At 38.6% G+C, this 266,002-nt stretch overlaps 2 protein-coding genes across 3 annotated transcripts; one reads left to right on the top strand and one right to left on the bottom strand.

Annotated features, from left to right (window-relative positions):
* Window positions 1-108,690: 108,690 nt before the first annotated feature.
* Window positions 108,691-115,203, bottom strand: LOC136677675 (keratin-associated protein 5-4-like). The gene is made up of 3 exons (XM_066655270.1): window positions 115,127-115,203; window positions 114,117-114,158; window positions 108,691-109,684 (listed from the first exon to the last, which is right to left on the bottom strand). Exon 3 carries the CDS (start codon window positions 109,573-109,575, stop codon window positions 108,805-108,807), a length of 771 nt encoding a protein of 256 aa, XP_066511367.1. The 5' UTR covers window positions 109,576-109,684; window positions 114,117-114,158; window positions 115,127-115,203; the 3' UTR covers window positions 108,691-108,804.
* An 11,309-nt stretch (window positions 115,204-126,512) lies between these two features.
* On the top strand, window positions 126,513-262,114 carry LOC136679580 (diacylglycerol kinase zeta-like). 2 transcript variants are annotated; one of them, XM_066658191.1, is made up of 35 exons: window positions 126,513-126,629; window positions 154,403-155,330; window positions 157,521-157,629; window positions 160,310-160,405; window positions 161,255-161,332; window positions 163,295-163,351; window positions 163,800-163,895; window positions 168,449-168,517; window positions 168,702-168,773; window positions 168,994-169,110; window positions 170,799-170,870; window positions 170,959-171,054; window positions 171,848-171,930; window positions 172,059-172,119; window positions 178,648-178,761; window positions 182,769-182,909; window positions 183,474-183,552; window positions 183,976-184,031; window positions 184,785-184,847; window positions 186,767-186,840; window positions 187,930-188,041; window positions 188,238-188,437; window positions 192,400-192,500; window positions 194,628-194,707; window positions 201,508-201,577; window positions 205,156-205,196; window positions 205,371-205,567; window positions 217,484-217,594; window positions 222,199-222,258; window positions 238,448-238,482; window positions 239,749-239,798; window positions 249,093-249,213; window positions 250,858-250,894; window positions 251,105-251,204; window positions 257,397-262,114. In XM_066658191.1, exons 2-35 carry the CDS (start codon window positions 154,456-154,458, stop codon window positions 257,511-257,513), a joined length of 3,840 nt encoding a protein of 1,279 aa, XP_066514288.1. In that variant the 5' UTR covers window positions 126,513-126,629; window positions 154,403-154,455; the 3' UTR covers window positions 257,514-262,114. The 2 variants fall into 2 exon arrangements, with proteins under 2 accessions (XP_066514288.1, XP_066514289.1); XM_066658192.1 differs by lacking the exon at window positions 163,800-163,895.
* The last annotated feature ends 3,888 nt before the right edge of the window (window positions 262,115-266,002 follow it).

Genomic DNA, 266,002 nt, shown 5'->3' with positions numbered 1-266,002 from the left:
ATTGTCTGAAACCGCTTTTCCAGTTCAGGGTTGCGGTGGGTCCGGAGCCTAGCCGAAATCACTGGGCACAAGGCAGTGTTGTATCTTTTCTGGAGTGGTGTACTGAAGATGACAATTTCTCCGCAGACACATCTTGAGTTTTAAATACATTTTTATTTCACAAAAGAACAGTGTCTTATGGGAGTCTAATGGCAATCTGAATATTTAGACATTTAAATCTCATTCTCCAAACATGCATTTATTCTTGGTCTGTAACCACTTGTCCACTTCAGGGTCACTGTGGGTCCAGAGCAAACCTGGAATAATTAAGTGCAAGGTGGGAAAACAGCCTGTGCACCAGTCCATAACAAGGCATCACACACTACACATTCACTCACACTGTTACCTAATGACATTTTTGCAGAGAAAATCCATCCACCATTGTGTTATTGGACTGTGGGATTATACAGCTAGGAACTGGTTCTTTAGTAGGGACCCTTTTACACAATGAGCATAGTGAGACACTTAGCTGGCTAAGAAAAGTTTGTCATTTAAATTTTTATTTAAAAGTAAGCATATTGTGAACACATACCAAGAACTGAGGAACACGTGGTAGTTGCCTAATCCCTTTCTGTAAACAAACAAAGGCCCTTGGGAACATTGGCAGATAGCTAGTTAAACATTTAATGGGTATTATTTGGCCACTGAAGCACATGCACATAAAAGCTGACACTGACTCAAGACTGAAGCCTCATTCATTCGTGAATTTTCTGAACTCTGTTTTCATCATTATGCTAAGTACTAATTACCTAGGATATGCATAATAGCTAGCTTTCAAGTTAAGTTGTTATCGACCTAAGCAACTAGATTTCTGGACAGTCACTGAGGGGAAAAGATGAAGCCACCCCTTCGTCCCTTTGATTAAACTGTCAGCTTGATTTTCATCTTGATATCTGTTTGAAGGATCATTATTTTTGAGATGCTGGAAGAAGATATAGGAGCTCATTGGTTTTAAAGTGTAACATTTAAACTGCTGTTAAAATATGACTTGAGGTGGGAGAAGAGGTAAGAACACAAAGCTTATCATCACTGTCCAATTAAAAACATGTATCTCTCAATATAGTAACTTTACAGGTGAAAAAACTTTCTTGACTTTCAAAGAAAGCTAATGTAAAAATTTTATTCCAAGTTTATACCAAATTTTCACACAAAGTGGATGACAACTGCTGTGTTCAAATGATGTAGTAAACTAATAATCGACAAAAATGGTGATATGTTTTCAATTAGACAATGAAAATATGATCAAGTCTTGCAGTGAGTGTTCATTTGTAGCAAGCTCAGAGTTGCATTGTAATGTAGCAAGTTTGGCGCAGACCACAAGAGTACCACTGGTCATACAAACCGCATTCCAAAAAAGTTGGGACACTAAAAAAATTGAGAATAAAAACTGAATGCAATGATGTGGAGGTGCCAACATCTAATATTTTATTCAGAATAGAGCACAGATCACAGATCAAAGTTTAAACTGAGAGAATGTATCATTTTAAGGGAAAAAATATGTTGTTTCAAAATTTCATGGCATCAACAAATCCCCAAAAAAGTTGGGACAAGGCTATTTTTTACCACTGTGTGGCATCCCCCCTTCTTCATACAACACTCAACAGACGTCTGGGAACAGAGGAGACCCGTTTCTCAAGTTTAGAAATAGGAATGCTCTCCCATTCATGTCTAATACAGGCCTCTAACTGTTCAATCATCTTGGGCCTTCTTTGTCGCACCTTCCTCTTTATGATGCGCCAAATGTTCTCTACAGGTGAAAGATCTGGACTGCAGGCTGCCATTTCAGTCCCCGGATCCTTCTCCTACGTAGCCATGATGTTGTGATTGCTGCAGAATGTGGTCTGGCATTATCTTGTTGAAAAATGCAGGGTCTTCCCTGAAAGAGATGACGTCTAGATGGGAGCATATGTTGTTCTAGAACCTGAACATAGTTCTCTGCATTAATGGTGCCTTTCCAGACATGCAAGCTGCCCATGCCACAAGCGCTCATGCAACCCCATACCATCAGTGATGCAGGCTTCTGAACGGAGCATTGATAACAACTTGGGTTATCCTTGTCCTCTCTGGTCCGGACGACATGGCGTCCCAGTGTTCCATAAAGAACTTCAAATCGTGACTCATCTGACCACAGAACAGTCTTCCATTTTGCCACACTCCATTTTAAAAGAACCCTGGCCCAGTGCCAACGTCTGAGCTTGTGGAGCTTGCTTAGAAATGGCTTCCTCTTTGTACTGTAGAGTTTCAGTTGGCAACGGCGGATGGCACGGTGGATTGTGTTCACTGACAATGCTTTCTGGAAGTATTCCTGAGCCCATTCTGTTATTTCCTTGACAGTGGCGTTCCTGTTTGAGGTGCAGTGACGTTTAGGGGCCCGGAGATCACGAGCATCCAGTAGAGTTTTACGGCCTTGACCCTTACGCACAGCAATTGTTCCAGATTCTCTGAATCTTTTGATGATGTTATGCACGGTTGATGATGATAACTTAAAAGTCTTTGCTATTTTATGCTGGGTAACACCATTTTGGTATCGCTGCACTATCTTTCTGTGCAACAATGGTGGAATTGATGATCCTCTTACCATCTTGAGTTCAGAGAGACACTGACACTCTGAGAAGCTCTTTTTATACCCAATCATGTTGTCAATTGACCTAATTAGTGTTAATTGGTCTTCCAGCTGTTCGTTATATGCTCAATTTCCTTTTTCCAGCCACTTATTGCTACTTGTCCCAACTTTCCCAAATTTTGGGATTTGTTGACACTGTGAAATTGTGAATCGACATATTTTTCCTTTAAAATGTTACATTTACTCAGATTAAACTTTTGATCTGTCATCTTTATTCTATTATGAATAAAATATTGACGTTTGCCATCTCCACATCATTGCATTCAGTTTTTATTCACAATTTGTTTAGTGTCCCAACTTTTTTGGAATCCGGTTTTTACTTTTGATAGTTTGTTTTAATTGCAGATTTTTCTCAGGCTCACACTCTTTGTAGTTGGTTTCCTTGGTTAGCTAGCTCACTCTGACACTGATTTTGAATGATTTCTTCTGGACCACAAAACCACAAGCTATGAACAAATGACTGTTTTTGCTCACAGTTGGTACACATTAAACAATGTGAATTCATTAAATATAAGGGGTGTTTACAAACCTATGGACATAGTGTTATTTTTCTGTCAGTGAATTAAGGCTAATGTTTTTAGGCCTGAGTTGTTAAAGGTTTTAAGTTGATGTGTTTACATATGTCTATTTAAATGTGTCTGTTTTGTGTGTGTGTGTGTGTATGTGTGTGTGTGTGTGTGTATTGGGATATTGAAATACAGGCTGTGTCCGCATTCTGAATTGAATCCCTCAGGCACACAACTGATTGATCATGATTTTTCTCTTTCTTTCTATAGCAGCGACTGGACACAACCACATATTGTTCTAGGTTTTATACACTCCAGATCAAAAATCAGAGACCACATGCCTTATTTAATTTCCATTCTTAACTGTCATTAGGTTTTTGTTGTTTTTTTTATTATTATTTATTTTTATCTATTTCTGAAAAGATGATACATAGACCAGCTGTACAATTACACTCACCACATAAATGCAAATGAAAAAGAATATACCTCTTAATTTGTGATCAGTATTTTATACATGATATTTATGTTAATAAATTGATAGGGGGATATTTTCATTCAGGGATTTTTATTCAGAGCAGAATTCATGATTTAGTGATTTATTACAATCTTCCATGTCTTTTTTGTCATTTGTTTGCTGTAATCATGCTGTTCTTATGTGGAAAGTGCTAAGAGCCTTACGCTAGATGTAACTGGACCATATCACTTCAAAAAGGTTACAATTCAGTCCCAAATTTCTTGGTGGACATGTGAGACAAGGCTTTTTGTTTTTGGTCAGCATTAATTTGCAACTTGCAGCTCTCCCATGGATGCCAGTTTTGGCCAAAGCCATTCTTATTGTGGAATCATGAACACTGACCTTAACTGAGGAAAGTGAGATGTGCAGTTCTTTAGATGCTTTAGTTCTCCTAGATAAGTCGATGTGATCCCACCTTACTCCATTTGTGGATCACTGTAGTCCCTGAAACTTATGGCTTTGTACCCCTTTTCAGACAGGTAGATTATTAATGAATTTTTGCAATCGTTTTGAATCTCTGTATTGTGCACTGCGTATGTAGAATATTTAGCCTGCTTCACGTTGCCAAGTATTTAACTGTCACAGCTGAGGGAGGACGAATGGGTGGACATACATGCAAGGAAGAACTTTAATAATACAAATAACAAAACCAAACAAGACAAAGCACAATCTGAAAACAAACACAGACGGGACACAGAAACAAACTAGAACAAAACTGATAGGAACAAACAAAACAGCCATGAACCGGTGTAGACAAGACCAGACAAAGGGGTACTGAGAACAAGGCAGTACAAATACACAGGATCACAGAAAAGGAACACCTGGGAGAGGTAATGAGAGGGCATAGCAACAAAGGAGACACAGGTGGGAACACTGATGACAAGGTAGGGCTAAGGTAGGGCTAAGGCAGAGACAAAGGAGGAGACTAGAACAAAACAAAACAGATCCATGTGCTACAGAAGCACATGACAGTCAAGGAAACATAGAAACCGAACAGGAATGAATGAAGCAGAGCCAAAGAATGATATTAACATCCCTGGCAGTAATTCTTCCGTGGTTAGAGAAATAAAATATTAATTTAAAATATTAAAATAAATGTTTCATAATTTTCACCAGTAGGGCTGAACAGCAATTTTCATTTCATCAATGAAATCATTATTTAAAAGCATCATTTCCTGTTTACTTTGATTATCTTGGTCAAATATTAAAATTAATTTGGTGATCTATATATATAATTGCACAGCTTCAGGGACCTGGAGGTTGTGGGTTCAAGTCCTGCTCCGGGTGACTGTCTGTGAGGAGTTTGGTGTTGTCAAACTTTTGGCTTGTGTTGTTCTGTGCCGTGTTCTGTTCAGTTTTGGTTCCTGGTTGTTCCTTGGTCATGTGATTTCCCTGCCCTCATGTTTCCCTAGCTAAGTGATTACTCCTCCTGTTTCTAATGTCAAGTGTCTTGATTATTTCCCAGGTGTTTCTTGTCTGTGGTGTCCTTTTACAGCCCATGTTTGAGATCCTTGTTTGTGGGTATGTTCATGGTCAGGCTTTTGTTTATGGTTTGTGTTACTATATCTAGATTTCTGTGTTTGGTTTGTTTTATAGACTTGTGTCCATGCTTAGCCCCTTTGCTTTGTGTTTAGTCTCTTAGCTAAGTTTAGATCTTTTTAGTGTTTAGCCTCCTAGCTCTGTGTTTAGCATCCTTGTCTCTTATTTTAAATAATGTCTCCTGCACTTACCTCTATCCTGTGCCTTGTATCTTGTCCTTAATCACTAGACCATACCCCAATGTGACAGGTGTGTTCTCCCTGTGTATATGTGGGTTTCCTCCAGGTGCTCCGGTTTCCTCCCACAGTCCAAAAAACAGATGTTGGTAGGTGGGTTGGCGACTCAAAAAGTGTCCATAAGAGTGAGTGTGTGTTGCTCTGAGAAGGATTGGCGCCCTCTCCAGGGTGTGTTCCCGCCTCGTGCCCAGTGATTCCGGGTAAGCCTCGGACCCACCATGACCCTAAAATGGATAAGCAGTTACAGACAATGAATGAATGAGGTAGTGTCACTATCACACAGCTAACTCCATGGTTCTGTGGTTACGACTTCAAATCCTGTCTCAGTTCACTGTCTAAGAGGAGTTTGTTGTGTTCTCCCAGTGTCTGCATGAGTTTCCTCCAGGTGCTCCAGTTGGCTTTGCAAAACTGGCCACAGTATTGAGTGAGTATGAGTATGGGAGTAGGTGATGCCCTGTGATGGACCTGCCTTGCACCCAGTGATTCTATATAGGTGACAGATAACGAATGCAAGAATGCATGGTTATCTGAAGCACTGTGAAAATCTCTGATAAATATGCAAAAATAGAAGAAATTGAAAAGGGTGCAAATGCTTTTTTCAAAGCACTGTAAATTGTATAATAAGAATGACAACTTTGAAGACAATGAGTGAGCGCCACGTTGCTAGCTGAACTATAATAGTAACCTGGGTCAACTAGAGAGAGTAGGATGATTAGAATGTGAATTAAAACAAACAATGCTGCCCTCCTGTTTAGAACAGGACACCTCTTGCTCCAACATTCATAAATAAAAGTGACCTTTTACTAAGGAAATCTACACAAGTGTCAGTTTGCCAAACCTGTTTCTTAGTGTTTTTTTTCTCTCACTCACTCTCTCTCTTTTTCTTTCTCTTTCTCTCTCTCTCTCTCTCTCTCTCTCTCTCTCTCACACACACACAGTTTCTTAAGCTTTCTGCAAAATTTTGTGCATTCTAATTGCATGCCATTTTCAATGTTATGTAAAACTTGCCAAATTATTAACTATATATAATATATATTAATAGCTGTCACAAGTTCTGCTTGTCAGTGAGTCTTTGGGAGGGTTGGGATGTGCACATTGTTCCCTCAGGACCACCAGGACCAACAGCTTAATTATGACATATTTGGGTGAAAATGATATTAAGGATCTTCCCCAACGACTTTTCTCCACAGTCTTAGACATCCACTTTAACACTTTTGAATTAAGAAGAAGAAATATGGTATGAGCAAGTGTACATAAACATTGATCATTATAGTGTAGAAATCCGTTCACACTCTTTTTGCATGCAATCATCTCTGTGAAAATGTTTTAACAAAGTACATTAAGTAACAAATAAATGTTTATAGCAATTATACAAGAGAAAATTCTAAAGAAGGATGTACTGGTGTTGTGTGCTTCTTTTTAAATATTCAGCCTAAAGATTCATGTTGTTGGTTTTGGGATTGTAACATAAATGCAAAGAGTTCCTGAACCTTTTTTTATTATGGATATTGTGATTCATAGCTTTATGGTATAGAAGAAAGAAGATTCTGATATACATGCTAATTTAATATAGACTTCATAAATAAACCAAAAACTTTTAGACTTGGGAAGGTTATGTTACATCAAGTGATCTGTAATTGTGATTTACACAGCTAGCCAGCTACAGCAGGTAAACTTGCATACAAACTAATATGCTGCAACAGTAGAAGCCATAACATCCCCTAAGTACAGGTGACATCCACTTTATATAACAATAAATCTATTTCATGTAATAGCATAATGACAGACTTAACTGGGGATACTGTAAATTTCTATCAGTAGTTTGATCAGAGAAGGATGGATCCCCTTTGTGAGTTTTGGTTCCTCCCAAGGTTTCTTCCTCCAGCCTTGAGGGAGTTTTCCCTTGCCACTGTCGTCTTTGAGTTGCTGACATTAGGCTTGGATTTAAATGATCTGTTCTGATATTAATTATGTAAAGCTGCATTTTGGCAACGTCACTATAAAGATACATTTTGATTGATTGACTGATTGATTGATTGATAACATCTACTAAATGCAACATATCATTCATTCATTCATTCATTCATTCCTTGTCTGTAACCACTTAGCCATTTCAAGGTCGCGGTCGGTCAGGAGTCTATCCGGAATCATTGGGGGCAAGGCAGGAACACACCCTGGAGGGGGCACCGATCCTTCACAGGGCGACACACACTCACACACTCTCACCTATGGACACTTTTGAGTCGCCATTCGACCTACCAACATGTATTTTTTGGACCATGGGAGGAAACCAGAGCACCCAGAGGAACCATATATCAGTAATAATTCATTGTTGATGATTTTTACTACATCTTACCATTCATTTTAATACATCATGATGAATGGAACAATTGAAATGCTCCAAAGTGACTTTTTTTGCCTCGACTGTCATTGAAATTTAAGAATGTATTTTGCTTCTGTAAAGTTATTATTTTTCAGATAAATATTTTTCAAATGGACTGTGATGATATGAACTTCATTTAACACCTGCTGATTTTATTTATCCCTATAAAAGGACTACTGAAAATAAACTATTAAGAATGTGAAGAATAATAAGTAGACTATAACTAACATTAGCTGCCTTAGCTGCATACCTTGGTTTGAATAATGCTTTTTCACATTCTTGCATCTTTTAGTATGTTTCTTGTATGCACCCACTGCAAATTGTACATGTGGTTTGAATGATTTGAAATTCCAAACTTTTCAAAAGAAAAGGCACTCAGAACACATACTGGATAGGAAAAGATGTCCTGTTACGAATGGAATAGCATATCCAGATCATTACTCCACAATGTCTGGGATTTTATAAGGATTTACAAATATATTAATAATAAGGCTAAAATGTAGTGCTGAGCCTCCCTCTGGAGTTTGCTGCAATACATTCCCTTCCCAGTTGATTGATTTTCAAACTTGACAACCTCAGAAACGAGCAATAGGATGACACAATCTCACAGTGCAGTTTGACTTGGCATTTGTTCCCAAGCGTAATTAAGAACATGCTTCATGTCTTTTATATTCTGAATGTCTCCCACTGTGATTTGTCCAGATTCGTTTTTGACACTGTTGCATTAGCATATTAACGCATAAGCTCTGCTCAGATGGGATTAAATTAGCATTGTGTCTTGGGGTCATTATTTTTTTTTCTTTTACAGGTGCACCTCTGTGTTAAATATCAGTCTGGATCAGTCATGTCTATGTGGCTCTGCCTGTTTTGTGAAAAAAACATTTTTCGAATCTGGATACAAGTGACTGTGACTTTCCAGAACTTACCTGCATAAACTTGCTACTTTTATCTGACGGGGGCAGAGAGCACGAAGATTCCATTCCCCGTTAGTCCTGAGGCTTGCTTCCATATTTCTATCCCCTGGACAGATAGAAACATTATGACTACACGAAAGGAACCTCTAAGTAGCAGACAGCAGGAAAGCCAACATGCCACTTCTGGAGGCAAAAATATCGGCAAGGCACCCTGCAAGGATTTTTGGGAAATGTGTCCTGTAGTCACATCAGCATGGCCTTTATTGTATGGGCCTGAATAGGAAGATGACGTTGTGTTTAAAAGTGTCCAAAATAACTATCATGGCATTACTTTGTGATTAAATATTGCCAAAACGCAATAAATAAAGATGAGAATTGATGCATCTTGATGATATTCAGAATACAGTCTTAAATGGGAATATAAACACTTTTTATTTTAAGTGTAACAGGAAATTCTAGTAAATTTCTTCAAGCACATAAAAAATCCAGTATTTATTCTACACTTAGACTTTAAAGAGGAAATGGGAAAAGTAAGCAGCTGACATTTTTGACTTTTTCGGAACTGCCAGTGAGTGAATAAAAACCAGACGACGGACCCTGTGTGTTACAATCCTGCTACTTCACAGAAATAGGGTAAGTTCAGATGGGGCCAGGACAGTGTCCCTGGTTAAAAGGCTTCTGGATCTCTGAAAAGTTAATGCATGCCGTCTCTTAATGGATTTTAAATTAGATAGTGATGTGGAATGTGTGAAGTATGTGAGTATTAGTTGGCTTATGATTTACTATATTCAATAAATGTACTCTGTGACATCTAAGACTATGATACATAAATTGTAGGTGGTTCGGGCCACATAACAATAAATAAATAAATAAATCAAATATAAAAAATTAGATGCCATTTCATGCATTATGTCCAACTGCAGCAGAAGTACAAAGATAGTCAAATACTTCCTGCTACAATAAAGGATTTTGTGTAAGGAGAAAAAATGCTGTGCTGGGACTTTAAACTCTGTTGTAACCTGCTTCCTAGGTTTTGCTGGTGTGTGTTTCTGTTTGTGCGTGTGCGTGTGTGTGTGTGTGTGCAGGTGACTAAAAAGAGGAGTAGGGGCAGAAACGAGGGGCGGGCTTAAATTAATCCTTGCTTTTGATTGGCTGGATTTTCAGTGATGTGGTGTAGGGGCGTGTCCTCGGGGAGCAGCTGTGTGCTGCGGGGTAGTCTCACGCGCCTCACAGCAGCGCACACACTTGACAGGGAAAGGCAACTCTCAGAAACTGTTTTTGAAAATTCATAATTCGGAATTTTAGCAGGTGAAACTACCACATAACGTTCAATTCTCGTTAGTTGAGGCAATCGAACTCAGAAAATCTGTCACTCTGTCGGGACCGCCGTATAAGAGTGTGGTTACTTGGTCGGCGTCGGCGTCTTGCTGCTCTGTAACCGTCCGGTGACCGACCCGCCGCCGCCGGAAGAGCTGAGTAGAGCCTGGGTCTCAGAGTTGAGCTGAAATGGCCGAGGCAGCGGAGACGCGCTGTGGGGAAAACGCCGGAGACCCCGTCCCTCCGGCACTGACTCTCACTCTGGAGGACGTGGCCGAAGAGGAGGACGTGTTCGCGGCTGAGGCTCCAGGCTTGACCCCGAGGAGCGGAGCCGACGGACTTTCACCGGCCGCTCAGCTGGAGAGCGAGTTCCTCCATCTCACCATCCGCAAACAAGTGTCATACAGGTAGGGACACGAACACAGACTTTAAAACTGCTCAGAAAACGGTTGGATAGACAGTATGTGACACTTGAAGCTATATTATAGTTAAAGGAGAATATCTTTCCGCCACGTGTTTACTTCATCAAATTCACAGGCAATGTTCACTGCATGAAGCGTAAAGGGGTTCGTGTTCTCTGTGCTTGCCTTCACTTAAAAAACAACACATATTTGTCAGATATGCATCAACAATATGCTAATGATACATCAAAAGCTCCACACATTTTCATACGGGGGTAGTTTAAGAATAAACATGCTGCGAAAAGTCCCTGCAATCACGTTTAGGTGTAAAAGAAGCATCTAGGAAAGAAAGAAGCAGAAGTGATACATTATTAATCCCCTTGGGGAAAGTGAGACTCTGTTTAACCTATGTGTCAGAGACAGACACATACTTGTGGGAAAAAAGCACGTACACACACACACACCCACACACACACACACACACACATTAGAGGCAGCAAGCACTCATACGTCCAGACCGGTGGACAGCTACTTCAGGTTCATGTCCAGGGAGTCTTTGGGAGGAAAGGTGCCTTCCTTACCCAAGGGCATTTCAGTCATGAATGCAGAGGTATTTTGTTTGTTGATGTATCTCACAACAGGGGACTGGGAATATTGTGATAATTTGTTTTCAATAATAATAATAGCAAAAAAAAAAAAAACCCCACCAGATTGATTGTACTGTTCAAATCACAAGAAATACTTCAGTGAAGGTCAGAAACACTGGACACTAGCTTTAGCCGAAACACTGATGAGCAGTGGAAATGTTTTTTATATCCTCACAAGTCAGCCTTTCAAATTGTTTGTGGACGTTATGTTAGATGAGGGAAGGCTAAATTATAAAGATTTTTATTAGTCCCCAACTTGCATGTTTATAAATGTATTATTAATGCTGAAAGATAGCTCTGTGGATGTCCCTTTATGTAAAATGCTTTAGTAAGTATTTGCATAAAATCTACTCACGTCTTCCCTTTATAATTAAAATAATTTTAAGTTTGGAAATGTATCAATGTCCTGGTGGGCTACTTTCTCCTCACTCCTTCGCACCTACTTCAACTTCAGAAGGGGTTGTTAATTAGCTCAAAAGTTGCCTTAGGTGTGTTTGCAGCAGAAGAATGTGGCCCACCAGGATCAAAATCGAGAACCACTAGTGAAAACGCTACGAGAGAGAGAGAGAGGGAAAGGGAGAGAGAGAGAGAGAGAGAGGGAGAGGGAGAGAGAGAGGGAGAGGGAGAGGGAGGGAGAGGGAGAGGGAGGGAGAGGGAGAGAGAGAGAGGGAGAGGGAGAGGGAGAGGGAGGGAGAGAGAGGGAGAGGGAGAGGGAGAGAGAGAGAGGGAGAGAGAGGGAGAGGGAGAGGGAGAGGGAGGGAGAGGGAGAGGGAGGGAGAGGGAGAGGGAGAGAGAGAGAGGGAGAGGGAGAGGGAGAGGGAGGGAGAGAGAGGGAGAGGGAGAGGGAGAGAGAGAGAGGGAGAGGGAGAGGGAGAGGGAGAGGGAGAGAGAGAGAGGGAGAGGGAGAGGGAGAGGGAGGGAGAGAGAGGGAGAGGGAGAGAGAGAGGGAGAGGGAGGGAGAGGGAGAGGGAGAGAGAGAGAGGGAGAGGGAGAGGGAGGGGGAGAGAGAGAGAGGGAGAGGGAGGGAGAGAGAGGGAGAGGGAGAGGGAGAGAGGGAGAGGGGAGAGGGAGAGAGAGAGGGAGAGGGAGGGAGAGGGAGAGGGAGAGAGAGAGAGGGAGAGGGAGAGGGAGAGGGAGGGAGAGAGAGGGAGAGGGAGAGGGAGAGGGAGAGAGAGAGAGGGAGAGGGAGAGGGAGAGGGAGGGAGAGAGAGGGAGAGGGAGAGGGAGAGAGGGAGAGGGGATCTGTGAAATAGTAGGAGGCTGCAGCAAGGTGCACATTATTAATTGTTGGAATTTTTGTTTAAAGATAACTTGCATTCTTTATTCACTACGACTAGTTGGCCACATGCTCATTAGGTGCATTTGCTATTTCCCACTGATGTTTGGTGCATCATGAAGTGGGAATTAAACCTACCCTGTTGCAAAATGGTGATGGAAAAGATATGGTGAAATATTCTCTCAGAATGGCATTAATCTGTGTTTTCAGTCGATTCAGGATAAAAAAAAAAAATAATTAAAAAAACAAATAAATAAATAAATAAATAAATAAAAGCAGCTGAGGTAACGCAGTGTCCCTGTCCAAATATTTTTGGAATTTTTTGCAGGCATCATTTTGGCATAAACTTACTTTTAAAAAGAAAATAATATAAGTAATCACATTATATTTTGTTATCTCACAACAGATCAAATTGAATTTACTAATCACTGCTTCCCATGTTTGGATGCACTTTTGGATACATGTCCTAACCTATTGGAATCATATATACACACTGACAGGCATGGTTTTCTTTTGCCCTAACCAAAGGCAAGCAACGTTTCTTTATTTCTACCTTTACTGGTATTTTATGGCTGAGGTAATCCTCAAACATGGTTGAGTCTGCTTTTTTTGTTTCAACGTTGAGTAATAGGGGCTCTCGTTACCTTAAATAACAGGAACCCAACAGAGTTTACAGAAGACCGTGTCAATAGCAGGTTGTGAAGAGGTGTACACAACTTAGCAGGTCTTTAAACTCTGTGTTCAATTCAGGTACTCTCCAGCTGTGACCTTTTGTTATACTGCTACCATATTTGCTTAGCATGAGCTCTGTTTGTTAATAGAGCCATTGGGGAGCGCTATTTCAACACTGTGTCGAGTTGGATAAAGGCGTCTGTGTCTGTACTGTGACCAGGTTTGTCAGTGTTTACCTGGTGGGAAAGCTGTAGGTGTGTGACTTATGATTGTTGTTGAGCAGTGTTCTCTGGTACTGGTGCTGAGGGTGCATTGCTGACAGAGTTTCACTGATAGAATATGATTATGCTGATGCCCTACAAATACACCTGAAAGATATACAACATTAAAATGAAATCTGCAATGATTTTTTTCATTTTTCATTTTTCATAGGCAAAACCTATGATGGTTTGATCTGAACTTCTCAGTAGTACAAAAACTTAAATTGATTGTTGATGTGTAAGTATAGTGAGTAACGTACAGTGATATTTAGGTTACTAAGGAGTGTCAGAGAGCGTATGAATAATGAATCAAAGGCTGAAAGATTATTTGAATGTCTATATTTAACCTAATAACTAAGAGCCCAATTGTGTACGACACACTAATACTATTGTTGAAACAATGAAATGCTGTTGAGTGGACAGAGATGGACAAAGGTGAAGCTACATGATGCTATTTGGACTAAATGAAAGTTGCACCTTTAGGAGGACATTTTAGCAACTAGACTTCAATGTAAATACATTTTTAAATTGTATTTATTTATTTTATTTCTGTTTGTTTGATACACCAGTTATCAAAAAATACCAAAAACCACAGGGTTTGGGTCCACAGTGTTTCGTTCTCACTGTGGAGCAGCACTAGAATGTTCAGGAGGGGTTCGAGGCCTGTCCTGGGTCAGAGTTCCGAGGTGATGTCGACAGGGTGTTAACAGTAGTTTCCATGGCAGCTGGCGGGTATGATGTCATGAGGATGTGATAGAGGGAGCATCGGTGAACTGACTCCAGATTCGCTTTGACCATCGTGCGTAGTCATCGTGTTTGATGTGTATCGTCGCTGTCAGGATGGCGGGAGTACTGGCTCTCATCATAAGGTTCTGTTGGCACAAGAAGAAAAAAGCCAAGAAAGCTCTCCTCAAACAGCTGCAGGAGGAGCTGCAGAAAGAGATGGAGGCCCGGGAATGCCTGGAGGAACAGAATAAGAAGGAGAAGAAGCGTTGAGCCAAAAAGGTAAATGAGCTGGAGGAAGCGCGGAAGAAGGAAAATGAAGTGTACCATGCCTTCCTTAAAGAAAACTCTGAGCACATTCAAAAGGAAAAAGAGCTCCACAAAGAGCTCCTGGAAGTGGCCAAGAAAGGACAAGGCGAAGCTGCAGAAGATGCTCCAGAAAGAGAAAGAGAGCGCCACGCTGGAGCAGGAGACAGAACGGTAGGCTGAGGCAGAAAAGGCCTGGGCCAGAAAAGCAGAGGACTGGGCTCAGTGGCTCAAGAAAGCTAAGACCGCCATTCAGGCCACAAGGGCAGAGAAGGAAGAGATGAAGAAAAAGGTGCACCAACTGGAGAAAGAGCTAGAGGAAATGAAGAAGGTGGAGAAAGAGCAATGTTCTAAAATTGAGGGGCTCAGGGCAGAGTTGAAGAAAGCTGAGGACAAGAAGGGGGTTGCTCGTACCTTCTATAAACAGTTGCAGAAAAGGCGCGAGCAACTGGAGGCTCAACAGCGTTTTCAGAATGAACAGTTGGAGGAGGCCTGGGCCCAGGTGACTGAGGAGAAGAACAAGATGGACGCTGAGAGAAAGAAGCTCTGGCACCTGCTGAAGGAGGATTAGAGGAGTCCAGAGATGGAGGCTCAGCTGAAACTGCACTGCAGTGCTCGCAGGTACAGAGCTCACAGTAGACTTAGAGAGAAGAGCACTGTAGGGAACGGAGAGGGTTACATCAGGAAACGTGTTCCTACAAATGCTCCTCTTGTGTAAATAAATAAATACATTGAATTGCGTTTCTGTCATTGTTCATTTTATTATTGGATGTTGATTCCTTGACATATTAATAAGCAGTTAATAAAACGTCTCAGACGCCAGAGAACACGAGTAAAGTAAGTACTCGTATGATATGATATTCTATGATACTCGTGAGTAAGTATGATATTCTAAATCTTAAAAAGCTCATAGCTTTGGTTTATAACCCAAAATGGAGGGGTATTCTTTTCTCCAAGACCCTGAAAACTTGGGGAACATAATGCATGCCTCGTCCTGATTCGAGACGAGACTGAGGCTTTTACCTACTGTAATATCAAAATGCCCATCAAGTGCCACCGTCGCTCCCTTTCTGACCCGGAAGTGTCTCTCTGAGTTTCACCCCTTGTGAAAGTGGAGGAGGACAGAGCCGCTCAGAGGAAGAGAGCCCACGGACCACCAGGCAGCGCAGAGTAGCTGAGGAGTGCGTGGTTAGACCCAGCGTCAGCTCACTGCTGGTACTGGAGCCCCCAGCAGTCTCCACTCACAGCTCCTCAGCTTCTGTAGCTAAAGCCATGTTACCTTAGTGCAGGGGGCTTTCCAGAAGTGGAGGAAAAAACTGAGAGTGCCCCCAACCCTGGCTTAGGCAGGCCTCACTCAGCTGTCCATATTTAGCGTAACGTCACTGTCCAATTAAAAACATGTATCTCCATTTATGTGATCATTTAGTTTACTACAGTACCTCATTTGAAGACATCAGTTTTCCTTCACACTGTGCGACAATGTCATGATGACTGGACCATCAGAAATACTCCAAAATTACTTGGAAATAAATCTATGTCAAATCAAATATAAAATAACATTTGGAGGAGGGTAGGAAAGCATACACATCCCTCCCTCCCACTTTTCTTTGATTTCGGAACAGTGCTGTAAAAATGAATTGCACTGTACTGTAGGGGGAACCCAGGAGAAAAAATACCAAATCTTTGTCTTTCTTTAACAGTTTGTTTCCGTTTTAAAGCTGACTATATGTAAATGACCACTGTTCTGATAATGAGCCTTATTCAGAAAGTACTCCAGGATGAAACACGTCTTATATCCCCAGTGTGAAGGAGCGGGGCCTAACATCCGCCTCTATGACAACAAATCAGAAATGTATGTTTTCTTGTCTGGGTTTCCATATATAAATAACAGACATGAACTGCTGCTGTCACATCACATGGCATACCAAGCTGCAGTTGCAACGTGGTCTGCCGTGGTGTTTATTTAATTTTGTTTCATATTATTTTATTCTAAACAAAGGCTGAAACTGAGCTATTTCCCTCAACACTGAGTAGTGCACAGTGTAGGACATAAAATAAAAGTTTCTGCACTAAAATAGTGCATTGTATGTCAGATATAAACTGATTTAATTTTTAACATAATTTCTAACATTTAGTACACTATCTGGGTGTAGTAGATTTATAATCTGTTCAGTGCATTATGTAGGGAGAAGGGCATATTTTCCAGACGTGAGAAGCTCCTTCCTTTCCCTTTCCAGTTGGACTGTGTGACATCATTACCATGCAGCCAGAAAAATCAGCTGGTTTTAAGTACGCGTTGTGCATTTTTAAGAATCCTCAACCTTCACACCTGTATTACATGCTTAAAAACCTATGGCGTCAAAATAGTGTCTAAAGTTATAAAAAACGAGAATATTTCTGTATATAATTTTCTATTTTTAGTTTAATATTCTTGAAAAATCCGTTTTCACTTTCATTCCGCCTTTCCTCAGTAGCGCTTCTCAGTCTCGTTTTCGCCTTCAGAAGTTTCTCACTTTTGACCTTTGATAGGGGTAGGGATCTAGACAGTTATTGGCTGCTGAAATTAAGCCATGCCCACCCAGCAGGTTCGGAACAACCCGCTATGTCAGCGAGAGCGTGCCAAACTTACCCTGATTGGAAAACGACTGACCGGCAAATACAGGTAAACCATATCGACTATTTTTAATGATTGTTATTTAGTATTGCACAGTTTTTCATAGAAGCTTAGAGTCATTTTCCAATCAGGGTTAGGGTGTGCAGAATGGGCTGGGTGGCCGGGGTTTAATTTTAGCAGCCAATGATTGTCTAGATCCCGACACCATCAAAAGTCAAAAGCGAGAAACTCAATTACAAAATTTCATGTATTGGTTATGGATTCTGTTTTTTGGTTCTCAGAACATTAGAAACAGTTTTGATGCCATAAAAAACAGTTAGAATTAGTATTATGTGCAATTCGGCAGCAAGTGGGAAAATGAGGATATGCATTCTTCATTGTCCATGAAGAAAAGGCCTTATAGAAAATTATTTACATTAAAATCACAGTATTTGTTAAATAATAAATAATTAATAGCTTTTTTCTCATTATTGTTCAGCCCTAGCTCCTGTGTATATGACAAGCATAGCTCAGTCATCACTGAGGATATTGTGATGGTCACTGTGACTAACACTACCTCTCCCCCTCAACAATGGATTTATTTGAAAATAGGAAAGAAGCTAATTACAGTGCATGATTCAGTGGAAAACTTCTGTAAGGTTAGTATTGCGTTTGTGTGTGTGTCATGTGTGAGAGTGTATTTGTCTGTTTACTCAGTACTTTGATCTCTCTAATGACTGGCAGTAGCCATATGTGATGTATGCCTAGCCCTAAACTCCATTATTTCCTCTAACCTTGTGCTCTCTCACTAGACGCTCTGAGAGAAGTGCACTGCACATCTCAACATCAAAACAAGCCTGGAAGGTAGAAACTTGTATAGTTCCTCTCAAAGTCCAAACACACTGACCGTTTGATTTTGAGCAGACCCATTTTAATTTGCCTCTCTCTCTCTCTCTCTCTCTCTCCCACAACCTCTCTCAACTTTGTATATATATATCTTCCTTTGAAATATCACAGAAATCCTGTACAAATTTACTATTGAAAACCAACTTCCCGTCACATTTAATGAAAATAACATAATACATAGATCAATAAAAATGTACCAATTACCTAACTTTGTGACGTAGAAGAAGACAAAGATGGGTTTTTAAGCTATGCCCCATGGCCCCGCTGTGGGCTCACAGCATTAAACCTTCTTTCAGAGATTAGCAGGAGAAGAGATATTTCTTGCTTTGTTGGACATACAAGATCAAAAGAACAAATTAGTACCTAACAGACTGTATTTTTGATGGATTTGTGTTTTTAAGTTGTTGTTGAAATTGCTCTTTACTATCGCTTTTAAGCTTCTCTTAGAAATACCATGTGATCAAACACTGTGATAAGACAGCGTTGTGAAAAAATATTTCATATATATTGAGCATTATCTCCTTGTAAGCACATTACACTTCTGCGGTCCTAAAAAGCAGCAGTTTTCTTTGTTTAAACAAAATGTAGTTATATTGTTATAATGTTTTCCTTCTAGTGGAGGGATTATCATTCCTGAGCAGATTTCTATTTCTCTCTCTCTCTCTCTCTCTCTCTCTCTCCCCCTCCCTCTCTTCGCTCTGTTCCTGTATTCTGATGAAGCCTGTATGCATTATGTAATAACGATTAGAGATTTTATTTTATGCAGTGTGCAGTAATGGAACAGACTATCAGTGTGTATTTAGTGATGTGAATGTGTGTTTGTGAGAGTGTGAGCACACTGTGCTGTTCTATGAGTGGATCTTATGTAAGGGGATGAGAGAAACCGTGGATGATCACAGCTTTTTTTTTTTTTTTTTTTTTAAACCATGTAAATAAGCAAAGCTTAAGATTGACACTGCTGTGCCAGTGGAAGTGCCAGGCTGCTGCACTGTGCCCGTTTAGCACGCAGCAGCAGATGGGCATTCAAGAGGACACAATGCCCTGTGCTGGTGTCAAACTTCCTGCTGATTCACTGACTACGGCTAAAGCTGAGTCACAGGGAGAGGCGGGGAAAGGGAGCATAGAGAGAGAGAGAGCAGTAGAGGAATATAAAGCACTGCATCTAACAATTGTCTTGATGGATCTATTAATCCATATTCAATCAATGAAGTGAGAAAAAAGTGAGCTCTATAGAGCATATGAGAGTGTGATAGAGAGGCCTGCATCAAGGAGTGTAAAAAGTAAACATATTTCCCCCTTCTGATCTGAATTATGTGGTATAATTTTCAAACTTTTTGGGGTTGTGTTTATGCACAGAGGAAGCACATGCAAACTTTACAACACAGAACTTGGTAATTTTGTAATTTGGGTGGACATTATAAGTGTCATGGTCATACGGGAATTGAATATTATTTAGTCTACAATAAAAATCCATTCTTATTGCTGTTTATTACAACCCAATTAAAAAAAATTAATTTACTGTAAAATGAAATAAAAACACAAGGAACCTTTTATATAACTAACAAAGTTAGGAAGAAAAATTTCCCATTTTTTTTCAACAAACAATTGAATTTTGGCTCTTGCAGGACACTGCAAATAATTTGGGCGGAGACATGTTTAACATTATATGACAATAGATTTTCTTTTAATTACACTTTTGCCCATTCTGGCTTTATAAAAGACTTCAACTGCTCAACGGTCTGTGTTCACCATTGTTTGATTCTTCTCTTTGTGGTGGGCCATTGGAGACAGATCTGGGCTGTGTCTCTGAAGACAAACTATTAAAACACGGCTTGGCATTATCCTGCTAAAATTACCATAGATATCCCAGAAAAGACGTCTCTTTAATGCCAGTGTATATTTCTCTTCTATTTCTCTTTACTTTACGCCTCCACATCAACAGTACCTCCACACATATGCAAATCACCCATGTCATGGGCACTGGTGCACCCCCTAATTAAAAAAGAAGTGAAATGTGGACTACACTATTTTTTGAACCAGCATTTTAGCAGCAGCAGTTTGATATGTGTGTTCACCTTGTGTAATAAGTTCTATTTCTTTATGAAGTGGCAGACACTTGAGGGTGTTGCTCATTCAACAGTGGTCTCCAGCCTTTCATTAGAACCGAGATTACTCCAGATTCCCTAAATCTTTTCACAGTAATATTTATGGAAGATGGTGTGAAACCCAATGTTTAGTGCATTCATGATCATTTTGAACTTTGTAACAATCACAAAACTGTTTATTTGAACAATGACAAGATTTGGTGCAACTGATGAGTTGCGATGCAGCTTTGCTTATAAAGACTGAGCCTTCGGTTGATGCATTTAAATTTTTATTTGCATTTAATTTTATTTTATTTTACTTAGATTATTGTTTTATTTATTTATTACACTTAATAATCGCTTATTAAAGTTGTATGTTTCACAACAGTGTAACTTTAACATTCCATAGCATTATTTTTGGAACATTTTTAAATGTTTAAAAGTTTTGCTTCTGCCCCCAAATTTTGCAATGTGTTGCAGGTATCAAATACTCATCATCAAATTTATATTTATAAAAATAAAAACGAGTTTGTCAGCCTAATCACTGGAGTTATTTTATTTGTACTTTTGTCAGTATAAAATTTAACAGTGTTAATGCATCAAATATTTTAGGTTTTAATGCATTTTACATAATATCACATATACAAATGCTGTTGTAGAAACTGCTAATAAATTAATCAGCCCATGTTGCTTTCTGACTTCTCACAAAACAGTAAATGGCATCCTTTTTTTTTTTCTCTCCACATTGCTGTTATTAACTAATTGTTTCAGCCCCAAAGAGGGAGACTAATTACCTCATAGTGAGCTTCAATTAGTGGACCTCAGTAGATAAAAACACACCAGCTGTCTGCAAGCCACTCAGTGTGAATGATATATAAGCCACAGCTGGGGAACAGGCATTTGATATAGTTGCTCTGAGCATTCTGCATACTGTATTTAAAAATGTGGAGGCTTTGTGTGATTTAGAGGAATTGTTAGACAAGTTCTCACCAGTCAAATGGGAATTTCTATTATTGTGGAACCTAATGACAGCTATTTGCTTAGTTGTATAATTAAATCATTATGGATCCTATGGTTTCCTTTTTATTTAGCTCCTATCACAATTCCACCATCATTTAGGTTCATGTGTAAAGCAAATGGTTATTTACAAAAGAAAAACATCAAATTCAGATCAGTCCCAGTGCTCAGTGAATGAATGGTGCATGTAGATGTAGTGCTATTACAATTAAACTTGATTCACATATAATGGACATTTTTGTTTATTTATTTATTTAAAATTTTATTTTACATTTTTTTGAATTGGCAGTGACCACCTGCAATATAATAGTACATATTTTATATTTCCCTTAACTACACTATTAATTATTAGCCTATATATAACTACACTATAATTATTTACTCCAGGAAAATCGCTTGAACGACACCAATCACAGTATGTGATTTTTCCTTATGCATAGTCTGTTTTTGGTAAGTTTCAAATGCCAACTGAACTTGCCAGCTCAAAATTAGGTAACACTTTACATTAATGTTCACTAATGAATTATTGATTATACAATAAATAATGATTAATTTCCCATAATTTTTCTCAGTAGTTAATGCTTCATTAGCTGTTACTAAGCATTAAATGTTACTTAGTAATGGATTAATTTACTAGGCATTAGTAAATAAGCGAACTGGTGTTTAATAGGTTAGTTTATATCTTAATTACTTATCTGTGTACTAACTGCTACTCTTTCCATTTTTAATAAATTAGTATGTACAATAATGCAGCTATTCTAATTATTAATAAATATACTACTATTTAGTTTATTAGTAATTATATTAGTTTATAATAAATCTTATGCAGTAATCCTGCTAATTATCTGATAATTAACTTTCTTACCCCCACATTTTTTGCTGTGTCAGTTTTTTTCACATTGGTCACATCTGCTAATGAAATGTGATGAAAAACCATATGTTGGCGCCCGCCCTCTCCGTTCCTCAAAGGAGCGCCAACTAACACGGCCAACCCCCCGTACAGGTCAGTCGAGGCTATTCTCATCTCTGGTACCACGCTGGTGGAGCGAGCTTCCCAGATCCATCAGAGCAACAGGAACCCTCTCCGCATTCAAGAAATCCTTGAAAACCCAGCTCTTCTGAGAGTATCTTTGCACTGAAAGTCTTTCTTTAATGCACTTATTACTTCCTGCATATTGCACTCAGTGTAAGGTATTTTGTATAAATTGTGCTTTAGTTAGAATGTTAGATCCTCTTTTGTAAGTCGCTTTGGATAAAAGCATTTGCCAAATGCATAAATGTAATGTAAATGTAAATGAGCAAACACCAGTGAATTGATAATTTTGTTGTCCATCAATTACTGAATGCCAAGCTTGCTTGGTGGTTAGCATGTTTGCCTCTCAGCATTGGGGTCTTGGGTTCAAGGCTAATGAAGAGTTAACTACTGAGTAAATAATGGAAAATTAATCATTATTCATTCTATAATTAATGTTTAATTAGTGAACATTAATGTAAAGTGTTACCCAAAATTATTATTAATATGGCTATTTATGTAATCGCCAGTTACAGCCCTAATTCCAGCCTTTAGGGATAACCTTGTTTCTAAACTGAATTTTATAAGCATTATAAGTGTGTCTTTACTTTTAAGTAAACACTGCATTGGTCTTGTCTATTATAAATATTGACAACGGCTAATTACTTTGCTGACTAATTACAGCTGTAGTGTGGATCATGACAGAGTGTCTGAGGCATAACACACGTGCTCATATCAGCCTGTAAATTGAATGCCTGTTTATCCTTTGTTTGTTAGGTTGGAAGTTGGTTTTAGTAACATTGCTGTCTACTAAGGGTGCTAACTTATATAAACAATGATTTAGCAATGGTTTCTGAAGCAGACCACCATATCAGTTTATTCATTCATTCATTCATTGTCTGTAACCCTTATCCAGTTCAGGGTCGCGGTGGGTCCAGAGCCTACCTGAAATCATTGGGCGCAAAGCGGGAATACACCCTGGAGGGGGCACCAGTCCTTCACAGGGCAACACACACACACACACATTCACTTACACACTCACACCTATGGACACTTTTGAGTTGCCAATCCACCTACCAATGTGTGTTTTTGGACTGTGGGAGGAAACCGGAGCACCCGGAGGAAACCCACACAGACACGGGGAGAACACACCAACTCCTCACAGTCACCCGGAGCGGGAATCGAACCCACAACCTCCAGGTCGCATATCAGTTTAATATTAGTTAATATTTAGTATTTATTTAGTATCTCTTTGACTGAAATTATGAAGGCCTGCAGGGACTACTGATGACAGATGTATCTGGGTGGCCGGTTATATTTTGTAGCATTGCAGTGAAAGGGAGCATTTGTGCTGAGACAAGTGGAGGCTGAATCATTATTCAGTGTGTATTACTTCCCCCTCCAGCTCTTCCACTTCATCTTCCGATTCAACTTCACTGATGTCCTTTTTTAATTATTCACAGGCTACACTTGCCTCTTCTGACATTAAACACAATTGCTGAATAACTGTAACACATGCAAACAGTCCCCACCATCACAAAGAGTTATTACTTGCCTGGGAACCTCATTTTGAACAAATAATGTTCACATATGTCTAACCTTATAAACTGTTAGTCAGAGGGAAGGAGAACAACCACATGTTTGTGACAGTCACGCACACACGTGTAGCATCCTATTTTAATTTAAATTGCAGCTCTCTGAATTGCAGCTCTACCTCATCTCCTGTTTCCAGAATAATTTCTTGTTTGGCTGCCTGAAGGGAGTTCCTGAATACCCTCATTAAAGGCCAGTAAAGCAGTAGAGCTTGAAATATTTCTCCAAACCAAATGGGACATGAGTGTTCACATCAGGATTCTGACAACACTTAATCTGGTTCAAATGTAATAACCTCACTTTAAATGTAGAGTTAAAAATATTAACACATGTAGTAGTTTTACTCTGGGACACTGGATCCACCTGGGAGACTAGAACGGAAGCTAAGGCTTCTGAGTTATTTTTCAAAGGCATTGATTGATAAATTTGTGGTTTTTTTTAAAACATGTTTGGAAATCTGGGGATGATTTATTTATTCATTCACAGTCTGAAACTGCTTATACACTTCAGGGTTGCAGTGGGTCCAGAATCACTGGGCACAAGGTGGGAACACACCCTGGAGGAGGAGCCAGTCCTTCACAGGGCGACACACACACATTCACTCACACACTCCCACCTACGGACACCTGTGGACCGTGGGAGGAAACCGGCGCACCCAGAGGAAACCCACGCAGACACAGGGAGAACACACCAAACTCCTCACAGACAGTCACCCGGAGCAGGAATCAAACCCACAACCTCCAGGTCAAGAAATGTACAAACTCCATTTCCAGGAAAGTTGGGAGACTTTAAAAAATGCAATAAAAAAAACTGAAATTTGTTAAGTCGCTTGAACGGTTCTATAAGTAAAACTATTCTGGAAGGTTACACTACTGGTGAGGTCATCAAGATTGAGTATAAAATGGGCATCCACCAAAGTCCTAGCCTTTGCAAACAAGGATGGGTCATAATTGACCACTTTTTGAGTTAAACTTTGTAACATTTTAATAATATCATGAAAAGATTTATGGAGTCTGGAAATTCTGGTGTTTAAAATCTAATGGTGTAAACAGCTGCCGAATGTGACTGTTAAAGCCTTAGATGGTATTGGGAGTATTTTGGAAAATCACTGTCACATAAAATGTATCTGATAACTGATGATCTGTAACTGGATCTGAGCAATGTTCAGGTGGGGGGTTTTGCTAATTCAAAAGTGATCAGGGACAAGGGCTGAAAAACGTGTAGAGCTTTGCAGAGACGAGTCAAATAGATAACATGCAACAGACAAGCGTCATTAGTTTAAAGCAAGCACACGCATAATAGGTAACATAAAACACAAATTTTGCAAATCTTAGTCATTATGAATATAGCATAGTGACGACACTCTTCAATATACACAGTGAGCATAGTTTGTCTTTAGTTATTAAGGATGTTTTTACAAAGAGACAGTGATGCATTGCAGATGTAGGATAGATTGTATCTTAGCACTCCCTGGGGCTGGTTTGTAAGTATTTTCAATGCTGTTACATGACCACAACAGGATAAATTATCCTATTAGTCAGCAAGACTTAAGGTTTAATATCTGTGGCAGCCATCCAGAGATCATTCATTCTGGGTGAAGCCTTCACGTATTGGCCTTGAAAGAAATGAGTCAGATAACTCTGGATTTGTTAGGACTTCTACATAGACACACTCATGAACATGCACACAGCCAAACAAAAGTGGATTGCTTCTCATTTAAGTGCTCTCATGTGTAAAGTGGACAGACTGAAGACTAGCCAGTGTGGTGCCTATTCTGTACTGTCCAGACTTGTGACCTCTTGTGAGTCATTAATTAGCTGTGTTACCAAATACAAAGGAATAGGAGAGTAGACTGAATAAGGTCAGAATATTTGGAAGAATAATGTATAGCCGCATGTATTTGTGTGTGTATGTATGTGTGGGAGGATGTGGGTGGGTGTATTTATTTATTTATTTATTTGATGTGTCAGATTGATTTATTGCATATGTCAATGTATTTAATCACAATTGATTTAATCACTCGTATTTGTATAGATATAGGGTGTTCAAAGATTATATAGGTGCTTCATTATTACTAAAGTTGTTTTCATTGTAGCATAACCCACTGAAATACAGGTGCACACACAATATGGCTATTTACTCCTGCATACAGTTACACTGCAAGACATTTAGAGACATTATGGGTTACTGCCTCTATTCTTTTCTGGTATGAGCAGCCATTTGTGAGCAGCCTGAGCATTTATTTTATCATCTAAAGATTCAAAGTAAACATAAATTCTTGAATTTCCCCTGGGGATCAATAAAGTATCTATCTATCTATCTATCTATCTATCTATCGAAATAGCACAATTTACTACGAGCTGCATGTTTGCAGAGTTAAATTTTGAAATGTGAAGGACCAACGTGGAAATGTGTGTTTCACTTATTTTAAAATGTAGGTTAATTACCACCACCAAATATTCACTATTGCCACTCGTCTCACAAAAACATATTTTATTCTGATTTAGACTCATTGTGGTTTATTAAAGAATGTCTGAACATAAAATAAAGGACAAGGCAGTGTCTTAGTTTTTCTGTGGTTTACATAAATAAATACAGTAGTCTATTCAGAGTTTGTCTACATTTACCCAACTCCCTTGCTTTCTTTACTTAAACATACTATTGTTAACATTTTCTGTAATGGACAAATGCACCAATCAGCTGTAATATTAAATATTTTGTTAGCCCCATTTAACCCTGCACCCCCACAGGACCAGCACAGAGCAGGTATTATTTGGGTGGTGGATTATTCTCAGTACTGCAGTGATACTGACATGGTGGTGGCACGTTGGTGTGTGTTGCGGATGGTTTGAGCACAGCTCCTCTGAACAATTGTTAACCATGTTACTAGCCTAGTTTTTTTTTTCTTAAACCCCCATTCTACTGTTATGAGATTGCCTTATGTGTGCTGATTTGATTTGCGTGATGATCATGGAGATGTGCTCTCATGTTGCTGGCATCCTTTGCTGCCACTTTGAGCATACTGGCCAGCTGTCCTTAGTCACTTGTCCATTTCTCTGTATCAAAAATCTTTCCGTATGTCTGGTTTAATCTTTCCTGATGGACTGAATAGTTCCGGGGTTTAGCCTCTTTCTGTCATGCTCTAACCTCTCTGTAGGATTGCTTCACTCTCACAGCAGAAAAGACAGTAACATGAATACAGTGCCACACAGCAGTAACTGAGAACTTTCTGTTTTGAAGTGTCCTTGATAACCTTAGTGAACATCTTTAATATCATGCTATATTGTACTGAGATATTGGCACTAATTCCTGAATGTGAGAAAGATGGTTATACTGAAGCTGTTTTGCTTTATTCTAGGGAGTCCTGAATGTAACATTGTTCTCAGCTTTGTGAGTCATTGTCAAGTCAAGAGACAAATACCTACCATGTCTTAGAGAGGTAGAGACTCCACACTGCCACCCACTCTGATAGCTCTGTCCAGACACACACACATGAACACACTGCTTATGAAAACTCCTGCTTATGGAAGTGGTGCTGGCAATGCCACTGGAAGTGTCTGTCAAGCTCAGTTCTTGACACATTCTTCCCTCCTGCAGAAGATCTGTCTAGTGTCTAGTGGGTGTTCTTTTGGTTTTTCTGTGCTAATGTAGAACATTTATTTGAATATTAATGAAATAAAATTTGGTCGACTTGTAGGCTGAGAAGGAAAGTATGAGAAGGAAAATGACTGCAGGAGTTGTAGTTTAATAGTTGTTAATAGTGTGTATATATATATATATAGCAGTTTTATACACCATTTATGTAATACACCAGACAAAATTTCATGGTACTGGTCAAATGACATGTTTTGTTCATATTCTAAGTGCGAATAATGTATGAATATACAGAAATTAACAAATTGGGGAAAAAATAAATGGCCTGCTCAAAATGTATTGATATATTTTATTGTTTATATAAAATGTTTTGCCAGTACACTCGCAAAATCAATATGTGCATTACACTTTTGACAAAAATTTATATACTTAATTTTATTTAATCTAGGAACCATGGAAATTAAATGGCTTGATTCAGCGGATTCTGTGCTGAGTGACATTTAAAAATCAAACCACTGCAATTCTAGGAAATAATCAAGATTTTGTCCATTTAATATGAAATAAGTGACTTTAAGCAGTGTCATTACTGTAACTGTGGGATTTCTGCCAGTACTGATAAATAAGCTGAAGCTAAATTAAATTGTCGATTGTTCAGTCTGTTCCTGGTCGACTTTTGAAATGTAGAAGTTCCTTTTCATGACACTGACCTGGTGTGACCCTGCTTCAGAACCGTTTCATACAGAATTCATTAGAGGTGGTCTGTGTTTTTGTGCTTTGATCAGTGTTGGGTTGGCTCAGAAAAAATAACCATAAAGTCCTTGGCAAAGCAAATGGAGCATCTAAATCATAAGTACAACCAAGATGAAGTCTCCTTGGGACACTTGCCTCAGTACAGCATACAGTGCATACAAGGACACAGTCATCAACACACTGAAGCTGATAAAGCCAAAATATTTTTTGGATGCTGATGATGTGAGACATTCTCTCTCTCTCTCGCGCACACACACACACACACACACACACACACACACACATATAAATAGCATTCTTCCTCATGTCCAGGAAATAACAGTACTGAGTCATCTGGTATCTCTGTATCTGCTCTATGAGGCAATTGCTTTCCAGATGCCCACAAACATACACACATCTGCTCTCTCTCTGAATGCTCTCCAAAGAGACACTTATGACCTGCTGTCATTAACCTGCACAGGTTAGTAATATTTGTTGTACTTAACGTTTTACTGTAATCTTGCTCTTGCTTCTCGTATGGGTTATAATGTATGTAGCGTGAAGGCTAAAGGAGTGGTAACATTGAATTTGGCATGAACCTGTATCTAACAGCAATTTATATATATATATATATATATATATATATATATATATATATATATATATATACTTAATTATCTTATATCTTAGTGTTCATCAGCCAAAATTAATTCTTTGATATTATTAATGCTAAAAAAGTATATTTTGCCCAAGGTATTTTACACTGAACAATCCTTGGATTAGGAACACCTGGTTAATAATAGTTTGGTCCACTTTTTGAATTATTTACAGCATGCACATGTCAGGGAACAGACATCCTGCATACGCATCTTGATCCAGGCCCTCTGCAGCAGCTCTGTTAGTTGATGGACGTTTTGCAGGCAAGTGGGTGTGGACTGCACAGCCAGTTCTGGCATATCCCAAACATGTTCAATGGGGCTGAGTCAGTGTGATGAAATTATTGTCATGTTCCTTCAACCATTCCTGAGTGATCTGAGCCTGATGACGCATGGCATTATCTTGAAAAATATCACACTCTTGTCTGGAAAGACCTCTTAAAGATGTGGGTGCAGCTGGTCAGCTAACAGGTCTCTGTAGCATTCAGCATTCAAGGACTGTGGTAGGATGACTGTCCAGACTAGTGACCTAGGGCATATCAAGAGAATGTTCCCCAGACCATCACACCACCACTACTAACTTATAACACTTCAACTTAGATACTGCTTCTTGCAGTTTCTGCCAGATGCCGACCCGTCCATCAGCATGTTTCAACAGGAAACGGAACTCGTCACTCCAGGCAACCATCTTCCATGTGTCCAAATAGGGGTGGGCGATATGGCAAATATACATTATCACGATGGTGCATGTCTGAGGCTTTGTTGCTTCCCCGCCTCTTGGTTGAGCATTGCCCCTTATTGGTCTATAGACTTGATGGGTGTGTCGGTAAGCTGAGAGCCCAAGCTACACAGCCATAGCGGAGATCCACGGGGAACATATTTAAACTATTATTTTCATTTGTTGTACTTTATTTTTAACTATTGTTTTTCTTTCTTTTTGCAAGTCATCTTTACACAAACATGAGGATTACTAATGAGTGGATTGACTCAAATTCGGTCTTGTTGTGAAGGGGACAACCCACGTAAGCGCTTGTATACTTTGTGTGTTTGTGGGCTCTTCAGTCTTTGTGGATCAACCACATGTGGCCAGCTGTTGTGTGACCTTTTAGCTGGATGTTTGTTGATGGTTCCTCCACTCTAGGTACAACCCTGATACCGTGGTACGGGAACAACCGTAACAAGTTTAAAACCATAGTAAATGTTTCCTTTAGCTGTCCAGGGGACAGGTCTACACCTTATATGAGAGCCAATTGTGAGATTACATGTGGAAAGAAAAAACCTACTGAATTCTGCCAGTCCACTCATGAAACATCTTAAAGGATCAGGTTTAATATAAACAGACTTAATATAGACAATGCCCAATATCATTACTTTAAAATGTGTCTACATGTGTTTTAATACCAATCCTTTGGATCAGACAGGCACAGTTCTTATTGTCATTAATTATCTGGGGGTATTAACGAGCATCATATAAATGTCAGCTTTAGATCAGAAAGGAAACTAATTACACAATATGGTGTAGGGGTACTCGAATATACAGAGCTGAGGTTCATAGGACAAATGAATTAAACACATTAAATAAAGGACAGAACTATGCTGGTGTACAATCTAGCAAGATTATATGTAATTAATAATAAACTGTTAATGCCATTAAGTACCATTTAATGACCTACCCAGCCATTTTTACTGTCATGTTAGCAATGGTGGTTGTAGTATTAATGTTAATCTGAATTTATGAAGTTAGTTTCAGGCCCAAACAAAATGGAACTTTCAATTGAAGTAGTTTATTTTTTTTAATTAGTGGTATTTATTTTGTGACTGTGTGAAATTTTAGCTAATTTCAAATGTGTAATGTTGTGTGACCAGGGCCATTGGTGGTGAAAAAAAAAGCTGTGTCAAGTCTTGTATTGCAACTGGAAGGAAAGATCTACAGGCAGTTTAATTCAAAGGTATTTCAGATTGGAAACTGTGCCAATGTCTGTAGTTGTGCCAATAGGTTTATCTGGGTAAAGCATGGTGTTTCATACCTTTTCTTAAGTTATAGGGCTTGTGAAGCAGCCCTTCCCTACACCACCATAACAGCAGGCCTGTGGGATAATCTGTGCATTTGTGTGATCCAAACGTTTGAGATAGGCCAGACAGAGGAAGTGCGCTGTGTGATCCACTGAGCTGTCTAATCCATCACTGGATTAATCTACCATCCCCATCACCCAAGCTTCCACACATGTATACACACATACGCCAACATGCAGCATCAAAAAGTGGCACTTGGTTGAGTGAGTGTGTGTGTGTGTGTAAAACTATAAAAATGAAAAATAACAAACAACATTAATAATATTATTTTAGAATACATATATTTTGTGTTTACTAATTAAATATCAAAACCAGTGAGTGGAGAAGGATCGGATCTGGTGTGGTGCTGTGAAGGATAAGTGTTGACCAAAATTAATATTGGGCTATCTTGATTCACTGAAGAAATGTAACGGACAATATCCAATGTCTCGCGAGTCTGAATTGTGGTACAAGTGTGTACCTGTTCTATATGTCTGTATAGATTTTGTGTCATGTCTTATTATTTTTGGGCAGTCTGTAGATGATCAGTTCTCTTCATGTACAGATGAAAAACCAGCTGGTCCTTTATGAAGCTGCATGCAGCTCATCTGAAGCAGGCTAATGATATTTGAGCCACCAGACCTGCATGCATTATGAATTATTGACTTTGTAGTCCCACAGGACTGATTAGGATGAAGGAGATCGTGATGCAATTCTGGAAAACCAGGCTCACTTTGCTGGTCAGATCTTTATCAGATTTCCTGCTCCAGAAGGCGGAAAGACCTGCTGCAACTGCGTGGGCTAACCTTTTTCTTCAGAGCCTCCTTCTAATTTTGACAAACCATATTATGCTCAGATGTAATTGGATGTTTACAAATATTTTTTCTCAGTATGAAAAACTGAAAAAATATTGCTTGTATATGGAAATCATTCCTTATAATTCCTAAAGGAATTCCTAAAGTCTTGGACTACAACAAATTTAAATTGTTTTTCTCGATATCATAGTGAGAAGAAAAATTACAGAGATATTAGGCTCTTTCACCAGTAATGCTGCTTCTCTGGCTTATCTTTCCTTTTTAAGTTTTCTTTCCTTGGACCCATTAATGTGGGTCTAGGGTTATCCTTTGTCTTTTTAATTACCGACTGTCCACATTAGCTCCACGTATATCAGTGTCAGGACTCTTCAGATCCAATTAAATGCTCATTAAATGCAAATTCAGACTAATACACCAATAAAATTTCAGAATTCATTTCAAATTCTGTGACTGCGCGTTCATTGGCTCTTTGTCTCTAACCTGGTGTCTTGATTGGTTAATCTAGTACAGTGGCAATCAGTGAAAATTGTGTAGTAAAAAATTATTGCTGGCAGTTGGTAATCCATCCCTGTTCCAATGTTAACACGCTGTGGTCTGAAGACATTTTCTTAGCTTTTACATAACTTTTTCAATTCTCTTTCAAATGCCCTTGATACACAAGGCCTCCATATAAATATATATAAATAATCTCCACTGCCTCCCTAAAGATCTCCATGGCCAGAGACGGGGTAAAATGATGGGAAGTATTGGCCCTGTGTTTGAAAACTGGAGGCAGTTTACAAGCAGCAATACCACAGAACAGAGCCAGAGCTGGCTAATTTTCTCCAGAACAGGTAACAGCACATTTATTTCTGGGTGAAATGGGAAATAAGTAATGTTTCAAAACGAGTTTTGTTTATAAAATCTAGCGCTAGCTTTAGCTTCGCATAGCTGTTTAAAGTGGAATAAGAAGCTGGGAAAAAACGCAAATAAGATTCTTAAACTGACCCTTTTATCGCTAAGGTGGAACTAAATGCTTGAATATGAAAATTGTGAATAATTGGTTGAATAATACAATTAGTTTGTATGTTTTAAACGGATAAAGTGGAATAACAGTTGCTTCAAGATGTTTCAAAAGCTATAGCCTAGTTTCAGCTCTTAAGGTGGAACAGAGAATTCAAGAACCAAGGACTCATAAATGGACACAACTAAGGTGGAAGGAAATGTTTGACTACAAAAACTGTGGATAAGATCAGCCTCCTAAACGACATTTATGGTGGAAAGGAAAATCGACAAGTCACACCAGCTTTGTCTAGTCGAAATGTTGGTTGGATTTGGACAGTAAAGGTTTGTATGTATTATTGTTCTGATTTTAAACGCTGGGTGTCAGTAAACAGATCGCACCTTTAAGTATCTCAGTCTCACTTCAAAGCTTCACAACTCCAGATGAGAGTCGCATAATATACTGAGAGAAGATGTATTTCTGCAAATATATGAAAAAATATTAATCCATATTACATTTGATGCATTCACATGTTTATGGGCAACTGGACATTGTAAAATCAGTCAGATGCTTGAATGCAAAAAATTGAATGGTGAAAATGGTCTCATTTTATGAACAATCACACCTAAGTGCAGTGTTGGTTTTTGCTCACACGCTGAGCCTAATCACTGAGCAGCCAAGTTTCTGCAGTTTCATGAATACACTCATCTGCTTTTTATGTGGTAAAGAATAAAAGCAAGGAGTTGGTTATAAGCACATTTGACTCAGATTTTTAATGAATGATGAAAATGCAGGGCTTGACATTGCTTAGTTCCTGTTGACCCTAGCTACAAGATTTTGACATTTGGCCACTTAAAATGAAGAGCTCTGACCGTGTGCCTGAAACACCTTAGCAACCTTCCTAGCAGCCACCTGCAATACCATGTAAATATCTTACACGTCCACATGATTCGTTTGTCTGCAAATATTTTGAATGAATTAAACTCATTATTGATTATTTAACTATTTTCTCTTATGTTAATTGTGCATAATTATCTTTTAAGAATATAATAGTTTTTTTTTTTATTAATTTGAGGCATTCTTCTACATTTTTATGTTGTCCCGCTCCCGCGGTCACTGCACTAATTAACTACCTGCTCCCAAGAATGGCATTTTAATTTAGTCCCGCTCTGCAAGATATTGTGAAGGAACTGGCGAGTTCACCATGACTCCCACAGGAGTGCAGACTTCCACCATAACTAGTGGTGTAATGGATCACTGATAATCTGGATAATCTGTGAACCATATGGAGCGACTTAAAGGTTTCAGGTGGATGTGAACCATGGAGTATTTGCATTAGTTTAACTATAATAATCTGAAACATGTTTACTTCTGATGCTTCCATTTATAGTAATAATTCCCTAAGTCTTGACAGAGAGTTAAAACATTGAAAACATACAGACTGAGCAGCTGTGTCCCGTGATCATCAAATAACATCAAGCATGTGGATAAAACTGACGATATGTAAACATTGTTCCACGAGAGGCAGAAGCCAACACATAGAGCATAACCACACATTTGAAGTAACATCACTATGATCTGTCAGTGTAGAGAAGAGTGTGGGGCATGGGAGTTTCATACGGACATGGGGTGAGAGTAAACACTGGGTGAGGCTAAGCACATGCCTAGGGTAAACACGGGAGTAAAAAAGGAGATATCTTCAGTAATCAAGCTCAGAACAGTACAAGGCTTCACTATTATCTTTTCATTTGGAGTGTAATAGGGTGTATTCCTGCCTTGTGTCCAATGATTCCAGGTGGGCTCTAGACTCACCTTGACCCTGAACTGCATAAGCGGTTACAGATAATGAATAAATGAATGAATAATAAAAATAAATAAAAACACGAGTAGACCAAAACCTTGATTTGATCCAAACCGTGTGTTTTGTGTTGTTACACCACAATGACAAACACCTAATATACCTAGCATTATTGTAACAGCAGCAGCCTAGAATGCCCTAGCAACGTCTGGCAACCACTTAATCTGCACAACCATTCTCTTCAAGACAAATAAATTTAGTACATCATTGTGAACATGGTCCTGCAATTCTGGCCATGATTCTTACTTTTGCCTTGTAGCCTGAGTAGCCCGAGCGAATGTTGTTACCTGTCTGACAATTGAGTGTGTTTGTGCCATTGTGTCACAGTGACCATTGGTCATTATTTCCGCCTGTTGCAAGGTTGGATAAGGAAGTATTTTTGTCTGAGTACAAATAGTATTGCAACGTATATGCAACTTGAAATACATAGCTAAAATAGGATTTGTTATGATTGTTTTCTCTAACTAAGTTGAATGTATGTACTGTAAGTTACCCACCTCAGGGACGAGCAGGTGTCCACACACATCTAAAAAAAAAATGATCATAAATTAGTAAATTATAACATCAATATTTTGCATCACATTGTGAGCAAAACTGATTATGCTCTATTTAATATAAAAATGCATACCCTCTATATGTGGAAAATTAAATATACATATGTTATTGTGTTCTCCCCGTGTCCGCGTGGGTTTCCTCCGGGTACTCCGGTTTCCTCCCACAGTCCAAAAACACACGTTGCAGGTGGATTGGCGACTCGAAAGTGTCCGTAGGTGTGAGTGAATGTGTGTGTGTCTGTGTTGCCCTGTGAAGGACTGGCGTCCCCTCCAGGGTGTATTCCCGCCTTGCGCCCGATGATTCCAGGTAGGCTCTGGACCCCCCGCGACCCTAAATTGGATAAGCTAGGGTTAGCTATACAGATAATGGATGGATGGATGGATATGTTATTGATGAAAATTATACATATTTTTCAATTTTTATTTCTATTTATTATTTTTTCATCAGATACTTTTCAATTTCAATAATAAAACAATCAGATTTATTCAGGCTTGACTGGAATTCTTGAATTTAGGTTTACGTACTATTCCTTAGAATTAGGGGTGGGCGATATGGCCCTAATATAATATCACAATATTTTAGGGTATTTTCACGATAACGATATCTTTGGCGATATGATGAAACTATGAAAATTACTTTTATTAATTTTAAGAAAACACTATTGCAACAAAAAATAAATGTTACAATATTATTAATTATATTAAATCTATGTAAAATTAAAAGTATTAAATGGTTTTATTTATTAAAATGTTTTATTTTACTACAAATGTAATTTCAATCATTGCCACATTCCACTGTACCTCACTGTGCCTAAACAACTCGTATAGAACGTATGCCATATTATGGCTATTTGCATAATAATACTACTACTCGAATACACAAGCTGAGCATTCTAGCACTAGGCACGATTATAGATTCGTGCAACCTGGTCATGTTGTTCGGGGAGTGCTCACTGGTGCTTGGATTGAATTCAGCTTTTCCAGGAAACAGAGCCCTGGAGAAGCTTGAGTCATTAAAGTTAGATAATGAGATGGGTTTCCCTGCTTTAATGCCTGCAAAGGGCTCAGTGTGGGAGGAACATTTAATCTGCTCATCCAGAGAAATAAAAACAGCATCACAGCGACAAGGATCAAAACAGGTCACGTCATGCAACCGAACAGGGGGCAGGAGAATTTTAATGATTGATGATCATTGCTGTATGTGATATGGAGCTCCTCTTAGGACTGCATGCATGCCTAAGATTCAGTACTGTTATTGACCCACCTCTACTCAGTGACATCTGAGACATGTTTGAGCTTGAGCTGCAGAAACAAGATTCACATTTACAAAAACAGGAAAAGCAGCACATCTGGATCTGCAGACAATCCAGAAAAAATACAAGAGGAGGCCCGGAGCTTCACAGTATGCATGTAAAGTGCAAAACATAGAAACCTTCACATTTGAGCATAGTGTTGGGTGTTAAGTGTTCTGTTACAAAGTTTAGGAAATAGCTCATCAGAGGAATCTTGCTCTTGAAGAAAACGGCTAGGCATGTTTTTAAATATTATTCATTGTATTTTATTTTCAGTAGCTTTACTAATATTAAAAGGGCATTGTACAATTTGTCAGCAGGCAGTGTCATAGTCACACAACAGCTGCAGGGACCTGGAGGTTGCAGGTTCAAGTCCTGCTCCAGGTGGCTGTCTGTGAGGAGTTTGGTGTGTTCTCCCTGTGTCTGCATGGGTTTCTTCCGGATGCTCCGGTTTCCTCCCACAGTCCAAAATCATCGTTGGTAGGTGGATTGGTGACTCAAAAGTGTCCATAGGTGTGAGTGAGTGTGTGTCGCCCTGTGAAGTACTGGTGCCCACTGTAGGGTGTGTCCCCGCCTTGCGCCCAGTGATTCCAGGTAGGTTCCGGACCCACAGCGACCTTGAACTGGATAAGTGGTTACAGACAATTAATGAATGTACAATTTGTCCAATTATATTAATATTTTATTTTAAAAATAATATACTATGTAAAGTGCTGGGTAATGGCTTATCCTCCTAATGTCCTAATGCACCTACAGTGAAATCAATCACAAAAGATATTAAGCTACAGGCATTATTGTACATTATTGCAGCAGTATTAAACTTCAGTAGAATTACAGTGTGCCTATCACTTTAGCTTTTGATTAAGTATTTTTATTAGAATGTTATGAAAAAGCTGCCATTTTCAGGATTGCCATACTTCTTTTACAAAAATAATACATGCCTTCTATTTTAAAATTATTGCAGATTATTCAATCACTACTATTGTACAAAATATTTACTCCAGTCCTCTGTCCTATATTTGGCTAAATCTATATTCTCCCTATGACTTAATTTGTTAATAAGAGTGTACAATATATATTGTTTTGTACATTAAGACCACTTATATAACTTATGTTATACTGAAGATAAAATATATTTTTGTGCACTTTTGGCTGATATTTAATACTGATACACCGTATGGAAGAAAGAAGTGGGACACTTACAAATTACACCTACAGAAGATTCTATGACATACCATTCAATTCATATTTGTGGGGTCAGACACTGATGTTGGTTGTATAGGTCTGGCTTGCAGTCTCTCTGTTATAGGTCATTCCAAAAATGTTTGATGGGGTTGAGGTCAGGCCAGTCGAGTTCTTCCACACCAAACTCACCCAACCTTGCCTTTAAGGACCTTGCTTTGTGCAACGGTGCACAGACATGCTGGAACAGAAAAGGGCCTTTCCCAAATTGTTCCCACAAAGTTGGAAGCATACAATTTTCCAAATAGGTTTCCCTATACTGGAACTAAGGGGTTTAGGCCAAAAACCCCATAGCATTATCCATCCTTTATTCAGTATCCACCAAATCTTAGTTAGAAGATTGCTGTCAGTCTGTCTACGGGCATTCGCAAACCCAGACTTCCAGAGAACTGTGACTCCTCTGTCCATAGAACACATTTCCACTGATCCAGTTCCTTCCTGAGTCCAGTAGTGGCATGCTTTACACCTCAATCATCTGACACTTGGCATTGTGCTTTATGTAAGGCTTCCATGCAGCTGCTTGGCCATGAAAGCCATGCCATGAGGCTTCTTGTGCACAAGGATCTGTGCTGAAGTTAATGGCGCACACACACTGAAACTAGTGATTCTGGGCAGTGAAAACACACACCTAGAGCAGTGCCCAGGGAGCAATCTGGGGTTAGAGCAGTTCAGCCGTGGTTGTTCTGCCAGTTGTGGGGATCGAACCAGCAACCTTATGATACCAGAGGCAAGTTTTATGTACTGTGTGCCTAAGCTCTCTGCAACATACCTAAAATAGTGTGGGCTGAAACATTACTTATAGCTTCGGTGTGAATAGGCAGAGGTAAACTTTTGAAGGTTTAATAAGCATAGGCATTTCTGAGCATAGGCTTTTTGGGTTTTATTTACTTCTCCCAAGATATGGGCCCTTTTAGGTTTTCCAAGATAGGGGCCCTTTTCAAGAACTGGAATTGAGATGTAGCGTGTGTTATCAGGAAGGAAGGGCAGGGTTAGAAGAGGTGTGCGATCACTCTGTTCCTAACTATTGATGAACCCATTTTTCTCTTTTGCTTGCTGAAAGAGGGATGGTCAGTGAAACTCTGAGTGGTGAAATGAGGAGTAATATGTTCCTTTATGCCCAATACCTTGATGTGTTTGCATTATGTGTGTGTGTGTGTGCGCGTACACATGCTTTTGTTTGAGCGAGTTAAGAGGAAATGTGTTTGATCTGAGTGGTGTCACCATGACAACAGAAATCATCCTCTCATGGGCCAGAAAAGATGTAGAGACCAAATTTAATAGAGAGATAGAGAGAGATCTTGTAAGAGAAGTAGAATGAGGTTGTAAATGGACAGATATGTAAAGGAAGCAGATGGCTAACACCATTTATATTATGCAGTGGCTGGTGAAGGAAAATTGAATAGATCAACTTCCCTGTCGTCATGCAAACACACACAGACTCACATAAGTCTGTGGGTAATGACCTTGTGTTTATAACTGATTTATTCTGATGAATGCATCTTGTTTGATGAACGTTAACTGTTGCTCAGTGGAGGCTCCAGCCAAATCTCTTAGGGTGGCAATTGTTGGGATAAATGCTAAGGTGACTTGTTCACTGGACAAATGAAAAGCTAGCCATCTAGACAACTGGCACATTGCACTGTACAAACTAATCAGGAGTCTAGCTTGACAGTGTCATGTAACATCGTTAATGGAGCACTAGAAATATGTCTTGTAGAAATACCACCAGTAACCACTAGATTCATAAAGCTTTCTTATCTACATACTTTACAGTATTTGTAGAGAGCTTTATCCAGGAGTTCATTATAAAGGTTATCTTAAATAAAGTTCCTTTGCCTTTACAGAGAATCAACAGTCAACTGTGGTCATAAACAAATAAATTGCCATTGAGTCGCCAATTGAGGGATTTTTCACTCTTCAGATATTTTATATTAGGTGCAGGAGTTCCAAAATAAAAAGTACTGTGAAGTTTACGGAAGTCATACTGACGAGATTGCTAGCTGCTCTCTCTACACGGCACTGGCTGCCCTGGGTATCCATACAGGGTTATGCCCAAAATTAATCAGTGCCTTATTCACTATATACTTCACTACAAAGTGAGCAATATAGGGAATAGAGTAGGGGGCCATTTGGAACACACCGAAAGTACATTGGTATGAGCCCTCCCGGAACCCACTGAGAATGTACTAAAGGCTCATCCTTCAGTACTTACCATGAGTGTTTATGAGAGGAGCCTGTGGAAATTTCCCACCATCTTGAAATTGCCCAAAAAAAGAGGCGGGACTGTACGGAAACAAAGCCTAATGCTGATTGGACTGTGATACATAGAGGCGGGACAAACCATCTGGCAGACGTTACAGAGGTTTTTACTGTTGTAGAATGAAAAAAAGAAATAATTCCTCCCTTTCCCTTTTGGTGGTGCGTCGCCCCATCGCCCTAGTGAACAAACCGGCCTTGCTGAATGTGGCTAGAAATTTTTTTGAAACGTACTATAGAATCTCTCTTGCTCTAATGCCTACTGCTTAAATTTGTTTTCAGATAAATGACCAGTGCAGGCAGGGTAAGATTATTTGTGTGTGTGTGTGTGTGTGTGTGTGGTACACAGTCCTTGTGCGTGGCAGTGGCTAGCTGTTGCTGACTAACAGCTAGTGGGTGTTTGCTAATTCAGCTAAATGATCAGTTAGCACACACACATGCATAAACATATGAGGAGCTCTCTGCTAGATTGCTCTTTATCCGTCTCATATCAGGCTAATAATTTAGTTTTATTAATGTTTGCCAGGCAGTACATGTTAAGTGATGGGAGACTTTATTAGGTTATCATCAGGGTCACTAAAGCCAGGCTACAATCCTGTAACAGGTTTAACAATACTGATTTTATCAAAGAATTTCTTGTATTTTTGTAATTAAAACACAAATACTAGACAATTGGACAAAGATGGAGTGTTACATATGTAGGGAGCTTATAGTTTAAAAAAATGTTTTTATATAGAACCCTGAACATTCGAATAACTGTTTGCATGATCAAAGGATTCTTTGCGTGCTTAAATGGTTCTTTAGCACCTTTTAGAAAAGAGTTTTGGAAGGCACCAATAATGGCTTGAAATTGTAACTATACACACTTAAAAATTATGGTTCTAGAAGGGTTCTTAGAAATAGTTCTATATAGAACCCTGAACCCTGGAAGCACCTTTGTCAAGCTTGACATCATAACAATAACACAGTAGTTTTATTGTCATATAGAATCATCTATAGCACATTCTTCATCAATCTGAAGAACCCCTTCACAATGCAAAGAATCCTTTAATCCTGCAAAAGGTTCTTCATGTGTTCAAGGTTCTATGTAAAATCATTTTCTTTACTAAAGAACCCTTGAAGGACAGTCATTTTTAAGAGTGCCTTTATATGTACAGGCAGGATGTTTAAATAGAAAAAAGTTTGGATAAATGTGGCCATCATTTGCTGTATTTTCTGCAACTCTTCTATTTGTCTAGTCTAGTCATTATAGTTCTTACATGGAATATTACAGAGACACTGCCAGTTTTTTTCTTTGTGTGAGACTGGAGAAGTCCAGTGTTATATTTTATTCTCTCTCATCTGTATATTTCTGAACTTTAAAACTTGATAACCACGGGAAAATGTTTTGGAATGGCATGGAATGGTTATGGTAAAGAATTTACAGTTACGATCTGGCACCCATGTGTCTTTTATATTGAGGTTCCCTATCGTGTAAAAGTCAGACAAACATTTTACATTTTTGTCTGTATTGAGGTCCTGTAGTAAAGTAACATTATCACGCTTTACCAGACGTGTTGGACAAATACAGGGGTTGGACAATGAAACTGAAACACCTGGTTTTAGACCACAGTAATTTATTAGTATGGTGTATTGCGGTCAATACAGCGTCAATTCTTCTTGGGAATGACATACACAAGTCCTGCACAGTGGTCAGAGGGATTTTAAGCCATTCTTCTTGCAGGATAGTGGCCAGGTCTCTACGTGATGCTGGTGGAGGAAAACGTTTCCTGACTCGCTCCTCCAAAACAACCCAAAGTGGCTCAATAATATTTAGATCTGGTGACTGTGCAGGCCATGGGAGATGTTCAACTTCACTTTCATGTTCATCAAACCAATCTTTCACCAGTCTTGCTGTGTGTATTGGTGCATTGTGGTCCTGATACATGGCACCGCCTTCAGGACACAATGTTTGAACCATTGGATGCACATGGTCCTCCAGAATGGTTCAGTAGTCCTTGGCAGTGACGCACCCATCTAGCACAAGTATTGGGCCAAGGGAATGCTGTGAAACAGCAGCCCAAACCATCACTGATCCACCCCCATGCTTCACTCCGGGCATGCAACAGTCTGCGTGGTACGCTTCTTTGGGGCTTCTCCACACCGTAACTCTCCCGGATTTGGGGAAAACAGTAAAGGTGGACTCATCAGAGAACAATACATGTTTCACATTGTCCACAGCCCAAGATTTGCAATCCTTGCACCATTGAAACTGACGTTTGGCATTGGCGTGAGTGACCAAAGGTTTGGCTATAGCAGCCCGGCCGTGTGTATTGACCCTGTGGAGCTCCCGACGGATAGTTCTGGTGGAAACAGGAGAGTTGAGGTGCACATTTAATTCTGCTGTGATTTGGGCAGCCGTGGTTTTATGTTTTTTTGGATACAATCCGGGTCAGCACCCGAACATCACTTTCAGACAGCTTCCTCTTGCGTCCACAGTTAATCCTGTTGGATGTGTTTGGTCCTTCTTGGTGGTATGCTGACATTACCCTGGATACCGTGGCTCTTGATACATCACAAAGACTTGCTGTCTTGGTCACAGATGCGCCAGCAAGACATGCACCAACAATTTGTTCTCTTTTGAACTCTGGTATGTCACCCATAATGTTGTGTGCATTGCAATATTTTGAATAAAACTGCTCTTACCCTCTGCTAATTAACCCTTCACACTCTGCTCTTACTGGTGCAATGTGCAATTAATGAAGATTGGCCACCAGGCTGGCCCAATTTAGCCATGAAACCTCCCACACTAAAATGACAGGTGTTTCAGTTTCATTGTCCAACCCCTGTATATTGACATTAATAATTAATAATAATTAAAGGCCATTAATGTGATGATAACCTGATGATAGTGTCTCAGACCTAACGAAACATAGTTCAGATTGATCCAGTCAGAGTTGTTTTGGAAAAAACCCATGAAGAGTCAAAGTTTGTACCCAACAAGTTAGGTGTGAAGGCACCAATAGTAAACCCAAGCACTTTTAGTAAGACCACAAGTAGTCTGTTTTTTCTATGATGATTTTTTGACAGCTCTACACCCTTTCAGTAATGTCATTTTGAGATATCTTCAGATTCAGATTTGATGAAAGACAGAGGCTTGATTTTGGAACACTCAGAGGTAAAGGATTCAAGCACGTGCAACCAGGGACTAAAAACCTGCCCTGGATTCAACACAGCCTGCATGTGTAAACACATTCACAATGGCAAACTGCTTCTTCGGTAAGTCAGTTCTCTCTTTAGCTCCGTCAGTGACGAAGCATTAGTCTCCAGCGATTTTTATTCTTTCATTTCCTGCCTGGAATGATCACCAAAGAAACAGGCTTATTTCTTATTTGTTTCAGGGTTTTTTGTTTTGTTTTAAACGCTTAGCAAGAAAATGATTGCTTTAACGCCCTCTGCTGTTGACTGTCAGCTTCACCCTCACATCTGAATCTTGTACTATAGAACCAGGCCGGCTCCTCCTGGACTTTTCCAGAACGTCCAGATGGCCAGCCTGCCCCTGGCTTTAAGGATTGTTTATTTGATATTGGTTAAGTTGAGTTCTCAGAGAGCGCAAGAGAGAGATATTGCTATAGGTGTATCTTTTATTTGCAATTTTATATTTAATAAAGTGTATATTTTTCTTTGTAATTATGATCTAGGGTTATTGGTTAATTTCTCTGCCCTTCCTATTGCACCACACATTTACACTTTTACACATACATACCAGAGTTAGACAGAAAGATATAGATGTAGCTGTATGTATTTCAATCTGTTTGAAAAATGTGATGTGATATATATATATATATATATATATATATATATGAAATGAATGTTTTTGTAGTGTTTGGGATTTCAGTCGGCATGCTACAGTCTATGTTTAAAAAATAGAAAAAAACATGGACAAGCAATGAGACAAAAAAGTAAACGTACAAAATAACTGTAGCGGAGTAACCGTATTCGAGCTGGTTATGCTTAATAGTGATTATAACTTATAATAATAATTATTATTGACTTAAATGACAAAAATATTAACAATTAATTAGAGAGGGAATACTGTCACCGCTACGTGAGTTCTTCAGGATTTTCAGACTCTTAATGAACAAACTCCACACACTATTATTTCAAATAATGGAAATACTTTATTAAAAGGAAAGATAATAGTTTGATAAACATAGCACAATTATCAAAATCTCACGGAATCAACGCAGGTGAAACCGGTTCGAATTTAGTAATTGACTAGGCTATATGACTTGTAAATGAGATGTTGCTAAATGATTTAATTAGGGTATAATTTTATCAAGAAATTTAATTCGTTCTCAGCTCTGAAAATGAGGAATTTAGCTTACTTTTCTTTTATTTTCTGGATTATGATCACAGCCGATGAGTCCCGCATATGTTCGCTCTGTTCCTCTGGTGTTTGACTTGTCACGGCTGAAGTTAGGCTGATTAGTGGGGAGAGTCCCTCCAGGATGAGTCAGCCACTTTTCGAAGTCCTTCAGACGGTGTGATGTCAGTCGGGGATTCCCTTCACATAGAGCTGCTGGCTTGGCTGGATTTCTCCTTCCCGATGTAAGGGTCGTCAAGATAAAGGTTTGCTGTTTTCCTCCGATCTTCAGAACTAATTTGAATTAATTAGCTTATACTTATTTTACGATTTTCCTCTGTCCCCTCTGTCTTTTATTCTGGCCACAAATACGTTTCACCTGCTTTGATCAGTTGTAAAAAGAAAAGATTACTGACAATTACTCAACGTTACTCTGTAGTTTCTGTATTGCACTGCTAACTGACACAAGGCGTCCCTTGGAAGTTGCGTGAAGTCCTTTTCTTAAGAGTCTTTTGAGAGTCGGCTTGTCGGCGTAGAGAGAAGACAAAGAACGGAAAGAGCATACGAGAGCCGTACGAGAAGAGGTCCAGAAGTGAAGAGCGGAAGTTCGAAGCAGAGTGAAGAGGGCTGAGCGACTCTCTTTTCAGATGTGGCGCGGTCACGCCCATTTGGGAGGTCTCTTTTCTCTGATTGGATCCTGGGTCTGAGGTTCACCTGACTTTCTTCACGTTTCAGGGAGGAGAGAGAAATCACATATTTTTGGCAAATACAATATAATGAATAGAATATACTTCATACATACTTGCTTATAGCATAAGGAGTGTACTGGATTATTTTTATCAAATATATATATCGGGTACATTACCAACTATTCTAGATGTTAGAAATTAATTCGTCTTCCTCAATGGAGACAGGATTTTTTTTTTATCACTTCGTTAGTTAGTAGACATTCACCTGAGAATAACAGAGGGTAACATTAATACACATTGCATAAAACATGTTTATAATTTATTATACGTATGCTTCCGATTACGAGGTTTAGAGGGAAAGGGGGCGAAACGTGATTTTGCAAATGTCCACTTGGGGCCACTGTTGGTCCATGCTGTTTGTCTGGTTTGAACTAGGGTTGCGAGAGGTCACCACAGGTTCAGTTCTGGGGCCATCTGTTGATTTTGTAGAAGATAAGTAGTCGACATCTCGACGCTGATGGCCATAAAACTGGGGTTCTTTAATCATTATCTCCAAGGCTCTGATTGATCTTTAGGCTTAATGGAGTCATAAACTTGGGGTTTCTACTTTTACTGTCCAGAAGAAGAAGGGGGAGTAGTCATCTGGCATCGTAATTTTGAAGATGGTGACTCATTCATCCTGGGGTCACTGAAGTGTGTTCTGCTTAGTCTTTGTTGTAGACATAGGTGTGTGTGTGCAGAGTCTTTCAACACACACATTCTGTGAAATGTGGGTTCTGTCCCAAAACTTATCATTAGGTCACTCATAATTAGGTCAATTGACAACATGATTGGGTATAAAAAGAGCTTCTCAGAGTGTCAGTGTCACTCTGAAGCCAAAATGGTAAGAGGATCACCAATTTCACCATTGTTGCGCAGAAAGATAGTGCAGCGATACCAGAATGGTGTTACCCAGCGTAAAATAGCAAGGACTTTTAAGTTATCATCATCAACAGTGCATAACATCATCAAAATATTCAGAGAATCTGGAACAATTGCTGTGCATAAGGGTCAAGGCAGTAAAACTCTACTGGATGCTCGTGATCTCCGGGCCCTTAAACGTCACTGTACCTCAAACAGGAATGCCACTGTCAAGGAAATAACAGAATGGGCTCAGAAATACTTCCAGAAAGCATTGTCAGTGAACACAATCCACGGTGCCATCCGCCGTTGCCAGCTGAAACTCTACAGTGCAAAGAGGAAGCCATTTCTAAGCAAGCTCCACAAACTCAGCCATTTGCACTGGGCCAGGGGTCTTTTAAAATGGAGTGTGGCAAAATGGAAGACTGTTCTGTGGTCAGATGAGTCACGATTTGAAGTTCTTTATGGAACACTGGGACGCCATGTCATCCGGACCAGAGAGGAAAAGGATAACCCAAGGTGTTATCAGCGCTCCGTTCAGAAGCCTGCATCACTGATGGTATGGGGTTGCATGAGTGCTTGTTGCATGGGCAGCTTGCATGTCTGGAAAGGCACCATTAATGCAGAGAACTATGTTCAGGTTCTAGAACAACATATGCTCCCATCTAGACGTCATCTCTTTCAGGGAAGACCCTGCCTTTTTCAACAAGATAATGCCAGACCACATTCTGCAGCAATCACAACATCATGGCTCCGTAGAAGAAGGATCCAGGTACTGAAATGGCAGCCTGCAGTCCAGATCTTTCACCTGTAGAGAACATTTGGCGCATCATAAAGAGGAAGGTGCGACAAAGAAGGCCCAAGATGATTGAACAGTTAGAGGCCTGTGTTAGACATGAATGGGAGAGCATTCCTATTTCTAAACTTGAGAAACCGGTCTCCTCTGTCCCCAGACGTCTGTTGATTGTTGTAAGAAGAAGGGGGGATGCCACACAGTGGTAAAAAATGGCCTTTTCCCAACTTTTTTGTGATTTGTTGACACCATGAAAGTTTGAAACAACATATTTTCCCCTTAAAATGATACATTCTCTCAGTTTAAACTTTTGATCTGTGATTTGTGTTCTATTCTGAATAAAATATTAGATGTTATCACCTCCACATCATTGCATTCAGTTTTTATTCTCAATTTGTTTAGTGTCCCAACTTTTTTGGAATCCAGTTTGTAAATCCCATAGAAAATTTCTGGTGGGACTTGAAGAAGGCAGTTGCAGCACGCAAGCCCAAGAATGTCAATGAGCTGGAGGCCTTGGCCCGTAAGGAATGGGCTAAGATACCTGTAGATCACTGCAAGAAACTTATGGCAAGCTATATTAGGAATCTGAAGGATGTAATTATTGCCAAAGGAATTTATACTAAGTACTAATTATGTATGCAGCTAAGGGTTGAATAATATTGTCAATGAGGAAATCACAAAAAAGGACATTTTTGGTATATTAGAAAAAAATATTGTTGTAATTTAAGTTGCATTTGTCTATTATACAAGTCATAATTTGATCTGATTGTGAACAAGTTAAAAAAGTAAATTTTAAAGTTGCTAAAACACTACTGTGTGGTTGAATAATTTTGAGCACAACTGTATATATATATATAAAAATATGTATTTTATTAATACAAAGCAACTAAGTGATTATTAATACTCTCAGAGAATAAGGTCCTCCTTTTACTCGACTGATTGGACATCTTCAGAGTGACACATTATGACTTGTGACCTTGTGACTTATCACACCATAATCAGTGACAGCCCTTCCATTGCCTTCCTGAAGAAACGTAAAATAAATTGAATAGAAAATATCTTACTGGCAAGATGGTTAGGAAAGATTGGTACATGCAGGAGACCTTCAATTCTAGGACATTTTTTGAAAAAGGGAAAAAAAAAATCTTTTGTCCCATTCTCACACAAGATATTTTTCATTCTATTTAATAATAATAATAATAATACATTTTATTTCATAGGTGCCTTTCTGTCACTCAAGGACACCTTACAAAGAGTACAAAGTAAACAATAAACATAAATAATACCAGAAAACACACAAGTATACAGTATTGGAAAAAACAAACATTGCAACTGAGTCATTTTAAAGAAAAGGCAATCTTGAACAGGTGGGTTTTGAGTGAAGACTTGAATTGTGTGAGTGAGTTTATGTTCTGTATGTCGGGGGGTAAAATGTTCCAAAGCTGGGGAGCAGAGCGGCTGAAAGGTCTACTTCGCATGGAAGTGAGATGGGCAGGGGGAACAGTCAAGTGAATGGAGGAGGAGGATCTGAGGGTGCGAGAGGGAGTTTACAACATGGAGGAGATTGGAAAGATACGGTGGAAACAGATTGTGGATGGCCTTGAATATTAACAGAAGGATCTTGTGATCAATGCGTAACTTGACCGGAAGCCAGTGGAGTGATGTGGTGGATGGAGAGGGTTCTAGTGATGATACGGGCAGCTGAGTTCTGGACCTGTTGAAGCTTATGGAAAGATTTGTGGGTAATACCAAAAAGGAGGGAGTTGCAGTAATCAAGACGGGAGGTGACAAGACTGTGGACAAGGATGGCAGTGGTATGGGGAGTAAGGGAGGGGCGGAGACGGTTGATGTTACGGTGATGAAAGTAGGCAGACCGGGTAATGTTATTGATATGAGATTGAAAAGAAAGTGTACTGTCGAGGATGACACTCAGACTCTTTACTTGTGGGGAGGGGTGAACAGAACAATTGTCAATGTTAAGAGAAAAGCTGTCAGTTTTGGATAATGTTGATTTAGTACCAATGGCTGTTGAGTTTAAGTAAATTTGAGGAAAGCCGAGATTTTATTTCCATTAAGCAGTCAGTAAGGGAGGGTGGAGGGAGTTTGGAAGTGGGCTTACAGGCAAGGTACAGCTGGGTGTCATCTGCTTAGCAGTGGAAATTGAAGTTGTACTTACGGAAAATATGGCCAAGGGGAAGAAGATAAATGATGAAGAGGACGGGCCCCAGGACGGAGACCTGGGGCACACCTGAAGTGACAGAAGAAGGGTGGGATGTGAACGTTTTAAGCTGGATGTACTGAGTGTGGCTGGAGAGGTATGATTTGAACCAGTTTAGAGGGATCTGAGTGATACCAATGGAGGATAGTCTATTGAGGAGGGTGGTGTGACAGATAGTGTCAAATGCTGCACTCAGGTCGAGGAGGATGAGGATGGAGAGTAAACCAAAATCAGCTGCCATTAGGAGGTCATTGGTGATTTTTATGAGAGCAGTTTCAGTGCTATGGAGAGGGCGAAAGCCAGATTGGAACTGTTCATACAGTTTGTTTTGAGATAGAAGAATAAAGAAAAAAAAAGAAATAGAAGTTGAGACCCTACTATTTTCTCAAGACTTTTGGAAATGAAGGGTAAATTTGAGATTGAAATTGGTAAGATCAGCACCAGGTTTTTTTTTTAGAATTGGAGTAATTACAGCAGTTTTAAATGATGCAGGAACAGTTCCAGTGGAAAGAGAGGAGTGGATGATGGCAGAGATGAGAGAGACTAGAGAAGGAAGACAGGCTTTAACCAGAACTGTGGCGAGAGGGTCCAGCTGACATGTGGATGGCTTTGACTTACAGATGATATCTGAGATTCCTGAAGTGGAAGGAAGCTGAAAGAAGGAGAAAGTATGAGCAGGAGGAGGAAGTTCAGAGTTGATAACAAAAGATGGGTAGTAAACTGAGATGCTGGTGAATCTTCTGGATCTTATCAACAAAGAATGTCATGAGTGAATTACAGAAAGCAGTAGAACACATATGAGATGGTAGAGAGTCCGGAGCTTGGGTGATATTCTTATACAGATAAAAGAGTGATTTGGTGTTACCTTCGTTAGCTCGTATTTCTGAGCAGGGATTTCTTTTTTCTTTTTTTCCTCAGAAGTTAATTTCAAAACATATCCATTTTGTGGGCTGGTGTGTGGGGTGCAATCTAAGCTTCTGCCTTGTCATTAGGAGGTCACGTGTTCAATCCCCAGTACAAACAACTGAGACTGGGAGTCACAAGAAGGCACAATTCCCTTTGCTCTCTGAGTGGGTGGGATGTTTGATTCATATACAATGAGTAATGTATATTAATTTTTTACATATAAACACATTTTTAAAATTATACGCCTGCAACACACACAGACACACACAACAAAAACCTAGAATATAAAAAAGTAGTGTTTGCATGTAAAAGGTAATCTGTACCTGATAGAATGTCACGAATATTTTAATATTGTACTTCATGCAAAACGCTGACTTCTCATTGAACAAAATAAAGTGAAAAATCACCTCTAGAGTTGAATTGTTACAAGTGACTTATTATGTTTCTGATTAATTTGCTTTGCTGTGCCCTTCTGCAGGAACTTTACCTCCATAATTTGAGAACTAGTGCTCTGTAATTTTCCTTGCTTTTGTAAATTTTTCTGCTGTGGGACTAATAAAGGATAATCTTACCTTATCTTAATAGATGACCAGTCTCTCAGTAGCTACACTTATACATTCTTTCTTGCATTACCTTTTAGACACATTTTGTGTTCACATATATGTCCTGTCACTGACTGCATAGGATGTTTAATTTCTTCTTCATTCTGATGGAAGTATTTGCAGTGAAGTTTACTGTTCACCTCCAACTAATGAGCTTGTTATTTTACCTCATTGCACCATTACTAGTAAAACGTGAGTCTTATCTGTCAAGTAAACACAGGACTACAGAGCCTAACAGATTGTTCCGGACAATTTGACTTTTTTTTCAGATATGGAACTGGCTTGTAACTTACTAACTCGCTTACATACTCACAATTTTGGGACCACTCTGCAGGAGTGCTCAGTGCTTCACATCAGTGGCATTTTTGAGCTTTTTTTTCCCTCTGTAAAGTACTATAAATATCTTAAGAAGATATTTATAGATCTCTGCCACAATCTTGCACATATGTTAAGCATTGGTTCAGCCATATTTGGTTCAGCCAAACTGCTGGGAAGAAAATTCCTGCTTTAGTAGTAAAAAAATACAGCTGAGGGAAATACTTGTAAAATATAAAGTTTCCAGAAAAGTTGGGACATTTTGTAAAATGCATTTAAATATAGCACCTGTAATTTGTTAATCAGAAGAATGTCAACAGAATTCCAGTGTTTTCACTGAACAACTGGATTGTATTTTAAAATATAAAAACATTTAGAATTTGATGACTAACACCAAGTTTGTACAAAGGCATGTGTCCTTTTAATTACACTCTTTAATCACTTGGGAACTGAGGATACTAGTTAAAATTGAGCATTTTGAATATTTGCACATTCTGACTTGATACATGACCTGAATTCAGATGCTCCTGATGCTGAAAACACACTAAATGATTCCTTTCATCATTAGCATGGAAAATACAACATTAGATAGACACCACATATATTTTTTTTTCATTTAAACACAAGCTAATACATGGACTTCTCTGACCACAGCAGTCTTTTGAACCATTTGAGATGAGCTTGGGCCCAGAGAAATCGTTATCAGTTCTGGACTCAGTGTGACCCTGAACCAGATAAAACAATTACAGAAAGTGAATGATTGAATGAAAGTACAGCAGGCGATTAAAAACCTAAATTATTTGCAATCTTTCTTTGAAAAACATAGTTTTAACTGCTTGACGCCTTTTGTGGACTGGTGGATGCTGTTTTCAAAAGTGGTTGCTTCAAAACAGTGTGACATGAATTTCCCGTAAGCGTTTCACTTAACTTTTATTTAGCCTCTGTCCCAGCTTTTAAATTGTATTGCAAGCATTAAAATTAATATAATTTTGTATTAAAAAACAGTTTGTCAGTGCAAAAATTGGAAATTCTGGACATTATTATAATCATACACAAGATAAGATGTAAATTATCCTATGCCAAGCCATTACAGCTTCACATAGGGCCCACCACACTCTTCCAACCAACAGCCACATAATTTCTATTGTTCCAATCCAACAGCTACACCCTAAGTTTGCTGTGGCTGTTTATGGTCCGATCAGCAACCAGCTCATTGTGCCCACCAGTAACAACTGTAAATCCACACTGGCTTCCCTAGTGACTAAGGATGTACCTAGCCCCACTGGCATCGTTAATGTATGCTCAGTGCCACCAGTTTCATGTGATTTTTACCTGCTACCTGACCAACCACCACAATAGCACCTCTACAGTGCATTTCCGCAACTAGTCTGTGTTCTCCTTATCCACAACCACTGACTAGACCTTTCAGCTGTTTCTGAACACTCCTTCACAGCCGCTCTTAGTTTCCGGCCCCTGATGCTGAGTTGCACAAGCAGGGATATGGCAGACTTGGCTACAAATCCCCTAACACCTATCTCCACTGGTCTAACATGTCTGCCACCCACGTTCCCTCACCTCAGCCGCCAAGTCTGCATACTTCAGCTTCTTCCCTTTGAATGCTCTGTCTACTGCATCCTCAAATGGATGTTAACTCTATGAAATAAATTATCCATATTCTTCAGCGTAGAGCACCATATCTGGCCTCAGTGTAATTAATGCAATGCACACTGGGAACTGCAGTTTTTTACCTACATCTACCAGCATTTTCCAGTCTCGTGCTTAGCTTCATCTACCAATATTTGTAGCCTGTGCACACACTCGAATATGTTCACCCTCACACACAAATCTAATCACTTTATTACTACAACCACTCGTTAATGCGTTTACCTCTAAGCTCTTGCGTTTACTTCTAAGCTCTTGCTGTCCAACAAACATGCTAAAACCCCTAGCACCTGATTGTCTCCATGTATACCTCCCCCTGCAACAAACTAACCTTACAAGCTGATAGAATATGCTTCAGCGTGCGATCTACAACTAGTAATAATAATAATAATAATGCATTTTATTTGTAATGCACTTTACATTTCAAGGAAATCTCAAAGTGCTACAGGATAATCAGAAGCAATAAAAAATCCATTAAAAAAAAGTAAATAAAAACAAAATCAGTAGAGATGCCAAGAAAAAAAATCCTAGTAAGCCCTTTTAAATAAAAGATTTTTTTGTTGTTTTTTTAAAAGACTCCATGCTCTGTGGTGCCCTCAGAGAATCTGAGAGTGCATTCCAAAGACGTGGGGCAACAGCTTGAAAAGCCGGGTCTCCCATAGTAGAAAGTTTGGTCTGGGGCTACTGAAGGTCTTGAGGTATTGTGCGGGGTAAGGAGCTTTTTGAGGTACAGTGGGGTGTTTCCATAGAGACATTGGTGAATGAGAGAACAGATTTTGTACTGGATTCTGTAGTTGTTGGGTAGCCAGTGTAGAGATTTTAGAATCAGTGTAATGTGCTCATATTTGCGCTTCCTCGTAAGGATCCTGGCAGCACAGTTCTGAAGCTGCTGGAGCTTCTGCAGGCTCTTGCCAGAGATCCCAATGTGGGGGGCATTGCAATAGTCCAGCCTGGACTAGACAAAGGCATGGACCAATTTTTCAGCATCCGGTTGGGGGAGGTAAGGACGGAGTTTTGCTATGTTTTTGAGATGGAGAAAAGTGACTTTGGATAGATGTTGAATGTGATTGTCAAATGATAAATGTGGGTCCAGTTTGACACATACATTTGTAACAGAAGAAGTGAGGGGAATGCTATGACCAGAGACAAACATTTCTTAATCTGTCTTAATCTGATGTGGAGTACTGATGAGGATGACTTCTGTTTTACTACTGTTTAACTGAAGAAAGTTCTCAGACATCCACGCCTTTGTCTCCTCCAGACATGCTGTGAGAGCTGGTGGGGTGGCTGAAGTGGAGATGGAATCTGTTCTTAAATCTGGGTGTCATCTTCATAACAATGGAATGATATTGATATATATGATCTAATGATGTTGCCCAGAGGAAGCATATAGACAGTATTAACTAGTGTCTTCACCTACCCACAAATAGACTTTGTACATTTCCATTTCTGATAAGCCAATGTGTTTAGAGCTTAGAAGTAATTTGAAAACTGCAGGTGATACTGCATATGATGTGTGCGTGTGTCTGTGTGTATAAGAGAGGGTGTTTCTAATAAGTAAAGAAGGTTCCAGTTGTGTGGTGTGCTTTAATAAAAGTAGATTAGAATGCAGGGTTTGGGTCAGCTTGCTCGAGAGTTTCTTTGCAGATGCCAAGCTTTCTCAGCTGCCATATCTGAAGCAAGCTGAAAAACTGTTCTTGGGGGGAACTGGCAAAACTGAAGTACTGTGCAACTGTCAAAGCCTAGCATTCATTTATTTACTTTCTGTTCAAAATAGCCATGACATACATTACAGTGCAATAGTGTTGGGCACCTGCTATTATTATAATAATTTAAGTAAATTATGCTTGTATAAATTTATATATAATTACTATAAATACAAAAACTTATAATAAAATTAAAAAAAGTCCCTGAAAGTACAAAGTAGTGTTCAGTGCTAGTGTGAAGAACAAAGTTTGTTTCCAGAATTTCTCCTTGATCCAATGGATTTGTTAAAGTAACAGCACACATAATTTGTGGTACTTATAAAATAATATAATTTGCTTTTTCAAACAAATAATCCCTTACTGCTCAGATAAATCGATTTTTAAAACAATTTTTTTTTGTTGGGGTCTTTAATGTTTGCACAGTATTGGACATGATCGTCATTTTTCATATTTTCTCAATGTCTGGAAAACTTTCAGATGTATACAAAGTTAGGGTGGTCAACTAATTTATTTGGTTAATTTCAATATAAAAAGATCTATAGAATATGTGAAAATATGTATTTTTATGATATATTTTCACAAGTTTTTAATGAGTATTCTACAATAATTAGTCATCACCATTTCCATTTGCCAGTGATTTTTCTCACAATCCCACACCAGCCTCAGGATGTGCTTACTCCAAGACACACATGGCCACCCACCGCTTCTTTTTAAACTTGCGCTAATACAAAATTCACGCCAGCTGACAGACTCCTGTGTTAGGTAGCACCATAAGCAGAGAGATGTGGGAAGAGGAGGGTACAACCTACCCACACAGAGTGAGTGAGGCCAACTTTGTGTTGTAGGACTCCCAGCCTTGGATGAGTGAATCATCACAACTCATGATTTTCTGTTAATAGGGGCAACGCTTCATCTGCTGCTCTGGGTCTTGAGAAATTTATATATAAACATTGAAAGATTAGGAACACCTACCGTTTATCTGCACTCATTGTTCATTTTATCTGCTTCACTGACCGTACAGGACCATGTTGTAGACTTGGACATTCATACGTTTTTTTGAAAGCACTATAAAGAAGAAGGTGATGTGGGGAGTTTACGTATTCAGGGTAAGTGAAGTGCAACCAAAGCACCTAATTTATAGATGAGTAACTTGGCTAAAATTTATTTTTACAGGTGTTTTCCTGCTCCAGGTTACACAGCTAGTCAGCTGATGAAATGGCTTTTTCAGAGTTCAAATGGAGGCATTAGAGGAGGAAAACACTTAACTGCGTAGGGCACAGCTCTGCACATTTAATATTTATCTGAGCTAAGGCACCAGCTAGTGCCGTTTCTGAGTTCTGAAGTATGTATTTTACAGCAGGAATACACAAAATTGTGCAAAGTAGGTATGCTTGATTATGTTTAACCTATTTTATGAAACCAGACCAAGAGGAAGAGGTATAAAATGGAGAGGGAAAAGGTAAAAGCAATATAGTAAGACAAATGGAATGCTAGGACATTTGGAGCAGTGCCGAGGGGAGAAAAAGGAGAAAAAAAGATAAAGGCAGAGCACCAGCCAGGTAGAGGAGAAACACATATAACTAAATCAGAGGAGAGAGAATGTGTGAATTAGTGGAGAGAAGGGACTGAAGAAGGTAAACTTTTACTAGTACACAAGGTCCAGAAGAGCAACACAGAAATGAGATTAGAAGAGAAAAACAGGGGAGAGGTACCAGAGAAGAGAACTTGTTTGAGGATAGAAAGCAACAGTATGACAGCAGGGGGAAGGGGTGCTGAGGACGGAATATGGAAAACAAATTAACAAAGACAATGAGCATGTTACACAATATACAATCTATACATTGTTGTCATTGTGGTGATATACCATCAAAGGTACATATTTGTACTCTTAATAAGGGATCATAATTGTACCTTCTATTCTATTTTAATTGTAAATTTTAAAATTGTGTTGAATTTATATGCCCGATTTCATCTCCAGGACTTATATTATGTTATTTTATTTTACATAGTTCTAAAATGTAAGATTACAAATATTAACTTCTCTTTCTGGAGAAGAGAATTTTAATGTACCTTTAGGGAAGACAACTAGACTTTTACACCCCTGTAGTAGGGGTGGGCAATATAATTTAATTTACGATAATATTGGTATGTTTTTTAATTCGTTAAGACTTTTGCCATATCACAATATTGTGACGTAAGCGAGAGCTTCTAACTCAGGCATGTGAATGTGACTTTAGCTCAAGCTACAGCTGGGGAATATATCGCAAATATGCATACAGTCCATAGTATTTTCTACATGATTTAGAAAATGACCATATTCGTTATATTGATTATACAGAGGGTACGCAGGTTTCCATCTGCTAACATTTAAAACTCTCTATTTTTCTCTCTCGCGCAAACCCACGTACACACACACACAGACGTGCACACCACGCTGTCCTGCTATTGTTCGAGTAAGCCGCTGGAGCAGTTCTCAGCACATATATTGCGCACACTCAGGTCTATCTCTCTGATAACTGAGTCAACAAAGGACAAACATTAAACACGTGGCGAAGCTTTTTTCCAAATAAGAGTGCTGTTAAGACCATGAATTGTTCGAGACACGCTGCTTTCCCTCAGCCAGTGGGAGGGGCAGATACTCCACCTACCGCCTACAGGGTTGGTTTTGTGGCACTGAGAGAAACAAAATTGTATTTTAGCACCGTGTCTTGAAGAAACTAGATTTAAATTTTTCCTCAACACATCTGTGATGACAAAAAACGGACTGACTGAATTACTCAAGTAGTTCTTTATACATAAACATCACATTAGATAGTTTCATATAAGATTAAAAATAATATTGAAGTATTTATATGAACTGTTTGTGAAGACACCATTTGTTTATTTAAAAAAAAAAAATAAGTAGCAGCTTGGATGCAAGCAGTTTGTTTATTAATGCGAGATATTCAGTGTCAAGCAGATACACAGGGCTGAGTTTACTTTAAGTGTGCACTGTGTAACAGTGTATCAGTATCGGCAGATACTCAATATTAAAAGACTCGAATCAGGGGCAAAAAAACTTGATGGGGCCATCACTATCTCTTAGACATACAGTTGATAAATTATAGTTAGATAATGCAGCATGTTCTTTTTGGTGTTAAAATAAACACTAATACTTTGACATTATATTTTGTTATGGTTTTCATAATATCATATTGTATCTGGCCATTCATTTTTGCCATATCGAGATATGAGGTTAATTTTGGTTATATTATCCAGCCCTAATTTGTATCTTAGATTTCAGGACGGTCTGTTGGCAAAACTTAGTGTTTTTTAAATTAATTTTTAAGAAGTTCTTTTTTATATATATAAATATATCGTGAATATATATCGTTATCGCAAAAATATTCCATTATATCATGGTATTATTTGAAGACCATATCGCCCACCCCTACACTGTAGTACCTTTAAATGATGCATTTACACTGTTTGTACCTTTAGTAACCAATAATGTACGTCTACTTTAAATTTGTTCCTGAGAGTGTATGTGTATGTAGTCGTCTTTTTTTTTTAATTAATATTGAAATATATAGTATTGAATATGTAAGTGTTATCTACTTAAAAAGCTTTTGCTGTCAAAGATGTTGGCAGCAGAAGAGAAGGAAGAAAGGAGGAAAGATTAAAACTAATGATGGAGAGAGGGAGAGAATGTAGCAAGTACACATTTCAGAAACTGTGGATAAAGTAGTTGGACAACGTATGCATGATTGCAGATATTGAATGTCATTGATCAATAAGCAGAAGATTGAAAATATGGCCTACAGCAGAGATCTTCAAATCAAGACCTTGGATCCAGGTTCCAGTCTGGAATTTAACTATTGGCTGGCTGGTATCATGCTATAGCTGCAACCACTAATGCACCTGACTAGTCAAGTATTCTGTCAACAGAACAGAATGCTCACGGACCACCCTACAGATGAGCTCTGGTGTAAGCCCCAATGTCTTTAGGTCCTAGCACAGACCCTGGCCCTATCTCTGACTGGAATATTTCACCTGAGAGTCCAAAATCAGCTTGTTAGTATTCAGAAGCCTGGCTGTAAATCATCCACCCACACAGGGTTAATTAGTGGAAGTGTATTTCCTGACAGCTTTGTTAATGAAAGATTGCTGAAATGGTCAAGTAGTGGATCAAAGCACAACTCTCACCAAAGCACAAATGACGAAATTTTAGCATATGATCTTTCATAAGTCATATTCATTAGTGTACCTGTAGTGGCACATCATGTCTGCCAAGGAAGGCATGGGTGTTGCTGAGAGACACTGTCTGCAGAAAACAGCATATACACCACAGACACAGAGGATCTTGTACAGTCTGTGGATTGGAGCAGGTCAGGGTGAGAGGGAGAAAAAGAAAATGTTAAAGAAAGAGCTGTTTTGTGTATGTATGAGCTGTTAAGAATGTTTTGTGTATGTGTGTTTGTAAGAAAGTCTGTCTCTGGAGGATTTGGTTTTATATGCTGCAGGATGAAGAGATACAGAAAGTGAAAGCGCATTAAAGTTCAGGGTTAAGGTGAGAGAGATTTATATTATAGGAAATGTGTGTGTGTGTGTGTGTGTATAGAGAAACATTGGTTATATACATTCTGTAAAGATTTTTTCCCATAGAGATGTTTAGAAATTATCCTTGTCAATCATTTCTACAAGTATTTGTGTGTGTCTGTTTGATATGCTCTGTGGAGATCTTTCAGACTTTGTGCATGTCTTAAATATGAATTGAATGGCATGTTTTTTAGTTGTTGTTTTTTTTTTTGCCCCATCTGAAACTGATTTTTATGAATCATAATTTCTTAGGGTGTTAATAAGTATAGTTTTGTAAGAAGCAGCTTTTCTTCTTGGCTGTAAGTACAACTGTCATGAATTTCAGTCATGAAATGAAATGAAATCTAGATACATGTATTTTCCTCAACCCAAAGAAATCAAATGCACCCAGTTCACATTCTGTTAAGCATAGGACTAATAAAGCTTACACTTGTGGAAAAAATAGATTAACATAAATAATAAAATAATTCTAACAAACTTTCTAATTATTATGCAATGGCCATCGACAAGAAATGGTTCATTATTTTATTTTGCAATAACCTGTAGGCAAAGAATATATCAATTATTAAAGGGGACATATTATGGAAAAACTCACTTTTGTTCAGTGCTTGTGCTCAATATTTGAGTAACGTGCTTATCTATCTATCTATCTATCTATCTATCTATCTATCGCTCAAACAATGAATCACTCGCTCATTTGGGCAATTCCTTTTTAATCCTTGGCCTTATGTATTTGCTGTGTACCTTTATTTCTACTTTTGAATCCATGCACAGTTGGGATCTGTTCTTGCTCTTCCCTCTCAGTTCTGGTCTTCAGGCCGACAGCTCTTCCCTAATCCGCAACACGTTGTCATGACGATTTTGTAAACAAGCCTAAACCGGCCAATAGAATTCCAACTCCCCTTGAGCCAGTAGATCCATGCCTGTGGCTGATAACTGGTCACTATGGAGACGAACGTCTCTGGCCCTCATGAAAGAGTTTTGTAGGCCACACCAGCTGATGAACTCTTTTTAGAGAGGTAGGCATAACTCAGCTTTTTCCCCACAGAGAAAAACACCAGACTCATCTGGAGTATGACAACCAAATCACCAGACCCATTATAAACATACCCTTATTACTGCTAACAGACGGATCAGAGAGTAAACAACAAACTGGGGCCATATAAAGAAAAACTGATCATCTTTTATCTGCCACATCCCGTTCAGACCAGTCTGTTCAGGCACTGTGCAACACAAATGTGTCGAACACAAAAGTACAATAAAGTTCAGTTTAAGCTTATTAAAAGCAATGTTCACGATTTAAATAAAAAAAACAACTTTTATAGAATATATGGCTGTTATTTGGTTTTTAATTTTTTAGATTTGGGTATTTGTCTTTTTTTATTTTTTTTATTTTTTTTTATTAATGTGGCTATTGATAAAGGCAATGCTCCATTTCAATATATCAGCTTCAACTTATACCTCGAATTACACAAGACCACTTCCATGAAGCTCTGGTTAACTGGTGTACTCTGTGCCTTTAGCTACACCGTGTATGTGTGAGTTAGTTGGAGCTGCAGCACAGACTTGGGATTTTAAAGCAGGCGTCGGACACAGATTTTCTGACAGACAAACCCCCCCACGACACACACACAAAATATTTGAATATTTGTAGAATTATGCGAGTTAAGCGAAAAATGGCAATCAGGCCAGCCTTAGTTTCCTCACCATTTGCTAGCTCTCCAGTCCGTTTGTATGCTTGAAACTGGTCTAATGTGTTTATGAAACCCTGGTGTCTCTGTCCGGTATGCTAGGTTTTCTCTCTCTTGGCTCATGGCAGGGAAAAATCATCTGGAATTTTATAGACAACGGAGAAAACTTAATGTTGAAAATCATGAACAGGGACAGAGGATGATGCTCTATTGCTGCTCCACAGATGGGCAATATTGACTGACTTTTCCACATTAAGTAATCCAAAACAGCAAAAGTCTGCAGATTTAGGAAAGCTAAGTACATGGAAGGGACCACTAACAAAGTGCTGTAAAACTAAACACGTAGAGTTACAAATGAGTTTACAGACCAAATTCAGCCACGTACAAACATTTCTGAACATAAACAAACCAGAAAGAACTGCAGTTCCCCACAATCGTAGATTATTATTATTATTATTATTATTATTATCGTTACACTTATATAGCGCCTTTCTAGACACCCAAGGACGCTTTACAATCTACACTGCTCAGAACGCTCAATTCACACACACTGGCGAGAAGCGGCAGCCAAACGCGCACAGCGTACTCTCAACCAGAAACGACCGTCCACCTGGAGGACTGCATCGGGCACTAGGGTAGATGTTCCCTTTAAGCATCAGTGGACATAACTGTACCTTATGTGACTCAGTATCAGTACCCAATATACCAATGTTGTGTTTTGAAAAGGAAAAGGAATAAGTATTCATTATAATGTCTGTTCCTTACACATTTTGTAATACAGCCCCAGAAAAAACTTGATGGTCCAATGGTAAATCCGATGAGGAAGATTTTCCCTAACTCTGAGTTTAGCTGTTCATAGGAGATGTATGTACATTTTTGTCTTCTTTACTTTGCACACGCAAGAAAAATGCGTAGCAAGCTTCATGGAATGCATGAAGTTTCCATGGTTGTGCAGCTGCATTCTTATGGAGCCAATGACTTAAGTATTTGACTCTGAATTTTTAATATTTTATTAATATAAATATAAATATTTAAAATTTTATATGAATTATACTTGTCTGAATTTTGTTTATCTTAATGATATTAATCTGAATATTTTATGGGCAGCATGGTGGTGCAGCAGGTAGTGTCGTTGCCACACAGCTCTAGGGCCATGGGGTTGTGGGTTCGAGCCCTGCTCCGGGTGACTGTCTGTGAGGAGTTTGTTGTGTTCTCCCCGTGTCCGCGTGGGTTTCCTCCCATTTTCCAAAAACACATGTTGGTAGGTGGATTGGCGACTCAAAAGTATCCATAGGTGTGAGTGAATGTGTGAGTGTGTGTTGCCCTGTGAAGGACTTGTCCTGCCCCCAGTGAATCCGGGTGTGCTCCAGACCCACTGCGACACTGAATTGGATAAGCTGTTATTTTGCACTAAAACTGGCCAAATCTACAAATTGCATGTTTTTATTTATTTATTTTTTTTATCACAAATTGTATACGAGGCACCTGTATTTACATTACACAAAGCTTTTATAATCAGAGGTTTATATAGAAATTAAATATTTCTACATAAATGGATCCCAGCGATTTCCTGTTATTACTATCTGGTTAATAAATATATAGTCGTGTTTTGGTTTAGCTAAGTTAAAAATATCACATTTGATATGTAATAATGATCTGACCATTTCTCGTGTAAAGGAGTGCCATTTGTTTACAGTGTCTCTTTTTAAACATGCTGAAGTTTGGGGGGAAGCTAAACTTGCCGTAATGATATAATACAAACGTCTTGCTGGTCAGGACAGTTTATGGTCATGGAAAGCCTGACTGTCGGTCAAAACTCTATGAAGATGCTGTGTGATTTTATAGAAATACTGGTTATTCACTATAAATATGGCACAGTACCTGACCTCATCACAGCTCTCATGGCTGAATGCAAGCAAGTCCTCACAGACATGGTACTAAGTGTGTAACAGTGCTACACAAAAGACACTGTCCTCCTGGAAATATATGCATACAGTGTGTGGACACGCCTTTATTTTCCTTATCTTCTGAAATTAAGGATGTCTACAGGTAGCCTTTTTCCAGCAGCAATAAGCTTCTATTTTCTAGGACAGATTTCAAGTAGATATTGTTATATTTCTGTGAGGATTTGATTGCATTCAGCCATGTTGGATATTTAGTTCCGTATCACCCAAGCCATTTCAAGTCATGGAGCTGCTTCAGAGTAGTTTAATTTCATGCTTTTCTTTGAAGATTATACAAGTTGTATGTGCACAACTGAATGTCTGATCATGTTGACTGTGCCTTAAAGTAGCTAAATGATTTTAAGAGGTGTTCGTAAAACTTTTAGAGATACAGTGCATGTTCTGTGCTATAGATTTAGTGGAAGATTGTGTGGAATTTTAATTGCTGAACCATTCCTTTTTCTCCAGTTGAATGTGGCATTCATAGAACAACAATCACCAGCTGCTTGTCTTTGAGTAATTACAGCAGGGCCGTAAAAAAAGGCCACTTATGCACACACTAATGTCAGCATATCTGTGTTTGTGGTAGGGTCTTTAGGTACGAAGGTGCATAGACCCCCCCCCCCCCCAGGGTAAAACCAGAAACAATTTTTTAATTTAATTTATTTTAATTTTATATTATAATGCTTTATTTTATTCCTTCATTCCTTCATTCTTTTATGTTACCCTTACAGGTAATTTGCCTTGGTAAGTGATAAAATATATCTTTGCCCTCCAAAGAAGGACATATATCTCCACAACAGTAGTTTTTAGAAAGCTAAAACCTTCTTCATTTTCAATGGAAGTCATTGTAAAGAGATTTTATTTTTTATACAAGTAATTTTGGAGTATTTCTATTGGTCAATTTATTTAGAAATTTTTATATGCTGTGTTGTAATGATGTAGTAAACAAAAAGTGACACATTTTTCTTTGTACAGTGACATTATAAAATTTGGAAATAGCAACTATACATTGCAGAAAGAAATTAACAATTGTTCATTCATTCATTCATTATCTGTAACCCTTATCCAGTTCAGGGTCGCAGTGGGTCCAGAGCCTACCTGGAATCATTGGGCGCAAGGCAGGAATACACCCTGGAGGGGGGGCCAGTCCTTCACAGGGCAACACAGACACACATTAACTCACACTCTCACACCTACGGACACTTTTGAGTCGCCAATCCACCTACCAACGTGTGTTTTTGGACCATGGGAGAAAACCGGAGCACTCGGAGGAAACCCACACGGACACGGGGAGAACACAACAATTGTTGTGCTATCAGGAGCTCTGCTGTCAGGTTATGACTGTTAAAATATATATTTTTAGAACAGGAAATTAAGATGCCTATTGTGTCTAGACAATTTAAAAACAGACTGTTTAAGTGTCATGATAATAACATTCATATCTCTTTGGTAATACATCTTATTCCACTTAAATGATACTCAACCAATACGGGAGAGGAAGGTAGATATGAGAGAGATTCACATGCGGAAAAAATAGAGTTGAAACGCCCTCTAGTGGAGACGAAATGGTTTTGCGGGGTTTTTGTTGAATCAAGTGCAAGGCCTCGTTTCCCAGAAAACTGGAGGCAGTTTATAATTGCGAACCCTATTTCTAAACGTGAATGAATGTAGAGCACAGTGGTGTTCATATCACTGAAACATTATATTTAATTGAAAATGGTACAAACAGAATAATTCAAATGTTGAAACTAAAAGTTGGGCTGGGGCAACAAAAGACTGGTAAAGTTGTGTAATGCTATTGGCAATAGGTCAGTGACATGACTGGGTTTAAAAAGATCATGTCAGAGAGGCACTTGCAGTAAAGTAAAGATAGGGAGAGGTTCACAACTCTGCGAAAGACTGCGCAAATTGTGCAACAATTAGTAATGGTAATATAAAAGCAGCTTGACTTGAGCAGCTGAAATCACACAAGAAAGGGGGAAATTCACTTTCAATACTACAGTTAGTCTCTAACGTCTCTAATATAGAGTTTAAATGATTTATACATTTTTTTTGTCTACATTTTGCACAGCATGCTAACTTTGTTTTGGAAATGAACTAAAATGTGTTGAAGGGCAGCACGGTGGCGCAGCAGGTAGTGTCGCAGTCACACAGCTCCAGGGACCTGGAGGTTGTGGGTTTGATTCCTGCTCCGGGTGACTGTCTGTGAGGAGTTGGTGTGTTCTCCCCGTGTCCGTGTGGGTTTCCTCCGGGTGCTCCGGTTTCCTCCCACAGTCCAAAAACACATGTTGCAGGTGGATTGGCGACTCAAAAAGTGACCATAGGTGTGAATGTGTGTGTGTGTGTGTGTGTGTGTGTGTGTGTGTGTGTGTGTGTGTGTGTGTGTGTGTGTGTGTGTGTGTGTGTGTGTGTGTTTGTTTTGCCCTGTGAAGGACTGGCGCCCGCCTTGCGCCCAATGATTCCAGGTAGGCTCTGGACCAACCGCGACCCTGAACTGGATAAGGGTTACAGATAATGAATGGATGGATGGATGGGCTAAAATGTGTTGAGCATTGAGAGGCCTTTATTCCCTAATATTCCAATTTTGTCATTTTCCGACAGCATTACTTGGAAGACGTGTGTTGTGATTTTTTTTTGAGCACTTTCAAATGTAGTTTTAATTTTCTGTATACTTCAATTATTAAATTCTGGCAACATGTATTTAGTGTTTAAACTGGCCATCAGCCAGTTATTTTTTTTCTCTTGAACTGTAAAGAGTAATTTATTCTGTTTGCTAATTTGACACTGCAGACTTTTTGACATTTAGCATATTATTTTGGACCTTGAAAAATCCTAAAGAGGCACAACCCCTATCTCTAGCTGCACTCAGGAAAATGGTACACTATATTATTGATCACTAAAGGTACAAACAGTGTAAATATACCTTTAAAGTTATAATAGTGGTGTTAATGGTACACTACATTCTCTCCTTTTTTTGTCACAGAAAGATGTAAGATAATACAGCAAAAGTGCTGGAGATTAAATGTGGCTTATGAAATCAGCACAATTTTAAAATCTACAATTATAACAGCATAAGGTGCAAATATGTTATGCAGTATATGTACAACTGAGGGAACTACCATAGAGACAGCAAAAGGTACGGCCACAGAGACAGTTTTTCTGCTATAATGATAAATGTTCGCTGTATTAAGAAGTTCACTTCAATTAAGTAAGTTATTAATATATAAGTAGTATTTTTTTAAGCTGCTACTTCAAAGCATGGGTGTAGAGTATCTATTTCACATGTGATTAGGTGGCATTTATAATAATAATAATAATAATAATAATGATATGTTACATTTATATAGCTCCTTTCTAATACCGAAGGACTCTTTACACAAAGAAGAGGGAAAGGAAAAGGGAAGACACTTATACCTGCAGAGTGCAGAAGTACTGAGAGAAGAGGTAGGTCATTAGCTGGGATTTAAAGGACAAAAATGGAGACAACGACTTTGTATTAAAGATTTCCAGAGCTTGGGTGACATAACAATGAACAACAGCGGTAGCTCATTTAAATTTTGTGTACTGACAAAACAGTTTAAGCTGGGCTAAGAGTATTCAGATGTTAATGTACTTGGTTAAAGGCTGCTGAAATCTTTGAAAACACAGTGCATTGCTGAAGGCCTGAAGTAAGTTTGTGTGTGTGTGTGTGTGTGTGTGTGTGTGTGTGTGTGTGTGATCAAAGGTGAGATGTGTTTTAGAGAAGTGTTTGTGCTGTTGTGTATGCTGACAGATTCAGCCTTGTTAATGTGGGTTTCCACAGCTATTATGGTTTTTATAGAGCTGTCAACATTAACATGTTAAATTTTAACGTTAATGTTACATATTTTAACACATTCGGCCACAACTACCCCTCATAATTCAATACATTTTACAGAGCCTAGTAATGTATTAGCGGTTTTATTAGGCAATGTAAACACAGTGCCTCTACTGTCCGAAGGTACATTACATTATTAAAAAGAATCCTATATATTGTACACATTAAAAATCTAATTACAAATCTTATAACTCTTTTGAGACCTGCTCCAGGTGAATGTGTGAGTGTGTGTCGCCCCATCCTGGGTGTGTTCCCGACCTGTGCCCCCACCCCCTCAAATCTCCTAATTCAAGTATCTTAAATCCACTCTGAAATGTTATATATAACTACAATAAAGTGAAGAGAACAATTTCTTCAAACCTGTTTGTAATACATACTCTACCCTATATATTTATTTGTTTTACATCTCTTCAAAAATTAAAAAAGAAAATTATAGCATTTTAGCTTAGGATGAGTTATAATTAATCACAGAAAGTCATTGTTGTTAATGTAATTAAATGTTTGATTTAATTACATGAAATAATTGATTGACACCACTAGTTGTTATGAACAAAAAAATCAGAGAATAGACCTGTATATGTAAGAGGCACCCCTATACACTGCATAAAATCTGTGACCTCACTGGGTAGGCCAAAGGGATCTGTGTATATTAGAGAATCTCTTTGTGTGTATGGGGGTGTGGTTGGGAGTTCTTCTATAAAGTCTATAAATAGCACCTTTACAGTGGCCCTGGCTGGCCTGAATTTGTATTTGAGACCATTCTGTTTTGGCGAGAGCAAAAAAATAAAAAGTGCAGATTTTTCCCCTTTGAGTCTCTCTCTCTCTCTCTCTCTCTCTCTCTCTCACTCACTCACTCACTCACTCACACACACACACACACACACACACACACACACGCATGCATTGTCTTCTTTATCTGTCTCTTTTTCTGACCCTTACAATGTTTTTTTTTTTTTTTTTTTTTTTTTCTTTCTCTTTCCTTCTAAATGTCTCTTACTGTCTTTCGGAAGTTTTGAAACAGGAAGCTGAAGCGGGGGGTGGTGGTGTGGGTTAGAGAATAAGATTGTTCTGAAAGTGTGTGCGCTTGTCTGCTCTGAGTGTACTGTTGGCCGAGTGCAGGCACGTAGGGATGCAGAGGTGTGTGCAGATGAGCAGGCGAAAGAGTGGATTATAATGCTGGGCTCCAGGGGGAAATGGGTGGTGCCCCCCACCCCACCTCCAGAGGCCATGCCCAGGTAGGATATTGTCCTTTATCTTTGTGTGTTTTTGTGCATGCCTGGTCACAGATTAGTTTACTAAGCCTGAGTCAAGGAGAACTTATCTGTTCTTCATTTGGAATATATGTGGGATAAAAGCTCAGTTCACCAGAGATCTGCATGTGTGCTTGACAGTTTGGGATTTGAAAGGGTTTTTTTTTTTTCGATTCATTGTGAGATTATTAGCCGAGGGCATTCACAACTATATATAAACATGTAGTACTATGAATTTTAGCCAGAAAATTGGAGTTTGGTTTAGTCATGACAGAGGCAGTTGGAATGTGAGATGCGGGGCTGATTAGACCCTACTAAACATCCCACACTTTGAAACAATAAGTGATCAGCAGCTGAGACGTCTAAAGGTCTGTTTGCAAAAATATTCAGTTTATTTTTTAAATGACTGACAATATACACACAGTACGTTATGGCCACCTCGCTGTTTGGAATTGTGGGAATTACCATATTTCATAAAAAAATCCTTTTAGTTTGATTTTTTACATTTATTTTATATTTAAATATAAGCTTGATGAAGTATGTAAATATTAAAAGTGCTTAAAAGCATACTGTTAACTCCTCAGCCCGTATAGTGTATGTATGGATAACCAGTTAATAACAATGCTAATAAATTAATTAAAAAATATATACAAATATAGATTTTTATGAATCTGCCTGTCCAAATTTTAAATTGAGTGCACTGAACTAAAGACAGTGCCCTGTAAAAAAAAATCAGTCATTGACAGCTGTTGTAAATGAGGTATACTGAAATATTGAAAATGTGCTTAAAAATCATATCATTGTTATTGAAACTTTTTCTATTGCGATATAAATTGATACTGAATTATTGTCCAGCCCGTCCTATCCAGCCTGAAAGGGTTTAACCTCATCCAGTCATGCTGATGTCATAAGCAATGTTATTAGTTAGAAGTTGCCATTTTGTAGTGAAAGATACTGCTGTTCCCCATTAGGTAGACTAAGGTTGATTTCGCCACTCAGAAAGGAACACTATACCAATAAAAGTTATTGGGCATGAATGCATGCATTACATAAGTCTACCTCTGCAACATGATTAAACTGTAAGTACCTCTGGAGGTCAGTGTAATGTGTAAATACACCGTGACAAGTTGTTTCATTCTAAGGCAAAAATAAAATCATGCAAAATAAATGTTTTTATTAGTATGTAATCATAGACAGTCGCAATATGTAGAACGATAATAGGCATAAAAATATATTGCACTTTAAGCAAAATGTAGGATAAGGACACTTTATTACCATGTACATATGTAGATTACTATTTTATCTGCAGGAACATCAAGTTCACATTGAAAGTCATTAGTCACAAAGTTTGTCAGTTGCTAGAGCCTTTTTTTTGTGGGTGTTTAAATATGTGTTAGCGGTGTGCAAGCTGTTTTGACACACCACTTAATTTCAGCTGTTTCCACTTCTCTAAACATGGCTGACTGCTTCACAATGTCCAGCCATCGCATTTCAACAAAAAAGTTGCCTTTACCTGGGGAGCAGACTAGTTTCTCTGGGAATATTCTTTTGCAGCCTTTTGCTTTCGAACACGTGGCATAAAGAAATATTCAGTAGGGTATATTAAATGTAAGATGTGTTAAGTTGTATGATGTAATATTGTTTCAGCTTTATTTCATGTATGAATTCATGTATATTGCAAGATTGTATGTGGTCAGTGTAGTTTAGCTTCAGTTTGTTAACCACAAGGGGGAGCCCTTGGGCAAAAAAGCAAGAGAAAAAAAAAGTCTGGATGTGGCCTATGGAAGTCTTAGGGTCTATGTATTTTTTCCTGTACTCCAGTGATAATTGTCATAAGTAACGTGTGATGTAAGCGTGACTCCTAGAGTGTTGATTTGTAAGCCGTACTTTATTTGCATGTCTCAATGAGAACAGCACGTATACATATATAGTACAGATTTGATTTTATATTCCAATTATTTTATTTATAAATTATATATATGTATGTACTGTTCTGCATTAACTTCACATATGGTATGTTGTTTAATAACATACAAGTAAGATTATTAACATAGTGGTTCTAAGCTTTAAATATGATTCTATGTAATGCTGTGTCTCCATGATGGAGGACAAACTCCTGCTTCTTTCTGTGGGTCAATAGCAGGTCAAAATCAGCTGCCAGGTCTCACACACAGAATGGCGGAGCTGGCAGAAGAATAGCTGGAAACAGTATGTGGTTTGCGGTCAAACCGTAATTGTGTATAACTCCAATGCTGCTGACATCACATCCTTCCTGCACAGGAAGTCTGTAGTGAGAGAGTGCAGGAGAGAGGAGAAAGGCTCCATTACAGTGTGTGCCAGAATCTGTGCATGTACTGCATACAAATAGAAAAGTTGCCATCCATCCATCCATTTTCCACCACTTATCCGGGTTAGAAAAGTTGCATATCACCCAAATACATGCTGTATATCTAAACTGTATATAAAATACTGTCTAAAACAGAGAACATCTTTGTCCATGTCCTGTTTGTATGTTCTAGTGCTAATTTTCCATTTTCATATTTATTTCCTTTTTTCAGCAACAGCTTCTTAAAGCTAAAAATCCTTTTCAAACCACGATGAATAGATAGACAGATTTTGTGGGGTTTCCATTTAATCTCAATTTTAAATGGAAACAAACTTTTGGTCAAATTCTGTCAGTTCATTAGTCTAGGTAATTTTGGCACAGTGTAAATGACCTACTGAAATTGAATAAAAAAAAAAATAACATATTGTGCATGCACGCGTGTTCATATGCATGCATTCTACTGTGCTGTGTGGGTTCAACACTCTTATTTATGTAACTTGCGTGGGAGTAGAATCTAAAACCTGCTATACATACAGATATAGAGAATCATCACTGCAACACACATGCACACACACTCACTCCCCCACACAGACATCCTTCTCTCTTGACTATTCAGCAAAAGCACACTGACAGACTTTATTAACAGCAGATAATACACTCATGCTTTCTGTAGCTTACATTCCTGGTTTGCAATGTATATATGTGTGTGTGTGAGAGAGATGTGTATGTGGAGTTTTTGCAGTATAATCAGTAGCTAATAGCACCCACATAATGTCCTAATTAGCAGACAGTAAAGCCGCTGCCAGGTTCTGTGTAATTATAGTTGAATGTGCACTAAATGAAACTGCTAATTGTCACTTTTGAAGTTTGCATAGTTGAGAACTGCAGGGGTTGTACTTTTCTAGCTGAAATGTGGATACTAATGATTAAATGGTATATTTATAAATGTTAACAACAATGATAGTGGTAATAGGATTAGTGTCAACACCTATTACAGAGGAGAGAATAGTAGAGCATTAGATTAAAAAATAACTAATATATATATCAGTCAGGCATATATAAGGGCAGCTATAATTGGGGTCCTGCATATGTGTCTCTGTACTGAGTTTGACACTTCCTGGTCTAGTTATAGTGCCTCTGAGCAAAGCCGGCTGTGTGTGTGTGTGTGTGTGTGTGTGAGAGAGAGAGAGATAGGCGTGTATATGTGTACAAATAGTGTGTGCGGCAGCAGTACAGTGGAGACACGCTTCAGCAGTAAGTCACACCTCTGGAGGAGAGAGTGTGAGAGAAAGAGAGAGAGAAAGATGTCGAATAGGAAGATAGGGAGAGAAGTTGTGGGAGTTATTCTTAAAGGTTTATGACCCTTCGTTTGAGTTAGTGCAACAAGTTCATAGACAAGAGGAAGAAATACAGAGGGAGAGAAAGAGAGAGAAGGAAGGAATCCAGGATGGCAGCAGGAATGCTTTGCTTTGCTTACGGGATTTAATCTGCTGTCAGTAGAATGGGACACTGAGGCTGAAACACGAGTGCAGCCCTTCTTTTCTTCTTTAGTCCCTCCATCCCTTCCTTCCCTGCATCTGCTTTTATCGGGAGGAGGAGCGGCATGGTGCAGTCCTGCAGCCGGACACTCTCCTCCACTCAACTTTCTTATTAGTGCAATGAGGGTTTCCATAATGGACCCCAGAGCGAGACTGGACGCTGCCGCTTGAGCAATGGCCGAAGCGGCCGACGAGCAGCTCCAGCAGCTGCCGGGGTCAGAGGTCACAACCTCTCTGACCTCCAACTCGGCTTCCTCCTCCAACTCTGACCTGCCCTGCTCTGTACCGGATGAAGGGGAAAGAACAACCGGGGGCCATCGCCACGGCAACAAGAGCTTCACTGGCCTGCGGCTCTTTGGAAGGAGGTGAGTGTGGAAGCGAGAGAGGGATTTGGGTCAGGAGATGAATGTGAGGAGAAATGGATTGATGGATGGATAAGTGGATGGATGGATGCAGGAAAATCTACATTCTTACAAACTAAGAAGAATTAATCATTCTATCTTAATTCTCACTCATGTCTTTTGGGTGTGGGAATGTATGAGTAAATAGATGTATGGAATTGATGCATAGATAATTAATTATATCCTGCTGGATGCATAGATTGACGGACAGAGACTGATGAATCATTCGAACACCATTAATTGTTATTTTCCCCATGCATGGTAACCTGCTTTGGTTTAAGGTGGGAGGTTTACAGAAGCCAATATCTTCAATTAGCTGTGTTTTACGTGTTTACCAAAAGTTTGCAGATAATTCCTCATCTAACTTCTCCTGAATAGAGGGTTATTAAAATGGATGTGTGTGTGCAACAGCTTCTGCACTGAGAACTTGAGTGTAAACTAGATGCTGGAAGACTGCTGTGAATTTTTTAATTGAACTAAGCCAACTTAAATGAGGTCAGCTACTGATGTTGGGTAATTACAACCCCATTTCCAAAAAAGTCTGACATTTTGTGACAAGTTATAAAGTCAAGAATCTGTGACTGTGAATTCTCTTGAACCTACATTTAAAGGTTTTTACACTGACCTGTAAAAGGGAGAATAGATCCTCTGTCTTTGCTCCTCCAGGCTCAGCATTACAGAAACCTTACTGTGTAACTTTGGTGGAGGGTAGGAAACCATTCCTAACCCCAGCACTTGATTTTAGGACAGTGCTGTACAACTTGATTACACTCTGCAGCTGTATGGGTAGCCAGGAGGAAAATTTTACCTATTTTTCTCATTGAAATTGATTGAATTGACTCAAATTGATTGTAAGTTTTAGACAACTACAAACTTTTTGAGAGTTGCTAAATAGTTAAGAAATATCAAGTGTCAATGCAAAATTGCAAAGAATTCTAGGTCCTTCACTTTCATATTATGAAATATTTTGGAAAAATTCAGGGAATCCAAAGAAGTCTCATTTTGTAAGCAAGGGCAGGCACCACTGTTGAGTCTGACCTTTGGGTTCTCAGTACTTTGAGTACTGCATGAGGAAACAGTCATGCTACTTTGATAAATATGAGGAATACATTGGAAATACCGCTCTTATTTTAAAAAGCTCATTCTTACAGTACCGGTACTCATTATATGGAGTATTGTACCATTTCTAATGACAAAGTATTGAGATACTTTTCTAGTATCGATATACCATGCAACGTGTGCTGTGGTCAGATGAGTTGATTCTGATGAGCTTGTTTATGTGGAAAAAAAAAATTAACATCAATTTCACTGTACCAATCCGCACTGCTCTCTATGATCAACTGGTACCAGCACACACTAACACTCTGCCACCACCACCAACAATTCAGTGTCCCTGCAGCGCTCAGAATGATCCATCACCCAAATCCTACCTGCTCTATGAGGGTCCTGACCATTGGTGAACAATGTCAAAGGAGACAAAAAGTATGCAGAGCAATATGTGGACTACAGTCTGTCATTGTAAAACTTTAAGTCCTCCTATACATTCAGTGGAGCCGATAGAATGGGCAGAGGAGTGTAGATACAAAGAGGTGTTCCTGATGTTATGGCTGATGGGTGTATGCTGTTATCAAGGCAAGGTCTTTTCCTGGGAAGTCCATGTTTATATCAGCAAAACAATGCCAGGCCTCATAATGCATGTGCTGCAGCAGCGTGGCTTTTGTGCATGACTGAGATGACCGTTAAGCAGCTGATGTCTTGATTTCAAGCCAGAATGGGCAAAAATATCATTTGCAAAAATGCAACAATTCATATCTTCAGTGGCAAACTATTCATTCATTCATTCATTCATTATCTGTAAGCGCTTATCCAATTCAGGGTCGCGGTGGGTCCAGAGCCTATCTGGAATCATTGGGCGCAAGGCAGGAATACACCCTGGAGGGGGCGCCAGTCCTTCACAGGGCAACACAGACACACACACACATTCACTGACACACACACACCTACGGACATTTTTGAGTCGCCAACGTGTGTTTTTGGACTGTGGGAGGAAACCGGAGCACCTGGAGGAAACCCACGCAGACACGGGGAGAACACACCAACTCCTCACAGAGTGGCAAACTAAATATTAGCAAAATGGAAATGCATGTTTTGTCATTGCACAATGATGGTATAATATTTAAAGAGACTACTGACGCATCACTGTTCCACATTTTTCTAGTATTTAACAAGATTTCCCACCTTTTTATGCATATGGAATTGTAGTTTTTGTTAAAAATAAATCCACACCAACTCTGTTTCCAAAGGTACTGCTTTGGAGCTCCATCACTTCAGAGAATGCAGCACATAATTCTTGCGTATAACGATATGTGTTTATTTACAGTTCAGAACACTGATGTGTGATCACTATACAATGTGTTTAAGGCAATAAAAATGTGTGAGAATATTATAGATGAGAAGGGTGGAGAGATGTGTGGGTGGATGGAGAGATAAACAGATAGTCACTGATGGATGGACTGATATTAACTATATTCATATCATTACTACAAAGTAGAACTGCAGTCTCTTCACATAATGTGGAAACGGGTAACATTCAATACATCCAGGCCCTCAATATGGTGCTCACAATAATCAAAAGGAGTATATGCCATGCATGGTGTAACTGGAGACAGGCGGCTTTAGTGTTCAGAAAGGAAACCACATTAACCCATTAGGCCCCACAAGACACAAAGCTGTGGCAGGAATATAAGAATTGGGCAGTGGTAGAAAAAACAAACCCAAAAACAAAACATACACCCTGTTGGGCTCTGGACTTATGAACTTGAAAATACATTTTTAAAGATGGTCCTCCATATTTCTGTCAGTGTTTTTGCATTTAATCATATATTAATTGAATTTGATAGATATAATTTGTTTATTTTTTATTACACTCTTTAATATAGGCTTTAATATATTACTATTTCCTAAAGTATTTTTAAATGTTTTATTTTAGTATTTCAAATATTCTGTGAATTAAAAAGTATAAATGAATAATATAAAGACAAATATAGAAATAATCTTAATATTTCTCTGTAATTCAGATCTATCTCCAACATGACTAATTTTTTTCTCTACATTTTTACGTAGTTTCCATTTTTAAATGTGTAGCTGTTTCATCACTTTTTGGTTTTTCAGTCTCCTAGTACCGTAAAAATGTAGATCTGATCTTGGTTAAGTTAATATTAGTTCATTGTCTTTAGCAAAAACAGTATTCACTTTCTTGAATTTCGCTAGTGTGTGTGTGTTTGTTTATCAGAGCTGTATGTGTAATAGCAATGCAGAAAAGCTGCATGTTTAAAGCTATCCAGCCGAGTGTGTTGTTGTGTGAGAGAGTGGGGGAGAGATAGAGAAATTAATCATACTCATAATATACGTCAGAATATTCCAAAACAATTAGAAATGACACAGAAAATCACACCTCTCTCTCTTTCACTCAGACAGAAGTTATGTTATTATGCAAATAACTCAGGCCACCCTTAATTTACCAAAAAAGAAAAGTCAGAGTAAAAAATTAAAAACAAAAAATAAAATGAAAAAAAGCATTTTTCCTAAAAAAAAATGTATTCCAGCAATTGTGCAGGACCTGGTAGACCTATTAAAAGTAGCACAATCAGAAATGCTCTACTTATTCAGATCTGCAACCATTTTAAATCTATGACAATACAATATAACAACATCAGCTGCCAAGAACACAAAAGGGGAAAGCAAAGAAGTTGTTACTTGCCTTCTCCAAAGGCACATCTCTTGAAAGGATGGGAAGTTGTAAGTCAAAGGCTGAACTCACTTCAATTCGAAACATAAACTTTACATTTATTGCTGGAAATGTTTTTGTAATTTTCTACAAAAAAAAGTTTAAGCTTTCATTCCTCTTCACAGAAAGGGGAAATATTACACTCCTTTTCCACAAATTAGCAGAGTTCCCTGGGATCATGAAATACCACATGATCAAGCACCAAAACATCATTCTCACTCTGTTTCATGGCTCTATTCAGAACAGTCACACTCAGTGCCTGTTATCTTAAATGGTAAAGAAGCACTGCTCATCTCACCTCTGGGAGTGCTGCAGAAAGCAGCAAAACACAGAAGCTGTTCTTTGAATTGGTTCTCTTATTTCCCCACTCTTGTTTTTGTTATATTTGTTTAGTTCTCATAGCTCTGTGGTCCTATTTTGTTAAATAAAAAATATATATTTCTTTACTCGCCTTTTGTCTGTTTACACAATTTAACCAAGCCTTTGCACTCTTACATAAAAGGAGGAGGGAGTGATACATTTCCAGTGACTACTGAAATTAAAAAGTTCAGAACAGCTGAAACAAACAGCTCTAATCCCATGATTTCTGATGACAGCACATAAAACTCTTTTTTCGTTTTGTAAAATGTGTTGTTTTTGTTTCTTTTCACAAATATGACTAATTTATCACTAACCATGCAAAATGGTTGCTATTTCACAAACACATGTTGGTAGATGGATTAGCTACTCCAAAGTGTCCATAGGTGTGAGTGTGTGTTCCTGCATTACAGCTAGGTATTCCAGGTATTTTCTGGATCCACCATGACCCTGAACTGGATAAGCGGTTACAGACAGTGAATGAATGAATGAACATTCTCCCAGTTTTTTGTCATCTTATGGTAACTGCTGTGTAGTAAAAATGTCATTTTATTCAACAAAACAAAAATAAATAAATTAAGCCTTTTGAATTAAAAGCACCTGAATTGATTTGTTTTGTTCTTGGGGATTATATTGCATCAAAAAATAGTGTATTAATTTTTTTCCAAATAAATGGACAAATGTCATTTTTAATACTACACAACAGTTACCATAATATGACAAAAGAGTAGAAGAATGCTTGAATTATTTATTACACAAAAAGCTTTTAAAACTTATTTTACACCTATATTTATGTTTCTCATGTTGGCCTCATCTCCAATACTTAAAAGGCCAGATGAATTTATTTACAGCTGTGTATGTGTGTGCGCGCGCGCACGTACATATGCCCATGTATTTTTTAATTTCCTTTACTGGCCCTGAGAAGACACAGTGGTGTTCTCTTGTTTTGTGTCATATTTCATCTGCCCTAAGGGGTAGGGGTGTGTGCGTGTGCATGTGCACCTGCACCTTGCTCGGACTCCGCTAACACCTTTGTGACACATCCTAGCTGCCATGAGACTGTGCGGGGCAGTTGTGTACACATTAAAAAAATAGTGTACCTTGAGACAAATCAAAGCTATGAAAGAATATGCCACAGCTGAGACGTCATGACTCAGAAACAAAGCAGCCTAAGGTCTAGAGGGATTTATCTCTGGCATGTGTGTAAGAAGACAGAAAATGCAACCACTAACACTACATTTCTATGTGTGGAAAAACAGATTTACAAATGAAAGACTTGTGAAAGGAGTTGAGCTGTATCAAAGCACAAGATACATTAAATAAATTTTTTAAATGTAGTGGTTCAAGCTTCTTGGTCATTGTCAGCTCTTTATGTCTCTTTATTGTTAGACCCTGGATTAACATTAAAGACATATGTAGCAGTATTTCCATTTTAACTTTGTATGCAAAGAGTGTCTCCAAAGCAAATTGTTAGCCACATTTGGTTAGTCAACTGGGCCTTACATAAACTCGTCATAGCTTTAAAAAAAATATTTTTTAAATTAATAAATTAAATTTAAAGCATACTGCAGAGAATTTGGTTGTACTGCTGTAGTGCAGCCAGCTTTCCCCATTCTTCTTCCCACATTAAATAAATGCGTCAGTAATTATTTTTGAAATATCAATTAATTTAAAGCATTCGCCCAATTCTGATTATCTTTAAAAAAAAAAAAAAATAATAATAATAATAAAAGCAATTATCTGACAATACAATGTTATTCAAATATCATTGTGCATCACTATTAGATACTACACCATTTGGTTTCATTCATTATGCACAAGTCTATGCATATCCAAACTGTATTTTGCCTCCATTTCTACCCACCACTCTGCAAATCCTCAGTTTGAGCTTACTTGGAAAGCCCCAGCCTGCCATCTCACTGGATCGGTTCCTTAGGTTTGTGGTATATAAAATCCAGGCTATCTGAATTCTTCTTAGGAACACTCTAGTTTCAAAGCAGAAATGCTCAGTCATGCTGATGACTACTTATTTTACATCTTCAAGTGGGGGTCTCAATTGGTGCACCATCTGTATCACCAGGAGATCTCTGGGTGGGTAGTGCTCCTCACCTCTCTCCCATCTCATCAATGGTGTTACATTAGTGGCAGTTCAAAAAGAAGGGCTGGACTGGCTTCATGTTTCTCAGAGAAAGCATGCATTTGCCCCTTTCCTCCTGTGGCTAGTGGCACTGTGTGCAATTAGGGTGGATTTACTGAAAAGGTGGAACTGGAGAAGACTTATTGTTTGGGAGAAGATCAGGGCTAAACAAAAACAAACAAACAAAAAAAAAAACGGGATGTGCACTTTAATATTCATTTGGGGCAGATCTTAAATGACAGTTTAAACAAGAAATTTAACAGAACATACAGAGTTTGTCCCTAGGAAAAGGTCTGGGTGCTTAAACTCATTTGGTGAGTTTGCTTGTTCAGTTACAGTAATGGAAGCTGATTGCATCAGGTGTTAGGACCTGCTGGTTGGAGCTTTAATGCTCAGTGGTCTGTTCAGCACCCTCCAGGTTTCATCACCTTAATGTGAGCCAAGGGTTCACTTCCTGCATGTGCTGGCACACTCTCCAGCTGCTTAGAGCTTACCATTCTGGAGATAGATGTGTGAATTTGCTGGATGTTTGTGTGTATGTGTAGAGTGTTGATCTCATTAATGGATGCACAATGGATGCAGTTGATCTGAGACCAGTTGGGATGAATCTCAGAGAAAAACATGTCATTCAAATATAATTACGGAGTTGCACCAAGACACTAAGGGGTGTGTGTTTCAGATTAGGATATCCATTTCTCTGTTGTCAGGCTCCATGGTGTGGATGTGCACTGTTATAAAGACACCAAGAAAAAAGTGGAGTTACATTACAGAAGTGATGGAGGACTAGGCCTGTGTCAAATCTAGAATCCCCTTTTTTTTTTTGTATTGTTTCTGTGTTAATCAATGATAAAGCTAGGTCAGGGGGTGAATTATTATGTTTTTGATTTACCATTACGTAGGCCTGTCACAATATCCATTTTTGGTTGATATATTGTCTCTGAAATAACCAAGATAACAATATTATTGTCATTTTAAGACAATTTATGCCACTAATATGATGAAAATGGCATAATAATACAATTACACCCTTTAAAAAGGAACACAGACAATTCTGGAGAACTACTATTGTCACTGCAAAACAAACTCTTGAATGTTCTGAATGCTCCACATCATTTAAGGTGGAACCATTTGTTTAAGAAGCTGACCTTAGCTTGTGTATGGCTTAAGGTAAATTTTTCTGTACATTTATATTCACTGTTTGAATTGCCACAGAATCTCATTTCTTGAGCTGTTTTATAGCACTTTCAGTCAGCGTTTACTTTCATGGAAAGTTAATGGTCAGAGTCAATACTTAAATAATACACCTGAAAGAGCAAAGTCCATAATACCCACTTGTTATAAAACATGTACAGTATTACAGAGATTCTCTACATGCCGCTAAGTCTAGATATCTTTCAGGATTTATCAACAGGCCTAATACTAACCCTCGTATTCTCTTTTCAAACTTTTCTAAATTATTTAAATTATTCTAAATTATTATGTAAGTACTGTGGTACCTTCCTATAACCTCTGTAATTCCTCCTTACAATTCTTTGATAATAAAAATCTCCAAAATTAATAACTCTTATTATCATCTCATCACAATCCACTTTTCCACCTTCACTGACTTCACAGTTTTCAGCCTGTTCAGTATCCTCCCCTTTTTTTTCAGATTTCAACCCTGTTACTTCCTCTCTCATCAGTGATGTTATTACTCATTCAGAATGTACTAACTGCCCTCTTGATCCCCTCCCAACATCACTAAATAAAGCTTGTAAATCTGCATTGGTCCCTCATATCACTTCTATCATTAACCAGTCATTCTTTAATGTCCATGTCCTCTCATCTTACAAAATAGCTGCATTCACCCCTATCCTTAAAAAACCTGGCCTCGACCCAGCAAATCTAAATAACTACCATCCGATTTCAAATCGTTGTTTCTTTTCCAAAGTCCTTGGGCATGTATTAGCCACCCAGCTAACAGTATACCTTGAGTCTAATAATTTGCTTTACTCATTCCAGTCTGGTTTTCGCCTGCAATAAATGACCTGCTGGTGGCAGTAGACAAGGATGCCTTAATCATTCTTGTTCTGCTTGATTTAAATAATTCCATCCCCCTTTCAAGACTGCGTGAGCTGAGTGTCACTGGTTCTGCCCTTGACTGGGTTGTGTCTTACTTAACAGATCAGAAACAGTTTGTCACTCTTTCTGGCCATAATTCCACCATCACACAAGGAGTCCCTTAAGGCTCTGTGCTTAGCCCCTTAATAATCATTGTTTACATATTACCCCTCGACCAGATTATTCGTCATTTTAATCTTCATTTTCACTGTTATGCTATTGACATACAGCACCTATCTCTCTTTCTCGTCTTCCTCTTGACAATACCCCATAGCGTTTGCTGGCCAATCAAGCACCGTGATACTGTTGCTATTAAACGAGGTATTGGTACTTTTGGCATTGTGGACATGTGCTAAATCCTGCTGGAAAATGAAATCCACATCTCCATAAAGCTTGTCAGCAGAGGGAAGCATAAAGTGCTTTAAAATTTCCATGCCCAACGGTGATTGTCCTTTAAATGTCCTCCTATTGTAACAGCGCCTTTGGGTTATTGGAAATGTGAAGGACAACTGCTGTGTTCAAATGATGTAATAAGTTAAACATCGACAAAAATTGAGATACATTTTTCTATGCACAGCAACGAAAGGCAGATAGCTTGAGAATTGAGGATTAATTTTGGTTAAATAAAGGAAGATAATAGCGCAGTTCAGTTATAGTTATGGTTATATGATGCCATCTTTTATATTTAGCCATGGATCCGCTAAATTAGAAATATTGGAATTGCGAACCAAATTGTTAGTCCAAGAGCTTGTAGCTTTCCTCTCCAGGCTGTTTGAACTGGATTCTCTTTTAACCATGTTTCTTCGCAGACAAAGTGATACTTTTTGAAGTCTAAAACCTCAAGCTGTTGTCAGAGGATGTCCTGAAATAAGTATTACAAAATAGCCAGCTTTGTGTACTAGCCTGAAATCTACTTGTGTAGAAGTACTAACATTTATAAATTAAACATGAAATAAATATGTATAAATATGAATGAAATCAATATGACAAAGATTTTGTGATAAATTTGATTTAATGTTATTGGCTCTTACTGCCATAACTTAATCAAACCTGCATTTAATTTTAGAGGAGAAAATTAAATGACCTCAGTTTGTTCATGAGAAAGAATAATTTCTGTTGCTTTATTATAACTAACACACACACACACACACGTACTTGCCTTCTTCTGTTGCCTGTAAGCCTTGGCACTGCAGTGTGTGTCTAGCATCGCAGTTGTCCTATTCTGAGTTTGTTATCTGTACTTGTTGGATCACTGCATTTGCTTATGATTTCTAGCTTAGGTAAACAAAATATGTAGTTATGTACCAGGAAATATTGTGTGGAATATTTTGCTGCACTTGTTTGATACAGTATTTGAAATTATATAGATTCCCTGTCTTGTGGTATAGAATGTGACATGAGACAAACAGTTACTATGTTCACCTCTCTTTTTTAACTACTTTACAACTACTAAACTACTACTATACAGAGTCTAGTCTACATTCCATTGCCGTTGTTTGTCTAAATATCTGAAATATTGCTCAAGTGTTACTGGCATGTATTAATCTATCCTTTGCTATGGAAGCATAATGTGTTCTTGTATCTCTGCTCTCTTGTATTATTGTGGTATTTTTTATTCTGCTCTAAACAGTGTTGTTACAGCATATTGCTGTATGGAATGGCATTTGTTTGTTTGTCTATTTATTTATTTAGTTAATTGTGGTCCTAGTACTACTGCAGTCTCCTGTTGTGACCCTAGTGCAGAGATCTTCAAACTGTGGGGGCGCAGGTGATGGGAGAAATAAAGAATGCAAATAAATAAATAAATAATAATTAAAAAAAATTTAGACTACTATTAGATTGGGAGTGAAATAGTTGTGTTTTTTTGTGCTAAATAGAGGAGAAGGTATGTGCTGCTTTTTTTTTTAATTATTGTTACTTATTTATTATTCTTATTTATATAGTTCTGGACTAATGGGGATGACTTGTTGTTATTTTCATATGTACACTGTAGTAGTCTGCATATTGATACACGTTTTAGTTGAGGGGTGCCCCAAGTTCTCAAAAAAGTGTCAAGGGGTGCTCTGGAGGAAAAGGTTTGAACACCTCTGCCCTAGTGCTACTGCAGTCTCCAAATGTGGCCCTAGTCCTACTGCAGTCTTCGGTTGTGGTCGTAGTGCTACTGAAGTTGTCTGTGTGAATAATGAGGAGGTAAAACTTAAGAGGAAAAATCAGACTCTTTACTGAGGTCCTAATGCAAGAGAGTTTATAGTAGAAACTGAAACTGTGACATTTCTGCCTAAGGGCAGTAGTCTAAGGGGTGGTATTGTTCTTATATTCACAGGAGGCTCATCTGTGTAAGTGTTATTAGCTGCTGTAAATGTTCATGAATAAAAACTAGTGCTGTCAACTAGGGCTCAAAAAACTCATATCTCAATATGCCTAAAAAATGTCAATATTCATTCATTCATTCATTCATTCATTCATTATCTGTAATCCTTATCCAGTTCAGGGTCGCGGTGGGTCCAGAGCCTACCTTGAATCATTGGGCACAAGGCGGGAATACACCCAGAAGGGGGCGCCAATCCTAAAATGGCGATATATATTTATAAAAGCCATAGCAAAATCTAATGTCAGATTATTAGTGTTTATTTTTAACACCAAAAAGAACATGCTGCATTATCCAACCGTAATTATCAAACTGTATGGCTAAGAAAAAGTGATGTCACAATCCAGTTTTTTTTTTCCCCAATCCCGATATGAGTCTTTAAATACAAAGTATCTCGCGATACTGTCCTGATCTGATACTAAGATTTTCTTAGATAGTACTGTTACACAGTGCACATTTCAAGTAAACTTGCATTAAGAAACAAACTGCCTGCATCCAGGCTGCTGCTTAATTTATTTTTTATAACAAAGTAAACAAATGGTGTCTGGAGAAGACAGCGTGGTGTATGTGTCTGTTCATGAGTGCGAGCACACATGCACGCTAGAGGCAGAAAAACAGAGAGCGTTTGTGCACTGTTTTAAATGTACTCAGATGGAAATGTGCATATCCTCAACATACTCGATATAACGAATATGGTCATTTTCAAAATCGTGTAAAAAATACTGTAGAATATATCGATATATCCCACAGCTTTAGCATGAGCTGAAGTCATGTTCACGAGACTATGTCAGAAGCTCGCACTTACGTTACAATATCCAATATTGCGATATGACAAAGGTCTTATTGAATGAAAAAACATAAGATATATTATTGTGAACGATATTATATCGTCCACCCCTAGTGTTGGCATGAACACGTGTGATTTATTCAGAAATTGTAACATTTTTTTGAAAATAAAAAGCTAATTATAAATTTTAGCAAATTTGGCCAGTTTCCTCCCATACTTCACACATTTTACAGAGCCTAATTGCATAATAATGATTTTATTAGGCGATGTAAAAACAGCATCTCTACTTTTGAACTCAGAAGGTAGATATATTTATGAAGAATTATGAGTTAAATCTCATAACTAACTCTCAGACTTGGTGTCTCTCTCTTGCACGAGCCACAAACGCACACACAAACAGCTGCTGCAAGAAGTTTACCTCTTATAAAGTTGTTGAAGCTGGAATACTGAGGTGTTTTATTTTCTGTTTTTATTTATATATATATATATATATATATATATATATATATATATATATATATATATATATATATATATAGTTAAAGTAAAAAGAACGGTTTCCTCAAACCTGTTTAACAAGGAAATCCTAGCAGTTTAATTTGGGATTCATCATGATTAATCACAGAATGCCCTTTTAATCAATTGACACCACTACTAAAAACATGAAGTCAACTTGGAACCTAAACAACCCTTGCTGTAAGCACATGAAAATCGTCACTGCTCAACCTGCCTATTCGACTTAGCAGTCAGGAGGAAGTATGCCATGCATGATCACTCAAGCACTCGCAGACACAAGTCTGCAGATGGTGGAAGCCTCTGTGGGACTTTCAGTACAAATTTGGATACTCTCATTGTGCAGCTTTAGCTTCTTGGGAATTAATGGTTTAGTGAGAAGCAAAATCAACTGCTCACTTTGTAGCATTGGAGACAAAACCTGGCTTGGGCCTGTACTGGAACTAGCTTCTAGCTTTAGAAAACAGTAAGTGTGTTTGAGTGAGAGGTCATTCAAGAATCACTTGTGTTTTATTATCTTTACAACACCATCTATATGTCAGTTGGATACATTGAAGGAACCTTAACAAGCTTTTGTCTATAACACTTGTGTATAAAGTGAGCCTAGTTGTGTCGAACCACCTTCGTCATACAGGTGTCATATACTGACATTTCCACAATTTCCACCCTTATTAGAAATTTTTGAGAAAAATTTGTGACTTAATTTGCTTATGTGTTTTCTATATGATCTTGTGAAACATAAAGGAGGGCAGAAAACAAGGCAGTTCATACTTAAAGCTAGGGTAGATGATTTGTCTTAAAATTTTTTGTTATATTTCTCGAAATACTCTTAAAATCCTGATAGCAGCCAATAAGTTTAAAGATCTGATGACAAAATGAAAGAGATTTGTTGTGTATATAAGCGAAAATATAGCAAAACCTGTAAATATTTCATCCAATAATTTTTTTCGGACAGAAGAAAATGATTGAATGGCTTAACTGACCATCCACTTCCAGGCCCAAGATTATTCTCTCTGCAGCACGCTCTCTTTTTTGTAGGATTTCTTTCCAATCCCACCCACACTGACTGGTTTCTACAAAATCACCAACCTTAGCTTTAAGCACTCGGCAGGATATGGACGTATTAATAATGCTGGAAAGTTTTGTAGCGTCAGTGTGTCCTTTTTTCAGTTTATTTAAAACTTAACTGTAGATTGTAATTTGAAAGACCAAGGAGCCCAACCTGATTGAAAGAAATGAAGCATTTAATTTATTAATTAAATGAAATGTTATTAATTTATTTATTGAATTTAACAGCTTATTTAAATATAAGCTTCAATATGACATATAACCATATGGGAATGTTCTGTTTATTATATAAAAATAATGTCATACTGTCATATGTATGCAGTGCACACAGACTTACTGAATAACAAGGTTCTATTTTGTAACATTGCTCTAGTTAAAGCATGAAAGGCTGAATGATATTAGCGTTAAATGAGACATCTAGCTTGATGTTCCTAATTCAGTGGACAAGAGATGTTATTAAAATGTCAGTTTATTAGTAAAAATAAATAAAGTATTTTGTTTGGTTAATACAGAATATTTTAATGCTTTTGGACAGGTGCTTCAATACCCTAACTGCAGGATCATTTACATTACAATTTACATGCCAATTGGAAGGGCTGAATTAGAGAGCCAGGGTGTTAATGTTAGCTTGAAGCAAATGTAGATATGTTAGTTCAGAGTTTAACCAGGCTGCAAACTAAACACAGGGTATTTAAGTTTTTTTTTTTTTTTTTTTTTTATTTAATTTTTTATTGGATCTTGAATAATGTTGTGAGATTGGGCTTTTGCACCAGCTATATTTGACAAACACATTCATACCACTGCATATATTCACACTACTTCCCTTTAAAATAACATTTCAAGTAAACACACAAACCCACATGAAATTACATTACTTTAGCCAACTTGAGCTTACCTCTTGTCTCTGCAGTTTTTAGCAAGAGTGGGTCCTTTTGCATGTAATTTTCAGCAAAGTTTCTCAGTTGATCAGTCAGTAAGCAGAAATGCCTATTCTCGGCTAGCCTGCTAGGTGGTCCAGGGTGAACTTATGAAGCAGACTTTTAATCACACTACAATAAACCTATTCAGGGATCCTTTTTTCCAGTGAAGCAGTGGAAATATAATCAAATATTTGTGTTAAATAAATTAGACTCTATCGGGTCTATGATGCTAATGGAGCTATCAAGCAACGGAAGCATTTGACCACACCATTTAACATTTTGCAATCTGCATGAACAGCTACATTAATAAACTCCAATCTTTTAATTTTTGCAAGTTTTCTAGCAATGTCTATCTGCTATCTTTGAAAATAGAAATATGTTGCATAGATTAAATCAGTAGCTTGTTAGCTACTTAAGCATTTTAAGAATTGAGATGTCTGTCCACATTGGCTGACTATAGTGGGATCCTTATTGAGCTGTATTGGGCTGCACTATAAAAGGCATCCCTCCAGTGCATTGCCATGGTAACCCAGTCCTGCTGATCTTGGCATAAATGCATTTAGTCAAGCTGACTGACACCAGTTATCTGGGTCATCTGTTTCCTTAAACAGAGACATGCACACACACACACATACACACTCATACACAAACCTTCACACACACAGTCTGTTCGCTGATGTGTAGGATGTGTTTTGAGATCTTGTGATGGGTTGTGATTCATGAGTGTGTGTGTGTTTCTGGTATTTGGTGTGCAACAGCAGTTGGTTATGCAAGAGCCAGATTTACTCCATCCAATTAGCCTGTGGATCCTAAGCTGGGATTTATCATGATTGTGGAAGTTTTTTTGCCACCATTCAAGTTCAGGCTGTCCAGGTTGGAAATGGCACAGAGATTCAATTTCAGTGGCTCTTCTGATCTCAGATGTGAAGATTCCTATTGCACCTTCTGTTGATCCCTATATGAATCTTCATACTGGATACAAAACTTGTTCAACTTGCTTCAACTTGTTTGAAGCAGTAAATTTAAGATATAAATATTAAGTGTTGTAATAACTTTCTCTGGAATTTTCATTTAGTATTTTTAAAATTTTTAATGACTTTAAAATTTTAGGTAATGAAGCTTAATTAATTTTCATTATTAGTCAGTGAAGCTTTAAATATAATTTGCGCAGAATTTAGGTAGATGTGAAAATTTCCATTAACTCCTTGGATTACCTTAATTCATAGTATCCTTCATACGGCACCTGTGAGCATGGCACACATTTACCCTGCCAGTTTTGTGGGTCGGTGTGCAGTTGGAAGTGTCCTTGCTAAATTGGAACAACAGTGATGAGGGAGAAGGAAAATTTTGCAGAAACATATAAGCAAAAAAATTGAGATAGTAAATTTCAAAGGGATGTCTATGATTGTAGTTTGTTTACATTTATACATGTTTACATTCATAAGCTCAGTGTGGTTTAAGGTGAATTGGCGCCTTGCGCCTTGATTTCAGGTGGGCTCCAGACCTACCGCAACCCTGAACTGGATAAGTAGTTACAGAAAATGAATGAATGAATGAATGATTACAATTTTGAACCCTGCCTTTAAGGAGCCACTAAATGATATAGCTAATGCCATATTGTCTGTAGAGAAGATGTTCTGCACAATGTCTTCCACGGAGCAGGTCTCTAGGCCCGTCATCATGGGAAAGTCAGAAATGTGCCTTCCAGTAATGTTTCATTCTTGAGGCATTTTATGACTGTGAAGAATGTATATATTGATTTTTCAGGTGAATGATTTTTCACTGCATCATTTGAAGCTAGTCAAATGCATTAGCTTTGGCCTGAGGCTTTATTCCAGTATATGGAGGCTCTCTCAACAATTACTTACCATTAGCCTGAGAGAAGCTTTGCCAGCATTTTTACCTCTCAGCAGTTATGAAATCATCCTGAACATGTTCCAAGGCTGAACAGTGTGAAATTAACTATTTTGCACAATTTATAAAATGGCCCAATGGTGATATATACAGCATTTGAAAACAGCAAAATAAAACTGTTTTACTTTCATTGAAAGTTAAGAAGGTTTTTTTCCTTCTCTTAAAACGCTACTGTTGTATAGATGCAATATTTATTTAAATACAAGGCATGTGCTGGAATCCAGTATACCATAATGTAATATGTAATATTTCAGGATGTATTATTACCAGTAAATCAATAAATGAACATAATTTAAGGAAATAAAATGTAGTCAAGTTGAAACATCACCAAGCACAAGTTTATTCTATTATGAATTATGCTTTATATCACCAGATGAACCTATAAAGTGGAAAATTTTCCTTCACAATGAGGTTAAATAGCAGCAGGTAGTGTCGCAGTCATCCAGGTCCAGGGACCTGGAGGTTGTGGGTTCGATTCCTGCTCTGGGTGACTGTCTGTGAGGAGTTGGTGTGTTCTCCCTGTGTCCACGTGGGTTTCCTCCGGGTGCTCCGGTTTCCTCCCACAGTCCAAAAACACACGTTGGTAGGTGGATTGGCGATTCCAAAGTGTCCGTAGGTGTGAGTGTGTGTGTGTGTTGCCCTGTGAAGGACTGGCGCCCCCTCCAGGGTGTATTCCTGCCTTGTTCCCAATAATTCCAGGTACGCTGAGGACCCACCGCGACCCTGAATTGGATAAGCAGTTACAGATAATGAATGAATGAATGGTCTCAATTGTTAAAGCATTTTCCTAAAAGGCCAGTTTCACTTCACGTGGGTTTAATTCATTTGTTGTCTAAATGATTCTGCTCCAGCTCATAACCAGACTGAGAGGCATTTAACAGCATATGGCTTTACTTGCATTCTTAAGGGAGCTTTTGGGTGTGTGTGTTTATCTGTGTTTGCTTATGTGTTGTACTGTATTTTGTACACCGTCGTTTCAGTTTTGGCCACTGTGCTGTAGACCTTAGGAGCTAGAATGCATGCACTTGGGTATATACACACACACACACAGACACACACACAATGATGTTGTGCTCCATATTTCCTGAATGAATATTAAGGTTTACAAACCACAGACTCTTAGATGATCCGGAAGTGCCGAAGGGCATGATTAAATAATTTATTTAGAGGTTAGGAGTGTCTCTGTGTTTTGTTTCCAGGGTGAACATTTGCATACAAAAGGCAGAAAACAAAAATACATCACTTATTGCAAATTAATCTGAACCACAAGTTCTACAAGATTTATAAAGGAGCTAAGCAGAGAGCAAGAGAGATGAATAATTAAGTGTGTTGTCCTTACCACCTTTTCTCTGGGACTGTGTGTGTGCAGAAAGTGTCAGGCCATGCGTTTAACAAGTGTTTAATTATGCCAGCCACATACTAGCTCAGAATAACACACGCGAGGTGAGGGGTAGGTGGACATATGAATGGGCATTATTGCAAATATGTAGTATCTCTATAGAGCAAAATATTTCTGCAGTTTTAGAACAAACTTAAAAAGAACCACAATTAAATAATATTATTAAAAGCGAAGTGCAGATAACATTTAGCATTTCTGCCATGTCATACATGTGGTACGCCTTTCCTGCTCTGTGGCAGAAATGATCATCTTGACAATTTTCACTGAACACCCGTGCTTTGAATGTTGAGGTAAGGATTGCTCTCTCCTGGTCCTGACTCGGACCACTGCATCATAGATGTGGGGCAGTTTTATAAGAGCAGAACTACATAGAACTTTCTGCATCACCTCCTTGGCCGAGATTTATGATTCCATCATTTTGGCCATGGTTGTAAAAGAACACATTATTCAAATGAAAAAAAATGTAACTTAATTGTACAGTACTTAGCAATCAATTTATTATAAGCAGTGTATAGAAACAGTAGTTTCTATAATTAGATTTCTAAAATATTTTTAGTTGATTATATTTTATTTGCATACTGGTTCATGCTGCTAAATTGCATTAATAAACACTTATTTTAAAACATGTTTACATGTTTTTTGTCCCTGGGCTTGTGTTTTATGTGGCAGTGATGTTGGATATAGGGACATTTTGCTTTTTGCCCCTGGATATAGCTGACATTGCTGAAGTCAGAAAGAGAAAATCTCTGTCTCCTGGTTATCTAGAACCTCAGCAGAACCTCCTCAGGCTGTGCTTCCATCTGTCTACATGTTTACGTCCAAATGAGCCAACCGCCATTTTATATTAAATTTTTTTTCTCCCTACTGCTGATCTTCTCATAGTGGTAATTCTTACAGATATATCAGCAATGAGCTCATTTTGAATATTTTGAGCAGGAGAGCGAATTACATGATTTTCTTTTTTTTCTGTAAATATCTACAACACACGGAACTTTATATCACCAGATGAACCTATAAAGTGGAAAATGTCAAATTTTCCTTCACAATGAGGTCTGGACTTTTACAAAACTTGAGACTTCTCTATGAATACCCCTCAACGTCTTTTTGGAGAAAGCACTAGCAAATAGGCAGATGGACAAAAACTGTCTGTGTGTGTGTGTGTGTGTGTGTGTGTTGGGTCTCACTTGAAGGCAGGGTAGTACATTTTGCCTTGGCTATTAATAACTACATTCTCGTGGGTCGTATGAGTGTGCGTCACACACTGTGTGTGTGGGTATTAGGGACATGTCCTATACTGACAGAGATGTGCCACATGAGTGAGACGTCATTAGCATGTGCGCACACACACACACACACACACACACACACACACACACACACACATACACACACACACACACACACATACACACTTATTAGTGCCTCAAGAGCAGCCTGAGAGTAAAGGTGAAAATAGAACCACATGCAGAATGGAGGTTTCATGTGATCAGGCTTATTTAAAATGTGTAAGATAAGAAGTGTTTGTGTCTGTCTATTCAGACTGCACTTTTGAGTTTGACTGTAAATCATCTCTCTCTCTCTCTCTGCCGACACACTCACTCTCTCACTCATTAAATTTTTTTATTGCTCTACTAATGTGTAAAGATTATTTTCCATTTATTTTGTCTAGAGATGGGAATGTTTCATTATAATTTGATAGCTGTAACAATATATGCATTATTATTAACCAGTTATGCCACTGAGTAAAGCTGAATGATGAATTGTTTTTAATATCAAAATCGCGATTTTAAACGTGACTTTCATGATTGTGATTTAAAAAAAAAAACCTTTTTGTAACATTTTAGCTGTTTCCTCACAAATTGCTAGCTCTCTAGTCTGTTTGCGTGCTCAAATTAATTCTAATGTGTTTACGGAGCCCCAGGGTCTGTCAACACGTTTAAAAAAAAAATAAAAATACACATCTCAGTCCAGTTTGCTTGGTGCTCTCTCTCTCTCTCTCTCTCTCTCTCTGTTCTTGGCAGAGAAAAAGGCATCTGGAGTTTTTTAGACAATGGAGAGAACTCCTAGCATTTAAAAGCACAGAGTGGTTGATGAGGATATTGCACTATTTCTCCATATGTGGGTAACTCTGCCTTACTTTTATTGTTTTGGATTACTTAATGTTGGAAATGTCTACAAATTCAGGAGACGGCTAACTGCCTTACAGAAAGTGCTACAAAACTAAACAACTCGTGTTACAAATGAGTTTCTGTGGTAGTTCAAACAGTGAATAGAAATGTACAGACCAGTTAAACTTCAGCCACGTACAAACAAGAATGTGGACGTTCTGAACATAAACAAACCAGGAAAACAGGGTTTCACTTCAATAACCGGATTAGAAAAGTCAGAAGTAGGCCAGCACCCGGTTGTGTACATGACAACAACCACAGCTGAATGACAGTCTGGTCTGTGACATTCATATTTTCTTGGATTCAAAAACAGGCCTGGCCATAGGTGTGAGTGTTTGAGTGAATGTGTGAGTGTGTGTCACCCTGCGAAGGACAGCCGCCCCCTCCAGGGTGTGTTCCCGCCTTGGACCCAATGATTCCAGGTAGGCTCTGGACCCACTGTGACCCTGAACTGGATAAGCGGTTTCAGACAAAGAATGAATTAATGAATAATTGCAATTTAAATCTCAATTGGAACATTGGTCATAAAAGAAAATTGTAGAAAATAGTAATTTTTCTCAGTGAAAACTACACCTGTGTATGGACTTAGTTTAGTACACTGTCACAAATACTATCACTGTGGTGGTTATTAAGGAACATAATTGGTACCTTATTCTACTATAATTCTAATATAAATTTTAAAAAGGTGTTGATTTCATGCACCCTGTATCTTCTCCAGGACATATGTTATTTTACACAACTCTCTATTGAAATCTTAGAAATAATCATGGAAATGAGAGTATAATATACCTTTAGGAAACACAACTGGACCTTAAAACCACTGCTGTACATTTTAAAGGTACATTTACACTGTTTTTATCTTTGGTGACAAATTATGTACCGGTACCGTACCTTTTTTTCTGAGAGTGTATTCACGCATTGTTTTACTGTTTTGTTAGCTTTACACACAGAGTCTATTGGATCTTTAAGTAGACCTTTGAGCCGTGTTCTCTTGTGTTCTCTTATGGTACTATGAGTAATATGTAAGTTGTGGAGCTCCAAGAGTTTTATTCACAAACATATAGAACAGGGGCATTTTTCTGTCGGTTTTAAGCCCAATGAACCATTTTAATCCTCTAACCTTGAAAAACCATTATAAAAATAGGGAACAAACGCATCACAAATCAGTTCAACGTGGAACATGTATGTTACTATCCAACTACCAGACAATTCCAAATTTTAGTCCAGCCAATCAATGAAAAATGACCTTTGTGTGTGTGTGTGTTGATTTTCACCTCTTTGCAACAAATCAATAACCTGCTCTCACACCACTGAGTGTAAACACACGGGTCTTCATATTTCAGAACGGATGATTTCTTATTGTTAAGAGGCGGATATGTATGTGCGAGGTTGTGTGCTAAATGGTGCTTGCTCATTCTGTATTGTGTGTGCTCTGGGTTTAGAATCTAGACCAGAGGTATACCAAATCATACCTAGTGTTTCTTTTAGTGTTTCTGTGTGTGTGTGTGTGTGTGTGTGTGTGTATCACATTGCATTAATAGTTTCAAGGGTAGAATAGTGTTAAGCCCTGTAATGATGCAATGGATCAAATGAAATTACTAAATGATAAATAATATTAGTTATATCTAACGTTCATTAATGTGCTATACACAACTGCATATGTTTTCACTCTGCTTTCAGTCTGTTACAAAGCACATGCATAGCACAGAAAACTACTCAATAATGTAGTAACGTCATAATAATTCAATTGTGATCAATCCCACTCTTTTTGAGCTTTGTGTAAAATGTGTCATGCTGTTGCATGCTTCACCATATGGACCGTATTAAGCATTTATTAATCGGGTCATCGGATCATTTTGCTGACAAACCCACTACAGATAAGCAGGTGCAAGTCAGTTGGTGATGATAGTTGGACTTTTATTTTTATGGAGGAACTGAGAATAGTCTACACTTTTCTGTGGTTTGTTCTTATTTTGAGTTAATTTTCTCTGCCGCAGTGGTAAAATGACCTAAAAAATAAGGTATCTTATATATAGAAAAGAATACATGTATTATCATCATTATCACTGTCATTGTCATGCGTGGTTTTCGGCTTTGTAGGTCTGTTGACAAGTGTAACTTTCATTAATTCAGTCAAGTTTCGTCCGGAGCCTACCATGATTCACTGGGTTCAAGCAGAAACACACACTGCACAGGGCAGCGGTCCATCACGGGGCATGACATACTCACACATTCACTCACACTCACATCTATGGTCACTTCTGTTCTGTCCACATGGTGTATTTGGACTGTGGGAAGAGGAAACACACACACACGCACACAGGGAGAACACACAAAACTCGCAGGCAGATACATGAGGTGGGGCTCAAACCCACAATCCCAGGACCCTGGAGCTGTGCGATGGTTAAACCTGTTGTGCCATGGTGCTGCTGTACTTGGTGCGCACCTCACTGTCATAATCATAGTTTATCGAATATAGATTGATACAAATCCCGATTAAATGTGTTTTGCATTTATGTTTAGTCTATGGCATTATTTTTATATTGTTCATTTATTGTTTTACATTTTACGTTCCTAATTTTATCTTTCTTTCCCAGTCAAATTATCAACACCTTTGTGTCTGTTTCTTCATCTTTTTTTCCCCAATTTTCTTTCTCTTTCACCGTCACTCTTTCTTCTCCCTTGGAGAGCTGTGTTCTTCTTGTTTTTTTCTCCTTTAATCCTGTGGGGGGCATGCTCCTGCCTTTGTGGGATCCTCTTGCCAGCCTTAGGGAAGAGAGGAAAAGAATGAGTGAATCAGAAAAAGAAAGGGGGAGGCAGATCTGTGGGGAGGGATACCAAAAAAAGACAGCTTCTGAAGGGTCAGACTTGGGTTATAAACAGGCAGGCCCCCTTCCTCTGTGTGTGTGTGTTTATGTCTGTCCACATGTGGGTTTTTGCGTGTCACACTATGAGCACGACTCGTAAAGATACTGAGTTTCTATTTCTAGTTTTGGAAGGTGTGCTAGACGTGAGAGAGGAAACTAGTCACTCCAGTGGAAAAACAGATGCACGATTCACCCTCAGTAAACCGAAAACTTCCTCTGTGTTCTGTGTGTGTGTGTGTGTGTGTGTGTGTGTGTGTGTGTGTGTGTGTGTGTTTGCTGTGTTTGAAGGCCTGACCAATAAGCAAAATTTTGTGAACGATGTACTGTTCAAATATGACTGTCTGTTTTTGTCTTTGTTTAGAACTATAAATATAAATATTACATACTAAATACATAGTAAAACTTCCCAGAATTCTGTATCAATTATATTTTTTTCTTTTGTTATATTACACTGGTGATTCTCACTGTAAAGACATATAAGTACAATTAATTATAATCCTTAAATTAATTTCTTCTTGTTTTTTCAAAATAATACTTGTTTATATTATGATATGAAGCAAGCCAATAAATAGCAATATAATTGAGTGTTTTTACATTAGGAGTGAGCAATATGGCCCAAAAGAATACCATGAAACTTCAGGGTATTTGGTCAGTATCGATATTCCTGGCGATATCACAGTAAACACTGAAACTTTTACCTTTATTAATTTCAAGAACATACTATTGCAACAAAATAAAATATTATGTTAATATTAATTACATTAAATTAAGTATTGTTAATATATATATATATATATATATATATATATTAAATAAAGCCTTTTTGCATTTCTAACATAATACAATGGTTTACTGTATTAAAATCTGATATTTTTTAAACCACCTCCATACAACTGAAGTCACTCCCCTTTCTTATTTTATTTTATTTTATTTATTTATTTATTTATTAATAGCATATTCCTTCACTTCCACTTTCCACAATACTTCACTGTGCCAAAATGACTCAAGTAATGAACGTATGCCATATTAAGGGTAACATGCCTGAAATCATTACGTAAACAAGTCAGAATATTAGTATTATCACCATATAGATTTAGTATTATTTTTGTTATCATTTAAAAAATGATCATGATATTATTGGTAATGATACCATATGGCACAGCCTGAGCTTACATTCATAATCAGATAACTGCCAAAAATCTGATTTTGTCACGGTCCAATCAACATGTTTACCTACGGATAAATGGCAAACTCCTGGTTTGCGTGGGTCAACCAATAATCAGATTTCTACTTTGCAACCAGCCAGTAATCTCAAAGAGGTATGTGACTTTAAATTTCCTGGCCTTTTGTAAATATGGATCCACTTTATCTGTGTGCATGTGTGTATTTATGATGCTTATACATTTTGATCTGGGACATTTTTCTACTCCAAACAATGAAAATCTGCTCTAAAAGGAGTACAAGATGATTCCAAATGTATATCTTTGGCAATTAAACAGTACTTATTTATTTTTCAGTTTGTACCCTGAAAAGTCCAAGTTGGGCTGTATGTATGTGTGGAAAACTGGATAGTCTCCAGTTCAGTTGTAGTGATATTAATATAAAAAGGTTCCCTCTTTCTCTGTCTGCTTCTTTGTATTTCCCTTTTTTGATAAGAGAGGGGCATTTTTGTACAACGAACAGTGTTATAAATAGCAGAGAAATGAACCATGTTTGAAATCTGCCTGGAAGTTTCAGGGCAGTGGGTGTGCTCTGATCTCATAGCACTTTTTTCAAAACACTTTTTTGTTATGAGAGGAGCTATTTTGGAGTCTGGAAAGCTTTGAAATTTCTGGCACAGATTTGCTGCTCCTGTCCTTGTCAGACAAGACCAATGAGTAACCATTTTAAATTAATCATGAATTTGATTTCCAAACAGACACCGCTTACAATTAGTGAGTTTAGCTCTTTTGTGGCGCTTTTCCTCTGCATTGAACCTACACGACTCGGCACGGCTCTTTTGATTTTCCATTGCCAAATTTGGTACCTGGAACTGGGTAGGCTTTTAGTCCCAACTCCCCCGGGGTTCCAACTGAGTAGGTACTAAAAGGTGATGTTTAAACCCTGCAGAGTGCTGATTGGCCAGTGCCATGTCAATCCACATGAAAGGCAGTGCTCATTCAAATCCAGCACAAACTCGCAGCTTGTTAAATCTCTTAAATTACAACAGCTTTCACATTTATTTTTATTGGACTCACAACGGCAGCTCGTAACTTTACCTCAAAGTGTTTTGAAGAGGTTTATATGCTCCTTGGGTTGGTGCCCATAGATAATTTGTAGTGAAAGCTGAACGTGCAGCATGTAAAGCTGATCTATGAGAACTGGGGCGCGGAGCCATGTTCAGTCCAAAAACAAAAACAACACACAAATGCATGATGAGTAAACAGCTCCTAATTTTTCCGCTGCCGTTCTTGGTTTTTGGAAAGACAGCGATTCCTGTTAGAGACGGAGTTTGGCAACGTCACTGGGTTCATTTTGCAGTGGAAGCCATGCTAGTGAAAAAGCGACAGGCTTTAAGCACGCTGAGCCGTGAGGAGTCGAGTTGATTAGAGCCGGACCCAATTAGTTTGCACCTATTGTGGACAGAGAGACTGGGTTGTGCAACCAAAGCTCATTCCATCTCCACTGAAGAGTATGAAATGAAATGGTTGCATATAAACTTCAAGTTACCTTGCCCAATAAAAACTTCCCAGCGTGGAGCTGTGTTCTCTGGAGTGAGTGTGCACTATCCATGACCTCTGGGACACATCAGGTGACTTTGTGGTCCAGAACTAACCAGCCTATCCAAATCCTCAAAAGTACATTGAAAATAGGCAGATCTTAAAAGACTAGAAGCTGTTGCTGCAGCAGAAGATGGACAAAGTCACAATAAATACACTACATTTCAGATCAGATCTTGGACCCGGCTGTCTCCACTACTTTTAGCAATGTATTGTGCATCATGGTTGTAGTTGGGCTTTACATTAATGTGTGGATTGCATGTGCAGTGTTGTGTTGAATGTTAAACACGAGTGTGTGTCTTGCATCAGTTAATGCAGGTAATGTGCTTGTGTACTGATGGTTTCTGATGTTTTAGTTTCTGATTAAGATATATAAATATAGTATATTCAATGACGCGCGCACACACACTTGTGAACTATGTTTTACAGAGTTGTTGCTACATTACAGCACATGGTGGGAAGTCCTGAAACTTCTCTCCAGAGGCCCCCCTCAAAACACGCACAAGCCATTATTCAGGTTTAATTAGCACTCGCTGTCAGCCATGTAACTGAGTTGTAGCATTCCTAAAGGGAGTTTGTGTGTGTGTGTGTTTGTATGTCTCTGTGTGAATGTATGAGTGCTAAAGAAAATTTTCCATCTTACTATGTCCTTGCCTAAAGTAACATGCAAGATTTCATGCTTGCCATTTTCAAAGTAATTTTTAATGTTATTTTAATATGAATGAATGAAAAATAACAATGGTCATTTTTAATACTATGCCACCATTGCCATAAAGTGACAACGACTGTGAGAATGTTTGAGATTTGAAATACAATTTTATGCTACACAAAAATGAAGACATTTGTTCATTGTCTGTAACCGCTTTCTGGCTCCTGGTGGGAACACACCCTGGAGTGGGCAGTTCTTCACAGGGTGACACACACACACACACACACACACACACACACACACACACACACACACATTCACACTTAAGGAAAGTTTTGAGTCGCCAATCCACCTACCAACATGTGTTATTGGACTGTTGGAGGAAACCGGAGCACCCGGAGGAAACCCACATTGTACATTTCTTAGTTACAGATTTGTTTAATGAGTGTTTTGTATGATTATGTAGTTGTGTTGTAATAAGTTTATAATCTCATACAACTGTTTGAATCTGAATGTCTTACATCTGAATTATATTCAGGCGGCAGTGTGGCACAACAGGTAATGCTGCTGTCACACAGCTACAGGCTTCTGGGGTTGTGCATTCAAACCCTGCCTTGGAGCCCCTGTTCTTGAGGAGTTTGGTATGTTCTCCCCCGTGTCTGTGTGGGTTTTTTCAGAGCACTCCATTTTTCTCCCACAGTCCAAAACCATGCTCGCTGGTGGACTGGTTATTCCAAGGTGTCCATAGTTGTGTTTGAGTGAATTTGTGTGTGGTGCCCTGTGATGGAAAGATGCCCCGTCCAGGGTGTGTTTCCTGCCTTGTGCTCAGTGATTCTGGGTAGACTCAACAGGATATAGGGGTTAGAAGAAATTTGTAAATGCAAGTGGAGTGATCAAACTCAGCAATTGCAATGGGGTAAATGCATTAGTAATTCTTAACAATGTCTTACAAATACTACTCATCAGTCTTATGTCTTTGAGGCCAGGTGTTTCACATTTGCCCACTTCTGTTGGGACCTATATCTGTTTGAGTGCTCCCATTGTAGGGACAAATATGTATCTCCCAAAACAGTAACTTTACAGGAGAAGGAAACACACTTCTTAACTTTCAATGGAATTCATTGTACAAAGATTTCATTCCAAGTAATTTGGTCCATTCTTTATGAAATTTTCACACAATGTGAAGAACAGCTGCTGTGTTCCAGTGAGGTAGTAAAGTATAATCCGAAAAATTGATTGTTTTTAGTTGGACGGTGACGGTATATTTTACTGGGAAGTAAATCTTTACATTTTAAGGAGAAGACATGTTTTAAGGTGAGTGTTAGAGTCAGGCACGTAGTGCGTTTGGTTAAGTTGAAATGAGTGGAGGTCTAAGTAATGGCCCCACAATGTATGAAAAAAAAAATACCACACAAAAAACGTGTTTGTTGTTTGTGTTAGGAGATTGCTCCCTAAGGACATAGTGTCCTGTTTACATGTTCACCTGATTACTTGGTCTGTTTTGGCTCAAAACGCACAGATCCCAACAGCAGTGTTACCCGAGATGGGGACCAGAACACAGTGCTTATGCAAACACTGTTCTGTACTTTGTGTTTGTGTGTGTTTGTGTGTGTGTGTTGTTGGGGTGGGGGTGTATTCAGATTAAGGTGCTTTGTCGCGCTTTGTCATTGCACATATGGTACACCATTTCCATGAATTTGTCACACTCCTTGAGACCAACATACCCACATATATACACACGCGCTATCGAAAGTTCTAGACTGTTAACCTAAGACCTAATAGTTTTGCCTGTCTTGTTTATTCTTCACAAAATATCCGCCCTAAACTACTGGTACGCTATGTGTCCAACTGCCACTTCACCTCACCCCAATCTACCCATTTCACTAGAACGAGCTGTCACATGACCAAAGTGCATGGCAGGTTGCGATGCACTGGGACCCTCTGCATCTATCCAATTGGGCAAGAGTAGGATGGCACATCATGAGAGTCCTACAGAGAATGCACACCTTCATTCACGTACAGAAAGCTCCTAGATGTGCACACGTGCGGTGAGCAGAAAAATCCAGTATAGAGGAATGTAAGGGGGGGGGGGCGGATGGTGCAAGTAAACATATACCATTAGCTCCTCAGATTTGGCCTTGTGTACGACACCGGTGCGATATTGAACGCTGTTTGGTCCTGTCTAATTAAGCGTCCGTATTAAAACATCTGTATGAGACCATGTCGTTACAACTTTTGGACCACCAGGTCATTCATGCAATTGATTGCCATTAAAACTCCCACTCCTTGTTGATGTATGAACTACGTTGTATGCATGTTTGCCCTTATCTGTCAAATATGTGCCGTTCCAGCTAAAAGGGCCATATGTCCATAAACATGATAGGAACATTCATCATCAGAGATGTCATTCATATTTACACTGCAATTTCTAGATTGCTAGTGCTTAAAGTACCCATTGAACAAGTCATCCCTACCCCACCTCCCCAAATCTACACATATACACTGAGAGATTTGTCAGGAGACGTCATTGATAAATACACCAGAAGCTAAACACACAAAACAATAAATACACATTAGGAAGAATAAAAATAACTCTACCTAGACAACAGGGCAAGACTGTATACAGATGGGTATCACATACGTAAGAGTAAACCACAGCTTATTCATCATATAAAGTTCATGTGTGAAATGAGACCATGTATATTAACACCTAAAGCAAAGGCACCATCTGGTGGAGCTTATGTGCAGGTGCAGCTTCTTTTTAGTGAAATTATTATGATAAACTGTTTGGGAGCAGTTAAAAAGTTCATACATGATCTGAGCTTTCTTAAGATCCAGTGTAATTAATTTGTTTAGCAATCGCCTTTTATCCTCCTACATTTAAATATATTTGCATTCTTATTCTATTCTTCCTAAATTAGTTCATATTGTTTTCTTCATGTATTAAATAATTATATTTTTATTTCATTGTATATTAGTGCAATGTCCTTTTACATGGTGTTTTTCTAAGTGCAGTGTACTTTGTGCCTTATTTGCCTTGTTTCTCGCCATTTGGTTGGTACTGATTAAAAGTAGCACCCATAATTTTGTTCAATATTTTTTACAATGACAATAAAGGTATTGTATTGCATTGTATTTTATTATATGCAAACAAGTCTTTGCTAGTCTTTCAGAGTAGCCATTGCTACCTCATTGGTAAAGTGGTCAAATTGCATAGTAGACAATTTGGCAAACAGAGTAGCCCTTAATCAGTCCTTGATGAGTATATATGTATTTCAGAAACTTTTTTTTTCATTCATTATCTGTAACCACTTATGCAGTTCAGGGTCGTGGTGGGTCCAGAGCCTACCTGGAATCATTGGGCGCAAGGCGGGAATACACCCTGGAGGGGGCGCCAGTCCTTCACAAGGCAACACAGACACACACACATTCACTCACACACTCACACCTATGGACACTTTTGAGTCGCCAATCCACCTACCAACGACTGTGGGAGGAAACCGGAGCACCCGGAGGAAACCCACGCGGACACGGGGAGAACACACCAACTCCCCCGGAGCGGGAATCGAACCCACAACCTCCAGGTCCCTGGAGCTGTGTGACTGCGACACTACCTGCTGCACTAGGGGTGGGCGATATTGCCCTAAAATAATATCACAATATTTAAGGGTATTTTGCCGGTAACAATATTCTTGGCGATATGAATAAAACACTGAAAAACTCTATTAATTTCAAAAACACACTATTGCAACAAAATAAACTATTCATTATATTAAATATATTATATTTTTACACAACACCATGTTTTATTGTACATCAGTTATTTTGTAACTAAGCCACCTACATATGACTGAAGTCACTCCACTTTTATTGGAGCAAAGTCCTCCGCTTCAGAGCCACTTTCCACCATACTTCACTGTGTCTAAACGACTCGCGTAAAGAACGTAGGCCGTGTTATGGGTAACTGCATGATGTCATTACGTAAGCAAGTCAGAATATCACTATTATCACGATATAGATTTTCTTTTTAAAAATGATGACGAGACTATCACGAACAATGCAATATGGCACAGCACTATGACACAGCATAATTTTTCTGTCTGTTTATATGTCTAGGTTTTAAAATTATTTTGGTTTGAATTTGTGTATTTTTAATGCTAGGTCAGTATTTAATGCAAGTACAGTTACATGTACAGGAGTGTGTAAGTGAGAGTCTGTATAAATGTATGTGTGTGAGACCGAGCATGTGTGTATTTCCACAGTGTCATTTGGTAAGTCAACACTCTGGGCTCTGAGGCAAGTCGGTTCTAATTTTAGCCGCAGCTGTGGAATAACACGTTAAATAAATAGGCTCATTTTGACATGACTCACTCGATGTGTGAACTGCACTGAATGTAGAGCTCAAACGAACCTTAGCTGAAAATGCTGTGGAAGTGAATGTGCATACTGTAGTTTTACAAAAATAATTTATTGCTTGTGCCGGTCAGTGTTCTGAAATTTGTCAGTTTCCTCTTCTAGTATTTCTATTTAACCCTGTTACTGTAGTAATCAACTGCAAGTTACCTTCCTATAAAAATCAATGACACTAAACAGAACTGGACAGGGGCGTATTTCTCGATAATGATTAACCTTAGTGATTTATGCATTAAGCAGGACAATTTTAGGAGTGTCTCCCAAAAGCCCTCTTAGTTTCCAAAATTATGAACAAGTTTTCAGTAGTTCTTTGTTGACTCCGCTGCTACACTGGACAGGCACAACCAGTCGAAAACTACAGATTTACATACATTTTCAAGTATCATTAGGCAAATAATCGTTATGAAAAAATTTAATAACCGTTAAGTATTTACTTTAGTTGTATTCCATTTATTTAAAAAAAAAATTGTGTATATATACACTGTAAAAAAAAAATCCTGTGGTTGCCAGAATTTTACCGTAAAATATACGGTCACGTTTTTGGCAATCATACATTTTACATTTATGGACTGTTTTGTTTACAGTACATTTCTGTTTAAAAAAAAAACAGATATACACTGTAAAAACATGGTATTTACATAAAAATAACAAAGAAACATTGTTTTGCTATAAAATTAACATGTAAATTGTGTGACAAATTAAAGAAAGGAGACTGAGATATAGCCGTATTTAGATATAGCCAAACTGCATCCTGTATTCAGCCCTTAAAAGGAGATATTGCTGAAAGGACTAAAGAAATGTTCGGTATCTGGGTGCCACACGCGGAACACAGGCTGATGGTGAACTTTCCTGACCAACACACGTCTCGACATAACATGCACAGAAACACAAACACTCACAGCGATCACCCCAATGCAACCCAAAATCAGTAAGTCTCAAAGAGAAACTCTGAAAATCACATTAAATATGGAGAAGCAAAGCATGCTGGGAGCTCCCTAATGAGTCTCAGCTCCTCCCAGTCCTTGGACACTTGTACCGTCCCTAATGGTTTGTGCGTTTAACAGTGAAATAATGTATATTTTACAGTAAAGAGATGTAAAAAATTGTATTTTGGCTGATAAAAGTATTTACGGTATTTCACAGTTACAGAAACTGTTTTCAACCTTTTTAGAGTTTACAGTCATTTACTGTCATGGTTTTACAGTTTTCCACCGTAAAATTCACAGACATTTTTTTACAGTGTATTTAGGCACACAACAAATATTTCTTAGCAAATAACATATTTACTACTGTTAAAAGGTGCTGTTGCAATGCAGCATCATCCCTCTCTGTCTCTTCCGGATTCATTTAAGTACTTTTAAGTGTTTTCTTTCCTCCTCCAAAAGTTACGTATTGCACTTTCTGTAGGACTGAGCCTATAGTAGTGATGACAGATTCTCTGTTTTCCCTAATACTGGATAGTTGAGCATCACAATGATTTGAAGCTGTAGGTTTGAGTAAAAGTTACTACGTGGTGTTGCTTTAAAACATTTGTCTTTATTCCAGTAAATGAGGTCTGCCTCTGTCTCAATTTTTTTTGTTGTTTTGAACAAACCTAAATTCTCTGTTAGTCAGATAAATAGTTATCTGACCTCTCTGTGTGCCTTTATGAAGTCCGATTTCTGTTCATCTGATGACCACTCCTATTTACCCTGTATCCATTAATCATGTCTGGTAAACAGGTGCATATTTATCAGTTATCTGTCTGTGAAATCCTCAAGTCTGAACTCTGTTGACCAAGCTTAATTTTTTGAAATCCATTGCTTGGTATCAGATCTCCTTACATCTGTTTTTCAGACCTGACCTATATATAATCTCACAAGATCAGTAGCAGTCTCAAATCAAGCAAGCAGATTTGGCCAAAACCAAAATATTGGTTGTGTAAGAAAGAAAAGTGTTGTGTAAAGAATGCCAAATTATTGGCCAACTCACCCCCTTGGGGTTCTTGGGGTTTTAACTTTTAATGTCCAGATGATAATCAATTGCCAAGTTAAACGATGTATTGCCGCACTGTAAACCTGAATAATTTAGCCGAAATCAAAAACATTTGTATGTGGCTGTAAGTTTTTATTAGCAGAAACGTATTCGTAACTTGAGGTGTTTAGTTTTGTACCACTTTCAGAAATGCAGTTAGCCATCTCCTGAGTTGGAGACATTTCCACCTTAAGTGATCCTAAACAGCAAAAATAAGTATATATTACCCACCTATGGACCAGGAGAAGAGCAATATCCTCATAAGGTTTGTGTTTGGAGTTCTCTCCGTTGTCTAAAAAACTTCTGCCTTTAGAGAGAGAGAGAGAGAGACTAGCATACTGGACTGAGATCGTTTTTCTTTTCACTCATATACACACACTGGGGCTTCGTAACCACATTAGACCCATCTTCAAGCACACAAACAGAGTGGAGAGCTGGCAAATGGCAAAAAAACATCCTCTGATTTTTATTAAAAAGTGTTTTTGATTACAGTCGTGAACTTCACCTTTATCACAAACAGAAACAGGTTAAGTCAAAACTATACAGTTTCACAAACGAAAGATGAAAGAAAGAAGAACCTGAATTGTTAAATTGAGTGAAACCTTTCAATATATTAGTGAAAAGGTATAGTCACCCAATTCAGGGAATTACTTTAGACAATAGGGTTTACCAAGTAGCTATGTATTAAGTTAATAGTCCATAGATTAAGTTGAATACTTTAGTTGTGCTGTCAACTTTACACTGATTAGACACAGCATTAAAGGTCTTGATTTACAGATGATATTAATGCACATGGAATTTGATGAGTATGATAAAGATTCCCTAGACTCCAATCAAACTGAGCATCATTGGGATGTGCTGGGAAAAAAAAGGGTTACCCCACTTCACAACGTAGTTAAATGATCTACTGTTAATGTTTTTTGCATGTGATATCACTGAATACTTTCGAAGATCTTGTAACGTCCATGCCACAATGGGTCACAGTTGTTTTGGCCATATGAGGGGGACCTACGAAATGGTAGTGTGTTTTTTTTTCTTGTAGTTCGGTTCCCTTAGTCCAAACAAGAAAATAATGCACTGTTATATTTTAGACCTGGTGGTATCTTTACCTCCTTGCAATGCATTGGAAATTCCTCCACTACACAAACCAAAGAAGGTACGCTGTTGTTTTCAACACACTCTGTTTTCTTGTGGTGTGTTAGTGTTCCAACTTGTGGCACTAGAAACCTGTGTTTGGAGAGTTCGAAAGGAAGCGTTGACACTTACTCTAACAAACCGCACTAACACAGTAATTGCATCAGGCTTCATTTTAATCGGAACACAGCTACATGCATCCCCATGCTTCAATTAGATTGAGTTTGTGCTGAGAGATGTACAATCAGACTTAGTTTGAGCTTCATGAAACTGTTGTTCCTCAACCGATTAAATCTGTATTACAAATAAGTAAAGATATTAGTCTTGCAGGCCAGCATGTGATCTCATTGCATCTACTTATCAGGTTTGATTGCTGTACATCTGATATCTCTGGAAGTGTTTGTTTTAAATTAAAATATTAAAAGGATAGGGGATTATTTTGCTAGAAACTGCTGGAATGTAGAGACGATAAAATCAGTATGATGGTTAAAAAATAATTATATTTTTAACCCTGCATGTATATATAATATGTATGTATGTATTAAATAACTGATTTATCTGATAGATATGCATCTGTGAATTTTGTTTTGTTTATCTCAAAAATTAATGTGTGTCTCAAAAAATATTGAAATACCACTTTAACTCATACATATATTTCTTGAATTTCCCCTGGGGATCAATAAAGTATGTATCTATCTATCTATCTCTATCTATCTATCTCTATCTATCTATCATATATATGCATATATATTTATTTGATGATCCTTTGTATACAATGCTTATTTTCGGAAATGTACTGAAGGCCAAGTCTTAATGCTTTTTGTCCTCATGCTTCCCCTTCAGTATGATTACTACTTTATATTGTGTGAGAAGGATCATTTTAGAGTTCTGATGTAATCCTGTAGTTTATAAAGCCTGCCACCGAGTGTCTCTTTTGTCTAATGCTAGAATATATTGTAACACAGCTGAATTCTAATTCCTGTTTTTATTACTAATATGGTTTCATTAATGAAAATTGTAGCAGCACATCACAATAATTACATTTTGTAAGATATGTACAGTACTGTGCAGAAATCTTAGGCACCTGAGATAATTATATATATTTAAATGAATGCCTTCTCAATAACCATGGTGCTTGTATAAAATTATATATAATCACAGTAAATACAAAAAAATTTAATAAGAAATATAAGATCCTTTGTTTTTTTCTATAAAGTTGTATGTGTGAGTGAGTTTGAAGACCAATGTCTTGTTCAGATTCTCCTTGATTGCATGAATTTGTTAAATCAACAGCACACATTATTTAAAATCATTATTTATTAACCGGTAAAACTAGGTATTGGATGATAACCTCAAATAATATGGAGTGCCACGAGGAGAGATTTGAAAAAAGTTAAACCAACACGTTCACATACAGAATAGCACTCACTGGAATATGATTTTTTTTCTAAAGATGGGAGTTATTTGTTTTTTGTTTGTTGGATTTTTTAGCAAATAACAATTACTGCTCAGATAAATAGCTTTTTAAATCTCATAATCTTTGCACAGTGCAGTGTGTGTGTGTATATATAAATTTTTATTACTAAGCATTAAATATTTTTGGTTTTCTAGACCACTGCTCATGCACATTGTTTTCTGAAACCTTGTCTGTTAATAAAAAGTTTGTCACATTTCTGCTCTTCTGGGAAGGATTTGCACTTGCTGTTAGAACAATTTTATGAGGCATTTATTAATGGCTTTTATTAGAGCATAAATGAGGTCGGAATATGACGTTGAATTATTATTATAGTTCTGGATTGCAAACACTTCTCTGACTCCTCCCAAAGGAATCGGGTGCTGCTCCTTCACTCCACAGTAGTGATCAACCGATATATCGGCTGACCGATTAATCGAGGCGATTTTGGCATCTTTTATATAATCGGCATCGGCTGATATATGAGCGCAAAAGGCTGATATTTACTCAATGCACACAGGTAATGCTGTGGGCAGCTCTGTCATTCTGGCTGTTAGAGCGCCCCTTGCGTCCATTTTGCCATCTTACAGGCAGACATCATTGAGCACAAGTGAAGGAGTACAAGCCTCCAACCTGTAGCTGCATGCCGTCTCATCAGAGAAAATGGTATGAATTATTTTCTCTTCTTCAGCTCTCACTATTTGTTACTGGCTGCTCCTTGTAACCTACACTCAATAATCTGCATCATAAACGACTAAGTTGATAGTTGTAATCTAGAAACCCAGCGTTATTTAGCCTCTTAATTCGCTCATTGGTCAGCGGCGCCTATAAAAAAAAAAATCACTCATTGTTATATCTGTCAGTATATCTCAAGTACTACAGGTCCAAAGTCGACGATTAATGTACCAAATTAAAGCTTAAAATCACATTTTCATTGATTTAATCATTTTATATATAATCCCACTTGATAAATAAGTATTTTTGCTGTTATTGGAAATTGTTATGAAAAAATATTAGTGACAGTACATATTTTCAGATTTTTCACAGCGCCATGTTTGAGTCAATGTGTACATATTATACACCAATCGAACGGGCAGACTCTCAGGATCACAGGGATATACATTTAAATGTAGGACTAAGGAATTAAAGCCAAAAAAACAAGATAACCCAAACTTCAGGTTTCTTCTTCATCAATGACAAAACCACTGCTTCTCAAAGCCTAAAGAGCCCACAAGTGGCTCACACACAAAGTTAGCACAGCAGCGCTTACCTTAGATAGTCCCCTTCAACACGAGTCTAAATCTGAGTCTCTCCAACAAACTGTTTTTGAGTAATCCTCATGTTTATGTCAAGAGTACTGGTGGAAAAAAATAGTACACATTTTAAAAACAAATTTTAAATATGACCCCCGTGGACCCATGTCACACCTACTGCCGCATAGCTTAGGCTTTCCAATGACATGTCAATCAAGTCTGTAGACCAATCAGGGGCAGAGTTATGTTGATGTGCACCCCAAGGACAAGAGACAAACACGCAGCAGAGCGCATACGTTTTCAGCGCCTAACAGACCCAGACACTGCGAGAGAGACTCAAATGGTTCTATTTGGTAGCCACAAGCGCCACAAACAATAATCAAGTTTCAGGGTTCGCGGAGGGCGGACTGACGGAGGCAGACGCATACGCTAAAACACAGATAAACTTTATTTACAAAAAGGAATAACAAAACAGAGACAAAGACTAGGGCAAAAACCTAAATGAGGGAAAGCACAAAACAGACAGACGTGAGACTCAGTGATGACGGAGAAACAAAACAGTGACAGGAAACGAAGCGAGGCACGGACGAGACAAAATGAGGAACAGACAAACTGAAGGGAGCGATACAACTATGACAATGAAAATGGGCGGAAACAAGGACAATACCAAACAGATCCATGTGCTGAGAGAGCACATGGCGGGGAAAACAGACCTGACAGGACGAGGGCGTGACAGATGCCCCCCCCCCCCTGAGTGCGCAACTCCCGGGGCGCATAACCAAAACCCCCCAGGAGCTGGCGCAGGAGAAGGCACGAAAAACAAGACAAGACAACTAACCAACGGGTGACAGGACTCAGGACAAGACAGGAACAGACACAGGAAATGGAGCTGGGGACTTGACAGGACCGGAAACTGGGGACTGGACTTGGGACAGGACAGGAGACTGACAAAGGGGGATGACAGGAGACGAAACTTGGGACAAGACAGAGGACAGAAACGGAGACAAGACAGAACTAGAGACGGGTGATGAAACACTGGAATGAAGAGGGGGACCTACTGGAGACAAAACTGGAGAGCAGAGGACTGAACAGGTGACTGATAAAAGGGAAAAGGAGACAGGACTTGGGACTGGAACGGACTAGACAGGACGGGAGTGGACACATCTGGACAAGGTGATTGAACATTGGATGGGGATCGAGACTGGACAGGCATAGACAACGGAGACGAGACTGGGGACAGAACGGGATTAGAAACAGAAGGTGGGACAGGAGCAGGTGACTGAACAGGGGACTGGATTAGCAAGGGACTGGACAGGACTCTGCAGGGGAACAGGGACCAGGATGTTCACAGGGACAGACATGAACACAGTGACCGGGACTGGGACAGAGACAAAGGCAGACACAGGTACAGGGACAAAGACAGAGACAGAAACTAGGACAGGAACAGACAGACCAAAACAACTGGGGGATGCCCAGGACTGGCAAATGTCTGAGGAACCAGCCTGGGCACAGTTCTAGGGATTCGACCTGGAGCAGCCGGGGCCACAGTCATGGGTGCAGAAGCGACCGGGCCACAGTCACGGGTGCAGAAGTGGCAGGGGATGCCGCCTTCGCTGGAACGGACGAGGCGGGGAATGCCGACATCACTGGGGCAGGTATGGCGGACGCCGTCTTCTTGGGAGCATGAGCGGCGGATGCCGCCTTCGCTGGAGCATGAGCGGCGGATGCCGCCTTCGCTGGAGCATGAGCGGCGGATGCCGCCTTCGCTGGAGCATGAGCGGCGGATGCCGCCTTCGCTGGAGCATGAGCGGCGGATGCCGCCTTCGCTGGAGCATGAGCGGCGGATGCCGCCTTCGCTGGAGCATGAGCGGCGGATGCCGCCTTCGCTGGAGCATGAGCGGCGGATGCCACCTTCTCGGGGACAGGAGCAGCCGTGGAAGCCGCCTCCTCGGGGACAGGAGCGGCTAGAGGCGCCACATTCTTGGGGACAGGAGCGGCTGGAGGTGCCGCTTTCACAGGGACAGGAGCGGCTGGAGGTGCCGCTTTCACAGGGACAGGAGCGGCTGGGTTCGTCGCCTTTACAGAGACAGGAGCGGCTGGGTTCGCCACCTTCATGGGGACAGAAGCGATTGGAGGCGCTGCGCACATTGGAGCAGCAGTGGTAAGCTGTCCTGCAATGACGTCCACGGAGGCAGGGGGACATGCGACGACGTCCACGGAGGCAGGGGGACCTGCGACGACGTCCACGGAGGCAGGGGGACCTGCGACGACGTCCACGGAGGCAGGGGCTTGTGTTGCTCGCAGGGCACGTGCTAAAACACAGATAAGCTTTATTTACAACAAGGAATAACAAAACAGAGACTAGGGCAAAAACCAAAACGAGGGAAAGCAGAAAAAGACAGACGTGAGACTCAATGACGACGGAGAAACAAAACAATGACAGGAAACGAAGTGAGGCACGGACGAGACAAAACGAGGAACAGACAAACTGAAGGGAGCGATACGACTATGACATTAGACATGACACAACTGGATACGACAAGAGGAAGTGAGAGAAGGGGACTTAAATGCACACACAAACGAGACACACCTGAAACAGTTAACGAGGAATACAGACAAGGAGGCAGGACAAAGGCGGGACATGGGGGGAGACAAGGACAATACCAAACAGAGCCATGTGCTGAGAGAGCACATGGCGGGGAAAACAGACCTGACAGGACGAGGGCGTGACATCAAGTCAATAAACATGTTTTGAAAGCTTATATATCTTTTATTAGCTACCTTTCCCTCACTGTGGTCATTTAAACTCAGTACATCAGAATAAAACACACCATACCTAAGGGTTTTTTTACTGTTTGGTGAGGGGTAAATGGCCACTTGGTTAGGGACAGGAGACTAGTTTCTCATAAAAGTAAAGAAAAACACTGTAAGATGTTGACATTCAGTCTAGACAAGACATACACTGTATTTTTGCAGTAAAAAGAAACATTTTCCTTATGGAGAGCTTGGGGTCCATTGTCTGCTTCAGCAAAATAACTTCAAATCAGTAGGAGGTATCAAATCCAAATTTTACCTGATAAAAGTAGACCCCTGGAGACACAATTTCAAATAGAAAAAAACTAATGGGACTCATGAACTCTTCAGTTTATAGTCACTAACATTTATTTATTTTTATTTTTTCAAAAATAAGACAAATGCCTACATTTTTTTTCAATTTTATTTTTACAAATATGAAGGGTTTCATGTAAAAATAAATCATGATAATGTCTCTAGTTTATTCACTGCCTGAGGAATGTCAGCTTTACATATCGGCCATCGGCCACTACTACTGTCTAAAAATCGGCATCGGCCATCAAAAAACCCATAACAGTCGATCACTACTCCAGACAACACAGTCCTAATTCTGTGGAGATGTTACAAGCAATGCCTGTGTAATTAAAGGTATGGTTCCACGGAGGGTACAGCTTAAAATACGCATTATGCATAATACATCACATCACTGTCAGAACAAAACCATATACACTGAAACTCTGTGTGTGTGTGTATATTTTTTATATCAATTTTCTGCTACGTTAGTGCAAACCAATATCAAAATTAATTGTACATTTTACCACGATTGCTAATAATGACTGATTATTTAGTTTGTGTATTTTTGACCCTCATAGTTCAGTGATGAGTCTTGTACTGTAAATATGCTCCAGTATTAAATATGGGATATTTTTTCTGTTTGTAATGTTCTAATGTTCCTCTCATGTTTTTTTAATAATTTTGTTGTGTGATTATGTTTTGTTTGCTGTTTTTTTTTTTTTTTTCTTCCTCCCCATTTACATTTGACTTTTTGTTCAGTGTCGTATTAATTATACCCAAACTGGTTGAGTCGCTCAGTCATCCTCTAAGTTTAGGTTGCTGAATGCAACCTGTGGCAGATAGGGGCATGACTACAACTTGGAAGCATGGTTTTAAAGGGACAGGACATGAAGACACAGTGGGGACATAACAGAATAAAAATAATTATGCTTGATTAGAAGGTCTGAATGTTGATTTTTTGATTAATTGCCCATCGCTATGTTAACTTTTTTTTTTTTTTTCTCTTCTTTACCTATTGACTAATATGATAGAACTGTTGTATACTTGGAATGCTATAACTTTACATGATGTTCTTCCTTCTGTAAGTTGGCCATTATGGAGATAAAGTTTTGATCTGACAACAAAGGTATGTAATATACTACAAGAATGCGCATCCAAAATTCTCCCCAGTTTCATTTACTTTAACAATGATAGCACTATTGCATGGAATTACGTAGTTAATGATACAATTACTTAAGACTACAGTCATATAACTACTTATAATGGTTGTGGAGGGGAGAGGAGGAGAAAGAGAAGGTAATTTCTTCTTCCGGAATAAACCGAGGAATTGATGGTGTTTTGTTGAGGAGGGAATGACATCCTGCACCACGACATCATTAGCTGTGAATCATTCATTTGCAATTAGCACCGGGGCTAATATGAATATTACACATCATTAATCAGAGATGTAGTTCTTGATGGAGCTTGGTATAGTTATATTGAGCTTGAGTGTGAATTATTCAATTTATTGTATACTGCATTATATCAAATGTATGTAATTTTTATTTTTTATTTTTTTGTTTATATTTGTGTGTGTGCGTGCGTGTGTGTGTGTGTGTTTATGATCACACACTAATGCAGTAATCCTTATTTCTGTGTTGGCCCCTGCAGTATGGTAATGATTAAAGGCTGCCATAATTGCCTTCCATTTAGAAACCTGCCTGGTGTATCAATATCAAGCGTCCCTAATTATAACAGCACTCTCACAATTCACAGTAATCTCTGCGGAATGTGTTGGGGGCACACTGAGCAGTCCTGTAATTTCCTGTAAACACTCGTTCAAATGTTCTGCTAAATGGTCAATTATTACGGGCATATCATATCACAAGGCAATTTCAAGTAGTAAACAGGGCCTTACCAAGAAAAAAAAAATCAAAAACAAAAAACTAACAGCTGTGATCCATACTGATTTTAAAAAGCTTTGCTTTACTGTCACATTTTCATGATATACCTGAATAGCAAGAAATCATAAATAGCTTAATATTTTAATGTCGGCAGCTTGTAAGTAGGGTACCGCTTTAGAATAAGATTACACTCTTAATAAAGATGGCTCTTCAAGTGTCCTTCAGTAAATAAACTGGGTCTATGTAGAATTATGAAGAATTAAGGAGCCCTTTGGATGATTAAAGGGTTCTTTGTATTGTGAAATCCTAATTCATATTAATGGAAATCATGCCAAAATGTTCTATATTGCACCAAAAAGTGTTCTTCTATAGTTACAATGTCAAGCTTGTTACAATAGAGGAACAGTTTTAGGTGCCATACAGAACCCCTTTAATCATGCAGAGGGTTCTATATAAAATGATTTTCTTAACTAAAGTACCCACTCTTAAAAAATAAAATTGGTATGTAGACTTTAAAGTCAGTTTAGTATCAGTTTATTAATGGTTATTAATTATTACATTAAAAGTCATGAATAATGTTATATCACATAGATAGAAAGGGCAACAATGAGCTGTTGTTTGCCAGATAGCATACCCACATCCATCTATACTGTTAAAGCTCAAGTATTGCCTGATACTGACCTTACTTTGTCTTCTCCATCAGTCGACACCAAGCCTGTTGGCTTCATCACATTTGTTAATAAGTTCAATCATTTAACCACCAAAGTCTTTTTATGCGCTGATGATAATATGGTGTATCTTAACATATGAAATGACTAAATTCACATTCTGAGGAGGGAGCTTATTCATTATCTTGGTATTTTCAGTAAGTTCTCTGACACACACACACGCACACACACACACAAAAAAGAAGTTACTGTAGCTCTTTCTCTGTGTTACAAATAATTATTAATGACTGTTAAGTGTTTACAATCTAATTAATAACTTTGTAATAAACAGGGTTTAAACATTTATAAACCTTTATAAATATAGTCTTATTTTAAAGTGATACCGTAAGAATGTTAGGCGTTTTTTTCATCAGTTCCTTTGAGTCATACATTTGATTTTAACCATGATGTTGCTACTCAGTGGCTCAGTTGAGACTACAATTTACATATACTAAAGAAATTCAATCTTAGTTTTTCCAGAACTCCTCACATTTCATTTTACCATACTTGGTAGGGCCAGATGGAATTATGGCCTCAGACGTATAAAGCATTCTGGAGGTAGGAACACACATACATTTAATACATTTAATTCCAATAAAATAATTATACATTTCTTAATTTGTATAGGTTTATTGAATAAAACATAATTTTGATAGTTCTATATTGATAATGCTTTTGAATGCTGAAAACAGCTTTAAACGCTGTCTTAAATGAAGAAAATGTAGTCACGCTATTCTCAGGTAAAATGACATTGGATTAAAGAAAACAGGTTAAGCTCAGGGATTACAGAGTACATTATGTTACAGAAATACTAGGTTACAGAAAAATATTAGGTGCACACTCCTGCTCCTTTGTCATTTTATGGTAACAGTTACAGTATTAAAAATAACTGTCATTTTTTTCAACAAAAGTAACTTACAATTTAAGTAACTTGAAAATGACAAGTAAGAAGAATTTCTTTGTCACTGCATTTGTTATGAATTCCATCAAGGAAAAAAGTGCTGCAAAAGCATGTGCATCTATTTGTTCTGTTCTTGGGGATAATATAGTATTAAAAGTATGTTTACCTTGGTTTTACAGCTTCAAAATCATTGTGATGCTTCACTGACCTGTAATAGGGAGAATAGAGTCACTGCTACTATGGGCTCAGGACTGCAGAAACGGCACTATGTAACTTTTGGGGGAGGGTAGGAAGCCACATCTTCCTTCCCCCTCCATGTTGATTTCAGTACAGTGGTGTAGATATGAATTACACTAGGGGGAGCCCCAGGAGCATAACATTAGAATTTTGATGTTAGCAATCATGAATGTAGCATATTTATATTTTAATTTATAGGCTATTTTTTTGTTAAATAAATGATGTCATTTTTAAACTATGCAAGTTACCATTAAAATGACACGAGTGGGAGGATGTTTGAATTTTGAGCTATTATTATTATACGTTATATAAAAAAACTGAAAACATATTCATGTAAAAAATTCATTTGAATTTCAAGCATCAATGTTTGTTCTTCCATGCACCTAACAACAAAATTCTACTAACCCGCTTCACTAAAAATGTCGAGCCTTTAGCCCAGTATCAGTGGATTTGATTGGCACCACGCCTGAGGTGTGGACTGCACTGACTGACAGTCAGAGATAAGATGTGACGACCAATCGGTGGAGGCGGCGGTTGCCGTGGGAGACAGTTAAATAGGATCTGAGGTTCAGTTCTGTGTTGCTGTGTGTTCAGTGGGGGTCATACTCAAAATGACTTGGTACATTACTTTTAAGGCCCTGTCACACACGCTAACACACACAAACACACATAAACATTACTCACACCTGCACACATGATGTGTTTACCTGGTGAATCACCTTCCTGGCAATATGGCATGAGAAACAGTAAAAGAAACCCAGTTTCTCTAGGTCTCTCGATCCCTGGCTCTTACTGCTGCTCTTATCTCACTTACAGACTGAAGTCTAAATATAAAATTTGCAATTTAGCGATTATTTATTGTGGATGAAATGCAGATGAAACACCCTGAGGCCTGGCCTGCGTCTCAGCCCAACGTCAACTGACATCACTTGCACTCACCTACAGCTACTCGCTCGCTTGCTTGCGCCATCTTTACCTTTTATGGCTGGGGAAAGCACTCATGCAGCATGTCTTTGATGAAGCATCTGGGCAGAACAGTTTGTGGTGTGTGTGTGTATATGTGTGAGTGAGAGCGAAACAGAAAGCTGGTATATGTGACTGAATGTATGTGGGTTCAGGTGCAGGGGAAGGAAGCATACAGTGCTTGTGTGTGTGTGTGTGTTTTTGTTTTTGTGTGTTTGGAGTGGCACATGCGGAGTGGAGCGCTGTGGCTTTTTGTTTTTCTGTAAATGGCTTATTCACAGTCTTCACTTTCCTGCAAGCACAGCGCATTCTCTCCTCTCAGTGTATATAATACACTACCCCACTAAAACACACTCACTCCTTCTGATGGAGAGATGAACATCCTTTAGAAACAGTATATGCTGGTGATGGCAGTCATATTTTTGGTCATTTTTTTTTTTTTTTTGGGTTTGCTAGGTTTTTTTGTTTGTTTGTTTGTTTTTTACTTTATATATTTATTTTTTTATAATTATTTTCTTGGGGGTGCAATAAAAGGTGTCACAAAATAAAAGATTCAAAGTGTGAATGAATGGCATTTGAATGATGTTAGAGCTACAAACATTCTTTATAAACTTTGGCCTTTTTTAATTGATGTGTTCATTAATATGATAAACTGAACAGTCGCTGGATTAGGAACACCTGCGTTTTACTTACTCTAATTTTATCAGCTCAACTGACCATACAGGAGCACTTTGTACTTCTACATTTACAGAGTTTACATCACAGAGCACCAGGGTCCTGGGGTTGTGGGTTCAAGCCCCACTCTGGTGATTGGTGCCCCCTCCAGGGCTCTGAACCCACCGCAGACCTGAACTGGATATGCGATTACAGACAATGAGTGAATGAATGTTGTTATACATACATGGTTTGCCCCCTTTCCTTGCTCTTCAGTAGTCAGGACCTTCACAGGCCCACCACAGAGTAGGTATGATTCGGGTGGTGGATCAGACACAGCAGGGCTGCTGGAAGTTTTAACGCCCTCAGTGTCACTGCTGGATTCTGAATCGTCTACCAACCAAAAATATCCAGCCAACAGCATCCTGTGGGAGGCGTCCTGTGTCCACTGATGAAGGACCAGAGGAAGACCAACAAAAAATGTGCTGTGGCAGATGACATATTGTCGAGGTATGTGTATCAATGAGTGGACACAGGGCACCAGAAGCAATGCTGTGCCTGATTCACTCGTACCAACATATTAACACATATACCAATTTAGTGGCACTGCAGCTCTGACAATGATCCACCATCCAAATCATATCTGCTCTGTGATGGTCCTGTGTGGGTTTGGACCATTGAAGAGCAGAATAAATATGGGATAAGTTTGCAGAGAAACATTTCAGTACACACATACATATATACATACATACATCGCCGTCATTGCTCTGCGATGGTTGGCTGCATGGAAGAGTCAGGCGTTCACTGTACTCATGGTGCTCTATGGGAGTAGATGAACTGACTGACTGAATCCCAGTTTCTTGTCAGCAGACACACACTCATGCACACACTCACTCACTCCAAATGAGTAAATTAGAGTGACCGATCAACCTAAAGTGCATGCTTTTGACTGTGTGAGGAAACCAGAGTACCCGGAGGAAACCTATGCAAGCACAGGGAGAACATGTAAACTCCACACAGAATGGCCCAGGCTGGGAATCGAACCCAGATCGTCTTGCTGTGAGGCGACAGTGCAAACTATTACACCTAACTACTACTTACTACTACTCTCTCTTTCTCTCTCTCTCTCTCTCTCTCTCTCTCTCTATATATATATATATATATATATATATATATATATATATATATAATTCCTCATGAAGGATTACAGTTCAGAGTTACAGTATTTAATTAATGTAGAGTAGCCTCAAACTTCAGCACAGCTCTTTACATGAATATCAAAACTGTTGAGAATGTCCCTCAAACCTATTCCCTGTATAACTAGTTTAGTTTTTACGAGGATGTGTGTGTGTTAGCTTATGTGGTGTATTCCGTTGGATGCATGTGAATGACAGAAAATGACAACTCATACAACCCCACACAGGAACACAAATATCAGTATGATAGTTGGAGGCTATTTGTAGTAAATGTCCTCCACAGGGGGAAAACTGTGTGTGTGTGTGTGTGTGTGTAACCTTGCTCTTGGCTCAGTCGTGTATGTGAGTGAGAGTCAAAGCAGAGCAATGCAGTCTCTCTTTATCAGTGAAAAGAAATCTTAAACCCCTTTTTTGGCCCAGAAGAAGAAGAGCAAAAAAATGGTACTGTGCTTACAATCTGTGTCAGTGACCTCTCTGTTTTCCTGTTGCTGACGTGTGTGTACACATGTCCATGAGGTTGTGTTTTGCCACTTTCTATTATCCATGATGCTGAGAGAGAGGAAGGGAGGCTTAGTTGGTGAACTATGTGAATTGTTGTGAATTGTTTCTCTCTCACTCTCTCTTTCACACACACACTTCATTTAAACATAAATATAAAAAACTCACCAAAACTTACATTTAAACTAAATTTGACAAAAGCAACTTTAGTTAGTATTTTTGCCTTATATTGTAGCATCAAAATCGTTGTGATGAATTACTGACCTGTAATAAAAACAGAACTTCTGTCGTTGCTACTCTGGGATTACCACTGCTGAAACTGCACTATGAAGGAGGGTAAGAAACTGCCCCCTTCTGACCCCTCCCTCTTTATTTAATGACAGTGCTGTAAAAGTAAATTACGCTCTATAAATGTAGGAGTCCCAGACCAAAAATACCAAATATTACCTAGTGTTCTATTAAATATTATAAATTGCAGAAAAAATGAGCAACATTAATAACAATTATAAATACAAAAAGAATAAAATCTGTGTGCTTGTAAGCATGTATCACTGACATTCACTGATGCTCAGATTGGGAATGTTCTGCATTGCCAGAGTAGAGCACTTTTATATTAATTCAGAAAAGGGGCGTCCTTACATCTCAACAACCGTGGATTGGACAGTGATAATGCTCTTTTGAAATGTTTATGGATTTTGACAAATGAAATTGTTTTTGACCAATTAAATCTGAGCGAGCATATATTTCCTTGAGAGCTTAGAAAAATGTTAAACTAGTAAAGTAAATGGTTCTGAATAGAACTGAGTTCTTTCTAGAACCATATGCAAGTTGAAATGTTTATTTTAATTGATGGGCTACATATGGTTCTAGGAACCTTTTTAAAATGGCCCTATACAGCATTAGAAAGGGTTCTACTATTGTTACAGTTTACAACCTGATACAATCGAAAAACCAGTTTTAGTGCTATTAGGGACTATTTTCCAAAAGGTATTACATAGAACCATATACAACACATTATCAGTCTGAAGAACCCTTTCATCATGCATAGAGCCATTAAACACGCAAATGGTTCTGTAAAGAACACATAGCTCTATATCTCTGATGCGGCTCGGCTTTTGAAAATAATTAATCAGTATTTAATTAAAATGTATTTTATTTTGGTTCGTTCATTTTCAAAATGTAATTCTATGAAGATTATGGCGATCTTGTAACATCTAAAATATTTTAATATTTAATATTTAAAATATTTTCGTCGCTCTTAATACACGTCACAACTTCCAATGTGCGACACCCGTCAGTGTGCGGTTTCTTGAACTTTTTGACAGAGCCAGTAAAATAATGACGGCACGCAGAGAGAGGACAGCATTTTTGTTTGCTGCCAGTGGATAATTTAAGTTCGGCATTTTTTTTTTTTCCATTACAACAAGGACTCAAATAGACATTGAGTATTTTACTTAACCGTCAACCCAACGTCTTTTTTTTTCGGAGTTAAAAATGTTTTTTTTTTTCATTACTACAAGGACTCACATAGACATTGAGTATTTTACTTAACCGTCAACCCAACATCTTTTTCCTTTTTTTCAGAGTTAAAAATGTTTTGTTGCATGCAGAAATGTTATTTCATTTTCTCTGCAGTCTGTAGTGGAGTATGGACCCAGATCAAGAAATGAAAAATTAAGACTGACTCTCCACTAAGATTTGGACAGGACCTGCATTCCACAGAGTGTGTGTGTGCTGAAAGGCTATGCACCCCCACACACACACATAAACTCACACACACACCTATGTCTGACAGCAAAGGCTAAGCAGAACATTCTTCAGTGGCCCCCAGGATGACAGGGAGGGGTCATCTTCAAACTTACGACACCAGATGACTACTCCCCCTTCTTCTTCTGGACAGTAAAAGTGAAACCCCCAAGTTTATGACCCCATTAAGCCTAAAAGATCAATCAGAACCTTAGAGACCAGGATTAAAGAACCCCAGCTTTATTACCATCAGCGTCGACTGGCATTCTTCTCTATCTAAAATCAACAGATGGCCCAGGACTGCCAATGGTGACCTCCAACGCGAGTTCAAACCAGACAAACAGGATGGATCAACAGTGCCCCCAAGTCGACATTTGCGAAATCACTTTTTGCCCTCTCTCACTCTAAACATCATATCGAACGCATGTGTCATTGTTTCTAAGCATGTTTTATGCAATGTGTTATTAATGTTATCCTCTGTTATTCTCAGGTGACTATCTACTAACTAACCGAATGATGTGAATTACTGTTTCAATCACGAGGAAAAATTCCTGTCTCAATTTAGAAAGGCGAATTAATTTCTAACATCTAGAATAGTTGGTAATGTACTCTCGAGATATATATATATATATATATATATATATATATATATATATATATATATATATATATATATATATATATATATATATATGATAAAAATAATCCAGTATACTCATTATGCTATATTCAAGTATGTATGAAGTATATTTTATTCATTATTCATATTCGCTGGAAACGTGAAGAAAGTCACGTGAACCTCAGACCCAGGAACCAATCAGAGAACGAGACCTCCCAAATGGGCGTGACCGCGCCACCTATGAAAAAGGGAGTCGTTCATTCATTCGTTCATTATCTGTAACCGCTTATCCAATTCAGGGTCACAGTGGGTCCAGAGCCGACCTGGAATCATTGGGCGCAAGGCGGGAACACACCCTGGAGGGGGCGCCAGTCCTTCACAGGGCAACACAGACACACACACACATTCACTCACACCTACGGACACTTTGGAGTCACCAATCCACCTACCAACGTGTGTTTTTGTACTGTGGAAGCACCTGGAGGAAACTCACGCGGACACGGGGAGAACACACCAACTCCTCACAGACAGTCACCCGGAGCGGGAATCGAACCCAGAACTTCCAGGTCCCTGGAGCTGTGTGACTGCGACACTACCTGCTGCGCCTGTACTCTCTTGTATCTGTTCGCATTTTCGCTCTTGGCATTTTCTCTTGTACTTTTCTTCTTGTCTACGCTGACAAGCCGACTCTTCAAAGACTCATGCCTTCATGCAACTTGTCAGTTAGCAGTGCAATACAGAAACTAAAAGAGTAAACGTTCGATTAATTGTCAGTAGTCTTTTCTTTTTTATTTGTGTTCGTTGTTTGTAGCCCAATCCAAGTTTAATTTTACGACTGATCAAAGCAGGTGAAACTTATTTTGGCCAGAATAAGGGCCACCTTGAAATCTTACAATAAGTATTAGCTAATTAATTCATAAAACAGCTTCTGAAGATCGGAGGAAATCCGCGAACTTATTCTGACACCCTTTCATCTGGAAGGAGACTCCCACTCAGGACAGTGAGCCAGAGGAAATACTTCAACTGATGTCACCACGCTCTGAGGGTGCCTGAAGCGGCCTCGCAAGTGACAACACCTACGCTGACCCAGCATCAAGGCTCCCATGAAAGAAATGCCGGAGCCAGGCTGGATCTAGCTCCAATCACCTCAAAAGCGCTGCTGTACCCATCGAGTGGTTGAATCGTGGAAAAAGTAAGCTAAATTCCTCATCTTCAGAGCTGATATCGAATTAAATCTCTTGATAAAATTATACCCTAATTAAATCATTTAGCAACACATCATTCACAAGTCATATAGCCTAGCCAAGTATTAAATTTGAACTGGTTTCACCTGCGTTGATTCCGTGAGATTTTGATGATTGTGCTATGTTTATCAACCTATTATCATTCCTTTTAATAAAGTGTTTCCATTATTTGAAATAATACAGTGTGTGGAGTTTGTTCCTTAAGAGTCTGAAAATCCTGAGAACTCAATCCCCTAGTGTTGACAGTATTTCATTCTTTAATAAATTATTAATATTTTTGTCATTTATTTCAGTAATAATAATAATTATTATTATAAGTGATAATCACTATTAAACATAACCAACTCAAATACTGTTACTCCGCTACAAGTCGTTCATTGATTTCATAAATGTATCACAGTATAGTTTGTTTATACATAGCACAAACCCTGTTATGCACAGTGTTATTTCATTTAAAATTTCAAAAGGGTTTTTTGGTTCCCATTCTTTACTGTGTGAAATGGGTCCAAATGGCTCTTTGAGTGTTAAAGGTTGCCGACCCCTACTCTATACAAAAACATTGTCTTACTCAAGAACCCTTGAAGAGCCGTCTTTCTTAAGTGTGTAGTAGGGATGGGCAGTATCCACATTTCTTTATGCCTTCTTAAAATATTAGCATGGTATTCTGTATTATCGTAGGGGGGTAGGGGGCAGCGGCGGTCTGAGTGAAGGGTTTTTGCTGCTGTGCAGTTCAGCTCAGCACTGCCAGACCTGCGCACAGACACGTGTTGGCAGTAAAAAAAAAAAAATCAGTCACTGGTGCAGGAACATAAAAGTTGGAAATTAAGCTAAATAAGACACAGATTAGAAGCACAGCTGGCCAGCTTACAGGCTCTTGTGGCTTAGCAAACCACTGCAGATGATTTTCCGGTGAGCTCAAAACACACGTTTAAAGGATAATGTTACTGTCAGGATTCACGGAGCGGACTGACGGAGGCGGACGCATTTGCTAAAACACGGTATTTTAATTATAATGAAAGAAATAACAAAACAACGACAGGAAACAGTAGTTACAACACAACACGAAATGAAACTAGACTAACACTTAGACAGACTAGACTGGGGAGCGAAACGACGATGAGAGAAACTACGGAGACAGACAGATAACATGACTGACATGACAAAAGAGAAAAGAGAATGTGAATGAAATGAACGACAAACAGGACGTGAAACAAGAGGGCTTAAATACTCACACAAACGAGACACACCTGGACAGATAACAAGGAGGACGGGTTAACAGATGACAGACGAGGAGGCGGGACAAAGGCGGAGACTAGAACATAAACAAAACATAGCCATGTGCAAATAAAGCACATGGCGGGGACAACAGACATGACAGGACGAAGGCGTGACAGATGCCCCCCCCAAGAACGCGCAACTCCCGGGCGCGTACTCCTAAACCCCCCAGGAGCTGGCACTGGAGAGGGCACGGAAAACAAGACAGGACAACAAACCAACGGGTGACAGGACTCAGGACAGGACGGGAACAGACACAGGAGCTGGGGACACGACAGGACCGAATATACGAGACGGGACATGGGACATGACAGGAGACTGACAAAGGGGGGCAGCAAGAGACGAGAACGGACTGGACAGGACAGGAATGGACACATGGGACTTGACAGGGTTTTTGACATTGGACATGACACTGGATGGAAACAGGGACTGGACAGAAGACGGGACAGGTGACATGACTTGGTGCTGGGACTGGACGGGAGCAGAGACTGGTGACAAGACACTGGACAGGATAGGAACGTTAGACTGGACAGGGGTACGTGACTGGACAGAAGACAGGACAGGTGACATGACACTAGACTGGAACGGAGACGGGACTGGAGACTGGACAGGGGATTGAAAGGGAAACTGGACCGGAGACAAGACAGGTGACTGGACATTGGACGGATACGGGAACTGGACGTGAGACAAGACAGAGGGTTGAAACAGGGACTGGACAGGACTGACAGGGGACTGGACATGAGACTGAAACAGAGACTGGACAGGGCTGACAGGAGACTGGACTGGACTTGGTAGGGGAACAGGTACAAGGACATTTACAGGGACTGACACAAACACAGTGACCGGGACAGGGACAGAGACAAAGGCAGACACGGGTACAGGGACAAGGACAGAGACGGGAACCAGGACAGGGACTGACAAGGGAACCAAAATAACAGGGGGGTGCCCAGGACTGGCTAATGTCCGTGTGGCAGTCTGAGGAACCAGCCTGGGCACAGTTCTGGGGATCGGCCCCGAAGTCCTTCGGGCCGACCTACGGACATGGACAGGAGCGGCCGTAGCCACAGTCACGGGGACAGGAGAGGCCGTAGCCACCGTCACGGGGACAGGAGAGGCCGTAGCCACCGTCACGGGGACAGGAGCGGCCGATGCCGCCATCACGGACACTGGAGCGGCGGGTGCCGCCATCAACGGGACAGGAGCGGCGGGTGCCGCCATCACGGACACTGGAGCGGCGGGTGCCGCCATCACGGACACTGGAGCGGCGGGTGCCGCCATCACGGACACTGGAGCGGCGGGTGCCGCCATCACGGACACTGGAGCGGCGGGTGCCGCCATCACGGACACTGGAGCGGCGGGTGCCGCCATCACCGAGACAGGAGCGGCGGGTGCCGCCATCACCGAGACAGGAGCGGCGGGTGCCGCCATCACCGAGACAGGAAGCCCTGCGACGTCGTCCACGGAGGCAGGGGAACCTGCGACGTCGTCCACGGAGGCAGGGGAACCTGCGACGTCGTCCACGGAGGCAGGGGAACCTGCGACGACGTCCAAGGAGGCAGGGGGACCTGCGACGACGTCCAAGGAGGCAGGGGGACCTGCGACGACGTCCAAGGAGGCAGGAGAGGCGCGCGTCGCGCTCACGAAGACAGGAGAGCCGCGCGCCGTGCTCTCGAGGACAGGGGTTTGTGCTGCTCGCCGGGCTCGCGCTGGAGCTGTAAAGGGTTTAGGGGGTTTCACAGGCGCACCCATTAGATCACCTCGAGGTGCGCCCCTGTTAGCCTCAGGCCTCAGAGGTACGGAGGTGAGGCTAACAGCCCCTACCCTTAACGCCCCCCCAAAAATTTCCCCGGACCTGAGGGGGCAATCCTCGGGAACAGAGGGTCCTGCGGAGCTGACCTCGAGAGCCGATCGGGAGAATCTGGCTCTCAATAGATCTCTGAAAGTCTCCACCGAAATCTGCAGGCCTCTCTCTCTCAGCACGCGATCAGCCCACTGCAGTGCTATCCCTTTAAGAAGAGATCTCATGAACATTACCTTAATAAATTCGTGTGGCGCAGGAACAGTCAGATAGTCAAAGTATAAGCGGCATTGGAGCAGAAAACCCTCAACGTTTGAAGTCCCCTCAAACTCGGGGGGAACTCCCATATGAGATTGCAGGGCAGCAGGTTGATCGCCCACCTTTGCCGCTAGAAACTCCTGTACTCTCCTGAACGCCTCGTTGAGAAAATAGTCCGTGCTAGCTGCGTCCTTTAGTGGGTCGTTCATTCTGTCAGGATTCACGGAGCGGACTGACGGAGGCGGACGCATTTGCTAAAACACGGTATTTTAATTATAATGAAAGAAATAACAAAACAACGACAGGAAACAGTAGTTACAACACAACACGAAATGAAACTAGACTAACACTTAGACAGACTAGACTGGGGAGCGAAACGACGATGAGAGAAACTACGGAGACAGACAGATAACATGACTGACATGACAAAAGAGAAAAGAGAATGTGAATGAAATGAACGACCAACAGGACGTGAAACAAGAGGGCTTAAATACTCACACAAACGAGACACACCTGGACAGATAACAAGGAGGACGGGTTAACAGATGACAGACGAGGAGGCGGGACAAAGGCGGAGACTAGAACATAAACAAAACATAGCCATGTGCAAATAAAGCACATGGCGGGGACAACAGACATGACAGGACGAAGGCGTGACAGTTACAGTGACAATAAACTCATAACTATGGTGGCATACTGGGCCTGTGGTGTTTTGCCCACACATTTTTAGAGTGTGACATCAGCAGTCAGTGAGCTCCCACAGTTCCCCCTCCCCCTCCTTGTGTTTCAGTGAACACAGGACACTGCCCACAATACCCTGTTGGCTGGATGGATCCAGCAGTGTCATTAAGGGCTTTAAAAACTTGAGCAGCACTGCTGTGTCTGATCCACTTGTACCAGCATAACACATACTCACACAATCACCACTATGTCAGTGTCACTGCAGCGCTGAGAATGTTCCGCTACTGAAATTAAACCTGCTTATGGTTGATCTGAGTATGTCTTTTAATTTAAGCTAATACAAACAGTGGGGCAAACTCTGAAGTCGAGTAATGAGACTGAGCCATCACTGCCTTCATTTGCCCTTTGTTAAAGTTTCCTTACAAGGGCACCAGCAGAAAAGGGGCAAACCTTACCTCGAGCCCTGTTTTTCCACTACCAGGATTCAGCACAGCTGACCCACACAAACTCCACTGCACAGCAGAAACGGCAGCTGGTGAGTATGCTGGGAGCTCTCCCACGAGCTGCCCAGCCACTCCCATACTCAGGGCTGCCACAATAGCATTACTGATCATGACAATAAGCAACTTTGGATGACCAACACAAACTGTGCAGCAACAGATGCCCTGTCTGACTTTACATCTACCATGTACAATGATGTAGTTGTAGTGTCTAACAGAGTGGACAGAGTGGAGCACTGCTGTGTCTGATCCACTCGTACAACACACACTAACGCACCACCACCACATCACTGCAGCACTGAGAATGATTCACCAACCAAATCATACCTGCTCTGTGGAGGTCCTGACCATTGAAACACAGTGTGAAAGGGGCAAACACAGTTAATTAGTGTCTTCTCCCTGTGTCTGCATAGGTTTCCTCCCACAGTTCAAAAACATATGCTGTAATTGGCTATGCAAATATGTCCACAAGTGAATGTGTGAGTGTGTGATACCCTCTGGTGCCCTGAACTGGATAAGTAGTTGCAGACAATGAATGAGTTAATAGCTGTCCAGATTTAAAATCAAACATCAGAAACATGCAATATTGCAATTATTTGGTGTGTCCTTCTCTTTCCATCATACGTCAGGGTTAGGGCTATGCACTTAACTCTTCACAATTAGTTTTATGCATGAAAGTCTATTATGTTTTACATATATTACATCGATATTACATACTCATTCTCACTCTCTCACTCTCTCTCGCTCTCCCTCATCTACACACATTCTCTTACCCTCCTTCTGACACTCCCACTCCAACAAGTCTCTGTGTGTGCAGACTGCCTGCTCTCTGTCACTCGTCTCTGCCTCGCTCATTCTCTCAATCTCGCAATCTCTCTGTCTCTCTGTCTCTCTCTCTCTCTCTCTCTCTCTCTCTCTGTCTTTCACACAAACGGACTAAAAGTTATTCCAGGAAGCGAACAAGGGGAAAAATCCTTTTCTGATGATCTCCCCCTCCCTCCGGCAGTCAGGTTGTATTGTCCTGGAGCTCCTCTCTCTCTCCCTCTCTCTCTCTCTGTTATGGGCTTTGGTGTGATTATATGTGTGTGTGCGTGAGATGGTGTGCATGTGAGTTCTTGTCTGTGTGAATGCTGTAGCTGAACGCAGTGCTGTATCTTTAATCTGACTGCTGTGTTGAGGCGGATGGAGCTCTTTGGAGTGTTGTGAGCGTTCTAGTTGTCGACCTGACCATTTGACTCCAGGAGTATCTGAATAAGTGGAGGGATATTCAGTTACCTTTATTTCTTCTATGGGGTTTATAGTTAAATCTGTTCAGCAGAATAACAGCTGTTTTTATCATGCCTGTGCCTAAATGCAGTAGTATGAGTTAGCTGTTTTCAGCCTTAATAAGTTTTGCTTATGTTCTTTCACTCTTTTATTTTTTTGTGTTGGTAAATATGATTGTAATTTGAAATACTGTACAAAATGACATCCTTTTTTTTTTCTTTCTTTCACTTTGTTATTCTTGCACATGCACACATTTTCTTTCTCTCTCTCCCTCCATCTACATTATATATCTCTCTGTCTTACTCTTGTCGTTCTCTGACATTAGCTTAGTTGTGCAGTCCATATTTGTGTGTGTGTGTGGTTTAGTCAGATACCTGTTGCATTCTAAGCAGTACTGTTACCCACTATAAATCAGCATTAGAACACTATACACACACTTCTTTTTATTTTTGTCACTCACTCACTAACTCACTCTCAAAGTGTCGAGAAAATCTAATGATTATACCACTGTTAGAAGACTACACACACACACACACACACACACCAAACAGAGGTCTGTACAGTACACTGTTGTAGGAAGGAGCAATGGAAAGATTTTATAATGAAGCAGAGGAGAGGAGTGAGGAGAGCAGGGCCTGCCACAGCCTGGTGAAGTGTAATGGAGCAGCCTCTGTTTAAATCAGAACTGTTCTAATACAGTCTAAAAACGACCACCCAGTTTCAATACAGTGCCAGACCCAACAAATCTGAGATAAAGTCAAGCAAATCTAAAGAGCTAATCAGATGCGAGTCATTTTTGGTGGAAATGTTGGTGTGTAGTTTTAGCATGGCTTCAAGACATATCAGCAAGAGATAGAACATCTCTGTATAAATGACTGATATGGGAGAAGCTACTAATCTCATACAGACAAAAAAATAGAAGCTGTTAATTTTTTTATTTAACCATTTGATTTTTCATTCATTCTACATGTGATAGCATTTATACCTGTTGATTTGCTTGCAAAATTACTTTATTATTATTATTATTATTATTATTATTATTATTATTATTATTTTGGCCTTTCTATATACTCCAGATGCAGTGAATCAGTTATGATATGTCTGATATCTACAAATTGCTTTTTTAATACACTGAATCTGAGTGTAAATGGGGCATGAACCCCAAGAAATGGCCATGGACCTCCTATTTGAGGTAACAAGCCAAGGGAAAAAAAGCCAGCAGAAAGAGCTATGACCTGGGAGGGAGTGTGAAGGTTTAGCAAGCTTCCATGGTCTCAATTCCTGGGCCTTGGGCCACAGTAATGTTACCGATAAATATTAGAGGTGTATGAGACAGCAAATTGGTTTTAATAATGTTATGGTTTTATGGTTATAGTTATGGTTTAAAACACTGTAAAACTTACTGTGTATAAAACATCTTCACGTGATTTGCTAAATTTAAAAACTGAATTTGGTTTTGAGCAAACTTAAAATGTATTAGGTGTGCAGACAGGTTTTACAGCTTTTTTGTGTAAGGCGTAAAAGTAATATGAAATTCAAACACACTCCAACTCTGTTTTCATTTTAAAGTAACTGTTGTGTAGTATAAAAATGACAATGGTCTTTCAATAAATAATTACCCAAAATTACATTAAAAATGTTAATGCACTATGGGCACAATATCTAGAATCTCACACATACTTTTGAACAATATTATCCCTGATAACAGAACAAATCAAAGCACATATTTGTGCAATGATTTGTCCTTAAATGCAGCGAATGCTGTGACCAATTAATTCTTATCGCTTGCCATTTTTGAATTAGTAAATTATTAGCTTTTTGTTGAACATAATGACATTTATTATTTTTAATAGTATGCAAAAGTTAAAATATAATGAAAAATAGAATGTATGAGTTTTGATTTACAATTATACATTACACAATAAAAGTCTTAAAAACGTATTTGTACACATAATATATAAAGGGGGGGGGGGGGGTTCCTCTCTTTTGGCTTCTAGTATTTACCAAACAAATTAACCTCATCGATTGTGCCAGCATTAAACTAAATAAACTAAAAACTGAACTGTACACATTTTTCAATATTTCAATCTATATTAAAGCATCTGTCACTGACTGACAGTCATTACATGGTGCTGCCATCTGTTTAAAACTATTTATATTGGCAATTTTTTTGTTTGATTATGATGATGATGTCATTTTGCTTTCAGTTCTTGGCAGTTTTTCTGTGTTTTTGTATTGTTTATATTGATATTGGAATTATATTGTATTGACCAAAATTAAGAAATATATTGTGATGTAAATTTTGGCCATATCATTTAGTCTCAGCTAATCATCTAAACCTGATGAAAATCTGGTGCAAAAAAAGGTGCAAAATTCTGAAAATGTATTATCCATTTTTGATACACTTTATGGTACCACTATAAAATAAGACTACACTTGTAAGGGTTTATAAATGGTTTAAAACGCAGTTTATTACAAGGTTATTCATTAGGTTGTGAACACCTTAAAGGACATTAATAATCATTATTAACACAGAGATAGAAAGGATAAGAGGGTCATTTCTTTTTTTGCCACATATTTAAAATGTCAAAACTTACTGAAAATGTCAAGGTATGAGAAGTTCAGACCTGAGAATGTGAATTTATTCACTTCATATGTTAAGGTGAACCACATTAACATCAGCGTCTAAAAAAGACACTCTATCAGTGGTTAACTGGTTTAACATGGTTGTTAATAGATAAACAGATTATTAATATATTAACAGATACACGCTTCAGGTGACAGGCTTAATGTCGACTGATGGAGAAGCCAAAGTAAGGTCAGTATGAACAGTTTAATAGTGTAGATGGATGTGGGTACGCTTTTTAGCAAATAACAGGTTTCCCTTTATACCTATGTGTTATAAATGATTATTAATGACATTTACTTTTTAATGTCAACATAATTAATAAGCAGTAATTAATAAGCATAAACAGATCGTAAACGACTGAAAGCATACCCTGAAAAGTGTAGTCTCATTCTATGTGCAGTTCTAAAAACTCTTTGTATCTCTAAAGACTAAAAAAAAAAAGACCCTTTTTTGACTTAAAACACTGTAGCCGACTTTTATAATAAATGTATTAACTTGCTTACATCTCAGCGACAGATACATAGTGGAGTTCCCTTTGAATATCAATGCAATTGTTGAGCACGTTTTTCAAAGTTACTATGACTGGGCAAAAAGAACATTCTTCTTTCTGTTTAACTATTATGAGCAGGTGGGAAAGCATCCCCGTTTTTCCCCTCAGTCCGTGTAGACATATACAAGTGCATCAATGTCAAGGTCTTGGTCCAGCAGAGTGAAAGCATCTTCAGTGGGTGAGGGGACAAGGGGTATTGTGTTTTCTTAACTCTACAGCTGATATGAGATTTGGAAACCCATCATGTTGATTTTGGCTCACCTAGAGTATGTATAGTTATATCTTGCAGTTTTAGTAGTGTTTGTGTGTGTCTGCATATTGAGCTGGAATGGCATAGCAGAAGTATCAAGCTTATTTAATATCCAGCAGCTGTGACATTGCTCTTGTGTAAATATTTACCGCAGGAATGAATAACTGCTCTTTCTCTCTGTCTCCCATAGGCCACCATTCACTAAAGCTAGAGCTGTCACTGTTGATTGTGCTATTCATTGGGTTATTTAGTAATTATTTTGACAACCAACTGACTGAATATAGGGTTGTTTTTGTTTTGTTTTGTTTTTTAATTAAGGCCTTGCAAAAATAGACTTATAGGCAACATCAGTGAATTGGGACAGCTACTGTTCTCACAGAAAAACAAATCCATCTTCGTGTATGTTTTTGTTCAGAAGCTCTGCAACGTTTAACGTGGAATGGTATGTTTGAGTAAAAAACAGACTATAGCTTTTTTGTAGTTGAAGTTTTACTTGCCTGTAACATGTTAATCAGTTTGAATTACCACAGAAAATCTTTTGTAGCTTTTTAGTTTTGTAGTACTGTTGATATTTGTTTACTTTCATACAGTTTGCAGTCTCCTGGAATTTTGTAACTGTAGCAGAAAAAATAAGTCCATGTTAATCACATATGGAGCTGGAATAGAGCAACATCCTCACCTCTGTTCATGCTTTTCAAAGTTTGGAGGACTTGCCACAGTCCAAACTTCTCCAGATGCCGTTTTTTGACTGTGGCTCAGCCGGTGAAGCAAAGAGAGAAAGCCTAAGCCATTTCGGGTCGAGCCACTTAGTTTTTCCTCCATTTACAGAGCCAGTACTGCATACAAGCACTGGAGCTTTTTCCAGCACACAAAGAAAAATCAAACAAACAAACAAAAAAAAAACGGAGAGCTAGCTAATAGTGAGGAAATATGCTCTAAATTTGATAAAAATTGTTTTGGACTTCAATAGGCAGACATTGCCATTAGTCCAAAAGTAATACATTATTACTTATAAGTATGAAGTATGATAGAAGAGACAAATGAATAAATGCTTCTGTGAGGTTCTGTTTTTTTTTTTTTTTTATTGTGACAAAATTTTGCAGGCAACCGCTTCACCGCTTTCTTTTGGACAAAATAATAAAACAAACAATCCAACATATACACACACACACACACACACACACACACACACACACACACACACACACCAACCAACCATAATATTATGACTGTTTCTAGTTTCTACACTCACTGTCCAGTTCCATTGTCCAGTTCCACTGACCATACAGGAGCACTTTGAAGTTTTTAATTACAGACTATATTTATTGCTCTGTACACTTTTTCCCTTTTCACCCTGCTTATCTTCATAAGGGTGTTTTCAGATAACGCAGTTTTGCTTTGTTTTTTCGCTGGATGTCATAATGCTGTAACAGTGCTTGTGTGGAAGGCTGCAGCTGTGTTTCTGAATATATTGTTTCATGAACTAGTTACACCCAGTGAAGTATGAGCTTGTGACTGCCTGTCGTGGAAGCTGGTGACAAGCTCAACATCAATTCTGTCTTCCATGTACCCTGATCCATCCAATTCTTTTATTTTCTTAATTTTTTTGTTTTATAATAATTAGGCATCAGTCATCGGATGATGATGATGATGCTGATGATTATTATTATTATTATTATTATTATTATTATATATTTTTGTTCAGCACAGCCACTATATTTAAGGTTGTTGTTTACTTAACTAAAATTTATGGAGTAGAATTTATTTAGCCAACATCATGAGGTAGAAATGTTCAAATTGGCCAGTTCCAGCAAAATCTGTTATAATGTAATTAGTTCTGTATCCAGTAAAATGGGCAAATGGTCTCACGTGGCATCTGAGCGAATGTATTGTTTCCCTTTTTAATGTATGCAAATAAAGCTGGGCTGGCGATTTTAAAAAAAAAATTGCTTAAGCCACAGCCTTTGCACTTTTAGTAGCCGAAATGTTAAATGACACGGCGAAGGGCATAAAGCAATAGGAAATGTTTACTCCAGAGTGGAAGAACATTTTTATGCACAACAACTTCTAATCAGGGCTTATACATCTCTGGGAAATTACTTCAAATTTATAGTTTATATAGGCCACCCCATACCTCTCTCTCTCTCTCTCCCCCTCAGGTAGAGACTCTTGCACACTTATCTCTTGCACTCTATTTATCTGTTTCCTTCTCTGCTTTTTCATGCTATTTCTGTCTTAATATAACAACCCCTGTCTCTCTCTCCTCCTGTTTCCCCTTTTTTTCTCTCAATCTGTTTCAATAACAATGCATTAATTTAGCAGAATGTTTCTGCTGCTACACACACACACACAATGGAGACACATGCTGGTCTTCACACTTCAGCACAGAGACATTTCACTCTGGGCTCAGCTCGGTGCCACATGACTCCTTATAACGCACAAAAGTGTGAAATTAAGGGACAGAGAACATGCTTAAATATATGAGAAGAAAATGCATTGCGTGAGAGTGTTTTTGTGTGCGTGTTTGGGCGAGGGGCAGTGTTTGTTACATGTACAGCATTGAATCCCTTTTCCCATGGACTTTAGGAACAAGACGCTAGGGACCACTGTAATGCTGTAATACACACACACTCAGACCATCACGCACACATTTTGCTACTGGACACAGGTCCCTGGTGGAAGTTGGAAAATTAAGATTGAAATCTAGTGCTGCTCTTTAGAACTTGAATTTATGTGTGCTGCACTAATAATAATAATAATAATATGATCAAATCAAAAATAATTTTGGGTAGTAAAAATAAAATTAGGTATAAATATACATATGCCTATGGCATGATTTCTTGGTTTACCATAACATTTGGTTTAAATATCCTGCTCCACCCTCCTAAAGCTACTTTCAAACTGTAGGAAGCCACCTTACGATCCTGCCTTTGTTTTGTGTTTCTTAAGGTTTTTGCTGGACCGCCTACCGGGCCGGCCTAGAAGTGGGGTTTTCCCTTACTGACTCTTAATGTAATGGGTAGGAACTGTTAGGTCAGCCACATTTCACATTCCAGTTTGGGAACTAAATTTTAAACTGTTGCGTGTTTCCCCTGACATAAACTGGCTCGCAAACCAGAAAAATTCGTTTCCAACTGGAACCAAAGAACAGTACGTTCTTCAGCATAAACCATGGCTGAATAATAGGAAATAAGACAGGAACATGCTCCATTTGTGTGTGTTTCTGTGGCTGTGTTTGGCGCGACATCATGCGCGTTGGCCACAGCCTCGGCTCGTTAATTCACAAGCTTAGCAGGACGGCTCTGAACTCTGCGACATTTACACACTTATTATATCTCACAGAGAGAGGAGGACTGCTGAATTTGTCTTACTTCACGTGAGTGTGTGTATTTTCCTGAAATATTGTTAAATATTGTTGGGGAGATATTTTGTGCCATTAGTGTGTTTAAAAAACCGCAAAGCCTCCTTAATTTTCACATGCTTTGACCTTACATTGATTAAATAAGTAATTTTAATTATTAAAATCAACATTAGTCCTGCCCTCCATATTTTCTGTACAGCACACTCACATAATAAAAACCACATGTAAACAATGAAATTGATAAGAAGCACCTAAGCTTCTCCAGACCTTCCATTGGCAAGGGTATGTATTTTGGGCTTTTCTGTTTTTGAAATGCCAGAAACACCCATGTAACAATGGCTATATGGCTAATGGTGGTCAGGCAAAGCTAGGCTTACCTAGTTTCACTTTGCTCTTGTTTTTAGATCTTTAGATTTGTTAGCTGCTAGTGTTAGCACGAAACCACTACTAATAACTTCTATAACATCAGTGAGTAATGATCAGGACAGAAAAACTTGAATTAGCATATTCTTGCCTTTTTTGTGTGAGGGGTTATTCCTTTTTTTAAATTATTGAATTATTTATATAATTATTTTAACACTATATAACTGGTGTCCATCTATTTATGATTTCTCTTTCTCTCTATCTAGTTATGTATTTATATGTGTTTATAGCTAAATGAGTGGACAGAATAATTTTAAAAAGTACTGGTTCCTTGCTATAGGTAATTAATTGGCATAAATTCCAATGTATGAAAAAATTTCATATTTCGCAGATGTCTAGTGGATGCAAAGGGTGTATGCATAAATATGAAGCTTTGCATCATAGATGTATGATGTACATTGTGGATAAAGAAATCTAAGCTTGTGCTTCTTCATTTTAATATATTTTAATTTTGTTGCATTGTTTTAACAGTAGAAGTCAACATTAAAAATAAAAGCTCTAAGGACTTTCTTTCTTGCTAACAGTAGTTAAAGGCCAGTCTTTACCAAGTGCATTTACCAGTGCCTTAGTGTCCAGTAAACACATCCAAATAACAATCAGGTGCAAGGAGGTGTTATTGCAAATGATGTCATTTTTTTGCTGTTGATAAAGACGTAATTTGCTTTTAGTCCCTTGCTCCCACACTTGTCCCCGTGACGGTCCAGCACTGTGGAAATGTGATGCAAACTCTGAAAGAGACATAATTTAAGAAGTCCCAGACCTATTAGAATAAACACATTTTTACATATTCCTTGATTTATTTATTTTTTGGCCAGAAACGGAAGGTATTTTTAATTAAAAAAAAAATTATTTTATTCAACAAACAAATGTATTTTGGCAGAAATCTAGCATCGAAAAATATATAATATTATGTACATTCATGTCCTGGAACCACTTTATCCTCAAACCATTTGTGAATTTTATTTTATTTTATTGATTTTAATTTTTTTTTTTTAATTACAAATCAAGAGAAAACACAATCATAAGTGGTGCCTAACCACTATTGGCTGCCATTTTTCACCACCAATAGTAGCATCTTGCTGGCAAATTGCTGTGTTGTTTCTAGAGGAATTGCTGCTTCTGATTTGCTGTTACATATTCACATTTATCTTGTCAGTACTGCTGAAAGTTCAAAGCAAATGTTAGTGATTTTATTGATATTGCTGGCATTAATGGTGTTTTGTTTTTAAATGATGCCCTTTGATGTGAAGCAGTATGAAGAAATAACTTTATAAAGGCAGTCATCAGTAGAACTGTCCATGTAAATGTTGTAACTTATTTGAAAGTGAAAACTACAGGAGCTGCTGCTAATACTGTTTAGACCGGAGCTACAAAATGGCAACATTTGCTTCTGTTCCTACAATTTTCTTTGGAATAATAAAATATCATAATATCTGATCTGGTGCAACAGCAGTAGATGCATAGAGACTATACAGGCCCAAAACTCTGATTTCCAAATCTCCTGCTACACTATTTATGGTAGAAGAGCAAATAATTGGGGAAAAATAACCATGTGACATTTTAGTCTTATTCCTTTTAAACTAACTCTCTCATATTCCTCAGTCTCGCATCGGTTTTTCAGTCTATTCCATCCCCCGCTCCTCTCTCACTCTCTCTTGTTTTGGAGCTGCCAAATCATCAAATCATGGCTTCTCTCTGGCTGCTTTGTCACACAATTGAGTGGAGTGTGTGATGACTTTGTTTCTGCTTTTGGGCACGATCAGATAATCTCAGGGGTTAACCAGCTGTCATCTTGGCAACAGTAGACGTGGTCCCTCTGTTGGAAATCTTTACACACTTTTTTCTTTCTCTCTCTGTGTGTGTGTGTGTGTGTGTGTGCGTGCACGCGTGCGTGCATCCTAGTTTCTTCCTCTGCACCCTACAACACAGTTTCAGTGTCTGACAGATGTGAGTGCATGTGCATGTTTTTACATGAGTGCCTTTATGAGTGGCCAGGATTGCAGTTCATGAAATATGTAATTTATAAAGTTTTGAGTGTTGTATTACCTAACCAGCCACAAAGAAATCATCTCTATTGCTCTTAAAATAAAGTTAATGCAAAGAGGTTTTTCTTTATGTTCTTAAGGCTCTTTACCCATTCTAACATATTAGTAAAAATGGCTTTTTATGGAACAAAAAGTGGTTCTTCAATGACATCATTCAAAGAACATTTTGTAGCACCATTTTTAAGAGTAATTTACATTGTAGTTGAATGCTACACCTACAAGCTGCACAGAACTTATATTTAATATTCCTTATCTATATTTAGTACCCTATATATATATATATATATATATATATATATATATATATATATATATCTGCTTGTTTAGTCTGCTGGTGATGTAGGCTACAGCATATTTGTCTGAAGTCAAATTATTTGTAGTGTGTAGGTGTAATCCATCTGTCATTGGTCTGTTGAGCAGTGTTGGTTGGTGCGTATATTCTCTCACAGAACAAGGAAAATGTGAAAATACTTTTGCTAAGTATCATATAATTTGGCTGATTGTGTCTTGCCACTAGCACTAATTGTTCTGTATTTTTCCTGTCTCCCACACACATCTGTTCCTGGGGAGGGGTGGTGGGGTATGATGTGGATGGGAGATAGGATAAGTGGACAACAATTAGTGCTAGTGTCAAGAATCGGCCTAATTATATATGCTTCTATTATACATATATATTGAAGAACATGGGTTACAACTCTTGGCGCTTTTTCACCAAATAGACTCGGGCTCTTGGGCCGGTTTTGTTCCCAAGTCTTGGAACTTTGGTGCTCTCATGAGAACTAGCCTGTGTTTCCACCAGTTTAGATGTGATCCAAGGATCTGCATTAGTGGGAGTGTAGCGGGTTGCACGTTTCCAGGGTCATTGTTTATTCTTTGTTTACAGCAGCTACAGATCAGAGTGGGCTATGACACACCTGTAAATGTTGCAGAGTTCTGAGTCATCCAGTTGAGTTTGTGGACAAAACTAGCCAATGTGCCTTGTGTTGTGCAAGAAAACCCCAGAAATGTATTATAAATTATATATAACATGCGATATTGCTTTATTTGAGGCCCTGAGCTCTTTCTGGATTTTCTTTAGCTTGACAAGCCCATGGACGTTAACATAGTTCACACTGAATAACCAACTTTTCTTTGGTTCCAGCTGGGAATCAACTTTTCTGGTTCACAAATCATTTATGTTGGTGGAAACACACAGAATGGTTCCAAATTAGGTCGACAAACAAGAACCGTTCTAGTTACTTGTTGGTGGATAAGAGCTATCTGAGTTAATTGGACAAAAGTGTTATGTGACTGAGCCCTCGTCTGTCTCCCAACCAAGCTGGGAATATAGAAGGTTTGAAGAGCCTAATGGCTCTGGGGACAACCTGCCACTGAACTTGCTCTACTTTTCCGTGATGATGGCGTCGCAAAGCAGCTTTATAGAAATTGAGAATTAAACCAAACAAGCCAAAGTTGACACTGGCAAAGAAAATCTCTTGGAAAAAACCTTGGAAGTAACCCACGATTCACAAGGGAGGCCCCTTCCAGTCTCCCATCAGTGTCTTGCCAGACAGGAGGGCAGTCAGTAACTTGAGGGGAGTATAGAGGTGGCATAAGTTCAGTTTGCGTTTATGGGTCATAAAGAATATGAATATTGTCAGTGTGGGGTGAGCCACTCTGGCAGATCTAAATACAACAGCCATAATAAAAAGGGAGAACCAGTAGGTAACACAGACACGAGGGCACTCTAAAACACTGGCCTCCCTCTACTCCACAGTCAACGATGATCATCATCATCGTCATCATCCATGATGGAGATCAGTGTGTATGTACAGTGTCCTTCTCTCAGCCACTTTACCCACAGGGTCCAGAGGCCTGACCAGATTGTCCAGTTGTATCTTGTTTCTCTTCTTAGTGCTCCCCAGCACACCACAGCATTAAATAAAGACACCTGGCAACCACAGACTTATGTCTGTGCTGAACACACTGAGCCACAGAGTGACACACCCCTTTCCGGTTCAAGCACATATGAAGATATATTTTGAGTAACACACAGATGCAGATAGCGGTGTTAGGTTACACATAAAATGTGATGTCACAGACTGCATCATGCAAGTTTGTCATAGGCTTTTGCATATTACACATTAGGCTCTCCTAATAAGCCCTGGTGTGTGTTGGGGTGTGTGCGTGTATGCACTTACAAATATATGCATACACACACATACAAACACTACGCAGACACACTCCCTCTTCTCATCAGGCACACAATGCTGCCCTGTTCCAATAAGCTCCATGCAAATCAGCGTCACATGCCCTCCCAGCAGAAACACAAACACACATAAGATCATGCTGTTTTATTGCTAGTCATTGCAATGCATTAGTGTTTTTTTTTTATTTACTTATCTATTTTCCCCTCTCAAAATTATGAGGAAGCCTGACCTTGCTAACCACAGTGATTTCAATGTTGATAATGTTAGTCTAGAACAACAACACATTTTTCTGAATATTCTCAGATTTCTCTGAAATTTTGTTTCTGCCTTTCTGGACTAGGAATGGGCGGTATTCCATATTTTTCATGCTGTGATACCATCTCAAAATATTATCACGAAATACGGTATTACCTTGGGGAGGGGTCACTCTGTCGGGCTGCCTGAGCCTTTATATGTGTGACACACTTGTTGATGATAAAAACCTGTTTCTGAGTGAGCAAATTTCAGTGACTGGTGCTGGAGGAACAGAAAAATTTGAAAATAAGCTAAATAAGGCGGTCCTACACTGTTTGGCGCTAACAGACACTTGTGATTTAGCACACCACAGCAGATTTTTCAGCGAACTGAGGCTCAAAACACATATTTAGAGGATAAAGCCATATACCTGTGAGCATGAAGTCGAGTGAAGGATTTTCGGAGTATTTTGTCTGTTTACAGCTTTGTTCCTCTCTCTTTTAACCCAAACTCAGTGCTAAACTTAAATTTGCACTACTGGGCTTGTGTTTTTCTCCAACTTTTTTCAGACTGTGACATATGCAGTCATTGAGCTCCAACAGCGCCCCCTCCCTGTGGCTCTGTTAAATGCACATGGACTTTTTAGCTGCATTCTTAAAGACACAGAACAGAAATTTGACACACAACACACACGCCATACATACCACCCTCATTTACCCTCAGATACCGTCCACATTTTTAAATACTGCGGTATATCATTATACCGCCCAACCCTATACTGGACTGTGTATACGTGAATGTTTTAGTTTGCTGACACATGTCAACATGCTCCACTTAGTGAGTCAGAATAGATGCTACTGGATGTCTCATTTCAAAAGTATGTAAGACCTTTTTTTTTCTCTTTCATTACATTCTGTATGTAGCATCTTATACCTAGCAGTAACAATTGCCTGTACACATTAGGGATTGGTTGTGTCCACTTTTTTTTCATACCTTCTCAAAACATTAACATGATTTATGGTATAACCGGACGGGCGTGTGTGTGTTTCGGGTGTGCTTTTAAATCAGTGAGTTTGAGAAACAGTTCTAGGCCAGCTAGGCTTAGACATTGAGCTAACAGGTTAAGACACCACAGCGCAGACTGTGTTCTAGCGAACTGAGGCTCAAATCACACACACTTACAGGATAAAGCCTTGTCTATCTTTCCCCTGAAATCGGCGCTAAAGTCACAACTGTGGTGGGCTACTGGGCTTTTTTCTTAGAGTTCCCACAGAGCCCCCTCCCTCTGGCTGTCTTAAATGCACATGATTGAGCTCAATTGGCAATGTGCTGACTAGACAGACACAGAAATGAAATTGGACACACTTTGAAACTTTTCATAAATTTTAAAAACCACTTTAAAAGTTAAAACTGTCACTGTCCAAAGAAAAACATTTCTCAAATTTTATCAATGTTCAGTTTTGTGACATTGAGTGAAAATGTCATTTTTTGGCTTCTCTTATAAAGTTACTATATTTTAATTTACATCATTCTTGGACAGTTTCCATGCAATATGTAGAACAAGTGATATCAGATGCTCTAAAAATATGCAAAAAGGAAAAAAAAATTAAATATTCAAGATATTTGGGAGAGTAGTATGACAGTAGTGGTGATGACAGTTAATAATAGATGATGTGTTCTAGTTTTTTTATTTTGTGTGTGTGTGAGAGAGTGTGTGTAGATGTAAATGTTTGATGTCTGGTATTGTGAATGTAGCTTATATAATGACAAAAGGGCGGGAAAATATTTGAATTTTGAATTACACTTATGTTACACAAATATACTTTAAAACATATTTGTACACCTAATATAACAAACCATCTGCCTGAGTGACACAAAACTTGGCATTGAGAAAATGTCTTTCTAAAGAGCCAAAGACAATTCTTTGATTCTGGGCTGACCTATACTGTGCTAGTAGTTTGTGCGAATGTATGTGTGATTCAAATACAGTCCATGCTCTATATCTTAATGACTCATTTTTCCTGTGGTTTCTGTACCTTTTTCTGATTCACCCGCTTCAGAAGCTGTGATTACTGCTCTTAGGTATTAATGTCACTCTGCTTTTGTAATGCTCCAGTCCTTAAAGCTTAATGGGAATGTTCAAAGAGCAAAGAGCTGTTCTTAAACTCCTCCTTTAGCAGCACTGTGAATGCTCAACGAATGCTCAACCACTGTTTTGATATGAGTTTAGTCGCTGTTAGATTACAGAAATAAACAGAAGGTTCCTAAACACTCTTTCTCTCTCTCTCTCTCTCTCTCTCTCCATCTCTCTCTCCCCCTCTCCCTCTCTATGACTTTCTCTGTATCTGCTGATCCCTGACCTGTTTCCCAGAATGCTCCGGGTGGGAAAGTAGTGGTTGCACTGATGTGTGTCTATGTCTCTAGGGACTGGCTGTACATTTCGTGATCTCCCCCTGCTATCCTTGCAACTGTTGTTCGAACCATCTGGGATCCTTCATTACACTTGAAATAAGGCGACATTAAGACGTTAAAGGAACGCTACGTAATATTTTAACTTAAAATTACCGCTTCAGAATCATTGTGACACTTCACTGACTTGTAATAGGGGATAATAGAGCCTCTGTCTTTGCTACTATGACCTCAGCACTGCAGAAACTGCACTATGTAACCTTAGGAGAAGGGTGGGGAACTACATACTCCACCCTTCCATTTATTTCAGTTTAGTGCTGTAAAAATGTACTATAAAAAAATTATAGTAGGGGAGACCCAGGAGGGAAAAAAATTAAATCCCTTTCCTGGTGTTCCTTAAATACATACCTCATGAGCAGCGTTAGTAGAGTTTAGGAGCAGACTGAGTGCACTTGGATTACGATATTTTTAAAAACAAAGGTTTTTGTCTGCATTTTGACCTCTTGTCTGAAAACTGTGTTTTAGGTCACTGAAAATGACGAGATTTTTGAAAAAGCCATCGTCAGTGTTATTTTTGGAAATTTCTTATGTCAAACAGTCTCTGACTGAAATTCAAATAGCCCATTTATAAATGGAATAAGCAAAAAAAGATGATGAGAAGTGATAAACAATGATGTGTTAAAAATATATTATCAGAGTCATTTAATTGCCCACTGTGCTTGCACACATTGCAATGTGTTCTCTGCATTTAAACCAATCCGTGCAGTGAAACACACATTTACACACACTCTAGTGAACACTAGGGGGCAGTGAGCACACATGCCCTGAAGCGATGGGTACCCTAGCCACGGCGCCCGGGGAGCAGTTGGGGGTTAGGTGCTTTGCTCAAAGGCACTTCAGTCATGACCTGCTCTGGGGATCAAACCGGAAACCTTTCGGTTACACGCCCAGTTCCCTAACAACCAGGCCATGGCTGCCCCCACTATTGCACTATTAAGATATATATTATAGAGTAATTTCATTGTCTCTCTTTAAGAGGATCTATAGCGCCCTATGTACATGGTATTTGTCTGGATGTGTATATTTAAAAAAGGAAAGAAAACAAAAAACGGGGAGGGAGGAAAATCTCATTTTTTTAAACTTTCTGGGTGTTTGTAACTGGCTCAGCCTCTCATTTCTCTCCATGGCAGTTCCTGTAAGCTGATGCTAGACTTGCTGGTGCTACATTTTGTCAAGGCTTTGCAAGTGGATCCAAAACAGAGAGCTGAGCTTATGGTCTGATCCCACTTCCATTCCCCTCCCACACTATTATTCTACTCTCTTCCTCTTTCTTCTTTCTGTTTTCTCTTACCCTTTTTTCAGGGATTTCCTGCTCTCTCTTCTGCCTGTCTTTTTATTATTTCTACCTCATCATCTCTGCCTTCATCCCTTCCCTTTGTTGCCTTCTCACTTCCTTGAGTCTTCCTTTGCCTTTTGTCATTGTTTATTTCTGCTTTCTCATTTTCTCTCTCTCTCTACACTTTAGTCTTCATATTACTCTGTCTTCTTTTTTTTCGCCCCCTCTTAATTTTGCTGCTCCCTTCTGTCTGTCTCTCTGTATATGGCTGTCATTCTCTCTCTTTTTTGTTTGGGTTATGTGAGGGACAAATGACAGGACATGAAGGAGAAATAAAGTATGGACTCCTTTATACTTTAGTAACCTAGCTCCAGCACACATGCCTGTTCGCCTTTTTATATATGTTTGTGAAGACGAGAATGTCCTTAGATAGAAATGTCTATCGTTTTGTGGTATTGTCAGTACAGTGTCTAAAGGTACTTCAGTGTAGACAACTTGAAAGTGTGAAATTATTTCCTTTTGTTTAATGAGCTTAATGTTAGGTGATGGAGGCCAATTAGCTACAGTCATCATTATTTCTATGAGCGCACCCCACATTATCTGTCTCCGTGAGGCTACACCAGGGATGTTGACTTTCTAAAAACAGCATGTAACAGCATGCTGAAATATATACTCACTCTCTGCTATGAAAAAAAAAAAGTGCTTTAAATCTTATCTCAGATCATTTGGTAACCGTTTTGTGAAAAAGATTCCGGTAGTTTAGTTAAAGGCACAGTATATTTCTTTTGAACTGAACATTTCTTATCAAACTGATTTGCGTTTTAACAACGTACTTATATATGCATTTGTTATGGAATCATCCCCTTTTGAGCTCTTATTCTAAAGGGTGATCAGCTTCTCTGTTAATTCTATGCAATGCCTGCTTCACTGCTAATATTACTAAACACAAGACACATCTCTTAACATCCTGCTCTCTCTCTTTCTCCTCCTCCCCCCCCCTACACTTGTTTGTTTCCTCTCCCTCTTTCTTCCCCTTGTAACTAAGCATGGAAGGGTGTTTCTCTCTGTATATTGGCCCAGTATAATGTCTGATTAGATGCATCAAATTGTCATTCAAGGATTAATGAACTTGTTCTGATTTGAAGTGTGTGTAAGATAGAGAACGAAGGTGAAAGAAAGATTTTTTTCATTAAACAATGTTGCGTATGTGTTTACATACTCCACAGATTGAAGTTGAAATGTGTATGCTCACATCTGTGTGTGTGTTTGTGTGCCTGTTTGATTGAATGTGCATGTTCACTTTGACTACAAGTGGAGTGTGTGTGGGTGTTTTGGAGAAGCATGACATCTTCAGTGTACTTGTGTAAGGAGAGCGTTGTCTGATTATAATGGACATGGGCTGCCATATGGAGAAGGGAACAGTGTATTTGACAGTGACAGAAACTAGGCAAAGATGCCTTCTTATTAAAATGTAACGTTATGTATATTATATGAAAAGTGCATATAATCGTGCCATATTTTTTAATGTAACGTGCAAAAGTCAGTTCACCCATTTCCTTTCCTTTCATTTTGGTCTAAATGGTCATTAATTACATGTTATTTATGTTCGGGTGATATTTCTTGGGTGGTTCGATATACGGAAAAGCAGAAAATTACAAAACTACAGAATTAAAACCCTCAAAATATTCAGTTATATGTGGATTGAATATTGTCGTTGTCCAATTAAAAACATCTTCAATCATTGGAACAGAGTAACTGTCCGTCACACACTGAATTTCACGAGGAATGGACAAATAAAAATGCTCCAAAATTACTTTGAAATTATAAGATTGTTTTTTTATTTTTTTCTCCTGTAACTTAGTTACTATTTTGGCAGGTACATGTGTTTAACTTGACAGCGATGATATTCTGTTTGTTTCATTGTGTCAGGATCGAGGGGCGGATTGAGGAAGGCGGACGCATTCGCTAAAACACGGGTTCTTTTAATTAAACAGCGGCAACAAGACAAACAGAGATGAACCTAGACATATTAAGCTAAACAACAAGACAGAGAACTGGAATATAACGAAAAGGAGAATAACACTAAACGACAGGACCTCACGGAGAACACGACAAAACAAACGAGAAAGGAGAAACTGTGGAGACAGACGGACAGACTTGAAAACACGACTGACTAAACATGACAAACGAGAATGTGAATCAAAATGTACGACCAACAGGACGTGACACAATAGGGCTTAAATACAGAGACAAACGAGACACACCTGGACAGATAACGAGGACGGGTAACACATGACACGGACGAGGAGGCGGAACAAAGGCGGAGACTCGAACATAAACAAAACGGAGCCATGTGCAAATAAAGCACATGGCGGGGACAACAAACTGACAGGACGAAGGCGTGACAGATGCCCCCCCCAAGAACGCGCAACTCCTGGGCGCGTACTCCTAAACCCCCCAGGAGCTGGCACAGGAGAGGGCACGGAAAACAAGACAGGACAACAAACCAACGGGTGACAGGACTCAGGACAGGACGGGAACAGACACAGGAGCTGGGGACACGACAGGACCGAATATACTAGACGGGACATGGGACATGACAGGAGACTGACAAAGGGGGGCCACAAGAGACGAGAACGGACTGGACAGGACAGGAGTGGACACATGGGAATTGACGGGAGACTGGACTGGAGACAAGACAGGGGACTGAACGTGGGACGGATACCGTGACTTGACATGTTTGGGGACAGTGGACTGGACAGGAGACGAGACAGAGGGTTGAAACAAGGACTGGACAGGAGACGGGACATAGGGTTGAAATGGGGCCTGGACAGGACTAACAGGGGACTGGACATGTTTGGGGACCAAAGACTGGACATGGGCAGGAGACAGGACAGGGGACTGGAATGGAGACAGGACCGAGGGTTGAAACGGGGACTGGAGAGGAGACGAGACTTGAGACTGGACAGGGGGTTGAAACATAGACTGGACAGGGCTGACAGGGAACTGGACAGGACTCACAGGAAACTGGACTGGACTAGGTAGGGGAACAGGGACCAAGACATTCAGGGGGACAGACACAAACACAGTGACAGGGACCGGGACAGACACAAAGGCAGAAACGGGTACAGGGACAAGGACAGAGACGGGAACCAGGACAGGGACAGACAATGGAACCAAAGTAACAGGGGGGTGCCCAGGACTGGCTAATGTCTGTGTGGCAGTCTGAGGAACCAGCCTGGGCACAGTTCTGAGGATCGGCCCTGAAGTCCTTCGGGCCGACCTACGGACATGGACAGGGGAGGCCGTAGCCACAGTCACGGGGACAGGAGCGGCCGTAGCCACAGTCACGGGTACAGGAGAGGCCGTAGCCACAGTCACGGGTACAGGAGAGGCCGTAGCCACAGTCACGGGTACAGGAGAGGCCGTAGCCACAGTCACGGGTACAGGAGAGGCCGTAGCCACAGTCACGGGGACAGGAGAGGCCGTAGCCACAGTCACGGGGACAGGAGAGGCCGTAGCCACAGTCACGGGGACAGGAGCGGCGGGAGCCGCCATAGTCACGGGGACAGGAGCGGCGGGAGCCGCCATAGTCACGGGGACAGGAGCGGCGGGAGCCGCCATAGTCACGGGGACAGGAGCGGCGGGAGCCGCCATAGTCACGGGGACAGGAGCGGCGGGTGCCGCCGTCACGGACACTGGAGCGGCGGGTGCCGCCGTCACGGACACTGGAGCGGCGGGTGCCGCCATCACCGGGACAGGAGCGGCGGGTGCCGCCATCACGGACACTGGAGCGGCGGGTGCCGCCATCACGGACACTGGAGCGGCGGGTGCCGCCATCACGGACACTGGAGCGGCGGGTGCCGCCATCACGGACACTGGAGCGGCGGGTGCCGCCATCACGGACACTGGAGCGGCGGGTGCCGCCATCACCGAGACAGGAGCGGCGGGTGCCGCCATCACGGACACTGGAGCGGCGGGTGCCGCCATCACTGAGACAGGAGAACCTGCAACGTCCTCCTCGGAGGCAGGGGAACCTGCAGCGACGTCGTCCTCGGAGGCAGGGGAGCCTGCAGCGACGTCGTCCTCGGAGGCAGGGGAGCCTGCAGCGACGTCGTCCTCGGAGGCAGGGGAGCCTGCAGCGACGTCGTCCTCGGAGGCAGGGGAGCCTGCAGCGACGTCGTCCTCGGAGGCAGGGGAGCCTGCAGCGACGTCGTCCTCGGAGGCAGGGGAGCCTGCAGCGACGTCGTCCTCGGAGGCAGGGGAGCCTGCAGCGACGTCGTCCTCGGAGGCAGGGGAGCCTGCAACGACGTCGTCCTCGGAGGCAGGGGAACCTGCAGCGACGTCCATGAAGACTGAAGAACGTGCGACGACGTCCACGGAGGCAGATGAATCTGCGACGTCGTCCACGAAGACTGGAGAGGCGCGTGTCGCGCTCACGAAGATAGGCGCGGCTGGAGGTGCCGCGCTCTCGAGGACAGGCGCAGCTGGAGGCGCCGCGTTAACTAAGACAGGCGCGGCAGGAGGCGCCGCGTTAACGAAGACAGGCGCGGCAGGAGGCGCCGCGTTAACGAAGACAGGCGCGGCAGGAGGAGCCGCGTTAACGAAGACAGGCGCGGCAGGAGGAGCCGCGTTAACGAAGACAGGCGCGGCAGGAGGAGCCGCGCTCTCGAGGACAGGAGTTCGTGCTGCTCGCCGGGCTCGCGCTGGAGCTGTAAAGGGTTTAGGGGGTTTCACAGGCGCACCCATCAGATCACCTCGAGGTGCGCCCCTGTTAGCCTCAGACCTCGGAGTTACGGAGGTGAGGCTAACAGCCCCTACCCTTAACGCCCCCCCAAAAATTTCCCCGGACCTGAGGGGGTAATCCTCCAGCGAGGGGGGAACTCCAGCACGCTTCTTCCGCCGGCTCCTACGACTCGCGCTGGAGCAATCACTCGACTCATGAATTGACTCATGAATCGATTCCTCCCGAAGGCGTTGAGCCACTGTGGCATGCATTTGTCGGAGCCGGCTATTCCACATCGCAGCCCTGTCGAACATAGAGTCTGTGCTAGCTGCGTCCTGGGGGTCGTACATTCTGTCAGGATCGAGGGGCGGATTGAGGAAGGCGGACGCATTCGCTAAAACACGGGTTCTTTTAATTAAACAGCGGCAACAAGACAAACAGAGATGAACCTAGACATATTAAGCTAAACAACAAGACAGAGAACTGGAATATAACGAAAAGGAGAATAACACTAAACGACAGGACCTCACGGAGAACACGACAAAACAAACGAGAAAGGAGAAACTGTGGAGACAGACGGACAGACTTGAAAACACGACTGACTAAACATGACAAACGAGAATGTGAATCAAAATGTACGACCAACAGGACGTGACACAATAGGGCTTAAATACAGAGACAAACGAGACACACCTGGACAGATAACGAGGACGGGTAACACATGACACGGACGAGGAGGCGGAACAAAGGCGGAGACTCGAACATAAACAAAACGGAGCCATGTGCAAATAAAGCACATGGCGGGGACAACAAACTGACAGGACGAAGGCGTGACACATTGACATAAAAAGCAACAAGGACAAGGATCACCTTGGTTAACGTCACAAAGAAATAGGTGATAACAGTCATCTGTGCAAATCCAGAGTAATTGAATCTGTGTTAAATATTTTAGCACAAAACCATGATCTAAATATTTTGCTCTTATGGAATTTCATAGAGGTTAGAAATCTCTGTCATATCTAAATGTCTGATAATGATATTTCAAGGCAAATATTTTAGAATTTGCCAAGTGGGTTACGTATATGAGGAATCTGTGTTGGTGAGTTATACGTGTATGACAAGGCAAGTGCTAAACATTTACAGTATTCAACAAGAATGTTAAATAAGGAAAATAAAAGATTTTCCTTAATTTTTTTTTAAAAGATTAAATGGACTAATATATATATAACTGGAAAATCACACTACGTTTGGGCCATAACAAAGCTGTAGACATTAGATTGTACTAGGTGTACGAATATCTTTTAAAGTTTATTTGTTTGTTTTTTTGTGTTTTTTTTTGTGTAATGTATAATTGTAATTGCAATTTCATACATTCAACTGCTGTTTAGTCATTTTACAGTTATGTTTCATAATATTATGAATTACTATTGCCTTTATAATGATAACAAAAACACTAAAAATTAAGTATTAATATGCATTGTTCAAAATCATTAACACTGAAATCACCATCTATAAATCATCGGAACAAAACTAGCACATACTTTTGGATACAATATTATCCCCAAGAAAAGAACATGTGCTTTTGTAGCGCTTTTTCCTTGAGTTCATAAAGAATGCAGAGACATAAATTCTTGCTTGCCATTTTCAAACTACTTATTTTTTTTTAAGTTTTTTTTTTTTTTTTATATATATATATAATATAATAAAATGACAATAGAAGGAGACGTGTTTGAATTTTGAATTGCAATTGTCATGCTTCCTTTGTACACCTAATATATTTTGGAAATATACATGATTCTGATATCAGCTCTACGTTTATGAATTATATTTTATGAAAAAAAATAATGTTGACTTTATCCTTCTATTAAAAAAAACAAATAAATTGTTTTCACAACTCAATTGCTTCATGTGTGAATGGCCAATATGTGGAAGCTGTAACAGTCTTTTTCTTCACTGCACAGAGGTAGCCTGTGTAGAGTATGTGAAACAGGCCTAAGAGATGTTTATAGCAGTGTTAGTTAGTTAATGCACTCAGGAACAGAAATTTTGAAGCTGCCAAGCTCTAATTGAGATTATAATTGTGCTGCCTAATGAAAAATATAAGCGTCATTAATCGCTTCTAACAAGTTATGATTTATATTTGCTTCCTGTTCACTTGAACAGTCTGCTTTGTCATCTGGTGAGTGTTTAGTTCCTTGAAGAAATGTATAATTTTTGGGTATTAATACATGAAGCAAACATGCCTGCTCTGAGAACTTCTCAGTATGTAAAACCAAAAGATGATTCCATCACTTCGCGCGAAAACGTGCGAGTGTTGGTTCTGAGTATGTGGTTTAATGACCTTTTATTAGCGTGCACTGTCATGTATCTGATTGCCGATAATGCAAGAACCTGTGGTCTAAATGAAAGACTATTTCTTATGCTGCTTCAGTCTCAAATGCTCATACACACGCTCACCCCCAACCCACATACACACGCCCTTTACATTCTAAAGTCTTTGACCTTTACTATTTGGCACAGTGCATATACAGGCATTTCCTTTTTTAACAAAAGAGGAAAATATTTACTAATATATAAAAACTGAAGTAAGATGTTTTAGGTTGACAGGATAAATTTGTAAAGTTAACATACACACACACACACACACACATATATATATATATATATATATATATATATATATATATTTTTTTTTTTTTTTTTTATAAAATTCTTCCAGCTCTCTGTCTGTATGCATTCTGTTTGTGTGTTTCTTAAAACTGATGTAATGTGTTTACGAACCTCCAGTGTCTGTAAATGGTTATTAAAAAAAATAATAATTATCAGTCCAGCATGCTAGTCTTTCCCTCTCTGCTCAAAGCAGATCAAGGCATCTGGAGTTATTTTAAAAATAGCAAGAACTCCAAACAGTGAAAATCACAAACCAGGGTGTGGATATTGCTCTATTTCTGCTCCATAGATGAGTAATATTGACCTATTTTTTGCCTGTTTTGGGAGAAATATACTAGAATGTCTCCAAATTAGGGAGATAACTAACAGCATTACCATTAGCATTACAGTACAATTGTAGAATTACAAATTGCTCCTGTATGGTTAGTGGAGCTGAAAGAATGAACCATGAGTGTAGAAACAAGGAGGTGATCATGTTATGGTTGACCAGTGTAAACGTAGAGTGAAAGTGCTGCAAAATGAAATAACTCTAATTGAAGCAATGGATAAAAACTTACAGGCAAGTTCAACTTCAGTCACTTACAAACATCTGGGTTTTTTTTCCCCATACATACCATTCCACCTTAAAAGTCACAGAGCTTCTTAACAAAAAAAAGAAAGAAAAGCACTTCCCCACCATCGTAGGCGCCCCCTTTAATGTAGTCAGTCTGTTGCTCTGCATAAATTTTTAGCCTCCTACCAACCAGTTCTTCAGTGTTCAGGAACCCCACAGGGTAGGTATAATTTGGGTGGTGGAAGTCACGCTGATGTGGTGGTGTTGTGTTCATGTATGTTGCATTAATATGAGTGGATCATACACAGCAGGTTTTTTTTTTTCCTCCCCACCCCCAAAGTGTCACTAATGGATTGAAAATAGACAACGAAATAAAAATATCTGGGGCTGGACAATATGCAATATTGACTAAATTCCTCTCGATATGACAAAAGCTACATAAAACATAAACATAAAAGCCACAGAAAAACTGCCCAGAACAAACAAGAAACATGACATCACCCTCAAACATAAACCTCATTGCTTTGTCAAAATTAATATGCTTAAACTAACTTTAAAATTGCATGCAGTGCCCTGTAATGATTTTCAGTCAGTGAGAGATGGTGTAAATAATGTATATTGAAATATTGAAAATGTGTTTAAAAATTATATCATTGTTATTGAAGCATTTTATATTGTGATATATATTGATATTGAATTATTGTTCAGCCCTGTATATATCCAGCCAAAAACATCCTGTGTTCACTAATGGAGGACTAGAAGATGACCAACATAACTGTGCAACAACAAATGAGCTACTCTTCCTGACTTTACAAGGTGGACCTTTGAGGAAGGTGTGTCTACAGACTGGAGAGTGAGTGGACACAGTGTTTAAAAACTCGAGCAGTACTGTTGTGTCTGATCCACTGGTACCAACACAACACAAACTAACACACCACAAACATGTCAGTGTCACTGCAGCACTGAGAATGCTCCACCACCCAAACCATACTTTCTCTGTAGGGGTCTTGTGGGGGTCATGACCATTGAAGAATGGGATTAAAGGGGGCAAAGAAAGTATGCAGAGCAAGAGATGGACTACAGTCAAGAAATACAAAGTGCTCCTGTATGTTCAGTGGAGCTGAGACAATGGACCGTGAGTGTAGAAACAAGAAAGTAATATCATAATAATATTATAATCATAATATGGTCATAATATCATATCATAATATGGTTGATTGTTGTAAACGCAGAGCGAAAATGCTCCAAAACTAAACAATTTGTTACAAATGAGTTTCTGTGGTAATTCAAACAGTGAATAAAAACCTACAGACAAGTAAAACTTCAGGCACATACAAACATACCATTCCAACTTTAAAGACGTGGAGCTTCTGAACATAAACAAACCACAAGAGAGCAGCAGTTCTTCAGAATCATAGTTGTTTCTTTTAAGTGATTCCAAGGTTTCTAAAGAAGTTTTTTCTTGCCAGTTATGCAACTGCTTGCTAGTTGTACAACACAAGTGCTCTATAAATGAAACTGAATTCAATTGCTGAATGAAATTGCTGACTGAAATCTAAATCTGAAATAATTATGTCCTTTTTTATATAAATATTTTTAAAATACTTTCCACACACTTCCAGAAGGTCACAAATACATATTTACACGCACTAGCAAAAGCTCACAAACATACGTTTACACATACTGGCAGGATTTCACACATACATGTGTACATACAACATTACAAGCTTACAAATACACATTTAGACACACCATTTAGACACAATGTTTAAATGCATATACACACACAAGAGCTCACAAATACATATTTACTCATACAAGCAGGAGCTCACAAACACTTAAACATACTCAATCATGCTTAGGAAATATATATTTTAAAAATGCGTTGGCATTATATTGTAAAACGTGTTATTTTTTATTAAGGGTTAATCTTAATATAGCTGACAGCTAAGCTAATGGCTATATAAATTCACAATGAATATTGTAGACATAATAATAATATTTAAACAAAAACAAACAAAAAAGACAATAAAACGGGTGCATAACAATGCATCAATAATGATTTTATAATCACATTGTGGCACATGTTTAATCACATGTTTAACTGAAACGTTCAGTTCAATTGCAAAACAATCGCAGTTCCAGAGGAAAGAGACCAGAGACTATTAATCAGCCCATTCTTTTGTAGCATGGCCCATGTTCTGCATGCCCTGCTCCTGATGTGATGCTGTCACACTGCCACTGCTGTTGCCCATAGAGATCTACTGCTGCTATAAATAGCTCACAGGCAGTTTGAGCTGTGGTGCTAGGCAGCGCTTTTCTGGCCAAATTCTAGCCAGAATTCAACTGCTGCACTTTCTCTACATAAGCTTACCTTCGCTGCTGACGGGCGAATTACATCTGCATTGTGGAACCACAGAGGCTTTGGGTCAAGTTTTTGTCCATAGCAGCACTGCCTCGAGGCTACAGTTCATCTGATCATGGTTCATTCTGACAACCTGAAATGCAGGTTGAGGGATTTAGATGACGGCATCAGATATTTTGATCAAGTTTTTACATTGATGCACTCTAATAGGAAGGAGTTTGTGTAGCAGATCGGGATGTTTAGCTGTTTGGTTTTGGACCTCAAGTATCTCCATCTCAGTCAAAACATAATGGGAGGATTAATGATCAGAACTGTTGGTGCAGCAGGTAGTGTTGCAGTCACACAGTTCCAGGGACCTGAAGGTTGTGGGTTCAAGTCCCGCTCCGGGTGAATGTCTGTGAGGAGTTTTGTATGTTCTCCCCGTGTCTGCATGGGTTACCTCCGGGTTGATTGGCAACTCAAAAGTGTGAGTGAATTTGTGAGTGAATGTGTTGCCCTGTGAAGGACTGGCACCCCCTCCAGTGTGTGATCCCACCTTGCGCCCAGTGATTCCAGGTCGGCTCCGGCCCCCCCACGACCCAGAACTGGATAAGCGGTTACAGATAATGAATGAATGATATCTTGTACACTTAACCAAAAGGGGTCTTTGAACACTGCAGTAGAAAAATCATAAAGAACCGTGTTTAAGAGGTGTGGGTGTACTTTACAAATTTAAACGGAATGATTCTTTATGGAACAAAGCATGGTTCTTCTATGGCATTGCTCAAAGACCATTTTTTTAGCAGCTTTATTATTAAGTGTGTAGGCCAGAGGTCTTCAAATCTGGATCCAGGTTCAATTCCCAGGATTCACTTGCGTATAAAAAACAGATCAAATTCAGGACTTCTTTACATGCTGTTGGCAAACAACAAAACAATTACATGGCCTCAAAAGTCTGTAGTAGGTGTCTGCAAATCTGGACCTTGGAGCCAAGTCACAGGCCAGGATTTTAAGATGGCTGGCTGGTGTGCCACTATAGCTGCAACTGCTAATACCAGCCAGCCATTGTAAAATCCTGGCCTGGAACATAACCTGGATCATAGATCAGCATTTGAAGATCTCTGCTATAGAGAGAGGTCATCATATAAATTAGCTCTGACTATAAGTTGTTTTTGTATATGGAAATGAAGCTTGTTTCTGAAAATTGCCCCTGTAGTGTGCTCTGTGCTTAACCCACAAGTTTCAGAGCTGAGACATTGTATCCTGCATATCCTTTCTCCCCCAAATATGATTCACATTTGAATTCTGAGTTTTTCAAGAACTTGAAATGGAAATTTAGCCCAGTACCGTTTATACTATTTAGACACTAAATGAATATTGTCGCTGTCCAAAGAAAAACATCCACGTGGTGACTTAAAAGTGTCCAAGTGTTCAACGAATCATTATCTTCCCTTTTCGTCTTGTTTCTGCACACTTAAAGTGTCAAATTTGATGTGTAAGATCTCTCACATTTAAAAAGGGGGTGCTTTGGTTGTCTAAACTTGTACATTGTATAAATAGATATTTAAATCATAGATTTTTTTGCGGCACGTTATCAACTACAAAATGATACAGGGCCATACAGGTCTGTTGTAGTTTTTAAATCTATGGCAGATGGATCCCATAAGTGGAAGCACAACGGTTAGATTAAAGAGCAGCAGTGCGTTTGAGTGTTCTGTGTGTGTGTGTGAGTGTTTTTCTTTGGTGGGGTGGGCATACTGCATGTTGCATGCTGACAGATTCATTCTTGCACCCACAGCACCCTCTTTGGGAGGGACCAATCGCGGCACATAGCATCCCTTCACGTGCACCATGGACACATTTTTCCGCCGCCATTTCCGTCGGAAGGCCCGGGAGCTGGGTGGCCGGAGGCGCTCGAGTGTGGCCATGCCTGTCAGTAAAGCGCGGCGGCGCTCCAGCGCTGGACTGCCCTCTGCTGGCCTGACTCAGAGGCGCAGGTCCAGTGTCCAGCTACAGGGTACTCTTCAGGTGGCTGTCAGTCAGGGTGCAGGCCTATTGATAAGGGACAGGCGTTTTGTCCAGCGACGCTCGAGCGGATCTACAGCCTGCTTGAATCGAAGGTTTTCCCTCCGCAGACGTCAGGCAGCCAAACACCGCGGAATTCACGCGCAACTGCTGGGGCCATCACTGCTGTTGGCCAGCATGGTGCAGATGAGTGAAGAGAAGGAGACAGATGAAGGGAGCGAGGGAGGACAGTACACTTCCTCCTGCTCCTCCTCCTCCTATGATGAAGATGACGATAACGACTCAGAAATTGACCAGAGCTGGGAAGAGCCTTATAAAGCAGGGGCAGAGTCAGATGAACCCCCATCCTGGTTGGCTCAGGGTCTAGTGGGTGGAGACAGCCTTCAGCCCCGCCCCATCATCCGTCCCCCACGTTGTTTACGTCGAAATTCCTCTCACCTACTACCTGCCGACGCCGTGTACCACAACCCTGGCTACTATGGACTTTATGGTCGCTACCGGAGGAATAGCCAAGTGTGGAGGACTGCGAACATGGGTTTGGGTGGGGCCTGGACTGGGAGGCGGAGCGCTGTGGCCACTCGAAGGGGGTCAGTGACTAATTGCAGGAAATATGCCCCCTTGTGGACGGATTCTGGACTAGCAGGCATGCTACAGGGGACGTACTACGACCCACAAACTGAGACATGGAGTGGGTTTCTCTCGTATGTAAACCTCAAGTATTGTTTGTGTGTGTATGTTTATAAGAGAGAGAGAGAGAGAGAGAGAGAGAGGGAGTTTAAGTGTATGCTGATGACAGTGTGATGAAACAAGGAGGAAAAGTTGATGGAGAATCTTGTCACTGAAAGCTGGCAGGCATTTTCCTTACTTGTGTATTTGTCAGTCTTCGTGTGTACATGGGTGTGTGGGCTTGCAGCTGCTTGAGTTGCCTTTGAAATGGCAATAGCCTGAAGTGACAGACAGTAGAGGACAGATGTTATTTTCAGTTGATGTCTGTGCGCAGACTATTTTTTCAGAAAACAGGAACAGTCCTTGCACTGTGTTTATCAGAGAAGCATTTCCTTTATCAACCTGCACTTTCACTCACACATCTTTCTCTCTCTTTCACTCTCTCTCTCAAACATACACAGACACACCCTGTGTCTGATAGCTAGATTTATGTGTCACAGTTCCAAGTAGTCACTGTCTACATAGGCATCAAGTATACATCTTTTAAAGCCCTATCATATATTTAATCCTATGACAGAATTACATTTCCCAGATCTCTTTTTTTTTTCTGATCGTCGAAAACAGTATGAAAATTAAAGAGTTACTGAACCAGTTACTTAGTGCAGGTGTTAAAAATGTACAGACTTCACCAGGGAGAGCGTTATCATAAAGAAAACAATTAAGTCAAATAAAATCAGAGAGAAGGGAGATAACATAGCCTGATAAAACAGACAATTATAAAGACAGCTGGATGCATATAGATTTACTTCTGTATTTATATAATATAATTAAAAAACTAGAACTTTGCTCCTGATCATGTGAATAGGCAATATAACTGTAACAAGGGCAAACTTGGATATCCTCTAGTTTTTCATTGCCATCTGGATGCGAGAGTTTTATCACAGAGGAGTCATGTATGATTTTTATTACCAATGTCCCATTGCAAAATAGATCTAATCTGAATGGGGCTTAGGAGAGGTTATTGAGACAGACACTCATTAGACTCTAATGACCTCACTGCTCGTTCCTGTCACTTCATATTACCAGCCTTCACTTCTCTCAGCTCACAATCACCTCAGAATTTATTCCCCTCAGCTCACAATCACTTCAGTGTTTACTAGCCTCAGCTCTAAAACAGCTCATGTTTTACGCCCTCTGCTCTTAATCTTCTGAGTTTAACTCCCTCAGCTCTCAGTCACCTCAGATATTTGCTCTGGAGGAACATTGAAATGCTGTTGTCAGATGCCAAAATTAAAGTCCCCCCACCTCCATTAATAAAAGAAAATACAAGATATTTGTAAAAATGTCTTAAAGATGTACTTTACACCCTTACACTATTCAGTATGTGTGGATCTATTCATATTTATTCTTCACTCAACATTGTGTACTTAAATGGAAGATGCTCTTTGTAAAACATTACTCACAACAAAATCTATAAAGACCTAAGACATTATGTCTTTATAATAACATAATAATTAAGAAAATAAAAAACATAATCCCTGATCATGTCAAATGGCTTTTTAGCACCAAAAGTAGTACTTTCTCACTTTCAGTGGGGTACAACCTGCATTTCATAATGATATAAAGGAAAGGGTTTCTAACCTGCTATATACTTAACACAGTTTTGATATTGTAACATCTCAGAAAGACATAACAAGGATATATACAATGTCTAAAGCATATAGATTACAGTCAGAAAGTGAACCCTCATCTCATGGATCATGTAGATCAAAATAAATACTGAAGATGAAAATAAAGCATCAGCAATGTTTCGTGGGAAATTTAAATGTTTAGGATGGTAATATTTATTTGTACCTGGTTTTTGGTCATTCAAGAGCAGACTGCATATTTTGCTGTGTTAAGCCCAGATTTTGAACACTCGTTACCTGTGTTTTTGTTTTCTATATTTGTTCTGCAGATGCCTCACAGATTTGTGGCATATTGTTAAACTCTGACAACTGAAATATATTTTTGTTATATTTTCTAAGCTTACAGTGATGAAAAACAATTGTTAATAATATTATTTAATGTAAAAAAAATTCAGGTGCAAATCAGAATTGATCAACAGTGCTCTCAAGAGCAACATAAACAAAAAGCCAGAAACGACACCACTTCTGTCTTGATTCTGCATTCATTGACTCTTCTACTATCTTTTGTTTTTTTTTTTTTCTCCCCTGTGTGTGTAGGAAGGCTATAGCTAAATCAGGGCTACAACATCTGTCTTCTCAGCCCAGCAGTTCAGTGTTGGCCAAGGGTGACTCGGACAGAGAGATCCGCAACACTGTGGACTGGAGTGTGAGTTATTACAACACACACACACACACACACACACACACACACACACACACAAAAACAACAGAGGATTTCTCAATGCCACAGACATACATGCCTTGTAGTCTGTACATTTTTCTAGAGTAAGCACAGAATAGGCAGCAGTAATTTGCATATTTACATATTTAAGCGCAAATGAGGCTCATAAATGCTGAATTTATTTGTTTATTTATTTTATATTTATTAGTATATTTCTTTATTTAAAAAAACAAACAAAAAAAAAAAAACAGGGTTCTTTGAGCCACAGAACCAGTGTTCCCACTCCTGATAAAACCAGGCTCTGGGCTTATTTTCCCTACACAATTGACACAGCCCAAAAGAAGCTTGTTAATTAATGATTAAACCTGGTGTGCTAGATGAAACAAATCATTGTGGGGTGATGTTGGCAGGACTAAAATTAGGAATCTGCTAAAGAAGATTGACCTTTGGTCCCCTGAAGCGGGCAGGGGTGGAAGGGAGGCTGGGTGCCTTTAAATTTGGTTTTCTCACAAACTACGCTGTTTTCATGGCAAATTTTCAAAGCTTATACATGATAGCACTCATGGAAGACAAATAGGTGCTCAGTCAGATTTCCAGTACTCATGATCAAGTTCATCCTGTATGCTTGCAAACCATTCCTTTTTCGGTGCAGTGTCACTGTCACAAGTCACAGTATTTCATGTATTCCAGTTTTTGATCAATAAAATTGTCTCATTTTCATTGGTTGAGACACCCACATCTCCAGCCTGATTCAGTATGTATGGTTTCACATGCATCATGAGTAGTAGAAATGGAGACAAATATTATTAATTGCTGAATAAGCAATTTAGCTTACATAAACGTAACCCTGACCAATCACAAGGCTATCATGGTCCTTCGAGTCTGAGCAATCCCACACTTGAGCTGGCAGTAATCCTGAACCTCAACACAAGACTTGCCCAGAGAAAAGCCAGCACTCGTTTCAAGGCTCACACTGAGTAAAACCAGCTGTGATTTCAAGACTCATACTGAGTAAAACCAGCTCTTATTTTGAGGGTCACACTGAGTAAAACCAGCGCTCATTTCGAAGCTCATACTGAGTAAAGCTGACTTTTGAATTATCTTTGAGCCCCCCATCATGAGGTTTGTACATCTATGTTTATATAATTCAGATTCTCCCTGCTTGTGCTGTCATGATTTTTGTCAATAAATAGGCTTGTAAGGTTATTACAGAGATCAAAACCTAGGTAAACCCAAAAGATCTGTGAAAGCACATCCAAAATTCAAAGTCAAAAGCTAAAAAACCTTGCAACTTCTCTGTCTCAAAGCTGAGTGTGTTGCCATGGTTATATAAACAAAATATCTTGCGCCACTGATAGAGTGCTGTCAGTCATGTACATTCATTATAACTGTGTTTTTGAACCCTGCACTTGGAGGCACCCTGCCCTGCATATTTTAGTGGATTCTCTGCTTTAATACACCCGCTGTAATTCTGAAAGGACTCATTCTTTAACCGAGTGGTTGAATCAGGTGTGTTGGGAGAAGGTGAAGCAATAAATATGCAGCACGGGATTACTCTAGGACCAGGGTGTTATTTTTTTAATTTGCTGAATTTAATGAATTGCTGAATTTAATTTGCTGAATTTGCTTTTTTTATTATTTTTTTAATTTGCTGAACACTTCATATAACTTTATATATAAGTTTACTATTATGCAACAAAAGAAACCTAATGTGTTCCCAGGCATTTTAATCCATAAACACAGAACACTGTAGACTGATATTTTATAAATTACACAAAATAGTTCTGCATGGTTTATTTGCAATAATTCTGTCTGTATGGTCACTATTCTTCTTTGTCTTTATTATATTAGTGAAATAATAACAATGATAATTTTTATAATCTTCAGTGTTTTTTCAAGTTTTTTTTGGCCTGGTTCCAAACGATCAACATCCCGTGTATGGGAACCTCTGCCCTAAAACTGTGGTTTTCTCAGGGTCCCTCTATTTTTAAGAATGTAGGCCTGTCATAATGATTTGATTTAAGAACATAATTCATTAAAAAGAGTTTTCTTTGTTAATTGGCAGTGATTAATTTGTGACAGGAAGGGCTATTTTTTAGGAGTCTTTATTACAGTGGGTCTCAAATTATTCATATTGCACTCCACACTATCCGACTTTCAACAAAGCATAAAGCCATAATGCCAACTGTCTTGTGATTATGAGGAACCTTTTCTAGAATATACATACGACAGGGATTTGTACCAGTGTTTAATTTTGTAAAGGTTCTTTAAAAGTAAAAAAAAAAAAAAAAAAAAAAATCATACTCAGTCACATATTTTAAATTTCTAAAGAACCATCCAATGAAATGCTCAAGGAATCAGAGATCTTTTTGGCTCCTTTTAAGATTGTAGAGCATCTTGATTAATATTGACCTCCTCTATGAATCAGCAGTAATTAATTAGTAATGTACATGATGGTAATTCATAAATTATATGGTTCTGATGATGAGTAAGTTTCTGATTAACATTATTATATTCATTGTGTTATTATTACAGTGAATTTTTTCCATTGCTTTTTCGTTAATTTTCAAAAATGTCTGTGGGAATATCTGATAAGCTGTGAACTCAATAGGATTTTATATAATAAAGCATTTTCAACACAATTTGTGTATGTGCTCGTGTGCAGGAGTCAGCGGCGTATGGAGAACACATCTGGTTTGAGACCAATGTCTCTGGGGACTTCTGTTACGTTGGAGAACAGCACTGCTACGCAAAGACACTGGTTTGTGTGTGTGTGTGTGTATTTGTGCATGTGTGTGTTTCACACAGTTACACAATTCTTCTTATAAAGGCTTCCTCACAAAACAAAGCAGCAGCAACATTAGGACAGATATATATATAAAATGCTTTAAGGAAAACAGAAGAGTTGAGGGAGGAGGGTGGAAAATGAAGGAAAGATGGGGGGAAATAAGCATTATGGAATAATGAAAAGTGGAGAAGCAGGAAAAGTGCATATGGAAAGCATCCAAAGAGCACTTTAGGAAGGAAAAAACCTAAAGAAGAGTGTGTGTTGTGGTACTTTTCTGTCAAAAAGTGCTTCTGTGATCCTTAATCATGGCCCATTAAAACTGCTTCCCTACAAAACTCACATACTGCCCTCTGGAGGTTCAGCCTGGAAATGCATAGATTCGATCATAGACTGGGTAGTAATCTGTGGTTTGACTTTAGTGTTTGCCAATGCAGAAATTGTAGGTGTCGAGACAGTAAACCTTGTGTTATCATTGTTATAATAATTATTAATATTATAGTTTTATAATAAGAGTAATAATATAAATATTAATTAATTAAAATTATATAGCGCCTTTTGAGACACCCAAGGACACTTTACAATTGTTTGAAGTTTTCCTTAGAGAGAGTGAAAATAATAATAAGGACATTTATAGAAGAGGATTGATGGGATGTGCTCAAAAAGGAATAGGATGCCACACAACCAAAAAAACTTGCACCCAATGTAGCATAATATGTAGAATATTTCAGTAATTAAAACATTTAAAAATATCAGCTTTTTATACAGTTAATTGCTATTTGAATATATTTGACATTCTCTCTCTCTCTCTCTCTCTTCCGATAGCAAAAATCTGTTGCCCGAAAGAAATGTGCTGCTTGCAAGATTGTGGTCCACACCATTTGTATTGAACAGCTGGAGAAGGTGAGTTTTGTGTCTTGCAGTTATTCTGGACAGGGGGGAAGTGTCCATCGCTGCTTTATCAACCATTAATGCACCTGCCATCAGTTATCTCACAGGAAGCATCAGGTGGATTGGCTTGATGAACTGCCACACAAAGATCCATCTTTCAGAGTGAGACCACCAAGCACCCTCCCTCTCTCCACACCTTTGTCCTTCCTCCACTCTCTTATGCCGTTCTTGTGGTTCTTTTTTGATTGCTTCAGCCTTCTATTCTCAGACTCACCAGGGGTTAAAAGATCACTTTCACTCTCTTCAGTGGTGTGACTAACAACAGGGCAGAAGGGGCACTCACACTGGGACTGTACCATGATGTGACTGACATACATATGACATACATCTTTATATTACTATACTTTTGGTTTTACATCCATGGCTCAAGTTTAAAATCTCTTAAAATGGCTCAAACTTATTAACAAAATATTACTTAACAAGCGAATGATCTAATTGGTTAATATGTTAAATTTTTAACTTAGTTAGGGAGTAAACAAGCATGTTATGTATTGTATTTTTAATTCACTGTTTGTGGGGGGCTTGTTCCCTCTTTGTAAACTTAAGAGAGCTGTGAGTAATGTAGTGTATAATTTGTAGCTCTTGAGGTCTGAAAATTACACACTTTAGATTAGAAAAATTAGTTTTCAGCTCTAAGGGAGGCCAGTAAATGTTTTTGTTTGTTTTTACTGGGGTCCATACGATTCAATTTATGCCACTGTTACAGTCCCTACGAGACAGCCTGCCCTGAGGATGTCTGCAAAGAGACAGAAGAGACACAGTAATAAACTGGGTTTAGTGCAGAGATTAAGCTGATTAGAGGGTTAGCAGGCTTGGTCTCAAATCGAGTTGAAGTAATGCAGTGATTATAAAGAAGCCCAGAAAATGTCATTTGATGATCTCTGCACAAGGTCATTGTCCCAACACATGGGGAAAAAAATAAAGAAATACAGACACTTATATTTGACCAGAAAAGGACAGACAGGCAGTGTCCAGCACTATAATTATATAAAGGATGTTTTGAAGAACTGGTCAAATTAATGCATCATATTATTCATTCATCCCTTCATTCATTGTCTGGAACCGCTTATCCAATTCAGAACCCACAACCGCTATATATATATATATATATGTGTGTGTGTGTAATTGGTGTATATATATATATATATATATATATATATATAGGTGTAAGTCGGAACATACGTACATACTGTACGTAAATGACATACTGTAAGCACTTATCCTATCTTTACACCTATCATCCTCGGTCCCGAGCCGCGTAACCGTGTATTTTTCTGCCGCGCACACCAAACACGAAGTTTGCGTTACGACGTTTACGACGCACAACCACTTAAGTCGAAACAAGGCTTTATACAGTAAATGGGAGATGTGTCATAACCACGAAACATCGTAACTCGGGACTGACATAACCCGAGGACCTCCTGTGTGTGTGTGTGTATATATATATATATATATATATATATATATATATATATATATATATATATATATATATATATATATGCTATACTATTATGGTTTATAAGATACTGATGGGTGCATTTTGCATGGTAAATAACAATGCTCCTGCTTGTCATGTTTTGGGTGATGGTGATTTGAAATAGGACTATGTTTACTAACAAATGGGAACACAAATGGAACTCCTCCTGATTTTTCTTTATATCTGACTCTACATTCAATCATTTAACACAACACCATTGATAAATCTGAAATCCCCCTTAAAAGTTCATAACTGGCTGTTCTCTCTTTTCTTTCCTATGGAAGCACTTTTTATGAACATTCAACAGTTGGGATATTAGATCTTTTTGTTTTGTCTGTGTGGTTGTCAGTTTTCTGCTGGTGGAAGTCAGCATTTTCATTCTAGTACAAAATGAAAAAGGCAGTGTTTAAATTAATGCAGCCTGTCTGTTTTAGATCAATTTCAGGTGTAAACCATCATTCAGGGAATCAGGATCTCGGAACATACGGGAGGTGAGTTTCTGAGTTTTAGTAGCAGTCACTTGATTTTCTCATCTCCTAGCCTTTGTTTTTCCCACTTTTCCCACTGTTTCTGCATGTGTTCCTACATCTCTCCTATTGTGTGCCATTCTAATGCTCAGAGCTCTATTTAGACAGCGAGTAGTGTCTATAGCCCTTTAACCTTAAAGTGTGTATGTACTAGCACACTTGACTACACTCTACATTGCTTAAGTTACTTAATCATTATTTTTTTTTTCTGAATTTTTGAGATTAATAACTGAATAATAGGCCTCTGCCTAAGAGTTTACAATGCTCCCTGATTGCTGTTAAAGTGGGGCTCTCTGCTTCTGAAAAATGTTTACCTTCTACCATCTTACCTTCTTTCTTCCCTCTTTTACAACTGTCCCTCCATTCTGTGCCATTCCTCTCCTGTTTTCCCATCATGCCTTGCATGGGTTAGCCTGCCTGGCGTCGCAGAGCCTTTAAAGGTCAGGCTGCTCTGGAGCGAATCAGGTGCCCTGCTGCAAACCACAGGGCGCACACACTCCTCACACAGGTATTGCAATCACAAACACCTATAAACCCACATACATGCACTCACACACACATACACATGCACTCACATACACAAACACACATGCACCCCCTTCTTTGAAGGATGTTTCCGATGTTATTTACAGACATAAGCATAGTTTTGATATGGATCAGATTATTAGTGTGTTGATTTTCTGCATGGAAATAAGCTAAAAATTAATGTATGGGGGGGAGCAAAAGAAGACCCTGAAGGAGCTCAAAGCCTCAAATAGATATTGTGCAGTGAAACTGGATGGGGTCATTTGTAGCATGTTATATAAATAAACAAAAGGAAATAAAAACAGGAAAGCCCTGTCTGCCCTGACACTATCCATTTATTTATCTATTTTTTGGTGAAAAAAGGGCAATGCTTATGTTTGTTGGGTGCTAGTGTTTGTCTCACTTATATGAGTGAATCAGGCACAGCAGGGCTACTGGAGATTTTAAACATCTCAGTGTCAAAAAATATCCAGCTATCTGCATGTGGTACCATGGCTATACATATTTAGTACCTATATTATTTAGTAATATTGCAGCTAAATATTGCTGCTATGCCCAATCTAAACACAAAACATAGCCTCAGTACCCCTGAAGGAAATATGTTTTCTCATTTTTCAAAATTTACTTTTGAAGCTGCATATTATTTACAAAATAAACAAATTACACTCCCATGGGAATGTCAAACAGTTTCTCACAGCAACAGAATTTTCCTTTCATAGCCTGGAATTTGTGTCTGTATATTGAAATTCCAACAGTGTGCACATATTCACAATCAGAGCACAACCAACATACGTACAAACCCTTACACTCCATATTGTTGCACACAAAGCATTTAAACCTATTATAGCATGGTATTTCTCTGAGCCAGCTTACTCTGAATCTTTTCTGGACTTGTTACAAACTTTGATGATATACCCCCAATTGTACAAGATTATTTCTTTTCACATTGTACTTAAGACCTAGATGTTTTTACCAACAGATTTCATCACTCCATCTTCAGTTATTTCTGACTAATACTGTGTTTCTCATATTGTCACTGTCCAGTGAAAAACATGCATCTCCCAATATAAGAATTTTACAGGAGAAGGAAAAACCTTCTTAACTTTCATTAGAAGTGAATGTAAAAAGATTATATTCCAAGTAATTTTGGAGCATTTCTATTGGTTCATTCTTCATGAAATTTTCACACAATGTGCTGCTGTGTTCAAAAGGTAGTAAAGTAAAAATCCACAAAAAGGGACAGTGATGATATGTACTTTGTTGATTTTGTTGACCCCTTGAACAAACCCTTTGTTTTAGATCACTACATTCACTTTCCATTCTCTCAGTGTGTGTGTGTGTTTATATATATATATATATATATATATATATATTATTTCTTTTGGTAGAAACAATCTACCAAACAGAATTTTACTTTTTGTGCTAAGTATATATATTCATATATATATATATATATATATATATATATAATTTCCTTAATAGTAAGGAAATTTCTGTTTCGTAAATTATTTCTTTGTTGTAACAATGCTTCTTGCCAATAAATCTCATACCATTGGAAAGCCTGTTAATTTCCTTTTTCAATGGTGCCGCATTTGTAAGGAACACAAATTTGTGGGATGAAGAGTAGAGCTGAGTATGTGGGTTGTGCCCATGAAAAATTAGCCAAATCTTCTCTGCCAGTGCCAAACAGCTGATTTTGCTGTTGCTATTGATTTTGCTGTTGCTATTGTTTTGAGCTTCTGGTATCCCCAAGTTCTGCCAATCAATGCCTGCTACTGTGGTCAGTAGGTGTCTGCTCCAAGAATCGGCATGCTACGTTTGACTGATCTGGATAGGGCCTGTGTGATAGGGCAACTTCAAGCTGGTGTTCCACAAAAACAAGTTGCGGCATTCTTTGGAGTGAGCCCTAGTTCCATCTACAAATTGAAGGCCAAGTTCCATATAAAGGGATATGTCAGAGAAAAGCCACGAATCAAATCAAATTTATTTGTATAGCACTTTTTACAACTGATCTTGTCACAAAGCAGGTTCACAGAATTCCAGTAAGACAGATATTTGACATGAAATGTAAAAAAAAAAAAACAAGTGAGAAAGCCAGGGGCGACAGTGCCAAGGAAAAACTCCCTCAGCTGAGGAAGAAACCTTGGGAGAAACCAAGGTCAAGGTCCTTCTCTGGTCAATCTACTGGTAATAATAGTTAGGAGTCCATGAGAACTTCAGTGTAGGGGCAGTCATCCATCAGTGTCCAGACGGACAGGTGGGCAGTCGTTTACTCGGAAAAGGGTAAAGGGATGGAATTAGTTTTGAACTGTTTGGTGTTTGTAAAGCAATTATGACACCAAGATTTTTTGCTGTTGAACCAGGTTTAACTGGAAAGTCAGCGAGATTTTAAATTAAATCTGATAATTTATTTCTTGCTACCTTTGGACCCAAAAGCAGGACCTCTGTTTTGTTGCTGTTTAGAAGGAGGAAGTTACGCAACATCCAGCCTTTCACGTCTTTTACACAGTCCTCTATTTTCTTTAATCTGTGTTTGTCATCGGGACAATTGCGTGTCGTCTGCGTAACAGTAAAAATTAATGTCATGGTTTCTTACAACTGTGCCTAGCGGTAACATGTATAATGTAAACTAGAGGTCTGCATTTCCAGGAGGAAACGCGAAATGTTGCACTGCTGAAACCCCCGTCCCCCGATCCGCGTCTTTCCTGCTTAAAGCGAGGCCGTCGATATGGTAAATGCGTGGGTCTCTAGGCGACGCTATGGTGAAGGAGTTGACTGCTAAGCAAGTTTACAGGCAGTTTACATTGGACTCTATGGAGCTCCGTAGGCCGTGAATGGAAAACGATACATTTTGAATTCCACCTTAAGAAACCCACAGTTGTATTGAGACATCCACATTTAAAAATGACCACTGTAAATAAAGGTTAAAATGTTGAAATGTTTTGAACAATGTATATTTAAAAAATTCCACCTTAAGAAACCCTGGATAATTAAGACGCCCCCCTTAAAAATGACATTTAAAGTGTTAGATTGCCTATGTATTTCTGTGTCCTTCACACCTCACCCCCTCTCCCTCACCCCTCTCTCTCTCTCTCACACGCATGCTCACAGAGCACAACTGACTGAATTCAATTCACAATTCAATGAATTTCGACCTGGGGGGGGTCCCTCCAAAAAATCACCCGTAGCTCGAAAACTTTCCCGGGTCCAAAAATGAATGAAACATACCGTAGTGACAAGGAAAGTCTGGCGATCGGGAAAGATGGTGTAAAAAAATTTGCACTTTGAGCGAGAATTGATGGTGTAATGTCATTTTGAAATTCTGCGTTCCGACCCGCTCTTAAATTACATTGAGCTCTGTGGGAGTGAAACCCTCCCAAGTGGGGTCTGCACGCAGCCAGTCTCCAGTCTCATCGTGCTGCCAGGTGTCCTGCCATGACTGCCCTCCACTCTCAGGCCCATTTGCGCTGGTGTCGGCAACACATGCACTGGAAGCTGAACATGTGGAGGAACGTTATGTTCAGCGACGAGTCCAGATTCTGCCTACGGCAGTTGGATTGTAGGGTCAAAATATGGAGAAGATATGGAGAACACTTTGCTGATTGCTGTACTGGCAGTGCAGGCAATGTGATGGTGTGGGGTGGCATCTCCCTCACTGGAATAACGAGGCTTGACATCATTGGAGGCGATCTCAATGCAGAGAGATATCGAGATGAAATTGTGCAACCAGTGGCAATCCCATATCTCCACAGTCTGGAACCAAACTCTATCCTCCATGATGATAACGCTCAGCGTGGTTTATCAGAGATTACCTCCAGAATTTGGGAGTGGAGGGGATATGTAATGGCCTCCCAGCAGTGCTCCTCAACCCCATTGAACACTTGTGGGATCAGCTTGGGCATGCTGTTCGTGCCAGAGTGACCAACACAAACACATTGGCTGACTTGCAACAAATGCTGGATGAAGAATGGGATGCCATCTCACAGTAGTGTGTGATCAGGCTGGTGACCAGCATGAGGAGGAGGTGGTGCCAGGCTTTTGTGGCTGTGAATGGTTCTTCCACACGCAACTGAGGCTCCTGTTAGTTAAATGAATGCATTGTTAAATTCCCAATATGTCTTTCTTCTTCAAACTTCAATCATCCATTTCACCAAACATCAAATGAGTCTACTCAAATTGATCTACTGCTCATCCCACAAATGCGTGTTCTTTACAAATGTGGCACCATCCGTGACTTTCAAATTTACAAATGTGACTTTCCAACCGTATAACATTTAATGCCAACAAGCATTGTTAAAATAAAGAAATAATATACCAAACTTAAATTTCCTTACTTTTTGTGCTAAGATTATATATACTTTCTCAGTTTCAACCTTTGAAATTCAGTCTTTGTCCGTTTGTAGAACTGTGAAGTGCAATAATAGAAATAGAAACAATAATATAATTTGAATATTCATGCTGATCTGTTTATGTCACAGCAATGCTACAATATATAATTAATAAAGTTGCATTTCATTTATTCTGTTTCCATGGCAGCCCACCATAGTGCGACATCACTGGGTCCATCGACGAAGGCAAGAGGGAAAGTGCAAACAGTGTGGGAAGGTATGTGTGTGTTTGTGTGTATGAGTATGTGTGTTTGTCTACAGATCTTCATAGTAGGTATCAGTTGGCCAGGTGTAGAAGTCGATTACGAATACAACATAGAGCAGATGTTACATTTTGCTTTTATTAATGATTGCTTGTTTGGCCATAAATATGTTTTTTATATATTTTTTTGTGTTTACAGGGATTTCAACAGAAGTTTGCCTTCCACAGTAAAGAGATTGTAGCCATTAGCTGTTCTTGGTGCAAACAAGCAGTAAGTTTGTGTGTGCGTGTGCGCGTACACTAATCAGCCATATCATTAAAGCCACCTCCTTGTCTCTACACTCATTGCCCATTTGGTCTGCTGCACTTACAAACCTCTTTAAAAAGTTGGGACATTTTGTAAAGTGCTATAAAGAACATAATATTTGATGTTTTAATTGTCTTGAAGGTTTGTGGTGTGAAATATATCTCTCTTTTTCTCTTTTTTGTAGTATCACAATAAGGTGACATGCTTCATGCTACAGCAGATAGAAGAGGCCTGTTCATTAGGAGCTCATGCAGCAGTTATAGTACCACCTACATGGATTATACATGTTCGCAGACCTCAGGTATATGCATGAACACACACACACACACACACACACACACATATGCTACCAGACAAAAAACGCACAATGACACCATTATAGTACTATGATCAAACCTCCTATATTATAATGGTTAGTTAAAATGAATATTTAATTCTAATGTATATTTTCCAGTGTCATAGTCACACAGCTCCAGGGACCTGGAGGTTGTGGGTTCAAGTCCCGCTCCAGGTGACTGCCTGTGAGGAGTTTGTTGTGTTCTCCGTGTATGTGTGGGTTTCCTCCGGGTGCTCTGGTTTCCTCCCAGAGTCCAAAAACACACGTCGGTAGGTGGATTGGCGATTCAAAAGTGTCCATAGGTGTGAATGAATGTGTGTGTGTCTTTTGCCCTGTGAAGGACTGGTGCCCCCTCCAGGGTGTGTTCCCACCTTGCGCCCTTGAAACAATCAGTCAATAGGAAATAATGAACAAAGGGACAAATGTGGGACAGATGTTTGAAAATGCCTGATGTTTGATGATACCTTTATTGCGACATAAAGCAGCTAAATCGTCTGTATTTTAATCATTTTTATTCATAATTTAATGCATTTGTAACCCAATGCATATTCATGGTGTATTTTATGCATAACGCTGATCCAGGTAGATGAAACTGCATATGCACTTACATCAGCAAATGCACTCATGAAAATATTTAACTATCACCTCTGCCTACAACTTCCATATTTTATTACGGTTTATTGTCATACAAGTAAATGTTTTTTACAACCCCAGTATATTAATAGGCCTGTATACTTAATTATAGCGTAATAATGTACACACACTACGATAAAGAACATCAGGTTATTGAACAGCTTATTTATGTAAAGATATTTGTCCCTTGTTCTCTCTTTAAATTAAATTGGCGAGCTTGAAAATAATAGTTGCAAAATCTCAAAATAAGCAAAAAATGTAATCAAATGTACTATGGCTTAAACATCTGTTATTTACTGGCTTGGCATATTCTGGGCAAGGAATACTATGGCTACGTTCAAACAGTAGGTAAAGAGGCCCAAATCTGATCTTATGTGTGACACGGATGTGTCATTCATGTGGCTGTGTGAACAGCACAAATTGCCTTGAATCTGACTTTTTCATATCAGATTTGGGCCACTACATATGTGCTACACTCTCCTTGCACATCAGGTAAATGATGGAATGGGTTAATCTGTGCATATTTAACTTCATATGCACATATAGTAATGTACTTCATTTTATGTTTTGTAGTTCATTATACTCATTTGCCCTTTGTGTGAAAATTTAATAAACAGAGTGGTAACACGACTCAGATGTGCCTTGGAAGGTAGTAATTTGCATTAGCTTACATTTAATTGATATTTTTCTTTGTCTGAAAAGTACCTATTTTGAGAGGTTTTTTCTTCCCCGTTCCCCTGAGAGTGACAGTATGCTATGGCTGAATTCACAATACGGTAATGGTGCTGGCCTAAGAATTTTGTAATATATTGATGAAAAATCTTTTAAATATTATCTTTCATTAATTCATTTATAAAAATAAATTTATGAGTATAAAATTTTAGAATTTTTTTTTTTTACTTAATCCTACCCCGAATATACAAACACAACGTTAAATACTTGTAAGGGCGGAATTGTCCAGCAGAGGGCAGAAATGCACTGCTAACGCACTTGTGTTTTTTTTTTTTTTCCCCCCACAGTCTTCATTAAAATCAAGCAAAAAGAAGAAACGGACCTCATTCAAACGCAAATCTAGCAAGAAGGGAGTAGAGGTGGGAGTCCTTTCCTCTATCAGCTCTTTTTCTGTGGTCTGTAAAACCAGAATAGATTTTAAACCCTCTTCTCCAACTGTCCTGATAGGAGGGTCGATGGAAGCCGTTTATTGTGAGACCAATTCCCTCCCAGCTGATGAAACCACTGCTAGTGTTTGTTAATCCAAAGAGTGGCGGAAACCAGGTCAGTCACTTAATTACAGCTAAAGGCTGTAAAAGGAATTTTTAGCAGCGAAGACACATATCCAACAATAGATTACTAAATGTTGAAGACGTTGCACCCAGCAACACTATATACATCCTATTACAGTATGTTAAAGTGTTTCATGTGATTTTATGGATTGTTCGTTGAAGAAAATAATGTTAAATGTGGTTCTGTCACAGCTGATACCTGAAAAGTGTCCACCCTTTTAAAGCTGTTTTCACTAAATAAATACATACATGCATACAAAAGAGAAAAATTCATTTAGCAACTGAATTTCCATTTTGCTACCAGCCAGACACAATTTGAATGAGGCTAACTTGCCATTCTGATTTCTGTAGGTAAAACACTGCATTCCATATTTAATTTAGATACAGTTATGCCTATTCCCACTGATGGCTAACCAAGTTATACTCTGTAATATCTAAAAAACCTATTTAAAATCAATTGAAAATCTATTTTCTCATTTATTGAATTGTTTAATGCAATCCATAACATTGAACAAAGATTCCCACACATGAACCTAATTAAATAAACCTATTGTGTGAAATGATATCGCACATTTGTAGGGTTTTGCATAGATGAAACAGATCTAGAAGCTGTTGAGCTGCACTGGTTGAATACACTCAATGCTGTAGGCTGATATGATGCATATCGTTATCAGTTTCAGCCTTTTTGTAACACAATTGTTTTTATTGTTATTATTATTTTTATTGTTACACTTTATCACAGGAATTATGTATTTCAAAGTTAAATACTGACATATGCCTTTCAGGGGGCAAAAATAATCCAGTCATTTATGTGGTATTTGAATCCTCGTCAAGTCTTTGACCTCAGCCAGGGAGGACCTAAACATGGGTGAGTGCTTAGCCTTGTTTTTCATTTCTCATCAATAATTCAGATCACTCATGTAAGAAAGGACCCTTGCTCTGTGTATGTGTGCATATATGTGGGGCGGCGTGTGTGTCTGTGTCTGTCTGTTTTAGATTGGAGATGTACCGGAAAGTTCACAACCTGCGGATTTTGGCCTGTGGTGGTGATGGCACAGTAAGTTTGTGTGTACAAATCATTATTAAGTTTCAAAGGCCCATCCGTGCCCTCATTTCCAAATGCACATACTTAATGTCACAGAGCAGTTTGCTGAGTCACACTCTTAGAAAGTTTCCCAGAGTCAAAATTTAGTAGCGTTATGCTGAACTACGCAGGAATGTCTGGAAGCTGTGATTCAGGATGTGCAGTGTGTGTATACTTGTGTGTGAGCGGGTACACGCGTATATGTGTCTGCGTGTGTCCTGGTTTTGCTGTGTGTGGTGTCTCTGAGTAATTAAGAGCATTAACGTTAGGATGAGCGCACAGCTTGCGGAATACCCCGATACTTCACAGGCTGACATTTATCCACCCAGGAGGATTTCAACACTACCGCCTCAAGACGCACAGAAATATGGAATAAAAATAAGGGGTTTAAAAATCCTCACAGTGTTCGGGAGAAATATATCGCAATATGCACCCATATTCTTAAGTGGTATTTATAAACATATTTTTTCTTGGAGTTATACTACATTAGGGATTAGGGGTGGATGATATGACCCTAAAATAATATTACAGTATTTCTGTGTATTTTTGCAATAACAATATACTTGGTGATATGAAAAACAACTGAAAAATATTTTATTAATTCCAAGAACAAACTAAATGTTTAAATGTAAAGTTTTACTTTAATATAAGTTTTAAGTTTCAAACATTCAGTAGAAAGTAGAAAGTGTAAACAGTTGGTAATTTTGTAAACAACAGTGACTTAAACTTAACAGTAACCCAGATTCTGATTTTGTATAAAATAAATAATAATTAACAAATTGGTATATCAAAGTCTATCACTAAAATTGAAATGCAGAAAAGTTAGTGCATGCATACACACAGCAAATGTAAATGTGTAAATGTAAAGATTCACTATAAGTCACAAAACAAATACAAACTTTTCATTGTACTCAAATGTGCGCTTCTGTTTGAGGTGGTGAAACAAATTAGCTGTGTATCTCTCTATTGTTGTTACAGCATTTTTGCATATTTAAAATATTATAGTGTTTTGTTGTGCTTCTGAAATTTTGTAAACAAACCACCTCCACACTGTCAAAGTAGCTGCCCTTTTTGCAACAAACACTTCACTTTCTGTTGCTGCTGTGCCTAAATGACTTACATAATGGATGTACTCCGTATTATGGGTAACTGCATGACATCATTACATAAACAAGTCAGAATATTGCTTTTATCACTTATATTTACATTTAGCAGATGCTCCTATCCAGAGCTACCCACAATATGGATTATTCTTATCTTCATAAGAATTATACAGATATTATCGCAATATATACAATATGACACAGCCCTATTAGGGATAATTCCATTTGCAGATTAGGGCCTGAACAATGTATCAGCTGCCATTACTGAGGTCCTGCAAATTATGGATAATGGCAAAAATAAATCTGAACACAACACCCTGTTGTCTTCTAAATGTGTTCTTTTGTTCCTGCTTTCATCGCTGGAAATTGTTGTTTTCTGCTGGAAATTTGTTTCTTGAAAATAGAAGAGGAAACTCGAAAAGTAGAGATGAAATTAAGTTTATTGGGTGCGCACAGGTCTCTTTTTAAAGTTAAAACACAGTGTTCTTCCCACCATTAGCCACAGCTTTTCAGTTACCATTTCAAATAGGCTAACAGACCCTAAAATGGTATTATCCAAACATTTGCATACTGAGAGATGGCTAACTGCGAAGGCACTTAACCCAATCAATATCAGCATACAGATGTTAACATTACAAAGGATAACCGCTGGTGAGTTGGGGCAACCAGTCTATCTTCAGCTTGGCCCAAATGGTTGTGGAACGAAAGACACCCCATGATAATTACATTATACAATGCGTCAAGGTGGTGGCATTCTGAATTATCTTTCAGAGTTCATGTGATGAAGAGAGTCTAAGAAAAATTATTTACAACGCTCCCCCCTCTGGACCATACTGGAGTGTGGTCAAAGGTAGTTGTCTATATTAGAGGCGGGACTCACTAAAATGTTGGTGATGTCTCAGTCTCTGATGTTTTAATGATGAAATTGATGATGTCTCTGTAGAGGTGGTTGTCAGCTCAGTAGAACTGAGAGTACTCCAATTTGGTTCCAGATTTTTTGTCTTCCAACAGAAACAATTGCACCCGTTTCTGGCAGCTGTAAAACACAAACATAGTCGGCAGTATCTTTTCGGCCATTGTATGTGTAACTCCCTGGTCCTGTCATGTGTGTGTGTTTTCCCCACCATGTGCTCTTGCACATGTTTCTGTTTATTATTGTTCCTGTCTCCGCCCTAGTCCTGCCTTAGCTCCACCTCCTTGTCAGTGTCTCCATCTGTGTCTCCTTTGTAATCCTGCCTCCTCGTTATCTGTCTCAGGTGTCCTTGTGTGTATTTAAGTTCCTTTGTCTCAGACTTTCTTGTTTGGACATTCCTTTTTCTAGTCCGTATGTCTTGTTTGTTCCACTTTCACTAGTCTGTTGGTCTCGTCTGTACCTCTTTCACGTTACATGCGATTTCTCTTTGTCTTGTCTGTTTCCCTTTTCCTTCATTGTGCTTCGTGTGCTCGTTTGGTTTGTCTCTTGTCTCAAGTCTATTTGTGTCTTTACTCAGCTTAGTTTTCTATCTCTAGTTTAGGTTCCTCTGTATCTGTCTCTCTAGTCTAGGTCTCTGTTTAGTTTTCCATGTCTAGGTCTCTGTTTAGCTCTCTATGTCTAGGTTTAGTCTGTTTTGATCTCTCTGTTTAGGTCTTGTATGTATCTGTCTCTCTGTCTAGGTGTTTCTTTATCTTTAATAAATAAGTCTCCTGTTTTATTGTTTGGGTCCGCCTCTGTCAGTCCACCCGATCCTGACAGTGTGTATGTGGTACATACAAAAAAATCATCATATATGATACCACTCTTCTGTCCCTACCTAACCACTGGGCCATAAGATATTGGCTGAAAGTGTGGAAATGTTAGTCGTTATATTTGGGGAAAGGGAGTCTTCACTTTGGGTTTGGCCCCTGTGGTGTACATACCATCTGATCTTCCCAAAGCTCTTTCAACTAAATCACCCATTGTCCCTAATTAGGAGGTGGCACAATTCTACAATGTGAAGCATGTGCCCGTGTTTTTTAACCTTGACATACCATCGGTAATTAACAAAACCTGAAACGGACCTTTCAATCTTTCCTCTAAAGGAGCAGCTGTATGATTTTATAATCATTACCTACTGTCCTGGTATAATAGTGTCCCTCCTGTTGTGACTTAACCAACACCCTTTTTTTCATGCTGTTGTGCAGTGCTAACAGAGTCGGTGAGCTCCATGCAGTATTTCAGCAGTGCATCAGGAGATGGATTTACATCTGCTTGTAATAGGGACAAATGCATGTTTTGTTGGTCAGTTTGATTACAAATTGTTGCAGTAGTGGAAATTTTGTCAAATTATGCTGCTCCTTTAGCTGCAGCATCAGCCATAATACTACCCTTGGTTTCTATAGAGTTGAGGGACCTGTGAGCTTTAACTTTATCCACTGCAAGCTTAGCTGGGAGCTCACAAGCTGTCATTCTTAATGGGAAGCGTTCTTAATGGGAGAACCTACAGTAACACCAGGTGCCAAGATGCAAGCCTTAGTAAGGGCCACTAATTCAGCAGCCTGAGCTGAGAAATGGTTAGGAAGATGGCCCTGTGACCAGTCTGTCTGCATCCATTCAGGGCCTGAATTCAGAACCATCACACAAAAAAAATTGTACTAGGATTTTCTAAAGGAAATTCAGAAATGCCTGAAGGTGGTGTGTGTGATTACAATACACACTCATGACCATCATTCTAATTCTCATCACAATTATCAGACAATGCAGTCATCGTTAAAGATGAGGGATTAGTGATTTGAGTCTTTTGGAGGGTAATATTTGGAGCTGTGAGAGCAGCAGTTACCCCTTCCCTGGGCAGTAATTATGACTTCACAAGCAGAAGATTAGAAAGAATTAACTGCATGTGGACAACGCACTGTAAGAGATTGACACATCACTACAGTGATATCACATTCTTGATCATTTACACTAGCTTTCACATACAGTCTATTGTCTCATTCATGTGAACCGGTTGCAAATAAGCTCTCACAGCGGACATGATCAGTTTAAAGGCTCCTGATTCTGGTTATGAGAAGCAGGCCTTTGAGTGGCTTGTTGAATAAGCTTGAGAAGCTGCCCTGCCAGCTCAGGTGATAAAGTTTCTTCCACTCAACTGTCCTGATCCCTGTTTGAATTAGCAATTTTCCAGGAATCCAAATGCTTTAGTTTGCATTTCCCTTTAGTGTCCCTTTTACCACAGTAGTGACATATATGCTCCATTTTATTATATGTACTCCCAGATTGCTGGGAGACATTATGCAAGACAGCAGATATATGTAATCTTACACTGGAATCCCTTTCATATGCTGCTAAACTCGCAGACAGCTCTCCTACTGCTGTTGTACGCCAGTTGGGTTTTAACAGAGGCAAAATCTTCAATAACCCATCAGCCCATTTGCAACAGGAATCTTTGAGTTAAGTACATCTTCAACAGAAGTACACTCATCATGTCCACCCTGTAACATGTAAACTTCAGCGAAACATGTCGTATAGTGGTTCACACATTCACACTTTTTCTGATGACACTCCACTACCTTTTGCCAACAGACAGTGAAACCCATGGCTTCTTTTACAAAAAACTAACCTGCCCATATTGCTCTCTTTGACAGCCTTCATAGATCAAAGCTTATCTACATGTCTCTCATAGTATGACTCTATTTTTTCTCATCAGGCATCAAAATCTGTAAACACACAGCCGAAACATCTTATGGATGTAGAGAGTACAATTTGATCTTACATGACATTCGTGTCATAAAAGGACCTAACCCCATAACTTTAGGGTGGATAAACTCTTTAGAGAGACGATCAGTGTGCTCCGGAGATAGCAGCTCGTGTTTAACTGTTATCTTCTCTTCACCTCCCTTGGTTTTCACCTGTTTATTTACCACTTGAGCAGCTTCCAGCACAGAGAGGTTAAAACCTCTTCTTCACTGGCGCTGGAAGAAGACCTCCCGGACTGTTCTGTGTCTCTTTTAAAAGCATTCAAAGATGGATATAGCTGGTGGTTTGTAGCTAACATGTTGTTGCTTATCAGTCTGTCTTTCTCCTTCTCTAGTAGGAAAGTTCGTACTACCGGATTTTACGGCCTTTGACCAGGAATAAAACTAACCCTGTGTTTTTCCCACAAATATATGTGACCATATATAGGACAAGACAGCTCTCATATTCTGGCTGTGTGTGATGTGTTCTGAGATTTCTTTCGCTCATCCTGGTTGTATGAGGTGGCGGTTCAGCTTCTTTAGAGCAACAGGGTCGGCTACAAACAGATCGTCAGAAAAACAGGATTCTTGGTCCACCTGTGACAGCAACAGGAGTTCATAATGTCGGACAGCATGATCCCACCATCGCTGCCAAAAATTGTTGTCTTTTAAATTTGTTCCTTTCTTCCTGCCTTTTGTCGCTGGAAGTTGTTTTCTGCTGGCAATGTGTTTCTTGAAAATAGGAGAGGAGGCTCAAAAAGTAGAGATGAAATAAAATTTACTAAGTTACTAAGTCTAAAAGTCTAAAAACTCTCTCTGTACAAACCCTTTAAAAAATAACACTGATTTTCCCATCCTTCGCCACAGCTTTTCAGTTACCATAGCAATTGGGCTAACCAACCCCCAAACAGACCCTAAAATGGTATCATCCAAACATTTGCATACTGAGAGATGTCTAACTGCAAAGGCACTTAACCCTATGAATATCAGCATACAATTGTTAACATTACAAAGGATAACTCCTGTTTATTTTTTTGTCTATCTCCAGCTTGGCCCAAATGGTTAGGGTAATGGTAATTACATTATACAAAGGCACCAAGATGGTTGCAACCTGAATTATTTTACAGAGTTCATGTGAGGAAGAAAGTGTAAGAAAAAATATTTACAAGAGCCCTTATAAAGTATAAACATTTATGAAATTGATATGTGATCAGCTAATTGCTTTCTGTATGTTACTGTTTGAATCCAAAGTAGTAGCTTTCTTTCTCAAATACAGCCTTTAAATGATGTGTAAAATGAAACCTTTAGCACCTTTGTCAGACTATGGTGGTGTTTGTGGTATAGCTGTGTGTAAATCAGCTAGCAGCAAATAAACCAAAACAGCAGGTAAATAAATTGATTTATTAACATATTAACAGAACCATACCAGAGAAGATGAAGAAGAAAAAAAATATATATATATATAATATTATTGGCAAGATATTGGGGAAGCTCCACCTGTTAGCTATAATATTTGTGTTATGTAAGACTTCTGGAGTTTCTGCGGTTTGCTTGAATACAATTTATACACATACAAACTCTGTTTAAAAAAAATAAATAATAATAATAATTTATACTCCCTGCAGATGCATATACCTCACAGAATATAGCTATTCATCTACATACAAACACACTCTCCCTGAAGTGTCGTTCTCTCTGACTTTTCCAGGTAGGCTGGATCTTGTCCACTCTGGATGAGCTGCAGCTGAACCCACAACCTGCTGTTGCTGTCCTTCCACTGGGGACAGGAAATGACCTCGCAAGGACCCTGAACTGGGGAGGAGTAAGTGAGAGCTTATGCAGAATAAAAGAATGATGTCATGTTTAATATTTTCTAATAGACATACAGTTGAGGTCAGAAATGCTAAAAACTTTCAAAATACAAATTTTCAAAACTCCACATTTTATTTCACTGTACATTTTATGTTTTATTTACTTAATTACATTTGTAATGGGTCAATTATTTAGATACATTTAACTTCGGTGGTTGGTCTTTTAATTTCTTAATTTGAGAAAAATAATTTTTATTTATTTATTTGTTTATTTATTTATTTTTTCCATTTTAGCCCATTTCTCATGATGGATCTGGTGTAATTCAGTCAAGATTTTTCGTTTTCAAAATGCTTGTTAAGTTTGACCCATATTGTTACCCTTAAGCTATTTTATGAAATACAAACCGGATTCCAAAAAAGTTGGGACACTAAACAAATTGTGAATAAAAACTGAATGCAATGATGAATGATGTGGAGATGGCAAATGTCAATATTTTATTCGTAATAGAATATAGATGACAGATCAAAAGTTTAATCTGAGTAAATGTAAAGTTTTTAAGGAAAAATATGTTGATTCAAAATTTCAGTGTCAACAAATCCCAAAAAAGTTGGGACAAGTAGCAATAAGTGGCTGGAAAAAGGACATTGAGCATATAACGAACAGCTGGAAGACCAATTGACAACATGATTGGGTATAAAAAGAGCTTCTCAGAGTGTCAGTGTCTCTCTGAAGCCAAGATGGTAAGAGGATCACCAATTCCACCATTGTTGCGCAGAAAAATAGTGCAGCAATACCAGAATGGTGTTACCCAGCGTAAAATAGTAAGGACTTTTAAGTTATCATCATCAACCCTGCATAACATCATCAAAAGATTCAGAGAATCTGGGACAATTGCAATGTGTAAGTGTAGTGGATATGATGAATGTATATTCATTTCGAATAAGAAATTGTGACGTTCTGAAGATGTGATTTGATATACCCAAACTTTAGCTCGTTTCAGAGACATCTCCTCACTAGCAGATGTAAGGTGAGATAAACCTCCAGAGCAGGCCCGTAAAACCCCCTCCAAAGACCCTTTTTATGACTTAAGGACCAAGGACTTAAGGGTCAAGAAAAGAATGCAGAGAGACACAGAGACTCAATCTTGATTGAAACTCACAATGCCCCCTTCCACCTTTAAAGACTGTTAATTCTAAAAAGACTCAAACATCCCAAAGTTCTTACATGGAAAACAGGTTGTATATGGGCACAACTGTTTGAAATTAATCCCGTTTTGACAATCAAAATAGGAGGAATTAATTTACATGTGTTTAAGGTCATTTTTGTTTATATGAATTTATGTAGAACCAAGGTAGCCACATACTATGTGTTTAGTTGGTTAATAATTATATAGAACATGGTTGTTTTTTTTCTTAATGATATTACTTTGTGTTAACATATAATCTTTTATATTGCAAAGTATTCACTCAGGGATGGTCAAGTCTTTGTCTTGTCAAGTGTCATAAATTCTATGTGATAACACGCCCAAGGTACAGGAAACGGCCAATCAGGAGCAAGAAAAGCTCCAATTCTCCCTCATTGAGGACGAATCAGGTATTCGGAGAGGGTTTTCTAAACTCTGGTTAAAAACCTGTGGCGCCAAATGACACAAGCTTTTTAAGCTTTTTCAGGTTTTTGGGCTTCTGCCCCTTTTTCTCCACTGTTCGACTCTTCACCTCAAGGCTCCAGATACTTGGGGCATTATCTCTCTTAGCCTTTTTCAAGGCTAAAAGAGTAAAATGACCTGAGTTTTGGAAATGACTCTGCAGGCATCAGACTCATGGCTTACTTAAACAGTCTTGGACCTTTAAAGCGTGGTCCAGATAGAAGCTACACATTAAGAAAAGCTATAGTTTAACCCTAGCAAAATTTCAACGCCACACCCAGAGCATGAAGGCAACCTTAGACCTCTGACCCTCCAAACGACGACAACGCCACGAAGAGGACGGCTGCACGCACTCTCAGAATGACCTTCTGAGATGTGGAAACCTGCCCAGGAGAGACCTGCATGGACGTGTCTCTCTCTCACAAGGCGGCAGATCAGCAACAACGAAGAATCCCGACAGAGACCTACAGAACACCACCAGCTCCGACGGCTGCGTCTGAAAGCCTCGGGAGAAAATGAACGCCCGCGGTTGCAACCTACAAGGCCCGCGTCTGCAATTCTCCAGGAAGTTGTGCTGGAAGGCACCGTCAGCAACATGCTCCCTGTCGATCTCCGGATACGTAAGGTCACATTGTCTCATGTCTCTCATGGCTCATGAGTTGGTACTGAAAGTTTGCTGGGATAAACAATATAATAATTACCAGGAAGAAACGCGAGATGTTGCGCCGCTGAAACCCCTGTTCCCCGATCAGCGTCTTTCCCGCTTAAAGCAAGGTTGGTGGTACGGAAAACCCGCGTGGGTCACTAGGTGACGCTATGGTGAAGGTGTTGACTGCTAAGCTGTTGGTAGTGGGATGTTAAGAGAGCACTCTTCCACAGCAGTTTGCATTGTACTCTATGGAGCTCCGTAGGCCGTGACTGGAAAATGAAACATTTTGAATTCCACCTTTAAAAACAATTCCACCTTACAACTCTGTCAGTTTGTCTGACATACAACTCTGTCAGTTGTATTCTGTGAGCGTGCGTGTGAGAGAGAGAGAGGGGGGAGGGCTCTGTAGTGCTAATGTAGTGCTAATGCCACCGCAACGTGTGCATACTATTTCCACTACATAAGGGTCAAGGCTGTAAAACTCTACTGGATGCTCGTGATCTCTGGGCCCTTAAATGTCACTGCACCTCAAACAAGAATGCCACTGTCAAGGAAATAACAGAATGGGCTCAGGAATACTTCCAGAAAGCACTGTCAGTGAACACAATCCACCGTGCCATCCAACGTTGCCAGCTGAAACTCTACAGTGCAAAGAAGAAGCCATTTCTAAGCAAGCTCCACAAGTTCAGATGTTTGCACTGGGCCAGAGGTCTTGCAAAAGGAAGACTGTTCTGTGGTCAGATGAGTCACGATTTGAAGTTCTTTATGGAACACTGGGACGCCATGTCATCCGGACCAGAGAGGACAAGGATAACCCAAGTTGTTATCAACACTCCGTTCAGAAGCCTGCATCACTGATGGTATGGGGTTGCATGAGTGCTTGTGGCATGGGCAGCTTGCATGTCTGGAAAGGCACCATTAATGCAGAGAACTATGTTCAGGTTCTAGAACAACATATGCTCCCATCTAGACGTCATCTCTTTCAGGGAAGACCCTGCATTTTTCAACAAGATAATGCCAGACCACATTCTGCAGCAATCACAACATCATGGCTACGTAGAAGGATCCAGGTACTGAAATGGCAGCCTGCAGTCCAGATCTTTCACCTATAGAGAACATTTGGCGCATCATAAAGAGGAAGGTGTGACAAAGACGGCCCAGGACGATTGAACAGTTAGAGGCCTGTATTAGAACTGAATAGGAGAGCATTCCTATTTCTAAACTTGAGAAACTGGTCTCCTCTGTCCCCAGACGTCTGTTGAGTGTTGTATGAAGAAGGGGGGGTACCACACAGTGGTAAAAAATGGCCTTGTCCCAACTTTTTTGTGATTTGTTGACACCATGAAATTTTGAAACCACATATTTTCCCTTTAAAATGATACATTCTCTCAGTTTAAACTTTTGATCTGTAATTTGTGTTCTATTCTGAATAAAATATTAGATGTTGGCACCTCCACATCATTGTATTCAGTTTTTATTCACAATTTGTTTAGTGTCCCAACTTTTTTTGGAATCCGGTTTGTAATTGGAAGAATGCTTAGGAACATTGTCCTCCTGGAAGAACCATTTGAAACCAGGTTTCAGGCTGATGTCTTGAGATGTTGCTTCAGTGTTTCTAAATAAACCTCATAACTCATGATGTCATCTATTTTCTGAAGTGCATCAGTATGGAAGATTTGTGCCAAAAGATGATTAAATAAGGTGTGTTTGTGTATGTGTGCAGGGATACACAGACGAACCTGTATGTAAAATTCTGTCCCATGTGGAGGATGGAAACATTGTGCAGCTTGATCGTTGGAATTTACATGTAGAACCAAACCCTGAAGCCGGGCCAGAGGAGAAAGATGAACAGGTTACAGATAAGGTAAAAACCTTATGTTCACTGCATTCATTCCAAATACACTGCTGTTTGAGAATCTGGAATTATTTACTGTATTATGTGGTCAAGTTTTTTTTTTTTTTTACTTTCTCACATTTCTGTATGGGCCCAGGTTAAACCTCAATTAAGGATTATGCTTATATGATTTATATTATTATGATTTATGTGATGACCATAATGAATCTTGTATTACCAAGAATGTACTAATGATATATTGGTAAATCAGAGTCATTTGTCTTTTATCAGTTCCCAATAAAAAACGTGTATTTCCAAAAACAGCAATTTTACAGAAGGAAAAGAAGAATATTTCAGTGGAAGTCAATGCAAAAAGTAATTTGAGCATTTCTATTGGTCCATTCATCATGGACATTGAACACAATGTGAAGGACAGCTGCTGTGTTCAAATGATTTACTAAACACAAAATCCACAAAAATGATGCATGTTTTTCAGTGGACAACAATGATATTCAGGTGTGATGAATTTAGATTTGTATATGTGTTTGTGTAATAATGTAAGACTGATTTTGTCACCCTTGGATTATTTTACAGCTTCCTTTGGATGTTTTCAACAACTATTTCAGCTTGGGTTTCGATGCACACGTAACTCTGGAATTTCATGAGTCTCGAGGTTTGTGTAATGATATCAGTCTTGATAACATATCACTGTAGGACAGTGTTCATTAGGCTACATGACACCTACTTATATAAGCCTTGCTTTGACAACTGACATGCAGCTACATAAACACTTAAGGTTTATTCCTATATGTGTCCATCGTCATAACACTTTCTAGGCTGAATCTGATTATTGCTCCCTTTATACATGTTAATGTTGGTTTGTGTAAGTTGTCATAAAAAGCAATATCTGTGTCATGTGTCTCATTAAAAATCTATCTAATCTCGAAACTAGCTCTATGTGTTTTATTTTTTTTATTATAAGTGTGGGATGTGTGTTTGTGAGATGCACAAAATTGTGTGTTTTTTGTGTCAGCCCTCATTTGTGGTCAGGTTGATGGGCAGTAATTGAAACACTGGCCTTTCTCTCTCTCCCCAGAGGCGAACCCAGAGAAATTCAACAGTCGCTTCAAGAACAAGATGTTCTATGCGGGGGTGAGTGGGACAGAGGAAGAGACATCTTAGAGACCCCCCCGTAGCATTTTCACACACACACACACACACACACGGTTTCTAAAACACACACAAAGTATGTGTCTACATCACTGAAAAAAAAAAAAACCTTTATTTTGTGGCATTGAAAATTGTACCAGTGATGGTCAGAAAAAACAATGCCCTCAGGTCCTAAGAGTACAATGAAAATGGTTGAGGTATATTCTGATTAAGGCAGTAATCTTAAATTTCATTTAAAATATTTGTTGCAATTAAGCAAGTAGTGATGTGCTGAGAGACATGTAAACAGAAATTAGACAGTAATAAATAGAAAACGCTTGTAGGCTGAGCTAAAAAGAACTTTAATTCAAAACAGATATAGAGAGGCATTGCTCTTTCATATGGGTAATTGTACATTTTAAGATCTACATGGAAACTACTAATCACATGTGAATAGTGATAGAGCTTAAAGTTATTATGTTTTGTCTCTTGATGAAGACTGTAGACTGCATGTCATCAGTGAATCAGTGCCTATTTAGTACCATTTCATCATTAAGCCACAGGACAAAAATGTCTCTCTTTTACACAAATGCACATGCATGCTTTGCATAATTTTACATAAGCTAAACAATTAAGCAAAAGCAGCCTGATTATTAAACAGCGTGACTCATTATAGTGGTGATTGCGATGAGGATGATGCTGGTGGTAGTTAATATATTAGGGTCACCTTTTTTTTATATTTATTTTTTTTAACAGACAGCCTTCTCAGATTTCATCATGAGAAGCTCCAAAGACTTGGCCAAGCACATCAAAGTGGTGGTGAGTGAACTATGAACTACATCAGTGTAACATTTATTTTATTTTTCTTTTGCCAAAAAACGGACCCTGATGTAGGATTAATATAACTGTTCATGTGTTTTCACATTTAAAAAGGGAGTTTGTTATGCATACTAATTACTGTTCTGCCAAAGGTGTCTTTGTTAGAATGTGTTCTTAAATATATGCAGCAGAGTCTTTCAGAACTTCAGTTATTAACAGAAAAGAGAAGTTAAAACCTTTTTTGTATTTACCTTTAACTGCCTGTAAGTATTAATTTAGAATTAAAGGCGTCTTCAAAAATTAAGCCTTCTTGGGCTCTGAAGGCACTGTACAAATATGTTATTACATGATTCAGTTCTTTAACCTCTTGGCCAGGACAGACAGTTCCAAGAAAAATTTAACTTAAAGCCTTTTTCCTTTTTAAAGGATATATATATATATATATATATATATATATATATATATATATATATAATAAAAATAATAATTTTATTTACCTTTGTTAATTTCATTATACATAGTCAAATCAGAATATTATGACCACCTCCTTGTTTCCACACTCATTGTCCATTGTCTCAGCTACACTGACCAGACAGGAGCACTTTGTAGTTCTTGAATTTCCCCTGGGGATCAATAAAGTATCTATCTATCTATCTATCTATCTATCTAGTTCTGCAATTACAGACTGTAATCCAGCTGTTGCCCTGCATACTTTGTTTGCACCCTTTCACCATGGTGGGTTATGATCCAGACCCTCACAGAGCAGGCATGATTTGGGTGGTGGATCATTCTCAAGGGAGCAGTGACACTGACTGTGTGGTGGTGTGTTAGTGTGTGTGTGTGTGTGTGTGTGTGTGTGTGTGTGTGTGTGTGTGTGTGTGTGTGGAACTGGTACAAGTGGATCAGACAGAGCAGTGCTGCTGGATTTTTTAAATACTGTCCATTCACTGTCCACTCTCTTAGACACACCTACTTCGCTGGACCACTTTGTAGATGTAAAATCGGAGACATATATGACCTTTTGCTGCACAGTTTTTGTTGGTTGTCCTCAAGTTCTTCAAGTTTTCAGTCCAGCAGCGTCTTTGAGGTGTTTAAAAACTTCAGAAGTACTTCTGTGTTTGATCCACCCTACCAGCGTAGCACACACCAACACCGTGGTGGTCCTGTTGGGATTTCAACCATTGAAGAACAAGGTGAAAAGTGGCAAACAAAGTATGTAAAGCCAAGGATTGAGTTGTCATAATATACTGATATGACTGTTGACTGATATGACATGTGTATTTATGCAGTTTAATCGTAGTTAAGTCCATCCTCCAAATCTTCAGAGCTGCTGCCACTCAGAACTGCAAAGCTGTGTTAGATCCTAGAATGATGGATGTTGTTTTCACCATGGCAACATGAACCACCCAACATCAGTAGCCATGTTGAAAGATGTTGGCAGAGTGATGATGCAAGCATTTTGCTTGATTGGTTCTTTGGCAGGCCAGACCGCAAAGGGAGCGAATTTAGCCCCACTAAAATCCATGATAAGAAAATCACAGGAAAAAAAATTAAAAACATTTTATCAAAAGAAAAAAGCCTGCATTATATTTCTTTGCAAAGTATAGCATATTTATTAAACATAAATAACTACTGAAGTGTAATTCTAAAAGGGTTGTTTAGGCATCTCATCCTGTTTTCGGAAAGAAATATTTATTGAAAAGTTCTGTAGGGAATCAAAGCTGGTTCTGTTATGGCATAGCTTCAGACAACCACCTCTGGCAGCTCTATTTCAGTATAAACACAATATGATATCGGTTTGGTGCTTACTTAAATTGTTGCGTGATAGAGCACTGAGTTATTTCCCACACTGAAGGAATGAATATGTCCTGAACTATTGCTTCATTGTGCAACAGTATGACATTTTTTTTCTTTACCAGTGTGATGGAGCAGATCTGACGTCTAAGGTTCAGGAGTTGAAGCTGCAGTGTCTGGTCTTCCTCAATATTCCCAGGTATCTTGAATTCCTCAATATTTTCCTCAAATCATGAATTACTTTATTATTTTTTTTACATTCCTACCAATTTTCCACTTGTCCCGTTTTTTTGGGGGGAACAAAAACCATGTCCCTATAATGTAAATCATTAAATTATTCGGTGCAGGTTATGTTTAGGGTCAGGGAAATTTTAAATACCGTAGTTATGACAAAGTTAAAGGTAAGATAAGAGTAGGGTAAGGGTTAGACTTAGGCTAGAAGTTGTCATGGTTAATGTAAGGGTAAAGACAGATTTATTCTTTTTTGTTGACCCAACGCAGACCCTACGCCATAGCCTGCGCAAGAGCCCTACACCATTGTGAGCATTTATACTTCTGCATTGGTGTCTGGGTCACTCTGCAATTACACTGCCAAACCACTATGGCTGAATCCCAAATATCTTCCTCCACCCTATGTAGTACAAAATGTAGTTGTGTAGTATTTTAGTTTTATCTGTAAAGTGCTCTGTAGTGTGGCGAAGAAGTGTTTATATTTCTGGTCTTCCTTCCACAGCTTAATCCATGTTCATCCGACTGTGGACCAGTCAGAGTCATTGCAGTCTGCATTGATAAAAACATATATTTATATTTGTGAGGTGGTGTGCATTAGGTCACTGCATAGGGTTCACATTGATGCACGACCTACACATTGGTTGTGGCCTAGGTTTGATGCAGAAGCTTTAATTGGCCTTAAGTCTCCAGCTCTACGGCTGAGTTATTTGGTAAAATTCTCAACTATTTGCCTCAGGAAAAAAATATTCTTATACGTGCAGTATGATTAAAGGAAAAGCCTTGCTCTGAATAAACGATAGATCTATAAAACAAATTACTCCAAATAAGCCAAAAAAGTACAATCCTGAACTCCACGGTGCTGTGCAAAAACACCATAAATCAAAATAAAAGCAACACAAGGAGCATGCAGAGTGAGCACAGGCCAGCGGGGGACTGGGGAGGGGGACATCATATTCTGGCATGGTTCGTTTCAACTGGGCCAAGTGTGTGTACACGCTAAGTCGATGTAATGTCCTGAGAGTTCATAGAAACAAATTTTGTGTGTTTGTTTGTGTAGGTACTGTGCTGGCACAATGCCATGGGGTAACCCAAGTGAACATCATGATTTTGAGCCTCAGCGCCATGATGACGGCTGCATTGAGGTCATTGGCTTCACCATGACATCATTGGTATTTTTTTTTAATTCTTGTACTGATGCAAAACTAGCCAAAAAACATAAGTTATTTCAAAACATTTATCCAACTGAAATAACTATGAATTGATGACGCCTGATTATGATTATGGATATGGTTCAATGAGATTTTATTTAATGGATCAGTTGTAGTTGTCACTGCTACATGCAATATGATGTTATCATTGCTGTAGGCGACGCTGCAAGTCGGAGGTCATGGTGAGAGGTTGAACCAGTGTCGTGAGGTCACACTCACAACCTATAAGTCCATCCCAATGCAGGTAGATGGAGAGCCGTGCAAACTGGCTCCGTCCACCATTCACATTTCACTGCGCAACCAGGCCAACATGGTGCAGAAGACAAAGAGGAGGACCTCCATACCACTGCTCAACGAGTAAGTACTTTATACTTTTACAACATTTGGTAGAACTTTTAGCAAGAATGTTATTTTCCTGTTTGAATCACATTTATTTGAGAACAAAAGTGGCTAAGCATTTCAGCCCCACATTGATTGTAGCCCCATTCCTCTCATACTGTTATTTTGTCTTGTTTAAAGAGAACTGTAGATTACTATTAAATAAAATTAGGGATGCACTGATTTTGAATTTTTTGGGCCAAACTGGTTGACCCCCCAATTAAGACTTGAATGCACCCAAAAGAGGGTAAAAGCAATAGATTTGGGGTAGAAACATTTATATTCTTCTTATCTATAACATTAAATATTACAGTAAATTTACAATATCCATGCCTGGAAGAATCTTGAAACATGATTTCAAACACCCCTACTCTGCACAATACAATTCCTTTATAAGTTTTACATAAGGCAGCACCTTCACTAACCAGAGAAGGCAGTAGTTATCTAGCTTTTTAAAAACACTTTATTGCCTTTAGTAAATCACTCACATGAACATGTTAGATTAATTTTACCGTTCCACCAGAAATTTAAGGCTGAACAGAACATTGAAATAAGAAGCCAGGTTTATTTTTTATGTGCACTGTATTTTCTGCACAACATAAGCTGAAATGTATAAAACACATCAAGAACTTAACATCTACTACAAGCTCAATTAAATGTATGCGCCATTGTAAGGTGGAAGGGAAAATCTGTACAAGAATCTAAAAAAAATTCATAATCTGTTGGCTGTAGTGGTGAAGTAATAGTGAGGTATTAATTATTAGCAGTAGATATACTGCTGTGAGTAGCTCTGTAGTAAACACAAATAGTACTGCAGTAAATCAGTACATTGATGTATAAACCTGAAATATATGGCTGAGGCAGACTTTTTAAATTTTGTCACACTTATCATGATTCACTAAAAGAGAGTTTACTTTGGAGACTAACAATGGCCAAGCTTCTTTTTAAAGGCATTCCACCACTCTCCCCTTAATATTTCACATTGTAGATGCTGTATTGGTCCTAGTATGAATGGATGAGATAGGAAAAAAGCCTAAGCTACAGTGAGTTTTAGTGACATTATTCCTATTTATTCAGAATTAATTAACACATGGTTCCTATGGAAGATATTCTGTATAATATGAAAATCAATTTCAGGGCAAGAAATCTGCTGACAGATTTGGGTGGTCTATGCCTTTAATATTATTTGAGTACAGGCTTAAATTTTGTATGGTAGTAACCAATAGAATTGGGTGATTTTGCTCTATAATATATTTTTGGTGATCCCTGATTACAAAGGTTGTTCAGCCTCATTTCACAGAAGGTAAGCCTACAATCTAATTTAGCTGTTACCAAAATGTTAAAAGAATAACACCTCATATTAACCCAGAGGCAACCATACAGTGTTCCAATTTAATGAAACACTATATTGTATTTTATCTTAAAATTACACCTTTTATATCATTGTGATGATCCAATGACCTATAGTAAGGAGATTAGGGCTTACAAGTTGCATATGGTCAAATGAGGACTCAGCAAATCCCTTCAGCAAAAATAAAATAGTTTTTGTATAAAATAACCTTTTTTTCAAGTGCCATTCCTATATTTATTTCTTGTTTTTCCCTACAAAATTATTTCCTGGAAAATGTCTGAAAAATGCAAAGACACACATGTAAAGATAGTGGCCAGCAGTTAGCTTGACATTTACTGACCACTTAACCATCTGAGCTCACTTATACACATTCACTTCATTTTTCTGTGTTCTTGTGCCCGTTCCTGGGCGGTAGGTCATGGTTTCATTTCTCTGTATTGTGAATTGAAGGAGCTGCAGATGTTGGAGGCCAACACACACACACACACTTGATAGGTGTAGCTGACAGGAGATAAACATTTCTCTCGCTCGCTTTCTCTCTCTCTCTCTCTCTCTCTGAGTCGATCTATCTTGCCCTCACTCTGTCAACTCCATAACTGCGTCCGTTCTGAGCTGTGTTTATGTTTGCACAGCCACTTTAGACCCACTTCCATCACTCTGCCTTGAAAATAAATGTGTGCTAAATGCAGACACGTCCAATAAACCCAAACAAGCCTCACTTAATAAGATTATTATTGCTCTCTTTTTCTGTGCAGTTTAGTTAATTTCACACACGACTGCTTCTGTGATGACTTTAGCTTCAACGCAGCCCCTCGACCTCTTGTAAATTTCCCCATTTAAGAAGGAAATGCTGAGGGTGGAGGCTAATTAGCTGTCTGCAAAGAAGACACATACATGGTGGGCTCCAGTGCACTGCCTACTGACCATCTGTTTAACAGGAGCCAGACACACACAAACAAGCTCAAAAATCTGGAAAAGCACTAATGTTGCCTTAATGTTGCCTTAATTACATAGTGTTTGTTTAAGTGTGTGTGTGTGTAGGAGCTGCTTTTCTTACAATTCTCTCTGTATTTATATTAGTCAGCAATCTCAAGTGTGTGTGTGTGTGTGTGTGTGTGAGAGAGAGAGAGAGAGAGAGAGAGATCAGACACCTTCTCAGACAGCATCTGTTCTGGAGAGATGTTGGAGTGTGTTCCTGCTTCTGTTTTCTCTTGAAATATGCCATTGCCTCCAGACAGATGATTCTAGCGCCTTCTAGATTACATTTGTCTTTGTGGTCTCTCTAAATCCATTAAACTACAATTTATGTGACTAAATTTACTACATTACTAAAAATCTGCAATTAGGAATCTTCTTTCAAACAGCTACAAAAAAGCTAGCTGTTCAATTTCCAAATGGACCAAAGCATTTTTTTCTGTAATCTATGAGCAAAATAATTGCCCCAGTAAAGTGAAGAATTGTTTTCCCTCACCACAAACACAATATCTATTGATTAGTAAGTTGTTTCCTGCCTGTGATGAGAATATGCACTTGTGGATATGTGAGAGAGAGAGAGATCAGACACCTTCTCAGACAGCATCTGTTCTGGAGAGATGATGGAGTGTGTTTCTGGGTTTCGCTTTATGTCACCCTCTTCTATGTGCTTGTATTAGTCAGCAGCACCAAAGAGGACTATGTCTGTGTGTGTATGTTTGTATTTTAATAACACTTACTGTAGTGTTGGACACTGATGTAACTGATGATTTTTCCAGAGTTATTAGACTAAGATTCATGCAAAGAAAGGGAAGATTTCTGGAAGTAAAGCTCAAAACCTGTAGTCCACTAGGACTATCATCATCAGAAGTTTTCTTCTTTCTGATAGGGGAAAATAACTCTTAATTCAGATCTGGAGAAATTTGAAGATAAATTTAGCCCTTGTTGTTTCTAATAGAAGAAATTGTTTAAAATGCAAGAAAATTCAGTCAATCGAAGATGATGCTCTCTCCTTGTGTCGGTTTCCTCAGAGAAACGACTCAAAAAGTGTTCATGGGTGTGTGAGTGTGTATGTGTATGTGTGTGTGCGTGTGTTTGTCGCCCTGTGAAGGACTGTGTACCTGCCTTGCGCCCAGTGATTCTGGGTAGGGTCCAGACCCACTGCAACCCTGAACTGGATAAGCGGTTTCAGATAATGAATGAATTAATTAAAGAAGTTGCTTCTTATCACCCAGTTCACTATTGGACTATTTGGATTACAGATCTTATTTATCTGAATGGATGTTACGAAGTTCTTACTCAAACAGGAAAATTGACAAGTGCCAGAAGACTTTAATCAATCACAGAAAAAAGATAAAAGCTGTTAGAAACATAAAGGGAATTCTTTGGGTCACATTTAGACAAATTTAAACTAAGACAATTATTTTAATATATCAATTTCAAATGTTTGAAAACTTTGCATATAGGTTATGGCTTTATGGTTTTAAGCAGTTTATCAGATGCTAGGTAATATATATGTATATAATGTATATATCATTGTATCCTACAATGTAAAAATAAACTGTTCTTTATAATTCTGATTCTCTCTCTCTCTCTCTCTCTCTCTCTCTCCCTCCAGTCAGCAGCCATTCCCAGAGAGGTTACGGATCCGAGTGAACCGCATCAGCATGCATGACTATGAGGCTCTACACTATCACAAAGAAAAACTCAAAGAAGCCTGTGAGTGTATACAAGATACACAAACCTTAGTAAGACCCTGAAGCAACAATTCCCAGCCCCATCTCTCCCACATTCACAGCTTTCACAGCTTTAGTACACTTGGTTCAAAACATTGGATCATTATCAAGCTTTTCATGAGATGCATAGAAATGAGAAAAGGAAATTAAATAGGGGAGAAGTGCATATATTTTTCTTTTTTTATTAGATTAATTTTTTTCTTGCTTTAAACACAGCAGATTTTCATGATGAGCAGACACATTAAATTCCCCTGAATTAATGAAAAAACACTTCACATTAGTTTACTTTAGAAATAAGGAAGGATTTAGCTTTTTCTTGTAAAACTAACATATTTGAAGGTTTTCCACCTATTTAAATACATGGGCTGTCCCCTTTTAAAACACTAGATGTCAGTACACGAAAACACTGCCATTCATGCTTCCCCATGCATACATACATGCAAATGAACTCGATTGCTATTTAGGACAATGGAGTTGCAGTGTCTTCAAACAGAAGCTCTAGAGCATTATCTCTACCCTGGGTACAGCACGCCATCTTCTAGTGCTCCACTTACAGGTCAAACTAGAAGGCACTGCCATAGTTTTTGTGCTGTTCAAACTGCCTTCGCCTGCAAACATAAAACACACACACCTGGCTCTCCTCTCTCTCGCTGTCACACACTCTTCACACCTATAAAGGGCTTAGACAAAACTGGCAACAGGCAGAGAGAGCGAGTGAATGCAAAAAAAAAAGAACAAGTCTGAATTGAATTACAGAAGGATGGTCTGATGTTGCTAAGCAACAGAGCATTCCTCAATAAAGAGCACCCTCTTGTGCTCTCTCTCTTTCCCTCTCTCTTTCTCTCTCTCTCCTCATCGCTCCCTCCTCTTGTCTTCTCTAGAGGCAGTCTTATCATTTCACAAATACTACTGTGATGGCGTAAAAGTCATTTACTAAAGATGTGGCTAAATTGAGGCAGCTCAGAGAGGTGTGTTGTGGTGCTCTATGAGCGCCCCTCACCAACACACAAAACTAAATTCAACTGATGATTCAACCATGTAGTGGATGAAACATTGTACTGTGTACAACTACTTATCTAAATATAAGAACATTATGCCATTAGCAAAAGGACTGTGTTGGTGTAGCTGTGTAACTGGACCATTCCCTGCTTCTATTTTCTCTTGAAATATGCCATTGCCTCCAGACTGATGATTCTAGTGCCTTCTAGATTACATTTGTCTTTGTGGTCTCTCTAAATCTACTTAAACTACAATTTATGTGACTAAATTTACTACATTATTAAAAATCTGCAATTAGGAATCTTCTTTCAAACAGCTACAAAAAAGCTAGCTGTTCAATTCCAAATGGACCAAAGCATTTTTTTCTGTAATCTATGAGCAAAATAATTGCCCCAGTAAAGTGAAGAATTGTTTTCCCTCACCACAAACACAATATCTATTGATTAGTAAGTTGTTTCCTGCTTGTGATGAGAATATGGACTTAGATATGGAAGCAGATAAACTTTTAAGTGGTTTCGTTATACTCCCAATTATTGACAGTTATTGATGAGCAAGTTTTTCTTTCTTTCTCTATCTACTATTTCAGCAATATCTGACTCACCCCAAAAATCACCAAAGGAAAAAACACATGTTTGTTTGTTTGTTTGTTTGTTTTTTTTGTGTGAATGCCACAGGCCGGCAAAGCAAATGGGAAAAGTGCTATCTTGCAAGCTGGAGCCTACAGCTCAATGGAAGTGTAATTTTGGTATTATCAACAGTGGCAGACCATCACAGCAGTCTGTGGAGGAAAATGCCCCATTATTTGTTTAATCCGACATCTTTTAATGTTCTCACATTTTTGATGAACTTTTAATGGAATTTAAACCTGCTGAACTCCATAGCTTTAAATCAGCTGTGTTAAGCTCTGCTTAGTTTGGCGTCTCTGCCTTTTTAATATGCAAGGTTTGCCCCGCACTCTTCTGTAAAGGCTGTTAGCAGAAATGTGGGTCAGGTGTTGCAAAACAGCAAAGCCCTACTTTATCAAGCCAATGATGGAATGACTCTTTTTTTTTCTTTTTATTCCTTCTCTCTCTCTCTTCTCTGTTGCTTTCTCGCTCTATCCATCTCCCAGCAATCCCATTGGGGCTTATCGTCATCCCTGGAGACAGTGACCTGGAAACCTGCCGAGTACACATCGAAAGATTGCAAGAGGTAGAGCGAGAGCAAGGGGCCTTGGGTGGGTGGTGGGGGAGTTTCGGAGGAAAAGAGAGAGGAAGAGAGAGAAAATTGAGAGAGGAGTTTAAGGGAGTTAGAGAGAGAAGAAGTGAATGGGGGGATAGAGTGGAAAAATAGAAAACGAGAATAAATGAGATTGAGAGAGGGTGGAGAAGAGAGTAAATAGAGAGAAGCAGGAGGTGAACAGGAGAAAAAAGGGGGAAGAACAGATAGGAATTAAAGGGAGGAGTACACTGAATGAGCACAAGGACTAGGAAGAAGAGAGGAGTGTAAAGGAGAGGAAAGAGGGAACTGGGAGAAAGGTGGTAAATGAGTGTGAGGAACATAGGAGAGGAAGCGTAAAAATGGCAAAGTAATGAGAGGGAGAAAAAGTAGGAAGAGGGATAAGAAATGGAAGTCAAGGACAAAGACTGAAAAAGAAAGAGACAGAGATGAAAGAGAATGCGGGTTTGAGGCAGACTATATATGGTGAAAGTAAATGGGAAGACATTATAGAAAAAAAAAACATGAACATTATAGGAAAAATGTGCTGAAACCTATGATGAAAATGATAATGATGGATGAGACTCCAGAAAGATATTCCTGGTGACGGCGCTTTAAACTAGAGCACTAATGTATACCCACCAATCACAGACTTAAGCTGGAGAAATATGCTAATGAGCCCCTTTGTTTTGCTTTGTTAAACTCTTTTTGGTTTTGAACAGGGGAATGGAGAGAGGTCTCCCTTACACACACACACACACACACACACACACACACACAATTCTTCCCTGCAATTGTTAATGAAGGACCCCAGGCAGTAAATAGGGCGTGAAATGTGCTGCAATTTGAGATCTCTGTAGTGCAGCTGGGTATTTATCTGCTAATTCATTTTCCATACTCACTCAAATACACATGCACACTCGCACAAACTCCCACAAGTAAATTGTAGGAACATTAAAAAACACAAAAAGCTTAGAAATACACTGTTCTGAGTTTAGTGGTGTCCAGTGCCTTATAGATATGCATGCGTGCTATGTTTATGTATAGTGTGAATGGTCTAGAAAAGGTAATTTGATAATCTAATGGGAGTTTCTGATAAACATTTTTTTCTATTCAGTGGTCATAATAATTAATTTTTTTTTATATTTTGTGTAGTCATTTTTTGTCCATTGCAAATTTAAAGATTTATACCCTATGCTAAATACATTTTTCATGTCGATATTATGAATAGTTTGGGAAGACTAACAAAATAAATAGAACTATATATTGTAACTAGAGGTCTGCATTTCCAGGAGGAAACGCGAGATGTTGCGCCGCTGAAACCCCTGTCCCCCGATCTCCCGCTTAAAGCAAGGTCGGCGGTACGGAAAACCCGCGTGGGTCGCTATGGTGAAGGTGTTGACTGCTAAGCTGCTGGTAGTGGGATGTTAAGAGAGCACTCTTCCACAGCAGTTTGCATTGGACTCTATGGCGCTCCGTAGGCCGTGAATGGAAAACGAAACATTTTGAATTCCACCTTTAAAAACAATTCCACCTTAAGAAACCCAGAATTGTATTGAGATGTCCACATCGCAGGCCAAAAGAGACTTAAAAGCAAAAAAAGATGGCCAATACATTTTAAATACCACCTTAAGAAACCCACAATTTTATTGAGACGTCCACCTTTAAAAATGACCACGTGAAATAAAGCTTAAAATGTTGAAAAGACAGCCAGTATATTGTGAATGAGGTATTCTTTAAAAATTCCACCTTAAGAAACCCTGGATAATTAAGACGTCCCCCTTAAAAATGACCTTTAAAGTGTTAGAGACTGCCTATGTCCTTCACACCTCTCCCCCTCAGTTTTTGCCTCTGCCCCTCCCCTCTCTCTCTCTCTCTCTCTCTCTCTCTCTCTCTCTCTCACACGTACGCTCACAGAATACAACTGACAGACTCACGATTCAATGAATCACCCGTAGCTCGAAAACTTTTCCCAACCAGAATTGAACGAAACATACCGTAGCGACAAGGACAGTCTGGCGCTCAAGATGGTGTAAAAAAAAATTGTGTTTGAGAAAGGGGAAATTTCTCCACCATTTAAAATTTAAATGAAAGTATAAGGAAGTTATGGTGAAATGTTCGGCAGAAAATTGAAAAAGAAAAAAATAATTTCAATGCGTTCCTATGGGAGCGTACCCACCCTCTGAACAAATGCTTATAGCTCGGAAAGATTTCCCCACATCACTTAACCGTATATACCGTTGCGACAAGGAGAGTCTGGGGATCAATATGGTAAATAAATATGCAGATTAAGTGAGAACTGAGCATGTTATGAGGAGTTAAATACAGGAGAAAAATTTAGAAACCGCACTCTGAGCCGTTCAAAAAATACAATGTGTATTAAAACGGACGTGATGGGACCCGGTATGCCCGGGTCCGACCGTCTGAAATCCTGTGTCCGTAGCTTGAAAAATGACTGAGTTAGAGCGCTTTGAAAATTAATTCCATAGAAATGACTGGGGAAAAACGGAGCAAAAAACGAGTGTAGCGGACGAACGAGTGCGGGTATTGGAAAGCTGTATACAAGCCCACATCGTCGCTATAGGACGCACGATTCCCAGTCGATAGCTCGAAAACTGCGAGACTAGTTAAGTGGACAAGAAACGCGGAATAATAATTTAAAAAACCAAATCGGATAACAATATATTACGTGTTGCTGCTTAAAGCAGCAGGCACAACATAATTATATATCTCTTAGTCGCTAGGCTCCATTAAAATCTTGGAGTAGTTAATTACTTATAGGAAAACTCCAAATCGTGAAGCATAGTTTGTAGTCTATGGTCAAGGTTTATGTATATGTGTATTTTTGGGTGTTTTATATGCTGGGGTTTCCTGCAGGACTTTGTGTCGTGTCACCCGTCTCTGCAGCGGCTCGTGCTCCAGGTGGGTGAGACAGCTGGGAGGTGAGAGAGACAGGCTCAGAGCAATTAGGAACAAGCTTGGAAAACATAATGCACAGTATTGTTTATGCAGTGAGCACATGCACTCACACAGGCACATTTTTTATTTTTTTAGTTTATTTATTTATTTACATACTCGTTTTATTTATTTATTTATTTTTTCTGAAAAAGAGGAACTTGTTGACCTCTGCTCCTGACCAGGATTCTTTTGGATTTTTGGAGGATGTTTTGTGTTCCCCTGAGTGGGAGACTGAAGTGGAAAACAGATGTTTGTTAGAAAAAAGGGGGCTTCCTTTTGGACTGAGGTGGATTGTCCTCTCTGCCATCATGTTTATCCCCTAACCCCTCTCCCCATATCCACTTCTGTTTACCCCAAATCCGACTATACTCACACACACACACACACACACACACACACACACACACACACACACACACTGTCTTCTGTCCGTGGTTTGAGGGGATGTTACATAAGCTTCAATTAATTTTTTGGCGACTTACCATAACCCTAACCATAACTATTACAACGCTAACCCTAATTTTAACCATAAATCATCTTCAACAAGGGACTTGATTTTTGTCCTCACAGTATCTGTGTGTAAATATATTTTGGTCTCCACAACAATATGAATATCTACACAACTCCTCCCTACATCCCCCCCACTCCATTCCCCCATCCCACACACATATGCACTTGAGCTTTAATAGGGCCTATATTTTTGGTTCCATTGTATTGATACCAAACCCAAAAATCTCTTCAGACCTGACTACCACAAAAATGAGGTGAAGTAAAACTCTACATTATTAATAAAAACCCTACATTATTGGCTGTTAAAATACATTAGTGGGAGTGACAGCCATCAGATCACTGATGAAGAAGTTTCACTTTAATGAATGCTGACACCAGTGTGAGTGACTCTTTAATTTCAGTTCGTATGCTGTAAGAATAATGTGGTAAATACCATATCACAAAGGGGCGGTGAGTAACTTGAATTTACGTTTTTAATTCAAGCCAAAACTGACATGAATTAGGTGTACAAATAAGTTTTAAAGTGTTTTTTTTGTGTGTGTGTGTGTGTGTGTGTGTGTGTGTGTGTGTGTGTGTGTGTGTGAAACAAATTCGTATAATACGAAATTCAGACATTCACATGCTCTTTTGTAGTTTTATAGTACCTGTTGTGTAGTATTAAAGATGACATCTGTCAAGTAATTCAACAAAAAGAACCTAAAAATTAGTTTGAATTTTGAAAATGGCAAGTGAGAACAATGAATTTGTCACTGTATTCATTTTGAGTTCCTTTAAGGATGATGTGGTCCAGAAGCATGTGCATCCATTTGTTCTGCTCTTGGGGCTAATATTGTATCTAAAAAATGTGTGGATTTTGGTTTAGACTATTTAAACGTCTTGATGTTAACGATCATGGCCATGGCCCATAAATAGTTTTTAATAAAATGACAATGGTTGTTTTTTAATACTAGGCAATAGACTATTTTATTTATGAATTACAATTACATTACGATGGGCGGCACGGTGGGTGCAGCAGGTAGTGTTGCAGTCACACAGCTCCAGGAATCTGGAGGTTGTGAGTTTAAGTCCCACTCCGGTCGACTGTCTGTGAGGAGTTTGGTGTGTTCTCCTCGTGTCCACGTGGGTTTCCTCTGGGTGCTCCTGTTTCCTCCCACGGTCCAAAACCACGTTGGTAGATGGATTGGCGACTCACGTGTTCATATGAGTGAGTGTGTGTGTCCTGTGAAGGACTGGCACCCCCTCTAGGGTGTGTTCCTGCCTTGTGCCCAGTGATTCCGGGTAGGCTCCGGACCCACCGCCGCCCTGAACTGGATAAGCAGTTACAGATAGTGAATAAATGAATTACGTTACAGTACAATTACAGTGTAGTATATTACACAAATATTCTTTACAACTTATTTGTACACCTAATGTATATGAAAAGATTGTGACTATATTTCATGCTCTAACACATACACATACATCATTTAGAATTCAATATCTTCCCTTTAGTCATTCCTCCTTGTTCCTAAGCGCTCCTCAGATGTGTTTAGTTTTGTTTGTGAGACTAGATGTTAGCTTGTGTGAAGTTATTAACTTGTGTATTTATTGTTTAATGGCTTTTGCATGCATGTGTGTGGAAAGTGCTGTCATGCAAGTATCAGTAGAGTGTGGCTCTTCAGCTGCATGCTTAGAACTTTTAAACTGTTTTTTTATATTTTCATTTTAATCTGATATTGTATTGGTGTTTTGGGAAAATCGATCTCTGCTATTAAATGCAAGCTTTCATTACACCCTCTTTGGTTTATGCAGTGGAGGAATTTCTTCCACCTTTATGATTACTTTATCCATTTTACCACCTCTTGCTATGTTTCCGTTTGGTAAAACTGCCTCCAGGTAAATGCACACAACCACGATAAGAGCATTAAGCCCAGCTGGCAACTCTGAAGACTGTCTTGAAAAATAAATCTCATACATGCATCTAGGGCTGGATAATATGGACAAAATTTATATCACAGTATATTTCTTAATTGTGGTTGATACATTATAATTTTAATATCAATATAAACAATATAGAAGCCACAGAAAAGCTGCCAAGAGCAAACAAGAAACTTGATATCATGGTCAAACAAAAACCTTATGGTGCTGTCAATATTAATATTAATTGTTCAATCATTCATTCATTCAGTCTGTAACCACTTATTCTGTTCATGGTTGCAGTGGGTCCAAAGTCTCAAGGCAACACAACTGTGGACACTTGAGTAACCAATCCTTCTGTTTGTTTTTGGACTGTGGGAGTAAACAAGAACACCGAGAGGAATCCCATACAAACACAGGGAGAACACACCAAACTCCTCAAAGACGAACCCACAACCCCAGGACCCTGGAGCTGTGTTACAGCAACACTAACTTTTGCACCACTGTGCCACCCGATATTAATAGTGTTAAAACAAAATTTAAATTGAGTGCAATGAAGTAAGGGGGCAGCACTCTATAATGAATATTAGTCAGTGACTAATGCTGTTAATAATGTATATTGAAATATTGAAAATGTGTTTAAAAATAATGTCATTTTTATTTATTCATTCATTCATTCATTATCTGTAACCGCTTATCCAGTTCAGGGTCGCGGTGGGTCCAGAGCGTACCCGGCGCAAGGCAGGAATACACCCTGGAGGGGGCGCCAGTCCTTCACAGAGCAACACAGACATACACACACACTCACTCACACACTCACAATTTTGAGTCACCCATCCACCTACCAACAAGTGTTTTTGGACTGTGGGAGGAAACCGGAGCACCCGGAGGAAACCCACGTGGACACGGGGAGAACACACCAACTCCTCATAGACAGTCACCCGAGCGGGAATCAAACCCACAACCTCCAGGCCCCTGGAGCTGTGTGACTGCGACACTACCTGCTGCGCCACCGTGCCGCCCCATTTTTATTTAAACATTTAATATTGTGATATATTGATATATATGTGATATATATTGAATTATTCTCCAGCCCTAGGTGTGTCATATCTCACATTTGTTTTTTAACTCACTTTTATTCAATTGTAAATGTACCAGTGTGAACTGAAATTAATGTGTAAGTTTTTTTTTTTTTTTGCTCAGTCTGGACCAAGGGAATCAAACTACAAGTCTGAACACACCCTAAACATTCTATTTTTAATATATTATGTAAAGATTCATATGGGTGGTTTGTTAAAAAGGTAAAATGCATCTGATAATAATCATTCATTGATGTGTTAACTTACAAGAGTTGAACACTTGCTTTCTTTCCTTTCCCCCCCCCCTCTCTTGTTTCCTGTAATATTCTTCCTCGCTATCCTGTACTGCAGGCAGGTGATGAGGCCAAGTCAAAAACACTGTCGTCTCAGAGACTGTCACCAAAGTGGTGTTTCCTGGACTGTAAGTAATGCTTTAGAGTTACTTTTCAGAGCCACTTTTTATTTTTTGCTCATGTCTCACTCGGTTGTGTCTGGACATTCATTTGAATGATGCAGTGGTGTCACACTTGAATCAAACCTAACTTCCTGTTTAATTTCTCCATAATGGTGTAGGCCTTGCTCCAAGGATAGAGATGAATCTGATAAGTGATCAGTTCCGAAAGGTTAGAGGTAAATGGAGTTAGCTCTGAGATCAATGCTACGGCATGTGAATAATGAAAGAGGAAAGTGTTATGTAAATGTTACAAACCCACAGCTTCTCCTGAGGTACTACAACATGGCACCCTGTCTCTTTTGCCCTCTTACCCCAACCTCGAAGAAGAGCAATGCTGCTCAGTGCCCCAACTGTGATTAAATAAAGGTTAAGAAAGGTTTTGACTGAGAAGTGAGTATCCACACTGACATTTCAGCTCTAATGAACTGGTCATTACTATGCCAGCATTACTTTCAGAGGGGGGAGGGGGTGATAGATGAAGAGAGAGAGAGAGAGGGAGGGAGGGAGGTGCCATTTGTGTACATTAATTGGATGTCTGACATGATGGACTCAGTGGGGTTTTCTCCCTGTGCCAATTCTCACTTCCAGACCAGCTCTGATTGTGCTCATTTCTCATGGAACAGAAGCCATAAAAACACACACACTGACACAGTATTAGCTACTGAGCTTACACTGTGAAACAGGATCTACAAATGCCATGGAAACAGACTTCAGACCTCAAATGAACCTGGCAAAAAAAGTGTACCAACCACAACCATTAATGCTAACATCACCATGTGCTCTCAAACCATTAAAGCCTTCTTTGTATCCTTCGAAACAATTAGAATTTCAGAACCTACCACCTAGCTTTGCAGAACCATTACAGTAAACACCATTACTCTGGTCAGAGCCATTAAGTATGTCTGAAACCATCACATATGTCACTGTGCTCTCAGATTCATAACCATAAAACTCTGTGGCCAGAAAAAAGAAAAAGAAACCTCCAAAAAGCATGGGAATCCCAAATTATGGACCAGTTCAGCAAGCACTACTCTACTCTAAAATCATTATAGCTAGTGATACCCAAGAAAGAAAAAACATCAAAGTTAGGGTTCCTCTACATCCGAACAGGGATCTAGCCAAATTTGCATTTTAGCATGAGAAACATCAACTGTAATAGATATGTTTTCTTTAGTGCTACCTTTTGCTATTTTTTTTTATCTCTATGGTCCATCAATAATCTCCTTTCTGTTATTATGTGTCTATCCCAAACCATACTTCTCTACATATACATTTTAACATTTACCATTTACACATAACATTTATCTATTCTCCAGAAACATTATACCCATCTCTATTCAGACTGTTCTTTTTAAACTTTAAACTTTTTAAGAGCTGAATTAAACATAAGTGATCTGGAATCAGGAGAATTAATAGTGTAATTTAGTTTTACCCTTAAGTTACAGCAGTTTATTATGAATAAGCATGGGAATGGTGGTATTCCCTTCACTCTCTGCAAAAGGGAATATAACAATTAGATGTCAGGAAGCAAAGATGGCTTTTATTCTTTAATTAACTCTTTAATCCTTTGTTAAACGATCTGCAGTTTTTCTGTTTTTCTGTTTGAGGCATAATTTCACTGTTGCAGTCAGAGAGGACACACTTAGCAAAGAAAAAAACAAAGCAAATACATATCATTCTCCCCACCTTTCTCAACAACCTTTAAATAAATGACAGTTAGGTCCATCTCAGAATTTTATTTATATTTTTGTAATGGTCTATTAAAACATGATCAGAGGCTGTAGTAAACAAGAAACAATCCACCTTGAAAAACTGTAGCGAAATCTTGGTTGTAGGTTCAGCTGAAGTCATTTGCTTATTTAATCATTGTTTTGGTATTGAACTGAACCAGGGCACAGCTGTCAAAACTGCCTTAAAATCTTGGCAGCCATTTTGTGCAGAACTAGACGACTTCCCTTCATATAGCAGAGGAAGGGGAGGGAAATCAGAGAAAGATAAATTCAGAATTAGGTCTTTCAGGGTTGATGAGAGACATGCATTAAGGAAGGTTTAACAGAAACTTGAAAACCTCTGATTTTTACCCCTCATTTCCTCTACTGGATGGAACTCACAGTATTGCAATATGTTCTAAGTAGATCAACGTGTGAGTTGCTATTTAAGTTTGAATTAAGCTAATGTGAAATTATACCATCAGTGGGTGCTGATAGAATCCGTACCACTTTTGAGAACTTTCAGACTTCCATCCATCCATTATCTGTAACCCTTATCCAATTTAGGGTCGCGTGGGGTCCAGAGCCTACATGGAATCATCGGGCGCAAGGCGGGAATACACCCTGGAGGGGACGCCAGTCCTTCACAGGGCAACACAGACACATACACATTCACTCACACCTACGGACACTTTCGAGTCGCCAATCCACCTGCAACGTGTGTTTTTGGACTGTGGGAGGAAACCGGAGCAACTTTCAGACTTCGGGGTTTTATTTATTTATTTATTTATTATCAGGTATGATAGTGGTTAATCAAATGCATACAGCATTATTTTGGGTTTCTGAGGGTATAGTCCAGGGGTGGGCAATCTTATCCGCAAAGGGCCGGTGTGGCTGCTGGATTTAAGTCCATTCAGGCTCAAGCACACCTGATTTCACTCCTTTAATTAGTTGACTTGAGTAAAACAAATGATCATGTGACCTCCTGGTTGGTTGGAACAAAAACCAGCAGCCACACCGGCCCTTTGCGGATAAGATTGCCCACCCCTGGTATAGTCAATGGAAGAGCTACAAGATAACATTTTTGTTGGTGGTTTTATATATGCTTTCATATATGTTCCAAGTTTATATACAAGAAGCTTATTCTATGAAATAAGAATTAACTTAAAAAAACATAAATAAATAAAAAAAACAGCCTACACTGTTGAGTCTGAAACACCTGCAGGTGTGTTCAAATAGAACCCAGGTCTCTCACATGTAAGCCAATGGTGTTACTGTACCACACCAACCACAAACAGTTTCAACATCGAGATTTCTTCATATATCAGTGTGTTTTAAGGCTTCACTGTTTTCAAATGATTTCAGTTAATTCCTCTCAATATATAACTTCACAATTGCTCAGTGATCACTCTAAATACAATAACAGTACAAGCCAGTAGCTAATTAATTCGCTTGGGGGAATTGAGCTGGTTACAAGAGTAGGATTTGTAATCTGCCTGGGGTCTTCACAAATGGTTCCGTCTGAGCTGACCTCTGACTTTGTCTAAAACATTTGTTTTAATTAAAATGTGTTAAAATGTGAGGTTAGGAACGATAGGGAATGTTTCATCCATTGTCTCCTACTCTCCTTTATGCATCCTAACATTTTTTTGTTAGGTGTCCTCAGTTTTCAGCCTACAGTTTTCAAATGGTGCCTCTTTTTAATTCCTTTTACAATCAATATACAGTGCCACTAATGTTCATCAGTGGCCACTATAGGAAAGAAATAGCCTTTAAGTACTGTTACATTGCCATTAGGAAACCTCTAATGTGTACCTTTAATCTTGTTTCTTGTAGCGACAACAGCTGATCGATTCTACAGGATTGATCGAGCCCAGGTGAGACTGAATAATGGGACCAATGCACTTGTACTCACTCATTACTAATTATTCTTGTGGGTTTTAATAACATTTATAGACTTCACATAGAGTCAGTTTACATTTCATCTTCTTTGTATGGAAATCTTGAGACATTCCAGTTTAAGGTCATAATGAAAGATGCATTTTGTTTAGGAGCATCTTCATTACGTGACGGAGATTTCTCAGGACGAGCTGTTTATTTTAGACCCAGAACTGGTAGTCACGGAAACTGTGAGCACATCCCCAGGCATGCCTGACCTGCTAGACTCATCGGGAGAGAACTCTTCAGCTCAGCAAAAATTTTCCTTCCCATCATCCTCCTCTTCTCCGCCTTCCTCTCCAGTGCCCAGGTCAGACATTGTACTTTGAAACATTAGCTCAAAAAATCTTTGAAGCCTTTTAGGCTGTTTGCTGTTAATTATGTCTCTAACGATGTTTTGATTAATGAACTGAAGTGCAGGCCCCTTTAGAGCAGAGGACACTTTTATAGTCACGTAATTACCACTAATATTAGAGCTGTGAATATGGCACTGTTGTAGATTAGATTTATACTATACTGCCTGATGTAGGTCACAAGAGAGGTGTAAATTTTGGTGATTAATTTACTGTTTTAGTTTGTTGTTCAAACATTAGCATTTATATTAAAAGGGACATATTATGCATAACTCACATTTCGCATGCTTTTATATTTCCATTTGGGTCTCTACTGCTACTGTAAACAGTCCAAGCATGAAAAATAACCATCCATCCATTTTCTCTGAGTCAGCTGAAAGATTATGGTGACGTCACATTAAGGAAATTTGCATAGACCCACCCTGGCACCACCCCTCACCTGTGTAAATATGAGATTGGTGGGGCATGGCCAGCAACAGTTTATTTGCATAAAAGTGACAGAGCCCTTAAACGGCTCAATCTGAAAGGGACTGAAACTGGCAAGAGTTGAGCTGGTGAGATCTCTTTATGTGAGAATGATTTCGTGCAAAGAACTTCATGAACGTGTTTTGCATAGCCCAGCCTTTCTCAGCCAGGGTGCCGACAAAAATATTCTGACATTACTGACATAAAAATAAAATGATAGGTACAAAATTTTAAATGAAAATGTAGCTCATTAGCTGCCTCGCACATCATCATAATTTGTGTGTGTGGGTGTGTGCGCGCTCGTTCGTCCGTTCGTTAGTTGCGTGGCTTCAGATCTAAGCTCACACTCTGGTGCTCATTTGTGGAACAGGGCAGGTATGAGATGTTTCCCTTATGCAGTGAACATTCAAACAGCAGAACACTGTCGGAGCTTCTCTCTCAGCATCTGAAAATGAAAAAACAGTTTGACTGGGTCTATGCCCCTTGGAGTTCATGTGCACTTGCCATTGCTGGTACAGAAGCAACTGGCAGAGATCAGGGAATATCGCACAATAAAAATCAAATTTCAAGACATTGCTTTGGATACCTTTTGGATATCTTTGGAGAATGAGTACCCAGTAGTTTCAAGCTGTGCCACTGAAATTCTTCTACCCTTCTCTACAACGTATTTCTGTGAACTGAGCTTTCTGAGCCTAACTTACATCAAGAACAAGTACAGAGAGCGACTGAGAGCTGTGGACCAGGGGCTCCCTGTCTGTGTCTCATCCATTCCTGCCAGAATAGGGCGGTTGTATGCATCGTCCCAAGCTCAGATTTCCCATTGATTGTAAGTCACATTTACCCCTTTCTGTCTTATGGTGTCGGTAGTCACTTATGGTGTGTGTAGGCTGTCAGATGGATGCAGAGCCATGTTTTTAAATACATTTTAGGTTGGAGTAACTTGAAATTTTGCATACTTTTAATTCATGCCCTGAGAGAAAAAAGGTTGAGAAATGCTGGTATAGCCCATAGACTTATTCTAACTTGTAATATGTACCATTTACATGGTAATGTATTAGTTGCATATTCAAACTGTATTCAAAATATGTCTACTTTATTTTTTTAGAAAATGTGTTTTAAGGGCTGTGGGTTACTGCTGTATTCTTTCATGTATACAAAATGGGCCTCATTCCTGAAAGGCGTGCAGAACGATTTTTCATTTGCAAAACTTTCATTTTCATTTTTTCATAAATATCTGGATTCATCTATATGTTCGTAATGTAAGTAGATGCATACAAAATTTACACCTGCTCCTGAAAATGTGTAATTTGTGCTTTTGTGTTCAAAATACGCTGAAAGAGTCACCTGATATGACTACACTTTAAATTAATCAATTAATTAATTATTTAAAAATATACAGACTAAATAATTAAATAATAATTCAATAAAAAAATCTAACGAAATCTTTCCTCTTCCTAATACAGCCTGTAATTTAGAGCAATTTACACTAAGTAAAGGGCAATTGTTTGCTAAATTATTTTGCTACTCATGTGGTCAGTCAGTTACTTAATGTGGTTTAATCCAATATAATAGTATAGGGTCTGTAATACCCATTTGTGTAAATGGATGATCTTGCCCTGCTGCTGGATTTAACAGAGAACCCTGCGGAAAGGACTTTAGTGTCTTTGGAGACTGTACAGGTTCATGGTTCAATAGCTGTGACTACTCACTGGTTAGTTAACTTTTGAGAGGCATTCATTTGTATTTTTGCAACATTTTAGAATCAGCTTTGAGAAGGGAGTCCAACAGATCCCTTACTGTTCTCAAACCTGTAGGTGCTGTCCGTGCTTGGCTCCTTGGACACTGGAACATTTTAAGTCCTCAATCATCCAAGTACCATCCTAGGAATTTTAAGCTATTATACTTAACAAACTGCAACTGGCACAGTGTATAAATGTGCATGGTCGTGCACTTCTAGTATTTATAACTTGCTTCATACAAGACAAATGCATTTAAAGCATGCAAAGCAGGAATAAAAAACACAGGTATTTATCCCTCTATGAGAGACCATAGATAGTCAAATGGCCCAAAACTCATCAAAGGAGGTTGTGTCAAAAATAAACGCTTTTAGCTTCCAAGCATGTTCCCACAATTTTTGCAAAATCATGCAGGAAAAACTGTAGTTAATGTGCAGTTTTGTGCAAATGTTTTAGGCACCTAAAACTGTAATTATTATTTTTTGTATTGTATCTTCTCAGTAAGAGTGGTGGTTTTATAAAATGATGTAGAATTACAGTAAATACAAAAATATAATAAAATCAAAAGAACTTTTAAAGTGGTAAATGTGTTGTGAGTGTTGTGGTAAATGTCAGGATTGGATGGTAACCTCAGGTAATACTAGACTGCCACGAGGGGAGATTGGAAAAAAGGGTTAAACAACCAACACATTAAAAAATAAAGTATTACAACTTACTAAAATAAGGCTATTTTTATTTATTCTAATATTAGTTTTATTAGCAAATAAACTCTTTCTGCTCAGATACATAACTTCCAGTAACATCTAGTATTTTCAGGTGCCTAAAACCTTTGCACTGTATTTATATCTCTTTGAATAGCATAATCCATCTAATGCCTGGCTATAATAGTCCATATGTGAGTAAAACATTAAATATAGAATGAAAATTAAAGGTGCAAATTTGAATGCACTTGTTGTTTTCCGCTGAGAACAGTTGTTTTCTTTCAAGATTTTGAAGGCGTTTTTCAGGAATATACATTTACTCATAAATCAGATGCAATTGCAGCTTGCTTGTGTTTTTACAAATGTTTCGTGAATAAGGCCCAATGTGTTCAAAGGTTTGTGTATATGGTGAATTCCCCTCTTGGAACGTTCACCCATTGTTCACACAGATGTCCATATGTGCATGTATCTCCATAAAAAAAAAATCCGGAGAAAAGGATTTCAGATGTGCTGCAAATATTCATTTAAAGTAGATAAAATAAGTCATGCCAGATGAAAGACATTCATTTTGTCAGAATAAATACAAGCTTTATTTTTGAATACCCCCAACATTCATCATCTCTGTGCAATTTCATCATTGCTTTTATTATAACTGTTTTCAGAACATGTTTTCTATTTATTTTTAATATACAGGATAAAAATAGTTTTTGGTAATGGACCAGGAGCAGCAAATGGAGATTAGGCTCAAAAACCCTGGAATTTATTTATTTATTTATTTTTTAAAATCTTGTACTGGTTTAAAAAAATGCAATCTCAGTGCATAAAAATGTAATATATGTGCAATGAAATACACACAAAGAGATGCACATTGACCATTCACATTCTGTGAAATCAACTTGTACATGTGTGAGGTGTGTGGGATTGTGTGTGTGCGAGATGGAGCAGGGTGTAGAAAAAAAAGAAACGTTCCCCCTCCAGCGCTGCGCTTGATCTGCACCTCTATTTATAGATGCCTGAAAAATCCATACAACACCACGACTTGTGCTAATCTCCCAGTGAGGAGGGCTGCATGGGAGCGTGTATGCATATATTTGTGGGTGTGTGTGGGTGTATGAGTGGCTTGATTTTGGTATATGCCGTTTGGTATATGATGGGAAAAGGCAAGCAGTGATGTTCGAGTGTTCTTTCACTTGAAGAAGACGACTTCATTTTATATGATTGTTTACATGAAAAATGGTCTCAGACTTTTACACAGCAGACAGACCTAATGTTCTGTGAACATGAAGGAAAAATAGTTTCTATTTGGTTTCTATTTCTTATCTTTTCATTTCCCTTTCAGACAGATATAGATTGCCAGTGTATCCACCTGTGTGTGTGTGTGTGTGTGTGTGTACTTATGTATCATAGCTGTCCAAACAAAAACATGCATCTCCAAAATAGTAACTGTATATCTTACATTTGAATTGAAGGTTTATTCGTCATGACATTTTCATGCAATGTTCAAATGTGGACAGTCGCTGTGTTCAAATGATGTAGAAAACTAAAGATAGATACATGTTTTTCTTTGAACTGTGATGATACATGTGTATCCTTGATTTTACTCTTTTTGTCAGGACATGGCAGTGAAGATATTCATTGGTCCCCATAAGAAATGTTATTTACACATATTTCAGTTTATTAAAGTTGTCAAAGTATTACCTCCAGGGTGCTGATAGAGGCTACAGCTTCCTGTTGAGTCCCTTCTAGCTTGGAGTTAGAAATAGCTGTATTTATCTATAATAACACATGTACTCCTGTTAAAAAAAAAAAAGGGTTGCTTGCCAGCCATTTATGTGCAAATGTAAAAGGTACTGGCTGTGTGCTGCTCTTTAGTGTTACAAATCAAACATTCACTGCAACCATTATTGTCATTCAACACACACAGCCTCTTACTGCTGTTCAACAATCAAATATCAACTGCAGGTTTATGAAAACAGTCACATGCAAAATTTGTTCATTTTTCAGTGTTTAAAAAAAAAAATCTGGAGGGAGCAAAGAGTTCACGTGGCCCCATACGCAGCAGTTTCTATCACAGTGAGCATTAACTTCAGAATTTCAGCAAGTTATAAGTTTGAATATTGGGTTGCTTACGCCACAGTTTTCAATCACTGTGTTCCATGTGTTCATGCTTTCAGTCAGTTCAGGGCACAGTTTTGGCTGAATGCTTGTTCACGGGTTTCTGAATTCAGTATAAAGCCATGAATACAGCAGGTGTGCGGTGCTTTTTTTCCATGGAAGACCGATAGGAAGTTACCATGTCGTCAGCATTACCAGTGTGTGTGAATGTGTATGCATGTGTGCGTGCGTGTGTGTGTGTGAGCATTCACCTCATTAAACTGGATTCTAATATTGAAGGAAACTGTGCTGCAGCCATGCTTTTCATGCCTTGAACCAAAGTCTCTGCAGAGTTGGAGCACGTTGTGCCTGTGACATTGCCATGCACTCGTGAAGTTAACTTCTTAAAAGCGCACACACACAAAAACCCTAAACATGAGTCTTCAGCTTTTATTCGATGCTTGAGAATGATTGAATATGACTTTTTTTTTTTTTTGGGAGAGGTCCAGAGTCTCACTATGGTAAGGACCCTGACTGCCACAAAGCATCAGATGTAAACCAGAACTCTCTGCTTAAGGCATTTCAGTATCTCAATATGCTGTAGATAACATCTCATAGTCATTCTCAATATCACATATTTCCACCTGTGCTGTTTCCTCACAGGCTTGTCACTTTAGAAATGTTCCCGTTATTTTATAGGTGGGCAAAAATCAGCTTCTATTGACAAGCTTAAAACATATAGATTCATAACAATCCCTTGTTCCATAAAGAATAAAGCCTTGTAGGAAGTTCAGCAGAAAATTGGCTAGAAAAAACAGGTAGCACTGATAAACACTGCATGGTACTCAGTTAGAAAAAAATCCAGCATTTGTGTCTTGGTTTTTGTATATTTTGTGCACAGAATTATACTGACAATTGGTGCTTGAATACATGAGTGTTACTGGTTGGGATTTGTTTTACATGCAGAGGATAAAGTTGGTGTTTTGAATTTGAAGTCTATGGTACGTACCCTACTCTGCTTTTTTGCTTTTCCATTAGGTAAATTTAGTCCCTTTTTTATTATAATTTTTGGTTTCCATCTGACTCTCTTTTCTATCTGACAGTGGTAGCTTGAAAAATTATGCTGTGGTCTTTTGAAGAGTCTCTTAGAGTGTTGGCAGAAGAAAGAATCCAGACAGACCTGGACAGTGCAACAAGGAACTGAAAAATATGTAGTGATCTGTTTGAACTGATGTGCGGGTCCATGTTCTGTCCAAAAAAATGTGCATACATAATGGGCAGACAGCACTTAACCTTATCCCTGCTGCTGTTGTAGTTTCTGAGGGCCGTGGTTCTGCTACGTTTTGTGAAAGAGCTGTAGTCGTGGAAATCGAACCTGGTACCAGGTCCCAAAAAGGGTTGAGTAGAGTAAAGTAGAATATGTACCATGGAGTGGAATAGTGCCTATTGATACTATGTCTCCAGATGTTTAAAGAGAACGTCTATAATTGTGGGGAAATGCAGTTCTCCTTGGTTTGCTTGCATTCAGAAGCTACATATCTTTGAAGGTAGAATGGTATGTTTGACAAGGAAAATGACTTCTGTTTGTACATGGATGGAGTTGAACTTGTCTGTAAGTTTTTATTCACTGTTTGAATTACCACAGAAACTCATTTGTAGCTCAAGTTGTTTCATGGGTTTTGTTTTTTTTTTTGGTCTATTTACTTTCATGCAGTTAGCAGTCTACTAGCCAAGTCATTTTGTTATTTTTCTCGTTTACTGATTTACTAGGGATTAAAATTGTGAACGTTGCCTTTAAGGTGCACCCATTGTAGACAATGTGCTCATTATGTCAGTAGAAAAAGCTTAAAACTAAATGGGATGCTATGGAGGAGCTGCACATGACCTTAATGTCACCATGCAGAAATTGAAGTGGGAGATAGAGGTATAAAGCCCCCTAGCACTAGGTTTTGAAGCCGTGCTGCTTCTGTTTTCTAGAGCGATTCTGCTTTATCCAATCCCTCTGGGATGAGCTGAAGTGGCTCTTGTAATCTAAGCTTAATCATCCAGCATCAGTACCTCACCTCACCAACGTTTATGTGGCTGATAGCAATCCAGTCCTCACAAATTTCAAAGGAGAACAAACTCTGTAATACCATTCAGAAGAAACTTAGTTTGAGAAGCTCCACTAGCTTATTAAAATATTAAAGGTAATATTATACTTATAATATTTTTTCTTCTATTTTTGATATTATGATATTATTGATGTGCTGTGAGCTAGTGTGAAGAACAAAGTTTGTTTCCAGATAATCCACATAGATAAACAGTACACTTGGTTTAACACAATGAAGTATTTAACCTCCATAAAACTAGGTATTGGATGATAACCTTAAATAATACTGGACTGCCACATAGAGAGATTCGGATAGGGTTAAATCAACACATTAACAATCAAACAATATTTTGGACTGTGGGAGGAAACTGGAGCACCCGGTGGAAACCCACGCGGACACGGGGAGAACACACCAGACTCTTCACAGACAGTCACTGGACTTTAACCCACAACCCCTGGATCCTGCAGCTGTGTGACTGCAACATTACCTACTGCCCCACCGTGCCGCCCCATTCACAATCAGATTATCACTATTTAATTTTCTTTGTGGTTTTCTTCAGTAAAACATGGTATAAAGTGAGCCATTCTAAATATGTTCAGGTTCTTACAAAAGTCCAGAGACTCACTATTACACAGAGTGCAAAAACTTTAGTCTCTCCAGTCACAGTGCTGGGCCCATGATTATGTCAGAGTGTACCGATGAAGCTTAAACGAGCAAAACAATAATAAGGAGCGTAGGAAAAAATTGAACAGATTGAATATGTTGGAAACGCTGAAACAGAGAAGAGTGAACCAAGCAAAAATGGCTAAAAAAAAGATCTGCTGCTACTGGTGCCTCAATACTGGCTACTCTTGCTGTATAAGTAACAGGTGTGTTAAATTCAGAAAAGCTAGGGTTAGGGTTAATTTCCCTAAAGAGATTAAAAAAGAGATTTTTCTCTCTTCTCCTCTCTGCAGAAAACTGCTGTGGTATATGACCCTTTTGGTATTTTGACCAAAGCAAGTCACACAGGTTTCAGTAAAGAGCTGTGCTGACTTTCGTAACATGGTTATAATATGTCAAAAATAATCTAGTTAATATTAATATTAATCGCCCTGAAATTGGCCCAAAACCTGATAATTTCAGAACCAGGCTATATATTATCCATATCCATATTGTGGAGCAGACCTCTAATCCAGCCCCAGAGAACACACTTGTGTATCTGTGAGGCTGCTCTGGGTCATTCCTACTGTTCCCAAACCTTTGTACATTATATAAGTAAGGTCAGTAAACATCAGATTGCTGGCACTGTGGTTAAACCTTATCCCCCTACGCTCAGCCCACACTAAAAGTAGAGAGATGTTTGGTATATTTTAGTTATTGTTATATTGTAGTTGTTGTTTCCTGTATTGCAGCCCATTGGATATTAATATTCCCCCAAAAAATGATCCTAATACTTGCAGATCCAGAATGTTGATTATATAATATAATCAATACTGAAACTCAACATGACATGCCTCAGAGCACTTGCATTTGGAATCAGATGATGTAATACATGCATCAGTGGCTGCTACATATGCGCCATCCATTGAGTCCAAAATTCACTCCAATCACAGCCATATGCTGACTATATTACATAATTGTAACTGATTGAAAAATCTGATTGTTCTACAAGTTTGTAATTGAATGACGGGGTGCTCACCGTGTTTCTGATGAAATGGCCAGTCACATGTTTTGAAGTTCGTTTGCCGGCCTCTCTCCACGGCCCCCAGAAAGTTGATTCTGGTTCCTAGGTGCCTAATGATCAAAACCAAATGTTTCTTTTATCTCACAAGCTGTTAGAACTGTTTGTGACATGGCTTTCTTGATCTTGTCTGCATCTAAAGCACACATTGTGAATTATTAAAGTAACATCAGATACATTTGTTATTGTGCAGTGAGCTGTGTTCGTCCTCATTGTGAAATATTTGTTCTTTCTGGCTTTACTTTAGCAGTGTGTTTATGAGGCATTACCAGGCAATATGAACTGATATCCCTGAGCAAAAACAGTCTCCAAGCTGTTTGTGCCTCCATTTCAACTTCCTGAACAGTCAATTCATTAAAACAGTTGTTGACTTTCTGTATTTCTCTTGGCCAGGCATCAGACATTCCACAGAGCTTTTATCATCTCCCCCCTAACCTTTTGTTTTACGTTTTTTCTTACTTTTTTTAAATTATTTTTTTATTGATTCATGTTTGTTTATTTATTTACTTACTTACTTACTTCCCTCTTGCTTTTCTCTCTACCATTTTTAGGTACTTTTCAGTTTGTGTTGTATTTGAAGCCTACATCCTCGTACAAGCATACACACACAGACACATATTCAGCTATATTTTTTGGATTGTTGCACTCTTGATCACTCTGGGGGATGGAATAATGATCCCACACTGAGTCAACGCACTTTTTTAGCTCCACTTGCATATAAAAAGATGACACAAACAGGTGAGTTTAGCCTGTGGGTGGAGGTCTGTGGTATTGAGAAAGCTTTGACCTAGCTTTGGTGTTATACAACTTTTAACCCCTCTTATATTCGCTTAGGAAAAGTCTGAACTTTTTTTTTTTCAAATAGAAAAAAATGCTGAATTACACAACCCTAAACAACAGTAGCCTAGTAATGCACACTCTCAGAAAGAACTGTCGCTGTGGTTGTACCTTCAAGTGTACATATTACTTTAAAGTACTTTTATCTAGGGAACATATTTGTGCCATATTCTCTATTAATGGTAGATTTTTAAGGTTTGTTGTTTTCATACTCCCAATTTCATCTACATGACTCTGTGTTCTTTTTATATGTTTTTATATGTTCTGTAGTGAAATATAACAAATATTCACCTCTCCTTCTGTAAAAGTGAATTTAATGTAACACAACTGGATTATAAAATCACTGTTGCACTTTTAAAAGGACATTTACACAGTGTGTAACTTAAATAAAATATAATGTACCTGTACAGTACCTTTGGCATTATAAATTTTACAACTTAAAGTTGTTCATGTGGCGGTGATATTCCGTAAATTACAGAAGCTGAAAGTCCCTATAACACTTGAAGTGATTTGGTTTAATTACCTACGATCAGTCATATTGAAGAGCCACATAATGAGTTCTGTGATGTTTGAGTAGCTTGATTTGTACAAGAGATCAGAGCATAATAAGATGGAGCAGCTTCATGAAAGATAAAGTCAAATATGCAAATCTAGAGAGATCAGACAGTGATTAGACAGCACAGATGTAGCGAATCTAAGCTTCTGTTGCATGTGTCAGCTTTCATTTGTCAGGAGTTTTTAGACCATACAAATATCTTTGACAGCTTTTGGTTTTGCTAAAGGAATGAAATGGCAAATGCCCACTGGCTTGCAATGAAACAGTGGGTTCTTTTCTAAATGTGTCAGATCTTATTGTATTTGGTGATGGATCATATGTGTAGATTAGTTAGACTGAAAAAAGCTGGAGTGCTCTTTTCAGTGATTAGCCTACTGTTTAAACTTCAAATAAATGCAGACCACTTCTCGAAATATTTCTGCTTCTGTGTTTCTCATATCCTCTCAAAAAATCACACCAGAGCACATTTTTATTCAAATCAGAGTGCCACAGTTCAATGCAAATGCTGCACTAGCTGGAATCTAGTGTGTTCTGCACATGAACTTTGTGTGTCTATATATATATATATATATATATATATATATATATATATATATATATATATATATATATATATACAGTACTGTGCAGCAGAAGTCTTAGGCACCTAAGATAATTATTTATACTAATGCCTTCTCAGTAAGCGTGGTGCTTGTATAAATTTATATATAATCACAGCAAGTACAAAAAATATTATAAAACTTATTAAGAAAAAGAAATATAAGATCTTTTTTTCTCTATAACATAGTAGGTTTGAGTGAGTTTGAAGAACAATGTTCTGTTCAGATTCTCTTTGATTGCATGAATTTGTTAAATCAACACCACACAATATTTAAAATCATTATTTATTAACCGGTAAAACTAGGTATTGGATGATAACCTCAAATAATATGGACTGCCACGAGGAGAGATTTGAAAAAAGTTAAACCACCACATTCACACACAGAATATCTCACTCACTGGAATACTGTTATTTGGTTTTATTCTAAAGTTGGGCGTTATTTGTTGTTTGTTTGTTTGTTTTTTTTTAGCAAATAAACACTTGCTGCTCAGACAAATAGCTTTTTAAATCACGTAATCTCTGGTGCCTAAAATCTTTGCATAGTACTGTATGTGTGTGTGTGTGTGTGGGGGGGGGTTAAATGGTGAAAGAATTTCCTTTTTTTTAATTGAGGTTAAGATTAGGTGTAGGTATGGTGTCAATTAGCATACAGTAAGGTCCTCACCAGTATAGCTGAACCAATGTGTGTGTGTAATACATCAAACTATAGCACAGCAGCTGACACCCTTTATAAGAGGGTCTGACTGAAGCTAAAGCATTTTACATGTGCCACCACTTTTATGCACTACTCTAACATTAATGAGTGAAAGGAAGGATAGAAACAAGAAAGAATCAGCGGTTAAGTCAGCTGTCAGAGACAGGTCATTAAATTGTATCAAATCCATGGTTCAGCAAAGGAACAGAAACAAACCTCACCGTTTTGGTGACATTTCTGTCATGAATGCAGTGTTAAACTGCACAGAGCCACACAGGAGTACTGTGAAGTTACAAGACAGTAGAAATGTACTTTGTGAGCATGTTTCACAGCAGTGCGTTCAAAGCTTTTTTTCCTCCCCCTCTCTCTGCAGGATTGCAGAACTGCAGGCCAGTCAGAGGAAGCGTGTGTCCAGTGACAGTTCACTCACCGAAGCACTGACCCACAGCGACTCACTCAGAACAGTTAAACCAGCACTGAGCAGGTTAGACACACATTCACACAGAGTATGTCTCATACACTATTTTAATAAAAAGTGCCACAAAATTGTTTTTTACTATAGTAGAACCTCTTTAGGTCCCCAAAGCAGTGGTTCTTAAACTAGTGGTCAAGGCTCAACAAACAGCCCTTGTTTTTATTCTATTCCTTTGCATTAAGAGAAAAAAGGACCCTCTGTAGGCTCAGGGTGCATCAGTGTCAGTGCAAACTATCTGTCAACATTTGAATTAAATTAAACACTATGGCAGGAGACCCCACTGCCGACACAGATTACATCTATTTTTTTTTAGTGTTGTTCCAATACACACAAAGAAACATGTGTATAGCAAAACAAATAATTTTCTAGGAGAAAAAAAATCTGGAATAATATATTTAGTATAACATTTCAACAGTTTTCAACTGAGATGGTTTTTGGGCTCATGAATACATTTTTATGGCATTGCAGAAAGGCTGTGTAGAAAACTTCTTGTTTCTACCCTCACTGTTCATTCTCTGGGTTCAACTGACCATACAGGAGTACTTTGTAGTTTTATAATTACAGGCTATAGTCTATTTGTTGCTCTGTAGACTTTATTTTCACACTTTAACCCTGTTCTTCAAAGGTCAGGACTCCCACTCGTACCAGCACAGCACACACTAACACACCACCATGTCAGTGTCACTGCAACACTGAGAAAGAGGCATTACTCAAATCATGCCTGCTCTGTGGTGCTCCTGTAGAGCTAACCATTGAAGGGCAGGGTGAAAGGGGCAAAAAAGTATGCAGAGTTACAGATGGATTACAGTCTGTAAATATAGAAATACAAATTGCTCCAAAGTGAGTTTAGAAACAAGGGGGTGGTTGATTGGTGTGTGTGTGTGTGTGTGTGTGGATATGTATATATATGTAGGTTGTAATTTGTGTGTGCGCATGCATTACCCGTTGTTGTATAAATTCATACTGTGTTCCTGTTTATTCCTTCATTTCTCAATAACTGTTGTCTTTAGGAGATACTGGGGGAATGCAATGTGGTGCATGTCCATAAACGTTATCACCACAGCAATAGCAATAGATAATTCATTTCCCCCTGCCGGGTGGGGCAGGGAGGACGAAATTTCAGGCCCAAAATGGAATCAGGCATGAAATATAAAGATGTTAGGAGGGTCTTTGATATTGAGGTGGCAAGTGTGACAGTGAGAGTGATGAGGAAGGCACCGCCTCAGACAATTCTCCACTCCCTTCTTTATAAATACAATATAAGGATTTACAGAGAAATGTCTGCGTCCCCAAGGGGCGCTGAGGGGAACATGGAAAACGTGAAAAAAAATGGAGACCATGTTCAACCCCAAAACAAGAGAATTTCTCAGTTTGACATGTATATGCTTTTTTTTTTTTTTTTTTTTTAGATGAGCTTACAGTCATCTGCAAAAGTTTAAGCCTTCCTGGTCAAATTACATGTTTACATTTCTGCATGTATTAATACAGTTTCATATTTATTCACTGCATATTATGGAGGGGAGAAAAACATGTAGCCTGTGTAAATATTTTGGCATGTTTTTCTGTAGTATCTTAACAAATAAAGAGAAATTATGCAATAAGCAAGGAAATGTCATATTTACATTGGTTCCTTTTGCAGGATGTGTTATTTTCACCAGATCAACCAGATCAGGGATAGTCTAGTTAGTGAACTCAAATAGAAGCCTTCTACTTTGTGTCAGAATCATCATGTACTTAGAGCAGCCATCTCAATCACCTCTTATGTCTATACTCAATGTCCATTTTATCAGCACCACTTACCATAGAAGAGCACTTTGTAGTTCCACAATTACAGACTTCAGTCCCTGGATTGCTCTGCATATTTTGGTAGCCCTCTGTAACCCCTTTCTTTTAGAGTCAGGACAAATACAGAGTAGGTATTATTTGGGTGGTGCCTTATTCTCAGCACTTCAGTGACACCGTTGTGCTGGTGTTTAAGTTTTTTTTGTGCTGCTCCTAATGCTGTGTCCACAATTTGACACACCTACCTTGTTGGTCCACCTTGTAGATATAAAGTCAGATGCTCATCTGATGCACAGGTTTTTTTGTTTTTTTTTTATATTTATTTATTTTTTGTCATCCTCTACCTATTCCTTCATCAGGACCTCTAGTCCTTCATCAGTGGACACTTTTTGATTGATATTTTTGGTTGACGGGCTATTCTCATTCCGCTAGCTACACTGCGGTGTTTAAAAAGTCCAGCAGCGCAGCTGTGTCTGATCCAGTTGTATCGGCACAAAACACACTAACACACTACCACCATGTCTGTGTCACTGCATGTGTCACTATATTGTTCTTGTATGCTGTGAATGATCTGGCACCCAAAGAATACCTGCTCTGTGGTGGTCCTGGAGCAGCTTGACCATCGAAGAACAGGGTAAAAGGCATTAACAAAGTATTCAGAGCAAGAAATGGACTACAGACTGTAATTGTGGAACAAAAAAGTGTAGCTATATGTTATGTGGAGCAGATAAAAACAGAACAATAAATGTAGAGAAACGGAGATGGCTAATATTTTTGCTAGCTCTCCATTCTTTTTCCATGGAAAGAGGTCTGATGTACTTAGGAAACCCTAGTGTCAGTAAATGAGTGAAAAAACAAAGGCATGACTTTTATTCCTTGAGCTCTTTTCATACACAAGGGTTTACAAAGTGTTTTACAGAGTCACAAGCAACAGTAAAAAGCAGTTAAATTAAGACTAAGAACAAAAAATAACATTTTTCCACAAGTGAACACAGTTATCCACAGCTCACCTCAATAAGAGTGTAAAGGAATTAAACCATATATGTTTGCTAATTTTTTCTTTCTCGATTCATGTTTTCAGAATATTTGATAAGTAAATATTTCTCTGCCATTGTTCTGTTATTTAGGTCTGTTTAGCCCTGTCTTTGCACTCTCCCATAAATGATAGTCCAGTGATGTAATTGGATATATTCAGATGAGGGGGTGGGGCAGTCCTAAAGTCTTTGAAATTTGCATACAAAGCAGAAAAAAGAATGTTTTGACTTAGGCTGCCCACGTTGAACTGATTGGCTTATCTTATTTCACAGTTTGTGGGTTGGTATGTATTCCAGATCACAAAATAATGTTTAAATGCACTGGGGAAAAAAGTTTTTTTTTTTTTCATATGATATAAACCCTTTATTGGCTACTCATAGATTTTACAACTGATTTTAAGATGAGTTAACCTGACACTATTAAGGCTTTAATAAATTGTTTTTACACACACTTATTACAATTTTGAGAAGTGCATTTTGCCTTCTATTAAATAAAGTTTCCCTACTTTCCCTTTATTTATGACCTAATCTTTATATATAATTGTACAAAACCCATTTCCAGAAAAAAAATCAGGTATTTTGTAAAATGCAGAAAAACAGCAATCTGTGATTTGTTTCGTCTTTTGAAGCTTCATTTAATTGATAAAAGCACAACGAAAACATCCCCAATGTTGTCGCTGGTCAGTTTGGTTGTATTATGTAACTTTAAACACATGCTTTTTACAAAATATATTAACCTTTCTGGAAATGAAGTTGGTGTTGCTTGCATTTTGCTATTAATGTCTATTCTAAGTGATTTATAAATGCGTTAAATATAGAAATCTTAAATGTTTTATAACTGAATTTAATACTTTAAAAATACAACAATTAATTTAAACTTTAAATATTATTATTATAAGTAGTAGTAATAATAGAAAACCTTATATTGTTTTTGTATGGAGCAAATTATGTTATTTTAAACCATTAGCTTGAAATAGGCCTAGCTAGTGCTGATTATACTACTAATGAGATATGTAGAGCTTGTTAGCCCCCTCATCATAATTCATCCATTACTGTGCCCTGCAGATATATTAGATTACATTGGAGCTGGTTTAGGGTTGGTCTGGCTCATGCTGTATTACTACTGCAGAATTTCGAGTAATGCTGTTCTACCATTCTGTAGCAAACTGAAATCTATTCCACAATTAACACTAAATCATTTTATGTAATATTACATGATATTTAACTATGCCTAATATCAGCATGGAGTAAAAGTTTGAGATTATATATTGTTTTCATAGGATTAGTTTCTTCTAAGGCATTCTGTTTGACATTACCTCTTAGTACAATCACTGCTGTTTCCTTTATAATATTAAAGGGGCAATGAGTGATTTTCTCCTATGAGTTTTCTTCACATTAAGAGGACATATAATTCTCCCTTTTCCAGAAGTTACCACAGGTCATTGGGTCTTTCTGAAATGTCTCTGGCGTGATTTGTACTGAATACCAAAAGGAGCAAACAACACAGCATCATTCTCACCCTTTCTAAACAGCCACTGCTCACTTCAAGCAGTGTGACACTAATTCAGCATGTAATTTTTAAAATGCAAATTTTTGTGTGTTGTTTTTTCAGTAAAGAGGTTAAGCGACGTTAAAAAAAAATTATAGCGGTTTTGTTTTTAATTTTTGCACATATTCTTCATGTTAGTTTGGAAAAGCAATGACGTGTGTGGATTGCATTTCACTTTGTTCTATTGCAGTGATTGCTATTCAATTTGGAATCATTTGATTTTTGGTTTATTGTTTTTGTTTTTGAAGGGTTGGTGGTGTTCATCGCTCAAACACAACCTTGGCTGACTTCAAGCCATCTCAAAGCAGGTGAGATTCAACTCCACTCTCATAGAAACTCAGAAACGCATTACTTTCTCCTCATCCTTCTCCTCTATTCTCAGGTTTGTCTCCTTACACTTTACTCATTTTTCTTTTTCTTTAAATTCTTTGATTTCTTCTCTCTCCCTCATTCCCTCTCTTTCTCATTCTCACTTTGTCAACTGCTATATTTAGGTTTCTCCTCTTTTTTCTCATCTTTTTTCTCCTCATCTCTGATAAGTGCACAGTCATGCTTTATCAAGCGAATGAAGGAATGATTGATTTCATCTCTCTCTCTCTCTCTTTCTCTCTCTCTGTCTCTCTCTATACTTATCTCTCTTTATATTTTTCTTTCACTTGTTGCCTTCTAGTCTGCTGTGCACTCAGTATCATTTCTGTCTATCGCTCTCTGTCTGGCTGTCTTTTCCACTGTTTCTCCCTTGTTTCTCTTTATTTCTGTTATCTCTATTTCTCTCTCCATCTCCTCTCTAATTTCTCTAACTTTCTATGATATAATCTGAGCTGCATTCACTATCATCTGTCCTCCACACCTCTCTCTCTCTCTCTGCCTCTCTCTTTTATTCTCTCTCCACCTGTTAATTTTGCTCTCTTTTCTCAGTGCATCATAGGCTGTAGATGGTGGATGTTAGCGTTTAAAGTTTAAATTAGCTCACAGATGAGCTTTGCTTTATTCCCTGGACAGGTTGTTACTGGCTACCCATCACTCTGCCCGACTCCGACTGTTAGTTTTCTCGTCCCCCGCGCAAAGATGAAATGAACTTTCACTGCCAGCGCTCAGACAGCAGGGGGACATTTTTGCGGTTATTATTTTTGCTGGAATGTTCTGTCCCTCATTAGAGTCCAGCTGTTTCTCCTGGCAAAACTTCGGAGAGCACAACACACATGTACCCCAGTGCAGACCATTAAAGATTAGAGTGATGAGGATAGTGTTCGGGTTCTCTTGCCATCCTGCTCCGTCCTGCAGCCTGCTTTGCAGTCTCAAGGGACTTTTCTTACCCCAAAGGATCTCCATATTGCTCTTGAGCTGCTCACTGTAGTGTATTTTACAGTATATTTACAGGCAGTACATGGCCAAACTAGTTGCACAAAAAAAAAAATAGATTTTGTTTCAGACTTAGCTGGATTCTATCTATCTATCTATATCCATCCATCCATCCATCAATCCATCTTATTGACTGTTCCTGCAGACTTAAAAATTACATTACAATATGTCTTTCTGAATATGTTGTGTATGTTTTAGCAGTCATTTTTTTTAAATATGACACTGCCTGTTTTCCTGTTGTATGGTGTTTAACAAAGAATAGTGTAAATTTGTTTAACATCAACATTTTAGATTCAAAGAGCTACTGATGGTGCTTGTGAACTTAGAAAACAGTTAATACCAGTGGCACCTATGCTGTGTCTGTAACAGAAGGTAGCAATCCTCATACCTTGTTGTTTTGCTGTCTTAGAGGACATTATATGCTTTATATTATATTATATGCTTTAACTGCAGAAATATTTCAACATGTTACCAGAACATAGGTACACCTACAGTGCTCGCTAAAATAATTACACCTTTGAAGATATTGGAGTAGAAAGCTAGCAGCATTTCAGACATGACTCAATGCCTTCCTCCATCAGAATACTCAGAATACTATCATAGTAGATGACATTCCGCTCATTTCAGAGACATCCTTAGATGCTCAAAGAATCAATTCTGAAACTCTGCCCTATTCACTATACAGTGCACTATTTTGGGGTTACACCATTTTGTAGTGGTGTCTGAAAGATGCATTATATACAGGGGTGGGAGGTTTCATGGCTAAATTGGACCAGCCTGCTGGCCAATCTTCATTAATTGCACATTGCACCAGTAAGAGCAGAGTGTGAAGGGTTAAGTAGCAGGGTAAGAGCACAGTTTTGCTCAAAATATTGCAATGCACACAACATTATGGGTGACATACCAGAGTTCAAAAGAGGACAAATTGTTGGTGCACGACTTGCTGGCGCATTTGTGACCAAGACAGCAAGTCTTTGTGATGTATCAAGAGCCACGGTATCCAGGGTAATGTCAGCATACCACCAAGAAGGACCAAACACATCCAACAGGATTAAATGTGGACGCAAGAGGAAGCTGTCTGAAAGGGATGTTCGGGTGCTGACCCGGATTGTATCCAAAAATGTGCACCTCAACTCTCCTGTTTCCACCAGAACTGTCCGTCCATAGGGTCAATACACACAGCCGGGCTGCTATAGCCAAACCTTTGGTCACTCGTGCCAATGCCAAACGTCGGTTTCAATGTTGCAAGGAGCGCAAATCTTGGACTGTGGACGATGTGAAACATGTATTGTTCTCTGATGAGTCCACCTTTACCGTTTTCCCCACATCCGGGACAGTTACGGTGTGGAGAAGCCCCAAAGAAGCGTACCACCCAGACTGTTGCATGCCCAGAGTGAAGCATGGAGGTGGATCAGTGATGGTTTGGGCTGCCATATCATGGCATTCCCTTGGCCCAAGCTGGATTCCAAAAAAGTTGGGATACTAAACAAATTGTGAATAAAAACTGAATACAATGATGTGGAGGTGCCAACATCTAATATTTTATTCAGAATAGAACACAAATCACAGATCAAAAGTTTAAACTGAGAGAATGTATCATTTTAAGGGGAAAATATGTTGTTTCAAAATTTCATGGTGTCAACAAATCCCAAAAAAGTTGGGACAAGGCCATTTTTTACCACTGTGTGGCATCCCCCCTTCTTCTTACAACACTCAACAGACGTCTGGGGACAGAGGAGACCAGTTTCTCAAGTTTAGAAATAGGAATGCTCTCCCATTCATGTCTAATACAGGCCTCTAACTGTTCAATCGTCTTGGGCCTTCTTTGTCGCACCTTCCTCTTTATGATGCGCCAAATGTTCTCTATAGGTGAAAGATCTGGACTGCAGGCTGGCCATTTCAGTACCTGGATCCTTCTTCTACGTAGCCATGATGTTGTGATTGCTGCAGAATGTGGTCTGGCATTATCTTGTTGAAAAATGCAGGGTCTTCCCTGAAAGCGATGACGTCTAGATGGGAGCATATGTTGTTCTAGAACCTGAACATAGTTCTCAGCATTAATGGTGCCTTTCCAGACATGCAAACTGCCCATGCCACAAGCACTCATGCAGCCCCATACCATCAGTGATGCAGGCTTCTGAACGGAGCGTTGATAACAACTTGGGTTATCCTTGTCCTCTCTGGTCCGGATGAAATGGCGTCCCAGTGTTCCATAAAGAGCTTCAAATCGTGACTCATCTGACCACAGAACAGTTTTCCATTTTGCTACACTCCATTTTAAAAGACCCCTGGCCCAGTGCAAACGTCTGAGCTTGTGGAGCTTGCTTAGAAATGGCTTCTTCTTTGCACTGTAGAGTTTCAGCTGGCAACGGCAGATAGCACGGTGGATAGTGTTCACTGACAATGCTTTCTGGAAGTATTTCTGAGCCCATTCTGTTATTTCCTTGACAGTGGCATTCCTGTTTGAGGTGCAGTGACGTTTAAGGGCCCAGAGATCACGAGCATCCAGTAGAGTTTTACGGCCTTGACCCTTACGCACAGCAATTGTTCCAGATTCTCTGAATCTTTTGATGCACAGTTGATGATGATAACTTAAAAGTCTTTGCTATTTTACGCTGGGTAACACCATTCTGTTATTGCTGCACTATCTTTCTGCGCAACAGTGGTAGAATTGGTGATCCTCTTACCATCTTGGCTTCAGAGAGACACTGAAACTCTGAGAAGCTCTTTTTATACCCAATCATGTTGTGAATTGACCTAATTAGTGTTAATTGGTCTTCCAGCTGTTCGTTATATGCTCAATTTCCTTTTTCCAGCCACTTATTGGTACTTGTCCCAACTTTTTTGGGATTTGTTGACACTGTGAAATTGTGAATCAACATATTTTTCCTTTAAAATGTTGCCTTTACTCAGATTAAAGTAACCTTTTGACCTGTCATCTATGTTCTATTAAGAATAAAATATTGACATTTGCCATCTCCACATCATTCATCATTGCGTTCAGTTTTTATTCACAATTTGTTTAGTGTGCCAACTTTTTTGGAATCTGGTTTTATACAGATGGGCACGTCACTGCCAAGGACTACTGAACCATTCTGGAGGACCATGTGCATCCAATGGTTCAAACATTGTATCCTGAAGTCGGTGCCGTGTATCAGGAGGACAATGCACCAATACACACAGCAAGACTGGTGAAAGATTGGTTTGATGAACATGAAAGTGAAGTTGAACATCTCGCATGGCCTGCACAGTCACCCGATCTAAATGTTATTGAGCCACTTAGGGGTGTTTTGGAGTAGCGTCAGGAAACATTTTCCTCCACCAGCATCACGTAGTGACCTGGCCACTATCCTGCAAGAAGAATTACTTAAAATCCCTCTGACCAGTGTGCAGGACTTGTGTATGTCATTCCCAATACGCAAAAGGAGGCCCTACACCATACTAATAAATTATTATGGTCTAAAAACAGGTGTTTCAGTTTCATTGTCCAACCCCTGTAGTTAATAATATAGGGAATAGTGAATAGGGAGCCATTTTGGACACAGGGTGGGAGTCAACTCTTCTTCACTATTCCACCTGGCCACTCTTGTTGCCCTGGTAAACAGACTGAGTATTTTCTTGTTTTTATTTCCTTGAGATTTTCTGTTTTCATATCACATTTTCCTTTAGTTTTTTGTTCCATGACACAATTGCAAAATATTTTTGTCGTATTTCTCATCTTCAAATGTATATTTTTATTTAGTTCTCATCTAGTTTTCATTGAGAAATATATTTCACTGATTATTTTCTATAAAGTTAATGAAATGAACATGGCCAAAGAACCCTTAAATTGGCTTATAAAAGTTTAAAATAATTTTAAGCAATTTAAGCTAAAAAAAAAAAAAAAAAAAAAAACACTGCAGCAACAATGCTTTAGCTTTAACTAAGGAACCAATTCTGTAAACTTGCAGGTTCGGGCTTTCAAACTAAGCTTGCACTCCAGGCCAGTGGCAGAGGGGTGGGTGGAGATAGACAGGGACTCATAGCATATTCATAGATCTGTGCATTGTGAATGAAGGCAGAATTATAGCGTTATGTCTTTTAAAGTCACTTATAAACTATTAGAAGAAATAGCTTCTATATATGTCATATAGATGAAAATTGATGAGTTTTCAGGGTGTGATTGTTGGCTGGGGCAGACTTTAAATAGGATTATTTATCTTGAAACAAAAGCATAGGTATTAACAGGAGATTTGATAACAAACCACACAAAATGAGGGAGGATCACAGGTGATTACATAATCCAGTGGATCATGATTTGGAGGTGTGGGGGGTTGTGGGGTACACAGAATTGCTAATGAATGAGATACATAATGCCTGTCCCTTGTAGTAATTACACTGTAAAGCTCAAATGTCACTTTATTTTGTTTTGTTCAATAACAAGTTTCAATTTTGTATGAATTAGATTGTTTATAAAATGAATTCCAGTGGAGTCTTGAGCAAAAGGTATATATTTGTTTGTATAATAGGGCAAAAATATGTTATGAACTTACTGCCTGTTAATGGCTGATGATGTGGGCCATAAGATATTTTAGATATATATTTATATCTTGTCATTTGCTAACATTCACCCATGAGAGCATTAGTGATGTCAGGTACTGATATTAGGAGATTAGTTATGACAAATCCAATTCCAGATCATCCCAAATGTATAGGATAATGCTTCGTTCCAGAGAACGGAGCTCATGAATGGCTCCAGGGTTCACCATGTCATTTCACACTTTTCTATGGAAATTATAGAAGCTGTGCACAACAGAACATTGGTATCTGCAATGGGTGCACCTTACAGTAGTTGAGTACACTCATTATAAGAGGTGTCCACATGTTTTTTATATTAATAAATCATCATGTTGAGAAATTTATACCTGAGCTTACTTCATATGTATTCATTTGATGGTTTCTCTGTGGTTTGATCATTTTTTGGTTACAGGACATCCATGTGATTATAATACCGCCATGTTATGTCTTGTGTGAGTAAACCATTTGCACATTTGTCAAGTATTTCAGAATTTTTTATCTTTAATTTAGGAATCTCATTTAAAATATCTTCAATGTCCTGCCCTTGCTTAGTGACTTAGTGATCTACCAACCATACACACACACATACACACACACAGACAGTTAGTGCTCTGATATCATAGTGAGTCTGTCACTTTGAAGCATGTGGAAGACTTAAGTCAGTTTTTTGTCATCCCAGCAAAATTGATTTTTTTCCCCCTCTACTGTCCCCTTCTGCATGATTAGGCTTCTGAATGGGAGAAGTAATTGGCTGGGGTTTTGAGCTCTGCTTTCTGTTGTATGAAAATGGAGAGTTTCATAGCAATGCATGTGCCTTTGTTTTTAATGGAATTATTAAACACTAATCAGCTTATTGGACCCAGCCCTGTCTGAGAGGGGTGGAGGCTCAGAGAGGCAGAGAAACATCTTATCATCAACCCACAATATGGGTATGAGAGCAAGGGAGAAGAGGAGAGAGAGAGAGAGAGAGAGAGAGAAGTAACTGAGCAATATCTGCTTCAGTGTATATTACTGAAAATTCTCAGGGGTGCAGAGTCAGAGACAGCTGGATGAAAACAGAAGTTGAGTTACCGAAGCATACAAATATGGCAGGTTTGAAGAGACAGTGTTTTAGAGAAGGGCTGTTGATTTGTTTTGAAAGCTGTATATTTTTCCAAACCTGCAAGTAAGTACCGTGGGTGTAATGTTTACTTGCATGTTTTAAAGATCTCATTAGGGATGGCCTAATGAGATTATATGCAAATATTAAAATTATAGGTTAAATATTCAGAACACATTTGTAAAACCTTACTGGTGTTTATGTCAGCATCTGGTAAATGCTACAAAGTAGATGTTCTTCATAATATATCATCGGAGTCTCCTAATTTCTCAGTCACTTAATGGTTGTCAATTTCCAATGATTTTTATACCAGTGGGAAACACTGGGAAGACCTGTGTCTGTCTATCCATCAGTCAATCAATACATCTAATTAGAAAGCTAAGGGTTCTCTTAATACTAAAATGTTGTGTGCATGCCCTGTTTGCATTGGTAGCCAAGTTAGCATCTTTGTTGAACTGTCCCTTTAAGCTTCATATACAGATAGTCCGTACAGATCTGAGACCCAGATATAGTCCAGGGTTACTCCATTCATTGCCCACACTCTACGTCATGCGCGTCTCTTCATCACAGTGGAAACTGCGTCCTCTAGGCATAGCATGGAACATTTCCCGGGCTTAGTTTATGTCTTCTAGTAAACTGTGTTGTCACTAATGATTGAAAATTATCTCCTTTTACGTAATCTGTGTGTCTCCCTTTACCTCATTAATCTTACTGCTAATTAAAGTGAAACATTGAAACCCAGAGTCAATAATCAATATTATGTGTTTGTGATGTGTGGCACAAATGTGGACAGGGCTTGTGAAAGAGAGTGCCGTTATTGTGCTTGACTTGATTGCTTGTCTATGATGACATCTAGGGCTGATGCATTTTTCACAGCAAAATTCAGTGTTTGGATTTGGATTGGTTTAAAGAATTCTCAATATTATTTAGTCTCATTCTAAATGAGACTAAATCTAGCTATCCATCACGTTCCCTTTCTCAGCTGTTAAGACTGGATGTTCAGTTTGGAAGGCAATATACATGTATTGAATATGGCCTTCTCTTGCGGTTTGATACAAGTCAGAAAGGCAACGAAACACTGCTACATGTTAGCTCAGCCAAACATGGTAACATGGTTGCAAATAGAAAATAGTACTTACAAATCTCTGTCCCACCAACAAATACATTCATATGTTTCCAGACTGGCTAAGCTGTACAGAATGTTGACCGAAACCTCAGTCTCCACACAATTACTATGATTTTTTTATGCAACCACTAGGCTGAACTAAATTGACAGTAATAAAGAATGACTCACTATTAGCTTGATTAGACTAAAAAAAATTTAGAACTTATCTGTCCAGACACAATGAGATGTCCCATACAAACAAATACCTTGGAGATTGGTGAATGAGTATAAATGCATATTCTAGAATTCCACTTTAGTGGAACACAACATAGATGTTTCTCGCAAACTATTGTGCAGACAGCCAAACAAAACACAGAAACTCATTTGTAGCTAGTGTTATTTTTGTTTTGTAGCACTTGCAGTCTCTGTTTACTTTTACGCAGTTAGTTGTGTCCCAAATTTGGAGTCAGATGCACCTTAAGTAATGCATCTGAAACACCAAAATAAGTAAATATTTCTAAACTATGGAGCAGGAATAGAGCAACCTCTTCATCTAGATTTATATTCGGCAGCACGGTGGTACAGCAGGTAGTGTCGCAGTCACACAGCTCAAGTCCCACTCCAGGTGACTGACTCAGGAGTTTGGTGTGTTCTCCCAGTGTATGCATGGGTTTCCTCCCACTGTCCAAAAACATACATTGTTAGGTCGATTGGTGAATCAGATGTATAGGTGAAAATAAAAAATAGGTGTGCCTTGGGCCCTGTTACTCCAGGTAGGCTCCAGACCCATTGCGACCCTGAACTGGATATGCGGTTACAGACAATGAATGAATGAATATTCTGAGGTCTCTCCATTGTCCAAAACTCTCCAGATGCCATTTCTCAGCTGTGTCTGAGCCTGTAAATCAGTGAGCCAGTTCTAACTGAAACACTTTCTGTTTTCCTCTTGTACTGAGCTTGGCATGCATACAAACCTTTTTCCAGCACACAAACAGACTAAAGAGAAAACATATGGTGAGGAAATTTCTCAGAATGTTACATAAAGTGTACTGAGATGAAATCGTAAACATTGCCTTTAAAGCTTTTTCCACCTAGCAACAGTTACTACAAAAGCATGCATGTGGGCAGAGTGTAGGCATGTCAATTAGTATGACAATGATTGCATAGCGGTAAGTGGTGACTATTAACTTTTTTGATTTTCTTGTAAGCAGTGTTAGCACTGATTTAATCATTGTTTTAAACTGAAAGAGGCCTGAAGTGAAGTCTGAACACTGTTTTATAGCAAATAGAGACAAATTAGGCTGTTTTTACACAGCAGGAGTTTTTCAGTACTGTGATTTTACTTCAGCTCTTCTCTGTTGGCCTGGTGTTAGCTCATATTTTGGCACAGGATGCATGCTGTTCTCCATCTAATGAGAAGTGGGTTTTTTTTTTCTTTTTTTGAATAATTGACCAAATCTCACATTTGCAAACCTTTTTGAAAGTTTAGAAAATTACCAGTTATCATAGCTGTCACAGAACATATACTCCATGAGTCAGTGTTTATGTATATGTGGGTGTGTGTTAAGCTGTGGTGGGTCTTGCTGGAGTGTGTATTCTGAGGGACAGTCTGTAATTGTAGCCCCAGCCAGGTATGCAATCAGCCAGGAATGGCTCAGCCGTGTTCAGATGCTGATTATGTTCATTTAAACTGAATTGCAGATAAATTAGTGCCAGATACTGTGGTAAAAGACAGAAAATTACAGATATAAGAGAAAAAGAGGTTTTCTGATACCTTGGATTAGACGGAAGAAAAATTATAAAAGTTACACCGTTTTAATTTGTTGTGCGTTGTGTCTGACACCGTGACATACATTTATCTATAAACATGGTATGAACAAAACGGCACAAAAGGTGAGAAGTCAAGTGAAGTTAAGTTTATTTATTTATTTATTTTTATTATTATTATTTTTTTTATAACTCTCCTATTGTAGAATTTCACACTATTGCTTACTTACACTCTCTGGAATTAAAACCAAAAGCAAATAAACATATAAACATTGTCTTGAGTACTCTGAGGGTAAAAATGTCATATTATTTAACATATTAACTAGCTAACCAATTTTAATTACTTAATGGCAAATATAGCCAAAGAGCTTTGGTTATGTTTGCTTGCCTTCTAGCTAGTTTAGGTTTTACCCCATTTACAGCATTTTGGATCATTTACTGCTTACTTGTGTGATGTTACCAGAATTACAGTAAAATGCCACTGATGTAGGACATGGTCCTAATTTTGTGTAAAATGTTATTGTTGTTTATGTTTTTTTGGTGTGTCAATGAGGAAAGTCATTATATGTAGAAGTGACTATTTTTCATGTTGTGAAAGTTTAAAAATGCTTTGAGGTTAATTGAACTCATAATAGATACATTTGCAGATGGTTAGGGGACTTGTTCTTCTCAGCATCAGTCCTTAATTTGTTTAGGGTTTAGGGTTATTGCAGGCTGGCTACACATGTGTTCAGAACTTCTTTTGTGTCAGGACAGCAGAACATGAGAGAGAGAGAGAGAGTGTACAGATGTGTATGAGTGGTAGAAAAGACATGTAAGGGTCAGGGCAGATTTATGAGTCTGGAGCCCAAGAGCTGTTCCTAATTATGGAACACAGACTGGATTCCTGCACTGTGGTGTGCAGTTTCCTATGTATACACACACACACACACACACACACACTAAAACATACAGAAACACACGTCCCACTCAGAGACAAGCCATTAATAGCATGGTAGTGTGTGCGCTGTTTTTCTCCTCATTTCTCTCTTTCTATGTCTCTAAAATGATAGATTGCTAAGTGAGTCTACACGAAAGTCCTATTTGGACGAAATATTAGGCAGGTGGTGTGTAAGCTTTAAGCTTTATTGTTTCTGACTTGACCCCCATCTGACCTCTAATGTCTGTACTCAAGTGTAAGTCCCCTGCCCTGTCTGACCCCTGCAGAGTGAATGAAGTATAGGCAAGGGGTCACTCTAGAAAGTGCAGCATGATTTACTTTGCTAGGAGATGGACAAAACCACACTATTTAGAAGGACCACAGTGTTGTCCACAGTAGCTTGAAAACACGGCATTGCCAAAATTTTGTGGACAACTGCTAATCCAAACATTGTTCTGAAGTGTATCAATAGGATATTTGTCATTCTTTGCTGCAGTAACTTCTTCTAATATTCCTGGGAAAGTGTAACATTAGATTTTGGAACATTTTTGTGAGAATTTGATGACATTTATCCAAAATATTAGTTAGGTCAGTTACTGCTGTTGGATGATACACTTTTGTACATATGTTATGGAGGAGGTAGGGGACATGGAGTCTGAATGCACCTTGTTCAAGACCTCTATTATGGAAGTGGCTGCACATAGCTGTGGTCAAAATCATGTTGGTGCCTTTTACAGAGGCAACCCAAGAACCCAGTGGTGGACAGGGTGTGCCAATTATTGAGGCATCACACTTCTCAGTTTCCCTGGAGAAAGTATACAAAGGTTCTTTAAAGGAGAATCTGTTTGAGAGTCAAACACAGGATAAGAAGGAATAATGGCAACTCTTCGTGCAGTTAATTCCTCTTGCAGATAATTGAAGAGTCAAGAGTTTGCTACTCCACCCTACATGTTTTGAAGATTTGCAGAAGGCACGTGACCATGTTTCATGAGATATTCTGTGGGGCGTGCTCTGGGAGTACTGGGTGTCATCCTCGCTGAGGCAAGCCGTTCTGTCCTTGCACTTTTAGTGTGAGTTGTGTTACTTGGCAGTAATTTGGGCTTGTAAATCTGGCTAAACAGAGAAACCCTGCTTTGTGGAACAGCCCCCTAATGTTTTCTGACCTCCAGCATGCAGTTTAGCAGTTTGCAACCAAGTGTGAAACACCTCTAAGTCTGAGGCCGTGGTTATCTCCAAGAGAAAGGTGGCCTCCTTTCTTCAGGTAGAGGATGAGAGCCTACCCTAAGTAAAGGAGTTCAAGTATATCAGGTTCTTGTTCATGAGTGATGGGAAGAAGGTTCATGAGGTTGACCATCAGTAAGGTGCCGTGACTGAAGCAATGCACTCACTGTACCATACCCACTGTTCCAGGAAACAGCAAAGAAAGAGATTTATTCAGTGGGTTACTGGGCATATTTCCTGTGATTGGGTGTGGAGGAAGCTCCAGGTAGACAAAGGAACTGCAGGAGGGGGATTATATCTCTAGGCTGGCCTGGCAATTCCTGGGGATGCCACAGGGAGTGCTGGTGGAGGTTGATGGGGTCTGAAATGCCTGTGCTCCTTTGCTGGCCCTAGATAGAAACATGGATAGAAAATATGATTAAATTAGATAAATAATTATCTGTATTAATCCTTTAACATGTTAATATATTATCAACACACTTACTTTTACAGCACTCAACTGAAGTCTTTGGTAACTTACTGATTTCTGCCACTGAAAGCAATGAATTCATCAGTTGAATGTTGTATATTAAGCTGGTAATCTATGCAATTTTCTCTTTTAGGGATGCAAATAATTTATCAGAGGGAAGAATTAGTGGTAATGCATTCTTAGAATAGTGGTTGGGTGTGGGTGGAGTTTAAACAGGCTCCACCTGATTGTCATGGATACAAGACAACCTTAGGGAAAAATAATGTAACTGGATCTGCTTTCTGTTGCTGTATTTTGAATGTTAAATATCATAAAGTAAAATATCAAAAAATCAACATGGTTGACACTTGGCTAGAATGTAAACGTTTGATATGAATTCACATTATTTAGTCTTGCATTTCAAACATTTATTTATAGAACTGTCCAATGGATTCTAATGTATGTGAGTTTTGAATCAATAGATGTTCTGTTATTTTTTGCAGGTGCTGGGAAAGGCATTTGTTAACCATATGTTATTGGTGCATCAAATAGGAATTGGGCTAAAAAAAAAACCACTGGTCTACTCCTCTTATAAGGCTTTGCTACTCTCTCTGGTTTGTTTATGTTCAAAAGCTCCTAATTTTTTAAAGGGAAATGGTATGTTTGAGAGGGGAAAAAAAACTGTTGTTTGTACGTTGCTGAAGTTTAACTTGTCCATATTGGTTATTATTATTCACGAAACTACCACAGAAATAAATGTATAACTCAAGCTGTTTAATTTTAAAGAATTTTGGTGTGTGTTTACTTTCATGCAGTATGCGACCTCCAACATTTAGAGTAAGTTCAACATTGTGCTTTTTAATGATTGGAGTTTTCTTGGCTATCTTAACACCTCCAGATGCCATTTCTTTGCTTTGAGCAGAGAGTGAAAAGCCAGTATGTTGGACCAAGACCCTTATCTATTTATTTATTAATTAATTAATTTATTTATTTATTTACCCATTTTGGGACACTGGGGCTTCATAAACACATCAGACCTATTTCCAAAACACAAACAGACTGGAGAGTCAAATGTGCTGTGCAGGTTTTCTCCATGAACAAGTTTGGAAGCAGAACATTTATGTACCAAAGCATCATCACTGCTTATACTTATCATGCCTGTTGTCCTTTGGATGCTTTGGTATTTTTGGATTTAGAACTACCTGTATCTCTCTCTCTCTCTCTCTCCTTCAATCCTTTGTCTCAGTAGGGAACAGATTACTGGCATTGATGTCACTGTGCCTTTCAAACTGATGATTTTGACAAGGCACGCTGCTGCTTTGATCAAAATTTTATTGAGACGAGCAGTGCTTGTTCAAGGGAGACTGTGTGTGCATCAGGGGGAGGGTGAAGACCCTTGTCAAGAGCGGTGATTGTCAGCAGGGGCTATTTCTCTCCTTTATCACTATTAACCCAATTACAAAATCTGCCATATACACACGCACAAAATTCTGCAGCTCCAAGTTGCCTTTCTTTCTTACTATATGCTTCTTAATTCCTCTCTATTTCCTTACTGGCTCTCCTCCATTTAAGCCAAGTTTATTGGTTCCTCTGGTCTTGCAGATGCTCTGTCTGGATCAAAGACTTTGAACTTGCACAGAATGAAAGAATCTGGTATCTGTCTGATGGAGCTGTGGAAATATATTGCTCGTTAATTATTATCTCAATGTTAAGACCCTGCAGTTGTGGGTGTGTGTGTGTGGGTGTGAGAGAGACAGGGAGAGAGGGGAAAAGAAGGGGAGAAAGAGAGAGGAAGTTTATTTGTACTCTCACATTATGCTCTCAATGAGTGCCTTGTGTGTGTGTTGATGATTCAAATAATTTTTGTGATCTAATAAGCAAATACTCTTAGTCAAAATGATTCTAAATTTCTTTAACCCTGCCACATTGTATATGTGTATTTTTGTTATTATTATTATTTTATTTTATATATTTATATTTTTATTTATATTTTTCCCTGTCAAATTTGTAAACACTATTCTTTTAATAAATCATCCTAGATCTAAAGAGTAGAGTTGTAACAGGTTTTCTAAGTATGAAAGTCCGTTTCCTTTTCCAAACACTGTGCAGTAGTCAGTTGTGGTCCTGTGGGGGCAGTGATGATTGATGAACAGATTGATGAAGGGCAGTGGCTTTACCCACCAGATACACCAGTCATACACCAACCAATTCCCCAAGTTTTAAGAGGCAGTGTAGCACAGAATATATTAGCCTTGCAATTATTAGCAGGATTATCACAACAGTATTTGGTCAGTATTATTTGAAAGCCCTTTGCATGCCATGGTTGGGAGGTATTTTGCAGCTGCTGGGGAGTGCGGCACCCAACCCATCAGATTGTTTATTTTATTTTATAAGTATACACAGACTAACATATCAATGTATTTATTTGCCTGCACTTTGTGTTCCTAATCTTTGTAGTCTTTACCAGAATATTCACTGTACCATTTGGATCTCTCCTCCTGTAAATTGAGGTCAGCTGCTGGTAATCTGTTTGTTCGAAGAAATCTACAGAGAGAGAGGGAGAATTGTTGTATTGTTTTGATTGGAAGAATTAGTGCTATTTGGGTTTAAGGTAAAGCCAGAGTCTCCTGGTGGGGGTATTCCACAAAGCAGGGATTCTCAGTTAGCCAGCTAACTTAAGCCCAAAGTTGACAACAGTCCAATAGGAATCTCCCTTAGCTCTGTTCCTATAGGACAGGCTTGATTTTAGGCTTAAGCTATCTGGCTAAACAGTGAAACCCTGCTTTGTGGAACAGCCTCCTAATGTTGATTAAAAATCCATTATATCCTCTTTCATTCAGAGCTAACATCTTTCAGAACTAATCATATTTTGGCCCAACATTATATGAGTTGGGTCTACAATTGAATTGTATGAATTCTGGTTTAGATCACAGTTTGAAATTAAATGGACTCTGGGTTGGATCTAGGCTTGCATTTGTATGGACGTTTCTTTGCATCTGCAGTTAATTTGCATGGAAACTGGTTTGGATCTGGGGTTAAATTAGTATGGACTCTGCTTTGGAGTAGAGATTGGACAGGACCTGGGAAAGATCTGGGTCCTGATTCACAAATGTATCTTAAGTAAGAAATTCCTTATTAAAGTTAAGATCAAATTTTCCTTAAGAACAATTAATGTTCATTAAAAATATATGTTCTTATCTATTTTCTTAACTTAGGAAACCCTCACACTTGTCGTAGGGTTGAGTAAAAAAATATTTTAAATAGCTGAATTAATGAAAATATGATCTAATTGAACAAAATTAAAAGTGGGGATTGTTCTTAAAGTACTTTTAATTTCTACATAAGCATAATAATGGCAAACGTGAATTTCCTTCACCATTACATCTTGTTCTTGGTTACTAAAATATTTGAATGCTTAATTTGACTCTTGTGTCTGATGGGTCTCGCAGCGTTTATAAAGTGTAAAATGCAGACTACACATTACCTAAAGAAGAAAAAACAAACAATATTTGAGAACTTAGTTTGAAAAATTGCATTTAAGAACATTCTTATGAACTTCATAGGTTTTTTTCTTCCTTTTATCCTTAGGAAACTTTTGTGAATCCAGCCCCTGGACTTGAAATTATGTGGTCTCTTGAATATGGATGGAAACTAATTTGCATGGACTCTGGTTTGGGTCTAGGGTAGAATATGTATTTGAACTCAGTTGATTTACAGTTTCTGAATTTGTATTATCTCATAAGTTAAATTTGAACTGCTTTTTCAAAATGTATTGGAATGGAAAGACTGATGAAGCTGAAAAGGTGAGTTCCTTTCTAGAGAAGCAACCAGCTGGGTTTAGTTATCATTGTGTCAGCAGTCTCTATTACACACACGTAAATGCACTGAAAGCAGATTTTGCCATTGTGCATTGACAGCAGCTTGTGTAGCATGCTGAATACTATGTGGGCTCAGTGAACACTCACTGTACCTCCGTAAAATAACTCTTTTTAATGGTTCCTTTTCTGTGTGTCCCATAGGCCAGAAAAGAATTCTCTGAGCCCCAGAAACCCAGGTAAACACTCACACACAAACCCACACACACACATACAACTTGGCCATCCAAAAAAGTCAATGAGCAAAGGAGAGCTTTTTTCTCCAGTATAGCTGTGTTTAGTAGGTGTGTAAAGCCAAGTCAGTGTGTGTCAGATCCCTTTCTTTTTCTTTCTTGGAGTGTGAAACACAGCACACACAGGATAAAAGCAGCACTGTGGAGAGACTAGGCTCAGGCCAATTGATTTCCAAAGCCAGTTAAAAGGAAGGTTGTTGCTGAGTGTCAAATGCCCATACGCCCTCTCTTTAACAAGCTGCTGCCAAACCAATAAATAAATAAATGCCAGGTGCCAAAGACCTGCTGTGTTTTTTTTCCTTGCCACTGGTGGGAGAGAGAAAAGAGGACGAAAGAACTCTTGTGATCTTCGTGGATCAACCAAGGAGATCGAGGTTATCATGACTCTTTTGTTCACATTAGAATTCCATGCTAGTGCTTCCAAATGCTTCCTGGCATAGGCAGAAACGGAATGTGTTGTTGCTTCTGTACCAAGGAAGTAATCAGCAGCTTCAACTCTTGGAAGTGGCATTTTAAAGGCAGGACTGGAGCCGGTGTATCTTGAGACACAGGCACGGACTGAACCAAGTGAGCCAGTGTTAGTTACAAACTGGGATTTTTCCCTCCCCAGTTTATGAAGGTAACACAGAGATTGGTGGATGACGAGGGGTAATCTACAAAGGGCATCCTGAAGCTTTGAACCCAGATTTAGCGTATTGAGACACAAGCCACAGAGGCAGCGAGCCCTAATGTGATTACCACCGCTAATTAAAATCTTATTTCCCCCACACTGTTTCCAAGCCCCCTCTGATACCAGAATATTAAACAAATGCAAGACTGCTTGTAAAACTCAGAATAGCTGAATATGTTACAAATGTGTATTTATGCATTCACGCCTGCAAGTCCAAATTTAAATAAATGAGATGTCACATGAGGTGATTATTATTTATGCAATTATTCCTGTCAGAATATATCCTCTCATTATTTTGGAATTTGTATTTGCTCAATCTCAGCCGTAATCCTCCAAAAAGGCACTTAGCTTCTTGGCTAGCTTTAATCGGATAAATGTGCTATAGTTTTCAGGGTTTATATCTCTTAGTCATTTTTAGCTTCCAGGTTAGTGTCATACTAAATTTATTTACATGCTGTCATCAATTAGTTGTGGTTAGACTTCTTAAATAGATGTTAAATGAAAGCAAATATAGAGGTCTCTCTGTCTGTTTCTGCTTGCAGTATTGGCAGATGTGCTCATTGAATGTGTAAAGAACAAGGACCATCAGAAGGTAAGAGGAACCATTTAAAACACACCAGACCTCAAGGGAAATATCAAATCCCAATTAGAAGAATAGAAATAATCAGTTTTCATCATATAAAATATTTTTAAAAATCTGAGGCTAATCAACAGCCATAGCAACAGGCACTTCTGCTATTGGTAATAGACTTGCTGGAGAAATAAGCCTATATTCACATTACCAGGCTGACGTGACTCATCTGATTTTTAATTATTTGTATTTTTGTTTATTTATTTATTTATTTATTTATTTTTAAACTTAATGTTACTCAGATCTGTCAAATCAGATTTGAGTCTATTTCATCTGAGTGGTAACACTTTACAGTAAGGGTAAATTAACAGTACTTAAGGCAGCATTAAGTAATATGACAGTAATAATCATTAGTCACAATTAATCAATAATTAATGATAGAACTACTACTAAATAATGATAAGAACTACCATTATTTTAGGATTTTATAAAATCCTTTATGGAAATGAGACATGAATGTGAACGGTCTTTTTGCCTTTACGCATGTCTAGAGCCTCAGCCTGCACTAGCAGCACAGCTAAACAATGGAGAGGCTCGAGCTGCATCCTAAATAGTGCGGTACACCTTACATTATTTCTGGGCATTGTGAGCACAAATCAATATCACGATGAATTGTACATTTTACCACGATTACGATTAATAAACGATTATGTCGTTTTTGTATTTTTGACCCTCATATTTCAGTGACGAGGCTTGTACTGTAAATCTGCTCCAGTATTAAAGCTGGGATATTTTTTCTAATGTTGCTGGGAGCTCATTCCTCTCTTGTTTTTTGCGCACTGTTTATATTCGGTGTGTGATTGTGCTTTTTCGCTGAAATTTTTTTTCTCAGCGTTTACATTTGACATCTTTTCTTTGGTACGAACTGCTCGAGACAATTGGTCGTCCTCTGCTTTTAGGTTGCTTCCATGTGGCAGACTGGGGCAGAATCATATGACTACTGCTTGGTAGTGTGGTTTTAAAGGGACAGTTCATGAACACACAGTGGGGACATGAGAGAATAAAAATAATTGATGTAATTGATATAAACAAGATTATGTCGATTAGAAGTTCTGAATGTCAGTTTTGATTAGTTTTCGATTAATTGCCCAGCCCTACCTTCATAGCCTGTGCACTTCACAGCTTATGAAAACTACTACACACAGACCGGGCACTAGTTATAAAGGCAGATGTGAAGCTTATAGCTGATAAACAGTTTTGTAATTCAACATACATCACATTACATGAGTGCTTAAAATTTTCTGGTTAGTGTGTAGGGAGACATATTGGATTCTCTTATTCCCATATTATTAAAAAGTCCTTATAAAAAATCCTTTTCTCCTCTTCTCTAGTAATGTACAGTCGACAAACTATCCTTCCAAGCAAAATGAGATGTATGCATAAGTTTACTAACGTGTTTTTTTTTTCAGTTTTATTACAATGCATCGTTTTACAATTGTAAAGGAAGGGATGTGCATAAATGTATCAATGGGCACATACATGCCATTTCAGAGACAGATTAGTTCACTTTAAAGGCAGATACAAGCCATTTATATTTATGAATGTGGCACGGCCAAATCGATCTGAGCAAAAAAATCAGAATTGATGAATGAGGCTTGTAATGTGAACACAACCCAAGATACAAAGATAGAGCTGACTTCGTCTAAAATTAGATACATGTCAAATTTTATAGCAGCATTTAAATACATAAAACCATCCATCACACAGCAAGCAATGATGACAGTGTGAAGTTTGTAGACTTTTACCACAGGCCCCCTAGTGGTTGGCCTGTATTTAAATCAACAGGCACAAATATGCTTTCTGCTGGTGAAAATCTGTGCATAGAGAAATCCTGCCGTGAACAAACTCACACTGTGCAGAGGGAAATGCATCACAATAGAATCAGAGCTCTCTGTGTGTCCCATGTCTTCCATCACTGTAGAAATGAGGCACAACGCTTTTCATAATGTTGGAGGCACTGTTTTTATTTTTTGTTTGTTTGTTTGTTTGTTTGTTTTTGGGGGGGGGGGGGTTGTATGTTTTTTCTTCCCCTGAATGAGCACGAGAGCTTATGGTACTGAAAACAACACGGCCAGAGCTGACCCCTGTTGTGTTCAGAGGACACACGCAGTTGATATGTTCATGTGCTCCGTAGTGACATAAATAAACATCTGTAAATGAGGAATTCCTGGCTTTGTGCAGTCACAGTCATTACACATCAAGCACACAGAATACAGGGGATGAAATGGATGTCACTCTGGCCACTGTACTAAGGGGATTAATAGCCATCAAAGCTCTCTCTGACCACAAAAATATGTAGTTGTTATTGTAATTAAACCAACCTTAAACTAATTATTATCCTCAACATCAGTTCAGTTCCAGTCATGAACCTTTCCCTAATACTGTACTCTGTACTCGCTGCTACATTAATAAAAATGTTTATTATATATATATTATATATATAATTTTTTGATAAGACATCTCCCCTGCCAGAGTTGTATTTTTTTAGGTTTTCAATTCTTATTTGGAGGCCCTTTTCCTTTTGAACTTATCAGTAAATGAATTTCATTTTCATTGGGATTATGACTTTGTAATTCACTTGGTAAGTATGGAACTTTGCAGGGTTTTGAACATTAAAAATTTTGCCTTAAGCAATATATTTTAGGTTATCGCTCTGCTGCAACCTACAGTAAAACCCAACTATTCTTGAGGCATTTGGTTGGATTTGAAAGGTTAAGAATATTTTATAAGAGAAGCTTTCAGGTTCTGATTCTGTACGCTTATGAATTTATCCTGCTGTTAACATTGGCATTCTCATTATTAACAAAATAAGTGATCCAGAGCACTCATACATGCCTGCACCAGGCTTCCCAAATGTTTTGGCATGCTTTGGATTATTAGAAGATTTTTTTCCTTTTTTTCTCCGTTCATTTTTAATTAATTTATTATTTTTTTAATGAGACTCTCTGATGCAGGTTAATCTTGTTTCTTTTTCAATTTTACAATTTGACTGATTGTATGTAGTTTCTGGCAAAATCACCTTCTTAATCAAAAATAAAATCTAATACAAAATATGAAAAATATATACCATATATATCATCATGAAGTTTTCACACAATTTGAAGTACACCTCTTGTGGTCAAATGATGTAGCAAACTATAAATCCACAGAAATCGAGAAATCGTTTTTCTTTGGACAAGAACAACATACTTCCGTTATGTTGTGTATCTATTTTCTTGTGAATGTTCTTGGTGTCTTTTGAACCGAGGTTTTATCCATGGTTTTTCAGTTTTTCATCAGAGTTTTCTAGCCTTGCTTTTTCTGACCTGACATATTGTTTTCTATTGCTTAGGACAGCAGTGCATTTTTGCTTCAATATTTAATGCTGTTGAAACTTTTTTAAGCTTCAAACACCAGATTCCAGTGTCATTTGGCCTTTTGTTTTCTCTTTTTTGCCTTTAATGATGACAACATGGAACAACTGGTCAGTGAATGGCCAAGCAGAGGTTATTTTTAGTTCCCTTAAGTAAGGGGCTCTGTAATACAGGAGCAGAGATTTACACATTGTTTACCTATATGAACAATGATTTGAATTGACCCTAACTATTGTTTTAAATTATTCATTTCATTTTTCAAATCCAATAAATTGGACAACCAAGCAAAAAAACATGTCCAAAATACACTAGTTGTAAAAAAAAAAAAAAATGTTGCACCCAGAAGGACGTGTTAGGTTACAATGATATTAGGAATGGTTACCAGAACAATACATGATTAAACATTTAGACTTGTATGGGCAATTTTTATTGAGCTACACATACAGAAGTATTGTCTCTCAGCAGGTGGCTTTGAACCACCGTGTTTGCTAAAGCAACATGCCAGACCTCTCAGAATAGAGTTGTAGAGCTTCATAATTGCGTCCTGCAATAATTCATCCCATGCAGCTTGAATATTATTACTCAATTCCTGATTTTTTGCAGCAGGAGTGGAGTGTTAATAGCGCTTTAAATAGCATCCCACAATAAACCGTTCATCTTGGGGCCTCCACACAAATGAAATCATTGATTGTCTCCACCAAAGCCAAAGAGGCACTCGTCACTGAAGATGACTTGCTGCCATTCTGAATGACTCCATGACAGTGAAACATGACACCATTGCAGTTTTTGGCGATGGTGATGTGGTGTTAAGGGCAGGCGTTATATCAGTCTGTCTGCAAGTATTTCTTCATCATGCAGCCATCTGCTATTGGTGCTGGCACTAACAGGATGACTGATGGAGGGCATCACTCTCTATGGTTTGTGTAAGTCTTCCAGGTTCTTCTTGTCACTGGTGCATGTATTTTTCTGTCTACTGCCACCAGCAGTGTGCTGTGGTAATATTCTTTCAACCGGACTGATGAACAGTATGTCAATAAGACCATCCCACTTCCCTGAAGCCTATGATGCCACCCCTCTTTGCTTTCAGTCTCATCCCCGAGGCATATTTTGCTTGCAGAAATGCTACCAACACAACAGCACATCTCATGGAAAGCAAGCACAACAGGACGACTTTATATAGTCTTTCAGGTACAGTGATAAGACCCGTCTTTGCTTATGCTATATGTGTGTGAAACTCAAATCATTTCACAATGCCAAACCAACCCACCAAGTTTTTTTTTTTTCATTTTTGTTATAACATCCAAATTGACAAAATTAAGTTATATGAATAGGAAAACACTATTTTCACTTCTCTCTCCAAGCAAGTTTAAGTGGTTAACAAGAGGAAACACTGGAATAAGTCCATTATTAAAATAAGAGTTTCTTTGAGTCTCTTTATAGTGTTTTATCCCTGTCTTTTTTAATATTGAAGTCAACCCCTAGTCGTTACATTTTCTCTCTGGGTAGTAGGCCTAACATGGATTATAATCTTTTTTACTCCTCATGGAATCCACTGTGAGCTGAAAGAATTTCTTCTCAACACAAATTAAAGCTCTCCATCATTTCACTTCTGAATTAATCCCCTAGTAGGTGAACCATCAGAGACCTGCAAGTGGTAGGATGCAGAGATCTGGGGAAGTGGTGGTCCAAGTTTTAAAGAGTCAAGAAAAGGTGAGAGCATGAAACAAATTGGTATATGCAGTGCATATAACCTCACTCATGCAATCTTTCCTTGTTCCTCTTCTTTTTTTAGTGTCATGATGACCTTGTCAAAATTCTTTCAGCACAGAGGCAGAACCATGGAAATTAATAGACAAATAAATAGTTTCCTGAAGTTTCCTGAATGTGCCCTTAATCATACAATAGGTCTTGGTTTCCATGGTAATAAATGAGGCATTCCGAACAGTGAGATCCGTTCACTCTTAATTACCAAGTCAAGACTTGTTCATCCCTCCACACTGGTAAAAGAGGGCTTGAAAACCAATCGAGTTGTTTCACATGTTGCTATAAATAAACTGCTCATAATGGTCTGAAAAGGACCTGGCTCTCCACTCATTACGACGGGTGTAAATGTGTTTATGATTCATGATGCCTGTGGCTGAAATCATATGTCTTCCAAATACATGGAATGGCCATCATTGCTCTTAAAGGAAACATAGACGTTTTCCTCCTACGAACACCCCCCCCCCCACCCCCCCCCACCCCCACATCTTTGTGTTAATTCAGGAGCTCAACATCTCTTATGGTGGAACGGTATGTTTGTGTAAAAAAATGATTGTTGCTTGTTTCTGGTTGAAATTTAACAAGCCTGTAAATTTTATTCATTGTTTAAATTACCACAAAATCTCAGTTACAACATGAGCTGTTTAGTTTTGTAGCGCTTTTGTAGTACTTTCATGCAGTTAGTGGTTTATTGAATTTCGAGCTAGTTCCACTTTATGTAAAGTAACTGTAACAGCAAAAATAAGTCAGTATTACCCACATATGGGGCAGAAATAGAGCAACCTCTCCATTTCTTTTCACACGTTTCATATTCTGAGGTCTCTCCCATATTCAAATGCTGTTTCTCGGCTGTGGCTGAGCTGGCAATGTAGGGAGAGAGCTCCTGAGCCATTAAGGATTCCGTTCCGACCCAGACATCTAGTATAGCCCCTATTTATGGAGCCAGGGCTGCGTAGAAATGCTGTGCCTTTTTCTAGCATGAAAACAGATCAGAGATATAGCAAATGGTTAGGAAACATTCTCTAAATTTTAGTAAAAAATATATATTGTCTTAAAAATTTGAACATCACATTTAAATCATTGTTGCTATAATAAATTAACAGCACAAATGCGAAGTGTACACCGAAAAAAAAAAAAAAAAACACCTGAGACATCACCAGCACCTGTAATTCATATAATTAGGGTTATAAATAGGAGTACAAAAAGTCCTCTCTCACTTTGGATTAGGTTAATTTCTTCATTTATTTTACAGCATTCATCACCCAACACATTGACATTTCCCATCAGGCTTTTACCAGGAAAGAAACTGGTTGACTATATATATATATATATATATATATATATATATATATATATATATATATATATATATATATATATATATATATATAGCTGCTTACCATTTTACAATAACGGTACATTAATTCAGATATTTAATTCAGTGATAAACCTTAATAAATTGTTTGTTAATGTCACTATTAATCATTAAATAATGATGACACAACAACTAATAGCATTTTTTTTATTTTATAAATATTTTTAAGATTCCGTTTCTTTGATTACTTAATGATTGTTACTTTCTTTAATAATTTGCTAATGCTTATTACTGTATTATTCCTTAATACAGTCTTAAGTACTGTTAATTAATGTATACTTATTTTATAGTGTTACTGTGGAGTTTGTGACATTCCAGAGTTTTATTTTTCCAAAGTACTTTCCAAAGGTTGTATTTATCATAGTAGCATAAGGTTTTTTGTTTGTTTTTGTTTTTCCCTGCATTGCCATTTGAAGGCTTGAAGGTCACCTTCATTCAACAAAGTTGTCTGTCCCACAGACAGAGATGTCTCCAGATTTTCCTATCCTTTTCACAATATTGTGTACAGTACTCTTTGCAATCTTGTAGTGTTTGGCATAAAGTTATGAGTCATGGCCCACATTTACTTGCAAAAACTGAGCATTATGTTGGATGCTCCTTTTATGCCTTCTATAATACAAACCGGATTCCAAAAAAGTTGGGACACTAAACAAATTGTGAATAAAAACTGAATGCAATGATGTGGAGGTGCCAACATCTAATATTATATTCAGAATAGAACACAAATCACAGATCAAAAGTTTAAACTGAAAGAATGTATCATTTTAAGGGAAAAATATGTTGATTCATAATTTCATGGCGTCAACAAATCACAAAAAAGTTGGGACAAGGCCATTTTTTACCACTGTGTAGCATCCCTCCTTCTTCTTACAACACTCAACAGACGTCTGGGGACAGAGGAGACCAGTTTCTCAAGTTTAGAAATAGGAATGCTCTCCCATTCATGTCTAATACAGGCCTCTAACTGTTCAATCATCTTGGGCCTTCTTTGTCGCACCTTCCTCTTTATGATGCACCAAATGTTCTCTACAGGTGAAAGATCTGGACTGCAGGCTGCCATTTCAGTCCCCGGATCCTTCTCCTACGGAGCCATGATGTTGTGATTGCTGCAGAATGTGGTCTGGCCTTATCTTGTTGAAAAATGCAGGGTCTTCCCTGAAAGAGATGACGTCTAGATGAGAGCATATGTTGTTCTAGAACCTGAACATAGTTCTCTGCATTAATGGTGCCTTTCCAGACATGCAAGCTGCCCATGCCACAAGCGTTCATGCAACCCCATACCATCAGTGATGCAGGCTTCTGAGCGGAGCGTTGATAACAACTTGGGTTATCCTTGTCCTCTCTGGTCCGGATGACATGGCGTCCCAGTGTTCCATAATAAACTTCAAATCGTGACTCATCTGACCACAGAGCAGTCTTTCATTTTGCCACACTCCATTTTAAAAGAACCCTGGCCCAGTGCAAACGTCTGAGCTTGTGGAGCTTGCTTAGAAATGGCTTCTTCTTTGCACTGTAGAGTTTCAGCTGGCAACGGCGGATGGCACGGTGGATTGTGTTCACTGACAATGCTTTCTGGAAGTATTCCTGAGCCCATTCTGTTATTTCCTTGACAGTGGCGTTCCTGTTTGAGGTGCAGTGACGTTTAAGGGCCCAGAGATCACGAGCATCCAGTAGAGTTTTACGGCCTTGACCCTTACGCACAGCAATTGTTCCAGATTCTCTGAATCTTTTGATGATGTTATGCACGGTTGATGATGATAACTTAAAAGTCTTTGCTATTTTATGCTGGGTAACACCATTCTGGTATTGCTGCACTATCTTTCTGCGCAACAATGGTGGAATTGGTGATCCTCTTACCATCTTGGCTTCAGAGAGACATTGACACTCTGAGAAGCTCTTTTTATACCCAATCATGTTGTCAATTGAACATGACATTCAACATTTCTCTATTTGAGGGATTATAGCTCTGTATTTAAACTTGACAACTTAATTTTTAGATTATAAAATTCATTAAATCTAGCCAGCAACCTGAAATATATATTTGTGTTGTTTTGAAGTGGGTATGTATGAAGTACATAAGTAGATATATTGCCCATAGTACACAGTGCTCAGCAGTCTTCCAGTTCACAGGAGAAGACTGATACTAGATTACTACTATGGGTAATACACTGACTAGGCACAAGTACCTCATACATACCCACTTCAAACCACAGAAATATCTCTCCATGAGTAGTTTATTTAATTTGTAAAATTATTCCATTAATTAAAACAAACTGGTTTGAAATTTATATACCCTTGTCCTTTTTGCGCTACACAGGAGAGACCCCCCCCACACACACACACACCCACACACACACACTTTACTCTAAATTTCAAATAGACTACTTTTTACTTTTACTTGTAAAATTTCATCAAACTAACAGTACTTTTACTTAAGTAGAATATTTTAGTATTCTTTCCACCTCTGGCTGTAGGCACACATTCTAAATTGTTCATATTTACTTATATTTACAAAATAAAATGAAGTTGGAAAACAAAAGACATTCTTTCCAGCCAACAGTCGGATATCAACAAAGGTCAACTGATTACAAAAAATATTTCTGTAATGTGTCCTTGGTGTAGGTGACGTTTGGATGTCTTTTTTTAACACATTCAAAGGCACAGAACTGATAAATATTCCTATGTTTTATATTGTGTCCCTGTTATGTAGTCATAGTTCATTTTTATGTGTCTTTTTAAATATTTTATCTTTTTTTTTTTATATAGCTAATGGAGCTGCATAAGCAGGGGGCAGACTTGTGTGTGCAGGATTCGACAGGATGCACTCTCCTCCATCATGCAGTGGATGTAGCCAGCAAAGACATTGTGAAATATATCATTGATAACAGTGAGTCAATCCCTATTAGGAGACTGTTCAGCAGTGTTCAATCCCCTTCACTTTGCACATTTTACATATTCCTACAATATGACCTTTCCCACATAACACAGATTCTGCACTATCCAAATGACACGCAGTACTTTGCAAAGGTCAGAGAACAGCTTTCATTAATTCAATTTCCAGTCAAATTATTTTCTGGGTATTAATTTTTTCCTTATGCATAAGGAAGGTGAAAATAAGGTGCACAACTTGATTCTAAAACTGACAAATTGATATAGACAACCTGTCAACTATGCAAAACCTAGAAGACCACCGGATAAACAATTTGGAAGGTATAAATAAAGCTTTTATTTTTGCTTCTGATGTGAAAATATTCACATATTTTTAAGTGTTTCAGTCCTTCCTTCCTCTGTGAATAAACACTGCAGCACAATGGGTCTGAAAGAAGCTCTTCAATCATTTATTTGTTTTCTGTAACTGCTTATCCAGTTCGGGTCATGGTGAGCCTGGAGCCTACCCAGAATCACTGGACACAAAAACACGTAAAGAAAGTAGATGCTCCTGTTAGTACACTAGACAGGCCACACAAAAGCTCATATCTAAACATAACTGATGATATTTGTGATAGCCTGGATCTTGAGAAATAAGGTAATTCATTTTTTAAGACGTGAATAAATGTTAGGTTTACAAAAACGTTTTAAAAGCTTTTTTGTGTAACATGTGATTCAAAATTCAAAGATTCTACTGCTCTATTGCAGTAGAATTTGGACAAGGGAGGAGAATTTATACATCACTGCATTTGTTTTGCATTTGCAGTGCAGACGCATGTGCATGGATTTATACTGTTCTAGGATTTTGAATAATATTTTATCCAAAATTATGTGTGAGTTGTATTAGACCATTTCAAGATGGTGTTTTTGATGTTAGCGTTCATGAACATAATGAATTTATTTATTTATTTATTTATTTATGACAATAGCAAAAGTTATTATAAAATGGCAGAAGACTGAGAGAATGTTTGAATTCTGGATTAGAATTGTTACAAGGAAAAAAAACAACTTATTTGCACACCTAATAATGCTGCAGATTTTTTTGCAATACAGAAAGTAAGTCATATTAAAATACTATAGGCTACAAAACACAGAGGCAAGACACAAATCTGTAACATTTGTAATGATATTTAGTGGTTAAGGTGTTTAAATTTTACACTTCACTTTAATATGCTTTCATCCTATACTTTTACCTTTCAAAATAGAAGTGTTGCATATGCTCTCCCTTGGATTTGCCACCTTGGATTTTCAAACAAATTTTGTTTAGAATAGTTAAATGAAAAAATATAAAGTAAGTGAAAAATCATTAAATTTGCGGTGAGAACATAATAAATATGCTAGTTTATCAGAATCTCTGGTAATTCATAGTGATTTTGATTTTGCAGCAGGGCTCTAAACAATCTCATGCCACTCATTGGATTATAGTACATATACAATATACATTGCAGAGAAACACTAAATCACAAAGTGCTATAATCTTCTAAATAGCATGTCTAGAAGGTCATTGCGGGCTGTTTCTACAACCAAAAAGCAAATGTTAACCTCGGGACACCCATGGCTTGATTACCAACTGTTTTTTCTCTCTTTTTTCCATTTCCAACAGCACCCACCGATATATTGGATCTGACAGAAATAAAAAAGTAAGAACCACAATGTTTTTACCCCACTTTTCTATGCTGTTTGTTATTTAATTCATTTCTTGCTTTATCCTTCATCTGACATAGTACTTTTGCCAACTGTATTTCTAGCATTACTGGGTTGTAGTCTAAGCTGATGACTTGCATTCTAGCTTGCTTTTCCAGTGATCTTTCTCTCTGGGTAGCTGAACCCTATTACTGTCTCTTTTTCAGTGGTGAGACAGTGTTGCACAAGGCAGCCTCGATGTGTCAGAGGACGATCTGTCACTACTTGGTAGAAGCAGGAGCATCTCTTATGAAGACAGACTTACAGGTGTGACAGATTGTTATCTTAATAATGACTAACATGTTTTTCTGGAGTTTGAGCAGATTGCTGGGGTTAGAACAGATAGTGTGCTTTAGCAGAAACTCTGAGCACATTTAAATTATGAATTTATATTTGGGCTTTTATTCAGTGTTTCACTATATCCAATCAATCACAGACAGTTTTAAATTCAGTGATGCCCAGAATTCAAGTTGAAATCATTTTTTTTATTTATTATAAGGGACAGTGCACATTAATATTTTATTTAGGACATGAGCTCTGTTTCCTCTGTAGTCCCTGGGTAGGTAATTTCAAACTAAAAGCCAATGTCATCAGCTCGATTAACACTATAGACAAAGGGAAAAATACTATACATAATTACACCAAAAAAGTGAGAAATACTTCCATAGAGGGAAATTTGATGTCCATTTCCCAATCTATAGTACCTACTCAACCCGGCTCTACTTGTTGGTACCTGGCATCTGTACATGTAGCCTGTAATATTGAAAATTTTATTCGCCTGTTGTTGTTATTCTTTGGGACTAAACACCTTTCTGCGAATCAGTTCAGACAGATCAGTGCAGTTTCATTGTTCCTTGTTGCACTGTCCAACTGCTGACTGGATTCGTTAGTCAACCACCAGTTCCAGTTATCCTTTGAGCCACCATTGTCAGATAAAACCAAAGTGATCACCACTGTAGCTTGGAAATTTTACAAACAGTGTGTTTTCTGGATGTCTGCATTTCGTCATGCTTGAATCATCTCTCTGGTTGATCAGAAATCTGCAAACTTTAGTCCCTATTCGTGTCGCTTTGTACCATGAGCGAGAAGGTACTTTAAAAAAAAACCCATTTCTAACCCATGGGGAAAAATGATAGAGTTGAGTAAGTACCATGCAGTAAAAAAATGCTTTTATTCATCTTTTTCCCACTATAACTCATCTTTGAAGGCAGCATGATTGTAATCAAAAAACATTTTTAAATGAAATTCAGAATGCTTCCTCAGCATTTGCTACCTCGCCAGTCTGTTTGTGAACTGGAAACCAGTCTAATGTATTTAAGTACATAGTGTATTTAGTACATTATGTACATAGTGTCTCTCTCTGCTCATGGCAGGGAAATGGCAAAGAGACCTCCAAACATTGAAAATCATCAGAGGAGATGCAGATATTGCCTTATTCCTGCTCCATAGGTGCATAATATTGACCTAATTTAGCTGTTTCTGATTATTTATTATTATTACTGTTGGAAGTGGCTCCAAATTCAAGAGACTAACTGCAAATGTAAACACAGACTAAAAGTGCTGTAAAACTAAACAGCTCAAGTTACGAGTTTCTGTGGTAATCAATTCTGAGTGAATAAAATCTTAGAACAGTGTTTTTTTTTCTTCAAACATACCATTCCACCTTAAAAGACATGGCCTGAGTGAATAAAATCTTAGTGTAATATGTAAACAAACCAGAGAGAAATGCAGTTCCCATAGACATTGCCTTTAGAACAATTTCAGTGTTCTTTATGTACTGACTATATTCACAATATAGATGTCAGTCATAAAATTCCCCACTTAATATGATGTACTCTAATAACAATATTATGTCATAATAATCATAATAACAATTTCATATCACTGAAACATTCTAGAAAAGCCCTATAAAAGGTAACGTCTTAACTTGTGTCCTACTTTTCCATTGCTCTACTGTATAGAACCTGAGAATCTAATTGAAATGAAGTGTTCTGGAGCTCAGGATGGAAGTGATTTTCTAATCATCCTCTTAAACTTTCCTATGTGCGTCACTGGTTTGGCACAATGGCCAGTAAAGAAAAAAGTGCTTTTGTGAGAGGCCTATAATTTCTGTGCTGTTCGTATGCCTGTCTGACAGGGAGGGACCTGATTTGCCTTCCAGGCTGCAGCTGGTGGCCACTCTGACTCTATGCTTGGCCATTTGTGTCAACTCCTGAGACCTGAGTCAGCATTCAGTCATGACAGATGGGATCAGAGTCCATCGCCTAGCCCAGCAGCACTCCCTCATTTTTCCCACTGGCAGGACAGACTCCAACACAGTCCCATTCCCTGCTACCACCAGCACTTTAAAAGGGCTTTGAGTCCTATAAACACTAGTAGTAATTTAATCTGTACTGCATCAAATCATTAAAACCACATCATCATTATTCTGCCTCCAAAGCTTTATAGTTGCTCAGCCTCTCCTCCTTTGTCTAGCTTAGCTTGGAGATAATGACCATTCCACATGTTCTTTCTGTCTTACTGTCATGTCTTCCCCTTTTAAATGTTGCTTCCTTATCAGTTACAGAGCCTCGGCACTAGTTTTTGAAAGCCCAGCAAAACAATGGACAAAATTGTACTCTGCAAGTAGGGAGGAGCTTTTCTGTCTGAACTTGCTATAAATTATTATTATTTTTTTTTAACCACACTTGAATGGAAACTCTTCTGTGGGATTTAAATTTTTTCCCCTCTCATTATGAACATTCCCCATTGTGTGCCACGTCCTTGATATTCCAGAGCAGAGTTTACTTGCCAAACCGATAAGCAAAAAAGAGGGAGCTGTATGTAATTCAGCTCTAGCCCCTCTGTTGCAGAGCACAAAAGCCAATCTCGTTTGTGACGCTCAACAAAGAAAGTGCCGGGCAGACATTGGAGCAGGTTTGTGCTTTGAGCAGAAGAATCCAGAGCATTCTGCCTCCAAACAGATCTGCATACGTTAGCACTTAGATCCATTCAGTGGCTCTCATTTAGAGACTTTATCCTGCAGAAGGAACCAATTTGGTTTCCACCAAATAGCCTGCCCCTCTTACATTTTTTATAATTATATGACTAAATGTTAAAGGTTTACAGAAGGAATGTAAAATGGAATGAGCTACTGAAAAGGTCTATATTCTCGAGAGATAAGTCAAAATAAACACTCATTACTCGCCAAAAGATTTAACAAACATAGAAGCCATAACTTAGACAAACATAAGCGTGAAATTTCAAATCTCTCTTTAGCCATTGCAGTTCATTACATTTTTTTTTATAATATATGTCACATACTAATGCATGCATGTACTGAATTGTTGTGTAGTATTTATTGTAATGTGCAATATATTCCCCACACTGGAAACCAAGAATACACTTTACTTTAAGATCATGTTACTGTGGTTTCTGAGCACAGTGCATACTAGTGTTTACAGTTAGTAGTTGGGTTTTATGTATGGTATTGACTTACATGCCACATAAACAGTAAAAATAAAATAAAGTAAAAGTTGATTCATTCCTATGTACAACTATAGACAATATTTTAAGGGCATATTACTGTAGTACTACACAGGTTCCCCTATTAGTACACTGTACATACTAGTACCTAGTAGTTATGTGGTATGTATGGTGTTTCTAGCATATTTTACATGCTAGACATAACATCCTATTACTGTAATTGTTCACAGTATAAACTACATCCAAAAGTACACGTATTTGTCATTGTACAACATATATTGATATAAATCTTCTGTATGTAACCTATCCATGGGTGTGAACACAAACATATTAGTGCACTAGGCACATTGAGAACACACTCTCTCTCTCTCACAAACATACACACACACACACACACACACACACAGGCAGCCTTCCCCAGCCCCAAGGGAGCAATTGGGGGTTAGGTGTCTTGCTCAAGCCATGAACTGTGAGATTAGAAGAGAGCTGATCCTTCATTCCCCCACTCCCAATTGTTCTGTTGTGGGGATCTAACCAGACTCTCAGTCCCATTTTTGCTTCTTTAACAATGTTATGTCTAAGTGTATGTCCCTAGTAAAATACCTGAACTAAATTGGCCTTTGTGTGTTAAAGACAGCAATAGCAATTAGACATTTTTCATTAATTTTAAGTACTGCTGGACATACATGGTAGTTTTACACTAGTTGCTGTGTACTTGAGAAATATTTCCCAAAAAATAGTAGTATTGGCTTATTTACTATTTATTTTAAATTAAACACATGTTCATACTTGGTAGTTTTCATATGTATTTTCATCAATACATATATTACCAAAAGTATTCACTCGTCTGCCTTCGCACGCATATAAACTTGAGTGATATCCCATTCTTAATCCATAGGACTTAATATGATGTTGGCCCACTTTTTGCAGCTATAACATATTCAACTCTTCTGGGAAGGCTTTCCACAAGGAGTGTGTTTATGGGAATTTTTGACCATTCTTCCAGATGCGCATTTGTGAGGTCTGACATTGATGGTGGACGACTAGGCCTGGCTCGTAGTCTCCGTTCTAATTCATCTCAAAGGTGTTCTTTTGGGTTTTGTGTGATTCATTACTCCAGAGAACATGTCTCCACTGCTTTAGAGTCCAGTGGTGGTGTGCTTTACACTACTGCATTCAGTGCTTTGCATTGTGATTGGTGATAAAAGGCTTGGATGCAACTGCCCGACCATGGAAACACATTCCATGAAGCTTTCTATACTGTTCTGAAGGCTACATGAAGTTTGGAGATCTGTAGCAACTAACTGTGCTGAAAGTCGGCGACCCCTGCGCACTGTGTTTCTGCATCTGCAGATCCCACTCTGTCATTTTACATGGCCTACCACTTCATGGCTGATGTTCCCAATCACTTCCACTTTGTTATCATACCAATGACAGGTGACACTGGAATGTTTTGTAGTGATAACATCATGCTGGATCATGCTGGAATTCACTGCGCTCCTGAGAGCGACCTATTCTTTTGCAAATGTTTGTAGAGACAGTCTGCATGCCTAGGTGTTTGGAAGATTGGAAGACCTGAATTCAATTATTTGGATGTCTGAGAGAATATGTTTTGCAATATAGTGTATGTAAATATTGTAAAGGAACACTATATAATATTTTTATTACAGGTTTTTCTGAGAGCCTCTGTTGTTGCTACTCTGGTCTCAGCACTCAGGAGCTCAAAAAGATCTAAATCTTACATAGTGTTCCTTTAATATGTAAAATAAATGAACATTGGTGTACATTCAGTTCTGAAGAGTTATTATAACATACTAATAATTACTGCTGTTATAGTTAATATATACTGGTAATTATTACATATAATATGTTGTACTTGCAAAGTATGTACAGAAAATGATTTATACTTCGATATGTTAAATATTAATCTGAGCTACTTCAGATTTTTTTCGCATTTTTAGATCATGCACTATATACTTGTAAAGCATGTATTTTAATCATTAGTATCTACTACATATTTGACCATTTAATACTGGGTATTTATAATACCTTAAAAAAATTCTACCAAAAACAATTAGGCTCAAAACTACATGGAGATGCCTTTGTGATCATCCCAGCTAACCCTGCTTTGCATATCATGTTAAAAAGAGCTCATATAAAGGAATTACACAACTGCTTGTAATCAGCGTTTGTTTCAAGCTGGATGCAAGTATATGTGGAAGTGCTTCCAGATTCTGGAATGCTGGATCCGGTTCCTATTCAAGAGTCTCATTACTAAGCAGCTTCTCACTAGCTGCAGGGACCAATTAAATGTGATGTGGTGGGGAGGGGAGGCCAGGCGGTCGGATAAGCAACAGAGCAATAGATGTTGTGCCAGACAGTGTGGTGAATCACACGTTTTCAAGAAGTCTAAAAATAATTTACCAGACAGCATGTTCTCATCAAGAAGTCCTTCTGAGAAATGCTGATTTTGATGTTTTAGGCCATTTAAGAGAGTGTATGTTTTGTTCAAGTCAGTCTTTTGTCATGGGCATCAAAGATTTACAATGGTTTGTTGTGAGTCTGTTTTGGAAAAAAAAACTTATTAAACATCTGAAGGAAAAATGTTGTGGTTTTAAGGTTTTTTTGACACCCCCCCCCCCCCCCCCAGCATATACATTCAGATATCACTAGATTTCAGATACCCACATATTCATACATATAAATAATGGTGTTTTAGAAATGTATAATGCACTATTAAAATCTAGATTCAGTCATTTCATGACTTGCATAGTGCACTACATAGGGTGTATGGAGTGCTCTCAGTTTAAAAAAAAAAATCCAGATCCATATGGTAGGGGCCTAACATTTAATACCACTGTTGCAAAATAAAAAATACGAAATAGAAGTCAGAAGTTCCTTTAAAAAATTGGTAATGATAATAATAATTCCAGGTATCACCCACAAAATTGGGATATTGGTGCATTTAGATCATTAATTCTTTTGGGTTTCTAGGGTGACACTCCAAAGCACCGTGCGGAAAAGGCAAATGATACGGAGCTGGCGGCATATCTGGAGAACCGTCAGCATTACCAGATGATACAGCGTGAGGACCAGGAGACCACTGTCTGACCTGTGATCTTCATCCTCTCCCTTTTCACCTTGCCGAGTCTGGAACCCTCTGCTTGTGCCAAACAAAACAACATGAAGGTACCACCACATGGAGGGCTTGGCTGGTATGAGTTAATTTGAAACTCCTGATGACCTCTGGACTTGGGAAGAGAGCGCACGCACAAACAAACACACACACACACACACACATGCACAAACCTCCTGAATTTTGTGCAATCAGTGTGTGGCCATTTCATTGCTGGCATCGTTTAAACTTTTTGTGTGTATGTGTGTGTGAATGAGTGTGAGAGAGAAAAAGAGAATGTGTGAAATGGATGTGAATCCAGTTCATTAAAGCATTCACTAATTGTGGGGTGTGTGATATTAACACACATGGAGTAGGCAATGTTGAAATGGGCCTGAGTGTTGATGGTCGCGTGAGAAATCTCTGCAGCACTGATCACACAGCTATGAATATTCTTCATTAATATTATTAGTGGTAGAAGATACCACTTTGACTCTGCAGGACTTAAAGGACTTTTCTCAGATTTAAAAGACTGATTTGTTTACCTGTGTGAGTGTTAAAAAGCAAAAGCTTTAGTTTAGGATGTGGGGTTGAGCATACCCCAAACCCCACCCCAGCCCCGCACTGAAACAATTTAAGATTATTAAAGTAATACTGGACTGTGGTAGCTGTTCTGTACCAGGGCTTCGTTTTCTTCACTGTTTTCTTTTTTCTTTTTTTTTTCTTTTCTCTTCTGCAAAGGACTATTGGCACTGTAAACGTATCTTAGTAGATACATTTGCACTGTAGCTCTCATTGCCTTCATTTCACTCTTTTTTGTATTTCTTGGTTATAATTGGTGTACTCATGGCGTATTTCTAAGGACTTTTTAAAATATTTGTTTATATAATTTGTAGCTCTAACATCAGAGTTAGTCTTATTGTATACAATACTGTACATTTATTTTTCTTTTTAAAATACAAATTGCTTTTGTTTGGTTTTGTTTATAATTCTGTGCTTTGTATGTAAAATGACAATGCCACTTTGAAGAGTGTTTATTGGTCAGATGGAGGGATTGTCTTACTGCACCAATGATTCTGAGGATGCTATTTATTTTCCATAATAGTTATCTGTTTAAATGAAAATGGCTTTGAAACTAGAAATAATTAATTATTAAAAATGTTTTATTTGCATTGGATGGAGTTTGGTAACATGTTAATGAAGGAAACTTTCTTGTGGCTTAGCCACTGGTTGTAATACTTTAGAGGATGTTGAATTTGAATTTATTTATGAATGCCATTATTTTTAACTAACTTGTTTTATTCTTTTAATATAGATGTTTACACATATATTTACATGCATTTGCCTTTCTGAACTCCATACGCTGTGTCTAATGTACTCCTGCAGGACTCACATTTTCATTTTACATACAGTGGGTGAAATAAATAATGAACATGTCATCAATTTTCTAAGTAAATATATTTCTAACTTAGTTTATGGACATCTGTTGTTTGATTTCTTTGCATGTGTGGATTGGATGTGTTGCTACCAACATCTGGTGAGAATTTCATGACTTTAGCACCTTTATATTTATTTAGAAAATGGATGACGTGTTGACGTGGAATACATATTTCACACGCTTTAGATTATAATTTATTATTTCATACATTTGCTCATTGTTAGATTTTTTTGTTTTTGCATTTTTAAATATACATACATGACTTAAATAGGAAATATATTAGCGTTCATTTTTCTTCAATCAAGATGTGAAATTCAAACATTTCATGTCACTGGCTGCGCCATCTAGTTAGATGCACTTAAAAGAGCTTGGGATGTATTTGAACTACAGCAAAGCTCCATGCAGTGAATCTGAACTTTGTCATCATTGTTTAAGGATTGATTTTACGCTTATCTCTCCTTATTATAAAGTATTGGCAAAAAGTGATTACTTAAGCCTGATGTTATCTCAGATATTGCACTCTTCAATCATATATTCAAAGCTGTTTTAACCAGATGTGTAACAGATTGTGTTTTGCAGATGGATTAATGTCAGCAATCTGAATAATCCATGCTGATAATACATGAGGATACACCAATCAACTACAACATTATGACCTCCTTGTTTCTACACTCACTCCATTCTCTTATCTTCACTGACCACACAGGAGCATTTTGTTGTTGTATAATTACAGCCACCTCCCCCCAACAGCCACTTTCCTGTCTTTCGTCAATGGCAACGACCCTCACAGGACAACCAGGTTTGGCTTGGGTGGTGGATCACTCTCAGTGCTGTAGTGACACCATCGTGGTGGTGATGTGTTTATATGTTGTGGTGGGTCAGACACAGCAGTGTTGCTGGAGTTTTTTGTCCACTTACTGTCCACTTTGTTAGACACACTTACCTTGTTGGTTCACCTTGTAGATGTATAGCCAGGGACAGTAGTTCATCTATCGCAGCACAGTTTGTGTTGATCATCCTCTAGACCCTGTTGGCTGGACATTTTTACTTGGTGAACTATTTTCCAGTCCAGCAGTGACACCCAAGGCTTTAAAAACTCCAGCAGTACTACTGTGTCTGGTCCACTTGTACCAGCATAACACACACGAGCATACCACCACCACCACCACGTCAGTGTTACTGCAGCACTGAGAATGACCCACCACCCAAATCACATGGTCCTGACCAACGAAGAATAAGGTGAAAGGGGGCAAACAAAGTATACAGAGCAACAAATGGATTTCAGTCTGTAATTTTAGATCTACAAAGTACTCCTGTCTATAGAGGAGCTGAGAGGATGGACAGTGAGTGTAGAAACAAAGAGGTGTTCATAATATTATTGGTTTATCTATGTATGAAACAATACATTCCTCGTGAAAGACAAATGATCAACTTTAGGAAAGCAATCTTTAAGCTATCTATATTTGAAAGTTTGAAGAAAATGTTTTCATATTTGAAGTGAGCATTCAAAAGACCAGTCCTCTCCCAGTCAAAGAATTAACATTGGTAATAATAAAGTTAAAGCAACTACTATCGTTTCTGGGGATAATGTCATCAGAGCATTCAAGTCTGATTGACATTTTTGATGAAGACTACATTACTGGCATGCATAAAATATGAAAGTAGTGCTTGTGGTTTTGATCTTAATATACATTTATATGCCCTTCTGGTAACACTTTACTGTAGGGTGCTGTTCTTAAGGCTACATGGTATCTGCATAAAGCCTTTATGACAACTGACATAAGCATACATAAACATTTATAAACACTTATTCCAAAAGGTGGCAATTGTCATAAAGGCTGCTTCTGTTTGATGTCAAAGTGACTTAACCACTATGTCAAGTGATATAGATTGCTGGTGACATTAGGGTGTGTCATAACATTTTCTGGGGTGACATGACATAGTACCTTATGACAACTGACACTGTAGGTTTTTTATTGTTGCTGTTCTGTCAGATGACAGTGATGATGATGTGATATTGCTTGCCAAATGACACTGGTTCTTGACACCTTTAGCATGTAGATTAATGTTGTTTCACTGTTTTTTTTTTCTTTTTGTATTTTGTTTTGCTTTTCACTTCATGACATTTATGAATCCTTAAGCAAATACGATGACACCATTTTTTTCTCATTAAAATGTTTTAATGTAGCTTTGTTTCCAAGGTCTGGTTTATTGAATAAGAATTAATAAATATATTATAAAGAGTAAACTAGAACTCACTTTACTTAAGGGCCAGTGAGAACCTACATAAAGGTGTCATAACAGTGCCATGGTATTATGAATAATGATTCATAAATATAAAGTGTTAAATAGTACTCCCTTTACTTAAGATCTAGTGAAAAAATACATAAAGGTTTCATTAGGGTGTCATGGTACTTCTTAATGATTCATAAATTTCTACATTAAAAAATATATTACTTAACACACTTGCAGTTTCACTTGTTATGGGATGGACATTTACATGATTCAGTAGAGTAGAAGATGATCTTAAACAGCACAAAATGTGGAACCGTGAATATCAAAGCAAAATGAAATACATAAAGAGTCCAGAAGTGGAAGACCCATGCTGGTGTGCAGCTGTGCTTAATACATGTAAGGTAATAACAATCTGCTTTCTGGCTAAGTGACCTCGACAGAAAATATTGCAATTTGCACTCAGCACCTTTATTCTCTTTTTTATAAAGAATGAGTAAAGCATTAATGAGTTCATGCATGATAGAACACAAATGTACACAGACGTTTATAGTCCTAAGAACTACATTTTCTGTATCACATTTATCCTTTAATGGATGCCATTTTACAAAAATATAAAGCCTTTATTCAGTTGTTTTCATTTTAATGTTACATCAAAGTAATAGCTGATGGTGCAGAGCATCATCTTGAAATTCTCACGTTCAGATTTTTCTTTTTTTTTTTAACAAAGGTAGTTAATAAGCTTGAGAACATTGCACAGACACTCAATAAAGTAAACAACTTAGCATTGTATCTTAAAGAACAGATTCTATGGTTTCTGCATCACAATATAAGCAAGATAGAAAAATCCAGTTTGAGTGGAGTTTTTTCTTTTTGACATGTAAAGTCACATCATCACCACTATGTAACATAAAAAAAGAAAAAAGCTACAGCATCAATTGCCATAACGTTCTATGTCATGTCATCCCAGAAAATGTTGACACACTAATGTCACCAACAATCTATGTCACTTAACAGCTATAGTCACCTTGACATCAAAGTTGACAAAAGCAGCCTTTATGACAATCACAGCCTTTTTGAATAGGCATTTGTAAATGTTTGTGTGCTTATGTCAGTTGCCCAAGACTTCATGTAGGTGTCATGTAGCCTTAAAAACAGCACCCTACAGTAAAGTGTTACCGTTATTTACAACATCAAATCACATTAAGCTTCCAACAGAACAAAGTACATATATGTTTTAAATGTAAGATTTGGAACCGCTTACATGGTTTTGTGGTATAGTTTTCATAGCTGGTTTATGAAGAGATGTATACTTTTTTTTCAGTGAATACTATTCCTGCTATACGATTTATGCAGATTCCATTTAAGACAGGTCTCACATATAATAAAATGTGATAGTATTAACTTTACACAAATATTAATATGAAAAAAAATTGGTTTTTGGTTTTACCGACCTACATGTTATAGAGTGTTGGCTGTAGCAAAGGGGATGAGTTGTGCGACAGTGCCTTTTTGAAAAGTCCAAGGGATGCAGATTTCTTATATTTTCCTTAAATATAGCATTCATTTCTCATTTCTGCAGAGTTCAAAGTTATTTTCAATTCCCAGTCAAAAACAGCTCTGTAAACATTCATAATGATAATAATTTTTCCAACAGTTTTAAACCCACTCCAATGTGGACACCTCTATTTTGGACCGTCCAGCTGTTTTGTCTTTATTTTCATCATAGCACACTGTCCTGTATGCGTTTCCTATACTTGCTCTTCCCCTAATGCTCTGCTGAAATATTGATTCTTGATGAATTTGAATGTCTGTTTGTCTTATGATACAGGCCAGTTTATTAGTAAAAAAAGATCATAGCCAGCAGCTTTAACTATCTGAAAATGGTATGGAAGTATTTCCCAGCATTAATGGCATACATTAAGGGTATACTTCAATGTTTTTTTTTTTTTTTACCTTAGCTCCTTAAATATGCCGCATTTTCATTTCCACAGACTATTTCAGTGCAGTTCCATGTATACAAAAAAGAAAAAGGATACCCATTAACTGCAAATGGCTTTAGAATAGTGTCCATCAAGCAGTTGTTGAATTTCAAAATATAAAATGGAAATTGGAAACTACAACAATTGCACTCTAATAGTGTAGTTCTTATAATGCAAGAGACGTTACGGAGTATTAGGGTAGTGTATAAAAGCTACATGACAGCTGTCCTAAAGGTACATACACATTTTGTCTCTGTCCAAATAAAAGCATGTATCTCAAATAAATAGTAAATAAAACCTCCTATGAACAGTTACCTTATAGGAGAAAGGACAAAACCTTAATTTTAATTGGAAGTCAATGTAAAATGATTTGCATCCAAGGATTTCTGGAGCATTCATCACAAAATCTGCTGTGTTCAAATGATGTAGAAAACTAAAAATCCACAAAAATGGAGAAATATGTTTTTATTTGGACAGAAATTATTTATAATTGCTTATGTTTGTCATAAAGGCTGCTTTTGTTGATACTGATATCAAGTAGAGCTTTGTCATGACATTTTTTGGTGTTCAGTGATATATAGCACATGCCAACTGATCTATGTCCACTTAGAACAAATCAAAGTGACGTTTTTTTCAATATTGTACAAGATGAATTCATTATTAATACAATGTCCCTAAGGTCTTCAGGCATTCTGTCCCCACCAGTACATGGGTAACATTACAAATATTTTAAATAAAATAAAACAAAAATAGAGGGTTGTGCCTTAAAAAAAAGTAATAAAAATCATGTCAGGTATAATAATAATAATAATAATAATATATTTTTTAAACCTTTGAGGGTTATTTTATTGTTCAAGGTGAGATTTTGGGTCAACAAATTTTCTATTCTAGTCCAGGGTAATCTCAGTGATTCTGTTTATACCTGGTCAACTCGTGTGCCTTCAGAGAATCCAGATTATATTTAGATATAAATTCAGTACATAAAAATACAGGTGTAAACACACCCAAGACAATTTTATGACAGATTCACTCAAAACACTTCAGGAGGGGGTCTGAGATGGGTTTTGTGGGGGTGTAAATGGATCCATCTCTCCAGTCATCTTTCAACCACCAACAAAAAAAAAAAACAATCTGGCCATTATCCAGTTCATAACAAGCATGATCCATGACCATGAGGAGACAAATCATGAAGGACATACACATACATGGTGAGTCCCCAGATGACACTAAGCTTTGGGACACTTTTGACCGCCAGTGTAAATGCATATTGTTAAAATTCGACCAGAATCCAACCCAAATTCTACTCTCATGCAAAGACCAGGTGTCAATGGGATCACAATTATTTAAGCAATTATGTTGGAAGCCAGTGAACTATTGTTTGAAAAGCCTGTTAATCTGATATATTTAATAATAATCATTCATAAATAATTTGTGTCTGATCGTGGTTCTTGGTGGTGTTTTTGTTTGTTTTTATTTTTCTTTCATCAAGTTGTCATGAAATTCAAGTTTAGAGCTCTATAAAACATTTTCTTTCTGAACATGCATGTGAGTTCTAGTGCAATAGACTGACTGGGTATTTAGAACTTTTCCAATTTATTTTCTACTTTGTTGGACACCAGGGAGGTGAACACATTCATGAGCAATGTAGACAATAGTTCTATCTGTTTGTTTCATTGACCTGATTCTGTTATTGTCTGCTTGCAAACCTAATAAAGAATAGTATTTGAACTCCAGGATAGTTGTTTCCCCTAAAATGCATTTTGTGGCACAACATCACAGTATAAATCTAAGCTTGCATTATATTAACACAAGGCTCTTGTTGTTATGCACATTCCTTTCACTTTCTGAGGAATTGTAGGTTTGGAGATAACTCTAGTTATGTGAGAGGAGCAGTCACATCTCTGAGACATATATTGGATATTTGAATGTGTTCTCTGCCATTCAAGCCACTCAAATACACTCACTTTCTTCAGTTGAGCTCTTGCAGCACAGCCGGAATTTCTCAAGCATTTTTTCCATTTTATGTCCATGCCTCCATTCCATGGCCTCTTTCAAGCTTCTCTTTTTTCAAGCTCTGTACCCATAATTGATGAGATTGCTCGGGGATGTGCAGAAGTAGAATTCTTAATTCAGTGAATTAAGAATAAACTGAAGAATTTGCTTCATTCTGCTCCCAGGCACTTCTTTCTTTCATTTTAGCATTATGCGATAAAGGTTCTCATACAGTTTATTCAGAAATCGGCATATTCTCTGACAACTCACGTGCACCACTTCTGCTATAGAGTTGACTTTATTGACCTTTATAGAAAGTGATTTATGGCCTTTGTTATGCTGTAGCATTGACATACACTGTATGGCTAAAAAGAGGCACCACCACACATAGCTTGTATAATCTCCCTAGAAATTAACTCAAACTGTCAAAGCAGCTTAGGGTCATTGTTCTCAATGCCAAGTGTGGTCTAAATTTGTATGAACCCCACCCAACTTTAGAAGTGCAGAATATCATTTAATACTTTTAAGATGAAGAAGAAAACCTGGGTGAGTTGAAGTTGACAAGTCCTTGGTCTCATGGTGTGTAAAGAGTTCATTATTTGTTATCCTTATTTGAAGCATTTCATCAACAAAATACAGGGTGATACTGTTTTAGTCTCAGCCTACCAAGCATTGCAGTATGAAACCCACCCCAATGGCCTATATCTTTGCTGTCCAATGAAAAACAAGTATCTCCATTTTTGTCAGTTTACTATATCATGTGAATACAGCAGCTGTCCTTCTCACTGTGTGAAAATTATTTTTTTTCAAATTTCTTTTGTTTTCCTTCTCCTGTGAAGTT

Source organism: Hoplias malabaricus, chromosome Y (genome assembly GCF_029633855.1).
Source record: "Hoplias malabaricus isolate fHopMal1 chromosome Y, fHopMal1.hap1, whole genome shotgun sequence".
NCBI classification, from domain to species: Eukaryota; Metazoa; Chordata; class Actinopteri; order Characiformes; family Erythrinidae; genus Hoplias; species Hoplias malabaricus.
This window is presented reverse-complemented; position numbering and strand designations above follow the sequence as displayed.

Bases quoted from the DNA above. Each gene is read 5' to 3' on its own strand.
- LOC136677675 (XM_066655270.1), bottom strand. From the start codon at position 109,575: ATGTCCCCCTGCCTCCGTGGACGTCATTGCAGGACAGCTTACCACTGC.
- LOC136679580 (XM_066658191.1), top strand. From the start codon at position 154,456: ATGGACACATTTTTCCGCCGCCATTTCCGTCGGAAGGCCCGGGAGCTG. The intron at 168,518-168,701 runs GTATGTGTGTGT...TTGTGTTTACAG, and splicing joins AGTGCAAACAGTGTGGGAAG to GGATTTCAACAGAAGTTTGC. The intron at 171,055-171,847 runs GTCAGTCACTTA...TATGCCTTTCAG, and splicing joins CAAAGAGTGGCGGAAACCAG to GGGGCAAAAATAATCCAGTC.